Source organism: Notamacropus eugenii, chromosome 1 (genome assembly GCF_028372415.1).
Source record: "Notamacropus eugenii isolate mMacEug1 chromosome 1, mMacEug1.pri_v2, whole genome shotgun sequence".
NCBI classification, from domain to species: Eukaryota; Metazoa; Chordata; class Mammalia; order Diprotodontia; family Macropodidae; genus Notamacropus; species Notamacropus eugenii.
In genome coordinates this window covers 363,553,235-363,787,274 of record NC_092872.1, presented here as the reverse complement: position 1 = coordinate 363,787,274, position 234,040 = coordinate 363,553,235, and the positions used below count along the sequence as shown (strand labels likewise).

General features: G+C 37.7%; 1 protein-coding gene across 3 annotated transcripts; it reads right to left on the bottom strand.

Moving 5' to 3' along the window:
• Positions 1 to 61,241: 61,241 nt before the first annotated feature.
• CLMN (calmin) lies at positions 61,242 to 223,564 on the bottom strand. Of its 3 annotated transcripts, XM_072630322.1 has the most exons (13): positions 222,205 to 223,537; positions 134,869 to 134,930; positions 124,869 to 124,964; positions 119,258 to 119,341; positions 113,511 to 113,603; positions 111,832 to 112,022; positions 107,720 to 107,913; positions 106,655 to 106,737; positions 97,863 to 99,512; positions 88,172 to 88,365; positions 74,859 to 74,919; positions 73,678 to 73,745; positions 61,242 to 69,308 (listed from the first exon to the last, which is right to left on the bottom strand). In XM_072630322.1, the coding sequence occupies exons 1-13, from the start codon at positions 222,284 to 222,286 to the stop codon at positions 69,140 to 69,142; spliced, it is 3,027 nt and encodes a 1,008-aa protein (XP_072486423.1). In that variant the 5' UTR covers positions 222,287 to 223,537; the 3' UTR covers positions 61,242 to 69,139. The 3 variants fall into 3 exon arrangements, 2 of the variants coding, with proteins under 2 accessions (XP_072486423.1, XP_072486424.1); XR_011971897.1 differs by lacking the exon at positions 88,172 to 88,365 and having other exon boundaries at positions 69,250 to 69,308; positions 222,205 to 223,563; XM_072630323.1 differs by lacking the exons at positions 61,242 to 69,308; positions 73,678 to 73,745; positions 74,859 to 74,919; positions 88,172 to 88,365 and adding an exon at positions 92,305 to 92,837 and having other exon boundaries at positions 222,205 to 223,564.
• Positions 223,565 to 234,040: the final 10,476 nt, after the last annotated feature.

Here is a 234,040-nt window from a genome sequence, read left to right as displayed (position 1 = left end):
AAAACAAGATTAATAAACTGCATTTCATCCAAGTATCTAGAAACCTACCCACCAGTGATACACATGTTGGTAACAATGTCTACATATTCTTTTCCATGGACTTGACTACTTAAAATCATAAAATCTGAAAAAATTATTGATTCTAATTTTCCAATCCAAGGACAGGAACTCAAGTATCACTGGCTTTACAGTAATAGAAAGGAGCAGACTACTCAGTGTGGGAGAATCCATTTCTTCTACCATTATTCATAATAGGAGGGGCCAGAAGAAGACTTTTCTCAATTGCCCTACTGATTACCTTCCCATAAAACCAATAAAGAGAAAATAATGTCTTTGTTTTGTGACAAGAGCAACTCTGCATACCCTGATATTAAATTTACAATGCTAGTGTAGCATATAGACTTGATTTTTTTCTACTTAATTCAACCAAGCATATAATAACATTTTTATACTGGGTCACTTAAAAGCAATTCACAGGTATATAACCACTCAGTTCAGAAACAAATTCAGCAAGGGAGGAATGTTTATTCAGCCCCTAAACCATTCTTCTGAAGGTAGGTAATGCAACAGCATCATCACTGGGAGTTGAGGACATCCAACAAGATAAGAACTGTGGATCATTATTACTTCAGTAGTCATTCTCAGAGTATTTTGCAAACTGTGGTAAAATAACAGAGCTTTACAAAGGGCATCTATGTTCTTAAAAAAGACCAAGCACTTGTTCTGTCTATATAAGAATAGACAAGTGTCCTACATGAAACATAATCCGTCCATTATTCATTGGAATACAACCAAAATGACCTTTGTCTTCCCTCAGACATAGATTTTACTGTTTATGTTATTTAGACACAAAGTATATCTCATATCCATCATCTCAAGACTACCCAACCAATAGTTCAATAACATTACACAGACTTTGATATATTTCTTATATAAGAAGAGCAGTCTAAGGCAGATAATGCCTAGGAATTCTACTTCTCTCCCTGCTGGAACCCTTGAGATTTTCCTCCTTTTGTCTCTTCCAGTCTCATAGGGACCTCCCAATGTGCCTCAGGGTTCTCAAAGCAGAAAAAGTGGCTATGATAGGATGCTAAGGAAAAAAAAATCCTGGAGGAGTTGCTTCACATACCCTCAGCCCTCATGCCATTTTCTCCTTCCTCCTTTATACTCCATTAACATTTTTTTGTTTCTTAACCTAGAACCCTCATCCTTTCTTTGATTAAAAACCTAGATTAGCTTCACTTTGTAAAGTGAAACCCTTAAAGTAAGAGTCTGGGTTTCTCTGCTCCCTTTTATACTCCCTGCCTTCACATCCTCTCCTCTCATTCAGAACATAATCCTTTGCTTTCAATCTGATCACTCAATCAAAATTTCTCTCATTAAAGTTACGGGTTTAACTACTGTCTCTAGGCAGATGCCTTCCAGAGCCATATACCTAACCACAGACTCTCCTCCACGCTTCAGGTCACCAGTTATCTATTGGTCCTTTCAAACTGGATGTTTCACAGAAATCTTACACTCAATATGTCTAATAATAATAATAAAAAACACTTCTACACAACGACGAGGACCAGAGGGAGAATGGATGACTTGGGAATTTCTTTTGTTTCTATATTTTTATGGCTGGCATCATGAACCATGCAACCCAGTCACACTCAAGCTTGCAACCAAAGAGACAAAAAAGTGCTTTCCTTACAAAAACCCTATGAATCAGGTAGAATAAATATTATTGTGCCCCAGGAACTCCCTTAAAACTATTGCAGAACAGATACCAACTTGCAGTGATAGAAGGGTATCCTTTGCCAAGAAGCTGCCAATATCAATGAAATCATAGTTCTGATATATTTTTTAAAGTATAGCTTTTCAGTGACTCTGTCCAAAGTTCCAATCAGAATTGTTCTCTGTTCATTCACTTTCCTTTCGTAAGACTGTAGTTAGTATATACTGTAGCAGGTAATAACAACAGCTAACATTTATCATCAATATTGAGGTGAAAATTGGCAAAGATGACAAAAGATGGGAGTAGTTCTTGTTGAAGGGGATGCAGGAAAATAACAATAGCTAGTATTTATAGCATGCTTTAAGGTTTTCTGAACATTTACAAACATTACAAACATTTACAAACAGTTCCTTAGTAAGGACTCAATAAAATAGGTGCTATTATTATTATTTCCATTTTAGAGATAAGGAAAAGGAGGTTAAGTTAAATGACTTGCCCAGGGTCACAGAGCTAGGAAATATCTAACAGGATTTGAATTCAGATCTCCCTGAGTCCTAGTCAAGCATGCTATCCTCTAATCAGGGGTGGGGAACCTGAGGCCTTGCTGTGTGGCCTTCTAGGTCCTCAAGTTTGGCCCTTTGACTAAATCCAAACTTCACAGAACAAATGCCCTTAATAAAAGAATTTGTTCTGTAAAACTTGGACTCAGTGAAAAAGCTGCATTCAAGAAACTAGAAGGCTACACATGGGCCTTAAGGGTGCAGGTTCCCTGCCCCTGCATGACTAAGTCAAGCTCCCTTCTCTCCTCTACTTTGTTTTAGTTCTGTTTTTATTTTGCATTATTTCACAGAAAGTTTTGTGAGATTTTTTTATGTAACATAAGCTTCAATTGCCTTTTCTACCGAAACTATAAACATAGTTATTGTCTACTGAAGAGTCTACACTCTGACAATTTAACTACCATTCCCTAAAGTGAATCAGTGGGGCTGTGTGAATATTTTAACTTTGACTTATGAGGAATCTATAAGGAGATAGAAGCTTGTAATTGCTATTTGTAAAGGGACACAGTCTTAATTATTTGTAAAGAGATAAGAGTTTTAAATCTTATCTATGAAGAGATTGTTAGCTATCATGGCTGAAGAGAAACTGAGGTACAGAGAGAAAAATACAGAGAATTTCTTTACCAAAAGAACTGTTTAACTTTCACCTCTGCCTGGAACACATAAAGGAAAAAATTTAAGGACTCTGGTAGCTATCCTGAGAGCTGACCAGTGGGACTATATTCCAGAAGTAAGAAGAACTCAAGAGTAGCTGTGATGGTTACAGGTAATTTTTTACTGCAATTTCACAGCTAAAATGTAAATTAATAATTATGTCTATTTTATTTGTCAATTGTTAGAATCTTCTAAAGCAGGGGGTTAGCAAACTATAAACGAAGAGCCAAATTTAGCTGCTTCCAAGGCCAGGCGCTAAGAAGTTTTTTACATTTTTTTTTAATACAATAGAATTACAATTAAAAAGTAAAAACCATTTGGCCAAATCACCAGGCTATAGTATGCTGATGGAGCTTGCACTCCACTGTCACAGCCTTCATTCAAGACTCAAGGATCACTACCACAGTAAATCAGAATAGGAATTTTGTAAAGGCATATATATACCTACATATATACATGTATATACATACATATATACACACACATACACATACATGCACACAAAAATGTATACATATTTATTCTGAGACATGAAGATACATACATATGCACATACATGTATATGATGAAATTTTTAATTTTTTAAATTCATTTATAATATTAAGAATTTATTAGCCTGTGTATTTCAGTAATCTATGGTTTTATTGATGTTATCATACCCTCGAGCTGCATAAACTGCAACCAGTCCACTAGTAAGTATTTTTTCTATGACTGAAAAATTTACCACCCTGCAGTGATGCAATGAACCTTTCCACATCTTGCTATACTGATCCTTGGACAACAAATATGTATATACAGTTTGTTGCTAGGTTAGAATCCGAAGTCACACTGGTTTCATATGGCCTATCAGAAGTTTGTACTCCATCTAAGAAATCAGAGGCAAAAAGTCATTCTATAATAGACAAATAGTCAAAGGATATTAGTAAATAGTCTTCAAAAGAATTATAATCAATGACCACATGAAAGCATATTTCAAATAACTAATATTAAGAGAACTGGCTGGTCCAGATCTGTGATTTCACTGGTACAGAAAATTCCCAGTAAGAAAACTTCCTTTAACAATGCCGACCAGCACCTATTCTGAATTTAATAATCTTAAAGAACTACTTGGGAACACTGAAATGTTAAGTAACTTGGACTTGCTCCCATTATCAAATAGGCAATATGAGTCAGAGTTAGGATGTGAGGCTCTCTGTCAATCCACATCACCAAGCAGCCTCTAATAAGAGAAATATTACTTAAAACAACCATGAAGTTTCACCTTACACCAAGTAAACTGGCAAAAATGACAAACAAAAAAAAAAAAACAAAAACAGAAATAGTTAATACTGAAGGGACTTATGAGAAGGGCAAACTAATAAACTGTTAGTGGAATTGGTTCAACTGTTCTTGACTTCAGTTTGGAATTATGTAAGAAGAATGATTAAACTTTATTCTCTTTGGCCCAAAGACCTCCAATTAGTGAGGATATACCACAAGGAGTTTTTGTTGTTTTTTAAAAAGAAGTCTAACAAAGTTAGCAAAACATTCATAGCAGCATTTTATTTTGTGATGGCAAAGGACTGAGAGAAAAGCAGGTTGTCATTTATTGGAGAATGGATAAAAAAAATATTGTATATAAACATAATGGAATATTGTTGCATGTAAGAAATGACAAATATGAAGAATTCAGAGAAACACGGGTTTTGTATGAACTTCCAGATCCAGAGTGAAATAAACAAATCCAAAATAATATTAAAAACAAAGTAAATGAAAAGATTCTAAAAAAAAGGAAGTCAAACTGAGCAACAACAACAAAAACAGCAATGGTCCTAGAAAAGAAGCAGAGAGACAAGAATGATCTATTTATTGTTTTTGCTTAACTTTTTCTGTTACAATGGTGAATTCACTTCCAAGGTAGGGTGGGGAGAGAAAGGAACAATCCCCAAATGACTATGAGGTAAAGACAAAAGGCATAAATAAAACATTACAACAAAATTAAAAAGTCAAGGCTACCACTGTACAATATTGAAAAACTGACAACAACAAATAAAGCGGCCTTCTGTCTTTAGATGCTAAGACTAAATTACAAAGTACAAATTGTTAGCACTACATTGCAGCAAGGCATGTTAAATACCTGTATATGGTCATGCCATGGATCAATATCTTATACCTTCAAGTTTAACACCAAAAAAATAGTATCTTGATATTATGTAGTTGGACCTAGAAGCATGCATGTTGTTTGGCACAAAGATACAAGCCTGAAATTTTTAAAATTTCATGAAATAATCCCTATTGTAATAGCTTTCAGAAACCATATATGGAAAGAGGGGGGGATGGGGGGGGGAAGGAGCATTTTGCCTAAGACTCTCCTAAATGCCAAAGAAAATTGAAGGCTACATGTCTACATGAACTAGACATCTGGCATGAGAGTTTTTAAGCTCTCATTAAAGCTTCATTCCTGCTTTAAAAGACTCATGTGGTTCCAGATTTTCAAGGAATCAACTCTAAAGGAAAAAAAAAAAGAAATACTCTCTTTATAGATATGTAAGGAGAAGGTGAATGTCCTTACATGTAACCTGATTTATAGTTTGCCTCCATAAAGACTTTGTGGGAATTTCCCCTTGGGTGCCTCTCTTCTGGCTGAGCAAGGTCTCAACTTTTTCTTATCTTTTCTTGTATTGCTTAATCTGTAGAACCTCTCCAATTTCTATTTACTATCTGCTGGAATAAATGGATTTACTCACTACTCACTATTTGAGATGGTCTTTTGTGTAACTAGCATTTGGTGGGAAGGAGTCAAGCTTTGGTTACCTTTCTCCTTTAAGAGATAATGTTAGGGAAGCAACTGGCTTTGCTGTTTTTGAATCTAACAAAAAACATTATGTCCTCAGACCAGAAATATTTGGGGTAGGGGTTGGAAGGAGGCTTTAGGTGCAAAGAGATAAAATTTCTATGCAGTACCCCATTTAAGAAGAGAACTGAGTAACCAATTCCATGGTCCCTTCTCCTACACCTTTCTAGGAAGGAGTGGGTAAGATTTTAGAGACATCTATCTATGCCCACTCATGAACTGAATTTAGAAAACCTATGCTGTCTACACATGACATGCACATCTTACATTAGCAACACATACTTTTGCATGTATATGTGTATAAATGTACATATATATGTGTGTATATGTATATATGCATATACATAATCTACGTATATGTGTACGTGTGTGTGTATGTAGGTAAGGGAGAGATGTTCAATTTTTAGCATTCCTCTGGTTAAGAGAATTTACTTCCAAACTATAGCTTTATCCTGACACACCTAAATGGTGAAACTGAATCTGGCTGAATGAATTGTCAAGAATATGAAACAAGTTAGGATATGCTTAAAACTTTGAATTTCTAACTTCATGAAGCTTTAAAAACATAAAACAAATTAGAGTATACTTAAAACATTAAATGATAAGACTTGAACTGAACATAAATAGCATTAATTGCTTTAGCATAGACAGCAGATACAGTCATGTTACTTGCCACTTCCCCCACAAAATTTTAACTTGTCATTAAAAAACTTAATGAGAGCACAGCTATGGTATATTACATATATACTGTGTAATATACAGTATACACAAAGCTAAATTTTGAGCATGAAGTGAAAATCATTTCGTTAAAAATATTAGCTCCACAAACTTAGATTCATCCTCTTTTTTTCATTTTACAAGCCATGTGTGATTGTGGCCAAGTCAATCTCTTTTAACTTCAGTTCCCTCATCTGGCCCATAGATCACAGAGCTAAAGCTAGAAGAAACTTCTGAAGTCAGCTATTCCAACTCCATCATTTTAGATAAGGAAACTGAAGGGAGCTATGATTTTACCAGGTTGTAAAGATAGGAAACAGACATGACATTTAACTCAAGTCCTCTGATTCTAGTCAGGGTTTTTCTCCCACTATACCATAATGCACCTGCAAAATAAAATGGGGGCAATACTTGCAGTACCTACTTCATAGGGTGGTTTATTTTTGTGAATTTTAGATTTACCGTTTTAATTTCTGAGAACCCTGTGTTGCTGTTGGAAGAACTGCATTTTGACACTGATAGTAGTTTATAGGGGAAAGTCACAGCATGCCCAAGCTTCTGCTCTAAAAATAAACAAATACTGAAGTTTGAGACTTGCAAGAAAATGAAAAATCCAAAAGGAAAGAATATCACTGGTATAAAGGGATTAATAAAAGAGCACTCTATGGGTCAAAATCAAACAAAATGATCTCTTGATTTTTAGTTAACTACATTTCAGAGTTCTCTATAAACAAACAAGTTAGTTATAATAAAAAACTGCCAAAAATGAGAAAATGAGACCATTCAATACAAAATTTCAAAAAAAACTGTTGGGGGAAGAGGTAACATGGAAAGGGAAGATAAGTTTTAAAGACTGAGGTTTATACTTTTCTTCACATAATTTGCAAAGATAATTGTTACGACATTCAGAGCTGAATTCTTCTAAAGGCTTTTAAATTTAGTTAAAAGGTACAACTAACTTTAAAAAAAAAGCACAGATGACTTCAGTCAATAAAAAGTAAAAAGACATTAGGATAAAAAGAACATTGGTGTGGATGCTAGCTGCCTACATTTACTTCTTAATTCTCCCTTATTAACTGCTCATGGTTATTAAAATTTATAATTTCAAGATGTCAAGGTTACATGTAAAATTATTTTGGTGTCTATGTTTACCTCAAAATGCTGATTCTGAGCTCTTCCAGAGTTCCCAAGTTTGTAAATTAGTTTCACCCTAGGTAACCTAAAAAGTAATATAAAAGGTATAATAGAAAAGGTAATAGGAAAAGAAAGAACATTATTTTCAAACATGGCAGCATCCTTTGCTGAATTTTAAAATTTAGATCACTAAAAATCAACAAGGAGGTTTTTAAAAATTAGACACTCTTTTTCCACTAAGACAATGGAAAACTTCTGTAGGGGCTGTTTTTCAAAAAGGCTCAAAGGAATTAATATTTCCTAGCATACCTTAAAAAGAAGCTAACAGACCAATTATATTTAAATGGCTTTCTAATGCCACCAAATTTAATAACATAATTTTCAAAGCACTTAACATATGCAATCATATTTTTTTTTATAGAGTATTTAAAAAACAAGAACTAGCTCTTAAATTTTGCTAAGTATTTGATTTCATTTCTAATGCATGCCACCTAGAATGATTTAAAAATTATACTGGCTGATATTTTGCTTAGTTTAAACTAATCTCTATTCTACAAATAATCTATGAAAAAAGAAAGGTCACAATGAACTATTAAAGAAAAACAGTTGGTTTTAATAATTCTATGGACAATTATATTGATGACAAAAGTACTAAAAAGGCAAGTAAAAATCTATCGGTAGTTTTGATGTTACAAAGCAATAAAGACCCAAGATTCTAATTTTAACTAATGAACATAGCTAAAATTATAAACGTGCCAATTTCTGCCAACTAGGCCCTTTAAAAAGCAGAAGATAACCCTGAATCCTGACAGACCACATATCAGACAAAAGTCTGTTCTACTACAAGTCAAGTTCTACTACAAACCAGCCTGCTTAACCTACATTAGCATTTAAATACTCTATCTTTGATGCAATCTTCCAGACAGAGGCTTGCAGCAGCTAACTCTACCCAACTGAAAGCTAAGGCATCTGGAGCTTCCCAAAGAGATTTTCTCAACAATAGTCTGCAGTGAATGGCTCCAACAAATTTCTAATTCATCTGTTTTACTAGTGTCACATTCAAATACTATTAACTTCACAAATAAAAGTGTCAAGATTTCATTCCCACTCTCCTTATGGACAAAAAATGCTCACCTCCCACACAATCCCAAGGTAGGAAACACAATATAAAGATCGTGACTCTTAAAAGACCAATAAAAAATATTTCTGCCTAATAATTTAAACTAAAAGAACTTTCAGAATCTTTAGGTTCCTAAGGGAAAATGCTACAGAGATTCAAGCTATCATTTTAAATATGAGAAAACTATCCTAAGAAAATTTATAGCTAAATCTTAGAAATTAAGAGTTTACATGAACGTAAAAGCATTTGTTAAGCACTTACCATATACCAGTAAATACTAAGCACTGGGGACTGCCCTTGCCCTTAAGTAGCTCCCATTCAAATAAAGAGAGACAACACATACATGGTGTTTTGGTTTGGGAACAGAATTGATCATGAGTTGAAGAAAAGGCAGTTGATTGTCAGTGTACTGTCTAGAAACATTGATAGTGTGGGTATGACTAATTACCAGAGCAAGAAAGGTAGCAATGACTCAGTGTCTTTAAAGGTGACCAGGAAGACTTCAGTTCAAGTTAGGCCTCTGATGTCTGCTGGCTATGTGACTCTGGGCAAGTCTCAACCTTTCAGAACTCTAAGCAAATCTCTAAGATTATTAAATTACAGAGGACTTGCAATGTTACAGGAAATTTGCTCACCCAGGTGGTTCCCTACACCTATGAAATCACAAGTCTAGTCCTTACCCCAAATAAGTCAAAGTGGCGAAAGGAGGTTGGGGACAGGAGAGAGAAGGGCCTGGAGATGATCAGGGTAAAGAAGCATAGTTTCAAGAATTCAGTCTTGACATTCTGGCAATCTAATTCTCAACTAGGATTACAGTCTGGATTATAATATTTCTTGCTATTTAAGTATCAGAGATATTTTAAGATAACTACCAAATCATATTTACTGCAGAAGTGGGAAATACATTATAAAGAGTTCTGGTCTTAGATCAAGAAGACTTGGGTTTAGATTTCAAATCTCCTACTCTTTAACTGTGTGTCTTGGGCAAGTAATATTTCTCTGAGGCTGTTGCTCTGGCTATAAAACAGGGACAAAATAGTTATACTAACTACCACAAAGAACTGTTTTAAGCAAAATGCTACATAATCCATAAAGCAACATAGAAATTATTTCTACAAGAGCCATTCCCCAAAAAACAGTCAAATATTATGAACGGGCAGTTTTTTAAAAGAAGTAATTAACAAGCTATTAACAGTCACATGAAAAAATATTCCAAATCACTAATAACGAAAGAAGTGTAATTTTTTTTAAGCTAAGGCTCCACTTCAAATTCATCAGGCAGACAAAACCTATAAAATGAAAATACCAACTGTTGGAAGGGTTTTCAAAAGACAGGCATTAACACACTGCTGGTGGAGTTGTGAATTGGTCCAACCATTCTAGAAAAGAATTTAGAGCTATATCCTAAAAGTTACCAAACTGTGGGTGATTTTTATACATTTTTATATACCTCAAAAAAGTCAAAAGACAAAGGAAAAGAACCAATAAGAACAAATGAATTTATAGCAGTACTTTTTGTTATAGTAAAGAAATGGAAACAAAGTATTATCCATTAATTGAGAAATGACTAAATAAATTATGCATAATACTGTGTCATAAGAAGTGTCAATGAGAAACATCAGATTCCCCAAAACTTGAGGAAATTTGTATGAACTGACAAGGCAAAGAGAACAGAACCAATAACAATTTATATAATTAATGAAAAAAAGTAAAAGAAAGAAATTTGAAAGAAATTAACTCAAATTGATGTTAATACCATCTAAAGATTCTATAAGAGTGATGAGGAAGCATGTTTTCCCATCTCACGGGTAAGATGTGAAGAATGAGACACACATTTTCAGATGTAGACAATGCATGAAATTTGTTTTGCTAGACTGTGAGTGGTTTCTGAGGGGGGAGGGGGAGTAGTAGAGTGGATGGGTAATGAAAAAAAGAACATCAATGAAACATTTTTTTTAAATACATATAAAGAGCGGAAGTTCAGAAGGTGCCCAGGTAAGGCAATTTTGGTACTACTGTGCTGATTTTGGAAACCAAACTGTACAGAATACAAGTTCTGATTCACATTTTATCCTTTTTTGTTTGTGGCTATAATGACTGATGTTTAAATTTAGAATAAAAATAAAATAAATTATATTTGTTATATATATGATAGCAGGTATTGAAGTTAATTTTTTTGCTTTTATTGAGAATACTTATTACAGAATTATCATATATGCTAGTAAATTATATCTGGAACATTTACAAATCAGCAGATATTCAACATCTCCATAATTCTGCATGCATTGGACCTCATTCTCATATTGCAAGGTGTGGTTATTAAGGAGATATTAAAATTATTGATACTGAAATTAGTCATGCTATATGACTGTAATTCAAGAAACACCACAACCTCCCAAAGTAACCCAAATGTTGTGGAAAGGTACATGGAGGTCATGAGTAGTCTGCAGCACATTACCATCAATGGTTAAAGTTTTAATCTGGGAATTCTCTACATAAATGAGTATCAGGCCTCTGGTGGCACAGTGGATAGAACGCTGGGCCTGGAATCAAAAAGACCTAAGCCTAAATTCAGCCTCAAGACACCATCTGTGTAGCTCTGGGAAAGTCACTTAACTTCCATGTACCTCAGTTTGTAGTTGTTGTTCAGTCGTTTTTCAGTCATGCCTGACTCTTTTTGATCCCATTTGAGGTTTTCTTGGCAAAGATACAGGAGTGGTTTACCATTTCCTCCTCCAGCTCATTTTACAGATGAAAAACTGAGGCAAACAGGATTAAGTGCCTTGCCCAGCATCATACAACTAGTAAGTATCTGAGACCAGATTTAAACTGTCTTCCTGACTTCAGGAATGGCACTCTATCTACTGTGCCCCCAAATTGCCCATTGCCTCCATTTCCTCAAATGTAAATTGGGGATAATAACATCACCTAACTGGCAGGGATATTGTGAGAACCAAATGAAATAATATTTGTAAAAAGCTCAGCACAGTGCCTGGCACACAGTAGGTACATAACACTTATTCCCTTCCCCTTTACCAACCCTTGTCTTTTCTTCCCTATTAGCAACTCTTCTGCCATGTCTAGTCTTAAGAAACTGCCTGGGAGCACTAAGAGGTTGAGGGATCTTCCCAGGATCACTCAGTGAGTACAGGTCAAAGGCAAGACTTCAAACAACCAATCAACAAGCAAAGGCAGCTCCCTCACCACTGCCTCAGCATCCCAGTTATAATCCAGCAAATATGCAACTGGAAAAGGAGGTAAACTAAGCATGTATTGAGTATATGTAACTTAGAACCACTATTTAGAGAAATGAAAACTAAATCACCTGATACTGATCAGGCTGGCAATGACAAAAGAGGAAAATTACAACTGCTGGAGGGGCCACTGGAAAACAAAAATATGAACTTACTGTTTTTGGAGCCATGAATTTGGCCATTCTGGAAAGCAATTTAGAAGTAGGCCCCACAAGTTACTAAACCATGGTCCTTTGACCCCGAGCCCATAATGCAAAGAGATCAGAGAAAGACGGAAAATACCCATAAATACAAAAATATTTATAGCATCTCTTTCTGGGGTAGTAAAATAACTAGAAACTAATTATTGTATATGAATGTAGTGGAATATTATTATGCCAGGAAAAAAATGACAAAAAAAAGTTTCAGAAGAAACTACAAAGGCCCTTACTAATTGATGTGGAGTACAGACAGGAGAACAATTTATACAATGACAGCAATATTAAAAAGAAAAACAACTTTGAAAGACTATATAACTCTGATTAATGTAATGTAATGTAACGTAAATAACAAACCGTAACTCCAGAGGACTGATGAGGAAGAAACACACTACTTACTTTCTGCTAGAGAACTGATGTACTTAAAATGCACAATAAGACATGCATTTTAGGATAAGACCAATGAGAAAATTTGCATTATTTGACTATGCTTATGTTAGGAAGGTTTTCTTTTTCTTTTCTTTCTATTTTTATTATTGTTGTTCAATTTTTGGGAGTTCATAGAAGCTGGGAGGGAGAGAAAACAATGACTTAATTAGAAAAAATTTAATTAAAAAAAATTAAATGAATATTGACATTCACCAAACCTCAAATTCTCCATGGAGGACGCAAGTATAAAAAAGAATTCCATAAGAGGGCGGAGCATGTGTTGAGATCTGTATCAGTGGAGAAAGAACCCACACTGATGAAATCAGATCTAATGAGATTCACTGAAGTGCTGAAATAAAAGGGATATGCCACTGAAAAATTGTATGAGCATTTTGTTTATTAATACTGAATTAAATAAAGGCAAGTCATGTCTGAACAGTCAAAGATGCTCAAATGATTTTCCCTTTTTTCTTCAGTAATCTTTTCCTAATGGACAGAATTTATAATATTTCAAATATAAAGCTATATTTTGGATGTCAACTTTCCATCATCATAATAAATCTAAGTTTTCAAAAACAGTTAATAATTTGCACTGAAAATTCATGATAGGAGGATGAAAATCAAAACTGAACAGCATAGCAATATGCATCCAGTAAATAATATATAGTGTTGGTCATCTTAACACAACTGACCATCCCCTGGTTCTGGATATGCTCCCCTCTCCTAATGTCTGAGGAACCACTTGATTCTCTTCCTACCTCTCTCTGCTCGCCTATCTGCTTCAGTGAATTTTTATACTCTTCCTGACTTTTTCCCCTGAAGTATCATACTCAGTTTTGCTGGGTAGGTGATTCTTGGTTTTAGTCCTAGTTCCTTTGACTTCTGGAATATCCTATTCCACACCCTTCGATCCCTTAATGTAGAAGCTGCTACATCTTATGTTATCCTGATTGTAATTCCACAATACTTGAATTGTTTCTTTCTAGCTGCTTGCAATATTTTCTCCTTGACCTGGGAACTCTGGAATTTGGTCACAATGTTCCTAGGAGTTTCTTTTTTTGGGTGTCTTTCAGAAGGTGATCAGAGGATTCTTTCAATATTTATTTTGCCTTCTGGTTCTAGAATATCAGGGCAGTTTTCCTTGATAATTTCATGAAAGATGATGTCTAGGCTCTTTTTTTGATCATGGCTTTCAGGTAGTCCCATAATTTTTAAATTCTCTCTCCTGGATCTATTTTCCAGGTTAGTTGTTTTTCCAATGAAATATTTCACATTATCTTCCATTTTTTCATTCTTTTGGTTTTGTTTTGTGATTTCTTGATTTCTCATAAAGTCATTAGCCTCCATCTGTTCCTTTCTAATTTTTAAAGAACTATTTTCTTCAGTGAGCTTTTGAACCTCCTTTTCCATTTGGCTAATTCTGCTTCTGAAAACATTCTTCTCCTCATTGGCTTTTTGACCCTCTTTTGCCAATTGAGTTAGCCTATTTTCCAAGGTGTTATTTTCTTCAGCATTTTTTTGGGTCTTCTTTAGCAAGATGTTGACCCGCTTTTCATGCTTTTCTTGCATCTCTCTCATTTCTCTTACCAGTTTTTCCTCTACCTCTCTTACTTGATTTTCAAAATTCTTTTTGAGCTCTTCCATGGCCTGAGACCATTGAATATTTATTTTGGATGTTTGGGATACAGAAGCCTTGACTTTTATGTCTTTCCCTGATGGTAAGGATTGTTCTTCCTCATCAGAAAGGATGGGAGAAGATATCTGTTCACCAAGAAAGTAACCTTCTATAGTCTTATTTTTTTTTCCTTTTTTGGGCATTTTCCCAACCAGTTACTTGACTTTTGGGTGCTTTGTCAAGAGTAGGATATACTCTTGGAATCTGTAAGATCTCCGTTCCTCCAAGGTGGCACAATCAAGCGTGTACTGGTCTGGGCATAGGCAGGGATTTTTGTGCCCAGAATCTTAGCAGTTACCTCTCCACAGCCACCTGGTCTCCAGTTCCACCAAGTCAGCACTGGGGGCTGATTCTCAAATAAGCTGGATTGTCAGGGCCACCATTCAGTGTGAGACAAAGATCAGCTCCCCCAGGGCCTCCACACAGGGCTGAGGCAAGGATCAGCTCCTCAGTGCCCCCAGGGTTTTCACACTCCAACAATGGATGCAGTTGCTGCACCTGCAGATGTGGCCTCTGCCACAGTTGCCTATGGCTGGAGCTATGGGAAGGCCCTTTTCCCTTCCCCATCAACTGAAAAAAGCCTGTCACTGACCTTTGGCGCCTGTGGGTTGAGGGATCTGCGAACCGCTGCTGCTGTGACTGGGCATTCCGCGACTGGAGATTCCGCCCCCGAGGGCTGTTCTCAAGCTGTGCTGTGGCCGAGGCTGGGCTGGGCTCTGCTCTACATCCCGTGCAACAGACGTTTCCTGTGGGCCTTTCAGGTCACCCTGGGCCAGAAAGCTCCTCCACTCTGTTGTTCTCCACTTCTGCTGCTCCAGAATTTATTGAGAGTCCCTCTCTACAGGTGTTTTATGGGCTGTGTGGGGAGAACCTCTGTATCTGTGTCTTTCTACTCTGCCATCCTGACTCCACCCCCACTCTTCCTAACTTTGGAAGGACATTTTCCACAATTCTACCTTCGCACTCTTCCATCTAGTAATCACATTCACTCTCATATTTCAAGCAATGTCTAGCTACACAACTGACTTTCTATGTTAACCCTGGTATTTACTCTGTATACATACTGATAGATACGCGGTCTTACTTGTTTCTAATCATTTAATAAAAATTTTTAGAAAAGAAAAAATCTTGCAGATTGAAGCATACTTTTTTAAACTATTTTTCTTGGATGGTTTTTTTTTGGTGTGTTTTCTTTTACAACTTGTCTAATATGGGAATATGTTTTGCATGACTATACATGTATAATTTATATCACATTGTTTGCCTTCTCAAGGGGGGAAGGGGAAAGAATTTGGACTCAACATTGGAAAAAATGTTAAAGATGTTTTTACATATCATTGGAAAAAATATCAAAATTTTAAAAATTAAAAAAAGAATTCACAGTATGTCACACAAATGACAAAGCCTGAAGATTAACTATTCATCATTTTAGAGACTTTCATAGGATCAAAGATTTAGAACTGGGATTTCAGAGATCATCTAGACCAACTCCCTCACTTTACAGATGTGAAAATTGAGGCTCAGAGAGTTAAACGGCCTATTTAGGTTCACAAAAGTACTAAGTGACAGAGCCAGGATTCAAACCCAGATCTTATAATGCCAGTCCAGGACTCTTTCCCTTCAAACCCATTAGTAACTATTCAAAACCAATAATCAATGCCTGCCAAGTAATATGTTTACTGTGAAGATTATAATAAACTAGGAAAAATTTGAATTACTCATTTAATTCCAGTTTTAAGACATAAGCATAACAATTTCACTAGGCCATAAAGAATTCAGGTTACATTAGAGAGGTTTATATACATACATACATACATACATACATATACATATACATATATATATATATATATATACTTATACCCTACTTGCAAAGACAACAGTCACAGTATATCAAAAGGTTTTAATCTGAAAAAGAGAAAATAAATAAATAAATAAACAATCAATAAATTGATCTGTTTTGCTTGCTAATATTTTTATCTCTCAATTTTAGCACAGTGTTTTTTCTTCATTCATTCATTCATTCATTCATATCAATTTGCAAAATGCCCACATCCAAGTCACACTTTCTCCTTTTCTCAAGATACCCAATACATGGCTCAGCCTTTCTCTCACAAATCTAACTTTTGTTTCTATTTTTTGAACTTCAACATTCAAGCTGATATATCATATCCTGATCTCTCCTTTTAGCCTCAACTCTCATGATCCATATATCCATTCTTACCTCTACCCTCTACAGTGATGATCATGCTTTGGTACTCTTACCATCACCCCAAACTGTGTCATTTTCAAGATTCTAAACTCTCAATCTCCCCACTATTTATAGCACCTTTTCCTTGCAACTGTCCTTTCTCACGACTTCTTAAAACTATCCCTTTCAACTCAACATGACCAATACTCACTAATAAGTCATTCACAGTCATCAACAGTTATTAAGAGATTCACTTCAAAATCTAAGAAGACTATGGACTCCTTTTAAGCATAATATTTTTACATGCATAAAATAAGACATAAAGGAAACAATTATACTAAAATACAGTTAACAAAATATGAAAAAATAAAAGTTCACAGACCACAAATCTTGCTCTAGTCTCATTTATCTCAATTTTTAATCTTGGTGACAAATTAACCAATTAAACTAAACACTATCATCCATCCCTCAAACCCCTGTCCTTGCTTCATTCACATCCTGGCAATAATCCTCAACCTGGGTTGCTCCCATTTTACCTTATCTGTGAGTACTACTGGAATAAATAGTTGTGAAATGAAGGGGTTAAGATTAGATAACCACTAAATTCTAATCAATAAAACAAAGAAACCATTCAGCCTAGGTCTACTACAAATTCATGTAATCTCATTTCAAATGCATCCTTGCTGCTGAACAAAAACTCTTTTATTCCTATCAGGTCTTTGTTCCAAACTTCTATATCTCTCAAACTCTTTATCATAAATCTATCTCTCCTGAGTTACAGACTACTTTTTAAATACCTAAAATTTCACTTTTTTTAAATTAAATTTTACTTTTCAATTAACAAGCATTAACTTTCTCTCCTTCCTAAGTTTACCCTGCCCCTGAGGGAAAAAAAAGAAAAAAGAAAATCCCTGCAACTAATATGGTCAAGCAAAAATGCATTCCTCCACTGGTCAAGTCCAAACTTGTGTATCTCAATCTGTACATTTAGTTTTCCACCTCCCTCTCAGGAAGCGGTGAGCATATCATTGATCTTCTGAAACTAACACTAATCATTATATTGATCAGAGTTCTTAAGCCTTCCACAAAGAGCACAACTCTGATGGGCTGGCCATGTTGTTCAAATACAAAATATACCCTTGCCAAAAAAAGTGTTTTATGGAAAACTTACACAGGGCAAGTGTTCACATGGTGGTCAGAAGAAGCAATACAAGGACATTCTCGAGGTATCTCTTAAGAACTGTGGAATTGATTGTGTGACATGGCAGACACTGGCACAGGACTGCTTAGCATGGCATGCCCACATCAGAGAAGGTGCTGTGCTCTATGAGCAAAGCAGAATTGAAACAGCTCAAAGGAAACGCAGGATGCACAAATTCAGAGTATCCATCCCAAATGTTCACACAGAGTATTTTGCCAGACCTGTGGTAGAGCATTCTGAGCTCGTACTGGTCTGATGAACCACAGTTGAGATTAGAGGTGATGAGCTTAACCTGGAAAGGGCATCTTGTTCCTTGGAGTTGAAACTAAGCATCATTTCTTCAAGGAATTCTAAATGATCTTGTGAGCACCTTACATTTTCTTTAAGATTTTGCTTATAGGTATTTTGGAGTTATTTTCTTCTTCTGGCTTTATGTCTTGGGCATCTCAAATCTCATAACAGCTCTTTATCTTTTTTTTAATTTAGTCATTCTTCCAGCAATGTGCTTTGGATGACCTGGCATTGCAGACCTAACTGGGGAGCTCTTTCAGGGGTGAATCTGTGATCCTGGCACCTCTGGAAGATCCTTCTACAATGCATTCCTGGGTAGGGAACTAAGTCCATGATCTGTTTTGAGTGATTCTGTGCTGGGAGCCACTAGGTACTGAGTCTGTACTGAGTCCAACTCAAGGCCCTGAGCTGCTTGGCTGGGTCAGAGCCCTGGGCACTGAGGAGCTGTTGGCCCAAGGAGACATGGAGTACTAATTACACTACACGCTCTAGGCTGTCCTAACTCAGAGCTCTGGCAATCCTTCTGAGAAATTTCTTGTGTTGGGCCACGGTCAGTGATCAGCTCTGGGTGTCCCCACACTACTACTAGAGTTCTGAGCTCGGGAGACCAAGTCCATGTTCCCAAGCTGTTTCATAGTTCTTGCCCTGGTCACTTGCTTGTAGGCCAAATTTACAATCTTGGCATGGAAGGATAAGCCTCTGTAGCTTCTCCTTTAATTTCTCATTCACTACTCAATCTAGCACTGCTCACATAATCCACCTGGATGCACTCTTCTCCTTTCAACCAATCTACAACCATTTATTAATTGCTTATTATATGCCAGGCATTGTGTTAGACAGGGGACTACAAATACAAAAGTGAGACCATTCCTGTCCTCAAAGAGTTTACAATCTACTAGGAAGACATGATATGGTCACATGTAAGTTAACATAAGATATATACAAAATACACAGTGAATGAGGGAACAACAGAAAGACTACCAACTTAAAGAATTAAGATTGTTCTTTGTAAGAATTACTTGCTGACTTCCCTTTCTTAGTATCCTTTATTCATTTATCACCTGTTATCAGGTTTGTAAATTCTGAGTAACCCTTGATTTTTTTCTTCTCTCTCATCCACCACGCTCAATTCCTTGCTAAATTTTGTCAATTTTACTTCCAAGATATCTCACTCAAGCCATCATCACTACTCCTCAGACCATTAACAGCCTTCTAATGGGTCTGCCTGCTTTCAGTCTCCTCCTCTCCCATCCATCCTCCAAAGAGTGTCACTCTCCTACCCAAAAAGTTTCAGTAGGTCCTTACTGCCTAGAGGATAAAATACAAACTCCTCAGTCTGATATAAAGATCTTTGACAATCTGATTATCAACTTACCTTTCAAGCTTTACATCACCTTATACTCAAGTGCACTACCCAAACTGCACTACTAGCTTTTCTCCACAACTGACATTCCACTTCCTATTTCCATGCATTCACCAATCATCCCCAAGTCAGAAATTCATTCTCTCCTAGAAATTATATATGCCTTCAAGCCTCAGCTCAAGTGCTATATCCTCAGTGAAGCCTTGTCTGATCCCAGCTTTCTGTCAGTGCTCTGTCTCTCCTCAGATTATTCTGTACACAGGTAAAATACAGTTTACCCATAGTAAGCACTTAAGCATTTACTGATCAAATCAAAATGCTTAAAGGTATCACTCAGATCACATAAAAGAAACTGCCTATTATATGTTGTTTTTAAAAACCTTTTTTTTAAATCCTGGTCTATCTCTTCAAGCTATTCTATTTCTTTTCCTTTTTTGTTTTCTGCCTACTTCCACCCACTCACAGCTTGCCTTCAGTCTTTTCCCTCTTTAATCCAACCTATAAAAAACCAGTACACTAATCTTTCTAAACTCTACTTTCATCTCTCACTCTCTCTCTCTCTATATGTATGTACATGTGTATACATATATAGACACACAGAATACTCTTTATCCTTTCCCGCCTACCAAGTCCATTCATCCTTCAAAGTCCACCAAAATTTTCTACTCCTCCATTATCCCTTCCAGGGTTATGCTGATATATGCTTAATAACTGACTCTACAAGGGGAAAAAATACTTTCAAGTTTAATACGCATTACTAACATTTTCTCCATTATTTTCTTCAGCCTAGACAATCAACAAAACAATAAATCAAGCCCTTATTTGGGGTGTTTGCCCATTTCTGAAGTATAAATGCTCACAATGAAAATGTAACAATCAATGAGGTCTGGTAAGATCAGGCTCCTGCATACCCACCCCTCCACTCCCCCCACACACTTACACCCTTCCACAGCCACTCTAACACCTTTGATCTCTCCCCTCCTTTGAACTACTAAAGCCCTTATTAGTAAGCCTACCATTCACTCTTTCAATCACATCTTTCTTGTATTGTTAATTAATTTTTCATGTGTTTCTCCTATCTCTTCAAGTAGACTCAGGAATACTGGGGAAGAGAGGAGGTATGTTGCTACTATGTATCTCTTTGCAGTCTACAGATATTTGCTGAATATATAAAAGGACCCAAGGTTCAAAAAAACATTTTTACAAACTATGACTGGAATACACCTATGTGCAGAAATAAGGCTAATGGATCAAAGTCAGAAGGAGGCTAATTTTCATTTAATAGGAAGTAAGGAAGTTAGTATTAAAGGTCTTCAGGTGAATGCCTGTTTGTCAAGTATACTATAGAAGGGATTCACTCTTCAGGTATGGTTTGAACTCTAAGATCCCTTCTCCACTGAATCTTTATTTAGAAGGAGGAGCAGTGTGGATGAGAAAGAGAGGCATTTCTGTAGCCCTCAGACTTTTGGGGACTACCATTTTTAAGAGACAAAAGGAGTCTGCCTATGTTGTAAATCAAGTTATTATACAGCAATCCTGCCCCACAGATATCAATATCTCCAAAATATGCAGGGGTATAGTCTCATTATCTTTTTCCTATCTGACCTACATCGTTTAGAGTAATCAGAAAGAAGATACAATCGCAGTCAACATATACATTATAAGATATAAATATCAATTCCATGAAGTAGGTATTACCACCACTACTTTACAGATGAAGAAAGCTAAGGCTTAAAACTTAAATATATTGCCAAAATCACAAGACTAAAAACAACTCAGCTTTAAATTTAATTTGAGGTATGATGGATAGTCTAGGGAACTAGTGAAAGAATAAGAGTAAGAAGCCAAAAAAGTAAAAAGAGTTTATAAGAATAAGGATTACTATCTTAGGACAAAGCTGACAGGCTCTCTGATCTCTCCCTCTACCCTGATTCTATTTTGCAACCACCCTAAGAAAATCAAAGAAAGGAACCACTGCAATAAACAATAGCAAAATTGGCAGTTACAGTATTTTATAAGCTAGGTTAATTTTAATTTCCTCCATAGTACTAATATGAATATAGGCGACCGGAAACAAGACCTGGCCAGCTACTGAAATGGCTGTTAGAAGCATTTAAGAACATTCTACTTCAGCAGCTGCCTTCCTGGCAAAGGGTCAGTCTTTTTCTTTGTTTTCAATAGAACACACTCAGGGCTATGCAGATTTCATACATTCAATGAATACTAATCAAGCATCTCCTACATGCAATGTACCGCAATGGAAGAGCTACAGAGGCAGACCAGTTTCTTGCCCTCAAAGTGGGCATTTCTACTGAAAACCAAATCAATTACTATGCTAGGCACTGGAGATACAAATACAGAAAGAGTCCCTGTCTTCACAGAGCTTACATTCTCCTAGGAGAATGTAATGTCTATTCATATACAAGTAAATGTAAGATAAATGCACAGGGATGAGGAGGAGATTTTGGAGGAGGGAGAAGTCAAGAAAGGCTTCTTGAATGTGGTTTTTCAGCTGAGACTTGGAAGGCAGCCAGGGGATCCAAGGGGCAGAAATGAGGAAGGAGGGCATTTCAGAAATAAGGAGAGTCTGAGCAAAGACTAAGATGGGATGGCATTTACAGGGAACAGAAAACAAATCAGTTTGAATGGACCAGAGAATGTTTGAAGGAGAATATTCTATAACGAGACTGGAGAAATGGGCTGTAAAAAGATTGTGAAAGGCTTTAAATGAAAACAGAGGAGACATTCTCAAGATCACTGAAGGGAGCTATTGAAGTTTCTTGAGCAGAGGAATGACATGGTCTTTAAAAATCTCAATTTGGCAGTTCTGTAAATCACTGCTCAGATGGAGGATAGACTGAATGCAGGAAGACTGTTGTAATTGTCTAATCAAGAGATCATTACAGCCTGACCTAAGGGTGGTTTTGATGTAAATAGAGGCAATGGGACAGATATAAGATATACTTTAGTGATGAAATCTGTAACACTTGGCACAACTGATTCAATAAGAAGGGTTGAGGGAGGAGTAAGTGAGAGTGAAAAGTGCAGATGACAGCTAGGTTGTGAACTAGCATAACTGAAAGAAGGTTGGTGCCTTTCAAGTAAAGTCAAGGAACACTTATTAAACACCTACTGTGTACCAGGCACTGTGCTAAGTGCTGAGGGACACAAAGAAAGATAAAAACAGACCCTGCCCACAAGAAGCTTACAATCTAATGGCGGAGACAACATGTAAACAACTATGTAAAAAGAAGATAAATGTTAGGATAAATTGCAGATAATCACAGAGGGAAGATAATAGCATTAAGAGGTCCAGAAAAGGCATCTTGCAGAAAATGAATTACAAGCATAGAGATGATATTTGGATCCATGAGATTAGCAACAGTGTATGCAAAGAGATGAGGGCTCAGGACAAAGTCCTGGGATACACAGAAGGGACAAAACGTGGATGATGCTCCTGCAGAGAAGACTCAGAAGAATTAATTGGTCCAACAGGCAGGAAAGGAACCACAACATAGCAGTAACAAGAAAAACAGGGGAGGAAAGAGTGCCCAGGTGAAGGAAAGGTGATCAATAATGTAAAATGCTAAAGAGAGACGATAAAGTTTGAGGAATGGGAAAAGGTCATTGGATTTAGCAATGAAAAGATCACCAGTGACCTTGAAGAGAACAGTTTATATTGAATGGTAAGGAGGGAAGTAACATAACAAGAGGTTGAGAAATGAGTATAACATGTAATAATCATTCTTCTTGGTTATAAAGAATGTCAATATAATGGACTCCAAGTAAACATATGCCATTGGATATGAGATATAAACCAATTTGCCCTGTTAAGAACCAATGGTAAGCATTAGCCCTAAAGAAACCAAGGGCAAAAACAATGACAGTCCAGATAGGGGCTATGGGTTTAGTTAACTCTTAGTATTAAAAAAAAAAAAAAATAGCCTATGCTGACAACACTAGTTTCAGCATTACCTGCCTGCCCTGCAACTCTCAGCATTGCTAAGAGATGACTCTGAGGGTAGTCTATTCTGCCACGGACCAAGAAAAATATATTATGCCCAAAGAGTGCATATGAATAAGATTTTTCAAGAGGATGATTCACTGTAAGAGACACTGAAAATAAGACCTCTCTAAAGAAACTTTTCATCCTTCAAAAGAAACATCAATGCTACATGTTTGGATTAATTTGTTTCAAAGATGAGTTTATTTTTACTAAAGTACTAATATTTCAAATCCAAATCAAATTATATTAGTGTTTGTGTTTCCTTGGTTTCAATGGATTAATTTTGACCATGTTAATCATTCTTACATCTAATGCTCAGAGGCATAAAATTCCATCTAGCACTTATTACATACATTATATGGCAACAAAAAGAAGATTTATCTTAAATCACTTCCAAAATGACCCTTTTGTAAATGGAGAAAATTATTTTGATAGAAAAAAAATCACAGTCTACCTGTTAATTCCAGATCTATAAAAACCTTAAGAAGAAAAATCCACGCAAGTAATCTAACTTTTGTAGTTTTGTCATTTCAGTTATGTCCAACTCTTGGTGACCTCTTTGGGGAGTTTTCTTGGCAAAGAGACTGGAGTAATTTGCCATTTCCTTCTTCAGCTCATTTTACAGATGAAGAAACTAAGACAAATAGGGTGAAGTAACTTGCCCAGAGTTACATAATTAGTTAAGTCTGAGTCTACATTTGAACTCAGGTCTTCCCAACTCAACTACACCACTTAGCTGTTAGTTAACTTGACATTTTCACATATTACTCCTGGTTTTATAAAAATAAATAAATAAATGAGCACCAGTTTTCAATAAAAATTAGAACATTATTTCTATAGAGAAAAATAAATTTCATCTTAGATTCTAAAACCCTTTCTAGATATAAGGCAAAGAATAACTATCTCAAAACACACCTCAACTAAACTACCTAAACAGAATCTTCACTTAACTGGGGTTTTTCCCCACAGTCCTGATTTTCTGGAAAAAAGAAATCACAAGGAAACAAGTATATGTAAGGAATTTTGCTTAAACATAAACACAAAACCATCAAGGCTATCCTAGGGACAATTCACAGGCTATTAGTAGACCTTCAAAAGACTCCAGTGAGGGCATCATTATACCCTCTTGGAAATTTAGAAAGCTGGGCTCAAAGAGAAGTGATATGCCCATAACACTGTGACTAGGAAAGGGTTGGGAATTAGACAAGGGTCCCTCTGGCTCAGAGTTCTTTCCCATACATAACTCAGCTTCTTGAAACATGCAAAGGAACAAAAAACAAATTACAAGGGAAGATGGAAGGAACTGAATGCTACAGACTGACAAAACTGAAAGATGAAAGAAATAATAGTTCATAGCATAAAAGAACAGAGACATATTACTCAGTACAATAACAGCTATCAATATTGATCCTGAGTTGCTAAGAAAGGGTCAAACATTCAATATACTTTTTAAGGAGGCTGGGAAGTACTGCCACAAAAAAAAAAAATTATTGCTGCTTAAATTGATCAACTTTCAGCTATCCAGAAAAAGTTTCCTAAAAATTTCAAATAGCTAAGATTTTTCTTTTAACACACAGACTGGTATTATCAGTTGAAATCAAATTAATCCATTGCTACATTTAGCCCAGCAATAAAGACAGTATACTAACATGTAAAACACACTGACCCCTGACAGTTAGTTTTGCAATAAATCCATTAATGTATTATAACAGTGTAACCAAACCCTATTGTGAAATCATGAAATTCTACTGTAACATCTTTTGGCCAAAAAGATAGAAATCAGATTACAAGATCAGATACATATTCTAATTGGAAAGGTGCTTGGACATCACAGTCTAAGCTCCTCATTTAAACGATGAAGAAGCAGAGGTCCAGGGATGTGAAGTGACTTGTTCACAGTTACACAGTCACTCAGAAGCACAGGCAGGATTTGAGCCCAGACCCTTCAACCAAATGATCCAAAGTATTCAAAGCACTAGGGATCAAACAATATTTTAGGTCATAACTTGCCTATCTGAACTCTTAAGACAAGATTCACTACCAAAATTCAGTCTCTTTACTACAAATAAATGGAAATGGCCATAGAAGAAAGTGTACATGGAAAAAAAAGCTTAATTTTAAGTGAAAAACTGCAAGGATTTAATATCTGTAACTACAGAAGTACAGTCATTCATCTTGGTATTTTATTGAAAGTAATCTGTTTCATTTCTGCCTTTGTGAACATTGCTCGTCACATGGGAGACACTTAAATGCTTGTTAAATTAAACTAAACACTACAACATAATAACTATCAATACTTTAAACCGTTGTAGAACAATATGAGGGATTTGAAAATAAGTCTTCCACAACCAAAACCACGGAGGCTGAACTCATTATCAAAAGTAATGTTACTAAAGAATACATGCACCATACTGATTAATTATATTTATCAGCAAAGTACAGTAGTCAAGGGTATTAAGTAGTCTCCAATAATGTATACTATACTCACTGAATTTCAGAATTAGAAGCAACTTTAAAGAGCATCTTCCTTACTTTGATGGATCCGTGATTTCATCAGTGTAGGTCTTCCCTCCACCAATGCAGATCAAAACTCTTCTCATGCCTTCTCATCCTGCATGATTCTTATGCTTGTCTTTCCATAGATCCTCCAGAGAGAGTCTACCCAACTCACTGGAGGCCTTTTTCTTATTCGTTTAACATCTCAAAAAGTACCAATGTACCACTACTTGTAATTGCAGGAGGTGGAAGTATGAAAAGAAAAACCCTAATCTGCATAAGACATTTGCAGAAAAAGGAATGAAAAAGATTCTTCTCTCAACTATTTCACTTTTTCCAAACTCTAATTGATCAAAAAAATGACTTGATTTAAGAAAAGGGCAATGTAAACTTGGCTACCAATCAATAAAATGACAATAATTTGCAAAATTATCAATAATTTTTATGCTACTTTCATTCTTGAGACTAAAATGGTTTATGATTATTACTAATCTTCAAAATAAATTCATGAAACAATGATCATTAACTGTATACCATAAAAAACAGTCAACTAGCATTAAAAAACTCATATTGCAAAATACATTGAGGATTTCAGTTTTGACATCAGTCTCCATAAATATGCCCTTCATCACAAACAGATTTGTTTTTCACATTATTTAAATTATTTTAAGGAACACTGAGGGCTCAGTTCTTTTTTAAAAATTAGTTAATAAATAATGTTAACTTCAGTACTATCAACATCGCTATTTCAATTCATCAATGAAAAAAAGAGAAAACTGCACGTATTGTTTTTCTTTTGAATTTACATTATTCCTGCCTATTTGGGAAGTTTTATTTCCTCTGTAATGTACTCCAAAATAATGGCTATCCTAGTCTAATTTGGAAAAGGAATAATAAATTCCAATTAAATTTTAAAAGCCAAAGTGACAAGAATAGAAGAATAAGGCACAGTATAAAAGTATGTCCTAAATGTTTAATGTTCTGGTCATAAAGTTAATAAATGTCTGATGATTCAACTACTTTTTTTTTCAATCTATTAGACAAATATTATGATATGGTATATGGTTCAATGGAAGGAAGATTAGAGTCTAGCTCTACCTGCTAAATGACTTTCGTTAAATCACTTATCTCCTTCACAGAGCCTCAGTTTCATCATCTGTAAAGTGGAAATACTTTTTCATAGAGTTGTTCCTAGGAAGCAATTTGAAAACTAAAAAGTTATGTAAATATGAGTTACTATTACAAACATAAGGCATCACACATATAAGGTGTCTCTGTATTTCCCTAGTGGGCTTTTCCATAAAGGTTAATTAACTATTAGTATATTGATTACGCTAATTAAATGAATGTACTTCAATGTAATATATTAGAATTTATTCAGTCAAGTATTTTACTAGAGCACAGTATGTGCTTAACACTGGTTTTTTTAAATAGCCAGAAAAATATTAATGATGCACTAACTCTGGGACAATACGATCAAACCCATTACTTGAGGGAATCAATCCAGTTTTTCTGAAAAAACAAACCAAAATCGAAGGGCCTTCTTTACTTAAAAGTATCCATTTCCCACTAGGCCAAAAAAAAAAAAGGCCTCCTGGGATTCAAGACCCCCACCAGCTCCCAGCAGGACAGGCAAGGCAGGAAAACGGATAAGAGGAGGAGGGGCGAAAAGATGGCCTCTACCCACCTGCCAGTCAGGACTCTCCCCTGGTCATCCGCCAACAAGCACAAACAAGCTTCTCACTCTAAGTGATAGCACAGCCTCAACCTCCCCTTCCCGCCCGTTTGGGGAAAAAAGGGGTAAAACCGAGGCCCACCACGGGGAGAGAACACTTGGGGGGCGGGGAGGGGGTGGACTGGAACTCACAGCAGGGGACCACGGGGACTGGCTTTGGGCAGTGTTTCGCTTCCACGATAAACAGGGTTTTTCCTATTATTTGTCGCTGGCTTTACGGTTTGGAGTGCTTTAACAGTACGCATCCCGGAGGGGATGAGGGAGAAGAGTTCTAAGGAGAATCGAAGCATGGTCTGGGGTTTATTGTTTTTTGGTCTCCCACTCCCCCTCGTGTAAAATGCAAAGACATTCGGCAGAGAGGCCGCAGGCTCCAGCCCTGGTGCTTTGTTGTTTCTCTTCTTTTCCAGGAGGTGGGACGGAATGGGGGGATGGGGGCCAGGGGGGTGGATGGACCGCACGGGGAGAGGCGGCGGGAGGGACGAGCCCGGAGACAAGGCCGCCAAACAAACGGATGGCCGCTCGGGCTCAGGCCCGGCCCGCGAGGTCGCGGCCGGCCCGAGGGAGGCACGGAGCGGGCCCCGGCGCCGGAGGCGGGGAGCCCGCGGATGGCGGCCTCGCGCGGCCTGGCGCGGCCTGGCCCGGCCTGGTCCAGCCGGCGGGAAGACAGGCCGCTCCTACGCTGGCTGGCGGGCAGGCCCGGCTGCGCGGCGCTCTCGCCCCGCCATCGTGGTTCATCCGGGGGCCGGCCTTACCTGCAGGATGGGGCGCAGAAGGGCTCCGGGAAGCATCGGACCCCGATCTCCAGACTCCCCCCTCCCCTGGGCCGCTACAGCCCGAGCCTCATTGTGCCGCTGCCCGCCGCCGCCACCGCCGCCGCCACCGCCGCCGCCATTTGCTCTCGCTCGCTCCCTCTCTCGCTCACTAGTCGCCGCCGCCTCTTCCCCGGGCTGTCAGGTTACTCCATTCACCTGGGCCTGGATCAGCCTCCGGCCGCCGCCGCCGCCACCGCCGCCGCCGCCGCCGCCGCCCCTCCCCGCCGCACTTGCGGAGATAGCGCAGCGGCCGTACCCGGCTCCCCGCAGCTCCCCGCGCTCAGCCTGCGACAGCGGCGCAAACAAGCTCCGAGAATACCACTGGCTCGCAGCCACCCCCCCCCCCCCCACCTCCTACTACTTCGCTTGCTCCCCTCCCTTATTCTGCAGCCACTCACAGACCCCCTGACTTCCCTCCTCACTCACGCAGTCACCCCTCCTTGTCCTTCTGAGAGCGAGCCTGCGATTGGCCGAGGCCCGGGGAACCGAAAGGTTAACCCGAAGAGTGGCGAGACAGAAGGGCGCGAGGTTGGAGTAGAGGGGGGAGGTGTTTGCGGCCCTGAATGAGACCATGGACTAGCCTAGCCTAAGAGCCCGGGAAGCGAGGGCTACTGCTGGGCACTCCGGGACCGCTCCAGGGGCCGGCTCCCCCTTGAGTGTGCGGGAACCTCGGTGTCTTTTCTCCCTCCTTCCTACGTCCCTCGAGTGCTCTGGAGGACCACGTAGAATCGGGAGGGAGAGAAAGAATCTTGGAGACCGATCAGCCGGGATTTATTAAGTGCCTACTCTGTGCCAGGCACTGGGAATGCAGGGAAAGTCAAAAGCCCCAGCCCGCTCTCCCAGGGAGTGCCCACCACTCCTGGCATCCCTTACCTTGTCTTGATTCCCTTCTAATGGGATATATTTTACTTTATTGATTTAAAACATTATTCTGAGGAGTCCCTAAGATTTGCAGCCTATTAACAACCAGATGAAAAAGTGCCCCAAATCACTAATTAAGGAAATGCAAATCAAGCAACCCTGAGGTTTTACTTTATACCCAGCACCTTGGCAAAGATGACAAAAGATGGGGACGGTCCATGTTAGAGGGATGGTAGGAAGGTAAGCACACTGGTACCTTGCTGGTAGCACTTGGGAGTCAACATATTTTGCACACAGCATGACTAAAATATCTGTGCCCTTTGAATTAGAGATTCCACTGCTAGCCTGACACCCCAAGGAAGCCATCCATAAGAAGAATGTCCCTATCTACAACAAAATATGTATAGCAGCACTTTTGGTGGTAGTAAAGAATTGGTTATGTAAAAAAAAAAAAGAAGACATCAAAATAATTTACACTTTAGATATAACAAAATTTATTTTAAAATGAAAAACCGCTGGACTAATCTAACCTCTTCATTTTATATATAAGGAAACAGAGTCCTAGAGAAGTAAAGTGATTTGTAACGTAGTCTAGAAGAGGCAGAACCAAGTTTCAAACTTAGGTCCACCTTATTCCAAACCCAACACTCTACTATGCCAGCTGCTTATTCTTCATGCAGTTGATTTCATCCTCAAGAAATCAGAATTTTAGAATGTTAAAGCTAAAGGGAATATGCAATGTCAGAGCTGGAAAGGGCCTTAAAATCATTAGAATCATAGAAGTGGGAAGAGATCTTGGACTTAGAGGAAGTAAATGTTAATGATCATAAGGGACTTTAGAGATTCCTCTCCCAAATCTCTTAATTGATGAAGAAATTGAGGTTCTTCGACTTGTCAAAAATTACATGGAAAATTAGTGGCTGGGCTAGGCCTTCAGATGCTAAATCTTATGCTCCAACTAGGCTGCCTCCCTTGAGTCATTATTAGATGATCTCTTACCTGCTATCTACCATCTTTCCATGTAATGCCATGAAAATTTACCCTAGTTGTAATCGAAATATTTAAACACTATCAGCAAAGCTCTGACCCTTCTCCTGTATTCTTTCTAACTCTATTCCCCCTTCAAAAACACTCTGTCTGGCCTTAGGTACTTCATGTTACTTCTGTGTGTCTTAATTTCCTCTTCTGTTGCCTTTGAGAAGCCACAGTTATCTTCATGTAGGAGCACGTTAGTGTAGTATGATGATTTAATTTGCTTTGTATTTTGAAAATAAAATTTTTTGTGTGTCCCAGAAGGATTGGGAGAAACCAGGATTAAGTATGGGAGGAGTGACTTCATACTTTTTATAATTGTGTACCCCTTTATATAGGATTGCATACTAAGTTTGCTGCTGTCATGACTTTCTTAGAGTTGTGACTTCTAAGATGTGTTTATAAAAGTGAGACTGAGGGCTCTTTTTGGTCTTTATTTTTAGAATATCTTAAAACTTACAAATCCAAATGAATGTAATTCTTTACACCTTTCACTTTTGGAGACCATATATTTACTTCAAGCGGAAGCTCATTTTACTTAGGGCATTCTTTTCTCAGTATTGCCTTTAAAGCCTATACTATGTTTTTAAAAATAATCGTTGGGAATTCCTAGTGTGAGAAGTTAAGGTAAGAGTAGATTTAGAGCAGACTGAAGAGGAATTTCATGTACAATATGTACTACTAAAGGTCAGTTTCAAAAAATATATTTGACTTCTTCCCCTAATAAAACTTTATCACAGTTGCTGATAAACTTTCTTTGCCCCCCCCCTCTCTCCCTCTCTCTCTCTCTCTCTTTATATATATATATATATATATATATATATATATATATATATATATATATATATATATACCTCTTTATGGTGGTGGTGATGAGCATTTAAACAGGCAAGAGAAACAGAAGAGAAAGGGAAAAGTAAACTCTCAAAAATCCAAAAGCTGGATAAATTGCAATAGTCTCGTAGACTATCAAAGCTGAAGGGACTCGTCATTTAGTCCAAATCACTTATTTTGAAGATGAGGAAACTAAGGCTCAAAGACGTGAATTGACTTGCTGAAGGTTACACATCTAGTAAGCAACAGAGCTGAGTGAGACTTAAGGGACCCAGCCAAATTACCCAGACTTACAACGTAGTTTATGAAGTGTCTTCTCAGAAATGATTGGCTTATAGAAATATTCCCTTAGCCTTTTTCCTACTGTTCCCTATAACCAACTAGACATTTCATTAAAAGTGGTAGATTTTAAAATTTAAAATAAGTCCTCCATGCAAAGATGAGGTGAAAGAAAATCCAGAGCATTCTATTCTTATCTCTAGATTTAAAACAAAAGGGCAGAGACTCAAGAATTCAAACATATTTATCCACGCACACAAGTAATTTGGTATCATATGGTTTTGAAATTATGGCTCATCTTTTGAATTAGTCTCAATTGTGTAGTAAAAAGAAATGTTCAAGCCTAACTTTTGTTTTTCAGGGGTCTTAAAATGACAGTGAGCTCTACACTTTCATATACCAAACCTGAGTCCAGAATGAAGTCTGAGGTAATAGTAGTGTTAGCCTTCCTTTTAGTATGGAAAAGTCAGGTTTTTGAGGTCTAGTCTTTCTCTGGCCAGCAAATAGTTTATACCCTATCCATTCCCCTTCCTGCTGTCTGTTACCCTCTCCCTCTAATTCTAACCTTCCTTTTCATACCCCAGTGTCTGGATCTTGTGGGCCTGGAAACTTTCAGTCAGGAAACATACTGTGCTAGACTATAGGGACAAAGACAAACAGAACTGGTATTATCTAAGATTCTACATTTCATTGGAGTGAAAATATATAGAGACAGACAAATTCAAAGTGAACACAAAGTTTTTTGGGATTGAAGAAGAACTACCTTTGCCAGTGGGTAAAAGTGGTCAGTAAAAGTCTCATGGGAATTGGCACTTGAGCTGAGCCTTGGAAGTTGTTCAGGTTCCAAGAGGACAAGACAACTTCAAAATGTATTCCAAGCATAAGACTAAAGATGGTCCTGGCTAAGGTTTCCTGGCCTGGCAACATCCCTGGTTCTATCTCTTCTCAACTCTTTCCTGTACTGTTTTAGAGATATCAGACTCTATTAACTGTTAAGGGAATCATCTTTCTTATACCACTACTGACTTATTGATCAGATGGGTTTTTTGCAGAATACCCTTTCTACACCCATAAGGTAATTCTCTATGCCTTTTTGTTAGCTCTGAGCTCCCAGTCAGAAATAGTACCAAAAAGAAAAAAACAAGAATCCAAAAACGTCCAGTGTTAGATCTCTTTCTATCCAGAAATGTCATAAACAAATACAAGCAGAGTTAGAAAGAAAGAAAAAAAAAGAATTTTCCACTAAATGAGTACCTAGAAGAAACAAAGTAAGAGATATAAAATAAATGTTATAGAGGAAATAAATGGAAGAAAGATAAATGGCTTAAAACAGAAAGTGGCAAAGCTTATCCATATAAGACTCCCTGAAAATTAAAATACACCAAACAATCAGCCAGCTAGTATTTGTTAAGTGCCTACTATATAGACCAGAAGCCATGATAAGTGGTGAGGAAACAAAGAAAGGCAAAAACAGTCCCTACTCCCAAAGAGTTCACAATCTAGTTGGGAAGACAACATGCAAACAACTATGTAAAAACAAGATATATCCAGGGTAGACTAGAAATAATCTCAGAGGGAATGAATTTTCATTAAGGTGAGTTGAGATGGTTCAGTATGTTTCCAGTGCAGCCACATGGCCCTCCCTTAAACACACCAAAAACCCGCCCTAATAATTTCCGCAATGATTGACCCATCTAACAATTCTACAAAGTCCCATTGGTCTTGGTAATGGATACCAACTAGATTTTTCCAAACTTATTAATTGGTGTTCATCATTATGATAATAGGATTCAGAGCAGGAAGGAACTTCCAAGATAATCCAGTCAAATCTCTCTTATTTTATAGATGATGAAACTGAGGTCCACAAGAATTAAATGACTTGCCCATGGTGGGAAATAGCAAAGCCAGCATTTAATACCAACTCTTCTGACTCCAAGTCAAGGGCTACTTAAAGCCCAGAATTATCTATCTATATCTTGCTTTCTCTTAAAAAGAACATAGAAGAACAGCACCCTTTTAAAAAGGACAACTTGATTAGACTTAGTTATTACTCTAGGAAACATGTCCTTATGCAATGAAATGCATGCTTTTAACATCATTTAGGTCAGACTTTGTCTACATCTACAAACTGATGAGTTCTGATGATTATCCTGCTAATTTACACATTATTGCTGTAGTTGCTATTCAATCACTTTTCAGTCATGTCCAACTCTTCGTGGTCCCATTGGGGTTTTTAAGGCAAAAATGCCAACTGGTTTCCCCTTTCCTTCTCCAGCTCATTTTACAAATGAAGAAACTGAGGCAAACAGACTTGCCCAGGTTTACAAAACTCATAGGTATCTGAGGCTAGGTTTGAACTCAGGAAGATGAGTTGTCCTGACTCCAGACCCAGCACTGTGCCACCTAGATGTCCATTTTAAACATTTTCACTTGATAAAAATGATACTTAAAGCAAATAAGATTTTTTTGGTAGTAGTTCATAGTTCCAATAGATATTTATGTAACATTTATTATTTTGTAAATCTTATATATGTAAGCATACATATATACATGTATATATACATATATAATTTGTGTATATATATATAATTTATAGTGTTGTATATAATTTATATATAATATATGGAGTATTTTTACATATTTATATTTATTTCTATATGATTTATAGTATTATTAATCTCATTTTGCAGACAAGGAAACTGGAACCCAGGGAGTTTAAGTGACTTGCCTAAGGTTGCTTGCCACTGCCACTTGATTCAGTTCAATTCACAAATGAGTGCCTGCTGTGTGTAAGGCCCTGACACCTAGTTTTATGTGTCTAAAAAAATAGAGAAGTGTGTAGTGTATAGTATCTTAGAAAGAGTTCTACCATACATTTCAGCAGCTAAAGGAATATACATAAGTAAGGGTAGGGTAAAAACCACCAAGTTTAGCTCTGATGCCTTGACTAGGTGCAAACACTTTTTTATTGAATCAAACAATCAGAATTGAATGGAATGTGATACTACCTTGAATGATCAAAAGTAGTTGTGTCACAGGCTGGGTCATATCATCAGTATATTTTTATAAAAGGGAGATGCTATCTTAAAACTGAAGAGGAAGAAATCCTAAGGGTCTGGATCCCAGAGGTTGGAATAAGAATGAAGCACAGAGAGGATTGATCTGGGCCAAGATGAGAGCTATTAAGGAGAGTCATTGGCTCTCCAGGCATCTCAGAGTGGAGAATCCAGGCTGAGAGAAATCCCTGAGAAAAAGTCCCTTTCCCCATCTCCCAGCTTGTTTATCCACAAGTCAGACACTAAAATATACTTTGCTGTTTCATTACTCAAATGTTTGCAGTAAATTGAATTTGTCTTAACCACAAAGAGTCCAGGAATTAACTAGAGACTGATATAAGTGAGACAAAGAGCCCAACTTGTGCATAGATGTTAGGAATTTTCCTACTTGGGGGATTGTGACTGAGCACCAAACTAAACTAAGGATCCTAAAGCTGAAAAGGGGAATAAGTGAATTCACAGACCACCTTATTATCCCCTAAGCTTAAAATAAGTTAATTACTATAAAAGTATTATACCTATCTGGTAAATTTATTTATGGATAGCCATATACAGAAAGAGCACAGTCTTGTAAAGAAAAATAACACTAAAATACATCAAAACCCAGGTCAATATGTTGACCAATCTTGACTCCAAAAGTCTAATAATGAATCATATCTCCCTTTTTTATGCAGACAGGTGGTAGACTATACTGTAGGTGTGGAATAAAGCATAAGCTGCCAGATATTATCAATGTGTTGGTTTGTTTTGCTTCACAGGGCTCTTTTGTCATGGGAGGAGGGCATAATGTATTGGGAAATAACAGTGATGTTTTAAAAAGCATCAACTAATGTAAAAAAAAAAGATATTTCACTTTTATGGAATACTTCATTCACCCTACAGTCTGACATAAACAAGGTGTCACTGAACTATAAATTCGAGCCTTCAGCTTTTTGAATCCTAAAAGCAAAATAGAAGTATAGAGGTGGGTTAGAGAACCCAGAAAGAATGAGACAAAGAATGGATATTGAACACACAGATGGTTATAAACAGACAGCATGAGCATTTGTTAAAACATTTGCAATGTAGCAGACACTGCGCTAATTACTAGGAATGGAAATAAAAGCCAACAAGATATACTGGGTATGTCTATATTAAAGGAGTTTACATTCTAATGGGGCAAGACAACACATAAGCTAAGTAGTTGTAAAAAGGAAAGAGTGTTGGAGAGTGGGTAGAGATATCCTAACAGTGCACTGGAAGTCTAGAACCAAGCAAGATAGCTAATCATAGTCAGATGAAATGAAATTGTGAAAATTAAAGTGTAATTCTTGGCTTACAGGGTCAATTGTATGAGAATGTGTCCTCATTGATGGAGATATTACCCTAGCCTGGTATTCTCCCTTTCTCTGAGGAGAGCATAGTGGCCAGCCACTGGTCCCCAGCCTCCTTCTCTCTTGGCAGGATTCAAAGTGTCCCCCAGAGAAGAGTGAGGGTAAGGAGACAAAAGAAATATCTATCCTTGCCTCTCTTCAACACACAAAGTCTCTCTCTCTCTCTCTCTACATATGGGGGCTCATTCTTTAGGGCTATAGCTATAATTTCCTCTTATTCTTGTAAAATATTGTGGTTTTTGTTAGTTTTCTAAAAGCCTTGGACTTTCCATTCCCCCCATCCTCCTGTGGTTCTTCAGTAATTAATATTCTGCCTTAAGAGTAGCTGATTATTTTCTAAATGGGGCTACTTGAGTTTGCCTTTTTACCCAAATCAGCTCATGCTTTTATTGAATAGCTATTGAAATCTCCCATTTCTATACAAACCGATTGTTTCAAGTTTATTTACACTTGCTGAAATTAATTTAAATAGAAATTATTTCTACAAACTCTCTTGTTTACAGTTTGTATTTTAGCAGTTTTTTGTGAGCAACTTTGGATGCATATTTTTTTCCCAAACCAATTTTTTTGTGTATATTGATGAATTCTGAAGTCATCTCTTTTGCCTCAGTTCTTGGTTAGCCCTTTGTAACTGAATGGGTGTTGCCTCAGTCTAAGTGGCTGGGAAACTTCTTTGACTTAGAAAGCTTTAGGCAATTTTAACCCCTCTGTGGTCTATCTTAGAAAAACTTTGTCTTTCCATACTAGAAAACATATTTTGTTCATGTGTTGTTTTTTTTTTTTACTTTTTTCTTCATAAGAAGATTTTTTTTTTAAAGAGTCATGGGTAATTTTGTTTCCCTCTGGTTGTATCTTGGAATTGTTTTTTAATGTAATTATTATGTTTGTTTTATAGGGGTTTTTTTGGTAAGTGCAGCAAGCTTATCCTGACTTAGCTTCATCCTACCTGAAATCAGTGTTTATTGATATGCTGTACCTCTTACAATTCTGAATGCTATTATACATAGAACTGTTATATGTTGATACATGGGAAAAGTCACTTGTATTGTTTTCACTATTTGAATTCATGACTTTTGTTGCACTGTTGTATTGCTTTGTTGCTTTAATGTTGTATATTTGATAATTATATTAACATTTCTATATTAATGTGGACACATGCAGAGTGAGCTCCAGAAAAAATGGAATAATTGAAGGGTAATTGTCATGCTTTTGCAGTTGAAAAGCATAGAGGTTTCCGAATATAATGAGTAGACCTAAACTTTAAGAATAAGGACATTTTAAGAATATTGACCAGAAAAGGCCGTTGACATAAAGTCAGGTAAGATGACCCAGGAAGTTTTTCAAGTCCTACCTGGGAATTTTGAAATCAGAGATATGCTTGAAGAATTGACAGTTATGTGTTGTTCCAAGACTATTCCACTCTTGGAAGGTGAAGAATTGTTTGAAGAGGTAAAAGCCCTTTTAACCAGAGGAGTCATTTATACAGAGAAATAGAAGTCCAGGAATTCTACCTCATCTATGAATAAAGATGAGGCCACACCCCTTTGGTATAAAGATACTATAGGCATATTCACTCATCTTGAACTATGTCCCTTTGGAAAAAACCTTGGGAGACTTGGATTGGACAGACAAGAGTACACTTGGAATACCAGAAATCTCCTATGTTAGACAAAATGATGAAAGTGACAGATAGCCTAAGGAGGATAGCTGAAGTGATAGTGAATAACCTTATAAATGCAAAGCCACCTGGCATGAATATATACAGACTTTAGCTGAGATGTTCAAGGAGGGTGAATCAGAAGACACCTATGCTACTTTTGTCTCCAATTCTGTGCAATGAAAAGGAGAAAAGCCTTCTGAGTTCCTTCTCAGGATGAAGCAATGTGTGCAGAGACAGGTGTTGTGGAGGAGAATGCAAGAAAAATTGCATGCAGAAGTTGTTCCAGGGCTTAGTACATGAACTTCATGCACTTGATGTCATTAGAGCTATACAGACACAAGAACCAATTGCAATAATGTCCATGTTGAGTTAAGACAAATACTCTTGAGCTTCAGGCATGAATATAATTCACAGGGCTCAGCCTCGACAAGCTCCAGGCCTTTTCAAATATGGCACAGAACCATCACCACTGCTGAGTTGCAGGCACAGAACTCAAGAATATCAAGTGAGAGATGGAGCAGTGCAAAATACTATTCTTTTTGGAGAGAGAGAGGACTAGAAAAATGGAGCACATGAAATGAAACACCTTCTTCAGGTAATCATCACAGTAACAGATTCACCTTTTGTTATATTTTTGGATTAGATGACCTAACATATTGAATGTACAAATAAAGAGAATGCAGCATTGGTCATGAAGAAAGTTAAAATCTTTTGATTCAACTTTGGGAAACTAGAGTGGGGTCAGAGAAAGAAGTCATTCTTATAATTGGGACCCAAAGACAGTTACACTGACCACATAATTGACTCCTTAAAGGTCTATTCTACCTGATTCATAGGACCGCATGCTGAAATGAGGATAAAAAACTGAAAATGTGGACTGAAATGCTGTCCTGTATAGTAGATCTTAAGTAACCATCATTTGCCAATATTCTTATGACTAGTATTTGGGTGAAATAACTTTAAAGTCTATGATAGGACTAGATCTCAGTAGCTGAAATAATTAAGATCATCTATACCTAGGATACATTCAGGGCAGCTTGAAATTTCCAAAGGAAGTTATTGATGTTAACAGAAAAGTGGATGCTGTGGCTCAGGTGTATCCAGACCCTCCAACACTCACTGGAATGTCAGCACTGATTAGAGTTAATTCTCGTCTTTTCAAAGTTCTAGCAGGTAAGCAACAAAGTTGGATCCAATACCTATACACTTGGACCATCCATGCAGATTGCTGAAACTTACATGAGCTTAGAGTCACAAGGTTCTAGTTATTCACTCTTTTAGCTGGATCTTTTGAGCCAGACATCATGATGTCATGGTCAAGGTATAATATGAGCTCAGAGGACTGTAGCAAAAGTTGGGTACAAATAGTCCATTTGAACATTTGAGACAGAGGTGCCTAGATTTGTGCATCTTATGTTTCCTTTGTGCTAGTGCGATTCAGCTTTGTTCGTGGAGCATAGCACCTTCTTTGATGTGAACATGCCATGCGGGGCAGTCCTGTGCCGGCATCTCCCATGTGTCACAATCCATGCTAAAGTTCTTCAGAGAGACATTGAGAATGTCTTTTTACCTCGAGTAGAAAGAGAAGTTGAGGCTGAAACTCAGCAAGAGGCATGTTCTCCTTACACAAGTGGAATGTGGGATGTGCTCAAGGTACAACACAGAATCCAGCTGACCCATTCCCAATCACTCAGAGGATTCCTCTGTCTATAATGGAAAATCTCAGAAATCATCTCAAAGAATTACTGATTAATGGCATCATCACAGAATCCAGCAGCCCTTAGGCATCATCCATAGTAGTGGTGTCTATGAAAGGAAAAGAAAGGTGTGAGCTTTGAACAAAAGAACTTAAGAGTAGCACACTATATCATGGGTGCAAGATGCCCTGGATTGTCAACTAGGCAGCCAATGGTTTTCATCTTGGACTGAAATAATATCAAATTCCTGCCTGAGGAAGACAAGGAAAAGATTGCTTTCCTCAGTTGATGGGCTTATGAATTAGTTGACCAATAGAAAATTAACTCATACAAAGTTACTAAGAGATGAGGTTACTTGCCTATTTGCAAAATATCCTCAGAGAATGGAGGAGACCTTATCAGGACTATTCACTGAAACTTCCTGTTGCCCATAGGAGAGTTAATTAAATTTTCTGACGAGCCGGTGTACTCATCAGGATGGATACTCACCTAGACAAAAGATGAGAAAAAGAGACTGTCCTCCCATTATGCAAATACTCTCTGCACCTTCCAGCACTGCAAGTGATGCATCCAGTGAAGGAGAGACTGTGTACATTACTATAAGGCAGGAAAATTGAACCCAAAGGCTTTCTTGTCCAAAACTGCTACAGAGATTCCTAGGATACAGATTCAACCCACAGAACAGGAACATACAGATAGCCAACCTGGCATGGCTACCAGAATAGGTATAGACAAACAAATCTGATGGTCAACCCATATTAACTACTAGCTCTGGCACAGGAGCAGGGAGATCAGCCAATGACAAGAGAACAATGATCAGACCAATTACTAGGCTAAGTGATAGTATTATAGGTAAATCCAAAGATATAGTTACATGTCTCTAAACTACAATTCTAGAAATTGCCTATGTGAAATGTGTTTTATATGTGATTGAATGTGTTTACTGCAGTCTATGTGAATTACTGAATGTTTGAGTATGCTTGTTTTTATTTTGTTGTTATGTTCATTTGACTGTTTTATGTTATGTTTGTGCTATACTAATATCTTTTTGTTCGTCATTTTGCATACACGCTAATGTTTAAAGTTAAACTGTATTTTACTATACAGGTAGTTTTATTGTTACAGCTAGCTAGCTTTGCTTTGTTAGTTAGCCATGCTTGTTGTTTTTGATTGATTGCTGTGTACTCTGGATATGTGTGCACTTTCAAAATGTGCATGTATTATGCCCTGTATGTAATTAGGCATGTTGTTACTGTACTATCCTCACAGGTGATGTTCTATGCAATGCCATGTCTATTGTATGGACAGATAATGGATACAAAAGGTGGGTTTCCTGGAACTCCAAGAAAATTCCCTTTGTTCTAAAGTGCTGATGTTTGTGTACAGTTACAAATTTTGAACTTAACCTATCTGGTCTTCATAAGGGACTGCTCATATCTCTTAGAATTATAAAGAAAAGTGGAAAAAGAATCTTTCAGCCATCTGCTGAAAGAAATCCCAAATGACCAGGCCTGGGAGTAGTTCTGTTATATCTTGAGGATCTTAGGCAGCTAGTCAAGAAGACCTGAATTAAAATCTGACCTCAGATACTTACTAGCTGTGTGATTCTGGACAAGTCACTTAACCTCTGTTTGCCTTCAGTTTACTCCTCTATAAAACTGGGTTAATAGAACTTACCTTTCAGGATTGTTATGAGGATCAAATGAGATAATAAAGCATTAAGTACTTCAGACACTGTATGGCATATAGTAAACACTATGTAAATGTTAGTTAATATTATCATGAGATGGAAAAAGGGAGGAAGAGGACTATATTGGGGGAGGTAGGGTTGGAGGGAAAGGAAGGTTTTTGGAAAATGATCCTACACAATTATTGTACACAAGTAGAAATCTGTACAAACAGGGAGGAAGAAATAAAGGGAACAGCTGGCACTTCAACCTTATTTGCATATGAACTGATTAAAGAAAGAAGGAATACATACATGAGTGGGTGTAGAAATACATTTCATTCATCTAGGAAACAGGGAAAGGGGAGAACAGGGTAGGGGATATTAGAGGGAGGGGAGACTAAAGGAGGACTTAGTACTAAGCAAAACAAACTAAAAGGATGTACAAAAATATTTGAAACTCTTTGATGTGGCAAAGAATGGGAATCTGAGGAAGTGCCAACGGATTGAGGAATGGATGAACAAGTTGTTGTATATAATGTGATGGAATACTATTGTTTTATAAAAACATAATGAAGGGTATGGTTTCAGAGAAGACTTATATGAACTGATACAGAGCAAAACAAACAGAATCAAAAGGACAATTTGCATAATAATTTGTATATTTGTATACAATGTTATATATAATATATTACACTAATATATTATATATAATTATTAAATTTTATTTTTATATAAATATATAATGTATAGTTATAGAATAATTTTTGTAATAATAGCAATATAGTAAAGACAAACAACTTTGAAAGAATTAAAAACTCTTATCAAGCACAAAGACCAACCGCAATTCCAGAGAACTAATGATGAAACATACTACTCACCTCATGATAAAGGTGAGGGTCTCAGAGTACAGAATGATATATGTATGACATATATGGATATACCTGTATACACGCATGTATATATGTACATATGGGTATCTGTGTGCATAGACATAAATATAATTGTAACATGTGTACATATATTATATATATATATACACATGCACGTGTGTGTGTATGTGTATATGCATGAATGCCATGGCCAATGTAGAAATTTGTTCTGAGCCATTTTTTATATTTGTAAATGAGTTTGCTTTTCTTTAGTTCTCAAGTAGGGTGGGGTATTGGGGTGGAAGATTGAGAAGGCAGACTTTTGCTGTTTGAAAAAATAAAATATAATTTTAAAAAACCCATCTAGATATGGTAAGCTAATAGAGAACACCTACATAGGGACACACATTGCCAGAGTACATTTGTGGCCGGAGCAACTTCCCTATCTGATGCTTAGAGAACCATCTTTAGTGATGGTATTGTGGCACTCTGTATTTTTGTTTAATAGACATCACATTTTCACTCTCTTCTGGGTGCATTGTATCTTCTGGCTAGTTTCACTGGTTTAATGGTCACTGAGCTACTACTACTATCTATCAATTTTCAGCTATTTAGCCTTGTCAGGGCTATTAGAATCATTTTTTAATTTTCTGTTACCATTTACTGAGGATATTGGCTACAAAGAATCTTCTTAGGAGAGGGAACCATACAATGTCAAGGGCCATAAGTCATAAAAATTATGGAAATGTCTCCGGCCAAGATTATCTATCTTTTTGATTGCCTTACTTCTGGTGCTGATTAGAGTTTCCTGATTTCAGACAATTATCTGACTTAAGGTTAGGACATTCCTTTTAACTTCTATTAGATCCCTGATTACATGTACCTCCCTAAACCCATTTTGAGGGTTCCACAGGATGTGGGAACTAGGGATATTATGGTTTCCTTTCTATCCAGAAGTTATTTCAGATTATTATATAAAATAAATTGGGATAAGAGCAGAAGACAACAGTGAATTAGACAAGACAATCTTTGTTCTTTTCTGGTCCACATTCCTGCTTTTATTATGTATACTTGCCAGTGACTTTGTCCTTCCTTTTGGCCAGCACAGACCTCAGTGTTTTCTTTAGAATTACAAACAGAGTAAAACACATTCCCAGAATCTCTCAGCTGAGAGGGACTGCCAAAGTCATATAATCCAACTTATTCTTGAGTAGCATTCTCTCTGTACCACAAAGGGACCACAGAGTTACTGATGTTTTCTCAATTGCTTTATAAAAATTTGAATTTTTCCAAGTGTTGGGTATCTTCCCTTTTCATATAGCTCAAAAACTGATTCTCCCAGTCCCCTCAAAGCTGTATTGCTTCTAGTATAAATTACCTTTGTACATACCTGATCTAATCCAACTGTTCTTCCCATCTTTTTAAAAAGTTAGTGTTATTTCTACTTCCTCATTTTGCAGGTTGGAGACTGTAATGCTAGAGTCCAAATGTCACTGATGAATAAAGGAGTTTGTTAAAGAAATGATAGATCTTTTTCATTTTTTATTTTGTTTCTTGTTCTTCTAGTTCTATCTTTAAAAGACCTTGGGGTTTTCTGGTGCAATTGACTCTCATTGAGATTTCGGTGAATTTGTTTTTTCCTCCACTTCTTTTTACAGTTTTATGAACTGATAATGCTCCTAATCTTCCTTCTCTGAGAGATGTTACAAATGAATTTTTATGCTAACTTAGCATTACTCCTAGCTGCCACATCTTTCTATTTGGTAAGGAAATTAACTGTTCACTAGATGAGGTGTTCTCTGGATTCTTCACGTCTTTTTCTTAGGAAGTTTAATTTGTATCAATTCATTTTGCTTAGGAAATAGTAATAGTCTATGTCAACTTCTGTTTCTTTATTCACCTCTCATTCTTTTCTACATCAATAATATATTTAATAATTCAGATTGGAATTGCCTAAATCACTTTCTATATCTTCTCATTTTTATTCTTTTTAATTTGATTTTTATTCTAACAATTATCCTAATATTTTCTGTCATGGACCCCTTTAGTAAGCTGGTGAATGGACCCCTTCTCAGAATTAAAAAAGTGCAGAAAATGAAATGTATTGGATTATAAAAAAATATAATAATATTGAAATCTTTGCCAAAATATTTTTGAAAGCAAGCTCATAGACCCTAAGATAAGAATCCCTGCTAGGTTATCTCTACCCTGAGATTTCATTGGCACCACATTTTCCACCTATCTCAAAAGAAGCTTGTCTTTCCACCAAGTCTGTTCCCCTTCTGGTCTTACTATTTCTGTCTATAGTACCACCTTACTTGTATGGGATATGCCTACAGATTCCTGGGTTCTTATTGCCCCATTGATGAAGAATTTATGTTTGCTTTGATGATGTTTTTCCTTTGTTGTTCAGTCTTTTCAGTCAGGTCCAGCTCTTTGTGACCTCATTTGGGATTTTTTGGCAAAAATACTGCAGTGACTTACCATTTCCTTCTCCAGATTTTTTTACAGATGAGGAAACTGAAGCAAACAGGGCTACATGACATGCTTAGGGTCATACAACTAGTTAGTGTCTGCAGCTGGATTTAATCAGGTCCTTCTGACTCCAGGCTCAGCACTCTATCCTCTGCATCACTAAGTGATGTCTCCATATATAAGATCAAAAGCCTTTACTGATCAAGATTTTGTTTTAACATTGATGATGTACCCTTAAGAAAACACAAAACAAATGGCAAGTGTCCTGTGCTCATCTGGGTGAATCTGAAATATAACTTTATGGACTCCAGATTCCAGTTGTATTTATCCTTTCTGCATTTTTTTCTCAGTTTAGATCAGTGACTGGAGTTACTGGGAAAAGTTTTCAATGCAAATTCTAAAGCTCTCAAGATATTAAAAGTTCCTGAGTTTAAGAATTAGGTGTTAGACTCCTAGCAGTAGGTATTCCTGTTAGTTTCTTAACAATGCAGGTCTGAGGTGAGCAAGTTGTACTTGTTCAGTAGGTCCATAAAATGACTTTATCTACTTAGCAGTGTCTAGTGGATTATTTGAGTACTTTATGTTTCTGAATTTGTGGACTCCTTTGTATCTTTTAATTCGCATACATTCTTTGTAGTGGGTGAAATAAAGGCTGTCCCATGCCTAACATTCATAAGATACAATGTCTGTATAGGAACTAGGGACTTACTAACCAAATGTAGAAAAAAACCAAAACCTAGACATTAACTATATACTTGAATTTTATTCAGATTTCCCATAGTAAACCTCTGGAGGCAACAAGCCAAAAAGAGAACTGATTGGACCCAGGTTGGTGTGAACCCAGAATCACTGGAGGGTCCCTGGCTCACATTTCCTGACTCCATTCTTTCCTCTACCAATACATCCCTTGTATCATTACCAGAATAACCTTTCTTACGCTTGGATCTGGACATGTCACTCAGCTGCTTAAAAATCATCAGTGGTCTATCAAGTAAAGTTCATATTTCTTTGCCTGGCATTCAAGATCCTCTATACTCTGGCACCATACTATCTTTCTACCTGTTTATCCTATTCTTTTCCTCTATGCTCTGGCTAAACTGAACTCCTCTTTCCCAAAGTATTTATCATAACTTTCTAACTTTGTTTCTTTGCTCATAATGTTACCAACCTTTTAAATACCCTACCTCCCATTTTTGGCTTGTTGAATTCCTACCCATCCTCTAAAACATCTTCCACTATGACATCCTTGTCCTAGAGGTTGGTAGTGATTTTGCCCTTGAAATTTGCATACCAGTTTGCTTTCTGTCTGATACACTTATATGATCTGATATATTATAGTTGTCTATGTTTGTGTCTTATTTTTTCAAGTAGATTGTAAGTTCCATGAAGGCAGAGTTTAAATTTTATCCAAATTTTGTAAACATTTAATATCTAGCAAAGTGTCATACATGTAGCAGATGCTTTAAAAGGGGGGTTTTAAATGAGTGAATGAATGTTATGCTGGGGAGTAAGAGGAACTTGAAGGGGAATTGATTTTAGTATATTAGATAGATGATAGATGATAAATAGGTAGAGATATATAGATATGTACTGTTTTGTGAATAGCTGCCAAAAATGCTTTATTACTTTAAAATCCTAGATTAAGAGACCTAAGAGGCCATCTAGTCTAATCCTCTCATTTATAGATCAAGAAATTGAAGGCACAGAGGTTAAGTGGCTTGCCTAAGGTAACCTAAGTGATAAGTGAAAGAGTCAGGATTCAAACCAAATTCTTATTTTAAAATCTATCACACTTTCCGCTGCACCACACTTCCTATTTGATTGATTCGCTATTATTTATGATTCTATCTGAATTTGATGGGGTGCTTGGGTGCATGTGCTTGGGCCCCAATTCTAAAATCACATTTCCCTTTAAAAATCACATTTCTCCCTAGCCTCAAAATACTATCCCAGGCAGTTTCTCCCCAGTCCAAGGACATAGCCTGCCCCAGCAACAACTGTTATCTCCCTTCCTGCTATAGTAGCCAGCTGCCCCTGTAGAACTCATTAGTTTAAACCACCTGTGTACTGGCTTAACAAGGTGTGCACTGGGTCATAAAGACATTTACTACTCACTGACCAATCATATGTATCCTAGACTTAGACATACATATACTCCCTTACATTTATCTTGTCTAACAAGACATTGATGAGAGCAACCTGGTATTTCTGAGCCAGTCCTGATCGCTAGTGGACTTAGTGACATTTCAGACCTAAAACCACACCTCCAGGTAGCCCCCTCACCTATTTCCCGATGAATTTTGGGTAAACTACCTATGCAGTTGATACCAAAAGGGCATGTTCCTTTAAGAACTGACCACTCTTTAACCACTCCCTAATCCCACCCCAGAACACCTAGTTAGCATATTTGGCACCTGTTTCCTATAGAATAACCTATATAAACTTTCCCTGTACCCCTCTAAGTTTGCAGGTCCCCTAAGAACTCTCGCCTGCTGAAAAGCGTAATAAATCTTTATCTTGACTTCAACAATGCTTGAGTCCATGAATTCATCTCCAGATAACCTGCCCCTGGTACCCTGGTCTTTGTGGGGGTCTCACAACATCCCCCTTCCAGCCCTCATCAAATTAAATGCTTTTGCTATTGGATTTATAGATCTCTGGGATATCCAGCCATAAACATCAGATGAGAGTTCAAAAAGTTTTTACCACGAAAGAGCCATGTGGGAGTACCAAAGCTCTATGCCCATTTTTAGTGCTGGAAAATGCCATTCTCCACAACATATAGGGGTTTATTTGTGGCAAGTCAAATTGCATGTGTTATTGGGGTGAGTAGTAACACAAAGAAAATACAATTTTCCAGTCTTGCACAATATATGCAATATATTCAAGGAATGCATTTTGTTTTGTCAAAGCTTATATGTTAATGAAATAAAACACAGAACTTTAAGGCTGGAAGGGACTCAGAAATGATCTAGTAAGAATCATAAATTGCTAGAGCTAAAAAAGACATTTAGGATCATCTAGTCCAAATCTCTGTTTTTTAAATGGGGAAACTAAGGTCCAGAGAGGTGACATTACTTGTTAGTAGGACTGTTGCAATAGCCTGCTTGTTGGTCTCTTTGCCTTACATCTATCAACAGGTAATCACAACTTCATGAAACTTATGTAAAAAGTAGGGTCATTACAAAGAAATGAACATGCATGTAGTACCCAAAGAGTTCACAATCCGTACAGAAGTTTGCATTTTTATAATAGTGGGACAAAGGGAAATATCAGAAATTTCCACCTAAAGGAATGTGGCATGAGAGTGGGGAAAAGGTGTAGTAAAAGTGAGAAAAGGACAAAACCCTCCCAAAGAAGAAGAGCAAGGCTATGGCAAAAGCCACATTCTTTTTCCTTGGGAACTACTAGACTATGAAGATAGAATGCTCTGTTTATCTACAAGGGCCCAGTAGCACAAGCAATTTTTCAGCCTAGTGCAAACTAACTGGTACCTGTCGACTCCCAGGGACACACAAGGAGTCCAACTTGCTATGCAAACAACACATTATATCAGCTGAAGGGGTGCTTTGTTGATACATTCAGGATTCCTACATACCCTGGATCCTGTGTTTCTGGAAAATATGGCAACTCAAAAAGAGAAGTTCAAGGGAGTCCTTAACATTTCTTAACAAGTTTCACCCCATTCAAAGCCATCCTCCATTCAGTTCTCAAAATGATCTTCCTAAAATTCAGATCTGACCATTCCACTCCTCTCCACTCCCCCCATTCAATGAATTCCAGTGGCTTCCTATTGCTGCAGGATCAATTATAAGATCTTCTGTTTGGCTTTTAAATGCCTTCATAACTTGGCCTCTTTTTACCTTTCTAGTCTCTTTACACAATATTCCCTACTATGTACTCTTCAATCCAGTGACACTGGTTACCTTAATGTTCCTCAGATAAGATTCACCATCTCCAGACTTTGAGCATTTTCTTCTCCTTCATACATCTCCCTGAACTTATCTCTGCCACCTGACTTCCTAGTCTTGATCTTCAAGTCTCAATTAAAATCCACTTTGTACAAGAAACTCTTCCCTATCCTCCTTATTGATTTTGCCTTCTTCCTCAGACTTCCTCAAATTTATATCTTGTTTGTACCTAGTTTGTTGCATGTTGTCTCCCTCAATTAGATGCAAGCCCATGAACAGTGGGAATTGTGTTTAACCATTTTTTGTTTTCTCAGCATTAGCACAGTGTCCTGCCTATAGCAGGAGTATAATAAATGTTTACTGACTAACATAGCAGGTGCTTAATAAATGCTAGTTGACTGAATGACAACATTTATAGTTTGTGACAGAATTCAGAGTACCACTTAGGCTTTCATGTCACCTTTTTCTACTATACCACTCTCTTGTGGGCAACTTTCAAGTAATCGTCATGGCTACTTTCACACACAGCTGTTTCAGATCAGCTTAATGAGGGATTAAAAGCAAATCAAAAAGTACATATTAAGAAAGAGAGTGATAATTGCATGTTGATTAAATGAATTGCTAACAAAGACCCCATTGCAAGAAGTGGAAAAAGTATTGAACTTGGAGTAAAAAAAATTGGGTTTAGGCATTGAGCTGTGATACATACTGAGTGACTTTAGGTTACTCATACACTCTGAGCTTTAATTTCTTCATAATGGTAGCTCAACAACAAAGTGGATAGAGCTCTGAGCCTGCTCTCAGGTAGGCTGTAATTCAAATCTAGCCTTAGTCACTTAGGAACTGTGAGACACTGGACAAGTAGCTTATCTTATAAAATTTATTTATTTTTAGTCTTCAACATTCATTTTCACAAAATTTTAAGTTCCAAATTTTCTCTCCATCTCTCCCTTCCCCCTACACCAAGACACTATGCATTCTGATTACCCATTCCCCCAATCTGCCCTCCCTTTTATCACACCCCTCCTTTCCGTTAGCCCCATCTTCTCTCTTTTCTTGTAGGGCAAGATATACCCCATTACTTGTATTTCTTATTTCCCAGTTACATACAAAAACAATTCTCAACATTCGTTCCTAAAACTTTGAGTTCCAACTTCTCTCCCTTCTTCCCTCCCCACCCATCCCCACCAAGAAGGCAAGCAATTCAGTGTAGGCTATACACGTGCAGTTATGCAAAAGACTACCATGATAGTCATATTGTGAAAGACTAACTATATTTCTCTCCATCCTATCCTGCCCCTCATTTGTTCTGTTTTCTCTTTTGACTTTGTCCCTCCCAAAAGTGTTTACTGCTAATTACCCCCTTCTCCCACTTGCCCTCCCTTCTATCATTCCCCCATACCCTACTTAAACCCTTCTCCCCTACTTTCCTGTAGTGTAAGATATATTTTCATACCAAATTGAGTGTGTATGTTATTCCCTCCTTAAGCCAAATGTGATGAGAGTAAGCTTCATTTTTTTCCTCTCATCTCTCCCCTTTTCCCCTCCATTGAGAAAAGCTTTTTCTTGCTTCTTTTATGAGAATTTGCCCCCATTTGATTTCTCCCTTTCTTCTCCCAATATATTTCTCTCTTACTCCTTAATTTTATTTGTTTAGCTATCATCCCTTCCTATTCAACTCACCCTGTGTTCTCTGTCTATATATGTATATAATCCCTCCAACTACCCAAATACTGAGAAAAGTTTCAAGAGTTACAATATTATCTTTCCATGGAGAAGTGTAAACAGTTCAACTTCAGTAAGTTCCTTATGATTTCTCTTTCCTGTTTACCTTTTCATGCTTCTCTTGATTCTTGTGTTTGAAAGTCAAATTTTCTATTCAGCGTTGATCTTTTCATCAAGAATGCTTGAAATTCCTCTATTTTATTGAATGACCATTTTTTCCTCTGAAGTATTATACTCAGTTTTACTGGGTAGGTGATTCTTGGTTTTAATCCTAGTTCCTTTGACTTCTGGAACATCATATTCTAAGTCCTTTGATCCTTAATGTAGAAGCTATTAGATCTTGTGTTATCCTGATTGTATTTCCACAATACTTGAATTGTTTCCTTCCAGTTGCTTACAATATTTTCTCCTTGACCTTGGAACTCTGGAATTCGGCTACAATATTCCTAGGAGTTTTTCTTTTCAGATCTCTTTCAGGAGGTGAGAACTGGATTCTTTCAGTATTCATTTTTTTACCCTCTGGTTCTAGAATATCAGGGCAGTTTTCCTTGATAATTTCATGAAAGGTGATGTCTAGGCTCTTTTTGATCATGGCTTTCAGGTTGTCCAAAAATTTTTAAATTGTCTCTCCTGGATCTATTTTCCAGGTCAGTTGTTTTTCCAATGAGATATTTCATATTGTCTTCTATTTTTTCATTATTTTGGTTTTGTTTTATAATTTCTTGGTTTCTCATAAAGTCATTAGCTTCCAACTGCTCCATTCTAATTTTTAAAGAATTATTTTCTTCAGTGAGCTTTTGAACCTCCTTTTCCATTTGGCTGATTCTGCTCTTTAAAGTATTACTCTCCTCATTGACTTTTTGAACCTCTTTTGCCATTTGGGTTAGCCTATTTCTAAAGGTGTTATTTTCTTCAGCATTTTTTGGGGTCTCCTTTAGCAAGCTGTTGACTCGCTTTTCATGATTTTCTTGCATCGCTCTCATCTATCTTCCCAATTTTTCCTCCACCTCTCTTACCTGATTTTCAAAATCCTTTTTGAGCTCTTCCAAGGCCTGAGACCACTGAATATTTAATTTGGAAGTTTTGGAGGAAGAAGCCTTGACTTTTATGTCTTCCTCTGATGGTATGCCTTGTTCTTCCTCATCCAAAAGGATGGAAGGAAATACCTGTTCACCAAGAAAGTAACCTTGTATAATCTTATTTTTTCCCCTTCTTTGGGTATTTCCCCAACCAATCACTTGACTTTTGAGTCCTTTGTCAAGTGGAAGGTATATTCTAGGGACCTGTAAATTCCCAGTTCCTCCAAGGTGGCACAATCAAGGGACAGGAGTTTACTCCTCTCCTGGCCTGTGCTCTGGTCTGGAAGCAACCACAAACTTTTCTGCCCAGGATCTGTGAGTAGAATTCCCTCTCCAGAGCCTCCACCAGCTCCACCAAGTCTGTGCTCTTCCTCACCCCAGGGCCATCACTCAGAACTGAGACCCAGATCAGCTGCTTGAGTCCCCCAGGGTCTTGAGCCCAAGGGTTCCAAAAGCAGATGCTGTGACCCAGTGGCTGCTGCTGCCCTGGGCCCAGGGCTAGGTCCAGGCCTATTCCCTTCTCTCCCAGGTGAAAGAGCTTTCTTACTGACCTTTGAAACTGTCATTGGTATTTGTGGGTTGAGGAATCTGGGAACCAAAGCTGCTGCCCATGATTCCATACCCAGAAGCCTGCTCCAGTCCTGTCCCTGCTGTGCTGTGTGGCAAAGGCTGGGCTGTGCCCTGCTCTGAGCCCAATGTGATAGACCTTTCCTGTTGGCCTTCCAGGCTGTCTTGGGCTGGAAATCTCTTTCACCCTGTTGTTTTGTGGCTTCTGCTGCTCTAGAATTTGTTTAGAGTCATTTTTACAGGTATTTTATGGGTTTTGGTTGTGGAGCAACAGCATGTTCATCCTTCTACTCTCCCATCTTGGCTCCACTCCCCACTTATTTTCTGTCTGCCTAATTTTCTTCTGCTGTAAAACTGGGACAGTACTTAAGGCACCTACCTTAAAGAGTGATTGGTAGGAAAAATGAGATAGTATTTATCAAGTACTTGGCACAGTGTCTGGCACACAGTAGGTGTTTAACCAATGCTTGTTTCCCTCTTCTTCTGTAATAATTATTATAATAACTTACCTTGATTTTTTGAAATTTCTTGACTTGTACAGTGACAATAATAATACCTTTTCTGTTTGTCTGAAAGGTTTATTGTGAAGATCAAATAAGATAATAGGTGAAAATTCTTTGCATATGAAAACACTTTAACATTTCAAAACATTAATCCAGGTCATTCTTTTAATAACATAGATGATGATTTTCCTCTCTCCCACTCCTCCATTCATCTTCCTGAGTTCCTGGGACAAACAAACAAATAAAGACTTATTACCTGGTACCTATCTCTTCAGAAATAATTTTCTCCATATTTAGTTAAGAAGTCTTAGGATGAGGAATAAAAGTAGGGACTTGCTTGTGCTCTCCTCCAAACCCCTCCAAACACTTGTAAAAAATAACTCTAAACAAATTCTAGAGCAGCAGAACCCACAAAATGACAGAGTGAAACAAATTGCTAGCCCAAGACAACCTGGAAGGGTGACAGGAAAGGTCTGTTGCACCAGAGAGGACCACAGTCCAAGACAAAATGTGTCAGCACAGACTGGACCCCAGGGAACTGAATCACCAGCAGTTATGGTGGTTTCCAGACTCTCAACTCACAATTGCCAAAGACAATTTAGAAGGTAAGTAGGAAAGGTCTGTTGTATCTGTGTGGGAGAGGAGCATGGTCTGGCCCCAGCCCTGCAGGGCAGGGGGGAAGGAAAAAAAGGGGGAGGTGGCTGCTTCCAGAACTTCTGGGCAACAGTCAGTGGGGGATTGAGCAGCTGATCAGAAGAGGATTATAAGGATCTCTTTGCTGGTGCTGAGGCAGGATTCTCTTGCTTTGCCTATGCTTGGATCTGGGTCACAGTCCTGGGTGGCACTCCAGGGGCAAGAAGGAGCACTGCTGTGGCAGAGTTTGTAGTGGTGGTAGAGAGGGAATCCTCCTCATAGTTCTAAGGCAGAAAAGAGTGCTTATGGTCACTTACAGACCAAAGCTCAGGCCAGGAGAGGAGTAAACACCTCTCTTTTGATTATACCACCTTGGAAGAACTAAAAATTTACAGGTCCCTAGAAGTATCTCTGAAAATAGCTGCACAAAACTCATGAAGTTTGGGACAGTATACTGGAAGCAGAGCATTATCTTAACAAAGAGTAAAAGATCAAGTAATTGGCTAGGAAAATGAGCAAAAAGCAGAAAAAAAACTCAGACTATAGAATCTTACTTTGGTGACAAAGAAGATCAAAACATACAACAAAAAGAAGACAACAAAGTCAAAGTTCCTACATCCAAAGCCTCCAAGAAAAATATGATTTGGTCTCAGGCCATTAGAAGAACTCAGAAAGTATTTTGAAAATCAAATAAGAGAAGTAGAGGAAAAATTGGGAAGACAAATTAGAGTGATGTAAGAAAATAATGAAAAATGACTCAACAGCTTTCTAAAGGAGACTACACTCAAAATACTGAAGAAAATAACACCTTAAAAAATAGACAAACTCAAATGGAAAAAGAGGTCCAAAAAGACAACGAGGAGAAGAATGCCTTGAAAAGCAGAGTTGGCCAAATGGAAAAAGAGGTTCAAAAGCTCACTGAAGAAAATAATTCCTCAAATGGAAGCTAATGGTTTTATGTGAAATCAAGAAATTATAAAACAAAACTAAAAGAATGAAAAAATAGAAGACAAAGTGAAATATCTCACTTGAAAAATAGCTGACCTAGAAAATTGATCCAGGAGAGATAATTTTAAAATTATTGAACTACCAGAAAGCCATGATCAGAAAAGAGCCTAGATATCATCTGTCAAGAAATTATCAAGGAAAATTGCACTGATAATCTAGAACCACAGGGTAAAACAGATATTGAAAGAATCCACCAATCACTTCCTGAAAGATATCCCAAAAGGAAAACTCCTAGGAATATTATAGCCAAATTCCAGAGTTCCCAGGTCAAGGAGAAAATATTAAAAGCAGCCAGAAAGAAACAATTCAAGTATTGTGGAAACAATCAGGATAACACAAGATTTAACAGCTTCTACACTAAGGGATCAGAGGCTTGAAATATGGTACTCTGGAGGTCCAAGGAGCTAGGATTAGAACCAAGAATCACCTACCCAGAAAAACTGAGTATAGTCTTTCAGAGGTAAAAATTGATATTCAATGAAACTGAGGACTTTCAAGCATTCTTGATGAAAAGACCAGAGCTGAATAGAAAATTTGACTTTCAAATATAAGATGCTTCAAGATTCTTGAGAAGCATGAAAAGGTAAACAGGAAAGGGAAATCATAAGGGACTTATTAAAGTTGAACTATTTTTGGAAAATATTTGTTACTCATGAGACCTGTATCAGTATTAGGATAGTTGGAGGGGGAAATATATATATGGGGTAAATTATTTCACATAAAAGAGGCAAGAAAAAGCTTTTATAGTGAAGGGGAAGAGGGGTGAGGTGAGAGGGAATCAGTGAACCTTACTCTCATCAAACTTGGCTTAAGGAGGGAATAAAATACACACCTAATTGGGTATGCAAATCTACCTTACCCTAAAGGAAAGTAGGGAGGAAGGGAATAAGAGAGAGGGGATGATAGAAAGGAGGGCAGGTTGGGAGAGGGGTAATTAAAAGCAAATACTTTTGAGGAGGGACAAGGTCAAAGGAGAGAATATCATCATTTCTCAAATGTAAATCTAGACCATTCACACTTTTAACATATTCAATAAACATTTACTGTGTCTAGACAAAGAAGAGGAAACTGAGGCAGAGAAAGATTAAATAATTTTCCCAGGGTAAAATATCAGTAAGTATCTGAGGCTCAATATGAACTCAGTCTTCCTGACTCCAAGTACAGTACTCTATCCACTGTACCACACAGGTGCTACACAATTTATTCTCAAAAATTGAGAAAACTCTACCAAATTCTTTTTGTGAGACAAATATAGTCCTAATATTTAAACCAATGAATGATGAAACAAAGAAAAAAAATCATAGGTCAGTATCACTAATATATACTGATGTAAATATTTTAAATAAGATCCTAACAAAATGACTGCAGGACATCCAAAAGATTATTTACAATAACCAAGTTGAATTTATACTAGAGATGTAAGTATGGTCCAATATTAGGAAAACAAAATAGTAAATCACATTAAAAATTAAAACATCTCAAGTGTTTGATTATATCAGTTGATGAAAAAACTTTCTACAAAACTCAACATTTATTTATGCTCAGAACTCCATAAAACTCCACACAGAATACTAAAATGATTGCAAGAATGTGCCCAGAATACCAGTACTGGAAGTAAGAGGTCATCTAGTGTGAAATCCTCATTTTATAGGTGAGAAAATTGAGACCCCTAAAGAAAAAAATGACTTGCCCAGTTCCAGCTAGGTATCTACATGATTTTGCAGAGTCACCACCAAATCCAGGAAGATGACAAGTTCCAGCTAGTTTTTCCTTTCTTATGCTCTGAACTTTCACATCAGTGCCAAATTCAAACTCCAGTGCTCTGAGCTGATATAAATTTAAACTTAATCTCCTCATGCTCCAACACTAAGCCTTGGTTTCAAAACACTGGTGTTTACAGAATTGTTCTGCTATGAAAACATTGACAGAATCCAAAATGAAACCCTGTATTTCATAGGGATTTTATCCAAAGAAAATACGGCGAAATAATTTTAAGTTCTATGAAAGAAGTGTGAGAGAAAAAGTAATTAAAGATGTTGTCAGAAGCAAAAAAAAAAATTCTGCTTATCTCATTTGCTACTCTCAAGAAATTTGTCTTTCAGCTATTACCATTATCTTCTTCTGACCACTTCTGCCTCCATAACTTTGTATAAGTCATCATCCATGCCCAGAAAATACTCTCAATACCTATCTTAGAAATTCTTTTCTTCCTTCCCAACCTATGTCTCCTCTATAAAACAATCCCCAAACCCATGAAATAGAAAAATTTCTTCTTCCCTCCCCAGATCTCTCCCTTCTCTCTCTTGTGTCTCTCTTATACATTTATATTTTATTTTGTGTATACTTCTCTTCTCTCTACTAGAGCAAAAGCTCTCTGAGGACAAGGACTATGTCACATTTCATTTTTGTGTCAAGGTGAACAGGGAGAGTGCTAAACAAGAGTCCTTCAATCCACTTGAAGAAATTACAAGGTGTAGACCTTTTTTAGAAAGGGAAACCTCTGGTATTCTGGCTCTGTGCTAAAGGATATTCACTCTTTTGGGCTGACACATCATCTCCAGATTATTCCTCTTTACTGGAGGTGTTTGAGCCAGACCTGTCTCAGATCAATCTGGTACTTTATTCTTGAGACTGGAATTAAAAAAAGACATTTATAGACTACTTACTCAGTTAATAATTAATCAGAAAACATTCATTAAATATCTGCTATGTTCCAGGCACTGTATTAAATGCTTGGAATACAAATACAATGAATGAAACAGTCCTTGTCAATATTTAACAAAAAGTAAGTTTACTCAACAGTAGCATAGAAAGCATTTTCAGTAAGAATACAGTATTGATGTATGTAGTCAAAACAGTCCTTGTATCCATATGGAAACATGTTTGTTCAGAATGATGTGTAGTGTTTTTTTTTTAATGTATCTTATTCTGAACTTAAATAAAAGAAGTATTTATATAACATTAGAATAGAAAAAAAATGATGGCACATGAAATTGCAAATCTACTATGTACAATTTGCTATTTCTTTAAATATATAATAAAGTTATCATGTAACTTTTTTTATTTGTTCTCCCCACCCATACCCCTCACCACCCTAGGGGTGGCTACCATTAGACACAAATACGTATATACACAAAATCATTTTACACATATTTCTATTTAACAGTTCTTTTCTCTGGATGCAGATAGCATCTTCCTTCATAGATCCTTTGTAGTTAGTTTGGGTATTTATTAATAGTCAAAATGACATTCACTCAAAGCTGTTTTTAAAAACAGTATTGCTCTTACTGTATACATTGTTCTCTTGGTTCTACTCATTATTTTGTGCAAATCTCTTCATGTTTTTCTAAATCATTGAGTTTGTCATTTCTTATAGCACAATATATTCCATCATATTCATATAACACAACTTGTTCAGCCATTCCTCAACTTATCATTATCCCCACAGTTTCCAGTTCTTTGCCACCACAGAGAGTTGCTATAAATATTTTAGAAAGTATAGGTGTTTTTTAACCTTTTTTTCTGATTTTCTTTGAAAATAGACCTACTAGTGGTATTGCTGGGTCAAGGGGTATAGGCAGTTTGATAACTCTTTAGTTATTAGTTCATAGTTCCACCAGCAGTGAATTGGTGTTCCAATTTCTCCAACATTTGTCACTTGCTCCTTCAATCATTTTAGCCAATCTGATAAGTGTAAAGTATCTCAAGGGTATTTTAATTTGCCTTTGTCTAATCAATGATGACCTAGATAATTTTTTTTCATGTGACTATAAATTGTTTTGATTTCATCAGAAAACTGCCTATTCAAAACCATTTATCAATTGGGGAATGAATTGTATTCTTGTAGATTTTACAAAGTTTTTTATATAGTTGAGATATGAAACCTTTAGCTGAGAAACTGTTTATAAAAAATAATTCCTCAATTTTCTGCTTTCCTTCTGATCTTGGCTACATTGGTTTTATTTGTACAAAACTTTTTAATTTAACATAATCAAAATTATCCACTTGACACCTAATTTTGCTCTCTCTTGTTTATTCATAAATTGTTTCCCTATCCACAAGTCTTATGGGTAATATGTTCCATGTTCTTCAAATTTTCATGTAATGTCTCTCTTTATATCTAGGTCATGAATTTATTTTGACTATATCTTTGTCCATGGTGTAATATATCGGTACAATTTCTGCCAGACTGCTTTCTGGCTTTCCCAACAATTTTTGCCAAATAGTGAATTCTTGTTCCTCACAACTTAAGCCTTTATACTTGTCAAACACAAGGTTACTATAGTAATTTACTGCTGTAAATTGTATGTCTACTTTATTCCACTGATCTACTTTTCAATTTCTTAGCCAGTACCAGATAGTTTTGATAACTTCTGCCTTATAATAAAGCTTAAGATCTGGTACCACTAAACCTCCTTCCTTGACATTTTTTTTTCCCATTAGTTCCTTTGGTATTGTTGACCTTTTGTTCTTCCAAATGGATTTTCTTATTTTTTCTAACTCTATAAAATAATTTTTTGGTGATTTAATTGGGATGTCATTAAATATATAAATTAGTTTAGGTTAAATTATCATTTCTTTTATATTGGCCCTACCTACCTATGAAAAATTAATATTTCTCCAACTATTTAAATCTGATTTTATTTGCAAAAAAATAATTTGTATAAAAAGTTAAAAGTGCAATCATCTTTTTTTTATTTTACTATGTTATGGAAATGCTTGTTTTGTTCCACAAATTAAAAATAAAATAAAGGTTTTTAAAAATTATTATTTTGTTCATATAGTTCCTGAGTTTGTTTTGGGAGGTATATTCATACCATCTAGAGTTATTCTAAATGGATCATATTTTACTATCTCTTCTTGCAGAGTTTTGTTTGTGACATATAGGAATGCTAATGATTTATGTGGATTTACTTTATATTCTGCTACTTTGCTAAAATTATTGTTTCAACTAACTTTTCAGTTGAGTCTTTGGGACTTTCCAACTATACATCTTATTGTCTGCAAAAGGTAATAGTTTTATCACCTCATTTCCTATTCTGATTTCTTTTATTTCTTTTTCTTCTCTTATTACTATTACTATAAGATTTCCAGTACAATACTGAATAATAATTGTGACTGTGGGCATCCTCTTTTCATACATGATATTAGTGGGAAGGTTTCTATCTTATCCCCACTACAAATAATGCTTGCTGATGGTTTTAGGTAAATGCTTTTCATCAATTTAAGGAAAAAATCCATTTATACTTATGCTTTCAAGTGTTTTAATAGAAATGAGTGCTGCACTTCATCAAAAAAGCTTTTTATGAATCTATTGATATAATCATATGATTTTTGTTACTTTTTATTATTGATATAATCAATTATGTTAATAGTTTTTCTTATGTTAAACTATCTCTACATTCCTGATACAAATCCTACTAGGTTGTAATGTGTAATCTTTTTAATACAGTGTTGTAATCTTTTAGTTAGTATTTTGTTTGGGATTTTTACATGCTTATTCATTAATGAAATTGGTCTATAATTTTCTTTCTGTTTTTACACTTCCTGGTTCAGATATCAATATCATATTTGTTTCATGAAAGCAGTTTGGTAGGACCCCTTCTTTGCCTATGCCAAATAATTTATTTAATATTGGAATTAGTTGGTCTTTAAAAGTTTGTTGGTTTCACTTGTAAATCCCTCTCATCCTGGTGCCTTTTTTTTAAAGGAAGCTGATTTATGACCTCAATTTCTTTTTCTAAAATAGGTCTATTTACATATTTTATTTCCTCTTCTCCTAATCTAGGCAGTTTATATTCTTGTAAATATTCTTCTATTTCACTTAAATTGTTCAATTTATTGGCATATAATTGGACAAAATAACTCCTTATAATTGCTTTGATTTCATTTTTGTTAGTGGTGTATTCACCCTTTTCATTTTTAATGCTAGTGATTTGGTTTTCTTCTCTCTTTTTTAATCATTTTAACCAATGATTTATGTATTTTGTTGTTTTTCTCATAAAGCCTACTCCTATTAATTCAATTATTTTCTTATAATCAGTTTTATGACTCTTACCTTTAATTTTTAGGACTTAGTATTCATTTGAGAATTTTTAGTTTGCCCTTTTTCTAGTTTTTTTAATTATATGCCCAATTCATTGGTCTGTGCTTTCTCTATTTTATTGATGTAAGCATCAAGATATAAATTTTCTTTTGATCATGCTGTAGTGATCTTTCAGTAGTGGGTGGTCTGATTGACATGAGGAAGCACATTGGGCAGAAGTGTCTGTCTTGTCCTTATGGGAATTATATGACTCCTTACAGCATGACATCATGTTGCCCCAAGTTCAGACTGGAAATAAACTTGCTCCCCAAACTTTCTTAGAACAGCACAAACCTGGTTTAGTTCAGAAGAGGGCATATGAAAACTCTGATGGGTGTTGCCATACCCCACAAACAAACTGTATCTGAGGAGGCATTGGCAAACATCCTCCATTGGTCTTGACAACCAAAGTAAGGGCCTTTAATTATCCAGTCTTATTCTTCCCCAATTGCACATCACTTAGCCAGATATGACCACAACCCAGGAACCATTGTAGATGAAGATCTTATATGCACTCTCTCTCCTCATGTGCCAGCTGTGCAGACCACAGTCCTTTCCATTGAAAGGATTTGCCAAGACCTTGATTTCCTCAGGTATGCTCCCTTAAGAGGACTGGCAGCTTTTGAAATCCAGTGTATAACTTACCTCTGGCAGCCAGTGTAGTCATTGGTAAACTAGACAAAACAAGGATCCCCTGGAACCACATCCTAATGGTCCAGGGTCCATTGGGCTAGCAGAAGAGTTAGGGTGTGATGGTAGGTACTGGAAATATCAGCTTCAGTCATAGTGTCTACCTGTTCAGGAACACATGGAACACAAGGGTAGTATGGACCCTTTAGCTCCACTTAAACCCAAAGCATCTCCTACTTCGCCTCCTCCATTTGAATATAAATTGCTGATGGACAATGGCATCCAAGTGACCAGTGAATGGACAATCTTCAAGAGGAATTGGATCATACGAATCTTAGCATTCTTACTATAACTGAAACCAAAAGAAAGAAGGAAGTATATGTCATCCTATAGTTTCTTTTGTTTTGTTTTGTGCAAATATCACATCCCCTTTCTAGACTAAATTCCTTGAGGGTAGGAACCATGTCCAATCTAAATTTGTACCACCCCTGTGCCTAGTACATTCCCTCAAACACAGTAGGTAGTTAATAAATGTTTGTTGAATTTCATGGTTGAATTGAAGGGAAGGGGAAAGCTAATATAGCTTTTGTGTGAAAAGTGTATCTTCATCAATAAATGGTCAATCCTTAAATCTATATTTAAAAATAACAACAACAGCAACAATATTTTACATGTAGAGAAAGTGCCTATTATGTGCCAGACAGACACTGTGCAAAGCACTGGGGATACAAAGAAGGGGAAAAACCCAGACAAACAAAAAGACCATTCTCTTCTCTCAAGGATCTCACAATCTAATGGGAGAGACAAGAAACAATTATGTACAAACAAACTGCTTCAAGAGAAAACAGAGAAATGCCTAATATGTAGATCAATTTCCCACATTATGTCAATAGAACTTATTCCAGAGTGAATTTTGAATCTGTTTATTTTTAATCACTAGAAATAAACTAGAAAATCACAAGGAGAAAGAACAGCTTAGATCCATTTCTACCTGAAACATACTTTTAAATTCATAGAAACTGCTTTTAAAATGTTTGAGAACATTATTCAGTTTTGGAAAACACAAGGAATCAGATCACCAAAATTAATCCCCCCCGAATTCCCCTCAAACTTGCTTTTCTAGATTGAAACACATAACACTTTAAGATGAAAACTTTCAAAAGTTAACTTTGATACCTTATGAATCAACACTTTAGCCCTGGAATTTATTTTCTCAAAATTTTGATGCAAATAAAATTTTGTTATTAGGACATAAACACATGTCCCATGATCCTTTAGTTGTCAACATACAATTAAAAACACTGGAGGGGGGCAAATCCCTGAGAGGCAAAGACATAACTGGCTAATCATTGAATTTATAGAGCTGGAAGGAAACTTAAGGACCCCCCCCAGTTAATTACTTGGCTTTCCTGGCTTCATTCAATACTTGGCTCAAATCTCATCTTCTGCAAGAGGGCAGGAACCACATTTAACCTAAATTTGTATCACCTCAGGGCTTTGTACATTGCCATGAACACAGTAGGTAGTTGGTAAATGTTTGTTGAATGTCATGGTTGAATTAAAGGGGAGTGAAAGTCGGTGTGACTTCTACAAGAGCCTCATACCACTACTAGTGCCTTCTCTGAGATTATCTCCAACTTAGCCTGGATGTATCTTATATGCATACAGTTGTTTGCTTATCATTTTCCCCATTAGAAAGAGCTCTTTGAGGGCAAGGACAATTTTTATCTTTCTTGACATCTTCAAAGCTTAGCAAATATCTCTTACAAAATTAGCATTTAACCAATGCTTGCTGACTGACTGGGCAAGTATTCTGTAATTCTAAGCAGATCTCAAAGAAGAAAAACTAAAATTGTCCAAAGGGTGAAACATCATTGAGCAAGTTTGTTTGCCACACATTCTGACTTGATAATAGTTGGGTTGGGATAGAAGTGTGTTTAAAAACAATATGGCTGCATGTGTCATACACAACAAAATAGAGTTTGTCTTTCCCAGAAACCACAACTGATTTCACAGAATGTCTGTTCCTACAACCCTGGTGTGGGAATTATAGACTAGATGACAGATTTTCATCAAGGTTCTCAAAACAACTTATAAACATAAATAAATAAAGCTTCACAGTACCTTGAGTATGGTAATTCAAGATTGGGAGAGGCAAGGAATTTAAACAGATTCTGCCTTCTCAAGTGGAAAAATTGGCATCCTGACTAGAAAAATCCACTGAACAAATCCTTAGTTTGGGAACACTTCAAATCCTGTTGGGATTGCTGCCGAAAATGACAAGCGACTGCCATCCGATGGATGGAGTGAACTGGGAGTCAGAAGACCCTAGTTCAGATCTTAGCTCTAATCACTTGTTATCTGTGATTCTAAGGACAGGTCATCTTATCACTTATTACCTGAATTTCTTTATCTCTACAATGGAGATAATTCTTGATATATTAACCTCACAATGTTTTTGTAGAGAAAGTGCTTTGCAAAACTGAAAGCACTAAGAAAAAGGTGGGCTATTTTTATTATTACCTTATGGTATTGTTAAAAATGCAGGTCCTAGGAGGACTGTGATAACTCTTTGCCCAAATAACCTTTAATGTTTGGACATAAGAATGAAAATATTAATGGATAGCTCAACTTTTAAAAAACTGAGAATTGAGCACTGTTTCTCCATATTGTTGATATGCATATTAATGGACTTGTGATTTCATTATTTCATACCTGTGCATATGCATATATGTGTGTGTATGTGCATAAATAGACTTATGACTTCATAGGTCAGAGAACTCCCAAAGAGGAAACTCTCACTACCAAAGCGATGAGCAACTGCTCATCATTTATAGTCTTAAGAGAGTTGCCTGGGACACTGAGGGATTAAATGACTTGCCTAGGGTCACAAAACCAGTATATATCAGAGGCAGACTTGATTGAAGTCTTGCTGACTGAGACAGACTCTCTATCTACTATAATACAATAAACAAAAAATAAATAATTCTGAAAATACCTAATTATCTCATGATGCCTTAGAGTCAACACAACAAACAAGGACTTTAAAATAATGTGTTGAAAAGTCAGCTAATAAAACATTCTGATTGATAGAATGCTAATCTAGATTTTATAGATGATAGTGTTGCCAATAAGAAATTTCAATATTCTTGCACATCTATCTCTTCCTCTGGGAGGTGAGCCCTTGAGGCTCTTGCTTCTGGCATCAAGCACCCAGGAAGGTGCCAGATGCAATAGATTTCAGGGATAGTGGAATGGTTGGAAATTTGATTGGAACAGTCTATCACATATTAAATCAAAAGTCCTAAGTGAACTCAGGAAGTATAGAACCTTTCCACGGAGCAGAAGAAAAGCTCACTTGATCTTGATTCTCAGAATGAATACAAATTTTGAAAATGGTGCTCACTATCATTCAGAGTCTCTTTTTTTAAATTGCATTCAGATTAGAAGGGGTGGGGAATCTGCAGCTTTGAGGCCACATGTGGCCCTCTAGGTCCTCAAGTGCAGCCCTTTGACTGAATCCAAACTTCCAGAACAAATCCCCTTAATAAAAGATTGTTCTGTAAAACTTGCACTCAGTCAAAAGGCTTCATCCAAGGACCTAGAAGGCCACAAGTGACCTCAAGGCTGTGGGTTCCCCAACCCTGGTCCAGAGGAAGTGTAATGTTAAGGGAATTTGAAGATCTTCCCTGCCTCTTAATAGGCTCATGTGATCTGCTTTGAGTTTTGGCCCAACCCACAGTCTGAGTCACATGGAGCCAATGGTGAACTTGTTGAACAAGTGGAGCAGGAAGGGTGCAGCAGGAAGAGAGAGTGAGGTGAAGCTGAGAGAGAGGGAGCAGGAAGAGCAGAGAAACTAGCATGAGTGAGAGAGGGAGTGATTTTGCCTAAGGGAGCTTGTCTGTGGGGAGGCCTGATGAAGGGGAAGGCTTGGGTATGGCAATCCTCCCTCTATTAGTAACATGTACAAACTTTCTTGTTACCATGGTGGAATTGGCTTTCTGGTATCTGAATATTTTGATTTCGTCTTTGAGGAAGAGAGTTTCTACTTTGTGAATTTACACTGGAAATGCACCTGCATATCCATAACAGCAACGGTGGGTATTGCATTGATGCTACAGGAAGACAACTAGGATGATTAGAAACTCTCTAATAGAACTGAAGGAGAAGAAGGAGGAAATATATGAATGCTTTCTTTAAGTATTGAAGAGTGGTCATGTGAAAAAAAGCACCAGATTTGTTCTGTTTGGCCCCAAGAGAAACAGCCAGAAGCAATGGGTAAAAGTTTCAGAGAGAGAGTAAACTTAATATATAAAAAAAAGTTCCTAACAATGAGAACTATCCAAAAGGAGAATTGGTTGCCTTGGGAGGTGGCGAATTCCCCAGTCCCTGGAGGACTTTAAGAGAGGTTTGGTGATTGATGTGATTCTTGGCTGTGCATGGGTTCGATCTCTTGAGTTGCTTCCATTTCCTTAAGATTTTGTTATCTTTAAAGCTCTTTCAGATTCTAAATTCTATGACTAATTGAGCTCTAAATTTCCCTTAATATCTCACATACTGATGACTTTTAAATATTCGCCAATGTGGCCAATTCATCACCAATCTAGATAATTTCTAAAGTCTATTGCTGCTCTCTCCTCTCTCTGGCCACTTATCCCAAAGTCTCTTCACTAACTTCCTCACCAAAGGTATGTATTCTTTCCTTCCCTTTCCTCCTCACTCACCTGCTCCAGTTTGGGAACAATACTATTGTTCCTTGATGATATGCATCAATCTGATCCCCTATAGCTCCAATCACCATCCCCTAAATTTTCAAAACCAAAATGGCTCTCCCTGTCTACCACTCCTCTGTGTGTGTTATTCCCCCCTTGAAAACATAAGCTTCTTAAAGGAAAGTATTGTCTTTGTTTTTGCATTTATATCCTTGGTGACTGGCATATAGTAAGTGCTTAATAAATGTTCATTCAAAATCCTGTGATCCTATTTCTTAAAAACATCCCTGCATTAATAGGAATGGGGATGGGGGAACACTGAACTGGGAGGTAGAAGAGATAATCCTAACTAACCTTGGCAAAGTTACTTCCCCTCTCTTGGTTTCTTCTTGTTTATTTATAAATTGAACATGATCTCCAAAAGTTTTTTAATGATGTAAGTTCAGTAAGAATTGCATTTATGTGAGATCCTTGGGTTGTGAAGCAGCATGGCTCCATGTGACAAATCCTTTTCTGTTGCAAAGGATTTTTAAGGCCCATCTAAATTCTACAGCTGTATTGGTATGTCATTATTTTGAAGATTGCTTTTAAAGAATAAATCATTGGTTTAGGTTTGGGAATTTTGAGTTACAGAGATACTTATAATATTACTTGTAATGGATTTTTTTTGCACTAGCTGATTACAGTTAAAATAGAAATAAAAGGGCACAGGCATTTTTTTTTCAGATAGCAAATTATAACTCACTTCCAGGAGTCTTTGTACAAGAAACTAGTAATAGCTACTTGAAGATCTCTAGTGATGGGAAGCTTACTACCTATCTGCCAAGGCAGTCTATTCTACTGTTGGACAGCTTTAATTGCTAGGGAATTACTTCTTATACTGAGTTCAACTTTGCCTTTCTGTTATTCTTAACCATTTGTTCACCTCCCATCTCTATTCCTGGCCAGTGAGAATGACCAGAGTGATGCTTCTGAAGCTCTGTATTATGCATATTCATCAAAGAAACAATAATCCAGTATTTTCATTGTTATTAGTCAGGATGTTGTAGGAGAGTTTTCAGTAGTGAGGACGGAAATGAAAAGATGATTGTTTCTGTCATAAATTCAACGAATTAGAATCTCATTCTGAGTATCATGGTTAATTCATGTTGCATAGATATTTGCATCATAGGACATAATCAAAACAGAACTATGCCTACAATTAATGTTTGGGGATTAATTTCATTGGATTTAGAGTTGGAAGGAACCATAGAGTTCACTAGTCCAATCTCCTTATTTTACAGATGAGGAAACTGAGGCCCAGATTGGTTAAATGACTTATTCTAAGTCAAATTAGTAGATAAGGAACAGAGTTTGGGATCTGAACCCTAGTTTTCTTGTTCATAAGATGATGATTAGGAAGAGATGTCATAAGACTCTAGAGCTGAGAGGAACCTTGGAGATGATCTAATTGTATAACAGCAGGAATTGAGGTCCCAAAGACAGGAAGTCATTTACCCAAGTTAGTAAAGCTTGGGTTGTTACCCAGGTTTCTTGGGTCTCACTCAAGTGCTTCTTCTGCTCTCTCACACTTCTTCTCTGAGGGTGGGCCCTACTGCTAAAAGTACCATCTTCCTCCAGTCAGCAAGGTTCACAACCTTGGTGTCAATCCCAACTCACCTCATACATTAAATTGGTTGCCAAATGTTGTCATTCTTACCTTCACAATATCTCTTGTATATGTCCTGTTCTCTTCACTAACACAACCACCACACTGGTAAAGGCCGTCATCACCACACCAAAGCAATAGCTTTTTAATTGATTTTCTTACACAAGTCTTTCCAAACTCCAGGACATCCTCCATACAGCTGCCAAATTGATTTTTCTAAAGCCAAGCTTTGTCTATACCAACCACCATCCCTTCAGTAAATTCTAGTGGCTCCTTAAGACCTCTAAGAACAGTCATAAAAGCAGCAACCTGGGCCCTTCCTACATTTGTTCCTCTCCACACACTGCATGATCATACTGGCCTAGTTGCACATAATACTCCATCTCCAATGTTTGTTACATGGTTCCAGGTTGTCACCCATGCATAGAATGCTCTCATTCCTCACCTCTGCTTCTTAGAATTCCTGGCTTGTTATACAACTCAGCTGAAGCATCAGGCCTTCAGTAGCAGGCCTTTGTTGGTCTCTCCAACTACTAAAGCCCCTTCCTGACATGAAGTTCTTTTGTATTTTTGTTTTTGGAGGGGCTGCATAAGAAGTACTCTCTGTGGATGAAAAAAAGAGTTACACAGTCCATATAACTGTAGATGACCACCACACTGCTAATTTGCTAACACTAACCATTGTTCATATTTCTATAGTACCCTATTAGCAAATCCTTTTCATCACAAAACTTTGTGAGGTATACAGCACAAGTCACTACCCCCAGTTTATATAAAAGTGACCAGTTACAGAGAGAGATTTATGAGAGTACTAATTGTGCTATATTAAAATAGAACACAGGCTACATTATTCTATGAGTTCCTTCCTGTAGAAACTTTTTAAAGGACAAAGTATTTTGAAGTCTATCCAAAAGTTTTCCTCTATGGACTAACAAATTACAAGAGATTAATTTCTAGTACCACATACCTTTATGTTGCCTTCTGTCCTCTAAGCAGCACCCACATTTAAATAATTAAGGCAGCTGGTGATATAGGGATAACAGTTGTGGATTTGGGAGTAAAAAAGACCCAAATTCAATTCCTGCCTCAGAGACTTACTAATTGTATTACCCTGGACAAATCACTTAAATTCTCTGAGGCTCAGTTTGCTCATCTATAAAGTGGGGGCTAATACCCCCTATTTCCCAGAATTGCTGTAAGGATAAAATGAAATAACATATTTAAAGTGTTTTGTAAACATTAAAGCATTATATAATGGTTGACTATTATTATTATTAAAATACAGGGCTTTTCCTCAACAAAATCTCTTGTATAGTTCTGTCTATGGAAATATTTTTATTTGCCATCTCTGATTTGTTGAAGATAATCATAGCTCACATTTCTATAATAGCATTCATAGATTCACAAACCCATTTCCTCACTTTACTTCTGGGATATAGACAGTGCAAAGCATCATTATGTCAATATTACAGATCACGGAACTGCAGTGAAGGGAACTTAACTACTGCATACAAGGTCACATGGCTAATAAATATGATGGTTAACATTGGGACTTGAAGTTCAACACTCTGTTACTCCCAGTTTCCCTCCTCTTATGAGACAGCTTGGCTCTAAAAGGTCAAATCCTCTCACCCAACATAACAAAGACATTCTCCCACAGATGCGCTGAGGCCAGATCCTTAGTGTACCTTTTTGATGTTGGAGGGAATGCAACATTTTCTTTCACTAGTCAAAATCCAGCATTTGACTCAGAATCTAGAACCATAAATAAACCATACTGGTAAACTTTTGTGAGTGACTCTGCTCTTTTCAGGTGCAGCCTTCATTGGTCAGGTAAATTACCCCAGTTAAACCAGGGCAATTGAAACCTGCAGCTTTAAATTCAGATTCTTGCCTATACTTGTTAAATGTTATGCCTCTGCATAGCACAGGGAGCTTTCAAAGCCCATGTCAGCAGGCTTTGGCAGGTCCTAACAAGATGGAAAGAGTTCAGGTACAAGTCTAGGCATGGGCTGGGTGTCTCCTATCTCACGACTGGCCTCACTAAGTAAGGTAAAGCTGTCACCAGAAGGGTGGCTGCTCCCTGATTATTTTTAGCCGCAGAACCTAATGAAATTTCTCTACTAAGACGTGAAGGAACTACAGCCGGTGTTGGCATACAGTGCTGACATCAAGGGTTTTTTTGAGGGATTGAATGAATGATAAAGCAAGACCCATACCTTCAGATTGCTTCTAGTAATTAATTTACCTATCTTTCTTACACATACTCTGTGAAGGCAGGAAGCATGCTATGGCTTTAGTACCAAGGAATATCCTTGTCCTTGAACTGGTCAGAGCTAAGTTTGTGTTTCACGCCAAATCACTGATCTGTCCACACCTTCTCACAGTCCAAAATTTAAAAAAAATACAATTAGGCCTCTGTTCTTTATTATTGAAACACGCAAATCAAAGTTTTTTGATATCAAGTTGTGGAAAGAGCAACAGGCAGTAAACCAGCAACCAGAGGAAGAGGATGAAGTACACCAAGTCTTGTTGTTGTGCAAAATGTACAAGTGAGTCGGAGTGTGCACCATGATGTCCTTGCAGCATGGCCTCTCCAAAGCTGCTCACCTTCCTAGAAAAGAAAGATAGAGATCATTACAGGATGATAGTGGATAAGCAGATAAAGCAGTGTAGCTCTCAGTCAGGAGTCAGGGCCAAAGAGATGGGATAGTACCCCAATCTGATGGCCTCAATGGAAAATTAAGACTTTCACAGAAGCTCAGAACCAAAGAATCTTAAGAGTCACAGAATCACAGAGTTGAATGGGACCTGAGAGACAATCCAGTGAATGGGCTAAATGGAGGCATCTCTAGGCATCAATCAGGCAGCAGAAAGCAAGGACTGTGCTAACCCAGAGACCAGCTCTAATGTCTTTATTTGCTCCACAGAAAGAAAAGCTTTCTGACAATAAGAGCTGTCCCCAAAATGGAATAGATTACCTTGTAAAGTAATGAGTTCCCCTTCAATGGAAGTGTTCTTGCGGAGGTTGGATAACTGACTCTTGGAAATATTGTAAAGAGAGATCCTACTCAGGTACAGGTTGGACTAATTCAGCAATTCTCAAACTTTTTGGTATTAGGACCTCTTTATTCTCTTAAAAATTAATGAGGACACCAAAGAGATTTTGTTTATGTGGATTATATTATAGATTTTTACCATAATTAAAATTAAAAGTAAAATGTCTTAGTATCATCATGAAAATAGTTTTGACACCTGAATCTCTAGATAACTCTTGGAGAACCATTGCACCAGATGATCTTTGAGGTCTCTTATGCTACTGAGATACTATCATTCTATCTTATAACCAAGCCTCCTTCTAATGCATGGATTCTCTCTAGCACAACCCAAACAAGTTGTCAGCCTGCCTGCATGTGGACATTTCCACTGATAGGAATCTCACTACCCATGGGGCAGTTCACTAATAGTAATTTAGTAACTTACCCTCCCATTTGAAATTATTTTTATAACTATTTGGATGAAATCATATTTGTAAAAAAGACACCTGACTATACTCATTTCTCAATGATCCATTGGCAGAGAGTAACATTCTTAATCATCTGTAAAAATGGTTTATTTACAAACAATGGGCAATCCAAACAATTCATTTCTATTTTTTTTTTCGGGAGGAGTGCATTCTGTAATTTGATTTTCAGAAGATTTGCCTAATGACACTTGCCTTAACTGGTATTAAGATTAATTTGCTTTTCTGGATGAGAGGGGATTGGGGATCCAGAAGTCTATAGCATGTTAGAACACAGCTAAGTGAAGACTGAAATACTGACCACAAACACTCCATAAACTAGATGATCCACATGCAGAAACCCAAAAGGGCTGCATTTAGAACCCTTAAAGATTCTAGTTTTGTGACACATTTTTTCTCTTAAAGCCCAAAGCAATAAATATTTGCTCATTTGCTTGAGGCAGAAGAAAAGCTTACATCAACATTTCTATTTTCACAAGATCAACATTTCACATAATAACTAAGTTTCAAAGGGGAAAGGGTATTCAAGGACCATCCAGTCCTACCTGTATTTGAACAGATATCCCTTCCAAAATGTTCATGACAAGTGGTCATCTAGTCTTGGCTTTTATTCCTCCAGTAATGGGGAACTCAATACCTTACACAAGACATTTCATTTTGGCACAGCTCTTAATTGTCAGGCAGTTTTTCCCCTTATATTGAGCCCAAACCTTCCCCTCTGTAACATCCACCTAATGCTTCTTGGTTTGTTTTCTGGGGCCAAGCACAGTAAGTTTAATCCCTCTGACACTTGATAGCCCTCCAAATACTTGAAGACTATCATGTATCTCATAGGTCTTCTATTATTCAAGGCTGAAATTTCTCATTTTCTACGACTGATTTTCAGATGTCAAGATCTTGGCCCTTCACTATCTTGGTCTGACCTCCTTCAGCCATACTTTATCAATCTTATTCCTAAAATGTACCGTGGATAACTATCTATAATATTTCAAATATGGCCTGACCAGTTTGGAACTCTCAAATGTCTCATTCTGGATTCTATGCTTTGATGAAAGTAGGAGATCAAATTAATTTGTAGGGTTCTTTGTTGGGGGGGGGGGGAGAGTATCTATTGTGTCAAAGTCTTTATCTTAAGGTAGTTATTTGACGTACATTACTATTTTCACAAACTGGAAATTTAAAAGAAATCACATAACCTCAGAGGTTAAAGGGACTACAGAATTCATTTAGCCCCACCAATACCTGGACAGAAATCCTTTCTATAACACTCCTGATAAATGGTCATCGATTGTAGTATGGTAGAGAAAGGACCCACCTTAGAGTCAAGAAGAGAGATTTAGGTTCAAATCATACCTTTAACACATTCAAGTTGTATGACCATGGGCCAGTCATATAACATCCAGATATCCCAAGCAACTCTTAAGACCGTAAGTTACAAATGAACTGCTTTATTCAATTGGTGAAGGCAGTATCTATGCTGCGAGTTTGGTCACACCAAAGAACTCACAGTTCTGATGTGGATCCCCCATCTTCTACCCAAAAAAGTCACCCTACTGATTCATTTGTGATTGCACTCAGTCTACCGAAACTTCTTTGACTTTTTTCACATGGGCTACTGTTTAGCTATGTCACTTGCATACTGCTGATGTTTTAAAAATCTAAGCACTGGGCTTTATATTTGTGCCTATTAATTTCATGTCATCAATTCAGCCTCTCATTTCAACCTTTCAGAAACTTTTTGAATCACAGTTTTGCTACCTACCGTTCTGGTTACGCTCCCTACCTCTCATATCAACCAGAAATGTGATAAACATGCCAACTATGCTTTTTATCCATTTTATGGAAAGAAAAACTGAGGCATAGTGAGTTTTGCTAAGTCTGATTGATAGCCCAGTCAGTAATGAGAGAGAATGGGTTTAAGAGGAGTGACAGATTCTAGATATTTGCTTGTCTTTTTTCTGCCCTCCACAGACTCTGCACAAGACAGAGTTCCTGAGTATCAGGCTGAGGATGTCAGTGAATGCTGCTGGTCTGTGACTGCCAGAGCAGGATCAGGATGGCTATGTTCTCAGAGGATAAGTGTCTTCCCTTACCACCTGGTAAGAATTTTTAGTGAGAGGGAATACACACACTTTCAACTGTCACCTAGCGGTCACCATATGGAGCGGTATTTCTCAAGAGTCCTAGTACAGTCGTAACTCTGGTTAGACATCATTGAAGGAATTTCAAGGAAATTTAGACATAACTGAATAAGTGTCTCTGTCATAGGACAAGCAGCTTTAGCTCAAGAATCAGAGTATTTGAAGATATCATAGGAACTTATGGGAAGGTCCAATCCTAACATTTTATAAATGCTCTAACAGGTACAGAGATAGGATATTAAAAGATGTGACCTTAGCCCTTCAGACTCCAAATATATTCCTCTTTCCAGTATACCATTCACCTTCACATTCCTCCCAAGTAGGTTCAAATCAATGGCTAAAAATGACATTGGTCATTGAGATTGCAGAAAGGTTCAGATCCTTGGTATGCAAGACTCTGAAAGGCTTTGTCTTCCCACATTCTAAGGCATCAAGTGATTTTTCTGGAATAGTAATCCATCAATATTTTATAATAACAACTTAGCCAAGCACCATTCTAGCAAAATTAGCCTTAAGGTAGCTAATCCTTCAATAGCAAAATAATTTCGCAGATCTCCTAGCACTTTTGCATCCCTTCTTCATGTGTGCTTTGATTCCATAGACCTGTAAAATCAGCTCAAGGGGTTTCTTAGTATGGCACCTACAGTGTGATCTAAAGCATTAATCAATTGTCAGGCAGTACTCGCATCATCAGGACAGGAAGAGAATTCCAGAATTACTCCTGCTACTTCTCCTCTATCTTGGCTGTTGGATCTACTTCCCATAGTGAGTTTATGCCACTGTTCTAAATGTACATGCAGCTTTCTAACACTGCTCCCCTCCCCAATGGTTCAAGTGAAATTGATTTATTTTCTGAACCAGGTTTGTAACTGAAACAGCCATCATTCCTCTTCACTCCAATTTTATTTGTCAACCTTTTCTTTCTATTTGTATTGAATTTATAATCTCACTGGCCATATTTTCTTAAAATAATCAATGTAAAGATTATAGAGATACTATTGTGTTATTAAAAAACATTTTATTATGATCATTGACATTTCTATGGTGTTTTGCATTTTTATAAATGTTCCTCTTAATTACCCTAATAAGAGAAGCAGAGGTACTATTATTCCGTTTTGATAGCTTTGAAAAAAGAAACTCAGCTTGGACTGATTTTTGTCTGAGGTCACAATTAGAAGCAGAGCTGAAATGCAAACAGAGGAATTCTTTACAATGCACCACATCTGCCATCCTATGATGGCAGGGAGCTGTCATCAAGATAATTTCATTTAGAAGTGATCATGGGTCATTGTTTTTCAGTTTTTAAAAATAACACCTACCTGATTAATAACCTATTTTTTCTCTCTTCCATGTCTCCAGGTCTCAAACGCCCATGGCTGACATGATCCTATCATTAAATGTACAAACCAGAAGAAAATTAGTTAGGATGAAATACTGGAGAGAAGTCCGTGAAACTGAATTTTCTCTAAATATGTGTGTATATATAGATAGGTAACTATATCTATTGACATAGACACATACCTATATACATGACATATATACATGTACATATATCATATACACACATATACTGTATGTTATATACATATACATAACACACATATAAACACTTTTTTGTTCTAAGATTTGATATCAAAGTAATATAATTTAAATCCTCCACTGTATTCCAAAGTAGAAAAAAATGTAAATACCAATCAGTATAGATGTGTTATCTTTAATAATGGTATAGCAACAGTAATAACATATGTACTTGGTGCTTTACAAAACACTTTCAATTCAGTTCAATTAAATAATTATATGTGAGTATGTATTTACATCTAAAATGTGAGGGGCACACACATTATTTTTTCTAATCCTCACTACAACCTTGAATTTTTGGCAGTATTAACATTAAGTAGAGAGCCTGTTGTGGTATAGTTGATAGAGACATGGTTTCAGAAACTTAGGTTTAAGAACTGCTTAATCTAACACATATAACATGGTTGTGTGACCCTGGACAAATCACAACCTTTCTCATTGCTCAAAGTATTTTCCTAAGACTCCAAGTCCTGAGTTCTATTCCCTCTATCCTGGAAGCCTCAGAATGTGCTGCACTTGCCACGTGACATACACATCAAGAAAAACAGTTGTTCTTCATCTTGATATATACCTAATATGTAGTACCATGATTTACAGAATCAGGATCATTATAAATGATCCAAACATTTCTAAAGGTAAAATTAACCTTATCATGGTTATCCTGTCCTATCAGGAAGTGAACTTTAAAGGTTTTTAATATATTTTCATAATTAAGGTCTAATTCCTAACTCTATTTAAATTTTCCTTTTTTGCTCAAACTTGGAGTCCTACTGGTTCTTCCTTAACCACAAGGTGTCAATTTGTTGTTGTCTCCTTTCTATATTTCACTGCAGTTTTTGCCTTTCAAAGTTTGGGTTGAGGGGTAGGAAGGAACTTGGTGAATTAGCAAGGAGTTGTACAAGGAAGAAATGTACATACTAACCATTTCTGAGGACTTATTACCCTGTCTTCGGTTATAAAGGCTGGAATCACTGTGGCTTGTCCTGGAAAATAAACAAATTACTTTAAACTGTTATTAGGCCATTCATCCCCTGCTCAGAATTAGAGGCTCCCTATATATAGAGTCCTTATGATATTGCTTTTAGGCACATAGAGACTCAAAATTTCAGATGTGAAGACAGACACGAGAATTTTTTTCTATTATTGACACTGTGCTTACAAATTGCACAAACTGGGCCCTGGCCCTAAAAGAAATGAAGTTGAGAGAAATCAGAAAGAAAGAAAGTTAGGAAAGAAGTTGTATCATAGGTATTCAGAATTATGGACTTTTAGAGGGGGAATATATCTCAGAAGTCCAGAATATAGATTCTTGGAGCTGAAAGGGCCCTTGGAGCACACTATATTGAGAGTCAACGAATTTGTGGTACTGCTACTTATTACCTGCATGACCTTGGGCAAATCACCACATCTCTCTAGGTCATGTCTCAAATGAAGCAAAATAAGGAAGTTTGGCTAGATGATGTCTAAAGTCCCTTCCAACTCTTTATTGTATAATCAAGGCCAACTAAAGGCTAGCGTAGAAATGACTTTTTCAAGGGCAGAAAGAATTCTTGGGGGAAAAAATGGTTTTGCCACCCCAAGTCTACAGGATACTGCTGTGTTCTCTCTCATTTTTTCATAGTCCCTTAAATGGAAAATAACCCCCTGATATCCCAGAAGAATTAATTTGGTCCATTCTTAGAAAATTTACAATTCTTGATGCCTCTGCCCATAGATGTTTGACAATTTTAATTTAACCATTTTTAAGTGCAAGAACTCTGGCTTTTGATTGGTAGAGTCACAGTCTAAAATAGAAGCAAACAAACAGAAACTACAAAGACAAACTTCACTTGAGATAATGAGGTGGAAACAACTAAGAGCCTAATAGAACCTTGCAGGAGTTAACTCACCCGAAAAGAGCACAAGATTGCTTGAAAATGAAAGGGTTAAAATCACTCTATATAGGACATCAACATTATTTGAAGGGGACAGCATTTAATGAAAATGAACACAGAAATACTTTTTAAAGAATAACTGAGAAGACATCAGACATTACTAACCTTAAATAAGCCTACTTTCATGTCTCTATAATCTTTTTGAATGTTCTGTACATGAGTTGAGGAAATCTTGGATGAAAATATAAGCACAGATTACTTTCTTGAACAGACCACATCTTTATGGACTGAGAGGTGCTCAGAATATAAGATCCTTTTTGTCTTTATTGCATGTCAATTACTCCCACTCCCCAAAAAAACATTTGTCTTGGTAAAAGAAAATGTACATTTAAAGGCACCGTTCAAAACAATCTCCCAACGTACGTGGTAATATAGTGAAAGACTCGATGATAAAGACTGTCATAGAAATAACTTTGTTCAACATTAAGAGAAGCATAAAATAGGGAGTCATAGCCTCAAAGATGAAAGGGATATTGGGGGATTTTCTATTACTAGAGAACTGTTCTATATAAGTTTCTATTTATGAATGACACTACTGATTACATCACACCTTGGAGACACTGGAGGCTCACCAGTAAAATACACAATCTAATCATACACAAAGGAAAAAGCAAGTGGATGAAGAATACACATTGCCCAAATAATGACATGTAGTTGAATGATCAATCCATTCAGTTTATCTACCCAACAAACAAATAATAAGCTAAGTCACGAACTAAGAGGAAGAAATGAGACTTGGTTGCCCTTGTAAAACTTTGAAGTACTTTAAAGATTCCTAAAATAAAAGTCTGTCTTTTTAACAACAATATCCTCTGAGATGAAACATTACAATCTCAGAAGCAGACTGGCAAGTAGCTGAAAAAAAGCAATGAGAAGATGCAAGATAAGTAAACCATAAGAGAGGGAGATGAGCATTGTTTGAACTTTACTCTCATTGGATTTGGTTCAAGGAAGGAACAACCTACTCAGTTAAGTAGAGAAATTTAACTTGCTTTACAGGTAGTAGGAAGGGAAAAGAGAAAAGAAAAGAGAGGGAGGCTGAAAGAAGGGAGGGAAGACTGAGGGAGGCGGTGGTCAAAAATTAAACTCTTTTGAGGCGGGGAAAGGAGAAAGGAGAAATAAAATGGGGGGGAATAGGATGGAAAGACACAGATAATAATCATAACTGTGAATGTGAGTGGGATAAACTCTCCCATAAAACCAAGGCAGATAGCAGAATGGATTAAAAACCATAATCCTACAATATACTGTTTACAAGAAACACATCTGAAACAGGGGGATACACACAGGGTAAAAGTAAAAGGCTAGAGCAGAAATATTATGTTTCAACTGAAGTAAAAAAAGCAGGGGTAGCAATCCTAATCTCAAAGCAAAAGCAAAGATAGATCTAATCAAAAGAGATAATAAAGGAAACTATATCCTGCTAAAAGGCACCATAGATAATGATGTAATATCATTACTAAACATATATGTACCAAGTTTCTTAGCATCTAAATTTTTAGAGGAGAAGTTAAGGGAGTTACAGGAAGAAATAGACAGCAAAACTATATTAGTGGGGGACCTCAACCTCCTCCTCTCTGAACTTGATAAAGGTAACCTCAAAATAAATAAGAAAGAAGTTAAAGAGGTGAATAGAATTCTGGAAAAGGTAGATATGAGAGACCTCTGGAGAAAACTGAATGGGGAAAGAAAGGAATATACCTTTTTCTCAGTGGTACATGGTACCTACACAAAAACTGACCATGTACTGGGACATAAAAACCTCACAATCCAGTGCAGAAAGGCAGAAATGGTCAATGCATCTTTTCCAGATCCTGATGCAATAAAAATTATATGTAACTATATTACATCATATGTAATATATGTAATTATATTGTAATATAACAATATAATGTAATAATATATGTAATTATATGTAATATAACAATATGTAAATTATATGTATATATAATTATACATAATTATATGTAATATAATTATGTGTAAATAATATGTAAATAAAAGGCCATGGAAAGGGCCATTTAATTGAAAATTAAACAATCTAATCTTAAAGAATGAATGGATCAGGCAAAAGGTCATAGAAACAATTAAAAACGTCATTCAAGAGAATGACGATAATGAGACAACCTACCAAAACTCATGGCATTCAGCGAAAGCAGTTCTTAGAGAAGTTTTCTATCTCTGAAACGTCATTCAAGAGAATGACGATAATGAGACAACCTACCAAAACTCATGGCATGCAGTGAAAGCAGTTCTTAGAGGAAGTTTTATATTTCTGAATGCTTATATGAATAAAATAGAGAAAGAGGAGATCAATGAATTGGGCATGCAACTGAAAAAACTAGAAAAAGAACAAATTGAAAATCCTGAATTATATACCAAATTAAAATTCTGAAAATCAAAGAAGAGATTAATGAAGCCAAAACTAAGAAGACTATTGAACTAATAAATAAAACGAAGAGCTGGTTTTATGAAAAAAAAATAATAAAATTGATAAACCTTTGGTCAATCTGATTTTAAAAAAAGAAAGAAGAAAAGTACCAGTATCAAAAATGAAGAGGGTAAATTTACCTCCAATGAAGAGTAAATTTAAATTAGAAATTATTTTGCCCAAATGTAAGCCCATAAATTTAACAATCTTAGTGAAATGAATGAATATTTAAAAAAATTATAAATTGCCCAGATTAACAGAAGAGGAAGTAAATTACTTAAATAAGCCCATCTCAGAAAAAGAAATTGAACAAGTCATCAGTGAACTCCCTGGGAAAAAAATCTCCAGGGTCAGATGGATTTACAAACAAATTCTATCAAACATTCAAAGTACAGTTAATTCCAATACTATATAGACTATTTGAGAAAATTGGTAGCCAAAGAAGAAACTAAGTTATCACTCTTTGCAGATGATATGATGATTTACCTAGAGAATCCCAGAGATTCAAGTAAAAAATTACTAGAATTAATAAACAACTTTGGCAAAGTTGCAGGGTACAAAATAAACCCACACAAATCTTCTGCATTCCTATATATTAGCAACAAAGTCCAACAGCAAGAGATAGAAAGAGAAATCCCATTTAAAGTTAGGGTAGACAGTATAAAATACTTAGGAGTCTACCTGCCAAAACAAACCCAGGGATTATATGAACACAATTACAAGACACTTTTTGCACAAATAAAGTCAGATTTAAGTAAGTGGAAAAACATTAGTTGCTCATGGGTAGGCCGTGCTAATATAATAAAAATGACAATTCTACCCAAATTAATATACTTATTTAGTGCCATACCAATTAAACTATCAGACAATTACTTTCTAGAGCTGGACAAAATAATATCAAAATTCATTTGGAAAAACAAAAGGTCCAGAATATCAAAGGGACTAATGAAAAGAAATGCTTGGGAAGGTGGCCTAGCGCTACCAGACCTCAAACTGTACTATAAAGCAGCAATTATCAAAACCACTTGGTATTGGCTAAGAAACAGAGAGGTAGACAAGTGGAATAGACTTGGCACTCAAGATGCAGTAGGCAAGGAATACAGCAACCTTCTGTTTGATAAACCCAAGGACCCCAGCTTCTGGGATAAGAACTCATTGTTTGACAAAAATTGCTGGGAAAACTGGATAACAGTGTGGCGGAAATTAGGCATAGACCCATACCTGACACCGTACACAAGAATAAAGTCCAAATGGGTACATGATTTAGGTATAAAGATTGATACCATGAATAAACTGGAGAAGCAAGGAATAATGTATTTATCAGATCTATGGAGAAGGGAAGAATTCTTTACTAAAGGAGAGATAGAATGCATTATGAAATGCAAAATGGATAACTTTGATTACATTAAACTGAGAAGTTTTTGCACAACCAAACCCAATGCAACCAAAATCTGGAGGGATGTAGTAAATTGGGAAAGAATTTTTACAGCTAAGCTCGGGGATAAAGGCCTCATTTCTAGAATATATAGAGAACTGATCCAAATGTATAATCATACAAGTCATTCCCCAATTGATAAATGGTCAAAGGATATGAACAGGCAATTTTCAGAGGAAGAAATTAAAGCTATCTATAATCACATGAAAGAATGCTCTAAATCACTATCGGTTAGAGAGATGCAAATCAAAACAACTCTGAGGTACCACATCACACCTATAAGATTGGCAAACATGACAGAACAAGAAAATGATAAATGCTGGAGAGGATGTGGGAAAGTTGGAACACTAATTCATTGTTGGTGGAGCTGTGAGCGTATCCAACCATTCTGGAGAGCAATTTGGAACTATGCCCAAAGGGCTACAAAAATGTGCATACCCTTTGACCCAGCAATATCGCTACTAGGACTATATCCCCAAGAGATCATAAAAATGGGAAAGGGTCCCACATGTACAAAAATATTTATAGCAGCACTCTATGTAGTTGCCAAAAACTGGAAGTCAAGGGGATGTCCATCAATTGGGGAATGGCTGAATAAAGTATGGTATATGAATGTAGTGGAGCACTATTGTGCCATAAGAAATGATGAACAAGAAGACTTCAGAGAGGCCTGGAAGGACTTATATGACCTGATGCTGAGTGAAAGGAGCAGAACCAGGAGAACTTTATGCACAGCAACAACCACAGTGTGTGAGAGTTTTTTCTGGTAGACTTAGATTTTTGTAATAACACAAGAACTTCTTACCAAAAAAAAAAAAAAAATCCCAATGGAGGATCTCAAGGCAAAATGCCTTCCACACTCAGAGAGAGAAATATGGAAGTCACTCACATATTGTAGCAGATCATGTTTGTGTATGTGTATGTGTTTGTGTATCATGTTCTGATTTGTTATACGATTTCTTTCATTTATCTTAGTCTGACTACATAGCATGACTATAGTGAAAATATACTCAATAGGAAAGTATATGTAGAATCTATACAGAATTGTATGCAGTCATGGGGAGGGAGGGGGGTAGCAGGGAGTAGGTGGGGTGGGATAAAATCGCAATTGTATGGCAGTGATTGTTAAACATTACAAAATAAAAAAAAAAAAAAAAAAGAAAATTGGTGAGGACGGAGTCCTAACAAATTCTTTTTCTGACAAAAACATGGTGCTGATACCTAAACCAGGAAGAGCCAAAAGAGAGGAAGAAAATTATAGACAATTTCCTTAATGAATATAGATGCAAAAAGATGTTAGCAAAATGATTACAGCAACTTACGAGAATAATATACTTTGAACAGGTAGTATTTATACCAAGAATGCAAGGCTGGTTCAATATTAGGAAAACCATCAGTATAATTGATCAGATCAACAAAACTAACAGAAACCATATGATTATCTTAATAGACGCAGAAAAAACTTCTGACAAAATACAACACCCATTTTTACTGAAAACACTGAAGAGCATAGGAATAAATGGAGCCTCCCTTAAAATAATAAGTAGCATCTACAAACCATCAACAGCACTATATGTAATGTGGATAAGCTAAATGGAGCCTCCCTTAAAGTAATAAGTAGCATCTACAAACCATCAACAGCACTATATGTAATGGGGATAAGCTACATGCATTTCCAATAAGATCAGGGGTGAAACAAGGATGTCCATTATCACCACTGTTATTCAATATGGTACTAGAAATGTTAGCTTTAGCAATAAAAGAAGAAAAAGAAATAGAAGGAATTAGAATAGGAAAAGAAAAAACTAAGTGATCACTCTTTGCAGATGATATGATGATATACTTACAGGATTCTAGAGAACTGAGTAAAAAACAACCTGAAATAATGAAAAACTTTAGCAAAGTTGAGGATGCAAAATAAACCCACATAAATCATCTGCATTTCCATATATTATTAACAAAGCCCAAAAGCAAGAGCTAGAAAGGGAAATCTCACTTAAAGTTACTGTAGACTGGATGGAGAGGCTTGGGAATGGCTTTGCCCTCTGTGGTGATAACCTGTATTGACTTCTTGGTTGCACGGATTCTGCTTTCTGGTTCTGGGATTTGACTTTCTGGTGTCTAAATAAATGTTTCTCTTCTGCCTTCTACATGGAGAATCTGTTATACTTTCCAATTAAGAACTATGCTGGTATATTCATAATCACCAACAGTACTGTGAACATTGACTTGGTGATACAGTAGTCCAAGCTAATATAACAAAAATGACAAATCTACCTAAATTAATTTACTTATTCAGTGCCATACCAAACTACCAAAAAAGTTTTTTATAGAGCTAGAAAAAATAATATAAATGTTCATTTGGAAGAAAAATAGATCCAGAATATCAAGGAAATTAATGAAAAGAAATGCTAGGGAAGGTGGCCTAGCCATACCAGATCTCAAATTGTATTATAAAGCAGCAACTGTCAAAACCACTTGGTACTGGCTAAGAAATAGAGGGGTAGATCAGTGGAATAGGTTGGGTATACATGACACAGTGATCAATGACTATAGCATTCTACTGTTTGATAAACTCAGGGACCCCAGCTTCTGGGATAAGAACTTACTGTTTGATAAAAACTGCTGGGAAAACCGGAAAATAGTGTGGGAGTGTGAAAATAGTATAGTGGAAACTGGGCATAGAGCAATGTCTGACACCATATACTAGAATAATGTCCAAATGGAGAGGGAGGGGGAGAAAATTTAAAACTTATGGAAGTGATTGTTGAAAATTGAAAAAAAATAAATAAATTTGGAAAAGAAAATAGATCAATGGATCTAATGGAGTCAGGTTATATTGAATAAGGAGGAGAAGGGTCTTTAGAACAAAGCTACATGGGTTTGTCTTTGACCCTCTCAATTTTCAAAATTTTAATTAGTAATTTCTTGTACTCATAGAAAATTTTCTGTCTGTAAGAAACTGAATTCCTGACCAATCTTCCAGTAACAGATAATTGTTCTCCCATGACCTGACATACTGGGCAGAGTCATAATTCAGAATTCTTACATCTGAAGCAAATTCCTTTGAGTAGAATAGTAAGCAGCCCATGGGTTTGGTCCTTTCAGGACAGAAGGTGGTCAATCTCATAGAGTTTGGTTCATTTTGATCCTGAGGGTGGGGAGGGAACTTGGTGGCAATGTAAGCTCATAGAGGACTGTGAGGCAAGGCTTGCCACAGGGAGGAAGAATGGTAACCTCTAGCCCCTCTATCCATGTCAGTACCCTGTGACAAAGTCCTGATTGCCCTTAAATAGTTATGGCTTTGAAACTGGCCCAGGAAGAGAAGTCAACAAATTCCTTGCTTCTCATCATCACATTCATATCATCTCTCTAAATTTTAGGTTATGTTATAGAGCATAAATGGAGTGTGCCAGCATACCCTAGAGCAGGAATGGGGAACCTGTGACCTCAAGGCCACATGTGGCCCTCTAGGTCCTCAAATGCAGCCCTGTGACTGAATCCAATTTGGAAAAGATCAAGAGCTCTAGTGAAGAGGAACTGGATTCAGTCAAAGGGCCATACTTGAGGATCTAGAGGACCATATGTATGTAACCTCGAAGCCACATGTTCCCTATCCCTGCTCTAGAGGATCAGTTTTACTGCCATTTCCTATGAAAGTGCCCATTTTCTGGGGCTTATCTTTTCTCTAAAACCAATATGTTTCCCCCACAGGAGGTAAACTGATTCAAGTGCTCCTGTAGTGCCAGCACTGTAAGCCCACACCTTATACAGACTTGTGCTCTGGAACTCTTATTTTGAATCCTGTATTACTCTGAAGTTCATTAAATCCACCCATATCTCTCAATCCAATTCTTTGTTGCTATCATCTACCATTCTCCAGGACACTCATCCTCCTTCCTCACTGAATTCAATACCTGGCTTTCAATCTTTCACTCTACTCCAACTGCTGCCTTCATAATTGGAGATTCACATATAGACGTTAATGATACTTTGAGTACACCTATGACCCTAGGTTAAGCCCACCATTCTCCTCACTGCTCCTACAACTTTGTTGCTAAATGCCCCTGGCATGAGTCATACACTTGCACATCAAGTCAACTACAAAATTAATTCAATCTAATCTAAAAATGGGCCCCTCACTGCTACATAGCTATCTTTTTATTCTTTCTGATTGAATAGCACACTTGTTCAAGAGGTATCCTGCTATCCAGTACACTGTGAGCTCCTACTCATCCCATTCTGCATCTTACAGTCTCTCAAAACTCACTGTCCTCTCCTTTGCCCCAGTCTCCTGAGGAAGAGATAGTCCCTTTGCCAAGACCAACCCTTCTTTACTGGAGGCTTTGATCCTATCCATTTCCATCTCCTCTGGGACATTGCCCTTTGATCATTCCAGTTCTCTCTTCTCCCCCCATCACATAATCTTCAGTTTCTCCCCACTAGTTTGATGCACACAAAAAATAATCTCCATCATTAAAAAATAAAACAAAAAAGACCTTCATTTAATGCAGCCATACCCTTAAACTAGTGTCTTCTATCTTTTCTCCCTTTTACAGCCAAACTCCTATAAAGAGTTGTCTGCATTCACTTGCCTCTACTTCTTTATCTCCCACTCACTTAAATTTAGCTTCCTAATGCACTAACTCACAAGTGCTCTCTTAAATACTATCAATAATCTTTGAAGTGTGAATTTCTCTAGCCTTTTCTTGGTCTTCATCCAAACTTGACCTCTCTGCAACTTTTTGGTGGTGATCATCTCTTTCTCCTGAACACTCTCTTCTTCCTTGGCTTTAGTGACACGGTTTTCTCCTTTTTTTCCTCTTAGCTGACCAGTCTTTTCCACTAATCCTGCCTGTAGGACTGCTTCTTTTTAATCTCCTTTGTTGAATCATCATCCATCTCCCATCTCCTAAGCATAGATGTCCCTCAGTGCTCTCTCTTCGGCTCTCTTCTCTCTCTCCATATGCTCTCCTGTAGATTTCATCTGGTGCCAATTATCTTTAAGCATGAGGCAGAAAGGGGCAGTGGACAGAGTACTGGATTTGGAGTCAGAGGGCCTGGATTTGAATCCCAGCTTGACCACTCCTGGATGTGTTACCATAGGTTAGCAACTTAAACTCTCTGGGCTTCAGTTTCCTCAATTGTAAAAAGAGGGGGTTAAAATAGATGACATCCAAAGTCCCTTCCTGTTCAATATTTATATTTTCTCATGATTTATATCTTTATATCCACTATCAGTTTGTACTAACTGCATTTTCATATTACCAGTTACGTGTGGATCATCTCTACTTGGATATCCCAAAGGCACTTCAAATTCAATATATTCACAATATAATTCATTCTATTTCTTTCTAAACTTACTTGTCATATAAGTTTTTCTATTTTTATTGATGGTACTACCAAGACTCCTAATCACCCAGATTTATAACCTTAGGGTCATCCTTAATGCTCCTCCCCATATCCAGTAAATCAACTGCTAAGTTTTATCTCCACAACATTTCTCATATTAATTTTCTCATCTTCACATTCACGCCACTACTCTTGGCCTCTCTCTTTCTAGTTCTTCCCTTTTTGATAGGTTTTCCAAATAATCTTCCAAACTCAGACTCCCATAGTCAGTTCTCTCCAATGACTCCCTCAACTCTTTAAGATAAAAGGCAAGCACTTCACATGGCATTTAATATCCTCTACAATTTGGATCTAACCTACATTTTCATAGATTTCCTATTACTTCCTTTCACATTAATTCATATTGCAGAATAGGATATTAGCATTATATCTCATCTTTACTCCATTTTCATAGGTCCTCTTCCATGCTTAAAGTACTCTTCTCCCTTACTCTGCCTTTCAGAAGCTGTTTCTTCCTTCAAACTCAATTAGTGTGCCCTATCTTTCATAAAATTCTATCTAAACCTCCTAGTAGTTATAGTTTTCTCCCTTCTCAAATTACATTGTAACTGATTATCATGGTACATTTTCTGTGTCCTTATAACATACAATTCCCTGAAGGCAAGAACTACTTTTCATTTTTGTTCTGGTATCCCAGAGACCTAGCATAATGTCTTCAACACAGAAAGCATTTAATAAATATCTTGAGTCAAGACCGTGCAGAAGTTGAAGTTGGAAGACAGAATATGGATAACGAACTATTAGATAATAGAATGTCAATCTCAAAAAAAATGTTAACAGGCTAAAGATGAAATGTAAGAAGGATACATGTAAAGTCCTATTTGTGGGTTGAAAAAAGAATTGAAAAAGTCCAGAATAAGAGAGGTGTGGCTACTGAACAAGTTATATGGAAAAGATTCAAGGCTTTGAGAGGCCTGCAAAGTCAATGTGAATCAACAGTGTGATATGGAAGGTAGGCATTAATGTAAAAAAGAACAGAGATTGTTCTGCTATACTTTGTCCTGGTTAGGTCACAAAATGGTCTATTTTGTCTAGTTCTGGGTGAATATTTTAGGAAGAATACTGGTAAACCAGTTACCTGGAGGAATTGACCTGGATGGTAAGCAGACTTGAAACAATATTTTACGAGGAACAAATATGTTTAATCCAAGGGAAAAAAAAATGTAGGATAGCCATTTTAATAGTCTTAAAATGAATCTATTTTTTTCACTCTGTGGCCAAAAGAACTTTCCTAATGCGACCCTCCCCTTCATTGATTCCCAATAGCCTATAAGAAAAAAAATACAAACTTCAGCATTTAAGGCCTAATACTCTCTAGCTCCAACCTACTTTTCCAACCTTGTTTCTCAGTTCTCCTTTTCACATATTCTGTTTCAGGCAAGTTGTATTTATCATTTTCTGATCTCTCTCACCTCTGGGCATTTGCACATGTCACTGTCCATGCTTGGCTGGACTGGAGCACCCACACATCTCTTTTTATCAAAAACCTCTTTTTTCAAAATCTAGTTCAGTTTTCAAGCTCTAGTTCATCCTCTCCATAAATAAACTTTCCTGATCTCCTGGCTAGAAGTAATTCTTCCTTCATCAAATGTTTTGTGTCTGATTGGCCTGTTTATTTTATTTATTTATCTTATTCTACCTGCTATTACAATTATTTGTATGTCTTCTTCATCCCCCAACTAGATTGCCATTGTTTTCTCAAGGAAAGGAACTGTAATCTTCCTTTGTTTTTCTGTGATATAGCATGGTGCTCTGAACAGAGATTAGTTACCTAACAAATGCTTTCTTTTCTTGATTTCTGCTTAGCCACAGAGAGAACTAGGTCCAATAGATGGAAAACTGGGAGAGAGGGATAAGCTTTAGTTCAATAAAAGGAAGAGATTCCTAAGAGCTGCTCTAAGTTAGAATCAGTAAAATTCATGATTCATAAATGGGTGATAAGCATTGAGTCTAGTTTAACTTTGGGATCCATTCAAACTCTAAAATATTCAACGACAGCCTTAGGACCAAATTTATGGGACAGCTGGGGATTAATGTCTGCCAAACATATTCTTTCACATGTGAAGGTGTAAGAACCGCCATAAATGTTCATTTCTTGGGTATAGAAGGCTTGGAGACTATTCAACATGAATGCTGTTAAACCATAAGGTTTCACAGCACTTAAATCTGGAAGAGATTTTAGAGATTATCTAGTCCAATATTCCCATTTGGCAGATGCAGTCACTGAAACTAAAGAAGGGATTTACCTAAGGTCACATAGGTGTATAAATGGTAAAATTAGAACATGAACCCTGAGTCTTTTTTGAGCACTGAGTTTCCAATGCTCTTTCTTAAGCTTTCTGAGCGATTAAAGAGACATTTAGGTGTTTACAAGCCCCTTTCAATTAGTTAGGGACCAGTGACTTCTAAATTAATCAGGTCCTTCTGTTTCTTCCTTCATTATTATTTTGATGCTGACTGATACCTCCACCAGAGGGTGAACATAGCCAGAAAGAGGGGACAAAATATTAAATCCTCCTTCTTCGCTCTTTGTGTTACAGATCTGGTGAAGGTTTGACTAATGATACTGAGATAAATAATTAAATAATTGAATTTTGGACTGTAAGTTATAATTGTCCATGTAACTCCTACCTCCCCATGATGGTATTATTGCTTATATTTAAATAGGTTACTATATGCTTTCACGTTTATTAACTAAAATTACAATAGTTATATAGGGTTTATATATAGTTATATAGGTTAGAAAATGCTTTCCCTGTAACAACCGAGTGAAGTAGACCATGTGGGAGTTATTATGCCTGTTTTAAAGATGAGGAAACTGAGGTTCAGAGGGATTAAATGACTTGCTAAAGTGATATGACTACTGAGTGGCAGTTTGGGGCCTAGAACCCAGGTCTTGTGGCTCAGAGTCCAGCGCTCCTTCCTTTGGGCCAGGCTGTGCCCCATCATGAAAGTGAGATGCAATTAAGAAAGTCATTTTCAGGTTCTTGAATCTGAGAGAAAACTCTGTTAATATCAAATACCTTGAAATCACTTTGTGATCAATGATTTCTTCTTCTAGATCCTCTGAGAAATGAGCAGCTTTGGCTGCTACAAAGAGCGAACTCTCTGTTTGGTCCCCATGATGCCACTCTTTCTTCTTCTTAAGGCTGCTGGCTTCTTCAGGTAATTTCTCCAAAGAGACATCTAACTTGCCCACATTTTGAAAGTCCTGGGACTTAAAAGAAATCAATATTTTCGACTGAGGTGTGAAATAATATAGCTTTGTCATGCTTCTGTCTCTTCTAAGTCCAATAGCACTTTCTTTACTGCAGTTCCTTCAGCAGTATCTATCCCAAATCCCCACCCAGGCTTCTTTTTAGATTTTTCCTCTCAACTGCACCCCATCCACCCACCTGCTAACACACAATTAGATACAAATAATTCAGATTTCTCTAGTGTTGTTCAATATTTACAAATCTTGGTTCTTAAAACAATTCCTGTGATTCAGATAGCATAAGAATTATTATCCCCTTTTTCTAGGAGAAACTGAAGTTAGCACAACTTACATAAGGTCACACAGATATAAGCATATAGTAAAGACTTATAGCTAAATAACGTTCTTTTGACTCAAAGACCGGTCCATTTTCAGTCCATCATAATGTCTATTAGTAATAATCTCTTAATTCTGTATAATACTTTGGCAGCACAGTATAGGGGAATAAAATGCAATACTTGGAGTCAGGAAGACCTGAGTTCAAATCCTAATCTACTTTGTAGCTCTGGGCAAAACAATTTATTTATTTAAGCTCCAATTTTCTTATCTGTAAAATGGGAACAAGATTTACAGCACTCATCTCTCTGGGTGGTGGTACAGACCAAAGGAGATAATGTACATAATGTGATGCTCTCTGCAAACCTTAAAATGTTACATGTTAGTTATTGTTATGATTTTTAAAGTACTTTAATATCCATCATTTGAGCTTCAAACCAAGTGAGGAGTATAGGTAGGAATAGGACATTTTTCCCTTTTCAACCAATGAGAGCACTAAACCTCAGGAGAGGGGAAGGGACATCCTTTGGGTCTTGATTATTAAGTGTTGGATGCAGGACTTCTGCCTTCCAGTTCAGAATTTTTCCTACTTTATCTTTCAATAGTTGATAAGGTTTTTCATTGTTTCTTACTTTTAGTAGGACCTCAGTAACATGATACCAGATATGCTAGAAAATCCCAGAGCAATAGTTTATATAATTCATTTACCCCACAAACATTGGTTGATTAAGCACTTACCACAAAGTCCTGTCCTTGGTATAAGAGAGGTAAATAAAAACAAGACATGGTGTGGAATTCCTATTAAAAAGTTTAACTCAAATGCTAGTTCCTTCAGAAAGTTTATCTTTTGTTCTTTCGATCTTGTACTATCGATTTTTGTTTTTGAGCACTCCACTAATGTATTTATCATGTAATGTTGGGCATGTTTGGGATTTAAAACAAAAAGGGAACTTAGAGATCATCTCCAAGTTACTCTCATTTAACAAATGAGGAAACGGAGGGCCAGAAAGTAGAAATGACTTTTCCAAATTGCAGAGTTCATATACAGGTACAGGTACTCTGATTTCAAATTTAATGCACCATGCTTATTCACTGTGTTCATTATTAGTTATTAGTTCAACTCAATAATCATTATTATGTCACAAAAACCAAAGCAAGAGAGAGAATTCAGGAGGAAGGGTAGATAACAGTGTCAAAAATCAAACAGATTAAGAAGAATGAGGACTAAGTAAAGAAAAGATCTTTGATAAATGTGGCAAGAGCAGTTTTAATTGAGGCAGAAGGTAGCTATGTGGTACAGCAGAGAGAGCAATGGACTTGGAATTAGGAAGACTCATCTTTGTGAGTTCAAATCCAGCCTCAGACACTTACTAGTTACGTGACCCTGGGCAAGTCATTTAACTCTGCTTGCCTCAATTCTTCATCTGTATAATGGGCTGGAGAAGGAAATAACAAAGCACTCCAGTACCCTTGCCAAGCAAACGCCAAATGGGGTCAGAAAGAGTTGGACACAACTGAAACAACTCAACAACGACAACAAAAACAGAAGGCAAGTTGCAAATAAATGGGATGTTAGGAAGTAGAGGCTAAGAAAGTGCAGACAACCCTTTCTAAGAACTTGAGTGTGAACAGGGAAGAGCTAGTGGATGTCAGGATCAAGTCAGAGGTGTGTTGTTTTTTTTTTAAAGGACAGTTGTGGTGGAGAATAGAAAGAGAAAGACTACAGATAAGACAGCCTACACAGAGGATTCAAAGGAGTGAGCTCACAGACAAGTGAGATCAGGGGCACTAGTGAAAAAGTAAAAGAGTTTACAAACTAAACCAGAGGAGAGAATGAGCTACTTGAGGGCAAGGAATAAGCCGTATCTAAACTGTGCTTCTTCCTCAGTCTAGCACAGCACTGTGCACACAATGCATGCTTAACAAATTTTGTTCAGATGAAATCTCCAATAGGGAGACAAATCATGGAGACACAGTCATACCACAAAGTGAGATTTGTGCGTCAGGGGCACCACTAAGAAGTTATATTTAAAAAAGAGTGGGGAAAGGAACCCTAAATAGCTGACTTAACAAAGTCAGGCAAATGCCAAGTACAGTGTGATACTTTTGCCTTCAGGGTGTTCTCAGAATGTTACTTCTTGAACCCTGAGAAGTGGAATTAAATTATATGTGAAAGGGAGATGTTTGCCTTTACATGGTTCTCCCCTCTTTCTCTCACCTTATAGAAAAAAATAATAGCTCTTGTGTGATTTAGAGAAGCTGCAAAGCCTGGAATTATCAGTTACATATCAGGAATCTCCGCCAGAGGGCTGGGAGAACCAGATGCACAGGTTTGTGTCTGAAAGGATTTTAATGGTCAGACTTAAGGGAAAAAAAGGTCAAAAGGCTGGTGATGAAAAGCTGGTCTGAAGAATCTGAAATAATGCCCTCTCTTCTCTCCTTCCAATTCACTAGATAAAAACTACCTTTTTCTTGAAGGTGAGAAGAATCACCAAGGGAAGGAAATTCTGGGGACTGGTCTCCAATAATAGACCACATTTACATAGTTTTCTTCATAACCACCCAGCCAGGTAACATTACAGGTAACATGAATCACATTTAATTGATACAAGTAACATTAATCTCATCTTTTAAAGAAGGAAATTGAGGTTTACATAGCTAGGAAATGTCAAGGCCAGCATTCAGGCTTTGTGATCTTTTCAGTTCATGGCTTCTTTATTAGAGCAGGTGTATATATTGAGCTTTGGACTTAGAAGTCAAGATCTGAGTTGAAATACAGACTCAGGCACTTACTAGCTGGTTGACTCTGGGGCAAGCCACTTAATCTCCACCTGCCTCAGTTTTCCCATCTGTGAAACGGGGATAAGAAAAGTACCTACCCACTAGGATTTCTGAGAAAAATTTGTAAACTTTAAAGTGTTACATCAACGTGAGCTATTGTTATTACTAATTAAGAGCTAACGTGCTCATTCGCAGGGTCTCTCTCTTCTCACTTCCTTCCTTAGGGGGGCCCTAGACTCTAATAAATACTGAGTAACATTCATGTTTTTCAAGATATTAGATTAAAAATAATGGATTTTGAGCTAGAAGGGAACTTAGAGGTCAATTAGTCCAATTCTTTCATTTACTAGATTAAAAAAAAAATGAAGGCTCAACGAAGTTAGGCTAACAAATTAAATGTCTTTCCCAAGATCACAATTATTTAGTTGCTGAGGTGGGATCTGAAATACTATCTTGGAATACTACACCAAAATGCCCCGGTGCCATACGTTTAAAATTTGTTTTTAATTGTGGCCACTTAATTTTCCAGTTTACCCATGCTAATGAGCTCCCCACTGTGCTGCTACCCAGTTCCTCCCACCCCCTAGTTTACATATGGATGAGGTAAGGGACTAGATGGGGAGAGGGGGGATTGGTAAGGAAACAATCCTACTTTGTATCTGCATTATGCATGTCAGGGTAAAAAGCCTTGGCTCTCATTGTTCCCCCACTCTTAGAATGTCTTTTCTCTCCATCTGTTGAAATTCTCCCCATCCTTTAAGGATGAACTCAAATGTCCATCCCCGCCCCCCCCCATCAATGTTCTGGATCTCCTCAATCTGCACAACCTTGCTTCCCAGCCCGAGACCTCCCATGGTGTGCAGAGTTTGTATTGTTTTTTTGTTTTTTTTTGTTTTTTGTGCACTGATTATCATTTTGAATAATTACTATTTGATCTGTATGTGTTAAATTCCCTTCCAGAGATAATGTCCAAAAGGGCAGGTGCTAAATCTTATCTGAAGTTTTCATCTTCTCCAAAGTTTGGCAATTTGATCTAAACACAGCAGGTACTTCATGATTTTTTGTTAAAATTGAAAATATCACTTTTGAGTGTTAGTGGCCATATTTAAGCCAGCACTGCAAAGCAGAGAATGAAACAATTAGCCCAGGAACTGAAGCAAAGGAGACATTCAAGTTTGACATTTGAGTCCCTCTTTCCCCAATAAGATTTTTTTTCCTCTTTTTTTATTGGGTTTTGCCTTAAACATCTAGATAATTTCCCCCAGAACTCCATTTCCCATTGCTTGTGCATGCATAGCCCATGTGCTGCAGAAAAGCCCTGCTCAGAATCATTCCTAATCCATCCACTCTTTTATGGTGCATCTTACACTGCAGGCCTAGAATAGGGAAAAGATACAGAAGATGAAGTTACTCACTGGTCAACTTCAATGTTATTCAAGTAGTAGTAAAATGATATCAAGAGGGACTCTTGTAATGCCCGCCCACATTCTCCACTGTTCCAAACCTGAACCACCCTTCACTATCCAGTTTAGGGATTTTCTCACAACACGTAGGTGAGATGGGGAATATAAGTCTTATCATTCCCTTTTTAAATAAGGGAAACTAAGATTTAGGGGCAGTGGGGAATGACCTGGAATAGATCTTTAGAGGCCATTTTACAGATGAGGAAACTGAGGCTAAGAAATGTTAGGTGACTGGATCAGGGTCACATGATTAATACGTATTTGAGGCAAAAAAATGGAACTCAGCTTTTCCTGCCCCCAAGCCCAGTCCAAGCATCATCAACTGTCCACCCTAATGTTCTGGGTTCCATATCCAGCACTATCTACTAGGCACCATTACTTTTTGGATTCTTTCTCTTCTAGGAAAACTTCAAGGGCCAGTGGCTGGTGTTCAGTCTTTTCACTGTACTCCAAAGTACTCCCCATTTTGGGGGTATACTTGGGTTTCATTGTTTTCATTATTAAACTAGGTTCCACTTTTGCTTTCCTGTTGGACTGGAATATTAGACTATAAGCAAAATCCAAGGTCAAGACATGTAAATTTGCAGAGACCCTAGGAATTCCATATGAGGATAAGACAGTCCTTTAGGTATTTATTTGAACAATGGGCCAAATGGTAGAGGGTTAACATCAGGGGTGTTCTGGAGCCAGCTGGAACCAGCTTACAAAAGGCAAGTGTTAAATTTTCAGTGTGAGACTTGCATCTAATAAATTGGCAGAGGCTGCAAATCTGGGCTTGATTGTTTTGTTGATTGTCTAGAATTAAGAAAGTGATGGGTCTAGAAAGTGATGGAGAGAATGTTAATAATGTACATTAAATCAACAAGTGTGCTGTGGGTACATTTTCTCCCCTACAAAAGCTGGTTTTTAGATATTTACTGTCATATTTGGAACATGGTTAAAGTGGAAAGGGCTATGGACTTGAGAGTTATGAGAGCTCTAACTTTGGTCCTTACTCTAATGATTTCTATCTGCGTGACCATGGGCAAGTTATTTTATCTCTATGGGTTTCAGTTTCTTCATCTGGAAAATGAATTCTGATTTATAGCTGGAAGTTATATTAAACATCATCTAGCACATAGGTATCAAACATTCCTCAGTTGACGGTGTCGGGAAAGGAAATAAAATTAAAATGTTATTGGGAAATATTTAACAAAATAAATAAAAATACAATAAAACATAAAGTTAATATGTGGTTTCTAAGTCAACAGCCACCCAAAGGGATCCTTAGGTTTGGTTTAGTGGCCCCCATGTCTAGTTGAGTTTCACACCACTGATCTAGCCCACTCTTATTCAAAAGTTTACAGCTGAGTAAGAGTAAGGAGATTTCATCCCAACAGGTGAAGTGACTTATCTAAGGTCACATATATATATAATAAAGAGCACAACTGAGGTTCAAACAAGCCTTCTGATTCCAAATTCAGGGCATTTTCATTATGCCACATGGTGAGATGATAATATCTACTACATACTTCACACAGTTTTTGTGAGAAAAGTATTTTGTAAATTATAAAGTGCTATATAAATGAGAGCCACGCTTATTATTTGAAAGGTACAATACTATAAATGTGATTGCCTATAAGGGTAAAAACTTGGAGTTAAACTAGAGCTCTATTTACTTTGTAACTGGTGATCACAGTTTTTCTATAATATTTCCTATAATTGTTATCTGTGTTTCTCTTATTTCCCAACTAGAAGGTGAACTCCAAGAACCTGGTAATGAGCCCTTTTCTGAACTTTGTATTTTCTTTAGTTCCTAGTTCAGTACTATAAACATTGGAACTTAATACATGCTTTTGTTTACAGGAGCAAATCTAATCGAGGCTTTGGCCTGGGGTAAAGGCTTCTAATATAAAAGAATTAAGCCAGAAAAAAATAATTTTTCTTAGAGTATTTGAAAGGCTATCACGGACTAAAATTGTTCTGTTTGGCTCCAAAGGAGAGAACAAGGACCAATCAGTGCAAATTTGGGTTGGGGGTGGATTTTGCCTCATTGGGAAGTAAAGCCTCCTCTGAACTTGAGGAGGTCTGCACATCCTGCAGTCCCTACCAAAGGATGATTTCCTCTACATTTTTCACGGGCCACCTAAAATCCTTTGGAGTACCCATGGGCTGCATGTTGTGCAGGCCTGAATGGAAGCTATCCCCAAAATGAAATAAGGTGCCTCACAAAGTAGTGTGTTCCATTCCATTGGAGGTCTTTAAGAGGAGGCTTGATAGTCATTTGTAAGAGCTCTCATACAGTGGGTTCCCTATTCAAATACTGGTTGGATCTCTGAGATCCTTTCCAAATCCTTTTCTTGCTGTCATCACCACACTCTCAATGTCTGACCCTTTCCTTTATCTGATCTGAAAAACCTCAGGGTTCTAGAACCAGAGTGTAACGTGTCACTCATTGAGCAATCAGTGACCTGAAGCTTTATGATATCTTGCAACAAACTCCAATATAGTTGTCTTAAATTATTATTTAGCTTCTTATAGCTCTGCTGCTCACCTCCTCTACTTAACTACAGATCCCTTCAGGTCAGGGATTGTAGTATGACTACTTTTTTTTACCTGTCACAGAACACACTAAATAAGCTCTTAAATATGTGTTGGTTCCAAATTTTAGATTAGTGAATTTCAAATTAATGAGCTTACAAAGAAAGTAATTGACTTTTGTAAATTCAGAGTGTGATCTGTGTACTGGGTTGAATTCTGATCTTTCTAAATTGATAGGAAAATGATGTTTTTTGTATTTCTTAACTTTTCTCTTAGGGGAAAGGCAGGGAAAGGTTGAGAGAAATGATGTAGGTGGAGCATCACAAATCTACCATTACATCAAGAAGTTTCTTCATTGACTGAGTGTGAATACTGAATGAGAAAATGAACCAAATAATTAGATACAAAGAGTTCAAGTTGTCCAATTTTGAGAGGGTTCTGAAGAGAAGAGGGGTCCAGAGGAGACAGATGCTTCTGCCTAGGGAGAAACTGGGATGGTCCAGACTAGATATGGCTAATTTCAATTAAGGAATATAGGGTAGAAAGCTTGGGTGGTATTCAGGTTAGTACTGGGCAGATTTCTTTTATACTTCAAGTCTTCAAGGATCTTTGAATCTTTTTATTAACAGATCATCTTAGTAGGACTGCACTCAGGAGTTGCTGAGGCCAAGAATCACCTCCTTCTAGCCAATCTGGTGGTGATCTTTTCCCAAATTTAATTAAGCTGGTCCTCAGACAAAACATGAATGCATGTGCATACACACACATATGCGCATACACACAGGCACATACATATACATACATACATACATATATATATACACACATATACACACTCCATTGCTGGACCTATAATCAAGGCAATTCTAGCTTTGTAGTATTTGCCAAAGCTTATTCCCACTGGAATAGCCTGTGGAAACTCAATACTATTAGGCTGAATTAGGGTCACAAAGTTAGTAAACGGTAGCACCAAAACTCAAACCAAGGGCTTCTGAATTCCAAGGTCAACCCTCTTTTGACCACATTATAGGAAAATAAGTGACTAACAAAGTCTCTGAGACTAAAGGCAAAATCCCCTGGATTGGCTGAGAGGAACTAGCGTTCTGGAAAGCTGACTGGGGGTTGGTAAATTCTAGGGCTGGATCTACATAAAGACTGTACTCTAAGTAGACACATGTATGTGCGTTCTCTTTCAGCCATCCTGGGTCCAGTCCAGGTCCGGCCCCTACATAACCTTTGACTCTCCAGCCTTCAAAACTGCAAGTTCAAACTTTGACCCTTCAGCTCCTATCTCTGAGGAGGTCATTGAAAGGAGCCAATCTCTTAGTTAAATGGAATGCCCAACAGGATCAAGGTGTGAGGGAGTTTTCCTTTTACTTACATACAACTTCAAAGCCTGGGTTAAATCTTTTGGTTGATGTTTAATTAGTTAATGGACTCCAAAAGCCCTACATCTTGGGGCAACTTGCCCAATCTCAAACTCATTTACCAAATTCCTAACCATCCTTCAGGGTCCAATTCAAATTTCAACTCCTCCTTGAGGTGATCCCTGATTATTCCTCACTCCTACCTCCATCAGTCCTCAGTTAAGAAATAACCTGTACTCATCCTGAATTCATACAGCATATTGTTTCTATTTCTCTTCTCAAGCTTTCACATCCTGCCATATTACAATGTTGTCTCTTTTTTTTAGTTTCCCTCTCCCCTCACTACAATCAAGTCTGGATTGGCCTGGACCTGCTGAATGTTTCATTGTTTAAATTTCCATAGCATATTTATACTGGGCTAGAACCAATGATCATATTTTATATAATTATAAATTTAAATAGTACAAATTCAAATACATGTGACCATTTTAGGGAATTCATTGTTTACACTAGTTAAGACCTAGGGGCAAGTAGGTGGTGTAGTAGATAGAGCACCAGTGCAGGAGTCAGGAGGACCTGAGTTCAAATCTCACCCCAGACACTTGACACTCACTAGCTGTGTGACCTTGGGCAAGTCACTTAACCCCAATTGCCTCATCCTGGGTCATCTCCAGTCATCCTGATGAATATCTAGTCACTGGATTCAGATTTCTCTGGAGAAGCGAGGCTGGTGACCTGCACAGCCCTCTCCCACTCAAAAAAAACAAAGTCAAGCGCAAGTCATATCATTATTTCTCTGATGGCATGGTCTTCTTCGGCAATGAAGGACAAACACACAATTAAGACCTAGCTATAAGACTGTCATCTCCCTTACAACTATGTCTTATTCATATTTATATTCCCTCACAGGGTTATATATCTATAGATATAAAAAGATATAGATATCTCTATTATCTATCTATCTATCTAAATATCTCTCATAGATACATATTCACTGTTCAACTGAACAAGGTGTTGGGAAGGTTCACTGAAATCAATATCAAATGAGTACCTGAGAGTTGTCCACAGAGCCACTATTTGGGGAGTCCTTTTCTTTATGTTCCACACGGACTTTTGCCTCAATAGTTTCTGAAGATGGCTGTGTTTCCGCTGGGTGCCCAGAACGAGCCATCTGTCGAACCTCAGCATTCACCTCAGTCACTGAATAGCTAGGGCTGCTCTTGCAATATTTTTGATAGTCTTCCCTCTTGGTGTCAAGTTCTTGGGAATCCTTCGTGGATTTCTCTGGAACCATTTCTTCATTCTGAGAGCCATGAGAGGGTTCCACATAGGCTTCTAGAACAGCAGATAGGGGAACATCGTAATGAGGGTAATAGAAAAGGTCATGGGGGATGACTGAGATTTTTGAAGAAGGTGGGGACAGCTTAAAGTCAAGGCTGTCTTCACTTTGACTACCAAGAGTTTCAAGACTGATACTACTACTAAGTGGAGTAGAGATATCATCATCCACATCATCCTGAGTTTCAAGCTGATCTTCAGGGGGACTGTTTTCCTCATGGTCATAGTGAACAGACTTCTGTTTTGCCTTTTCACAGAGATCTGTCTCAGCTGCTAAATTCTTCTCTTGTAGGTGCCAAATGTAACTATTGAGATCCTTGTCAGGGGAAGCTGGGAATGAATGATCACTGGGATCAATCACAGGCACATCAGAGCTATACAAGTCAGTGTCAGATCTGTCTGCAGTTGAATCTTTCATTTTACGACGACATTTAGATGCTTTCTTAGCTAACTGCTCCATATTTGCCTCTGAAACTATACTATGGGAGGCATTCTTCTCACCAGGGGAAGAATTTTTGTCATGGAGAGTCTGGCCAAGGCCAGTCAAACCTTTCATTTCAGTGCCTTGTTTAAGAGACTCCATTGTCCTCTCTTCAAACTTTGCAATTTCATCAATAGTCTCTTGGATCAATTTCTGACCTCTGACTTCCAGTGAATGAGGGTTGATATCATGTCCTTTGTTGGCTTCAACATTCTTCGCTTCAGTAGTTCCTGGTAAGACTTCAGAAGCTGAAAAACCACTATTTTTTTTATGTGTCAAAGGATAGTCATCCAGGATTTTGTTGAGAGCTGAGCCCAGTGTTTTCATACATCCTTCTTTGGCCTTCATTTTATTACTTACACTAGATGATGAGACAGAATTATCCTGTTTCAATGGCTCATTTATTTTCCCCAAATTTCCTTTGACAGGAATGTCCTTACTGCATGAAGCATCTTTAGATATGTCTGATTCAAAATGGACAGTTTTCTTAATTGGCAGAGTGTCAGGCCTATGGCCAGCCTTTTTAGGTAATAAAATAGATTGCTCTGATAATGATTCACTAATGTCACTTGGCTTAGTTAAGCCTCCTGGAAATGCCTGCTCAGTAATGTGGGATGGCTGGTTCTTTGGGCTACCAGGACCCTTGTGACTAGAAGATTCACTGAGACATTCATTTGTGACCAATTTCTTTTCCACTTCTGAGGGATCACAGACAAAGACTTTTGGAGGAGGTGGTTGACTGGTTTCACAGTTAACTGTATATGTACGTTCCCCTTTTTCAGGGACAAGGAAAATCTTGCTCTCTTGTTCAGTAGGGGTTTCTTTAATACGGACGAAGGTAGATTCAATAGGAATCTCTTTATCAGGATCCGTGAAATCTTCCTGCAAACAATTAAGGGAAATATGAAATATGAAGAATATTTACAGTAGACACAAAACATAGAATATTAGAGCTTAGGCATTATTAATTCTAGTCCTTATTTCCTGTCCCCACTCCCATCCCCCTTTTACAGAAGAACTTAATTCAAGTGCAGAAAGATTACATTTCAGAGAATTTAGAACTGGGAGAAACCTTAGAGTTCATCTGTTTTAAACTCCTCACTTTGTAGATGAGAAAACTAAAACTTTGAAAAATTAAAGAGGCTTGTACAAATTGGTATAGATGGCAAATGACCAAGTCAATACTTGAACCCAAGAGTCCTTTACAGTTAAATGTTTGAATCCAATGCTCTTTCCAGTGACTCACAGAATCGCAGAATGTCAGAACTGGAAGATACCTTAGCTGTTACATAGTCTAATCGCCTCATAATGGAGATAAAGAAACAGACTCAGAGAAACAAGTGACTCTGCAACCTTCTAAGCTCTTTTTCTTATACTCATTAATCAATCAACAAGCATTTATTAAGCTCCTATGATACGCTAGGCACTGGACTCCTTACCTAGGCATATCTGAATTCCTTAACTGGACACTTAAAAGGTTCTCCCTAATCTGTTACTGCCTGCTTTTCCAGTTTAAGTTATGCTACTATCCTCTCCCACTTACTCTACTCCCATGTATTATGACTTATTGTACTATAACTATGAATTCATATGCCAAGCTTGTAACAGGCTAATAATCCTTTTCCACTTTGTCCTCTCTCCTAAATTAGCTTTCAAAACCATAGGTTCAGCCAGAACAAAACTCTGTCTCCCTAAAATAGTCCACACTTTCTCTTATCCTTTAGCTGTAAGCCATAAATAAAACACATATACAACCTAGCATTTCTTTTGGTCAACAGGGTTTTACAAATCTAAACTGAAAGTAACAGATAAAGTAACAAATAAGCTCTTACAACTAATAGGAAAAAAAGGGATGAACAGCTTTGGGAGCTGGGTGGTGGCAACAGTCACTAGATTAGCCCTTTCCTTCCACAGACCCTAGAGCTACACATCCCTGGCACCATGGCTCACCTTGAGCTGTGATGACACCACAAGATCAGTACCATTGCCCTGACAGACTCTGACGGCTCACTCCTCGGTAGCTGTTCATTTGCATGTCTCTGTATCATGCATCCCTCCTCTCATGGTGTTCCAATTTTTCTTATCTTCTCCATCCTCTTTCTACTTGCCTAGCTCTCGTGTTTCTAAGCTCTTTTCTAAATTCTACCCACAAATCAGTTTTCAAGTGTTTGTGAGCGTTAGGGAGAGAGGATGAGCTTGAAAGTTAAGGTCAGCCCACTATTCCAGAGCAATGGGTTCTTTTCCTCAAGTATTCTGTCCCTCTTCTGGACATGGCTTCTCAGCCAAGGCTACATGTTTTACTTATTTCTATGAGTCACATGTCCTGTTCTCTCCTTCTTTACTTCTCTCTCTTTGCCCCCCCACTCACTAAATTGTAAGCTTCTATGACACCAAGAACTAAAACTTTCTATTTTCTTAATGGACTCATATAGTGTTTCCTACATTAAAAGAATACATGTCAGTTGTACTGAATATTTCAGGAAGTTCTCAGTTAATGAGGATTTTTTATTTCTCTGGACAGGCTGCAAAATTGGAGATTCAAAGGGAAACTACCAGATAGTGATTATATATATATATATACATATTTTACTTTGAGTTCCAAGTCTCCCCTACTAAACTGTGGCTTTTTATTCCCTAAATAAGCAAGACACTCCTTTCCAAGTCTGTTCTTCCAGGTCAGTCTGGCCACAGGATGGATAAATATACAGGAAGTACAAGATTTGCTGAACTGTGGCTACAGCTTTCAATGACAACTTCCAGAACTTTAAATAAGCGAGTGTCTCAAATATTACAAATGATTTCATTGCTACATTCAGTGATGAGTTTTTCCTCAGTCCTCATCCACTTCACATTTCCTACCTTTTTTGATTTTAGAACCTACCACACAGTGTTGCTGTGAGGATCAAAGGCGATAATATATGCACAGTACATTACTAACCTTAAAGTTCTGTATAAATGCTAGCTATAATTGTTGACCAGTCACTTCTCCTGGATTTTTTTCCTCTTCCCAGAACTTCAGTTATAATGTCCTCTCCTAATTCTCTCCTACAATTGCTCCTCAGATTTTTGTTTTTGCTGGTTCACCATCCATCTCCTTCCTCCCAACGTGGGAGTGTACTCCAAATTTTGTCCAGGGTTCTCTTTTCTTTTTTCTCTATACTTCCTCCTTGTGATCTCACTTGTTCCCAGAGGACTCAATGATTACTTTTACACATGAGACTCCTAAATCCTAAATTTGGGTCTAATATCTCTCCTGAGAGACTGTAGTCTGGAAGCTGCAATTTCCTGCTAGCCTTCTCCACCTGGATGTTGTGTTGGTACCTTAAACTCAAGATGTCCTAAACTAAACTCATCTGCCTTTTCAAACACCTCCATTTTTACTGACAGAGACAGCATGTCATTGTGGATAGGACATTGGACCTGAGTTCAGAAAGACATGTACTTAAATCTTTACTCTATTCTTACTAGCTAAGTGAATCTTTCATCTTTCTGTAAAATGGGAGTAGTAATACTCTCAACATTTTCCATATGCAGTTTTTGAAAAAGAGAAAATAATATAAGGAAAATTGCTTTGTGTACCTTAAAGTGCAATATCGAACAATTATTGTTAACATCATAACCTACTGAATTGCATCTCTTCCCTCACCCCAAACATACCTCAGGTAAAATGTCTTGGGGTAGGGACTCTATTATTTTATCTTTGTATCTGAAACATGTGACTCACTGTCTTATAAGTCCTTAATTCATGTTGGTCAAGTTGAATTTTGTTGAATTAAAGCCAAGTTGAAACCTGGAACTTAGGATTCATCAAAGTTCCAGGATGGACGATTTTTGAAGTCAGTTTAGTAGAACACAAAAGATGCATTTCACCACATAGAATGGGCAGTGTATGTTGCAAGCTAAGGAAGGTTCGTTAATAACATACAGCATTATTTATTTAACACTTCCAGGTTTTGCAAAGCACTTTACAAATGGTATCTCATTTTATCCTTATAACAACCCTGGGAGGTAAATGCTAATATTATCTCCATTTTGCAGATGAGGAAACTGAGGCAGCATACAGCTAGTAAATGTCTGAGGGTAGCCTTGAATTCAAGTCTTCCTGATTCGAGGTTCAGCATTGTACCTGCTGTACTACCTAGCTGCCTTCCTACTTAAACTAACCTTAGCACCTAGACACCAAGAATAATTTTCTACTTTTACACGGCAATCGTGGTAGGAACATAATCAGTCACGTAGGCAAGGCTCAATTTTCCTTAAAAACATTGAAATTGTCTTTGAAACTTAACTAGCTCAAGGGACTAAAGCTTGAACCATGGATAAAGCTCCTGATGGCCCAAGCACAAAAAGTAAGTATATAAAGAATCAGCTTCTCTTCCTTCAGGTTTATGGCCAACAGACCAGCATGACCAGAACAGAGGCAGCAAGGCTGTACACAACTACTTTTTTTCTCATTAAATATCATTTTCCCTGCTATGGCTAAGGAGACCTTTTGTTCACTGTTAGTTGGTTTACAAACATCTCATTTTGTTCTAATTTCAAACCTGTATAACTAGATTAGCCTGAGTTAGGCCTGGCCTACAATATTTGGTATAAAACTGGCTCCTCATGGTCCCAGTGAAGTAGAGGAAAGTAAGCCCTTGGCAATGTCCATGCTGCTTGTGGTGCTGGTCCCATACTGTGACGCATCCTGCTACCACTCAAGAGCAAACTGTCTATAGGGATTCAGCAACTAGAGGCATTTGAATGTGCTCTTGAAGGAATGTGTCTAAGGACTGTGCTTTCAAGATGGTAAATGCTTTAAATTGTTGTTGGTTGAATTTGCATAATTTTTGTATTAGAAATGACAATGATCTCCAGACCCACCAGCTGTGACAGTCCTGGGAATTCCCTAAAGACTAGAATTTTGAGATTGTCCAGAAACTGGGCTGAAGGAACTGCTTGAGCCTTTTTATATGTCATCCGGGAGGCCACCAGGAACTGTAGCAGGTGTGCTTTGTTTGAACTTGGGAGCACTTGAAAATACAGTGCTTAATTTTCCATCGGAACCTAGAGACCTTCCAGAATTGGGATTAAGGACAAATATACCAAATGCAACCCAGGTGATTTACTGAGGATTTGGGGGTGAGGGTAGGTGGGGGAACAGCATCAATTTTGAAAGCTTTAAAGGAGAGACACTGCTCTCACTACTGTGAACTATAACTTTCTTTCCCTCTGGGACTTCTAGAGAGAGACAGAGGAAAAACTTCTATGGACGCTAGGGCCCAGTGTAGGTCCCAACTTTGAAGGGACAGAAACAGTACTCACGGCAGCTCCTGCAGCTGTGTTCAGGCTCTGGTCTGGGGGTGGGGAGAGTGCTAGTCCTGACACAGACAGGGAGACGGCTGAAGAAAGTGTGGCAGCACTAAGAGTTAAGCATTGGAGGCTCCTGTGGTAGTGCTGGAGGGGACAAATCACAAGCCTACAATGCTGTAGCTGCAATGCCTACAAAAGCAACTGATGTGAGGAATTCAGGCCTATGACAACACTCCAGTCCTGGAATAGGGGAGCAAGGATCAGCTAGGCCCTGGCACAGGGAGGCAGTGTTTTATCCCAGCAGAGTGGAAAACTGGGGCTAGTGGCAAAGGGTGCAAGCAAGGAGATTGATGAAGGATCCACTGAAACAGATGCTGCCTTGGACAATAACAAAGGAAGGCTCAGTGTAGTCCTTTGCTTACTGTGATCTAGAACCGATAGGGACCTTCCACCCTGCTGCTAGGACACCACTACATTATCTTTCTCCCTAAGTCTCCCTCCTTTTATCTTCCTTGTTATTGTAGAGGACACCACTATATTCCCATTTCCTCAGGCTCACAACCTAAACATCATCCTCAACTCTTCACTATTTCTCACTTTCCACATCCAAGTTGTTGCCAAGGTCCGCTGATTTCACCTTTGCAATCTCTCTTGAATATTTCCCTTCTCTCTCCTCTGACATTGCTACCAGTTTAGTGCAGGCCCTCATCACTTCATGCCTGGACTACTGCAGTAGTCTGCTGGTGACTCTGCCTGCTTCCAGTCCCCCCACTTCAATCCATCCTCCTTTCAAAGATTTTCCTAAAGTGCAGGTCTGACCATGGCACCCTTTCCCCTAACCTGTAGCCAATAAATTTCATTGGTTCCCTATCATCTCCAGGATCAAATACAAAATCCTATGTTTAACATGCAAAGCCCTTCATGACATAGCTCCCTCCTACCTTTCCAGTATCGTTACACCTTACTCCCCCACCCACCACATAGTCTTCGATTCAGTGATACTGGTCCTCTTGCTGTTCCACAAACAAGATACTGCCATCTCTTGGCTTTGGACATTTTCTCTGGCTGTCCACCATGCCTAGAATGCTCTCCTTCCTCATCTCCTTCTACTGATTTCCTTTAAATCTCAACCAAAATCCTATCTTCTACAGGAAGCATTTTCCAATCCCTCTTAATTCCAGTGCCTTCACTCTCTGAATTATTTCTTTCTTATCCTATATATAGCTTGTTTGTATATATTTGCTTGTGGGTTCCCCCATTAGATTATTAGCTCCTTGAGGAAAGGGACTATCTTTTGCATCTTTCTGTATTCCTAGCGCTTAGCACAATGCTTGGCACATGGTAAGCACTTAATAAATGTTTAATGATTGACTTCCAATTCTGAACTTGTTCCCTTTAATAATTACTCTAAAAGTCATAGGGCAACTTCTGCTTTTGAACCAAAATTTGCCTTCCTGTAACTTCAACCCATAACTAGGAATTTTTTCTCTGGGAATCAGCAGAACAAATCTTGGTCCTTCAGCTACTGAACAGAAGAGTTCATGTCTCCCCTAAGCCTGCTCTTCTCCAGACTAAACATGACTAATGAAGCAAGGTCTTCTTTCAGCTCAATTGTCCTACATTTCATGCTTGTCTGATCAGTTGTTTCATGGTAACTTTTGAAGGATCTGACCAATTTTGACCATATCTGTGACAATGCTAATTCCAATCTGTGGTTTATCCTTCATCTTGAACAGAATGGTGACCAATAAAAAGGTTTCAAGGGGGCATGCCTTTTCTAATTTCATAACATTTAGAGCTGCACAGGCCCCTAGAGTTTAGCTATCCAATTCCTTCATTCTAAAAGGGAGGAGGTGAAATGACCTGATTTCAATCACACAAGTAATTTGTACCAAGCCAGGATTCTAACTGAGGTCTTCCCAGTTCTCTGTCTACTGTGGTAGACTCTTTAACAGGCTTTGAATCTGTTTGATTAAATACAAAAGAGGGTCTAGTTGAACTTACAGTTCAATTTTTACTTCAGTTTGCAGTAAACAAAACAGCTGTGGCCTATTTTTCAAATGAGTAGCTCTCCTGTAGTTTACAATGGATTTCAGTAAAATATGATATGTCACTTGGAGTCACCAAGATACAAGATTGCACAGAGTGAACATGCCTGAATTTTGTAAACTACCTTTTTGGCTTATTTTTTGGATGTGAAGAATGTGATAAGTGATGTATGATAGCAGAAAGGGGGACTGAACCTTGGCAGGACTATTTTCAGTAGACTTGGTTGAAACTTTTAACTATGAATTTACCAGTTACATATCTCAGAATAAAGCCCAAAGTCTCACTTTACCAATTCTGAAATCTTGAATTAGGATTAGTAAGAGTGGAAGGAGGATAAAGGAAAAGGAGAATAAAAAGCAAAAGCAAAAGAAAGCAAAGGAAATGAAAAAAGAGGGAAAGAAGGAGGGGGAAAGGTAGAAAAGCATAAAAAGAGAAAGAGAAGAACAAAAAAAAAAGAATAAAAGACATAAAAAGAAGGAAAAATTAATAACTTACATTGTTATAGGTTTACAAAGGATTTTCCTTTCAAAAACCCTGAGGTAGGTAATGCAAGTATCATTATCTGAGGTTCAGAGAAGTGACATGCCTGTTCTAAAGCCACACAGTTAATGTCTGGGAGCTGGGATTTGAACAAAGGAAGAAAGGAAGGAAAGAAGCCAGGCAAAGAAAACAAAACATACTCCTTCTAAATCTGGAAAATGCTCAAGGAACTGTGCCACATATGTCACGATCGACTGTTCATCTGGTGAGTCAACCATTATATCTGTGAAGAAAAACACCAGTATTAACGATGGTAAACAAACAAAAATTAAAACAGACTTAGAGATAATCAGAAATTGAAGGGGCCATAAACATCTATTAGTTCAAGCTCCTCATTTTAGAGGCAGGTTCATTAGATCATAGATTGATAGCTCAGAGGGAATTTGAGAAATCATCTAATCCATAGGTTCCCAAAGTGGGTGATACCACCCTCTGTGGGACGCTGGAATAATCCAAGGGGACAGGAGTAGCCTCAGGTATAATTGAAGGGCATTGAATAAAAATAAGGGCAAAGTGGAAGTATAAGGAAAGAAGAGTAGAAAATTTTGGAAAATCGATCATACATGTTTCATCTGTTTTGTAACAGAGTTAAACTGATTATATTATTTTTCAAGTAAACACACAAAATGTAAGTTATGACCAATCAGTAGTCAAGTCCACCAACAGGTCTTAACAAGTAAGTATCAGCAGGTCAGGCATTGTGGGGAAGTCCAGCATGCATCTGCTAGAATATGTGTGTGTAATGACTTGTTTATGGTATATGGTTATATATGCAAAATTGCACCATCAAAGTTTCAATGCAGGAAAATTCCACAAATTTATAATAAATTATTAAGGATGAATCATTTAAAAATATTTTATATATATATTTTTTGAAATGATACAAATTTCAAAAACCCAAACCATTAAAGGGTTAAAGAAAGCAAATTTCCAGGGGGATACTGAGTAATTTTTTTTAAAGGGGGCAGTAGGCCAAATAAGTTTGGGAAACTCTGATCTAATCTAATCCTCTCATTTTACAGGTGAGAAAATGAGTGCTTTGAGAGGTCAGTTTCAAAGTGGGTAAGAGACTTTCTCAAGGTCACATAGCTTTTTAGTAGCAAGAGTTGGGATTTATCTTTAAGCACTACCTCTGAAATGAACCACCCTATGCTTATCTACTCATTAATTTTATGTTTGTTTGTTTGTTTTCAACAGACTCTTACCTTCTGGCTCTAGGAGTCTGGGTATGTGAAGTTTATCATGTGCTATGCTGAAGGCCTTCTCTAGGTTCTCTCGGGCAGAATCCTCCAAGGCTTGTTTTATGTCCACCAAGTTGGGATCAATGGCCTTTATTATGGCAAGAAAAGCAACACCACTTCTCCAGCTGCCTGCAAAGTCCTGTACTGCCACCCCATATCTAAACAATAACAAGAGCAAAAGAGATGATTACAAAGCAATGAACACATTATCATTTGTGATGATGTTATCACAACCTGCCCTCACCTTCTGAATAGAAAGTATTTGGGCTTTATTCCCTAAAACAACAACATCTCTCCACATCAGAATGCCTAGAATATTAGTGGTTCTATTTTATATAGTCATCTGTAATGGTAATTTAAATGGGAAGATCTGTCCCATTCATTAATAGGCCCATGCCCGACTTACAAGGAAGCCTGAGACACATGAGTCTGTGGAGGAAGGAGTTTGCTGAAAGAGTGGAGCAGGAAGGGTAGAACAGGAAGAGGAGGAGCTAGAGCAGGGCTAAGAGGAAGTTAGTCATGAGAACAGTCAGAGCTAGGAAGGATACAAGCAAGCAGGCAGCTGGCTAGCATGTCTGAGAGAGCTTGTTTGTGATTTTGTTTAATGGAGCTGGTTTGTGGGAAGCCTAGCAGGGGGAAGGCTTGGCGATGGTGTTGTCCTCTGCACTGTTATTGTGTATAGATTACAATGGACTTGGCTTTCTGGTGTCTGAATAAATGTGTTGGTTCTCTCTTCCATGTGGAGGGTCTGTTGTATTTTGCAATTCAGAATTTCGTCAGGATATTCATGGCTGCCATATGTGCTGTGAATATCCTCTTGGCACCACATCATCATATAGTGGAAAGAGGCCTGGGTTTGAGCCTTGGATCCAACAATTCCTGGCATGCATGTGGACAAGTCATTTCACTTTTCTGGGCCCGTTTTTTCATCGTAAGATGGGGATGAAAAACCTGACACGACTCACACCTCAAAAGGTTATGAGGAAAGAGCTTTGTGAGTTTTGTTGTTGTTGTTGTTATTGCCTGTTTTTTTTTTTTCTTTTGAGACTGGGTCTCCCTATCTCACCTAGACTGGAAGGACAGTGGTCACTCACAGGCCTGATCAGCCTATTTCATACTGGCACAGAAACTTTGACTTTCTCCTTTAAAACTCCTGAAACTCAAGTGATCTACCAGCCTCAGCCTTCCCCAGTTAACAGGGATTACAGACACCCACACAATACACTTGGCCTCTGAGTTTTGAAATCTAATAGACATGTAGTTTATTATTATTTCTACTGATATAGAAAATGATGGTGCCCTGTGTACCACAGAAAGAAGTGAAATAAATCCTTAAATTCAAAAATGAGCAGTCTTTAGAAATGCTTTATTTTAACAGTTACATTCAAACACTTTAAAACACAAGGAAAAATCAATAATAACTTTTTCCACTCACTGCTTTTGGTTAATTATTTGCATCTTGCCTAACATTACTTTTCCATTTGCCAGTGTAGTATAAAGAAGACATCACTGGCTGTCAGAAGACTTGGATTCAAATCCCACATCAGATACTTAGTGCTTGTATGATTGGGTAAGTCACTTAACTTCCCTGGGCCTCAGTTTTCTCATTGGTAAAATGAAGAGGTTGGAGTAGATAGACTTTGAGGGTCACTTCCAACTTTAACTCTATGTTCCAATCTCATACTCCCATGGCTTCAACTCCCACCTCAATGAAGAGGATTCCCAAAGCTATAACGCAAGACTTCCCCCTCTCTACTTATGACCCTTTTGTTCCTAGATGGTCCACTAGTACCTCAAAGTTACTATATCTTAAACCAAATTTAATATACTTCCCATTATACTTGTTCCTCTTTCTTCTACTATTTCTATTAAGAGCACTATTCTTACCCTTGTTTTCTGTGACTGAAAACCTTAGAGCTCCCTGACTCCTTCTTCACTTCTCACAGATATCGCTTAGTCATGTTGATTCTACTGCTGCAAAATCTTTCCTGTTTCCTCTCTATCCCCACTGCTAGTGCCTCTCATGAACGTGACTTTGCTTACTGAAATTGCCTCCTTATAGGTCTTTGTACCTACACTTTCTTTTGGTCATGTAATTCTTCCATTCAAAAATTGTCACTTGACAGAATAACTTTTTTTTAAAGACAAAGTAACTCTCAACAGTCAGTCAGTCTCATTCTTTTAGCCTCATCTCACAGAAGTCACCTCCACATTCTTCAGTCAAATTGGACTATCCCCTATAAATGCCCTATACTTCCCCACACCAACGCTTTTGCAAATGCTGTTCCTGTCCCTCAATACTCAATGTTTAAACCCTTCACTGACCACCCCCAACGTAGTAAATTCTCACTCATGGTTTCAAGCCCAATTAAAAGGTTATCTTCTCCATAAAAATCTCCTTGATTTTCCCCAGTTAGCAATGATCTTTCCTCCCTCTGACTTTACATAGCACTAGTATATCTCACTAATATAGTCATCCTTTATCATAATGTGTAATGATTTTCAATGTTTAGGGCATATGCCCCTACCTAGATAGTTAGGTAAATGAGTAAAGGGCTGTATTTTACCAGAATTTGACATTTTCACGGGTACCCTTTACAGAGAAGATACTTAATTTGTATTATCATATACTCTTAAAGCAGGGTTTCTAAATTTCTTTTTAATTTTTATTAGTTTTACTATTTATGTTTTATTTTAATTTTATTTTATTATTGTTGTTGTTTCTCAGGTTCCTATTATTTTCAATGATACACAAACCCAGTGATAGATTATATGTCTAATGCCTGAGGACCAATCTAGCTTAATCAGAAGGGATGATGACCAGGTTGGTCACTGAGGTCAGAGATTTTTGGTCACAGCTGCTCTCAAAGACAATCTGGGGCAAAGTGGGAGTGTCAATATAGAAAATACCCACAGTGATAAAATCACCTATCACTGAAGTGTTACTGATAGTAATGACAATAGGAGCTTATATTTACATGCTTTATTGTCTGCAAAGCACTTCCCTGATGATAATGGCCCAATGAAGTATTATCGGTTCCATTTGATATGTGAGAAAATTCAATATTAGTGAGGTAACACAGCTAATAAGGGTTTTGAGTCAAACCCAGGGCTTCTGATGTGGTGCTCTTAATATCTAATCTAGTGCTCTGAACATTTCTCTCTATGCCAACTTATGAATTTATTGTAGCTAAAGAAGAAATGTTAACAGCCATACATGCATGGGTTCTTAAGATACCCTTAGCCAACGGTATCTGAAAAAATTTAATTCAGATTAGATAGGACAGACAAAAATTCCATGCATAGTATGACATCGTTATCCCTACTTCTGCTCACTTGTACCAGGAAAAAGCACACAACTTATATATACAAATGCCTAGTTTATTTGGAAAGAGATACAAAAGCAAGATATTTCTGCTTGAGAGGTAAATGTTCTCCTAAACAAATGTGATTTTGGAAAAGTCAGATCTTAAGATATGAATTTTATCCCAGGTCAGATAAAAAGGAATTAGACGCTAAAAAGATGAGTCCTTATGCCTGAAATGTGACATTCAGCCTTTTAAGATGGTAATAACTTAAAAACAAAGTCCTCCAACTTAAAGATGTTTATAAACATGGAATTAAAATGAATGGTTCTCACCACCAAAAACACATTTAACATACCAAATACATAACGTCCGTGCTGGAATTGACTTTAAGATCAGAGAAACAGAAGGTCAGAGATAGGAAATGTCTTAGTGATCTCTGAATCCTAATCCACATCATAGATGTGAAAAATGAATTCTCAAGAGTTAAAGTGACTTGACTAAGGCCAACTCCTGTGGTGTGACTAAAAAAGCAAAGAGTCTGAAGACCAAGGCTTTCCTTCTGCAGATTAAAAATAAACACACACACAGAGTATCCTTTACTACTACTTCCCTTAATTAACAGTGACAGTTTTTCTTCTGTTCCTAGAGTTACAGTCCAGACTAGAAGTATGAAGCTGAGCTTTAGTTTCTAAAATCAGATAAAAGGCAAAGCGTTCAGAGTGGGGCAATGAGCCCTCTCCCAAGGGTGCCACAAAGAAGGGAACTTACTTTCTTGTTCTTCTTTGGACCCAGTTTAAAAGGGTCCTAATGGCCTTCCTCTGATCCTTCACTGACAGAGCCACACTGTTTTCTCCTTTGGGAGTCATTGGCAGGGATGAATCTGAGTCAGGGCCTGGAGTGCCAGAGGACAAGCTGGAAGATGAGGAGTTCCTATTGAGATTGCCTGTGAGCTCCTTAATCTGACGGAGGAAAGAGAATTTCAGTATGAGTCTTCTGTCATCCCACAGAAATTTCACTCCTTAGGATCACTATCTTCATTCCCCTAAGTGCTTTAAGGTAATTTACAACAATTTTTGGAGGTAGGAGGTGTGGAGAATGACATTTCATACTAGTGGTAAGAGCACCCACCTTGGAATCAGAAATTTGGGGTGCTTGAATACTGGTTCTGATACGTACCAGTCTTGTGACTCCAAAAGTGCGAAACTAAACCAAAACAAGCCCATGTTTTTATATTTACTTAATCGAACTCTTAGTTTCCTCAGCTGTAAAACAGGGAATAATATCTGCATTAAGCACACACAGAACTAATGTGAAGGTAGTGCTTCATAAACCTTAAGGCACTAAATAAATGTGAATTATTAAGTATGTAATTGGCTTTGTCTTAATAATGATGGTGCTGAATGGTTAAATCATACGCATAAAATATATTTAATACGAGGAAACTGCTTTACAATTCCAGTGCCAGGGCACAGGACCAACACCCACTTTACAGGCTGATCTTTTTACATCAGGCCATTATTGTGTGTAGTTTTACTTTTGGTAACAGGATTTGGCTTGGAGGAGGTGGGTGTGGGGGTTTGGAGGATGATAGGAGCTTCTCTGGAGTTAACACTCAATTAAGCAATTCTGTGCTTTTAACTTATTTGTCTTCCCAGTGTGGATAATTAAAAGATAAACCACCATTTCTACTTCTGGAATGGCTAATTTTCAAAGAAGTCAAAGGCCAATAAGTATATGATATGTGAGAGCATCCCATTCTGGGAAATAACTTTTGTAAATACCAAACTCTCCCAGCTGTTGTAGTCTTCTCAGAATTTACAGTTGTGACATCTTATACTGAATAAAATCTAAATTTTCAAGATGCAGACCAAATTACATTAAGAGAATAAGGTTTTATATTCCCTATGTCACTGATGAGTAATTGATATTGCTTAATTTGTGGTCTGAATCTGTTTAGTATAGACAATATAAGAACCTCCACTTAAATTATGAGTAATTCCAGGGCAAAACTCAACACTACAAAGTTTGATATTTTCCCCATAAGGTTCATTTTCCCAAATCCCTTTACATATTTTCAAAAGGAATGTGAGGCTCTCTAGAATGAGTTTTTTCACACTTAAAAAATAAACAAGCAAACAAAAACACAGCTTAAACATAAACTCATGTATTTAAATTAGACTGGCACAGTGTTCTGGTAACCAGGGTTCAACCTTTCTTTATCATTCATTGCCAGTGATCCATGATCCCATGATCTCTATGAATATTCATCTCCATCAGCACAGATGGTATTTTCTCCACATCAAATATTCCCTGAACTCACATTTTTAAATAAACTAGACTTGTGTTATTCTTTGTTAGTAAGCAAAAGAATTCACAATCTGTTAGAAATGAAATTTTGTTTTTTTGTTTTTTTACAGTCTCCAATTAATGAAAATAAATAATTTTACCTGAAAAAAGAGGATTATATTCCATATCAATCCAAGAACCAAAGAAGAGTTTCCATCTGCTATTTCAGCTGCATCAATGCTAACCAATTTTACCTAGACGAAAGGAAATAATGAGATTAAAGAGGTACCAATTTTGATTACATTGGTGCTGGATGCTGTGAAACTGTGGAATGTGCTTCTTCCAGTCAGTCCAATGCTACACATGAATCCCCCAGGACACCCAACATGCAAAACTGATGCTTTATTGGTTTCAGTACTTAACTCCCATGGAGAGCATATGAGTACTAAAAGGAGGTGGTGTGCCCTGTACTCCAAGACATAGGGATTGAACCTGAGATTTTACTGTTGTAGTGAACTCCCAAGTAAAGAAACTCTGTACCTGGTATGTAATTTATAAGCTTAGAGAGTTTCCTAGGGAACTGAGAGGTTAAGTGATATGTCCAGAGCTATACAAGCTAGTATGTGTCAGAGGTGGGCCTTGAACCCCAATTTTTTTGGCTTCCAGGCTGGCTCTCAATTTATTATGCTATATTACCCCCCATTCTAAAAACAAAACAAACAAAAAAAGAAAACACAATCAGCACCTAATAATTTGATATTATCAACTGACATTTAATATTTGGCTTCTGTGGGAAAAAGGCTGGTGGAAGAGAGGAGGGAAAAAAGAGAAAATTAAGAAGGAAAGATGGGGCTGATTTATATGGGTTTGAACAAGTGAAGTGGGTGTCAAGGGTTGAATTTAGGGTGGAAATTTTGGAAGAAACTGAAGAAAATTTGAAAGGAACAATTGACAAGCCCAGATTGTATTTCTACGTTGAAAGAGGAGAACACACAAATGTAATTAAGGACAATCAACGATGATTAGGGCATAGAAACTGAAGAAGATTCCAGAAAGGGAAAAAAAGTAGTTGGCAAGATGAAGCAAGGTAACCAAGAAAAACTCAGGAAAAATTGGAGGGCAAACGTTAATAAGAGTGAATTGGTTGATGGAGCAAACTAGTTAAATATATCAGAGGTTGACATGGCTCAGGGAAATGGCTTGTGGAAACTCAGGAAAGGAAGTTAAATAGAGTTATCAAGCTATTAAAAGGTAATAATTGGCTGTAAAAATTTTAACCAGTTGCTTAGGAATGAGGTGTGAACACTCACAAGAAGTTTAAAAACAAAACAAAAATAAGGCTGAAAATCTTAATCAGTATGCAGTAGAGAAAATGATGGAGAACCAAGAATATGTGATGTTTTTCTGTCACAGCAGAGTAAGAGCTCTATGTGGTCAAGCAGGTTCACTTCCTTCCAGGACAGCATGAATGGAACCAGAGAATGACTCTCCACACTTCAGTGTGTAAGAGACAATGAAGTATCCCTAAAGGAAATAGAAATAATGCTTCAGAGGGGAGAAAATAGCTCTAGGATTGAGGAGGGGAGATGAGCATAGTGTCACGCAGAGGAGAAAGGGAAGGAAAAAGACAGCTATAAAACAGAGCATAAAAATAGATCTGGAAGACTTTCTGAAAATGAGGAAGAGGCTGGATGCTCTGAGGAGGGAGTAGTTTGTCTTCCAAAAAGCAATACACTAGAATCACAAAAGCTAGTAGAGGTAAGATCATTGAGCAAAGAATGGCCAAAGGAAGAAAAGAGGAGTATTAGCAGTTGATTCCCTATTCTGGAGATACTGAGGCAGCTGTTCATTGACCTGATCACAACAAAAGAGAGGTCTGTTGTCTTCCCAAGTCATGTATCTAAGGTTTAAGTATCAAAGAACCTTCCAAGATTCACAAAAAACATTGAACTGCTAGCCAACTCTTGGCATTCACATGAGCACAAAAGGCACTGCCAGAATGACGCTTAAAAGTATTGCCAACGATTATGAAGTCTTAGGCAAGAAACCGAAGCCCACAGGAGCAAAGGTTGTGTTATCCTCACTGTTGCCCATTGGAGGAAGGGGATGCAGAAGACAAAAATAAAATAATTTGGAAGTAAACATCTGGTTAGGAAAGTGGTATAAGAAAATGGGATTTGGTTTTATGGACAATAGCTTAAAGTACAGTGATGACAGATTCCTGGCCAGATAACACAGGCTGGTAAGCTCTTGGGTATTTTGCAAATCTAATCAAAAGAACTTTACAATTAAAGAGGACAGGGGAGGCAAGCTATGTATCTACCAAACTAAATACCCTTAAAAACAGCAAAGATAGCAATTAGTTGAGATAGCCTGAAATTCACAGGAAACGAAATCCAAGAAAATAGCCAACCCCTGATTGAAAAAAAGACAACCCCTGGTCTGAAATGTCTAAAGAGTAGTGTACAAACAAGAGGAATGAGAGATAATTCAAGGAGGTAAATCTGATTTATTGAGATACAGTGAGATGAAACTTGTAACTGGACTATGGTTCTGAATGGGTCTACCTTATTCAAAAGAAAGAGGACAGTGGAAAGGTGGCTGTCATAGGATAGCGCTGTACATTCACATGAGGAGGCACCAGAGAGAAGAAGCATGACAGAGAGTCAATGCCTGAAGAGAAAGAGAAGTGATTCTGCCATTGGAGTATAACACTCAGTTTGGGAAACAGAACACAAAGCCTGGCCCAGAGCCATGTAATATAGAAGTCACAAGAAACTTTAATTATCTAGATGTCTTTTCATGAGCACATTCTCATCCCTTTCCCTTACTGCCTCCTCCTCCTCCTCCTCCTCCTCCTCCTCCTCCTTCTTCTTCTTCTCCTCCTCTCTCTCCCTCTCTCTCTCTCTCTCTCTTTCCCTCCTTCCCTCCCTCCCTCCTTCTACAAAAGAAGAACTGGTTTCCTAGAGAAGCAACAGATTTCCCCTCCTTGAAGTTTTTAAGCATAGACCTAATGACCATTTCTATGCTTTGTTACAGTGGGATTTCTTTTGGCATAGTGACTGGATGGTCACTGAAGTCCTTTCAACTTTCAAATTCTATGATTCCATGATTATTCCAAACACTGACATTAGTAATCTATTCAAAATATTTCTGATTAGAGATAATGCTCATGCTCTATTACTAATCACAGATCATGAATGAGTGAATGGATGAAAATGTATTTATTAAGCATTACTATCTGTTGGCCACTAGACTGTTATACTGAATATAAAACAATTGTCCTTAACATTTCTCCATCTTTCCATAATATAAATTAAATAGCCTTTGTGGTTAATCATTAGGCCACCAAAGCATACTGGTAATAATTCAATTCAACAAACATTTACTAAGTGCCTACTAAGCTCAGGGTCCTGTTTTAGGTTTTAGGGGATATGAAGATGAAAAACAGCAATCCTTGCTTATTATCTATAAGAGAAGGTAATGATAAAAAAGAGAAAAAAAAATTTCAAAGTATACTTTCAAATTTAGTATCTAGTGCAGTCTTACACATAGTAGATACTTAGTAAACGTCTATAGAATTGAGCTGAAATTTCAGACCAAATAAATTCAGATGGAGATTGGAGGCCAGAACGACAAAATTTCAAAATTAGACTTCATAGGCCACCTAGTTAATTCAATCTATACTTGAACTTAAGAACTTCCCCAAAAGTGGTTTCTGGGATCATAGATTAGAACTGAGATGTCTAGTCCATTTCTCCAGTTTTACAGATGAGGAAACTAAGACTGACAACGCTAAAGTGGCATCCCAGGTCACAGAAGTAGTAAATGACAGAGCTGATTCTAAATTAGTTTTCTGCTTTAGAGACTCCTCTGACTCTAGCTCTCATTTTCCGCAGCACCATGCTATACACTTCCCATTCAATAGCATCTTACAATTTACCAAGCACATTCCTCACAATTCTTGGAGGTCATGGGTATAAGTGTTATCATTATCCTCAATTTCCTGAAGAAGTAACTGGAGCTTAAAGAGGGGAACCAGTCAATCAAAAGTATTTATTATTGTTATATAATAGACACAGTAAACTGGGAATACAGATAGAAAACTGGGAGATTCCTTGCTTTGGGGAGCCAACATTCTACTAAATTTGTAGGTTGTAGACATTTAAATGTTTACTGAATTGTATTATATATAAAATCATGATTAAATGCAACAGGTTCTCTATGTATATTTGAGTATATAGGGCATTCATGCAGAGGTGACGAGGTGAAGGATAATCCAGAAATAACAAAGTCGAATAAAAGTCACATAATTTTATAAGAATCTACAGCAATTATGTAGAAGCAAGCTGTGCTTGACAGCTATAAAATATTTTATATATATCATTCTATTTGGTCCTTTCAATACTGCTAATGAGGTAAAAGGAGGGTCATACCCATCATACCTACCTATTTCACAAAGTTATCTTAAGGATCAAATATACTAATATGGGTAAAATCTTTTGCAAATGTTAAAACACCATATAAATGTATTTTATTAACTATTTCTTTTAACATGCCTACGCTAAGGTCCTGCCCTCAAGGCTCCACTGCTTACCATGTCCAACTCCCCAATGCTTGGTTGCTTTGATTTTATCTGACCTGTCTTTTCACCTCTCTCCTCTTTATTTCCAAATAAAGATTCAGCTGTTTAACAGTAATAATAACTGTCATTTATGTATTAACATCTACCATACAACATAAGGAGGTAGAACAATTCTACAAAGAACTTAAACACAACTTTTAATATTTTAGTGACTTAAATGTAAAAGTGATGAGAGATGATGACAAAATTGATTCAGAATGAAGAAATGAAAGAAACAAAATTTTGTAAACTATACATAACTCACACCTGTGTATCATGAATACTTTTAAAAAGTAATTTTAATTAAATTTCTTTTTAAAGAAATTACTATCATTTTCTGATCACTACCTTCTCCATCCCACATTTACTCTTATAACAAAAGTAGTACAGGTTATCAAAATCATAATAATTCAATCCTTTGGTCACTGGTTATATCTGACAACAGCTATCTCATCCTGCATCTAAGGTCAATTTCTTTGTAGAAAGGAAGAAGGCAAGTTCTGCCAACATTTTGAAATCTCCAACTGATCAAAATATATTCATCAGAGTTCTGTTGTCTTTCATTATTGTTTTCTGTTACATTGTTATGGCCAATGTATAAATTGTTCTCCTGGCTCTTTACTTCATTCAATATCAATTATAAAAGTCTTCCTAGATTTCTCTAAATTTTTCATGTCAATAATTTATTATTGCACTTTAATATTCCATTTCATTTGTTTGCCATCATCTGTTGAGTTAGTTTATCAATGCCACAAAACATGAATTTTTGCCACAGTCACTGCAGAAGGGTAAAGGGAACCACACAGAACTTATTTTGAATTTTTCTTTTCTTTCATAGGTTGTTATTGTCAAAGAATTCATAAGCTAGTTGTCAGCCTAATTGTGATGAGTCTTTTGGTATTTAACTAGGTTGTTCCTTGGAAACCAGCCAGTGTGTCACTGGGATAATATTTTCCATTAAAAAAATGGAACAGTAAGTCTGATGATAATTGTAAATCACAAGTAATTTGAAGGGGAGACTTGACAATGAAGAAAAAAATGACTGAATTATAAAATGTTAGATTTGAAAGGGAGAGTTCTTATCTGAATGTATGTGGAAAGTTCAGGAAACAACAAGATTGTTTTGATGTTAATTGACATTTAAGCATTCAAAGCCTGAAGCATGGTTGTTATAGCAGATTCCTGTCATACCCTCCTCATGGAGTTATATAAGCTATAAAATACATTTCCTTTCTTTTGAAATTGTATAAACAGAGACCAACACCACACACAACAAATACTTACATTGCTATCCTCCAAAAACTTAAGTGCTTTTGCTATGTTGTTCAACCGAAAAATACGATGGGATGAGGATTTATATTCATGCAGCTATAAAACAAAACATAGTTTATTTAAAGTGGTAAAGCTTTTAAAAAACTGTTTCACTTGGGTTTAAAGTGAAGATTTGGGGCTCATATGTACTGATCTGAATTGCAAATAATCACAGACAATTAGAACTAGATGAAACTATCAAGATTGTTTAATCCAACATCCTCATTTTATAGGCAAGGAAACAAAACTCAGAAAAATTAAGTTATTTGCCCAGAGGGAGTTAGTGACAAAGCCAGGACTAAAACCCAACCCAGGAGTTTTCACTTCCAGGCCAGAATTCTTTCCACCACACCATGTAAAAGAGTACTTGTGTTCCAGAATGAAGTGGTATCAATGCTTGAGGTCAGAAATCAAAGTAACAATGAATAGCTTGTGGGGTCTGTTCAGCTGATTACTAGTGAGAGAAAAATGAGTTCAGGGAAAAAACTGGTTGCAAATTTTTAGTTCACATTGCTTCTGGCTTTTTAACATTTCTCTCATCTGCTGAGAACCATTTATAAGATTTTTTTTATTCCTTATATTGATGCCTTATGTCAGGGGAGGAATGATCGACTATATATTTTACCAGGCAGTTTCTAAATCATCAGACAAGTCCTTTCCTGATGGCAATGGAAATTTCTGTTTTTGAGCCAAGAAATCTGTATACTATGTGAGGTGGGAGAAAATGTGCCTGGAGGAGCTGATTGATATCTGGAAATGTTAATTTCACATACTGGAAGCAACTAACATAAGAGAGCCAAGAATGGAATTCAAATTTCCTAAAGAAAATGGGCCTATGATAACCAAGAATATATACTGATTAAACACCTTCTTCATGGTCTTTTTCTAGCAGGCTGGCATTACAGAGGTAAAAGAGTTATATAATCTATTTAAAGAATCAGTGGCAGCCAAGGAGTCTGAGATCAAGATTTGTTTTTATCCAGGGCAGGGCAGAATCGAGAATGTTAGAGATGGGAGAGGTTTTAGAATAATAGGCTCACAGAGTATTAGGGCTGGGGGAACTTAGAATCCAAAAACACTGAATGTCAGAATTGAAAGGGCTCTGTATCGAAGAACATAAAGCTGGAAGGGACCCTCCTAAAGGGTAGTCTTGTCACCCTATTTTTCAGATGTGTAAACTGAGGCCCCTTTTTATGTCTCTCAAAGCAAACCACATAGTTCTGGCCATAACACAAGCACTTGTGGGTTTGTGCCAGGGGTAAGTCCTGAGTCAGGAAGGGATGTGACATGATACTGTCCCACCATCTTTTTATTGCTTGCTTTTTCCATAAAAAAGACTTCTGGGTGGCAATTTTGCTGTTGACAATTATCTCAATGGAAGAGATTATTTTCCTTGTCATACCACTGTAGATCAAGCACGGATCACAATAAGGAACTAATGTTCATGTAGTCCTTTATTAAAGGTTTGTGTAGAGTTTTACATATATTATCTCATTTGACCCTTGAAATAAACTAGTGAGGGAGGTGTGCTTTTATAACCCCCAATTTATAGATGAAGAAATGGAAGTTAGGAGGCCAAACAACTAGCCCAGGTTCACAAAGGTAGGAAGCGTCTTGAGGCAGGTAAAACTTGTATGGTGGAAATGTGATGTAGTCCTGGATTTGTGGACCCAAGAGGGTGAATATATACTCTGTTGTTTACTACAGGGTGACTTCCCTTCTTTTCACTAGTCTCATCTATACAAATGAGAGTGTTGGACTAGATGCCTGCTAAGACCCATTACAGCTCTACGTGCTATGACAGTGTTCTTTAGTTAATAACCAAGTTATGGAGACATGGACTCAGATCACAATGAGAATGTTATTAGGCAGTTAAGAAAGCCCATTCTTTCAGTGTGTTTCACCTCCAGGAGCAGCTTTTTGGATGGCACTAAAAGAAATTAAATGGCTTTTTACAGGAGGCAGTACTTTACTGTAGAAAAAGAACTCAGGCTTTGGAATCAGAAAATCTGGGTTCCAATTCCACTGCTGATATTCTTTGGGTAATCTTGGGCAGTCACTTAACCTTCCTCAGCTTCAGTTTCCTCCTCTATAAAATAAAGGGGTTGCATTAGATGATCTCTAAAATTCCTTCCAGTTCTATAGCAATAATCCTATGAGGATAGCTGTGGTAAGAAATATGTTTCTTTCAATAGGATTCCCATGTTAGGGGTATGATGTGATTCTCTATTACCTCTTTCCTTTTCTGATGAGAAAGGGGCCCCTTCCTTGCCAAGGTCAATCAACATCTCTAGAGGTGGTACCTTTGAGCCCATACCCTCCCATCTTCTCTAGCAGATCACAGTCACTATTATCCCTAATATCTAATCTTCAGTCTTTCCCTATCTACCTGTTCTTTCTCCTTTAACTAAAGATGCTCAAGTATCTTTGAAAAAACAAAACAAAAACAAAAGCTTCTGTAGCTCTTACCATTTCTCCCTCTTTTAATATCACTTCTCATTTTTGGCCAAATGCGTGGGAAAAACTGTCTATATTTATTGTATTTATTGCCTCTCTAGCCTCTCCTTTCACTCTAAACCCTCAGCAATCTGACTTCTGATCTCACCACTTAACTGAAACTACAAAGTCTGTCTGTAAAGTCACCAGTGACCTCTTAAATGATAAATCTGAAGGTTTCTCAATCCTCATCCTTTTCGATTTCTCTGCAGCATCTAATGTTGTGGACCACTCTCTCCCCCTGATTATTCTCTCCTCTCTCGATGTTTCTGCCACTGCTCTCTCGGTTCTCTTACTACATGCCTAACTGCTGCTTCTCATTCTTCTTTGCCAGATGATTAGCCATGTAATACCTGCTAATTGTGGGTGTACCTCAGGGTTTTGTTTTCTAATTCTCTCTCTTGGCTGCCTCAGCTTCCATGGTCTCAAATATCATCTCTTTGCAAATGACTCCCAGATACATATGTCCTGCCCCAGAAGCTCTCTTGAGCTCTTTCAAACTGATGTCCCTTGGGTCTCTCAGATCAAACACTTCCAAAATACAACTCATTATATTTTTCTTTAAGTCCACTCTTTTTTTCCAACACCTTTTTGCTTGGCAAGTATACCTCCTTTGCATTTGCTAAGCATCACAAACTTAGTGTCACCCTCATCTCAGTCTATCTTACCCTACATGTCCAATTAATTGCCAAATGTATTGATTTCTATTCATAAAAGATATCTTGCATCTGTCCCCTTGTCTCCACCCACACAGTCATTACCCTCCTCTGGACTCTCACCACCTTTTTTGTCAAGACTATTGCAAAAGCCTCTTAATTTGGTCAGTCTCTATCCTCTACCCATTCAATCTATTCTCCAAACAGAGATTTTTCTAAAGCACAGTTTTGATCACACCAAACTTCTGAATAAACTTTGGGGGCTCTTTATAATCTCTGGAATCAAACTCCTCAGCAGGGTATTTAAAGTTCTTTATAACCTAGCCTCATTATCTTTTCTAGCCTTATTAAAAATACTACCCTCCATGGACTTTTTGGTTCAACCATACTGGTCTTGAGGTCCCTCACATATAATACTCCATCTCTTGTCTCCAGTTCCTATGCAGTGACTGTGTCCCATGCATAGAATAATCTCCATCACTTTCATCCCTTGGAATATCAGGTTCCCTTCAAGTTTAGTACAAATGCCACATGCTGCATGAGGCCTTTCCTCATTGTCTCTCCACTCTCCAGCTGCTAGTGCCTTCCTCCTTCATGGTTAACTTGCTTTGTATGTACTGGTAAAAGTATATGTTTTCTTCCCTATTAGAATGTAAACACTTTGAGAGCAGGAACTGTTTAGATCCTGTCTTTGTATCCCTGGTATCTAGAACAGAGCCTGGCACATAGCACGTCCTTAATAAATGATTGCTGATTGTCTAATTCCAGCATTAAACATTCCTCTCCTTTTACCAAAGGATGATTCAAGATGGTAGGATCTGGAGCCCTTGCAAGGTCTAATCTCATTTGTTTTCATTTAGACCTACCAGAATGGGGGTAGGGAAGATTTTCATTTTACTAAGGTGGGAATAATGGGAGGACAGTGTTAAAGTTCAGCCAGAACATCTACATTAGAACTAAGTATGGGCTACTGACTCAAAGTCTAAGTTTTCAGCTGTAGGCTTAATCAGATTTTGAACAGATTGTCTTGATTGTAATGGAGTCTGTCAGAGTAGTAAAAATGTAGACAGAACTGTATGCGCATAGTTTCACTGAGGGTGAAAGTGGAACAAAAATCTTGTCTAATTTAAAATCATATAATGAATATGATTTTATAAATAAAATAATAACACATAAAATAAATATGATAAATAATAAACACTTTGTGTCACTGAACCAAGCCCAATGTTAAAAATGGAAAGTCTCTGAGTCAAAAGACCTGAATTCAAATCCTGGCTCCAAAAACAGGAAAGATTTGACACCAGGCAAGGTACTTGATTGTTCTAGATAAGAGGTCCTTAAGCCATGGCCAGCAGGGAGGCTGTATTTGTACAGCCCTCCAGCTTAGAGTAATTTTTACATTGATTAACAACATATGTATGTACATGTGATTGAATATTCTAGATGCAAAGGAGCTGATCTAGCCAAAGCCCCTTTCATTTTATAACTGGGGAGGAAACATATATGATTTACTCTAAATCTTAAAGGTAGTTACTGAGAAATCAGTAATTTTATACACTGCCAGTTGAAACCACACACATCTGCCAGTGGGTTAATGCTAATATTTTACAGCTGAAATCTAGATATGATGTTATTTTGTTATTTTGACTCTTAACCACTATTTTAGTTAATATTAACATTTATTCTTCAAAGTAGGTATTAGTGAGTCCCAAAATTTAATGATAACAGAAACACAAAATACTAAGTATATATTTTGTATAAAATAGTCTTCCTTTAAAAAAAAGACCATTTACTTGGAAATATTAAACATTAAAGAAGTCACATGTTGTAGTGGAAAGCATACTAGACTTAAGTGACACAGGCCTGGGTCTAAGTTATAACTTGACACTACTTGTATTTTTCCTTGGGGAAAGTCATTTTATCTCTCTAAAAGTCAGGTTACTCAATTTTAAAATGAGAATAAAAATACTTTATCTATTTCACAAAGCTGTATGATGAAAATGATTCATGAACCACAAGGTATAATTCCGTGCATGCCAAAAGTCTTAGTGAAGTTTTAAATTTTCATAACTTATCTTGGATAAATAATATAAATAAATGTGCTATTACTATAAATCAGATCTAATCATAAATGAAAAGAATACATTGGGATTATAAGAACTAAGTCCAAGTTTATTTGTATATATATTTAGGCATAATACCAGGGATGCAAAAACCAGTTATAAAATTTAATAATAATGTTGCAATTATATGGCACATGAGTTTATAAGGTACTTTCTTCCGACAATTTTACGAGCTCAGTAGTGTTTTAAATATATCATTTTATGGATAGGGAATGTGAGGACCGGAGAAGATAAGTGACTTGTCCAAGGCTACACACCTAGTTTTGTGTGTGTTTTCAGCCCCTCCCCACACCTACATGATATACATACCAGACTTTGTCCCGACAGAACTTCTAACAATGCCATCAGGATCTTTCCATCTTGTATATCAACGAACAAATCTTTTACTTCCAGAGGAGGTTTACACTATGAAGAAAGAGGATAGAGAGATACCTTCACTACCCAAGGGCCAGGCATTCAATTTACATGCTGAAGAATTGCATCCACATTTCTTTAAAAAATGAGAAAGACCAGCTTCTTTAATATTATAATCCTTCCTCTCTTCTTCAAGAAAGTCCTAGAACTATAATGCCAAAGGGATCTTAAAAATACTTTAATATCTTTATTTTGTAGATAAGAAAACTGAGACCTAGGGAGATTCTATGACTTTGTTCGACAGTATAAAATGGTTAATTATTTATTGGATAGTAAGTTTTAGCGAATACAGGCTGGAATAAGAGATAGAGGTGGCAAAATGTAGGATATTTAGTATCTAGACAGCTTTAGAATCTAGACAGCTTTATTTCACCTCCCTATGCCTCAGTTTCGCACCTTTAAAATGAGGTAATTCCTGCCCTATTTCCCTAATGGGACAAGTATGAGAATCAAATAAAATAATGGATAGGAAAACATTCTTTGTACCATGTAGATTTAACCTCTGATTGTTACTCCTCATCTTTTAAAACTAGTTCAATGGAATACGTTTTTGCTTCATGAGGACCTCTTTGTGATAGCCTGGTGATGGGGTAGGGGTTACCATAATATATAGAGAATGCTGTTTGTTCATGCATGTTTGGGAGGCAAAGGATGGGTGGGGATAATGGTTGGAAAATGAATGGCCTTGGCAGATGGTACTTTGGGGATACAGGAACACATTCTTTTCATCATTCCCAAATCATGGATGTGTCATGGATGAAAAAAAGACTGGAGGAAAAACCTCACTGCTTTAAAGCTAAGCAGATTTTTAAAATTCCTTTGATTTTGTTCCAGCTATTTTTGGTAAGCAGATAACTATGACAACAATTCCAGTAGATTAGAGACTCCTTTTACGAGGCATCAATTTAGTCAAGGAAAATGTATGTGCCTAAAGGTATACGAATCACTATTTTTAGTTATCAGGAACTAGTCTAAACTAAGGAAGTATCCCCCACCAGAAAGGACACGACTCATCTGCTCCTAAAGAGCCCCATCCTAACTTCTGAGATTGGCTCACATTATTTTTGCTTGAAGAACAGTAATCAACCATTCTGATTGGCACTCACAGAAGCTATTTGCTCTCTAGTCATTCAGAATATTTCCTGATTTCATGCCCCAATGCAAAGAAAGCAATTCCAGTTTGACAGAAACAACTGAGTATTCTGAACAGAAAAGCCAAATTCCTTTTTCAAAAACTTTCATTCTTTGATATATACCATACCAAGTAAGATGGCATCAGGAGGCCAAGACACTTACAGAGTCAAGGAATCTCACATTTGGAAGGAACTTTAGAGGGCCCTACATCTGAGCACAAATCCCCTCTATGATGTCACAGAACTATTATTCTTTTTAGTCCATATTTATTAAACACCTACTATGTTCCAAGCCCTGTACTAAGTTCTGGGTATATAATAAATAAAAAGACAAGGAGCTTATAATCTAATGGGGGGAGGAAACAACACACAAAAGGAAGCAGGAAGAGGAGGGGACCCCAAGGGTACCAAGCAGAAATATTTTGTTCCATGAAGTTGAAATCAGGTAGCTTCTGTCCTCTACAAAGGAATGCATTGGGAGGAAGTTGGTTCTATACACTCTAGTTCTGCACTTAGAGGGGAAAGGAGGCTCAGTGAGGTGGTATCAGTTAGGGCTGGAATCAGCAGCACAGTGGTGAGTTTAAGAGGGATGAACTTATGCTGGGAAGGGCACCTTGTTTTGTGGAGTTGAAACCAGGCAGACGCAAAGTGGAATATAAGGCAGAATACCTCACGGTTGTTTCAAATACTTCCTGATTAATAAGTATTGAGGTAATTTTCAAGTTACCAGAAGCAGCAAGGTATATCTGAAAGAGTGTGGGACTTGGAATCAAGAGCTCTGGGTGAGCACTGATACTTTCTAGCTGTGTGACCATGGATAAAGTCACTTTACTTCTGTGAGACTTAAGTTTCCTGATATGTAAAATGGGTATAATAATATTTGTACTCATTGCTTTTTGGGGTTATTGTAAGGAAAGTGCTTTGTAAACCCTGAAAGGATATACACATGTGAGTTGTTTTTAGCGATGACCCCAGTCCAGACCTCCTTTGAAATTAACAAGACAAATGAGTCCAATTGACAGGGTTCATTACACTATGTGGGACTGCCGTGATTTTGATCAAAATACATTCTATGTAGTGACGGGAAAAAAATTGTAACTAATACAGATAAAACATTTCTTGGGCCATCTTAGATTTCATTTGAATGGCATAGCAAAACAAACATCTCATATCCTTTTTCATGATCTAATTCCTTTTGTAAATGAAGAATTCCTTCAGAATCCAGATACTGATGGACTGATGGACTCCAAATAACATTTGAGTCCTAACCCACCAAGAAGCTGCATGATTTCCTCTCCCCAAGAAATTGTCTCTAACTCAACAAGAATGAAAACATGACCGTTAAGAATTTTTGGCATTATTTGTTACTCTACAAGCTGACTCTGAAAAGAGGTGGGATGGGGATGGGAAGGGGAGACTTGATTCCCAATTAGAATGCTCTTGGCAAAACTCCACCAGGCAGGATTTTCCAAATACTCTGACTTCTATCAGATCCTTAATTAAGTGTTTCAAGATTTTAGCTGTGAAGGGTTGTTTTCTTTCCCACTCCTTTCCAAATTTCTACCCCCCATTCACTTTATGTTAGAAGGACTGTAATAATGAATTGATATTCACATATAACAGATATGAGATTTGTAAGCCATATTTTCCTATTTTTAACTTGTTTTTAAATATTTACTTACTTGTTTTGTTAATTATTTTCCAATTACATGTAAAAAATTAACCATTTAAAAAAACTTTTGAATTCCAAATTCTCTCCCACCATCTCATCCTTCCCCCTTCCTTGAGAAGGCAATAACTTTAATTTAATTTACACATGTGAGGTAATGCCAAACATATTTCCATATTAATCATGTTGTAAAAAACACAAAATAAAACAGTAAAATAATGGAAGTAAAGAAAAGTATGATTCTATCTGCATTCAGAGTTCATCACTTCTCTCTCTGGAAGTAGACAGCATTTTTCATCATGAGTCCTTTGGAACTGTCTTGGGTCCCTGGACTGCTGAGAATAGCTAAGTCATTCACAGTTGCTCATCATACAATATTGCTGGTTACTGTGGATAATGTTCTCCTGGTTCTGCTCACTTCACTTTGAATTAGTTCATGTAGTCTTTCTAGATTTTCCCCAAATCATCCTGCTCACCATTTCTTCTAGCACAATAATATTCCATTACATTCATTTACTACTTATTCAGTCATTCCCCAATTGATAAGCATTCCCTCAATTTTTAATTCTTTGCTACCACGAAAAGAACTGCTATAAATAATTTTGTACAAATAGGTCCTCTTCTTCTTTTTTTTGATATGTTTGGGATACAGACCTAGTAGTGATATTGCTAGGGCAAAGCTAGTTCTGAATTGCTCTCCAGAACGGTCGAATCAATTTATAACTCCACCAATAGTGTATTAGTGTCCCAATTTTCCCATATCCCCTCCAACATTTATTATTTTCCTTTTCTGTCATATTAGTCATTTTGATTGGTGTGAAGTAGTATCTGAGTTGTTTTAATTTTCATTTCTCTGATCAGCAGTGATTTAGAGCATTTTTATGTGACTGCATATAGTTCTGACTTCTGAAAACTGCCTGTTCATATCCTCTGAACCTTTATCAAATGGGAAAAGGCTCTTTTATAAATTTGTCTGAATTCCCTATATATTTGAGACATGGGGCTTTTATCAGAAAAACTTGTTGCAAAATTTCTCCCCAGTTGCCTGTTTTCCTTCTGGTTCTGGTTGCATTAGTTTTATTTTTGCAAAACCTTTTTAATGTAATCAAAATTATCTATTTTACTTCCCATAATGTCCTCTATCTCTTGTTTAGTCATAAACTCCCCTTTTATCCACAGATCTGAAGGTACATTTTTCCATATTTCCCTATCCATTTCTATCTTTTACAAACCCTGTTAGATGACAATAGCTTACATTTAGGTACCACTCATTTGGACAACATCTTAACTGTTTATAATGTACTTCTATAAACTTTATCATTGATTGTTCACAACAAAACTGAGAAATACTTGAAAGATAATGCTGAACAGAATTATTATATGACTCAAGAATGGCAATTGTTGCAATTTTTAAAAGCAAGTAGACAGTGAAATCTACAAATTACAAAGAGAAAAGTTTTGGTTGATTTCTTGGAAAATTCTAGAATGTACTTTTTAAATTAAAACTTTTTTTAATCATCAAATTAACATGTCAACAAATGGGAACAATGGAGTGTATTATTAAAGATATGATTAATGAACATCTAGGGAAATGGTGAACCAGCATGCCTGCATTAAAAATGGATTATTCAAGACTAACACCACTCCTCTCCTGCCTCCTAAATCAGATTAGTAGATTGGTAGGAGATAGTATGATATAATGGAGAGCTGAACTTAAAATCTGACTGAACTGGGTTCAAGTCTCACCTCTGACACTATCTATACTGCATTATATCAGGGTCAAACAGTCAGTTATATTGATTAAGCACCTACCATGTACCAGGCACTGTACTAAATACTGGTCACCTATGTGACCCTTAACCTTTACCTTAACCTCTCTGACCCTCAGACAACCAAAATTAATCAGTTACCTACTGATTAGAATACTTCTGCAGTGATGGAGGGAATGTCCAATTTAATCCAATGATATAATGGTATATAAGACTAGAAGAGAAGAATGCAGTGGTCCAGGCCAAGTGTTTGGAAGCTGGTTGCATAGGTATTTGAAAGATGTACTCCTGGACAGACAACAAGGTTCCCCCTGCCCTCTCCGCCCTTGTCCTAAGAGGGACTACTTGAGGAGTAGTGGGATAGACTCCTGCTGTGATGGGAGGTTTTGAATTGACTACTGGGACACCATGAGAGGTAGGAATATGGGTTTCAAATGAAATGGCAGCTGAAGTGGGTGACTAGAAACTGGGCAGACAAGCTGAGTTATAGCCACCAGAGCCCAAGGTGCTGCAACTTGCCTTTGCTTTCAGTAGAATAGCTGACGTTCCATTCAGAAGAAAAATTCTAGATTGTAGAGTGTGGTCTCACCTTTCCTCCATCCTCCTCACTGACCCAGTGGGCCAGAAGATGATCCAAAAGCTTATGTCCTGCAAAGTTACTCTTTGAATTTCTGTTTAAGTAGTTTGAATTTCTTTTGCCTGCTAAATAAGTCTGATAAGTCTATCTGCTGACCTGTTGCCTTATTTATGAATAGGCAGGAATGGTGTTTGGTATTGCTATACAGAGATACAGAAAGGGCCTGATCCCCAAGATTTTCGGGCTTTCTCATGTCTGGGGTTGAGTTAAATTGAAAGAGGAGGGAGAGAAAAGGAGAGAGGGAGGGAGAGGGAGAGGGAGAGAAATAGAGGGAGAGGGAAAGATGGAGAAGGAGAGAGGGAGAGGGAGAGAGAATATATTATTATTTTGATCTATTAGAAATTAAAACAAAATAAACTTCATGATTGGATTAGGGGTTTTCTTGGCTTCCCCCTAGGCTAAAAAATGAACCAAGGTAATATTTTTGCTGTCTGTGACAAGGCTGGTCTGTCTAGACATGGCATCATTGACTTCTTTCCTTCTTCCTCCACAAAGCAGCAGCAGAAAAGGCTTTCTGCCAGGGTGGAGTCAAGGGCAGGGACTAGAAGGTAGGAGGAAGAAGGTGTGACTGATCCTGGCTGTCAAAGCCCACATTCCAAAGATGGGGGCCTGGACAAAATGAGTACTTTTTCCCTTGTTGATGTCACTTCCTACCTCAAAAGCCTATATCCAGATTGGCCCAGGAAGCCTAGAAGTGAGAACTTTTTCTGTGGGATAGTTTCTTCCTTGAATTTTTGATTTCTGTTCAACTGAATTTCCTGTATTACTGTTGTATATCTGATTTCATTTATTTTGAAGCTGTTTTGTTGTCTTTTTCTCTGGGTAGCTACTATCACTATGTTCAATGTTCTGTACCCTTATGCAACATCTATATATGATGGTATGTGATTTGATAGTAACAAATAGAACATTGTTATGTTATGTTCCTAATAATCTGCATACTTCCATTGCTGATACTTGTCATAAATGCCGATAATTATCATATATCAATTGTTTTGTATCATTGCCTTGATCAGTTAACATAGTTTTCTTTGGAAATTGGTCAAATATTGCCAATTATCACTGACTTTTACTGATCATTATTAACCAGAAGGGATGTAAGTTAACTTGAAATATATGGCAATGTTTTGTACGCTGAGGGATAGATGTAGAGAATAAAAATAAGGGCATTATAATGGCATCAAGAGAGTTTAAACAACTAGAAGATTGTAAAGTAATTCACAGCAATGTCAGGGTTGGAGAGGTCACCTTGTTATTTGTAAACTACACAATCTGTTGAATCATTCAGAAACACCAGATGCAATGACAATAGAAGAAAACACCTATGGGATGATTGATTTTTATCTCATTAGAAGGAGGGATTGGTCTAGATCTAGAAAGTAGAGACCTCAGTGTTTAAAGAGAGATGCAGAACAAGGAGTCGGAAGAGCATAAGTGGGGCAATAATGGATAGTTCACCAGAGAGAAAGCCAAAGCTAGATTTAGTACACCAGGAAGGGCCAGTGTACCTCTAGGTAGGGTGGAACCCAGGTGGCTTACAGCAGACAGACAATTCCCATGTGGAGTAAAGCAGAACTTGGCTTTGTGCTACATAACATTTTATAGACAGCACACATCAAATCTGATTAAGACACAAAGCTCAGAGGGGGTAGCTTATACAATGGAGAGCAAAATTAGGATCCATAACCCATAAATGATCTCAACAGGCAAGACCATCTGACTGAATCAAATAATGTGGATTGTAATCGGGATAAATGTAAGGTTATTTATTCAACTTCCAAAAACTCAATTTCACATGTATAATATGGGACAAATGTGACTAGAAAACAGTTCAACTGCAAAAGATTCAGGACTTTTAATAGGCTATAAACTGAATATAAAACAATAGTATGACACAACAGCAAAAAAACCAAACTACTGAAACCTTAAGCTCCATCAGAGAGGCACAGAGGCTAGAAGGAGGCTGCTGATATTCATACTGTACTCTATCCAGCAAGTACTACTCAGCAAAGTTCTGGACACAAAATATTTCAGGAAGGGCATTGACAAATCGGAGCTTTTACCTCAAAAAGCATGCCATATAAGGAATGGCTGAAGAAACTGGATGTATTTGGACTAAAGAGAAGATCTGTGAACAAAAAGGAAGTAAGTTGGCATATTTGGACTAAAAAAGAGAAGATTCATGAACTAAAAGGAAGGAACTGGGCATATTCAGACTAAAAAAGAGAAGACTGATGAGCAAAAAGGATGTCTCCCTTCATGGGCTATCGTGCAGAAAAGAGATTACATTTGTTTTCCGTGGCCCCAGAAGGTAAAACTCAAAACAATGGGTAAACATGCAAAGATACAGCAGACTAAACCTTGCTCTGAGGAAAAAAAAACTTGCTAATAATGCCTATCCCAAAGGGGAATAGGTTGACTTTAGATGTAATATGTTAGCCTTCCATTATAAGTCTTCAAGTCAGGACAGCATAGCCATATTCTGGGTAGGCTGTAAAGGGGATTTTTTTGTCACTTATGAGTTGGGTTAATTGCCCTCTTAGGCTGTTTTTAAGGCTGGTTTGGCAATTCTCATGCAGGTACTATTGGCACCATTTTGCAGATGAGGAAATTGACATTCAAAATGGTTAAATGCCTTGTTAAGACTGACATGTAGCTGGATAAGAGGCAGAGTAGGATGCAATCTTTCCATTAAATATTCCTTTTTTAAAATGTCTTCATATGCAATACAAATATTGTGAAAGACCGCATTTAAAGCTTAAATTTAAAGCTTAAAACTTTTCATTTCCACTGATACAAATAAGTTTTCAAATATATGAACAAAAAAAAAACCATATGAGCAAAATAATAAGAACAAAACAAAGAAATGAGATCAACTAATAAAATGAAAGGAAAAAGGTACTCTTCAACCTTAAGTCCATTTTCCCTGAGATTACGTTATTTATTGTTAGGAGTGTCACAAAGTTCCAGGAGGAATGTTTTATGTTAACTGTTCTCACCATACCTCCTCAGTAAATACTCTACTAAAAACTAATTAAGTTTAGCTGACTAATTGATATTGATCGATAATCATAAGGAGCACACCTCTAACTAAGGGCTTGTGAGTCCTAACATTAGAAAGACATCCTCCAACTCTTCAGGGTTAACCATCAAAATCCTGAGGGGACAAGAAGCAGCCTTGCTCTGATGACTGAACCCATCCTTCCAGTGCAAATGGAGATCTGGGAGAGTAGCTTCAGAGTTTGTGCTATACATATAACATAAACCTACTGAAGAAATATGATTTCATATACTTCAGGTTTAACAAACACCAATACATTTTGGTTATAGAAGTTAGTTATTTCTCAAGGTGGTCAATGAGAAGAATTGAAATGGAAAGTCTTGGTTCTACAGCTTACTCCTATTTGTACTATTTGACTTTCAAAGTCCACATCAGTAAAATAAAGTTTTTGGATGAGATGACCTAAAGTATCCTGTAGCTCTTACTTTTTATGTTCTAAGGTTATTTCCAGCTCTAACATCCCACAGTTCTATTAGTCTGTGGAATGAAAATAAATTCAAAGTAGTTCTTTTTAAGAAAAAAAAAATGTGATCTCATTGTTCATGCTCCTAAGGTCTGCAGAAACTTTGATAATTCTGAAGAGTTAGTAGGTGAACAGGACTAAGGCCACCAATAGTGCAGAGATCATCAGTGGCATTCATTTCCTTTCCTGGGCATAGTTGCTTGTCTTTTCCAGATTTAAAAAAAAACAACATAGAAATCCATACCTTCTAGGCTTTCAATTCCCAGCCTTGATTATATAACAGGAGACTTTATAAAACTATATTGGCGAGACAAATGAGCAACACAATGGTGAGACTTTTGGAATTTTAGACCTAGAAAGGATCCTCACAAAAAACAATGTTTAAAAATATAGTCAGTTATTTTTTTAAACTGCAAAAATCTAACTATATAGACAAAAGAAACCTTATAGGCTTATTTTGAGTATCAAATCAGATCTGATATATAGCATAGCACTTTGTAAGAGTAAAATACTAAATAAACATGAATGGTTAGTGTTATTATTGTACCGATCTATCATATTTCAAAAGATTTCCCCCTCATTGCCAAGCCAATGGAAAAATTTTAGAAGGAAATTGTGCCAAATCATGAAAACCAAGCAGTTTGTTGGGTTTGCCTTTTTGAAAGTGTTTTATAATTAAGTCTTTTTGTTTATTTTGTTTTTTCAAATGTATTTGTTTGTTTTCAGTTTTCAACAATTACTTCCATAAATTTTAAATTTTCTCCCCTTCCCTTCCCCTCCTTCCCCAAGACAGCATGCAATCTTACATGGGCTCTACACATACATTCATATTAACACATTTTCACATTAGTTATGTTGCACAGAAGAATTAAACAAATGGGATAAAGCATGAGTAAAACTAAACAAAACCAAACATAATAAAAGAGAAAATAATCTGCTTCATTCTGTGTTCCAACTCCATAGTTCTTTCTCTGGATGTGGATGACATTATGCATTGTGAGTTCTTTTGGAAAAGTTCTAGGTTCTTGCCTTGCTGTGGAGGACTAAGTCCATATGATGGTTTTTTTTAAAAAAACCTCAGAATCATTTTCCCACTGAGTCTTTTTCTGTCCTGCTCCCCACTTCCCACTAAAGAATCCTCCCTTGTGCAATCAAAAGCTTACCTTTTCCAGGTGTAGATTGATCCACCGGGTGAAGGTCCTCTTCTGAACATTTTCCCTTTCAACTGGAAATAAAGCATAACCATGAGATGAGAAAGGAATCATACCTCAAATTTCTACATCATACCTATAAAATGAGATGCCAAACTGTCTGTCTGTGTTTGTCCTTTGTTTTCAAAGAAGACCATGCCAAACTTTCATAGTAAATCCAAAACAATAAACAGGTCCTTCCTAACATATAAAGATATTCTACAAACATATTCTACGGGTTCAAATTCGGCCAGTAGAATCAGATGTATGGAATTCAGGAGGGGCTTTTCCTATAAAAATTTCACATCTATAAGTCACTCTTAACAAGTTCATAAGGGCCTATTTAACCCTAAATATGTTTATAAGAATTGAAAATTTTAGAGCAGGAAAAGACCTTTGAGATCATCTATTCTAACATTCATATTTTAAAATAAAATTTTGGCATTTTTTGTTTTTATATTATCTACATTTCCCAACATAGACTTTCTCTAATCTGCTCCCAGAGAGTCATCCCTAACAAAAAGGAGAAAAAGTTCTGTAAAACTAACTAATATATCCAAAAAGGCTGACATATGTAATGTTTTGACATCCATGATTCCTCATCTCTGAAAAGAAACAGTAGGTTATATCTTCTCAGATCTCCTCTTTGAGGTAAAGCTCATAAACAGGAATAGGGCTTGGTCATTATAATTTACAGCATTCAGTTTTGATTCTTTCATTATTATTATTCTTTCAGTATTAATTTTTGTAGTTACTGTGAATATTGTTTTCTGGGTCCTTCTTTACCATACTTCAGTTCATTTGAGTCGTTTCATATTTCTTTGTACTAATAAAATTAATTATTTCTTAGAGCACAATAATTATTTTCAGTAGATTAATGTATTACAATAAAGTCAATCAATTTGCATCTACTTTGTTTCCAGTTTTTTGCTAATACAAATGCAGCTATAAATATTTTAATGTACTTTGGGCAGCCTTTCTTTTAGTCATTAACTACGTTGGGGTATATGACTAGAAGTGGAATCACTGAATCAAAAGAATCTAGATGTTTCAGTCACTCTTTGCATTACTCCAGAAGGTTTTCCTGGATGGTTGTACAAATTCAGAGCTTAACCAACAACACATGAGCTTGCCCATCTTTCCATAACTCTTCCAATATTTGCTATTTGCATAGTTTGTAAACTCTATAAATTTGCTAAGTTTGGTAAAATCTCAAGGTTGTTTTGATACAATTTCCCTTATTATTAGTTATTTGGAGCATTCTTTCATATGGTTAATAGTTCGTGATTTTTTTTTTTTGAGAAACTCATTTATATTCTTTGACAATTTATCTATTGGGGAATGGCTCTTGATTCTGTGTGCACACATACACATGTATCTACTAATTGTTTAGATATCTTGAAAACCAAACTCTTATCCCCATTACCCCATATTTGTCATATCCCATATATATTGGAAATTTGTCAGAGGAACATGATACATTTTTTTTTCAATTTGACCAATTCTCTTCTTATCTTTTTGTGTGAATTTTTTTCATAAAAAAGTTTTCCAACTACATATAGACAAAATTATCCATCTCATCTTTTGTAGTCTCCTCTTTCCCTTGTTTGATTAAGAATTCATCCCTTAAAAAAAGCTATGAAAAGCATATGGTTTGCCTTCTTTCTATTCTTTCAATGGTATAATCGTTAAATTTTAGGTAATGACCCGGCTCATTAATAGCGGAGGTAGGGCTAATCACAAAATCTTAATGTTCAAATGTTCCTTAGAGGTTATCCCATTCAATTTCTAATATACTAATAATATTAAATATAGTAATAACAATAATATTCCTTTGGAAAAATTTTATCAAAGTTTCAACTTAGGATGTCGGAAATATGTTTTCTCTTATTATAGCCAGGTAATTTTACAAGTAGTGCCCTGCCCATGTTCCTTCCAATAAGCAAAACATCTTGGTAATGCAGCTTCAAATCACTGGTTGTACCTCCTACATTTTGGGACAAAGATTCCAGTAATTTAGGGGATGAGGTAAAGGATAAGAATTTTTTTCATGTTTTTTTTATTTTACTTTATGATCCCAAGACAGCAAAAGACAAGAATTTTTAATGACAGGGTCAAGACGTTTATGAAGGGGGACAGAAGGAAAGGAATGAATATTTATTAAGCACCTACTGTGTGCCAGTCTCTGTTAAACACTTTACAAACATATTATTCAATCCTTATAACAACCCTGGTAAGTAGATCTATTATTATTCCCATTTTACAGTTGAGGAAACTGATGCAGAGGTTAAGTGACTTACCCAGAGTGACACAGCTATAGAAAGTGTTTGAACTCAGGTTTTTCTGATTCTTAGCACTTTATCCCCTGTACCACCTGGTTGGTTTAATGGGGAGATAAGTAGCATTTAACTTACATTCTCTCTGCTCTCCCACCTCACTGACAATTTCAACTCATCTTTCTAGAGGTCTTTCTAGAGTTTCTATACTCATTCACGTCCCTCTCTTCTCAACTCATAATACTGACTTAGAGCAAAATAAAGCCAGAGTGTAGTAAAAATGGGGCAAAAGGAGGAAGGAAGAGAGGGAATGCACCAAAAGTAGACAAGGAAGAGGCACTTCTGCTGTGGCTGATTTTAATTCCCTAATATAATGGACTTAGGCAGAATTTCAGAGTTGGAAAAGACCTCAAAGGCCATGAGGCCTAAATCAGCCTCTGCAATTGTCACTCGCCATTCCACATTTAACTGAAACAAAATCCCTCTTCCCTTTTGCTGCCCCTCTATTCCCATTGGGCTCCTTGCTCCAAATTGAACTTGCCTGGGAGTAACTAAAACACTCAGCCCTGTGCACCTTGTGACCATGTTTCCTTGTCTTCATTCTGGCCATTTTTGTCCCAGCCTTATCCTTTCATTTTTCCCTTGTCCTCTTACCCACATAAGGATGATATATGTGGATGACAGTTCAAGGTCCATGAGGGTAGGGGCTGCCTTACTTTCAGATCTGTATCATCAGCCCCTAGAAGAGTATATGGCACATAGAATTCATTCAGTCAGTCCCTACGAAAGCCTTTCAAACACCTGAAGAGCGGTATCATATCTCCACCAACTTTTCTCTCCTCTAGGCTTAAAAATCCCAATTCTTTTAATCAATCTTCACAGAGCAAGGGTCAGTGGCTTGTGATCCTTCTCATTGCCTTTCTCTCAACATTCACCCAATGTGCTTCCTCAAACATGGTGCCTAGAACTGGACAAAGTATTTCAAATGTTCTTTTATCAGGTCTTGGATACCATGCTTCTCTTAAAGCAGAATAAGATCTAATTAACTTTCCTGGCTGCCTTATCCTGCTGAGGACGTATAATTGAGCACACAGTCTACTAAAACACCTTGACCTTTTCCAAATAACTGTCTAGCCAGACTTTCCTCATACTGCATTTTTAATTGTGTTCATATAGTCCCTGGGTTTGTCTTGGCAGGTAGACTCCCAAGTATTTTCTACTGTCTGCAATTATTTTAAATGGAATTTCTCTTTCGATTTCTTCCTGCTGAGTTTTGTTGGTAGTATATAGAAATGCTGATGGCTTATATGGGTTTATTTCATATCCTGCAACTCTGCTAAAGTTGTTAATTATTTCAACTAGTTTTTCTCTAGGGTTCTTTGTATCATCATGTCATCTGAAAAGAGTGACAGTTTTGTTTCCTCTTATCTATTTTCACTCCTCTAATTTGTTTTTCTTATCTTGCTATAGCTAGGCATTTTCAATACAATACTGAATAACAGTAGTGATAATGGACATTCTTGCTTCACCCTGATCTTACTGGCAAGGCTTCAACTTTATCCCCATTGCAGATAATGCTTGCTATTGGTTTTAGATAGATAATACTTATAATTTCAAAAAATGTTCCATTGATTCATATGCTTTCTAGTGTTTTTTAAAATAGTTGTTATGTTGTATTCCCATATTGCATTTGTAAAGGTGATTGTTTGAATTCAAGTATGAAATGTGACATTTGTGTCCATTAAATTTAATCTTAGATGACTTGGTTCAATTCTGCAGCCTGTCAGAATTTTTATTAACCTTGACTTATCCAGCAGAATAATTCAACTGCCAAGAGAGCTAGTTTAAAATGTAATGGGGAAGTATTTTACAAAATAAATTAAAATCCTGTAGAACATATGGATAATGTTGATATACAGTTTTATTAAGCAGACTTGTTTCTATTTGAGTTTGACTTACCCCTGTCTAAAACATCTACATACAAAATCTGAAAGGAAAACACAGTTTGGGCACAAATTTAGAATTTCTGAAAGAGATGAAGCAAGTGTTTTTAAAAGTCTCAATTTTTTTAAATAAATGAAATATGACCCCTGGAGGAAAAAAACTGGAAAAAAATGAAAGTTACAAAAGAAAGAATTATGAACTGAATTTATAGCTTAACAGAAGAGGTATAAAACCTTAAAGAAGAAAAAAAACTCTGAAAATTAGAATGGATTAAAGAGAACCTAATGACCCCATGAGACAAGCGATATTTTTTAAGTCAAAAATGGAAAAAAAATAGAAAAAAATGTAAGGTACCTCATAGCAAAAATAACTGACCTGGAAAACAGATTGAAGAGAGATAATTTAAGAATCACCTACATAAATCACCACCTAAAACCATGACCACAAAAAACTAGGCATCATATTTTGACAAATCATACAAGAAAACTGCCCAGATCTCTTAAAACCAAATGCAAAGGAGAAATAAGAAGAATCCATTGGTCACTTTCTGAAAAACACAAAAACAAAACAAATGAAAAGTCTCAGGAATATTATAGAGTTATATATAAATATGTAAAATAAAATAATATAAAAAATAAAATAAAATATATAAATATATAAAATTCAGAGTTTCTAACCCAAAGTAAAAATACTGTAAGCACCCAGAAATAAATAATTCAAGTGCCAAAGTCACTACTATGTATGATTTAGTAGCTACTACTATATAGGAGGAGAGAGCTTGGAATATGATATTTCAGAAGGCAAAAGACAGAAGCTTACAACAAACAATAACTTACCCAGCAACCTGAGTACAATCCTACAGGGGGAAAAAGGCCCTTTAATGAAATACAGAACTTGTAAGCATTCCTGATAAAAAGACAAGAACTACGTAGAAATTCTGATGTGAAAACACAGGAATCAACAACCATAAAAGTTAAACATGAGCCAACAATACTAAGGTAATAAATATGGATAGCTACTTACATTCTAATACGGAGAAATGATAAATATGTCCTTTCTGAACCTTATTACCATCATCAGGGGACATAAAAGAAGTCTAGAAGGCTAGGGAGTGGTTCTGTTATGGTCCTGATGATCTTAAAAGAAGACTGCAGAGAGAGGTGAAAAGGAACATACAAGGGGCAGGGGTTGGGGGAGGGAGAGGAAGGTTAGGAAAAATTATTTCATTTAATCAGGGTGCATAAGCTGAAGACCATATAAACAAGGACAAAGGGGTGGAGGTGGGTGGGAAGAAACTGACACATGAAAGTAATTTTCATCAGAACTGGTCAAAGTAGGAAAAACACATAAAATTGGGCATAGATAACATATTTCATTCAACAGGGAGATGAGGGGACAAGGAGTTTCATCACAAACATGTGCAAAAGGACAAAAGGGAAAGGGGAATTGGGAATAAGGAGGAGGGCACTTTAAAGGAGGCATTAATCTTAAATTCTAAGTAAGGATATACTATATTTATAGCAGTTCTTTTTATGGTAGCAAAGAATTGGAAACTGAGGTGATGCCCATCAACTGGGGAATGACTGAACAAGTTATGGTATATGAATGTAATGCAATACTATCGTGCTTAAAGAAATAATGAAGGGGATGATTTCAGAGGAAACTGGAAAACTTGAATGAACTTATGAGTGAAGCGATCAGAACTTAGAGAACAATTTATACGATGACAAAAAAGTTATAAAGATGAACAAGTTTGAAAGACTTGTGAATTGGCATAATGACTAACCACAACTCCAGAGGATTCATGATGAAACCTACCACCACTCCTAATAAAGGGATGAAGGACTCAGAATAAAGGATAATACTTCTTTTTTTATGTGAACAATTTGGAAATTTGTTTTTCTTGGTTATGTTTGTGACAGGACTTTGGTTTTTTCTTTTTCAACTAGGAGGAATGGAGGGAAAGTAGATTTTTGCAGATTAAAAACTATCAATTAATAAATATTTATTAAATGTCTACTATATGTCAGGAACTGTGCTAAACACTAGGGATACAAAAATTTAAAAAGCAAAACACAGCCCCTGCCCTCAATGAGCTTACAATCTAATAGGGGGGAGAACATGCAAACAAAAATATACAAAGCAAGCTATGTATAGGTTAAATAGCAAATAATTAACAGAAGGAAAGCACTGGAATTAAGAGGGGTTAGAGAAGCCTTCCTGTAGAAGGTGGGATTTTAGCTGGGACTTAAAAGAAGTCAGGTAGATCAGTAGTGGGAGCAGAGTAGGGAAAGCGTTTAATAAATTTTTTTTTAAAAAGATTATTTGGAGCTTGTTTATTTTTGCTTTAGGACTTCATGCTTGGGAAAAGTAAATACAAATGAGTCCTCTCCCCTTGTCATCTGGGGTAGTCTCCTTAGACTACACATCTTGTCAACTATGGGAAAGGGGGAACATGTAGACAAAAACAGACTGATTAATACATTCACAAATGTGATGGCTAGGCAATGAAGGAATTGTGCCAAATCCTATGTGCATCCTAATCTAGGTTAAACACAATTGGCACATTCAAAGACACCTGGGTTCCACTTACCCTGTATTGGTACATTTGTAAAAAAAGGAAAACACTAATTCCATCTAAAAGAGCACAAAACAGTGTAAGTCCATGTAGGGACAGAATTTAAGGGTCCATATCACAAATTAACAATAATCTTGCTTTACTCTTGGTTTTGACAGCCATACTTTATAACTGGGTTAGGTCCCTCTGAGGATGAACTGCATCTCTCTTCTGAGAACCTAAAAAAAGGAAGGTTATACGCCATCCTATTCCCAAATCATAGCTTTCAAATTATACCTGGAAGATACTTTGGAGATCCACTATAGCAGATCACCATCATTTTCAGAGGAGGAAACTGATGTTCTAAAGAGAGAAAATTACTTGCCTATGGTCACACACTAAGTTAAAGGCAGAATTCTGGATGTCTAACTTTTAGTTGCATATCCTTGTCAATATACTACATCATGATACAAATTAGAAGAATGTATTGGCATTCCTTGAACATTCTATATATTTTCTGCAGAATGAGAAAAACTGAGGTCTTAATATAACATGTACCTTTGGTAGATCTTTGAGGTATTGTGGTATAATAGAATAAGCATTAGACAGTGTTGCTCACTCCCTGTGTAACTTTGGGCATGCCACTGAACCTGTCTAGGTCTCAGTTTTCTGATCTGTAAAATGAGAGGATTGGATTGGGCAATCCCTAAGGTCTTTTGCAGCTCTACGCCATTGGACCCTGCTCTATAGCTGAATCTCTGGGGGAAGTCTGGTATGCTAGACTTCTAAGCTCCCTGGGATCTTAAGCAGAGAACAATGATAGGTTGGGTGATCAAAATCTATGACACAGTCATGTCCTTGAAATCACCTTGTGAGTCCCTCTCTACTCTGGGTCATGCCTGCGCACTGCAACCCATCACGATGGCTGTTCACTGTCTTTTCCCTAACCTTTGAGAGATGTTAATTTCCTCAGTTCTGCCAAAAATAGGTAGCACAATGCCCCTTTCTTTTAATTCTATTGAGACAAGGTCAGACAGGATTAACTGAGTATTTCTTCAATTAAGCTTTTGTACTTTGTTTTGCTTTTCCCCTTAATACTCTAATAAATGATGTTGAACCCAAGTATATTTCAATGTCAATGAAGGAAAAAGCTCTTTTTCCTCCTTTCCCATGTAAGGAGAGATAAGAGAGCAGTAAAAATGGAGAGGTTGCTTCCTTGCCAGCTCTGGTATGTAGTCAACTAATGGGGGGGTGGAGGGGGGGTGGTGAGGAGGGAATGAAAGAAAAGAAAACCTTAGGACTTCATCCGTGGGCTGATTTTATTTGCTCATTCTCACCTTGACTACGGTTGTTTCATTCCACAGCTAAGGCAAGATGAGTATGGCATCCTCTCCAGCATTTCTAGGGTACTTTCTTGTGTTTGCAAAGAAGTCTCATGACTTTTTATACAACTCCTACATGAACCCCTGAAAAATTAAACGCTAGTCACTTAGTGTAGTAGAGTGGGAACAGTACTAGATTGAGTGTCAGAAGACCTTATAGCTCATTGACAAGTAACTTAGAAGATTGAAGATTTCCATTCACGTAGAGTCTACTATGTGTCAAAGGGGTGCTAAGCCCCCCCCCTTTTTTTTTTACAAATATTATCTCAAGTGATAATCAAAACTACTCTGCAAAGTAGGTGCTACTATTATCTCCATTTAAGAGTTGAGAAAACATTGGCAAATAATGGTTAAGTGACTTGTTCTGGGTTACACAACTAGGAAGTGTCGGAGGCTGGATTTGAACTCAGATTTTCATCACCCTGGCCCAGGGCTCTATTCACCGCACCACCTAGCTGCCTAAATGTCATTCTTATCATTCCCATTTTAGAGATGATCAAATTGAGGCTGAGAGGTTATGTGACTTGTCCTAGGACATAAAGCTACTAAATATCTGAGGTAGGATCTGAATTTGAATCTTCCTAACTTCAAAGTCCAGTCCTTTATCCACCATAACACACATATCCCATGGAAAGTGTAACAGTCTGGTGTTAAAACATTTGCATTTATTTTTTAAAGTGATCCCTACTTGAGGAGGGGAGCAAACCCTCCTTTGCTATTCCCATGTGGGGAGTATCCTAATTGCCTATTTACTCCCTTTGCTCTGCCTCTATGAAACACCTAGTGATCACTTAGACAATTTTTTTTTTCCTACTCTATCAACTGAGTCCTGCAGATACTAACTACTGGAATGTGTCAGACAGAGGTTCCTAATGGAAAAGTTTTCAAACATCAACTGCATTGACTGATGGAGAAGGTGAACATGGTAACTTCTTAAGCTTCAGTTATGACTTTCATTACTTTTCTTGAAATGTACTAACCAAAAAAACTATTAAATTACCCAGTTTTGGATTTTGACATACCAAGGGAACATATTACAGCCACTGAAAACCACTGCATGATTCTTAAGCAATAAGAAAATCAGAGCCAATCTATCCCTTGGGAAATAAAGGTTACTGTATTTTTTAAGGAAAGCTTTTTCTTCTCCCTTCTCTAATTGTGAGGTAAGTAGCTCCTATAAATCAAAATTTTAATATTTTACTTTTCAATCTATTTAACTGAGGAGACAACGGTGAATGGCATTGCATATGCTACTACATTCCCTCATAGGCGCAAGTGGGAACTACTTTATACTTATCATTATTAATATCTGAGAATGGCGAAATAACCAATTCCAATTATTTCTTTGTTTTACAGGGAAGAGATATTCACAGCATGGTGAGCTAGAAGGAATCTTAGAAATTCCCTCATTTCATACAGAAGGAAACTGAGGCCCAGGGAGGCAGAGTCTTGCCTAAGGCAAAATTCCATAGATGATGTAAATGTAGGAGGAGGGAAAAGATGGCTTTTAACTGAGAAATTATTTTCTGATCTCATTGATTCCTTCAACAAACAAATTGCAAAAACTTTTGTTTTGCAATAAATCTGCATTTAACTAAACTTAATCATTAATCAGATTGAGAAACTTCTATGTGTTGTTTTGTGTGTGTGTCCTTTTCCTTGGCATTGAAGGATCTGAGATGGAAAAAACAACAGCAAAACAACATAGCACCTAACTTCAAAGAACTTTTATCTGGCAGGGGAGATAAGACTGGAATACACAAATAACAAATATAGGAGGTAGAATATGAGAGGGGAAAAGATAAGACAAAATAATCAAGAACTGAGAGGAAGGAGAGATATCTGTGGCAGAAAAAGCCCTAAATTGGGAGGCAAGTATACTGGATTTCTAGCCCAGGCTCTACCATTCCTTAGCCGGGTAAATCATTGAACATCACTGGGCCTCAGTTTTTGTCCTTTAAAATGAAAAGGTTGTATAAGATCATAGAATCACAGATGACCTCTGAGGCCCCTACTAGCTTGAGATCTTTGATCCCATGACCTAAGAAGTGTATAGAAAATCTTGAATATGACAATGAGTCAAAGGTTGGAGAGGCTAAATGACTTGTGAATATTTAGGTTTTTGAGTGACACGATATTTGGAATCGTTGACCTGGAGTAAGAGAACTTGAGAAAAAGTACTATCTCTGTGTCCCTGAACAAAGCTTTTTCTTTTTCTTTTCCTATTAGAACTAGGTTTCTTCATTTGTAAAATAGGGATATAACACTCATATTACCTATCATTGAAGGTTGTTTTGGAGGAATGTTCTCTGTATACCATAAAGTGCTATTAATAGCCCATTGACCCACACAAACTGATCGTGAACTACTACTATAATAATTTTAAGATTTGCAGACTGCTTTACAAATATTACCTCATTTCATCCTCACAACAGCTCTGTGACATGTAAGACCATTAAGTACTGTATAAGTGTTTGTAAAAAGTGAAATTTGGAAAAGAATTTATTAATGAGGGCTGAAATAATAAAAAGAAGTATTTTAGAGAATTCAAGAGTTAAGATGGGCCTTAAAAGATAGGTAGAATTTGGAAGAACATTCCAAGCAAGGGATATACCACACAGATAAGGGACACAGACAGAACTATGGGACCTTGAGAAGATAGCTGGCTGGTACAGTGTTGGTATTAGGCAGTTAGCTGTAGGAGAAAAGACTGAATAGGTCATAGTATTAACAAGCTAAAAGATGTGGACATGTCATTTGATGCAACAAATTTACTTGGTCCTTTAAAAGATTCTTAAATTTGAGTCCTTTCTGTCCTTGGAGGATCCCTGAAGGAAACCTCGGGACTATCTAGCTCAGTCCTCTAATTTGCTACCCCAGGAGAAGGAAACTGAAATGGTTTTCCCAAGAATCACATAGTGGTAAAAATTGAATTCAAGCTCAGGTTTTCTGCTTCTATACCCACTGCTTTGTTCTCTATACCAGGTCACTGTGATGGTGTTAAATTATGAAAAACAATGAAAACTAGGCAGTGGAGATCAAGTTTCACGACAGGAAACTAGAATATCTGTTAAAAATTTCTAATAAAATGCTGTTTCTAAAGACAAATTGTCTTGCCATGGTAAATAGGATATACTGGAGGGAAGGAGAAGGTTATAGTAATATTTCAGACAAGAGGTAATAATGGATAATAGCCACTGCGGTGGGGAAGGAAGGGAAACTAGGGAGTTTGGTGACTGATGAGATGTGGAGGATGAAGGAGAAGGATCAGCCAAAGAAGACTCCAAGGTTTTAACTCTGGGAACCTGAGAGAACTGAAAAAGGAGAAGTGTGTGAGTGTGTGAGTGTGTGTGTGTGTGTGTGTGTCTGTGTGTCTGTGTGTCTGTGTGTGTGTGTGTAAGGGGTAGGGTATAGAAGCTGAGGAATTGGGTTTTAGTCACATTGACTTTGAAAAGCCAGCAGAACAGGAAATTAGAACACTTCAGCAGAAGCTATTAAGAAAGGAATGTAGGGAAGGGGATGGGAAACAGGATTGGAAACACTGAGAGTCCTCAGCTTAGAGGTAATACTTGAAGCCATAAGAACAGATGAACTCTCCTAGGGATATCTTATAGAAGAAAAGTATGGAGACGTGTAGGGAATAATTAGCAGTCTAGTCTGGTTGCAATATAGAATGCTGGATGAACCCTATTAGACAAAGCTAGAAAGACAGATTAGAGTCAGACTGGTCATCAAGGGAGGTCAGATCCTTGTCTGAAGAATTAGATTCTGTGGGAGTCAATAGGGAAAGACTGAAAGTAGTAAGCAGAGGAGTATCATGCCAAAAGTTACAAGAGCTTCCTCAAAAATGATTAACCTCTCAGGATTTCAGTTTCATTGTCTATCTGTCTTCATCTATGTGTTTTTGTACATACATATTTCTAGAATAACAACTGTCCACTTTGTCTGGAGTCAAAGGAATTGGGTTTGAATATCAACTCTGGTACCTGTGTCACCCTGGGCAATCATTTAATTTCTTCTGTAAAGAGAGAGTTGGACTAAATAATCTTTCTAAGGGACTTCCATTCTGGCTCTAAATCCTATGATCTAAGTGAGCTGATAGCTAGCATTTATATACAGGGTTAAGTTTTACAAAGCACTTTATATATGTCAATTTATTGACATCTTTAGTCCTGTCTAAATTTAAATAAATTTAGTTCTGGGTAACTGCTTCCCATCCTGACCAAAGCCAATTGGTGAACAAATCTCTAAAAATGAAACTGATTTGCCAGAGGACAAATAACAGCCTAGAATACTGGAAGGATACTGTGGCAGAGTACCAAATAACAGGCTTCCTGACATCAGGATAGCCCCATAACAGAAAAGCTAGGAACACAGGCATCTCCATTCATTCATTCATTCTGAAATCTCTCTGGAGGGCAACAGCCCTGGGAAGGGCACCACCCTCTTTCCTCCTCTGAGTCTGCCAACAGCTAGCCCTGTGCCTCACCCTGTCTGAGCTGCCTCACAGCTGAGGACATTTTTCCCAGCTAGGGATTGGTGAGACTTTGTAAACTTTATATAGCTTCCATAAATCCAATGGGTCCTTTCTTCCTCTGCATCTATCACATTGTAAAGGTGTCAAAAACCCATTTTCTGGCAGAGCCTGGCCCTGTTATGTACAGTTTGTGGAGACTGTGGTGGGTTTACTGGGTGGCTAGAGAGCGATAACAACAATATAAAATAATCATTATACATGCCATATGGTTAGCCTGGGCAAGGTTATGCAGTACGTCTTATCCAAAGAGGAAGAACTCATGCTGGGGCATGACCCAGGGGGCCCTAAAAGGAAACGATGGCGAGAGGCCATTCTCTGATTTGCTTCTAACATTCTGAGAGACAGCATGGTTTGGTAGAAAGAGAGGTGTACCAGATTGGGAATCCAGAGACCTGGCTCTAATTTTAAAAAATGTATAACTTATTTTAAAAACATGTATTGCTATCATAGGATCATAGATTTAAAGGCAGAATGGGTCTTAAGAGGCCTCTAAGTTCAACTTCCTCATTTTATGCACATGGAAACTGAGGTCCAGAAGTTAAATCACTTGTCCTTGGTCTCAGTAAGTGTCAGGGGCAAGATTTGAACCTAGACCTTCCTGACTCTAAATCCAATTCCCTATTCACCATTGCATACTGCTTCTCTACCTTGTATTTTTATATTTTTATATCCCCTTCCAAATATATCCCACACCCAATATGGCATCCCTTATAAGAAATAGAAAACAAGAAATAGTTCAGCAAAAGCAAATACAATGTCCCCACTCATAATCTCCCACCCCTGCAAAGAAGGGAAAGAGGTACAGGGATTTGGCTTTGTGTCCTAGCTCCAGCACTTAGGAGCTGTGGGATGAGTTCTTATGTTTCTAAGTAAAAAGAACACAAGATTTGGGTGTGAGAAGATTACTACCCATGAGATCTTTGGAAAGTCACTTTACCTCTGTAAAGATATCTTTACCTCTGTATAGATGACTTTCTTCATCTATAGAATGAAAAGCTTGGAGTAGATAGCCCCTGAATTCCCTCCCAGTTCTCTGTCTATAGTTCTATAAGAATTGGGGTCCAAATCCTAGCTCTGATACTTAACCTATGTAGTCTTGAGCAAATCATCTTTGGGTATCGTTGATAAAATGAGGAAGTTGGTCTATCCCTCCCTACTCTAAGTGACGATACTGTAAATAACGCAGTAGTCATTTTACTCAATAAGTGTCCATTTCCTCATTTCTCCAAAAACATTTTTGCTCTAACTTGGTTTGTCATGGAGTGGTTTGTAAGTCCTAATTCATCATATAAATGTAAATGAATATTGTGCTCATTCCAAATATGAAAGCCTAGCTTTAGCACTCAACTAGGCATGAAAGAATAGTTTGAAAGCACTCAAAGGGAATAATTCCACCTTATTTTGGGCTGCAAAGGCTTTTTATGAGAGATAATTACTATAATACCTATGCGCCAGAAAATGAAAAGTAGTAGTTCTAATGAGTTGAAACACCCTCTATACACAAATTAATAACTGCTTGGTTTATTATACCTCTACCCAGAGTTTATTTTGAAAAATTTCAAAATATCTCTAGTTCTCTACAATATACAAAATAGTTCTCTACAATAATAAAGGTCCTTCAATCCTATATAAGTACTCAAGATAACAATACATTTACGTATACAGGACAGCCTCTATTCTACACAGAAAATGCAAAAATTACATATATGTAGTATTTATAGGCCCTTATACACAATACAGGAAAACACATAAGGACTCTATCAAAGTCTCTTTTAAAATGTGGGGTCTAGAAGTGAACACAATGATCCAGATGTGGTCTAACTAGGGCTGAGTACGGCTGCCTCATCACACACGGATTAGATCTGTCTGTAAAATGGGGAACAATAATACTTTCACTACCAACTTCACACCAGACTTTTGTAAAGAAAATGCTTTGAAAGTAGTAATGGGCTATAAAAATGTGACCTGTTCTAATAATGGGTACATATTCTGCATACTACATTAGGAGAGAGGAAAAGTTATGTTCCATTACTCTCCTTTCCTCCCATACCTTGCTCTGGCTCTTCCCCTCCTCCAAAGGCTCAGGATTGTTGGAATAGTAATGACTTAATTGGAAAACTCATTTAAGCCAAGAAAAGGCAAAGGAAGGCTATCCCTTAAATCTGCTCATCCCAACCTCCCACCTCCCATTCCCTTATTGATGGGTATTTTCACTCCTTTCACAGTCTTTTTCAACACCTCTGAGAAGAACCACCTCTTTATCTGACTTCATCCTATTTCCCTTCAAAAATAAAACCAAGGAAAATTGAAAAGAGTGATTTATTTACTTTATTGTATGTATTTATTTGCTTTTTTAACAGTGTAGGTTAAACCTTATTGCTGCTATGGCAATGAATAAGGTTAAGAGAACTCTTGTCAACTTCTGCCTTATTAAAATCAGAATCATCAAAAGGTAGTTTTTAATTAACATTAATTTTACAATCAATTTCCTTCATTTTCTCCCAAATCATTACCCTGATTTCCTTACCTTTTCTCTTTTATGGTTATGCTTTAGATAAAATAAAACTTTTCTTGGGGCTGTCAGCCCAAACACTGCGTACCCTGGTATTAGTCAACATAGTGAGAAACCAAGATCCTAGCCACTAATGTCTACTCATACACATCTGTGATCTTGCTTTAGCTTTTCCTAAGATTTTAGTCTTACTGGAATTTTTTTTTAATGGATCAGTACTGGTCACAGAAAGAAAAGACTAGGAAAATTGGCCCAGAGTTCGAAGCAGATCTCTTGGACAGGCTAGTGGTCTCCCAACATGGAGCCATGAAGACTAGAAGAAATTACCAACTTTCCTATGCTCAGAGTATGCCAAATAATACCACATTTGGCACAACTATGGACCGCTACTTCTCAACCATTTCAAAATACATTATTCAGATCTCCAAGTAACTAATCTCCAATACAAACCAAATTAAGTTTTAAACAATTTGTATATATCATGAGGTTTTGTTTGTAATCCCCATGTCCCTCTCCTAAAAAACCTCAGTATATATATTCTCTTGTACATTATAGCCTGCCTGACCTCATTACTGAATTTCAGCTGATTCTGTTCTCAAACAGATGTCATGTCTATCCATTCTACTGTAGGCTTGCTAAAGGGATACAAACGCTAGCATAGATAGACAGCTCAGCATTATATCATTCATTGTATTATAATGCCCCTGCAAGATCCAGCTGAAGTTGTTAAATGAGTTATTTGTTATAAATCACTCAGTCACCAGGCTTTCAAGTCTCTATACAGCAGGTGCTAAAATTCTTCTGAGAAGAATTATGTATTTCAAAACCTGGGGCAAAAATTGTAGAGGCTGTGTCTTGCCACTGCTATTGCTCAATTGTTTTAGGAGTATCTGACTCTCTGGGACCTTATTTTGGGGTTTTCTTGGCAAAGACACTGGAGTGGTTTGCTATTTCCTTCTCCAGCTCATTTTATAGATGAGGAATTGAAGCAACTTGCCACACAGGGTCACATAGCTAGTAAGTGTCTGAGGCTACATTTGAACTTAGGAAGATACGTCTTCTGTAGAAAAGTGTAATGGTATGTAGGTACCATCAGAGAAAAACTCATAATAATACATTTCATAGATTGTTAGAGATGAAAGGATATTTAAAATCTCTATCTAATCGCTCCTCCACACATTGCCAATTCCCCTTTCCTTCTGCATTAGTATGATTATGTACTCTACTTAGTAGTTCTTCCTTGCCTAACTTATTAACCTTTTTTTTCTCAATTTTTGTGTGTCATGGATTCCCTTTTGGCAGCCTAGTGAAACCTATGGATACTTCTCCAGATTAATATTTTCAAATGCATAAAATAAATTACACAGGAATACAAAGCAAATAATTTATACTGAAATATCATTTTAAAATATTAAAAAAAATCCTAGGATCCCAGGTTAAGAACCCCAGGTCTAATTATTAAAAACCAGCATTATTAGCGTAGCTTGCAAGAAGCCCAGGGCTTCTTCAACTTTGTTGCGTGGCCTGGGGGCATACACAGTGCAAAGTGTGCATGCTTTGTGTTCAGAACCTAGATTGTGATGCAACACTGGCAAGTGCTGCCAGAAACACCTTGGATTCATAAGGCATTTGATTTTTAATTAATTTTTTTTTGTTGTGTGTTCGGAAACCTTTTACTGTTGCCAAAATTTTCGAGACCCTGATCCACAGTTTAAGAAGTGCTGTTCTCGAATAATTGTATCAAACTCAAATACAAAAAGGGGTAGATAAGAATCCCTACAGGCTACATATTGACTTAGTTTTAAAATGTAATGTTATCTATGTTTTAGTGTATTACTCTTTATTTTGTTAACTATTTCCCATTTATGTTTTAATCTGGTTCTGTCCTGGTCAGGAATGTTGCCAGTCTCTGCTCTAGAGTCTGGCTACAACTTCAATCTTATTTCACTCTAATTCCCTTCATATATTGTATGCCCTAGCCAAACTTGAGTTCAAACCATCTCTACATGTCCTACACTTTCCCAACTCTATAGCTTTGCTCATGTAATTGTAATGTCGCCTCCCCATCCTCAAATTTCACCTCTTAACCCCTCAACTAAATTTTTCTCATTTGAATTCACAGCACTTTATACTCTCACAAAAAATGCAATGCTATTTACACTCTAACTTTAAAAAGGGAGAGATCTTAGAACTCTTCTAGTTCAAAACTCACATTTTATAGCTGAGGAAGAGGAAGCTGAGGAGCCAAGACACAGTCACCTGTCCAAGGTTCCAAGGCTTGTTAAGCAAAGTTGGGACTATAACTTGAGTACAGTCTTTCAGAACAATGGTTTTTTGACGTATACCACACGGCTTCTCTAACAGTTCTTCATTTACACACCAAGCTGTTTTGTGTTTTTTCTTTCTTTCTTTACTTTATAAGGGCTAAGGGGAGCTGTTTTTAAAAGAATAGAGATTTTTTTCAACGATCACATATGTACAATGATATTTTAGGTGTCTCAGAGTCAGCAACAGTAAACTCCCTAGTGGATTGCACTATGTCCTTTTTCCAGACACTGTCTAAGGGAGGCTCAGAGAAATATTTTGTGAATGGTTTCTACTGACCAGGATTTCAGTTAAAGTTTATTGGTCTCTTGGTAATAATGATGCTTTAAAGCATTTTTCTTAATAACACTAGATAGCATTTACATGGTGCTTTAAAAATTTCTCACTTTATCCTCATAACAATCTTTGGACGTAGGTGTGATTATTCTTCCTATTTTACAGATAAGGAAATTGAGGCAGAGACTAAGTGACTTGCCTAGGATCACTCTTAAGTTGGATTTTAAATCCAGGTTTTCCTGCCTTGGAGACAAGCATTCTATCCATTGCATCACTTGCCTAACCCCTAAATCCAAGTGAAGCAGCTGCAATACCATTTTTAGAGCTTTTATAAATTCTTCTCCACTTATTTCATCCTGCCTTCTACACCTCAGTGCTTTTATGACAAAGATTCCCCAGTCCTGAAACAGACTCATTCCTTATTGCCAAATCCTGCTAGTGATATTCTTACACTGCTAAAATGCTCAGTGGAGGTGCTGGCACCTCCAGGAAGCCTTTTCTGATCTTCGAGCTATAAGCAACTTCTCCTTTAAGTTGCTCCGGGTCACTTTATTTTGACCTCTTCTATGTCACTGATCATGTTCTACCTCAGCAGTTCTCAGCGTGTGTGTGGCCTGTGAATCCCATATAAGGGTGATCTTTCCAGAGGGAAAGTCAAAATTATTTTCATAATAATACTAAGATACTATTTGCCTAATAAAATACCCCTCCTTTTTTCCACCTATATATCTCTGTGAAGCCAGATTTTCATCATATACTTCAATTAGAATAATGTATCTCAACAGATTACATGCAGAAGACAGGAGAATACGACTGTTGTCTATTGAGTTAAAGAGATTTAAAGAGATTTGCAAAAACACATAAAACAATGTTACTCTTCTTACTAAATTTCTGTTTCAGAATAAGTTATTTTTCATAAAATATGCTGTCAAAATGTATTTTAAATTAATAAATATGTTAAAGTTTTCATTTTTATATGATAATATTATAGATAGATATAACCCACATAAATAAAAGCTCCTTGGAGTTCTTAATTTTTAAGTGTTAAAAGGTCCTAAGGCCAAAAAATTTGAGAACCACTATTCTGATTTGAAGTTGAAGACAAAATGATAAAGCTTTAGTGTAATAATAAGGTCTGTTCCTCCTTCGTTTTCAAAGAAGACCATGACATCAGAGAAATGATGACATGACTTGCAGTTGACTTTGTTTTGAGTGAGAGAAGGCTGTGCAAGGTCAGCAGTCTCACTTCACCTCCTGGGCCGTCTGGATCCAGTGACCAGATATTCATCAGGATGAGTGGAGAAGGCCCAGGATGTACTAGGAGACCTTGGCCTATTCTGATCCCTTTTTCAAAGTATGAACATTCCTCTGAGTTAGAAAGGGTAAGATAGTTGTCTGGTTGAAAAGTGGCTATGTAAATTGGACCCCTTTATCTATCTGAATGGATGCCATTAGGATCGTAGTATCTCTGTCAGTACAGAGAGATATGCCATACCCACAACTTCTCATCTTTCAGGATTCTTGTCCATACCTATACAGTGGATCCACTTAATTTTACATAAGTCTGCTTGTTCTTTTAGTATCTCCAATTTTGAGGAGTGGGGGTGGGAAGGGGGAGGGGAGGCCAAGACTAATGTTCTTAGGCTGCCCTATTATCCTTCATTTTTACTATAAGACCAGTCTATTTATTCCAGTCTTGAAGTCTTTGACACCATTTCTCCTGTGAAAATCAGCACTTGTAATATGCCACAGTTATAATACAGTTTACAGAAAACAGTCTAGTCACATTCATCATTCATCTTTTCTAAGTTTTTTAGGTTATCCACAAGAGTGATTCTTCTGAGATCATGGTGTTTCATGATTAGCAGCCACAGAATATCACTACAAGAATACAGGTTTTACAAACTCTCGTTTCCTCAATCAAAATAGCCCTGTGAGATTTTTCATGATAGGAAAAACTGGAAATAAAGTGGATTAGGGTATGAATGGCTAAAAAAATAATGAACATAGATGGCAGAGAAAAAAATAAGGACTTGCTTAAGCTCTTCCCCAACACCCTCCAAATATCTGTAAAAAAATGATTCTAAACAAAAAATAATGAACATAATAAATTCAGAGAAATAGGGAAAGACTTATATGAACTGATGCAAAGTAAAGTAAGCAGAGCCTGGAAGCCAATATTTATGACAACTACAAAAATGTAAATGTAAGACTAACAAACACACACACACACACACACACACACACACACACACACACACACACACACATACAAGAAACCGTATGTTGTAAGAGAATAAAGAACAACTTTGGCTCCAAAGAAGGGACAGGAGAAGACACCTCCTTTGCAGAAGGTTGGGGGCCCATGGACATGGAACATAGCATATAACATCAGGGTTTTTTTTAACATACTGATTGTCTTTACTGATTTCTTAATTTCTTTTTAAAAAATATATATTTTTTGTTATAAAGGAAGACTCTTTGAGAAGGGAGGAGAGTAAGGATACAGGGGAAAATCTAGGGGTTGTAAAAACAAAACATATCAATAAAAATTTATTACTTGAAAGCAACACCTCTGGGAGACATCACAAGTATTATCACTCCCATTCTATTGATGGAGAAATTGAGGATCTGAGCAATGAAACGTCTTGTTTAAGGCTATATAACAAGTTAATGCAGAGCAATTACCCATACCTACTGATGCCCAGATGAGTGTTCTTTCCACTCTATACCAAACTATACATCCATTCCTCCTCTGTACAGCTGAGTACACAGAAACTAAAAGAGAACTCTTGGAAAGATACTAGTCTTACTGTATATTCACCTCTCCTTCTATGAAAAATAATAATAATAGCTACCACTTCAAGGTTTGCAAAGTGTTTTGCGTCTATTATCCTCCTTTATTATCCTCACAACAACCTTGTAAGATAGGTCCTTTTATTAACTCCATTTTACAGGTAATGAAACTGAGGCTAAGAGATGTTAAGTGATTTGCCCAAGGCCATACAGCTAGGAACTATCTGAGGTAATATCTGAACTCAGTTTCCTCATCACTGCAAGTGTATTTTCACCTCTCCATCACACCATCTAGCTGCCTCATGGCTTTGTTTCAATAGCTTCCATCAGGCCACTTTTCATTTGAGAAGGCCCAGTTCCCATTGTGTCCATTATAATGGACCTCCCAAATACCTCCCCCATGGCTCGCCTTTGACTCCACAGCTGCAGACTCAAGCCACATTGTTCTCGACTTGTGTCTGAGGGAATTTGGCTTGGCTTGGCCTCTCCTGTAATAAAATGATGAGTTTACTGAAAACGGTCCTTTTAGGATCCCTGGATTAAGGAGGTAAAGCCTAATTTGATTGAAAAATAACTTCACTCCAGGTCACTTGAAGGCCTCCTACTTATACTCTTTGCTCCAGCTGGGTTTGGCTGGGAGCCTTGGAGGCTCCAATTGGGCTTTAGGTTTCAAGTGGTCAGTAATTATCCACAGTGCCACATGGAGGACTGAGCAGGCTTTCCAAGGCACTTTTCCAAAATAAGGTGGTAGTGATGTTAAAAGTCAAGAAGCCTTAGGCTAGTCGGTGACAAAGTGAAATTAAGAGTCAGCATTTCCCCAGATTTGGAGCCTGAATGATCCCTTGTGGCTGTCAACACCTATCAGACCAGAAAAGTCTCCTTCTGACACTAATACTAAATCTGAAGTTAATTCATTTTGTTGGGTCTAGTCTTAGTGTGACGTAGAAGAAGCAACAATGAGCCTGGAGCCAGAATATCTGGATTGAAGTCCCAGTTCTGTTCTTATTAGTTACGTAATCACAGGTAAATCACATGACCTTTCTTCAGCCTCAGTTTTCTCAAATAATTATATAATACTACCATTTACCGATGATACTATTGCAAGGAAAGCATTTTGTAAATGATAAAGTGCCACAGAAATGTTTTGTTCAGATAACTTCCATAGCCTAAAGCATAGATGGATTCCTGAAGAAACAGAAGAAAAAGCAGCAACAGTGGACATCTCATTTAAATCACTGGCTATGCATTCACTCGTTCATTTTCTGTTCAGGATTTGCCCTGAATTTTATACGTTCAAATGTCAACAAATAAATTCAACAAACACTTAACAAAGACCAACTATATACAAGATTCTATTCTGAGTGCTGCTAAGATGCACAGGACCAAGTTCCTTCATTTAAGATAGATTGAGAGAATAGCAGAGTCTAGTGGATTGGTTGGTTGGATGCACTTCGGGCTGACTGAATGAGTGGACCTCAAAGGTCATGAATTGTCGCACTGGAGTGAGGTCTTTTATTCCTAGGATTCATCCTTGGTCCTAGGCTGCTCAGCCTCTTTGTCAATGATTCAGACTTTGCATAACAACTTATTTACTAAATCTGTAGATGATGCAAGGCTCTTAAGCATAGCTAACATGCTGGACTGACAGTCAGGATCCAAAAAGGACCCTGATAGGCTAGAATGGTATATTGTATCTTATAAAATATAATTTAGTAGGAGTAAATTTATAATTTTAGACCTGGTTTAAAAAATCCTCTATAAAGGCACAAGGTAGATATGACTTAAATAATTGTTCATGTGAAAAATACTTGGGACTTTTAATGAACTAGAAGTCCAAAGACAATAACGTGACACGGCAGTCAAAAAAATTATGTTGGTCAGTTAATAACCATTTGTTAATCCAGTCAGGTTGAATATAAGAAAGTCATAGTGGCCCAAATAAGTAAGGAAGGTGATGATCCTGCTGTATCTTTGCTCTGGTCAGAGCTCATATTGTGTACTGTATCCAAGTTTGAGTGTCACATTTTAGAAAGGGCACTAACAAACTGAAACATATCCAGAGTTGTGAGGGTACTAGAGATCATGCCATATAAGGACTAGTTGAAAAGCCTGAGAATGTTGAGAGTAAGGAAGGAAGATTTTGGGAGGGAATGATAGATATCTTCCAATATTTGAGAAATGGTCATGCAGAAAAGGGATTGGACTTATCCTCTTTAGCCCAAGAGAGCAAGGAACCTAGGTTGCAGGAAGGCAGATTTAGGGAATCAAAAGTGGAATGGGGATGCTTTAAGAAATAATGTGTTTTCCCAACACTGGAAGGTCTTCAAATACAAGATAAATGACCACTGGCATAAATACTTTAGACAGAATTACTTCTTAGATATGGGTTAGACAGATGACCTTTGAAGTCACTTCTAATTTTGAGATTCTATAATAGTGGGAATAATGGGAAGCAAGGTGATGTAGTGGATAGAGCTCCAGGCCTGGAATCAGGAAGACTCATCTTGCTGAGTGAAAATGTAGCCTCAGGCACTCTAGCTGTGTAACCCTGGGCAAGTCACTTAATCCTGTTTGCCTCAGTTTCCTCATCCATAAAATGAGCTGCAGAAGGAAATGGCAACCTATTACGGTATCTTTATCAAGAAAACCCAAATGAGGTCACAAAGAGTCAGTCAGACATGACTGAAAAACAACTGACTTCCAATTAATAAAGGAGATGAGATGTATCTAACTTTCTTTAAAAGGACTTAAGATTTCAATGGTATAGGGTGTTCCTTATAAGATCCAATATAGATTAATTGAGTACTTATTAAGTGTTTACTGCATGCCAGACTCTGTGGTGAACACGGAAGACACAAAAAAGACAAAAGTGAAACAATTCCTGCCTGTAAAGAATTTACAATTTAGAAGAGGAGGAGACACTAGAAGTATATGAATGTATGTATGTATATATGTGATATACACAATGAATAAAAGGTAACTTGGGGGAAGAATCTAGTAGAGTGTGTGTGTGTGTGTGTGTGTGTGTGTGTGTGTGTGTGTGTGTGTGTGTGTAGAGGGGACCCAGGAAAGGTTTCAAGTAGGTGATGCTTTAGCTGACTCCTTGAAGATAAAAGGGATTCTGAGACATAGAGGTGAGGAGGAAGGACATTCCAGGCATGGGAGACAGTCAATTCAAATGCAAGGAGAGGGAAGATAGAGTATCTTGTGTTTCAAACTGCAAGTAGGCTAATCTGTCTAGACTATAGAACACAAAGCAGGGCATAATAGGCAAGGCTGGAAAAGGTCAGGAAGGGGACAGGTTGTGAAGAGATTAAAACTCCAAAAAGAAGAGTATATATTTGGTCCTAAAGGCACTATTGAGTCATTGGAATTTACTAAGTATGTGGGAGAATGGAATAGTGGTGACATGAAGAGATTTAGGAAACTGACTTTGGCAGCTGTGTGGAAGATGAATTACAATGGAGAGAGGCTTGAGGTAGGAAGATCAAATGAGAAGCTATGGCAATTATGGGCTAGAAGTAAGATGGGGACTGTGTGAGGAGAGAGGAGAAGATATACGTGAAGGATATAAATACAAATAATTGATGCTTGAGAGGATGTTGGCGATCTTAATTTCCTGGATGAAGGTTAAGGGGAGTCTTCAATCAGCTCTCACAGCAGATGGGGAGACTCCTCGGTAGATTCCTATAAAGGGCCAAAACTTAGTGCATCTTCCCGGTGGAGCTCCCTGGAAGAGGGAGGTTTGGGGTGGTGGGCTAGGAAACACTGAGTGGAGGGGTTGTATCAGATAAACTCAGGACCTTGAACAGGTGCCATGTAAAAGGTTTACGACTTCTTAGTTGCTTTGCTATAAACAATCTAGACCTCAGATGGGGACCAGTGATTGGGTCATCATCTGTGCTGTGGACCAAATATTCTTGATGCAGCTCCTGGTCACCACGTTTTTGGGGTTCTTTTTTATCATTTACATCAGGAAACCTATTCTGTAATGTCCCTGCCATTATATGAGTTGCACTTTTAATACAATTATTTGTATTGCTTTATCTTTTAATTATTTGTATTAATCTCCTCATGGCTCCTATTCAGTGCTACTAACACTAGCATTGTTTGAAGAGTATTTTAGAAGTGGAATGCCCCCTAGGAAAAGTTTGGGACTTTGTCACTTAGGGGTGAGATCTGGTAGAAGTAGCACTTATTTTATGTAGGTTGAGCTGGTTTTCCTTTAAGGGGTCAGGGAAGCCATCCTTGGTACAATGCCTCGTTTAGCCTCCTGGCCATCACAAGAATAAAAGGCCCAACCTATGGGGAACTGGTGTGGGGTGTTTTAGCAGAATCGTACTGTCCTGAAGGAACATCTTTCTGATCTAAGGTGGTTGAATGATCTGACAAATTCGGAGGTAGTGGGAAGTAGCACTTTACATGTCAGTATTCTTTTAGTCAGTATTGTGTGCTTTTAAATGTCATTATTAGTTGTAAAAAAAAATTTTTTTTTCTTAGTGAAGATTATGGTCCATGAGTGTCTCACTGTATATGAACCCTAAGCCTGAATCTCTGTAGTGGCGTAAGACTGACTGGTCTACAATGATTCAGTATGATCTTCTCATAGAACGATGTATCCAGTTTACTAAATAATGTCACCATTCATAATCACAACAAGAGCTGCTCCCTAATCTCATCCTGCTCTCTCCTCATCCACATAATGAAGTAGACTCTGCATCTCCTGCCTGGATCTTATTCCCTCATCATCTCTCTACCTTTAGAAATCCTCCTTTCAAGGCCTAAGTCAGGTGTCACCTCTCTTGATAAAACCTTCCATGAGAGAAGCAATTTTCCTTCATCATACCCAACACTGTACTTTGCTGCTTATTTACTTTATCCTACTTTGTACTATACATATAGAATATTATATTGTGTCATACAATGTCGTATTACACATATATATATATATATATATATATATATATATATATAGTACACAGTAGTTTGAATGTTAGAGTTTTGGTACTAAAGGGACCTTGGATCAGCCAGTCCAACTACTTTACAGGTGATAAAACATTCATCCAAGGTCATCCATAGTTAATTAGTAACAGAGTTAGGATTAGATTTTGCAAGTCTCCTGATGTTCTTTGAATGCTCCATTCTACTACAATGGCCTTTCCTTTTATATGTGCTGTATTCTACAGATAGACTATAAGCTTCGTGAGGGAAACTGCTCATTGGACTAGATGATCTCTAAGGGCTCCTTCCAGCTCCAAAACTATGACCCTATAATATGATAATCACAGCGCTATGCACCGTAGCTTACACATAATAGGTCCGTAAGCAAAGTCTGCTGAATAGGAGGACCAGGCTGACATTTCATTAATCCTTCAGAGAAAAGGGAGAATAAAAAGAAGATCTCAGCCTCTGCGGTAACATTGGAAAAGTGGGAGCTCAGTCTTCGGCGCAGTTCAGGAAAAAGGAATAAATCTAAAAACTTCTTTTTTCCATAGCAAGAATCATTTTTGAAATTCTGCTATTCCAAGTGCTGCAGGATGCCATTCTCTCCTGTTTCCCAGGGAAGCCTGTTTCTCTGGCAACCAGCTTCTAAGTGTAATTGCTGCATTCTTATCTCATGTTAACAATTTTGGCTGGGACCAGAGGCTAAGAGAGTAGAAAGCAGCTCAGATTCCCCTGGCTTAACCTCAGCAAATAAATCCAGTCACCCTAAATGTCACCTGGCATGCCCCAGCATGAATGCCCATTTGCTTTGGTGGTTGTATGCGAAAACAATGAACTAGAGTAGGGGCGGGGAACCCGTGGCCTCAAGGCCAAATGTGCCCTCTAGGGCCTCAAGTGGAACTCTTTGACTGAATCCAAACTTCAAATCATTTTATTAAGGGGTTTTGTTCTGTGAAGTTTGGATTCAGTCTAAGGACTGCACTTGAAGACCTAGAGGGTCACATGTAGCCTTGAGACTGCAGGTGCCCCACCTCTGGCCCAGAATTTGTACCATACCCTGGCTGGGTCTCAGATCTCATGAGGCTTGGTTAAGATCATCCTTGAGACAGCCAAGCATCTACCCAGATGCCTCTGGGTTTCTATGTGCCTTTCATGTACCTCTCTGGCAATGGTAATAAAAGGCCCTGGTGTGATAAACTACTTCTGGTTAAGTGGCCATATAGAAGTCATTCTTCCCTTAGGCAAGATGCTTCACTTCTGAGTCTCCGTTTCTCAATTTAATTCAATAAACATTATCAAACACTATATTATGCTATACTACAAATATTCATGAATTCACTCTACAACCACTTATTTGGCTACTGTATACAAAGCACGGTGCTAGATGCTGGAGGAGACACAAAGTTTAGTTAAGGTCTGGTCCTTACCCTCAAGAGGAGGGGAAAGGCAAGACAAACATGGAGAACTAAAATATGCAATATTACATAACTGCATTAGAAAGGTACAAATAACAGTCTGTTAAGCAACGCCATTACTAACATAGTTACCAGAGAAAGCTTTATGAAAGGAGGGAGCTTCTTTGTAGTGAATTTTGTAATAGAGCTCCTGTACTCTTATCTCATATTAAGTCTCTGCCCTCAAGGAACTTATAATTTAATACTATGAAAGATAATACAGATACATGAGTATATTATACATTATACGTTATATATGAGTATAATACAAGGTAAAATATGGCAAGTACTAACAAGAGTTCTAAAGGGTCCTAAGGAAATCTGTAGAGGGAGACAATAGCTGGGGGAGTGGGGGAAGGCATCTGGGAGCAAGAAGCATCTGATCTGGACCGTAAAGTTAGTTATCATATTCTAAACAAAGAGGACAGATAGTCTGTGTGAATTCAAGTAGGTAGAAAGAAGCAAGATGAATTGCGGGCATAGTGCTGGGGCAATACTAAAAGCTACGGATGGTCAAGGAAGGGAAAGACTACGAAAAGGCCATCTGACTTACAAATTAAAGGATAACTCGTAAAATTAGAGAGAATAGTTTCAGTCAAACAGTAAGATCTGAAGCCTGTGTATCTCTATTCCCCATGTCTGACTCTACTTCTATCTTTCTTCTAGGCTGTCTGTCTGCTTTCTCTCTACATGAGTATAGTAGTACAAAAAATATGGCATTCTGAGACTACATAAACACCCTTCTAAAACTCCCAGAGAGACAAGCATTATAAAGTACCTGATACTGACAAGGACACAAATTTGTATTCTACGCAGAGACTAAGGTAGCGGCACACAGAGAAGAAAAAAGGCAGCCCCAATAAATTTCAAATATCTCCTCTAGTAACAATATAATCAGCAGGAAAAAAAAAAATATCTGCAGGGTTGTCTATATCAATCTTGCTGCATGACTGTGGCTACCTTCCTGAGACACTCAGTTCTGTGAATGAACTAAGACCTGAGTGGTCCCTAAAGCATCCACAAGACCCTGTGGCACAGCCCATTAAAAGGCCAGTCATTCATTCAATAAATATTTACGGAATGCCTCCTTATTATGTGCCAGGCACTGTGATAAGCACTATATTAACCAACTAAAGGAGGAATGAATATCATGCGGGTGAAAATAATTCATTAAGTATGATTTCTGTGGAATTTACCCTAAACACTAAAATATACGCAGGCTAACATTTCTTACAGTTGACAAGTAGCTTGGCATGGTAGAAAGATCATTAGGTGGGAGACCTGACTGTGAGGGAGAGCTGTGTCACTAGAATCACAAATTCAGGTTGGAAGGGATTCATGGCTCTTAAAAATCTATGGGTTAAGTAGAGCTGAAAGTAACCTCAAAGATTTTCCTGTCCAAGCTCTCATTCTAGAGACGAGGATTCTGAAGACCAGAAAAGTTGTGATTGGGGCAAAGTAATACAGTCAATTCCAGAACTTAAACTTAAGCCTTCAGTTCTTTCAGTGATAGGAAATTCATTATCTCTTATTGTAGAGATCACAGCGTGTGTGTGTGTTTGTCCTTCATTGCCAAAGAAAACCATACCATCAGAGAAATAATGACATGACTTGCACTTGACTGTTTTGAGTGAGGGAGGGCTGTGCAGGTCACCAGCCTCACTTCTCCTCCAGAGCCATCTGAATCCAGTGACCACATATTCATCAGGATGACTGGAGTTGGCCCAGGATGAGGCAATTGGGGTTAAGTGATTTGCCCAAGATCACACAGCTAGTGAGTGACAAGTGTCAGAGGTGAGATTTGAACTCAGGTCCTCCTGACTCCTGCACTGGTGCTCTATCCATTGCACCATCTAACTGCCCCAGAGATCACAGAATATTAGACTGAAAAGAACGTTAGAGTCTATCTAACCCAACTTTCTCAGGACACTGATTTGCCCAAAATTGGTCATAAAGATAGTAAGTGGCAGTACAGAGATGCAAACTGAAGCACTTTGACTGGAGACATAGGATTATCTCCACTACAACGTGCATACTCAATTCTACTGCTAGATCACTTAAATAGGAAAAATTTTTTCCTGTATTGAGCCTAAATGTGACTTGTTATCATTTGATTCTTTTTTTCTGTGCCTGGAGGCAAACAAAACAAACTGAATTCCTTTTCTATACGATAACATTTCTATTATGTTTTAGAAGCAATGTTGGGGAGACCAAATGACAAGGGAACTAGAAACAAACAATCAATAACCAGAAATGTGAACAGCATAAACTCACTCATAAAATGGGAGAGGGTTACAAAATAGATTAGAAAGCAGAATCCAACACTATATTATTCACAAGAAATTTGTGATTTCTTTGTTGCTGTGATGGATTTGGCTTTCTGGTGTTGGGATGCAGCTTTCTGGTGTCTGAATAGATATTTTGGTTCTGTCTTCCATGTGGAGAGTCTGTTGTATTTCATGACTCAGAATTGTGCCAGCATATTCATGGCTGCTGTAGGAGCTGAGCACATCATGTTGGGCTACATATGGCTGAATCATTTCTGTGTTGCTAAAAAACCCAACACAATGAAAACGTAAGTTGAGTCACTGTTAATATTAGGAAAGAAAAAACAATTGTCTCAATGAAAGTGACTAAAATTTTAGCTTCTTCATAAAACTGGAAAGGGGCAGGTCTGGATAAAATTTGTAGTTATTAGTTCAAACACTTCATAGCAGTGCATGAATTACCAGGAAAGCATTTTATTGGCTTATTCTCAGACCTCAACCTGGTCCCATGTTTCTAAATAGAAGGTATCACTTCTTTACTGCCAAAAGATGATAACACTTACAAAACCTTCAAACATAGGCTAGTTGTGTGTTTAAGTACTCCCTACAAGGCCTTTACAACTTACATCACAAAAAACAAAATACCTGTAAACACTTATAATAAAAAACAACAGACTGGCTGAAGACCAAAAAGATCTCAGGGGTATAAAGATATTAGATATCTTATTGATTTATTAACTACTGAACAAGCTGCCTGAAGATGCTATGACATTTATACCGTTTTTGTTGTTGACTGCAAAGCTTTTGACTCAGTTCTGCACTCATGGCTTATTCATGTATTGCAAATATATAAAACAGACCCAAGTATAGTGAGAATACTAGAGCATTTGATGTCCACCTAGAAAATTAGTTGCTCTCTACTTAAAATATGCCACCAACATAATAATATGATGAATGAATTAATGTAAAAAATGACCTTTTTCAGGAAGATAATTTAAACCCATAGTGGTTCTATCTAACCTTAAATCCATTATCACCTCCCCTAACTAGGACTAAGAATGGCTTCCAAATTAAAGAGAGAATCTAGGCAAAACATCTTAATAATCATGATTTACACAGACGGTATCAAGCTACATGGTCCCAATGAAAAACACATTTAAAAGCTCCTTTTATCTCATGGAATCTTCTCCAAAGATATTAAAATGAGAACTGATTTGTTAATCATAAAATACTTAGCCCAGGAAAGCTAGAGCTGGAAGGAGCCCAACCTGAATTTTGAGTTCACACTGAATCAATGGAAAAATATAATTTCTATAAATTATCTTGGTCTCCTCTAGTCAAAATACCTTGAACACAACTAAAGACAGAAAGGAGAAGTCTGGGGTTGAGGAGATATTAAGAGGCTGGCATCTGGAAATCAAAGTAAATAAGAATAAGTTTCAAGCAATTAACTCATATGCATTCAATCTCCTGAGTTAAAAACCTAGATCAATCATTATTCTGCTATTTATTGCCTCCATGACCCTGGGAAGGTTACTTAACCTCTACCGACCTCAATTTCCTCATCTGTAAAAAGAGGCAGTTGGACTAAATGACGTCCAAGGCCCCTTCCTGATCTAAATCTGTTAATCTATAAGCAATACCAATGAATGAATGCATAGTGTCAAAATTATAAAATGGACCATAACAGAACTGGAAAGAATCTTAATAAAAATCTATACAATATTAATGAAACACAAGACCCAAGAGAGCTACAAAAAGATTAACATTTCCTCACTCAAAAAGATGACAGATTAATAGTGTTAAAGCATATAATAAAAAGGTGGAAAACCTACAGAAATACTGTTGGAACACATACACATCACTTCAGCAATGAGCTGTAAAGATTGAAATCTGGATAAAAAAAATTGAAAACTCGATTGGTTAAATGTAACAAAATGTGGTTTGCTTCTGGATGGAGTCTATGAAGCAGCTAAGATCCAACACTGGAATCAAGAGGTTTTCTATGGGCCACACCTACAGGAGCTCAGCCAACAATATATAAAGAAAAATGTGAGGAATAAATGGCTAAAGCATATGGGTTTGTTTATAGAAATGGAGGGATTCAAGATACCAGTTCAGCATCTGGTCATCACCAGAAGTTACCAAAGGCTTATCTTTAAGGGGCCCAGACTTATTACTGGTTGCTGCAGGTTATTCAAGGCAGTGGTAGAAACTGGGTAACACATCACTCACTACACACTGCAAAAATTAAATACTTACCAAATACTCAAAGACAGGATCAGATGGCCAGAATTATACCACAAAAGGTCACTCTACTTCATAAACCAATGACAAATCCCTGCACATCAAATACTGACTCTCCCCCAAAATCCTTGAGAATTTGACAAATGAATCATTGAAACTGAAATGTTATCACAGATCTAACTAATGCCCACAATCAGGTAGATAATATTAATCCATAAAAATTTAAGAACAATGTTTTTAATATGTGTTATTACACTAAATGTTTAATCTTCAACCTATGTGGAATGAAAAGTTTTTAAACTATAGAAATTTAGTGGGAGAAATCAAAACCGTGGGGGAACACGATGAGGTGCATCTCATCCTCATCATCCCACTGCTACTGACTGCCACTGTCTTAAGGAAGGTTTTAGTGAGCCTACAAAATGTAAATTTATATCTCAATTGCAAAATTTTAATTTGCTTGTGTAACAGTCCACAGAACATCAAACAATAAAAGAATAAGTAGATGGAGAGCCACTTATCTCAAAGCCATTCCTATCTGTGTGTTATGAAAAAAGATCATTACAGCCAGTGCCATCTTGTAGAATGTTTTGCATAGCAATAAATTCATTTCAACCTCACTGTGACCTTATGAAGTAGCTACCTCAGCCATTATTATCTGCATTTACCAAAGAGGAAAACTAATTAAAAGAGGGTCAAGAATCTGCCCATAATGACACTGCTATTTATGAATTTATGGGGTATCAAGGGTAGAACTGGAATCCAGGTTTTACTGACTTCCAGGCTGGCATTCTATCTACCATGACATGCTGCTCCAATCAGTACCCTTTTTATTAGGTTTTAGGTTAATACCTCTTAATCAGGAGGAAGAACAAATAGGGAGATAGCAAAACGAGAAGTGGCAGAAAAAGAAATACAATGGCAGAAGGAAAAAGAAGAGAAGAAAAGGAGAGCATCTTCCCATACAATCTATGTTCCAATCCACCCAAGCAAGAATGTTAGTGACGGAACAGATTTAACTTGAGTATGAGCCCTTCGTGAGATCTACTTTAGGACCTAGAACTCTTAACAACAATTATGCCTACTTCACATGCACACACACAGAGGTATCACTGGGCAATGTTCTTGGGGATTTCAATAATTTGATCTAGCATCATTTTCTGACTTGAAATTAAGATTGTCCAAATCAATCCAGTCATACCTCAGATCTTTTTTTTTAATCAACAGAGGAAAATTTAGAAGCAAATCTTATTATTTCTGATAAAATGCAAACTCCTTGAGGGGAAGACTGCCCCCTTCTCTCTGTCTCTCTCTTTCCCTCCCTCCTTCTCCTCCACTCCTTTTTATATCACTTAGCACAGTGGCCTGGCATGCATATAGCAGATAGTTGAGTACATGTTTGAATGAGTAACCCCTGCTGTCTCTTTTCCCAAAACTACTTTCTGGCAGAAGGACAAACTTCTTTAACACAATGGCAGATAGAAAATGAGAGTGAGGGATAGCCTAAATTTATTAGATAATTATGTCATCTTTCACTCCTGTTGTCTGTGGAGAAAAAGTCACAAAAAAACTGATCAGACTTAATTGTAAAAATGAATAATTAGCAGATAATTTAAATCATTAACTCATTTTTAGTCCTCAGCTTCTTCTGCCAAGAGAGTCTCTGTCCAGAAATATATCAGCCTCCTCAAAGAGAGGAGACATTTGCTTGTTCTGAAGCTTAGAGTCAGAGAATCACAGAGTACTGGGGATGCAATGAGACGGGTATTAGAGAACATCCAGCCTGACCTCCCTCACTTTACAGAGGAGAAAGGGGTCAGAGAGATTAAGTGACCTGCCTAAGAATAAACAGCTAAAAATCACTGGCAAATTTCCTGACTTAAGTATTCTTTTCACTACCCCTCAGTTCCCACAGCAGCCTCACAAATGACTGGGAAGACCTTAGGAAGGAAGGAGACATTTATCCAAATATTCTAACAACTAACTACAGAAAGCCAAATTTTTCTTATATTAACTTTTACCTTCTTTTGGAAAAGAGATGGTTAAAAAAAAGTATTGTAAGTGGATTAGGGTCTAAAATCCTGGGTTCAAGTCCACAGCCACAATTTTTAAAATGTATGACTTTGGACAAGTCACTTTGGGGATCTGGGTCCTAGTTTTCTTATCATTCAAATGAAGATGGTAGATGAACTCATTTCCATGATTTCCATTTCTAATATTCTATGATTCTGAAATAGTTCTCTTTAAACAAATTCTCCTCAGTACAAATTATACATATTCCCCATAGCAGTGACTTTCATACCCTTTCTGTGCCCCACAGCTTTTTCCTTTGATCTTGTAAAAGTAGTGTGACCCAACAGACAAAATTTGGGGAAAGAAGGACCTATGTTCAAATCCCTCTTGCACAGTATGTGACCTTGGGCAAGTCCCTTTCCACATCTCATTTTCCATATCTGTAAAATGAAAAGGTTGGCCTCTAAAGCTCTTTCCAACTTTAAATTTAGGATCCTTAGCCATCAGCAACATCAGTGACCCCTAAGCTCTCTGACAATCTATGGTTCTAAGGTTCCTTCCTGTTTGAACACTCTCTGATCTGTGTTTGAAAACTGCTTTAAATCTATGATCCTATTAATTGCATTGTTTCAGAACTTCATTGGAGAGTGGTAAATAGAGTGAGAGTCATATTATCAGGGAACAAGGGAGAAATCACCCAAGTACAGTGAGTTCAGAACCAAACTAGAAGAGGAATCTAGTATTCAGGGGTCAGATATGGGTTTAGTATCCAGGGAGGATACTAGGGATCCAGTCAAGGAAGATACAGGACAGTTAGCAGTCACATAAAGATTAAGTAGCAGGCCCTGGGATTTGAACTTAGGTTGTCAAGACTTAAAATCCAATGATAATGAACTCATATCCTTCCTGTTCAGACAAGAACCAGTCGCAGAACAGAAACAATCTGAAGGCCCCTGTAAGCAAGCATGGGGAATGCCTGGCTACAGTGCTGAATTTCAAGAGGTGACAAACCCCTGTCCAAAAGAGAACACAAAGGCATCACTGGAGACAGATCTTGGAGAGAGCCTCTGTACTCGACTAGAATAGAGGGCCAACACTCTAATGTGATTTGAGGGAAGGTAGAAAGAATCTCCCCTACTATTTCACCCCAGGTGCTTAAAATTCCAATCACCAGAATCACCTTCTTTAGGCTTATACATGATCTCCAAGAAGGGAAGGCAAAAAAACAAACTTGGCCCACTTTCCTATTTTGCCTGAGGCCAGTGGCCCTGTTCCTCAGGGAGGCAGAGTAAAAGTAGAAGGAAACCAGGCCAAGGAGAGGAGGAATGGGGTTATATGGAGGCCACTCCCTGTAAACGAAAACAAAGTTCAAATGTCTGAATAAGGAAAATTCCAAACTGAATGGCCCCTAAAGTAAATGTGTCTGACACATTATATTAGCAGATTCCACATTAATAAACACAACTTGGAAAATTTATACGGGCCTGGCACGATGACAAACATTTGGCAGCAAGATAAGGAACAAAGATATGTCAAAAATGCAGCTTGCTCAGGCTTCAGAAGGCATTCTGTGAAATGTCAAAATGGCCTATACTCGGTTTTTTCCCCACCTCTATCGGCCATGGTAATTAAATCAAAGTCATAACCAGTCAACCGTGTTGCTAGGGCAGGAGGATCTTGACAACAGAGCTAATGAGTGGCAACAGCCCATTGGAAGGCAGCATTATGTAGCCTTTATTCCCAAACCACAGTAAAGCAGGCACTCGGTTGGTCAAACCAAAACTAAAATAAACAGCTAAGCTGTCTAAACAAGGCTGCGTTTGTATGTGGAGTATCAGGTTCTCCCCCAAGAACATTTTGTTCTTCATTTGTTTGTCTATTGCCTGAGGTCCATAAACATGGTCTGACAGGACTAAGCCCACCCCAATGCTGAAAAAGGATTCTATTTGTTGGAAGAGAATTAACGTTTACTAACTCAACTCCAGGGAATGCCAAAATATTCCTGGGTAATGGCCTGGACTCAGATCAGCTTCCAGAGCAGGCCCAGGGGATCTGGCCTTACAGTCCCTTGGTTCTGCTATCTGATCAATCTGGGCAGCAGAGGGCATCCACTTCTTGGGCTGGCACCCTGACTCTTACTATCTGCCCAAACAGTCGCTGTCATCCTAAAATGTCTCACTCATTTGAGTATACAGTCAATAAACATGTATTAAGTGGTTACTGTGAACTAAGCCCTGAGGTAGGTACTGTGAGAAGTACAAAATTTAGCTTAAAACATAGCCCCTAAGCCTAAAAGGCAATTCACAGGCACAGAAAACATATGTCACAATAATGTATGATAAATGCATTGGAGGAGTTAAAAAACTAGTGTTGAAGTGTGATAGAATGGAAAGCAACCTAGATTTCTAGTCAGAGGACCTGGGTTTGAATCTCAGATCTGGTCTTTATTACCAGGGTGGATGTAAAGAGAAAAGGCACCTTTCTGGGTGTCAATAAAATAAGCAGGTTTGTCTAGATGACTTCTAAGGTCCCTTCTACCTCCTGATCTTGTGATCCTAGGACACAAGGTGCTGTCTTTGTTTGGGAAATGATGAAATGCACTGCAGTACGTGGATGTTACTGTTCAATTGTTTTCAGTTGACCCTGACTCTCTGTGACCCCATTTGGGGTTTTCTTGGCAAAGATACTGGAGTGGCTTGCTGTTGCTTTCTCCAGTTTATTTTACAGATGAAGAAACTGAGGCAAACAGGGCTAAGCGACTGGCCCAGGTCACACAGCTAATAAGTGTCAGAGGCTGAACTTGAGCTTATGAGCATGAGTCTTCCTCATTGTAAGCCAAGAGCTCTATTCCCTGAGCCACCTAGCTATCCTGGATTACAATACTATTGCACCAGATAAAATAAGGAATATGAACAAATTCAGGGAAGCTTGGGAAATGATACAGACCAAAGTAGGTAGACTCAGGAAAACTATATAAAATGTCTACAAGAATGAAAATGGAAAGAATAACAACAAAAAAGATAAATCTGAATACTATGTAATTACAATAGCTAAGTCTGAACCTACAGAAAAAATGAAAAGAAAAAAAAGGAGTTCCCTCCCTTCTTTGCAGAAGTGGAGAGATGGATGAGGAATATCAAATACTCAGTTGATGAACTGGTCAGTTTTGCTGAAGTGTTTTTATTCTGTAATTTTTGTTGTAAGGGCAAGCTGACTGGGTGGGGGATGGATATATTCAGAAATGAAATTGATGTAAAAACAAGGAAGATAAATTTTAAAACAAGTTAAAAAATAAAGAAACAAGAGCCTATATAAGAACCCAATGTAAGGATGGAGGAGAGAAAAAAAAAGGATTCAAGGAAGAGGTGGCATTTAAACTGGGCAATAAAGATCTAAAGAGATAAACAAGCAAAGAGCTAGAGAGAGAGAGGGAAAGAAAGAACATTTTTAACATGTTTGCTATGTGCCAGGTACTGTGTCTAGTGCTTGGGATACAAGTATAAGCAAGCAAGACAGTCCCTACCTTAGAGCTGGGTTTCTCAAACTTTTTCCACTCATGACCCCTTTAGCACTTCTTCAACTGTGTGTTGCACACATATCACAAACAAACCCAGATCTGTTCTGTAAAATTTGGATTCAGTCAAAAGGCCGCACTTGAGGATCTAGAAGGCCACACGTAGTCTCAAGGCTGCAAGTTCCCAGCCCTTGCCCTAGAACACATAAAGCTGGATGGGAGAAGCTATGACTTCCAACCTGGATGAGGTCCAAAGCATGTCACCCTTTTGCCTTCTCACCTATTTCTATGCACACACAGTTGAAAAAAGAAACCATTTCTGAAGCCCAATCTCAACCTAAGAAAATGATCATTCTATACTTCTGTGCCTTTGGCACAATTATAACCCATGGCATATTTCAGATAACTCATCCCTAGAGAAAAAAAAAGCAGAATGTTATCTTCAGTGCAACTTAGCTTGGGGGAAGAGGGAAACTCATGAAGGACTCACATTATCCTGCCATTAAGACTCAAATCCAGTTCTGCCTTTTCCATAAAGTTTTCCTGGTCACCCTAGTCAGCAATGATCTCTCCTTCCTCTGAACTCTTCTATCATGTGTAATCATTGGAATTTTCATTTGGACAGTGTTTGAAATTTACAAAACATTTCCCTCACAACAACCTTATGAGATAGATAACACAATTATCATAATCCTCATTTTCACAGACAAGGGAAATAGGGCTCAGAGAGTTTATATGACTTGCCAAAAATCAATCATGAAGTGAGTGTGGGAGCCAGGATTTGAATCCCAGGTATGTTGACTTTAATCCAGAATCTCTCCACACTGTCTAAATCACTCACGTAGTAGGCATCATATACTGGTTTATAATATTAACTTTTAAATTAACTGCCCTCTCTTCCTACTAAACTATATACTCTCAGGCCATGACTTCTGATTCACACAAACCCATACCATTAATATTTAATGTGCCTCCATTTTGAAAAGACTTCCTAAATAAAAAACTGATCAAACAGAAATGATCACCCTTTAATTAATTAATTTTTTTGACCAAAAGGCAACAAGGGTGATTTAGTATCTATGGATTTTCTAGTTCTGGCATTCTGTGTTTTAAGGTTCAGATCCCATGTCTGATGTGTACTGGTTGTATAATTATGGAGACATCCCTTACCCTTGATGAGTCACTGCTTATTGGTACTGGATTGGACTTGTGATTTCATCAGCATAACAACCCTTTGCTATGAATACATATCAGTCCTTAGAGTTGGCTAGGCCACTGAGAGATAAAGTGATTTCCACAGGGTCACTATGTGTCAGCAGTGGACTTAAACCCATGTTTTTTCTGACTCTGAGATCAGCACTCTCTGCTCCAACATGCTGTTTCTCTACAAAAGGGGGATAATACCTATAATAATATCCTCATAGGGTTGTGAGGTAAATCTGATTACCCTTACATTACAGAAACCACCCTTCATCGGGTTATTTTGAGAATCAAATGAGATAATGTATTTGAGTCATTTTGTACTTTGTCCATTGGACAGCTCGGTGGCAGGCATAGTGGACAGAGCAGAGCACTAAGCCTGGAGACAGGAAGACCCAAACTCTTACTAGCTGTGTGATCCTGTTTGCCTCAGTTTCCTGATCTGTAAAATGAGCTGGAGAAGGAAATGACAAACCATTCCAGGACCTCTGCCAAGAAAATCCCAAATGGGATTATAAAGAGTTGAACACAGCTGAAACAAATGAACAACCACAAAAAACGTTAGTTGCTACTATTCTGTTTGAAACACAATTCACTGGCTTTCCTTTAGGTAGCAAATTTCTCAGTATATTTAAGTTTTTACTTAAAAGAAGCCTCAATTTGCCTCTGAGACAGAAGCCTGAGTCTGAATACTATATCTGCCTTTCTGACTAGCTATGTAAACCTTAGGCAAGTCACTTGCCTTCTCTTGCGCTCAGTTTTGATCATGTGTAAAATGATGTATCCCCTTACAGTTCTCAGAGTTCATTCCAAGGTCTAACTACCCTTTCACTTGTAACTTTCTATAGGTTTGTTTTTTAATCAATTCTATTAGTAAGTCATTTTAGACAAAATGGAAATAAATAGAAAGCATTTCTCAATTCAGAAAGTAATTGTGGGGAATTCTTATAAAGACTCAATTTACACATATTTCAGAAATGTGTCTACTGTGTAAAAGTGAGGCAGTCCCCAGTGGGGGCATCTGGGGAGAAGGCAACAAGATATAATGACATAGTCTTAAAGCAGCCGATCCCAGCATGATCTGATTCACTCAACACCAGCACCACGGATGTATGTAAGTAGGGAAAAAAAGACCTCAACCATCAAAGAAGCCTACTGCTATGCCTGAAAACTGGAAAGTTTTGATCATTTTCTTTTTCTAAACAAACTAGTGTTTGAAGCTCCTGTAATAGGGGTGCAGTGGGCAGAGTGTTGGGCTTAGAGTCAGGAAAACCTGACCCATGTTCAAATGTGGCCTTAGATAATGACTAGCTGTATAATCCTACACTACTCATTTAACCTGTTTCCCTTAGTTTCCTCAATAGTGAAATGGGAATTATAATAGCACCTACTTAGAAGAGTTACTAAGAAGATCCAATGAGTTAATATTTGTAAAGTACTTATCACAGTGCCTGGTGTACCTATAGTACAGAAGGTACTATATAAATGTTTATTCCCCTTCACATCATCCCCTTCTCATACTGCTTTATAATGTACAAACCCCAAAGATTGAAAGGACTTACCCTACATGAGGAACAGTTAAAAGATCTGGGAATGTTTAGGCTGGAGAAGAGAAAAATTGGGGGGTACACAACCGCTGCCTTCAAGAATGTGGAGGGTTATCACATAAAAAATGAAGCAGACTTATTCTGCTTAGACCCAGAGAACAAAACTAGGAACAATGAGCTAAATTGGATTGAGGCAAGTTTCAATTTAATGAAAGGAAACACTTCCTAATAAAGCTCTCCGAAAGGTAGTAGGTTTCCTATTAGAGCTATCCAAGCAAAGGCTGGAGGACCCCTTCAGGTATGGTAGCATTAAACACAGAGAAAAATTATCATTGCTAAAAGTTCAAAAGTTTGTCCTGTCACACAAATGTCCTCTGCACAGACTCCCCACATCTGATGATGCCCAAAGGAAGCCAGATGGAAGGGCAGAGAGGAAGCTTACTGCCCCAACCTTAATGTCAGTAACAACAGTGTTACTGTTGGTACACTACAGAGGGGATTTGAGCTCCCCTAGAATGACCTCTGGGGATCCTTCCAACACTGAAATTGTTATTCCTTGAAATGGAAGTTATAGTTTGACATGTTGATTTTGCCCCAAAACCATATCAAAACTTAAGACATCTTAAATTCTCCTTTACCCAATTTTTTCCCCTTTAAAAAAGACCTCTTCACAAACACTAACCCTTTTGTTGCATAAATTCTTTCCCTCACAGAAAGGTTCAGTGTAGCCTCTTAATGGAACTCAGAGGTACCTTTAAAAAATTCTTTTTATTACTCCAATTCAAGAATTTTTTGATTCTCTGTATTTTTATCTCCAGGTCCTGGCATATGGTAGAAACTTAATAAATGCTTGTTAAATGATCAGTCAGTAACTATAACTTGTCACTATAACTTGTCTCAATCTGCCTACACTTCCTCCTGTCATTGTGACAATCTTGGATGCTAATAAGAGGCAGAAGCTGTAGTGAGCACCCACATTGTTTCTAGTCAGGGATCATAGGCTTTCTCCAAGGCCCATGTTTGGTGCCCTGAATTCACTATGACACCTAGATATAAGATATCGCTCTCCAGCACAACAGAGGAAATGGCTCATTTAGCAAATGCCATCCAATAAGCATTTATTAAGTGCCTACTATATACAATATACTATACCAGGTTCTGGGGAAAATATAAAGGTCAATGATAGTTTCTGTCCTCAAGCAATCTGTAATCTAGTAGAGGGATAAAACATGTACAAACAGAGGGATAATACAAATAATAGCACAAGAACAACAAACTACATAGAATTTCACTAATTAATTAATGTGTCTCGGTTAGCTAAATTTTTTATGTTTCTGATAATAAAATTAGTAAGTAGCTCACCTATGAACCCCCAAAGCATCTGTCATTTTCAGTCATATCAGACTCATTGTGGGGTTTTCTTGACAAAGCTTCTGGAGTAGTTTGCCTTTCCCTTCTCCAGCTCATTTTACAGATGAGGAAACTGAGGCAAACACAGTTAAGCAACTTGTCCAGGGTCACACACCTAGTGTCTGAGTCCAGATTTGAACTTAAGGCAATGAGTTTTCCTGACTTCACACCCAGCACTCTGTCTACTGCATCACCTACCTGCCCAAAGCATTTATTATGAACCCAGAAAGAGAAATATATAAATGGATTCACCATAAAACAAGTACATGGTGCATATGGTCTTAGAAAATAATAGAATTTCAAGGCTGGAAGGAATCTCAGGGGACATTCTTTTTGTCCAACCCATAGATGAACAGGTATTCCTACAACAAAATACTCAGTGGAGTCATTTGGCCTTTTTTAAAGGCCTCCAACGAGCAAGGACCCTTTACCTCCTGATGCAGCATACTCCATGATTATTTGGCTCTGTTAAAAAGTTTTTTCCCTTACATGAAGCCCAAATTTGCCTCTTTGCAATTTCTAATGAAAGAACTTGTTACTGGAAAGGTACTACTCATCTGCTGTTTTAAACTGACTCTCTCAACTGAGCACCCACTCTCTTATACTCACTCTCTCTGTCTGTCTGTCCCCCTCCCTTTTTCCTTCACCTTCTCTCCCCCCTCTCCCCCCTCTCTACTGAGTCATTACAAGCATTGCAATAATATGGCATATAATAAGCTGAATATATCCCAGATCTAGTTAGCCTGAGAATTTGTTGAAGGCCTGTTACATAAGCTAATGTGCCTCCAGAGTGAAGTTCACTATCTGCTGGGTGATCTCTGCCCCCACCCCTGTCAGTTAAACAAATACAGAACATCTCCAAAGTCTTAGAGCATTTGTAAGCTTATGGGCTAAGATTTTTGAGAAAGCCTTATTGAATACCTACGCTGTGCCAAACACCATTGTCAAGGTACTTCAGGAAACAGAAGAATTTTAATATAATTTGTAACATGTATACAGAAATTTCTGGTCACATATATCATCTCATTTAATCCTCACAACAACTCTGTCAATTATGCATTATAGAGATATCATCAGCAGTGTCCTGATGAATGCTTAATAAATAGCTCTCCAGAAAAAAAAATGTACGACTGTAAGTTTAATGTGTATTGTTAATGTTTTCTCCATCGCGTTTTAAAGTCTAGATAATTAGCAAAACGATAAATTGAGTCTTGATTTGTAATCTTTCCCCTTCTCCTCAGTATAAATGCTCACACTGAGAACTTAACATTGGCTCAGCTGGTGGGAGCTGGCTCCAATATACCCCTGGATGGTATTATTTCCACTGTACAAATGAGTAAATGGCCTCAGAAAGATAACTTCGTTAAAATTTCTGGCTCAGACAGCACAGAGTCAGGTCACATGATGGGAGGATTTACAACAAGAAAGAACCTTTGAGATCATCTAGTCCTACCTCCTCATTTTACAAATGGTGAACTGAATCTCAGAGCCTTGAAGTAACTTTTCCATGCACAGGAGCAGGGACTCAAACCTAGATCTACTGACTTAAAGTCTATCACTTTATTTTCACTCCACTAGTCCATTCCAATTCCAATTCTCTTTCTACTCTATTAAAACAAAAACAATAACTCTTCTTGGGGGAAATAAAATTCAAGTTATTGTCTACCTTGCCCTTTCCAGAAGGGAAATGTACTGGGTGAGCCAAAAATGAATGGATCCTGTTCCTATTTGGGAACTCGTGTTTCTAACCTTGTTCTTCTGTTCTCTTCCTGCCCCCGTCCCCCCTCCCCTTACATTTGCCAAATAGAGAAGTGCCCATCTAGGTTAACACCTCCATAGGGCAAAGTTGCTCACCACCTCTGCCCTTCATACAGGGGGTCCCCTTGCCTAAGGCACATGCCTCCCCTCCCCACAGAACTACAAGTTGCCTACACTTCACCAGATGTCTAAGAAAGAATGAATTCGGGCAGAGGTTAAAATTGAGGTATATTTTCGAAGGACAGCTGCCTAGAACTGAGCTCATGTTTAGTTAGCATATGAGCCCAAAATAGTTAGAAAGTAAATGTTTATAAGGAAAGGATAGAATGAAATAGAACAGTTGGGAGTGCGCATAATTTCAAGGGAAAGTATTCACTCTTTGGGGGATCTCTTTTGGAGATTATCTTTTCAAAATAATGTAAACTTTTTTTTAAAAGCCACTTAATCCTGTAATTAAAGGTAATTTGCAACAAATTCAAGGCTGCTTTTCTATCTCAGGCAAACCGAAGTTGATCTCATTATAATCAGAGCAGGGCTCAGTAACTAGCTAGAAGTAGACTCACAAGAGCTGGGTATGAGTCTGAATTCTTGCTCTGCCACTGATAAGTAGTTATTATCTTGGATAGGTCATAGCTCACCAGACCTCGAAGGGACCTTAGAGTGTGAGCTCAATTTTCATCCTGATTTTACAGATGAAAAAACAAGGCCCAGATGGGTGAGGTGACTTGCCCTAGGTCACACAGAACAGCTAGCAGGAGTTGGCAGAGCAAGGTCTCTAAGCCCCCTACTCCTGAGTTCATTCCACTCCAACAGGTTATTTGATCTTTCTGGGCCTCAGAAAAAGGAGGCTAATAACAGCCCATTGGTCTCCTTCACAGAGTTATCGCAAATTATCAGTGAGGGCTCATCTGCAGCCTGGAATCTTGTAGGAGTTTCCTAACTGGTCTCTGTACCTCCCCTTTCTCCAATGCATCATCCACAAAGTGGCCCAAGTGGTATTTCTAAAGCATCTGTCTACTGATGCCACTCCCTTGTTCCCTAGTGCCTCTAGGATAAAATACAGATCCTTCTTCCTGTTTTTTAAAGTCCTTCGTAAAGTCAAACTCCATTCTGTTTTTCCAAAACTCTCACACATGATTCCCCTTCATAACCTATACATTCTAAATAAGTTGAACTGTTTTCTGTTCTCTTTAAAGAACACCTCTCATCTCCATGCCGCTGCTTGGCTTGATCCCTTTCCTGTACCTGGAACACACTCCTTCCTTACCTTTACTTTATAGAATCTTTGGCTTCCTTCAGTTCATAGAGCCTCTGCCCACTGTTAAAGTCTGAACTTGTCTTTTTGAGTTTCCATATTTTCCAGAAACACTGGATCCAGAGCATGCAGAAGGTCCTGAATGTGTCAAGGATGACGCCCCTAGCTTCCAGCAGACATAATTTTTGTTTACAGCCCAGTCAGAAATCAAGACAGGTGCCAGATACATGCACTAGGCTTGCGTAGCGAGGCCCTTGTAGATAAGGAAACCATCAGAAAGGAGGAACCTCGGCCTCCAGGCCACATGCGGCCCTCAAGGTCCTCAAGTGTGGTCTTATGACTGAATCCAAACTTCACAGAACAAATCCCCTTAATAAAAGGATTTGTTCAGTAAAACTGGGACTCAGTCAGAAGGTCTTACCCAAGGACCTAGAAGACCACTTGCAGCCTTGAGGCCACAGATTCCCTACCCCTGGTCTAGCAGTTCCCAAAGGAAAAGAATTCTTTACAGCTTTTGCTGTAGCCTTGCTCCTCCCCTTACGGTGGTGTTTTGTCCTTTTCCCACCTTATATATCACAAATATGCAAACTTCTATATGGATTGTGAACTCTTTGGTTCCACAGGCATGTTCATTTCTCTTATCTTGAGCTCCCCAGGGCTAGTACCATCTTCTCAGGAATTATTTTCTCTACATTTTACATTTATTTTTCTCATATGTGTTGTTTCTTCTCTCCTCCCTCTTTTCCCATGAGAAGCTCCTGGAGGACAGCGAGTTTTTCCAATTTTGTCTTTGTATCCTCAACACCTAGCATGGTGTTTCACATGCATCAGGTGTTTAAATATTCATTGAAATTGAAACAATTATAATCAAAGGTATTTTCTATAGGGATCTAAAGAATTGCTGGAAAATGGCATCTTCTAAAAATATCCTTACAAACTATTCCCCAGACTTATGTAAACAATATCCTGTTTACTCAATATCCTGGCACAATGCACGTTGCTCAGCAAATAAAGCAACAATCTAAATTCAGACTCTCTCATTAATCTCTATAACACCAGGGCTAGGTAACTTAGTCTTACCTGACCCATTTAGACAGAACAGAACAAGCAGAGAATTTAGATGAGGTTTCCAAGGACAAGAGATGACAGAGTGAAAAACAGAACAAGGTCCATGGCTAGTGGGGGTGTGAGATCTAAGTCAAATCACATAGGGCAGTCCTCTCAATTTCTCTCTATTTGTAATCTAGATGAAATCAGGTTAAAATAAATAGCAAGAGCAGCCTTTCAAGGGAAAAGAAACCAGTAAAGGATAGCCTGAGGAGCGTCTGTGGAAGCATGGAGCGAGTTGACTGGAATAACTTCTTTTGATATCCTAAGTTTTTTGGCTGGCAGTTTCAGATTAGTTTTGCTCACAGAACAGGAGGAGTTTCTGTTGCCTCAAGAGGAATTTTCCATGGCTATCCTTTTCCCAGAGGAGGAAAAAAGTCACAGAATTTAGAATTGGAAGGGATTTTATTTTGTCTTAATATCTAACTTAATAGATGAGTTTAACCAGGGACTAGCACAAATGCAGAGTGCCTGTGATGCAATTCGCTACATAGAGAAGGCTAGGAGCCTACTTCTGGGAGATTCTTGATAACATGTAATGGAAGTGCCTTTGAGACACTTTAGAGCATGTAGAGACATTCTATAACTGATCCTACTCTGCTAATCACATGATGAATGACAGCCTCTTGTTTCACTGAATAACTGGAACTAGGGTGAAGGGATGCCTTCAAAAAGTATTAGCCAACCTAGACTTAGCCATTCGTACTGGTTTTCACTCTTGTTAGAACTGTGGTCTTGGTTTAACTCTTTGCTAGTGGCATCCAGTGACAGACAATGCTGTAAGGTGAGAGGCAGTGCATCTGTCCTCTTTCCCTCTGAGACCAACATGTGGCTCTGTGAAAATGCGCTTCAGTCCTTTTCCTTCATATTTGTTCTTTCAGTTTCAGTGAAGGAGATTAATGACACTCTGACCTTGTCGGTTTAAAAAAGTCAAAAGAGTAAGCTTCCAAACATCTAAGAATTGTGGTCCATACCACACTTTATAGGCAGCCCAACAATGACACTCAAAACAGGTCATTTTGGGTCCCAACTCAGCAGTAGCGGAGGACAGGACTCATCCAGCAGCAATGCTGCTTTTGTAAGTGAAATTGGTGGAACCGATACTATGCAAAAACTGCATTAAGAGTGAGTCTATTCTCCCAGAAGGCTTAAGTGATAAAAGAGAGAATATACCTTACAAGTTGTTGGGGGGAAATATCTGTACTTTTTTTTTACCCTTACCTTCTAAATGAATATCCCTTTGTAAAAGCTAATTGATTTTAAGTGCTTAAAAGGAACTAGGGTTGTTAGTCACTGTGGCTAAACAGTAGGACAAATACTACCATGGGGGTTCAACCAGATAGCATTAGAGAACAACTCCTCCAACCCCTCAGGGTACCCTTAGAACCCTGATGGAAGAGGCAGCCCCTAGAGCCATATTGGCTATATGAAGAAACTAAGGTCCAAAGAAAGGAAATGTTGTTCTCCTTCTGTGGAAGGAAAAAAATTAGATTATTAAAGTCCTGAATCTACCATTGATTAAGACCAGTTGGGCAAGTCCCTTGTTCTCTTTAGGCAATGGCTTCCATATTTCCAATTGTCTGCTCTCCAAAAGTATTTTGGACCCCAGGTGATCATCTTGATTCATCACATCCTAGAAAGGGCTCTGAACAGAACCACAAGAGTTCCACCTTGCCCCATTGCTACCTTCCCTTGTGCTTAACTTATTTTCTCCATTAATTACAAAAATAAAACCCAAACCCTTTGAAAATAGATTTAAATGAATTCAAGATTCTGAAGGGCCCATGGTTGCCAATTCACACAGAGACAGCTATGAAAAAAGGGAAGACTTCTTGTCTCACTCAGTGTTTGAAACCTCATCAAGGAAACAACCTAATTGATTCCTACTCAATGTTGCCCTTCTAATTCCTCCAAAACCAGACTCTTTCATCTTATACATAAATTGGCTTCATATACATTCCATCATGTGAATAACTGGACAAATTAGCAGGAAGTTCAAGCCATTGATGCAAGAAAAAATAAAAAGCAAGCCTAGTTTAAAAATATTCCACTTGATATCCATATCCTAAGCTTCTGAATGGCAGTTTCGATTGACTTTGGTCACATAAGAGAGAAAGCTTCTGCTGTCTCAAGAGGAATTTTTCATGGCTATCCTTTTTTCTGGAAGTGGAAAAAATCATAGAATTTAGAGCCAGAAGGGATCTTAGTTCACTTATACCCTCACTTTACAGATGAGGAAACTGAGGTTGCAAGAAGACTAGAAGTGACTTACCTAACATCTAACAGTATGTAGCAAAACCATGCTTCAAGATCTCTGATACCATAGCCAATCTTTCCACTACTCCACCCTGCCTTAAAAAAGCTCAGCCTCCCAAGTAAGCTAATTTTCTTTTTGTGCAAATGGTGTTGATCTTGTTGATCTGAAGGGAAAACAGAGAAGAAAATGGTCTGAAGAAACAGAAGGGAATCCCAACCTGGATCAAGAGCTTGGGGAATGGAGTAGAGAATAGGACATATATATTAGGAAGGAAGAAGGACCTTTCTAACTCTTAAACTTAAATAACAGATTTTTCTTATAGAAGTGGGAGGGAAAGCCTCTGACGGAGCAGCTGCTTGTGATATATAATGATATGGAGACATCCATAAACATTGGGGAAGGGGAGAATCATTCAAGAAGGGGCTGAATAAGATGTGAGTAGTCGTGGCTGGTGACTCCCTGAAGGGGGATATTAAGGCAACTATGGATTTAGCATGACCATTGAGAGGTCTGCTATTATTGCAGGGCACATATATAGCAAATGAAAAAGAACCTGCCAAATGAGTTGAACATCGCTCAGTTTTAATGAGTGGTATAGGCACATAGGATAAGGTCACAAGGAATCTACAAAAATTGTTAAATATTATCAAGTCATAACAACAAAAAAAGACATTAGAGAAACAGATACTGTTTTCATTAAAATTGCCAACTGAAGTGAAGGACTTCTGAAAAGAAAGGGAGACTTGAGAAGTAAAGTGCTCATTAAGAAGACAGTGTCTCAGAGTAAGGTTTAGATTTCTAGATCACAGAGTGATACAGAGGGATGATTGCCTCTTAGGCCAGGATGGAGGTGCACCTAACAAGGAAGGGAAAAATATGTTTTCCCTAGAGGCTTGTAGCTCTTATCAAAAGGCCAAGAAATCAAAAAGGACAGGGGAAAGAAGAAACTACCAATATAGAAGCAATTTGATGTGGTCAGGAAGTTTTAAATGTAAGCAGAAATCTACCTTAAATTCCTGTGTCTAAAATTTACTAGCTGTGTGATCCTGGGCAAACCATCTGACCTTTTGCTACCTCAATTTCATCTGCACTGGGGATATTAAAAGAAAAAAGAAAAGAACTTAATTGTAAAGAATATTTATGGCAGCTCTTTTTATGGTAACCAAAAATTGGAAATTGGGAAGATGGCAATCTATTGGGGGATGGCTTATGATGGAATACTATTCTGCTATAAGAAATGACAAGCAAGACTATTTCAGAAAGACCTGGGAAGATTTATATGAACTGAGGCAAAGTAAAGTAAGCAGAACCAGGAGAGCATTAAATACAGTAATATTGAAATGATGATCAATTCTGAAAGACTTAGCCATTCTAATCAATATAATGATCCAAGACAATTCCAAAGGACCCATGATGAAAAAGTGTTATCTACCTCCAAGGAGAAAACTGATGAATTCTGAGTTGACTGCAAACTGAAGTATACATTTTCTCACCTTATTTTTCTTGTCTTTTGTTTTGCAACATAGCTAATATGGAAATGTTTTCCATGACCCCATATGTATAACTGATATACTGCTTGCCTTCTTAATGGGGGAGAGAGCTCAAGGGAAAGAATCTGGCAACGAAATTTTTTCAAAAAATGAATGTTAAAATGAATAAGCAGAAGAAAATAATGACAAAAAAATGTAAAATGGGAATATATACTACCTTACTACTTATTCTCATAGGATTGTGAGGAATCATTTTATAAATGTGAATTATTATTATCACCAACATCTACCCAACCTAGATACTATGTATAAAGAAAAATAATAGAAATCTTTAGTAATTCATGGAATTCAGAATCAAGAAAAAAGTCAGCAATAAAAATGATGACCTCAGATATTTTAATGCCAAACTACTACGTAAGGGAGGTAAGTGAGGAGGAGGTGATATTTCTCTGCCATCCTGAAATCTAATCAAGCCAGAGAAGGAAAATTTATCTATGGAAGCACCAGCTTTTGGAGTTGTCAAAGGCGTAACTCCAAGTTGGAGACTTCCTGAACTTGAGAGTTCAGGCACCAGACCTTTGAAAAAGAGATTTCTGTTACAGTGTGCTCCAAGGAGAAAAAAAGACAACAGTCGATGCAGTACATACAGAATTTGGAGAGCAAAGTTCTCTCAGCACAGACCTGAGAAGTAGTTTGCTTGTTTGACAAAGTTAAAGTATATTTACTTTCTGGAGAGTAATCTAAACCACAGCATGAGTATTGAGGAAACTGCATGTCTCTGAGAAATAGGGACTTAACCGAATAACAGAGGGATTGCCCCTAACAAAAACCCCAAGTTCAGTTCTCTTGCAGAAGGAAAAACATAGGTTAATTAAAGAGTGAATTGTGCTTTTGTCTCCGTCCATAGTCCTCCCCTCCCCTCCTTCCCATGAATACTTAAATATCTCATGGTTTTCCTATGGAGTGAAATAAAAGCTGTTCCCATATCCACTAACGAAGAGAACAGTCATTCTGCATGTGATTCTGACCAGTAATAAGAAAGTAGTTGCTAAAATAGAAATGACAGGAAGCTTAGGGACATATATGTATGTGTGTATAAACATACACACACACACACACACACACACACACACACACACACACATAAAAATTAAACAAATAAATACTGAATATATATAATCAGCTATGTAGGGCAGTAGATAGAGTGCTAGGGTCTGGAGTCAGTAAGACTCCTCTTCCTGAGTCTAAATCTGGCCTCAGACACTTGTTAGCTGTGTGACCCTGGGCAAGTCATTCAACCCTGTTTGCCTCAGTTTCCTCATCTATAAAATGACCTGGAAAAGGAAATGGCAAACTTCTCCAGTATCTTTGCCAAGAAAATCTTAAATGGGGTCATGAAGAATCAAACATGACTAAAAAAACTGAAAACAGTAATAACAATATCTTGAATATTAGGCACTTAGCAGAGATATCTGATACAAAGATTTTTCTTTTCCCTAGTCAATCACTTCCCTTGTCATCCTAGTTGCATTAATTTTGTTTGTGCAACAGCTTTTCAATTTTATGCAATCCAAATTATCTATTTTATCTTTTGTTCTGGTCTTTATATCACGTTTGTTTAATTATTTACCCCTTGGCAATAGCTGTGAAAGGTACCTTATCTAATCCTTTATAATTTTTTGAATGATCTTTAATATTTAGATTACCCATATTTGAGTGTATGTGACATATGGTATAAGATATTTGCCTAAAACTAATTTTAGTCAATCGGTTTTTGCAGTTTTGCCAAACTGGGATTTCTTTCCTAAATAACTAAATGCTATCAGGTTTATCAAACACTGGATAATTGAGTTCAATTATTTCTGATTCTTCCTTATCTAGTCTGTTCCACTAATCTTCTTTGCTATGTTTTTAAATCAGTATCCAGATGGTTTTGATGATTACAACTTTATAGTGTAATTGGAGGTTTGGGAACCTCTTTGTTTCTACTTTTTTTTCCCATCATTTCCCTTAAGATTCTAGAGCTTTTAATTCCTCCAAAAGAATTGGGTTATTATATTATTTAGATCTGTAACATATCCCCTCAATAGCTTAACTATGCCACTGTCTGTGGCATATGCCACATTCTGACTATGCCACAGTCAGAAGACTTGGGTTCAAATCCTACCTCTGATACCATCTTTGTATGATGTGGGGCAAATCACTTAACCTTCTTTGGCCTCAGTTTCCTTATCTTTAAAATGAGAGGTTGAATCAGATGCCATCTGAAGTCCATCCCTTCCAGATCTAAATTTATGATCCTATATTATATCCCCATTAAAATGTGAACTCCTTATAGGTGGGGACCATTTTATCCTTTCTTGGTATCCACAATAGTTGGCATAGAGCCTGGCATAGAGGAAGCACTTTTTGCATAATTGTTTATTGACCACATCTGTAAATTAATTTAATTAGTATTGTCATCATTTTTAATCATATTTTGGCATAGACCAGCCATCAGCACTGAAAATTCCTTTAAGTTAAGGGTACCAATTATGTTAAGCCCTAAAACACAGTTGAATCCATGACTATTCAACTGAGATTGGCCTAGTAATTCGTGTAGTTAGGGACTGGGATTGAATTCATGACTTCATTGACAGAGAGAACTCCCAGATGAAGAAATTCCCTCTACAAATATAGGTCAGCACCTTCTCTGCAACACATCATCTTAGAGAGATGCCTGGAGCACTAACAGCTTAAGCGTCTTGCTCAAGGTCATACAGCAGATATGTGTTAGAAGTAGAACTGGAATTCAGCTCTTCCTGGTTTCAGGGTCAGCTACACCATTCCAGCTCTGAGCACTTCCTATGTAAACAGCTAAATATTTAGAAAATGCCTATTAGTCTGGACTAGAACATGCAGTTAATTCAGTGAATTCATTAATTAATAAATTACACTTATTAAGCACCTACTCTGTGCAATGTGCTAGGCACTGGGAATACAAAAACAGAAAAAACTATCTTGGCCCTCAGGGAGCTTACATTCCATGGTGGGATACAACAAATAAACAGATAAGAGTATCTGGCACATAGAAAGTGCTTAACATTTTAAACTAACACAAGATAATTAGAGAAAGAAGAGAAAAAAGAAGTAAATAAAAAATATTTCTTGAAATTCAGGAAACACCTAAACAGTCTTAACAGAAGCTAAAATTTTAATATGTGGAAATAAGACAAGAATACACATCCCAGAGCTAAGACAAAGAGGCAGATAATGGAATGATGAGTTCTAGAAACAGCAAGTAAGACAGCGTGAATGACACACAGAGGGCCAGCCCATTATTTTAATCATTTGTACCTATATCTGTGACAGCCAATGCTGATAGGTAATGAGTGGAACATAGAATTAAAGAGGGAAAAAGACTAAATTGGATGGCACTTCGAAAGCTGTCCAACACTTTCAACAATCTAAAGCTACTCCCTGAACAATGACAGCAACAGCTCAAGCCCTTTATCTTAAAACAAACATAAATTTGTTTGACTTAAATTTTGAAAATTTCTGGAACATATTAAAAGGATGATCACTGAACATCTAGAAAAGGAAGCAGTAATCACAAAACAGCAACATTCCCTTCTTCAAGAACAGATCAAGTCACTTCATTTCATTTTTTGACAGGGTTACCAGATTGATAGATCTAAGGCATGCTGTAGTTTGCCTAGATTTAGCAGTTCACGTAACAAAGTCTTTCATGCTGACCTTGGAAACAAGATGGAAAGATGTGGGCTAGACAATTAGTACTTAAAGATGAATCTAAAACCACTTGAATGACTGGACCCAGGGAGTAATAATTGATGGTTCCATGTCAACTATCATGAAAGAAGGTGTTTAGTTGAATGCTTCAAGAACCAGTCTTTGGTCTTACACAGTGTATATATATGTGTGTGTGTGTGTGTGTGTGTGTGTGTGTGTGTGTGTGTGTGTGTGTACATATACATTTGTATACATATACATTTATATATCTAAATGATTAAAATTACATAAATAGCATACTTGTCAAATCTGCAGGTGATCTAAAGCTAGAATGGATAGCTAACTTTTGGATGACAAGATTCAGAGATTTCAAGAGATTTTTTCATTGGGCTGAACCTCATAAAATGAAATTAAATGTGGATAAATTTAAAGGCCTTAATACTATATATCTGCATTAAAAAAACAATTTCACTAGAAGCAAATAATGTAGGCATAGTCATACAGTAGCATGTCTAGTAAATAACTGGAAGGTTTTAGCATACTGCAAAAAAACATGCAACAAGAATATAATATTGGAGCCCCAAAATCTAATGCAACCTTGGGTTGCAAGATGGAATACATAGTGTCCAGAAGAAGCTGGGTGACAGCTCTGTTGTTCTCTGTCCTAATCAGATCATACTTGGTATATTATACTCAGTGCCAGGTGCTACTTCATCAGAAAACCATTGCTACCACTGGAAATTGTCTAGAGGTAAATGAAGAGCAAAATGAGGAAACAGTGTTTTATGAGGATGACCTGAAAGACATGAAGAAAAAAAGATTTAGAAGGAAACTGTTGCTGGCTTTGAATATTTCAGGGATATATAAATCTATACAGAGAGATTTTTTTTTTTCTGCTTGACCCCAAAAGGAAGAACTAGGAATAATGAGTTGAAGAGAAGCAAATTTAGATTTGAAAGGAAACATTTTCCAGCAGAGCGCTGTCTTTAAGTGGACTGAATTGTTTGGGGAGTTGTAGGTTCTCCCTCATTAGAGGACTCTGATAGTCATGTAGGCAGCTGCCATTTTGGATATGATGTAGACATGTGTTTTGTTTTACTACAATTTGGACTAGTTGTCCTCTGAGATCCCTTCAGACTAGGAAGTTTTATAAATCTATCTATGATTCTCAGCAAAGTCTAACCAGAAATCTGACTGTGCTATGTATTCATTTTTTTTTTCAATATTTCCATTGGGGCTATGTCCTTGGTTTTAAATAGCTCGAGGAATCAAGTATAAATATAACTCATTCTTCAGGCCCACAAGGGAGAAAGCTCATTCTTCCTTATTTGATACTCTTGATATTAGCAAGAAAAGGGCAACTTAGTTTTCTGCTACTGCAACAAACAACAGCTTTGAAAGACAAGGACCTAATAATGGTTGATGGAGAGGGAGTAGCTAGAGAAAAAAGGAGTGGTCTGGAGAGACAAGTACAACTGATCAAAAATTAAATTAATTTAACAATAAAATTCAAAAGGATCATTTTTGATAGAGTTGTGAATATAATGGACTAGGAATCGTGAAACTTGGCTTCAAATTCTAGCTGTTAACAGTTTCTAACAGTAAGACCTCGAGCAAATAACTAACCTCTCTGGACCTCAGTTTCTGTATTTGTAAGCTTGGGATAAGAACAAATACACAATCTTGGTGCTGTTGTGAGTCTAGAAGTCTGTAAGCCTAAAAATGTGGATTATTATGTTAGCTTTATATGACACTGTGCAAATACAGAGTTGGATTTGGAATCTGGAAGACCTTGGTTCCGATGCTGCCTCTGATACTAATAGTGCCACCGTAGGCAAATCACTTAACATTCTCAGCCTCAGTTCCTCACAGGTAAAGTGAAAGGGAGGCAGAGGAGGGAGGGAGACAGACTAGATAGGCTCTAAGGTCACTTTTAACACTAAATCTTTGATCTTATGATCCATTTCTGGGCCTTGATTTCCTCACTGCTTAAAAGAAACAGGGCAACCAACTTTTTCCAAGATTATTTCTAACTCTGGCCTTTGATTCTGTGATTCCAGGATCATTACAGCCCTCATATTCTATGTTACATCAGATGGATTTAAAATTCTATGACTCCATATCTGAAGTCACAGAAGCCTGGATTTTTTTAACGCTTGATACATCTTGAACACTCAGTATGGAAGCTTACTAATTTCAAACATGCAAACAGCTGTGAGCCAGCTACCCAAATCCACATACTAATTGAAAATAAAAACCCTTTGTGATGATTAAGTTTGAGAGAGACAGTAAGTCTACTGGTTTTTCTCCCCATGTTTTGCTCTCTGGGACAATAAGTGAAAATAAATCTGTTTTAATAAGTCACAGTGGCTGCAGCTGTTGTTCCTACATGCCCCACAGTTGGGGTTTGGTTCCTAGGTCTCCCCCTGGGCTAAATGGCCTTAAAATATTATTGGCTGTCAGACAATGCTTTCTTTCAGTTATTGGACCTGTTATTTTTCTAAGTGCTACATGTTGTGAAGGCTATGAAAGGGGGGGAACCCTCCCTCAGTCCCTCAGTTGAAGTACTTACTAATTGTTGCCAAATGCTTAAAGGGAAGACAATTATTAGATTACCTAGAAAAGCAGGAGGTTAGGGGAAAGTAGTTGAATACCCATGACAATGTAAACCCTCTTGGTAAAGCTTAAGGGGTTTGCTCAGGGAACTGCAGTCAGTCTTCAACACCTACCAGCTATAACAAGGGAGGTATAAAGGAAATGCTAGAAGTTAAAATATATGTGTGTGTGTGTGTGTGTGTGTCTGTGTGTGTGTGTCTGTGTGTGTGTCTGTGTGTGTGTGTGTCTGTGTGTGTCTGTGTGTGTGTGTCTGTGTCTGTGTCTGTGTATATAAATCCACACACACACACACACACACACACACACACACACACACACACACACATACATATACACATAAATGAAAAGAGGCCAGTCACACACAGTGGAAAGAGCTATATATTGGGGGTCAGAAGATAACAGTCAATTTCTTTGACCTCAGAAATTCACCTTCCCCTTCTTGGCTTTAGTTAACTGGTCTACAAAATGAAGGGATCCTTTTTAGCTTTTACATACTATGGTCCCCCAGGTTGAGTTTCAAAGGGAATCAGATAACACTGCAGAGGGGATGAGGTCAATAGGATGAGGTCTCTGGGACACAAGACCCAATATCTTCAATACAGTATAGTCAAATCACACACTCAAAGTTGAAAAGTGTCTGATAATTATTATAGTCTTCAGTATCCCCAATAAAACATCATCTAGCCACTCCTGTCAGATCCCAAGGTGGGGTGGAGGAGCATGGGGAGAAACCCACTACATCTCTTGGCTCAGACCATATCTCCTTGGGATATCTCTTCACTGTTATGAAATATTTCCTTACATGGAGCTCAAATCTGCCTCTCTACAACTTCCTCCCCCTGTCTTTGCATCTCCCCTGGCTAGCCCAATGTCTTCATAAGATGACAGGATCAAAGATTTAAAGCTGTCAATAACCTTGGAGATCATCTATTTCAACCCCTGTTGTTAAAAGATGAGGCTGGAGGGAAGTTTATTGACTTGTTCAGGGTCATAGAGCTAGTAAGTGCCTGAGGCAAGATTTGAACTCATGTTTTCCTGATGCCGAATTCAGTACTCTATCTACTACACCGCACAGCAGGTACTTAATAAATTATTTTTTAAAATTGGTTTGCTCCTAATTCTGCCATCTGGGGAAAGGTAGAACAAATCTAATCCTTTTTTCACATGGCAATCCTTTGAATATATGGAGACTGTTAACCTCTTCCTCCCTTCATCTTCAACCCAATACACATGCACATGCACACACATGTAGATACACACACATACACAGACATGTGTATATATGTATACATATATATACACACATATATGTGTGTGTGTATATATACGTATATACACACACTCTGTAAGTTTTCTCTTCCTAAGATTAAACTTGCCTCGTCCTTTCAACTTAATGGAATAATTTCTGAGTCACCTTCAGTTTTATCAATGTTCTTCAACAAAGTATACATGCAGAACTGCAATCAATACTCCAAATGTCATCTAACCAAGGAACAGTTTAGAACTATAATCTCCCTTGTTCAAAATACTAGGCTTCTCTTAATGTAATCTAAAATCACAAAGGATTTTTGACTTCCTTATTATTTTGTTGACTTAGGGTCAACAGACTATCTCCCCTCAAATCTTTCAGACTTACTGCTATCTAGACATGATTCTCCCATCTCATAATTGTGAAGTTTTTTGTTGTTGTTTTTTAATCCAAGCATAGGATTTTACATTTGCCTCTATTGAATTTCACCTTATTAGATTAAGCTCCATATTCTAGCCTTTCAAGATCTCTTGAGATCATGACAGTTATCCAAAGGTATGCCTTCCAGGTTTGTATAATTTACAATCCTGATAAACATTCCATCTTTGCCTTCATTTAAATTAGTGAAAAAAATATAAAATAACATAAGGCTAATGATAGATCCTAAGGGCATTCCACTAAAGACTTCTAGTCAAATTGACAGTAGTCTATTAATTACTCTTTGCATTCAATTATTAAACCAGAGCTGAATCCATCTATCAGTATTATGATGCCTATATGTCTACATATTATCCAGAAAGACAGAATGAAAAAGTGTGTTACAGGCTTTGTGGAACTTTAGGTAAAGAATATCTACAACATTCCTTCAATGTCCAAATCTTGATACTTGCCAAAAGTTTTGTTTGATATTACCTATTCTTGATGAAATGACAGTGGCTCTTTGTGATTATTTTTTTTCAAATTTTCATTAACCATCACTTTAAAGTGTTATTGCTGCTTCTTGTGTTTACATCAGTCATTTCTCCTTAAATCATCTCCCCCACGCTCTTTGAACCTAACTGGAAGGAAGAAATTTGTCAAAAGCAGCCAATATGTGACAGTACTGATAATTTGGAGAGCATACAGAAAATGGGAGCAAGGAGGGTCAAAGGTCTTGAGATCACATCATATTAGAGTCAGTTAAAAGAAGAGGCCTGAAAGAAAGTAGACCAGGGGAGGGGGAAGAGGGGGCGGGAAATGACAGTTGTCTTCAAGTATTTGAAGGATTATCAAAAGAAGAGGGATTAGTTTTTGTCTTGTGTGGTCCCAGAAAGCAGAACCATAAGTAGTGAGAAAATGCAAAGAGACATATTTAGGCTTGAGGTCAGGAAAAACTTCCTAAAGAATGCTGTCCAAAAGTAACCAGTTTCAGGAGGTCATTGGTTCCCTCAATCCAGAACCTGGAAAACCAGTTGTTCATTATGTTAAAGTTGGAATTCTTTTAGAATATATAATATGGACTAGATGACTCCTAAACTCCCTTCCAACTCAAAGATTCTGGGATTTGTTCATCATTTCTCTGAAACTGAAATTGGTCATTAAAATAAATCAGTGTTTAACTGCCTTTTTATGGAGTTTTTATTTGTATCATTTTAGTTAACTGTGTATACTATTGCCATAGTTCTGCTTAATGCTCTCTGAATCAGTTCATACTAGTCTTTCCATGTTACTCTGAATTCCTCATCATCTATGATTTCTTATGGTATTAAAAATATTCCACTATAATTATATACCACACAATCCTTCATTTAATAACACATTCTAAAACTCCATAAGGACTCAACATCAAGATCATTGGCCTATAGCTTATAGGCTTTACAATCTTTTTTTTTTTTTTAAATTAGCCATCATCTGTAATTCTCCAGACCAGGAGCTCCATTCTCTTTCAACATTTGTCTTCCAAATATCACTGGCAGTGCCTCAGTAATCATATCTGCTAGTTTTTACAATCCTATAGAATTTCATTCTTTGCTGCCTTGTGATTTGAGCTCATCAAAAAGAGCAAGGTGTTTTCTTGTTATCTTCACGTTACTTATCTTGAGTACTGACTCCCCATTAGATATTTTTTTCCCTGTCCTTCCCAGACCAAAGTTCATTTGCTTTGGTGAGAAATAGTAGCAAAACAGGAAATTGAGAAGTTCAGCCTTCTCTCCATCTGATATCATATCATCCTCCTCAAACTGAAATCCTATTCTTCCTTTGATCCTTTCTTTGGTTCAATGTAGCTATAATAAGGGGGAGGGGGAATCTTTTTTATTTTTAGCATTCCTGAGCCAGTCTTTGAACTTTACCATTCAACACTATTCTTACAGGATTGCTTTTGTATTAATTCTGTTACATCTCCTTGTTTTCATTTTCCATATGAGTCTTTTAAAAATCTAATATAACTGAGAGTATCTGATATACTAACAGATCCTTAAGGAGCTTCCCTTTTCCTCCCCATGGTAATTATTTCTATTTGTATCTTCAGAATTTCATTCTTGAGAATCCTGATCTGGCTTCTCCTGCAGAATTTTAGGCTGTGGAAGCTTACCCTCAACTCTTCAAAAGATCAGTTCTCCAGAGGCCTAGGGTGCATATCTATGTCTAGCTTTCCTGTTCTCTTTCAGAAGTTCTAAGGTATAACAGTCACTTTCCTCCATAAAATTCCCATAATTTTTACTTAAGCAGCCAATTCTTGCTTGATGGTGAGAATCACATATAGAATTAGTAATTATGCTCATGGCTTCGCTTGGAAGGATGCCATTTACACCAAACTAAGACAAACATTTACTACCTGATCTATTTTTGACAAAGAGAGAGCTACATATTACTGGGTAACTGAAATGCTCCATTACCACCATCTTCTGTCTCCATGCTAGGTTTGTGATGTTTTCTGAACTCCTCATCTATTTCCTCCTTCTGTCCTAGCAGTCTACAGCAGAGGTGTCAAACTCTTGGCTGGCAAGTTCAGCTCAAACCAGATTAAAATGTAATTGGGAAATGTTTAACCAAATAAATAAAAATGCAATACTACCTAAATAATGTAAATTTGTGGTTGTCTAAATCAATATGGCACCTGCAGGGATCTGTTTCTATTTGAGTTTGATACTATTGATCTATTGTATACTTCCAAACACAATGTCACTTCTTTTTCTCCTTTATTTTTTTTAATAACTGTTTAGTTAGATTTCTGTAATTTGAATTTTTTCAAACCAATCTATATTAATATATTAGACTTTTGGGGCAAGTGACATGCAGACATTCATAAACAATGACAGTGACACAACATTAGCCTTGACCTTCTTTAAATATAGGATTAATACTAAAGCAAACTAGAGTACTTTTCAAGTGTCATTTTACCAGAAAGTTGATGAAATGAGTAGATGTACCTCTCAAGCTCCCTTCTACCCTTAAACACAATCTGACTTTACATGTCAAATTACCAGATAGTGTATAAAACTCCATCAGCATTGTATTATAGCTATGAAATTACAAGTAATGATATTCACAATAAAAATGCTATATTTATACAGTATGAATTTGATGCTGTTATGGGATTAGCAACCCCAACAGCCTACCAGATGCAAACAAAATTTTGTCCTATGTGTTTCCTACATAGCAAACATTACAGGATTGAAAACAAGATGAGGTTAAGCCAAAAAAAAAAAGAAAAGCCAGAAATGGCGTTGACAAAATTCAGCCCTGACATCAAGATGCTAATGGTGCAGATGACAGTGGACAGAAAAGTCCATCAGTTAAAGGTGATCCACCACAAAAGAGCTTCGAATTAAAGGCCATTGCAAATGGCCTCCTTTTTTGTCCTAGCAACACAGTGGACCTTCTCCAAGATGTTAGCTAAATCCAGTTCCTAGAGTCAAAGGTATGCCCACAACAACTTGACGGGAGAACAAGTCATCCTTTCAGAATGTATCCTTGAGTCACTCACTGGTGTGCAGCCAGTGTAATCCCTCCAGCCTATGAAAACCAACATGGAGAATGCTCCATTTACTGGTTGCCTGCCCAAAGATGGCACTGAGTTTCATAGGTATTTAGGGTACAGTGGGGCTACTTGTGCCAACATCCAGGGTAAGCCTTCTCCTCTCCTGGTTGTTTCATTCTCAGAAATCACGCACAAAAATTCAGAAGGATAATTCTAGTATATATAGTCTAGTAAAATAAATCTCCATATTGGCCACGTCCAGATATGTATGTCTCCTTCATTTTAAGTTTGACACCATTCTGGCAAGAGGTAAAAAGTCTCCATCTTTATCCTTTTCAATTCAAGGTTTATTATCGTTTTTATCAGAATTCTAAAGTTTTTCAAAGTTATTTTTTTCTATAATGTTATCCTTGTGTAGATTATTTCCTAGTTCTGTTTACTTCACTCTGCATCAGTTCGTAGAGGTCTTACCATTTCCTGTGTAGATATTTTCTGTCCATTAGGAACTCAAAATCTATTTGGGAAGGTAAGATGAATACATATCAAATAATTAGAGAATAATGTAAACACAGCACATGATTACCTTTAGAGTTAAATGGATGCTAAGCACTACTGCCAATGGAATAGAGAGAGAGGAGCACTGTGATGCGCAGAGACAGAAGAAATAGAAGTGATATGTTGGCATACCTGTAGGAAAATATCTTGGGACCTTGCTCACAATCTAGCGGTTAATGAATGCACTGATAATGGGGAAGGGACATCTTAAGTAAGGAGGTATTTGGAGGCGAGAATATGTAGTAAGAGGGTAAGTAAGAAGGAAAGATTAGGTAAGTCTGAGAGGTAAAGTACAGCTGCTGTACCCCATAACATTTAGTGCCTCATTTGTCAAAATTGCAGGAATAAATGACAATTCTATATTCAACTATCACTGTTTATCTAATCAAAGAGCTTCTTAAACTTTTTCCACTCAAGACCCCTTCAGCACTTCTGAAACAGTGGGTCACGACTCACAGAAGAGAAAGGGAAAGAAAGTTGGCTGGGCAAAGCCAGCTTGGTGAATCAGTCATGTGCCTTTTAGCTCCACCTTCTCTTTCTGTCTCCATCCTTCCTTCTATCAAGCACTTCATATGTCCCCCAAGAAAAGGACAAAAGCCATGTGAGGATAGAAAGTTCTTGCACTCCAGCTTAACTATGATTAGCAGCCTGGTACAAGTCTGGAAACAGAGGAAGTTAACACTAATGAATAAAATGAAACTTAGGGATTTAATGTGGATTTTAATTATCTGTTCTATTCCTATCATCCATTATCATGGGTAATCATAAGCTGACTTCTTTAATAATAATAGCTGACATCTGTATAGTGCTTTGCACTTAAGGGACTTGATTTGATAGTCAAAACACCTTTGTGAGGTAGGCAGAACAGGTGGTATTATTCTGATTTTGCAGATAAAGAAACTGAGGCTGAGAGAGAAGAAGGGGCTAGGTAATAAATGGCAAAACCATGCAACCTAAGTTTTCTAAATTCCATTATCTACTACTACATCAAACCTCTCAATTCCTATACATGGAAAAAATTAATAAGGTAATACTGTAGCACAGCTCTCAGGAACCACAGACAATTAAAGAATTTTATTTTAAAGCTATAAAGTGTCTAGCTGTAGGTCACTTCATTTTAAAGAAGAGAAAATGAGGCTCAGAGAGGAGATGAGAATTACCCAAGATCATAGAGCATAAGAACCATTACTAGGCCCCAGGTCCAGGGCTCTCCAGTTCATCGCTCCTTCCATTACACCATGTGGTCTTTGATATATTTTGGTATATTCTTTGATATATTCTTGGATATATTTTCCTTGGATTATAAACACAGGAAGTAAGAAGATGCATAAGCTATGTGACCATCAAAGGCCAAGAACTCAAAATGATCACTTATCTAAATGTATCAGTGATAGAATCAACTTAGATGATCCCTCCAATAATGTGGATGCGGGTGACCCATCCAGGACTGCCCATCTTTTGTTCATGTTCTCCTAGAAGTCTACTAGAGTGGATCTACTTAATGCATTGAGGCTCTTTTTCCAATTTCTTCTAATATCAGGAGAAATCTAGCGCAGCACACAGGTCTCTTATCTATTGTTCTCACCAAATGATCAAACCATCTTATTTTTCAATCATATAGTTATCTGATGACATTACTTACAACAGTTCTTCAAATACACTGAAGGTTGCTCACATGTGTGATGTTTCTCCAGTGCTTTGAAAAATACTTATTTTTAGTTGTTTTAAAGCTGTAGTTCTAGATAATTCACAGTCATACAACACCATTGTTGGGCCTTTGTTTATGAAAGGTCATTAAAGAAACTATAATTTCCTAATAATAATCTAGCCCACTATTCCTCCAAGTGAAATCTCACCCACTTAATTATCAATGTGTCATCCTAAGGCAGGTGGATTCTTATAAAAAAATTTCTATAGAAAGGGAACTAGGCATGGAGGTTGGTAGTTATGATAGTCTCTCAATTACCTTTTCTTTACTTTTTTTTTATTAATAAGGCCCAAGATTTTCTCCCCCATTTCTTTAGCATCATTCTCTCCTTTAAATATCTAATTTTGAGCTCCTGACTTAGTTTGTTAAATTGGAGAAAACTTTTCCCATAAGCTTCCGTTCATATATTTCTAAAGCTCCCCACCCATAAAATCAAATGAAATTTAAAAATTAACTAAATTAAAAACATAACAGTTACTAATTAAACAATTTAATAGTGTAATACATTTCAACAATGTACTACTACATGTACTACAGGGACAAAGATAGTAATCATCTTTAACCATCAACTATAACTGCAACCTTTTCCTAGTACTAGAAATACAGTGCCTCCATTAAGCTTTCTCAGGATGGTAGCAAAAATCTCTCAAGAATTCTCATTAAAATGCCCTATCTGATTTATACATTGATTACCTTTTTTTTTACTTTCCCCCACTTTTGGAGAACCCCAAGACCTGTGAATCATAATCTTATTTACTGTAAAATTTTTCCCTGGAATAAGGGAGTAAGGGACTTAAACTATTTACTATAAAAAAAAAAGGAACTCCATCTCATAGGATGCAGGCTCCCCAGGATTGACTTTGGTCTTAATGGTATGGCTGGGTAAAGGACAAAAAGAGATGTGTCCTACTGCCCTTGTGTGCCCAGCATTGGCACTGATGTCTCAATGCTAGATATGCATTCAATCTTCATTCCTTTTTGGACTCCCACTCCTAATTTTTTGGACTTCTTCCTCTACCAGGACCCAGAATCCTTCTCACTATGGAAAAAAATCAATCCACCCTATATGGTCCCCCTTCCTCTGGCTGATTATATCCTCCTGGAATAATCCATTTTAAAGAAAGTGCACAGCCCAACATCATTCATTCCTTAAGTCCTGTCTACACCCCACTTCTGACTTCTTCGACTTCTTTCTCCACCAAGACCCAAGAGTCTCCTTACTCCAAGATTACTCCACTTCAGCAACTTCTCTCCAGAACCCCTCCTATACCGAAACTTCCTTTTATCTGTGGTCTTCCCCATTAGAATGTAAGCTCCTTGGAAGAAGGGGTTGTTATTCTTTCTTTCTAGTATTTGAATTCTCAGAACTTAGCATAGTGCCAGGCAGATAAGAAGTACTTAATAAATGCTTGTTGAATTGTTAACTTGACAGAACTACCAATTTTAACAGAATGTGAGAAGATCTGAATAATGCTTATGACATTTTGTATACACTTCAAATTGATTTTTCCAAAAATTTCAATGACTTCCAATCAGAAATCTAAAAGCATAGAATCTCAGAAACAGAAGACATCAGAATCTTCAAAGTGAAAGCCTTACAGATATAGTATCCACTCCTATAACTTCTTCTGCAGGTGACTGAGAGGCTGCACCTGGGTGGTACAGTGGATAGAGCACCAGACCTGGAGTTAAGTAGACATAAGTTCAAATCTGACCTCAGACGCTCAATTGTGTGATATCAGCTAAGTCACCTACCCCTGTTTGCCTCAGTATCCTCATCTGTAAAATGAACTAGAGCCAAGAAAACCCTACATGGAATCACAAAGAGGAAGAACAAAACTGAACTAGAGAAGCAGCATAGTTTGTTGAAATAACAGTGCTCGTAATTGGAAGACCTGGGTTTGAGTCCTAGCTCTGACCATATGGCCTCAAGAAAAGTCACAAGCAAGTCTGCTATCAGGTCACAGGAGAGAGAGAACACGATAGAATTGAGATAGTAATACATGTACTACCTACCTCACAGAATTGTGATGAGGAAAGTGCTTTACAAACTACAAAGTGCTATATAAGTGTGACAGAGTATTATTACTTTTTGTGCAAATGATGAACATCAGTACATTTAACCTCTCATTGTTACTTTGAATTTATCTCAAATAGCTAATATAGATATAAGCTAATGCCCTGTTTAAATTTTATGAAACTGACGGTCTAAAGGGGTGAGGGCAAAGAAGATGAAATGCAAAGGTTAGGGAATGTCAGGTGAAAATGCAGCATTACATAGTCTGAAAGGAGGCTTGCATATTTCAGCTGTATATGAAAAAGTCAGTCAAGACTATGAACTCACTCCAAAGTACAGACTACCTCAGTTCCTCTGTTTCCAGGTAATCATTTGCATAAGAACCCAACAGGAATCTTGGAAATTTAATTGAATGATGTTCACAGGTAACAGTGGGGTCATTCACTGAAGGAACTCAGCTTTAAACCAGAAAGAACTTTAAAACAGGAGAGGATACCTCTCCTACCACCCATCCTGGTAGGTAAGCAAACCTCGGAGCCAAGGCTGTGAGAAAATGAAACAAGAGCAGGCTTCTTTCCAATCCTAGGTATCTGCCCTTTCTGAAAGAGCACGAAGGAGACAAGGCCTTCAAACACACCTGGAAGTACTTAAAAGGACACGTAATCTGCAAGAGACAAGGAGTGGAGATTGTGAGAGCTGAGCAGGAGCATCAGTAGAGAGGCAGCCTTCCCAGCTCTGACTGGGTTTTAAAGAATGTTGGTAGAAATAACTGGCAACACAGGGGCAATAGATGAAAAGAGCAAATGAAAAGAGAAACCAAAAGAGACACTTAAAAGAGAGAAGGGAAAGATTGTGGAGGCCAAAAGACTTCACTGGAATCTTAGAGCAGAATGGACTGATCTAAACTTGGGCTAAAACTACTGGTTGTACTAACCTCTTCAATAACTGTGGAAAGTACATACAAAAGGTCTGTTCTTTCCCTAATTTCCCCTTCCCATGACTGCCTAATTAAAAAAAAAAGTGTAATATTCTGTGATCCTTATTTTACCTAATTGTTTCCTGTATGCTGATTTTTGTCAAAAAACATAAAGAGACTAGAGTTTGGCTAGAAATCTGAAATTTAGAAAATCAAATCTCTCTCTGAATGCTAGGGATTTTCCTGCCTGGTGGCTCCAAGCTAGTGTGACTTTACTGATAATTTTTCATTTGATATAAACTTCAATAAATAGAGAACCTGAAAGTCATTTTATTACTACTACAAGCCCAGGGGTTCCTAAATGTTCTTGATTCATAGAACGCTTATTTCACTAAGTTTTTCACAGCACCCCTCACCCAGAAGAAATACCTTAGATCCAAACTACTTAATAAGTATTCATGTCCTAACAACTTGTAGCCACTTGAAAAAATAATATACATAAATTGAAAGAAAAAAATATTTTTATTTCATTCTTAAATAACTACAATTACTTCGTAATCAAATATGTGCAAAACTCAAATCTTGGAATCAGGTTGGACACCACAACCCCTATTTTCTATTCCACAATGATTTTTTTGCATGGTACTTGCTCTTCATCAGAGCAACCACAGAAAAGTCAGATTCACAAAAATATGTCACAAACAATAAAGTTCAAGATGTTACTGGTTTAGCCAAAAGCACAAATGAACAAAAATATATCTCAAACATCTGAAAATGTCACCTAAAGGTGACAGCAGGGCTGGATAAAAATATATCTGAATTTTATTGCCTTTTAGTGTTATAAAACAGCTACAACAGTGCAAACTGTGTTTTCTGGGTTGTGTGTTCTTCACTTTCTATTTGTTCATAAAGGTCTCCCCTGCATTCTTCATTTTACATTATGGTGTAATAATCTATTGCATTCACATACTAGAATTTGTTCATCCATTCACAAGTTAGTAGACATGTCTTTTTTCTCTCATACAAAAAGCAATATGAATATTTTGTAAATGGCGTACATTTTGATCGTTGACTCTTTTAGGATATAAGTCCCCTAACAGAATCTTTGGGTGAAAGGGCATAAATAGTTCAGTAAGTTTTCTTTCACAGTCCTCTACCAGAAGTTTAAATGATAGAGAGCTTAAGAAAATTGCTGACATCACTATCAGCCACTCCAGGGTGAAAGCTGAGACAGGAGGCCCTTGGGCTCTGTGCCACTTTTAAGATTTTTCTCACAGTAGGATATCTGTCTGGAATACAAGAGAGCTGACTGGCTCAGATAGCTTCCATTTCCTTGACTGGCTTCCCCTTTCTCATTTATCTTAACTAACTCCTGGCCAAACACCTAGTACTGAGACATGAATCTCATAAACGAATCCAAAGCTTAGAATGGAAAAGAAGGGAGGGGATCTTGGGTAACATTCTTGATGAGAGCAGAGATGTGGTGTTTGCCTGGACACCAGTCATCTCAGGAACAACATAAATCTTCTAATCCTACACCTACAGAGCAAAGTCCAAAATTCCCCTGCTTGATCCCTCTCTCTACAATCTGGTACAATCGTACCAACCCTTTTTCAAGCCTTATCTCCCACTATTTTCACTCCTCCATGCTCCAGTCAAACTGCACTGCTAGCTAAATTCCATATCCATCACTTTTATTTCTTTCCTACTAACTCCCCTTGTACTGTTCCCTAGACTTAGATTGTCTCCCCTTCCTCCAACATCTGGGGAAGACCCTCCAGGGAAGGAGAATTTATTGAGGGAATTAGGAATGGATACCCTGGAGATAATTAGATTCTGCAGGGACAGGAGAGTTGTCTTCAAGTATATGGAGGGTTGTCATCTGGGATTGGGATTTGACTTGCTCTATTTGGCCCAGAGAGCAGGGCTAGGAACAGTGAGCAGAAGCTATAGAAGGTAAGATTTCAACTCAATACAAATGTATCATTTGATCCTCAGGATAACCCTAGGAGTGAGGTGCTATGATTTTCTCATTTTAGAGTTTTCAGTTAAGGAAACTGAATCAGGCAGAGGTTAAGTGACTTGTCCAAGATTAAACTAAGCAAATAAGTATGTGAGACCACCTTAAAACTCAGGTCTTCCTGGTTCCAGGCTCAGTCCTCTATTCACTGGGCAGCTACCTCCAAAGCAGCATATTTAATGTTTGGGCAGCCCTAACTATTAGGCATTTTGTTCTTACAATGAGCTGAAATCAGCCTTCCTGTAACTGCTACCTATGACTTCCAGTTTTTCCTTCTTCCGCATGGTAGTTAGCATCTTCTCAGTCTTCCTTCCTCAAGGCAAGACATCTGTGGTTCTTTCAAATGCCTGTGCTCATACTGCATAGTCCCCAGTCCTCTACCTTGGTCACTTTTCTCCAGATGCTCTGAAACTTGTAAATGTTTTTCCAATAATGTGGTTCCCAGAATGGAACATTATATCCAGCTGTGTTCTGATACTGGCATATAAGAAAGGAAATATTTGCTTCTTTACTTTAGATGCTATTTTTTTTGGACTAAACCTTTGATTCCCTGGTTAAGAAATTCCTATCAAAGCAGATAGGCAAATATTCTGCAACTTGTGGTCTTAGAGAATTCCTTAGGGACACTGAAAGGTTAAGTGACTTGCCAGGGCCACAGAGACAGTGTGAGTCAGATATACATGGGACTTGAACCCCAATCACCTGGGAGCCTATCTGTTCATTGAGGTCAAAGGAGGTCATGCTTTGCCCAAGGTTATATGTTGTTTGTCTTTCGTTCTCAAAGAGGACTATGACATCAGGAAAGGTAATGACATGATTTGCAGAATATCTGGTCACTAGATCCAGATGGCTCAGGAGGAGAAAGTGAGGCTGGTGACCTTGCACAGCCTTCCCTCACTCAAAACAAAGTCAAGTGCAAGTCATGTCATCATTTCTCTGATGTCATGATCCTCTTCCAAAATGAAGGATGAACACAAAAACAAGTCATGACTTGCAAGTGAATTGTATTTAAGCGAAGGAAGGTTGTGCAAAGTCACCAGCCTCACTCTCTCCTCTGGAGTCATCTGGGTTCAGTGCCAGATGTCAATCAGGACGACTGGAGACGGCCCTGTATGCCATAAGAGACCTTGGCCTTTTTAAGTTAAAGTCTTTCCCAGGCCTCAGTTAGTAAAAAATAAATAAATAAATAAATAAAAATGCAGAGCCAAGATTCCAACCCAAGACTCTAAAGCAGAAGTATCAAACAGAACCAAAATGTAAACTGGAAAATATTTAACAAAAAAGAAAAATAGGATATAATGTTAATACAAGGTTTTTCTAAGTCAATGTGCAGCTATATGGTTCCTTATGTATGGTTTACTGAATTTCTATTTGAGTTTGACACCACTGCTCTAGAGCAGGGGCGGGGAACTTGTCACCTCAAGGATACATGTGGTCCTCTGGGTCTTTAAATGTGGCCCTTTGACTTGAACCTAGTGGGCTCAGTCAAAGAGCTGCACTTGAGGACCCAGGGGGCCACATAGTTTGGATTCAGTCAAAGAGCAGCACTTGAGGACCTAGAGGCCACAGGTTCCCTACCCCTTCTCTAGAGGATCTCCACAGCCTATCAGAATAGGCCAATATCTGACCCAAAAGGACCTCAGTGAGGGTTAAAAAGTTGGTTTACAAAGTTAAAGAATGAGGCCTGAGACTTTATTCTGGAAAGGAAAATGTCTTCCCTGTTAAAGATAAACTCTTCTTGTTCTGGGTACGCTGATGGTCTATTGACAACATTAAGGAAAATTTATAGACAGTTTCTGAGCATCTGGCCTACATCTGCCCTTGGACCCGACCTTTAAAAAGAAAAACTACTGGAAAGAAAAAGGGGGTGGAGCAAACAAAAAGTCCCCTGAGGGTAAAGAATGCTAGGGCATCCACTAGAACCTCCCTCCCTCCCTTTGTCCTCAGGGAGTGTTTAAGCCTTAGGGATAAGAGTGTGGAAGTGGCAGAACAAGTCCATGGGGCATCAAGCTGGCAGAGTGATTCAGTTCCTGGATCACGTAAGAGTCAGTGCCAACAGGCAGTGAGACACAGAACCAAGTGCCCTACTCTATTTCAGTGCAGTTACACAAGATCCTGCCTCTGAAAGATCCATAAGGGCAGGGACTCTTTGGCAACTCAATTTTATTATTTCTTCTAACACCTATTACAGTGCTCTACCTAGAACAGGTGTCTGGAAGATGTTTGTTGAATGATTTCTTATCTGCATATACTGTGTTTGCTCATGCTAATTAATATTCTCTCCACCTAGAATGCCCTTCCCTCTTCTCTTTTCCCCACTTGATTCCTACACATTATTCAAGACACAATTGGGACCCAGCTCCCCATTCTGATATTAATCTGAACAACCTCTTCCTCACTGGTCTATCACATGGTTTCAAATTTCAGTCCTGCTACTTACTGTCCAAGTGACCGGGGGCAAGTCCCTCCCTTACTATGGGGTTCACAGTTTTCCCATCTGTAAAATGAAGAAGTTAAACTAGAGGAGATATTCTTAACCTGGGGTCCATGCATCCCTTTGTCCATGGATAACTTTCTGGGGGACAGGGTCCATGAATTAGAATGGAATAAAATTTCATAATTATTTTCATTGACTCCTTAATTAAAATTTAGCTTTTCCTTCAATTATGAATATGAGTAACAAACATTATACTGGGTTTATAGGCTTTGTCAAACTGCAAAAGCATCCATGATTCAAAAAACAACAACAGGTTAAGAAGCCTGTAGTATAGTATGGCTAACAAATCTATATCACCTTAAGGTTTGTAGATCCCTATTTATATCTTATCATCCCATTCAAACTCTACTATAAGCTATTCTGTGAGGTAGGTGCAATCATTTCCTCCATTTTACAGATGAGGAAACTGAGGCTGAGAGAGGTACATACAGTTGACAAATGTCTGAGTACTCTATCTACTACACCATCCAGGTGCCTCTAAGGTTGTTCTGATCCCACATTTGATATATTAGCCTATTAAATACCTCATAGGGCTGTTGTAAAGCATTTTGTAAACATTAAAGGATGATAAAAATATGCCTTATTATTATTACTATCATCAATATTATTATTAATAGATGTGAGTTCGACAAAGGAAGGGATCACATCTTATTTATCTCTATATTTTTCTGAAAACTGGCATAGATCAATGAAAGTAGGGACCTGCTCTGCAATTTATACTACAGTCTTTGAGAATTGTCTAGAACACTGAGAAATTGAGTGATTTGTCCAGAGTCACGTAGACGGTACGTGGCAGAGGCAAGCCTTGAACCTAGGTCTTCCAGATGTCAGAGCCAGCTCTCTATCCATTAATTTTATATTGCCTCTCACAGGGGCTTCATAAGTGGCTGAATTAAATTGCTTATATCATCATCATCTTCTTCATCACTGCTCCCACTTCTCTATGACTTCTTCAAAGTCCACAAAGCATTTTCTGTAAAGTGAGAAGGAAGGATGGAAACAAACATCTACTTATTATGTATCAGGTACTGTGCTAAGCCCTTAGGATACAAATATAAATAAAAAACAATTCCTGCCCTTAAGGATCTTATATCATCATGGGGGAAGACAGTATACAAAAGAGATGGAAAGTACAGGGAAAAGGAGATGAAGGTATCCCATATGGAGATGTGGTTTTGAAGACCAGAAGCCAGGAACAGGGCAGGGAAGGGAATGGTTCCCTCTACAAAATGGAGCTTCCAGGAGAAAACCACCAATGGGAGAACAGAGTCAGCTTACAGAGGGAGGTTCCATATTAAGGAGGCCAGAAGGATGGTTGGGTGTTCCAAGGAAAAGGACACCCCAGGAACTGAGAGAATTTTGCTGAGAGAAGACTGCACAGTATTCAAGTCTGGGAGGAAAAAACAGGGTGGGGAGTTGAAATGGTAGGTACTAAAAGTATTACTATCTCGATTTTCCAGATAAGAAAACTGAGGTTCAGAGAAATAGGATGATTTGCTCACAGTTATACATGTAATGACTATGAATGCTAGCCCACTACTTTTTTCACAACTCTATGATACCTCTTGGGACACACACACACACACACACACACACACACACACACACCCCTTCAAATTCATTAAAAAAAAAAACACCACAATTCAAGACATAGATACATGATGTGTGCATAAATGGAGCACATTTCAGAGTTTCTGGAGCAATACTGTAATTTTTCTAGATGTCCCCTGTGAAGTGTTTAGCCATGGCTCCTTCCCCAGCAGTTCAAAAATCTAGAACACTGAATAAAGTCAGCCTGTCATTATCTGATTCTCAGCTTGGCCAGGATAATCTCTTGGTTAAAAATAGCTTTATGTTCAAAGCCACACTGTAACAAATTCTCTCTCCCCAAAATAACCTGGGGTTTTAGAACTAGAAGGGTTTTTAAATGTATTGGGGCTGCAACATCAAACAATACAGAAACCCAATGCTTCACTCCCCAGGCAACTTCATTTTTTTCTTCCTGCAGCTTAGATATGTAACTCTTGAACATTATATGTTCTCTTGAATATCATATGTAACTCCCGAACACTAAATGTGAGGTTTAATATTAGGTCATCAAAATCAAATCCATTGGCAAGCTGAGCTGCATTTTAAATCCTACTGATCGAATCTTTGGAAGTTCTGCAAAATCTCCGACGAGGATTTTTCTCAGAAAGCCTGTTTACAGAACTAAAGGCTACACAACTCCTGGCTACTGCTAATGGAAAAGTTGCTTCTACACCCTCAAAACACAACCCAAAGATACTACTTAGCCCTGTCATCCTTTAAGCAAACAGCTCTGTTACATTAACCCAGACCCTGCAATTCACTGAATCTTTGGGTTAGGAGGGGCCTCAGATGTCAACACATATAGGAAGAAGAATCAATCCCCTCTCTAACATTGCCCCTCTACTGCAGTGGTTATACAGCCTTTGCTTGAAGACCTCTAGAAAGGAGAAACCCACTACTTACCAAGCGGGTTCATTCTATTACTGGACAACTCTAATCATTAGGAAATGGCTTTTTTTCCATCAAACATATCTGCCTCTGCAACTTCTGTCCATTACTCCTGATTCTCTAGAGCCAAGCAGAAAACTTCTAATTCCTTTTCCATGTGCAAGCCCATCAAATACTAGACAGTTATGTCCCCTTTTAACTCTTCTCTAGACCAAACTATTCCACTTCCTTCGGACAATCCTCATGAGCCTAGGATCACAGCCCTTCACTGGTATACATCTCTAGACATTCCCCACCTTAACAATGTACTTCCTAAAACGTGGCACCCAGAAGTGAACATGATACTCAAGATATGGTAGAGTGCAACAGATATGATCATGGCAGAGTACAACACAGAATTATATCCTCCAGTATGGACACTAGACTTCTCAGGTTTGTTCAGTCATTTCAGTTACTCTTTGTGATCCCATTTGGGGTTTCCTTGGCAAAAATACTGGAGTGTTTGTTCCATTTCCTTCTGTAGTTCATTTTACAGATGAGACAGCTGAGGAAGACAGGGTTAAGTTACTAGCCCAGTATCACAAAGCTAGGAAGTGTCTGGGGTCAGATTTGAACTCAGGAAGATGAGTCTTCCTGACTCTAGAGCTGGTGCTCTATCTATGGTAGCACCTAGGTGCCCTATCTATGGTAGCACCTAGGTACCCTGTTGACCTCTCTTAATGCAGCCTAAAATCAAATTCACTTTTTGGGCTACTCATCTTGGACTTGAAGTCCACTAAAAAACAAACCCAGACCTTCTTTAAAAATTAATTCCTCAATGCTTTCCTAAGAGTTGCCTAAAGAACATATATTTTCCTGTGTATAGCTGGTCTAAGGCCCAGTTATTCTTTCTGCTTAAACTTCTTGAATGCCATTTCAATAGGTTACTGAGTTCAGCTGTGGATAATACACTGTTAATAATGATAAATTTGTTATAGAAATGCTAAAAGAATTTGGTTCATTTTTATCCATCCTTCTTCCATTTTTCTATTGGAATGATCTAGCATAGTTGGGTCTCAGGTTAAGCACCCTGCAAACTTATTTATCCCTTCCTGATCTTTACAGCTTTCTGACACAATGTGCATAATCATCCAACCTTCTCATTCTGTGTATTTATATCTCCAGCACTTAATACAATGTCTCGCACATAGTGAGAACTGAATGAAGGCTTGTTGATGGATTCCTTGCTGGAACACTTTAGAAAGTATTGTATATTCCAAAACAATGTTATCTTTGGCTGCCATATTTTCCTACTTGGAAATGAGAAGACATCTCTTGTAGTTTATCCATGTTACAATAGATAGAGTACTAGGTTAGGAATCAGGAAGATTTATTTTCATGAGTTCAAATCCAGCCTCAGATACTTACTTGCCATGTGACCCTGAGCAAGTCACCTAATCCTGTTTGTCTCTGTTTGCTCATCTGTAAAATGAGCTAGAGAAAGAAATATCAAACTATTCCTGTATCTTTGCCAAGAAAACTCCAATATGGGATCATAAAGAACTGATCACAACTGAACAAACACAACAGAAAATTTCTGGGTCCTTTAGCTCCATTTTTGGCATTTGTACCATATCAGTTAAGATTCTGTAGTAAATTGTGACAATCACATTAAATGTATTTTTCCTTTTCCATTTCCCTCTCTATGATATTAAGGATGTACATCAATTGGTTATAAATGGTATATGAGTTTTACAGAATACTACTGTGCTGTAAAAAATGATGAAAGGAATAGTTAAAAAAAAAAAAACCCTGGGCAGATTTCTATGAATTGCTACAAAATGAAATGAGTAAAACCAGAAAAATATTTTACATAGTAACAGTACATTGTAAAAACAATCAACTGAGAAAGACTCAGTAACTCTTATCAATGCAATGATTCACACCACAATTCCAAAAGATTTATGACATAAAATGCTACATATACCTCCAGAGAACTTAAAATGCAGGCTGAAGCATATCTTTTTTTCTCTTTCTTTCCTCCACCCATCTTGAAACATGGCTAACAGGGAAATATATTTTCCATGATTTCATATGTATAACAGATATTATATTTTCCCCAATGAGTGGGAGAAAGATGGAAAAAGAAAGAAAAACTGGAGCTGCAAACAAGATTGAATTTTAAAAATTTTATTTGAATAGGTTAGGATGGATTTGCTATATTTAGTGATGAATCTGACTTTTGCTCAAAGGCAGGAGATTTTTAACCTGGGGTCTGTGAGCTTATTTTTAATTTTTGATAACTATTTAAAAATAATTATTTTCCTTTGTAATCATATGTATTTTATTTTATGTATTTAAAAACATAATTCTGAGAAGGGGTCCATAAGCTTCAGGGGCCCAAGGAAGTCCATAAAAAAAAGGTTAGGAACCTCTGCTCTAAATAAAAATGCAACTACATCATTCCATCTAGTATTTGGGATGGATGGGATGATAACAAATGAGAAGAGGACCAGCTGAACTACAAGCTTTTTTGCTTTAGTTTTCTCTGCCAAGGAATATATATGGTACTATAGAGAATAATATATGGTTTAAGAGGCATATATAAGCACAGCAATAAGCAACAGTAGTTGCTTAATTAAGAAAAAGCACCAGGACTTCCAGTTTAAGATGATGACATGAAAGGTAGTAGATAAGCCCAGATCTCCCACACAAACCACAACAAATAAATGAAAAGGACCCCCACACAAGGAATATTTAGTCAACAGAAAAAATGCATAATGTATAGTACAGAAGGAGAGGATATCTGATTAGAGGTCAGCCACTCTACCCAGTATCTAAACAAGAATTCAACACCTACAAGTCTCCCCAACAAGTCATCAGGAAGCTATTGCTTAAAGAGTTCCAGCAAAGGGAAGCTAGCTTCCTCCAGAGATATTCCACCTTTGTATAGATCTAATCATCAGTGACTTTTTCTTTATATTGAGCCAAAATTTGCCTTGCTTCAATTTCTACCCTTTGCTTTTTGTCCTGTCTTCTGAAGACAAGTAGAAGGAATCAAACACATCTTCCACATGACAGCTTCAAAATCCATAGCTTTACTGACCCTCTTCTGTGACTCTCCTAGAAGGTGCTAAGCCTTAATTTGACATCAAGCCAATATGTGATCTGTCTTTCCCTTTAATTCAGGTGATTAATCTGAATACAGGGGTGTGGGAGGATTGCCTTAATAGGGTATAGCCAAATGAGAAGAACGTCACTGATTCCTGACTAGAAAGAGGTATTATTCATGTGGACTGGAGTGGACCCTGTTTAGGGTTAAGTACTGATGCGATCCTAGCACCTTAGATGAAGAATCTTTCATTTTCAACCCACTGAGGACTTTGAATGACTTCTTGGCTATAGGAAGTATCAAAGAAAGGCATAGTAGGACCAAGGACAACAAATTTTCGCTGTTGGTTGAATAGCCCAAACTAAAAGTTCTTTGTATTATTTAGAGATTGTCAAAGTATTTATTTTTTGTTAACTTCCTACTTCATAGATTTGTACAGAGGATTAGATAAAATAATGTGTGCAAAATGCTTTGGATAATATAAAATACTATATATGTTTCAGTAATTATTATAAGTGTGTGTTATTCAAAACAATAAAGTTATACAAAGAAAAGAAACAGAGTAAACTCCTTTATCCAATCCAAAACTGCTCAAAGAAGACAAGAAAAAGCCAGAAGAGGCACACTGAGGAACCAGAGAAGCCTGTATGCTGTAAAGTAACAGTAAAAGCCAGCAGAAGCAGGGAGAAGAATTATACCAGTGAAACCAGCACATACAGATCAATGGGCTGGAAGCCAATAGTTATGGGGAAAGAAGTCATTTCAAGGAAACCAGCATGAACTCCTATAAAAGAGCCTGAAACCAGCCAACAACCTAAAAAGAGGGGAGCAATATCACAAGTCGGTGTGGGCTTTAATAATCGGGAACATAAAACCAGATCCTGGCCCTGACTTGTCAGAAGAGTACCAGGGGATATCACAGTGAAATTACAAGTGAAATTAGAGTCCAGGAGAAAAAAAATAAAAGAGAATGAATAGCTTAGAAAAGAAGATGGAAAACTTTATCCAAGTAGTAAACTACATGAAAAAGAGAACAGATGGAACATAACTCACTGACTTGCTAAGACAACGTGAAATATTAGAACAAAACCCAAACAATGAAAAAGTAGGAGAACATATAAGGTATCTAATATGAAAATCAACTGAGTTGGAAAAAAGATCAAAGAAAGATAATTTCAAAATCAAATTCCCTGAAAACCACAATCACCAAAAACTTATAAAAATTACCCAAGCTCTAACTCCAGTGATCATCTGTCAAAAGAAACCTCAACTTAAAAACACCTAGGAATGCCATAGACAATATTCCTAATTTCCAAGTCAAAGAAAAAATACTGCATATTGGCTAAAAAGAGTATGTATATTAAGCAACTAGATACATGATAACACTATCATTCCCTGGTACTTTTGTTTCAGTCTGGCTGCTTGAAGACCCTAAAGATAAAGAATTAATATCATCACTTAATATATATGCACCAAATGTCCTGCCATCTAAGTATAGGAAGGAAAAATTCATTGAATCAGAGGGAAAAATTGATAAGGGGAACCAAATAAATTTTATAAAACATGAGATATAATCTCTCTCAATTGCTATATGGAAACAGAATGAAATATACATATTTTTTCAGCTACGCATGACATCTTTAAAAAACTGACCAAGCGTTAGGACACAAAAACTTAAATATAGTAAAGGAGAAATGTTAAATATCCTTTATTAACTATAATGCAATTAGAAATTATAATCAATAAAGGACTTTTGAAGAAAGCATTCAAACAAATAAAGACCAAAGAAATTAATCCTAAAGAACTGGTGGGTTAAAAACCATATTAAATAAACAATAACTGCCTTGAGGAAACAAAACAAAGAGAGAACATACCAAAACTTCTAGGATGTAACCAAAGCAGTCATTTTAGAGGAAAAATGATCTCTTTAAACACTTTCATTAAGAAAAGAGAAAGAATAAATCAATGAACTGGGCATTCAAGTTAAAAAAAATAGAAAAGCAATCAGTATAAAAAACCTCAAGAAAACACAAAACAGAGACTGATGGATGGAATTTTAACATTCTTTTCTTTTTTAATTTTGAGCTCCAGATTCCTTCCTTCTTGCCCAGTAATTTCTTGAAATATGAATGGATCATTTTTTTTTGATCATGGCTTTCAGGTGCCCCAATAATTTTTAAAATTATTTCTCTCTCAATCTATTTGTTTTTTTCCAGTGAGATGTTTCACATTTTCTTCTTTTCTTTTTTCATTCTTTTGCTTGTTTGGTTGTTTTTTGAAATCTCATGGAGTCAATAGCTTCCATTTGCCCAATTTTAATTATTACAGAATTATTTTCTTCAGCGAGCTTTTGTATCTTTTTTCTCATATGGTCAGTTTTGCTTTTTTAAGGAGTTCTTTTCTTTGGTGAATTTTTGTGCTTCTTTTTAACATTAGGCCAATTCTGTTTTTTTAAAGTGTATTTCCCTTCAGTATTTTTATGCCTATTATACAAAGCAGTTAATTTTCTTTTCATGATTTTCTTGCATCCCTCTCATTTCTTTCCCCAATTTTTCCTCTACCATTCTCATCTTTTTCTTTAACTCTTCCAGGAATTCTTGCTGGCCTTAGGTCCGATGAACATTTTTCTTTGAGTTTTTACACTGTTGTCTTCTGTTTGTGTCTTTCTCTTTCTTGCTACTGTAATAGGTTTTTATGGTTAAGTTCTTTTCTTGTTGTTACCTCATTTTCCTAGTCTATTTCTTCACTTTGATTAAGTGCTCAGGGTTGGACCAAAGTGAATGGAAGACTACATTAAGGCTAATTACAGAAGATAAATACAAAGTATTTGCATAGAATGGTTAAAAAAAAAAAGTATCCACAATGCTAAAGCTCAGAATGAGCTGTGGCTGGTGGTGAGGGAAGATAAGGACAACAAAAAGGGTCTTTTTCAGCAATACTAGGAGATAAAAGAGGTTCAAAGAAGTAATAAGTGCTTTGCTTGGGGTGGATGGGATGATGATAACTGACAACTGAGAAAAGACTTGACTTATTTTTTTCTGTGTTCTCTAAACAGGAAAATGACCTTTACACTGGCAACAACAGAATAAAAATGAGTAAGTGAGAACTGGTACACTAACGACCTCCTATTTTGACCTACTTCTGATTCTCTGGTCAACACCCACCCTCACCCCTTCCACTTTTCAGCTCCATTTTGTGTGCTGTCTTTCCCTATTACAACCTAAGCTCCATCAAGGCAGGAACTACTTTTCTTTGTATTTTCTTGTATCTATATTTAGCACAGTTTCTGGCACACAGTAAACACTTAATAAACGTCTAATGCTTTGCCTGTTACCTACCATTATCCTTATTGAATATCTTTGCCTTGTTAGACTTAAATAAACCTTTTGCTGTTCAATGACCCATATGTACATCATTTCACCCCAACCCTGAACTTGATCTAATGCAGTCCTAGGATCAGTCCTACTGCCAATCCTATGGACCTGCATTTGGCCCTTTGTCTGGATAAATACATGACAAATGCTTATCAGAGTTGCAGATGACACAAATCTCAGAGGAATAACTAGACAATGGATGACAGTCAAGATGCCAAAAGATCTTAATAGGATAGAGAAATGGGCTGAATCCGTTGGGATGAATTTCAGTAGAGATCACCTCTCACATAGGTATAAAAAATGAGGGAGGCATGGCTAGATAGCTGTCATTTTGAAAGAGCTATGCAGTTTTAGTGAAGTATAAGTTAATTAATAGGAGGTTAATGTGATGTGGTAGCAAAAAAAAAAAAATGCTAATTGGACCTTAGGTGGCATTAAGAGAGGTAGAGCTTTCAGGAACAGGAAGAGAGGTGAAACAGTAGATAAAGTGCCAAGCCTGGAGTCAAGAAAACCTGAAAACATTTAACTCCTTTTGTCTCAATTTTTTCAACTGAAAAATGAGCTGGAGAAAGAAATGGCAAACCACTCCAGTACCTTCCAAGAAAACCCCAAATGGGGTCAATAAGAGTCGGATGCAAAAGGTTTCTAGGGATAGGGAGGTGATATTCTTGTTGTACTCTGGCCTTGTCATACTATATCTGTAGTATTGACTTTAGCTCTGGGCCCCACAGCATGAAGAACGACACTGACAAGCTACAAAAAATTCAGATGAAGTTGACCAGGATACTCAACAGCCTCAAGTCTGTGTCACATAAGAACTGTTTGAAGGAAGTTCACATGCAGGAGAATAATAGTAGCATAAGGAAAGAAGAGAAGATTTTTTTTTTTTGAGGGGAAAGGCAAGGCAATTGAGGTTAAGTGACTTGCTCAAGGTCACACAGCTAGTAAGTGTCAAGTGACTTAGGTCAAATTTGAACTGAGGTCCTCCTGATTCCAGCTGGTGCTCTATTTACTGAGCTACCTAGCTGCCCCAGAGAAAAAAAATTTTAAAACCATTCCTACATGTTTCATCGGTTGTGTAACAGAATTAAAGTCATAGTGATTACATTATCATCTAAATAAACACATAAACTGCCAAGTTATAACCAAACAGTGGTCCAAGTCCGCCAACAGGTCTTAATAAGCAAGGGTTGGCATGCAAGCGTGTTCTCTTGCCCACTGTCAGGAAGTCCTGCATGCATCAGCTGGAAGATGGGTATAATGACTTATTTACAATATAATATATAATTATACAACACAAACATTTCAATGCAGGAAAAAGACAAAGTTATAGTAAATTATTAAATTTAAAATGCATCATTAAATTTTTTTGAAATGATGCAAATTTAAAAAAAATTAAAGGATTTTTAAAAAGTAGATTTCCAGGGGGCACTGAGCAATTTTTTTTAAAGAGGGCTGTTTGGAAACCTCTGGCACTAGATGATCACTTAATGGGTTTAGAAGATCAAGCATTCCTTTTTTGTTTATGGGTTGAGCTAGATGGATACCAAGGTCCTTCTCAACTTTCCAATTCTGTGATGCTAAATTTGAAATATACAAAAATTAAATACACCCCACAGGCTGCACATAGTAGTGATATACAATTTCATATGCAGTTTTCTTTTTCTGTTCATAATAATAAAAAAGGAATATTTTTCAAAGGAAAAAAAATGCTATGGAAGTAGAGCAAGAGGGACTTATTGAATCATCAGACCCTTAAGAGGTGCTTCCACCCTTACTGATCACTCTTCCTGAAATCATTTTCCTCCTTATGGGCTCTAACATCAACTAGAAGCTTTTGAAAATATCTCAAGTCCTCCAGTGGTATTTAACCTACCAAAGAGGCTTGGGGCTGCTTCCCAAATCAAAAACATTTTAGTCCTCAATCAGGGCAAAAGTGAAAGTAAACAGCCTATTAAGTAAAGATCCCTCATTTCTAAAATTGAAAGGGGGGAGAAGGTAAAGGGGGAGGGGAGGGAAAGGAGGGATGGGGTATTTATATAGTACCTATTACATGTCAGGCACTGTCCTAAGTACTTTACAAATATCATCTTGTTTGATAATATGATAAAGGGATTGGACTACATGATCTAGCATTCTATTCAGTATTCTAGCATTGACCAAATAATTTCCTTTCTCTAGCTAGTTTTCCTCATCTGCATATTGAGGATAAAACTTGTAACAATAGAGTTTGCCAAAGAAGACCATGACGTCAGAGAAATGATGACATGACTTGCACTTGACTTTGTTTTCAGTGAGGGACGGCTGTGCAGGTCACCAGCCTGACTTCTCCTCCTGAGTCATCTGAATACAGTGACCAGATATTCATTAGGATGACAGGAGATGACCCAGGATGAAGCAACTGGGGTTAAGTGACTTGCCCAAGGTCTCAAAGCTAGTGAGTGTCAAGTATCTGAGGTGAGATTTGAACTCAGGTCCTCCTGACTCCTGCCCTGGTGCTCTATCCACTGCACCACCTAGCTATCCCTAACAATAGCACTGTTACAGGGAAGGCACTTCTTAAACCTTAAAACACCTCCTTTGGGAAGTTTTTCCAGATCCTATTAGTAATGACTTCCCCCTCAGACAAATGAGGGCAGGGTAAAGTGATAGGTGGGGGTAGGGTGGAGATAAGCATTTATATAGCACTTACTATGTGCTAGGCATTGTGCTAAGCTAAGATCTTTTGATCCTCACAACCCAGAGCAATGGTTAGAGCTATTACTAGCCACATTTTAGGTGAATTCTGAGGCAGACAGGTTAAGTGACTTGTCCTGGGTCACACAGCTAGAAAATGTCTAAAGTTAGACTAGAACTCGGGTCCAGTACTCTATCCAGTGTGCCTCCTAGCCCTTTGTTTTGTAGCCATCTTATTCGATGGTTTTGTAATATTGTGCCATGTAGCAATTTGCATTGGTAGATCTACTAGACTGCTAGACTAAGATCTATGAATGAAAGGAGAATCTGAAAGCTCATACATTTCTTGACTGAAAAAAACCGGCCTTGCTTCTCAAATTATTTTTTTTCCAGGAGCTTTCGTCAGCATATTTTCCGTTTTCTATCTTTCTCTGATAGAAAATTTTTAAAAAATGAAATAAGCCCACTTAGGAAAGAAAACTCTAAGGAATTTCTAAAATCACATATTCTAGATTTATTTCCATTTCACACAAGCTACCCCTGCGTGGAAACATTTACACCAGATAAATCATGCTGTTTCCATGAGAACCAACACTTCTATTTTTTAATAATACAATCGCTAAGAAGACAATGACTGTATTTTCTGCTACTCACTTCCCCCACCCCTAGAAAAGCACATTCATAAAGACCTCCTTGAATTTCCCAAGATTTCTTAATCAGAGTGACTTCACACAGTTCAATTGAAGCAGCCAGAAGTGAAGGCCACAACTTGCATGAGCTAATGCAGAGAGAAGTGAACCAGAACCAGAACACTTTATTCAATGACTACCCCACTGAAAAGACAAATATCTCTGAAACACTTCAGAAGTCTCTGCTCAATGCAGGGCCCAACAACTCCAAGGGACAGAAGATAAAAGAAATATATTTCCCATCTCTTGATGGACAAGAGTTAAAGAGTAAGGCATATATTTTCAGACATGGCTAATGTGTGGATTTATTTTGCCTTAGTATATATCATATTAATTACAACTGAAAGGTGGGATTTTTAGCAGAGGGGAGCAGAGGATAGAATTAAAGAAGTTATGGTAATAAGTCAGGAAAAAAATAATAATAGTGACATTAACAGAGGGAAGGGGAGGGAGACAGAAGGGAAAAAAAGGGGTAAGGGAGGGAAAGGAGTAAGGAACTGGAATGGGGGAAGAGACAGAGGCAGAGGAAGCAGGAGTAAGGGAAGAAATAAGGCAAGAGAATATTTATTATGCATTCACTAAGTACTAGGCCCTGTGGCCAGCGCTTGGATCCTGACTACAACCTTGAGAGTTAGGTGCTATTACTATATCCATTCTACACCTGAGGAAAGTGGCAGACAGAGGTTAAGTGACTAGGAAGTGTTTCAGCAGGATGAGAATTCAGGTCTTTCTGACTAGTTCTAATGCTCTATCCACTATGCCATCTATATGTCTCCAAGATGAGGAAATGGAGGACCAAAGAGAAGTCAAGCGATCCGACCAAGGTCACTTGAGTAGTAAGTAGCACAGCCACAGTCTTTCTACTACAAAGGCCCAAAGCTCTTTCACAGTTAAAGCAACCCAGCCAAGAGTTAAACCAATATAATCAAACCAAAAGACAGCTAATTCTGTTCAACTCCTCATAGCTCTGAGGAAGTCAGAGGCCTGTCAACAACTCTGTGATTTTTTATACTATCATTTTATCAAAAGGTCAACAATATTGGTCCCCTCAGCTTCCTTAAACAGCACCATAAAAAACCCAAACCAACAGGGACACTATCTGCTGAAGGGATGGGTGTGTTCCTCAGCCAATGACAGCTAAAGACTTAATGTATAAGCTGCTAAAGTCAATATCAGATGACAAGCATTACCCTTCCATTTATTCAATGTTGAGAGTTGGCTTATGCCCCTCTCTCCTATCTATGCCCTACCAATCCTCAACTCCACCCCCTGCCTTCCCTCACATAAACATAACTTTCTCCAGAATCGATTTGAACCTCGTAATCTCTTTCTGGTGTTCCTAACGAGTGTGCACTGTGCCAGTGTGAGAACAAATAAACAGTGGATCAAGTTTTCATAAATTACCCTGTGACTTCCCCTTGAGCGAAGGGATCCTTGCTCAGCAATCTGACCTCACATACATGCAAAACTCTCAAGTGGGCTACACAAATCCCAGCCCCAAAAGATAGAGGCAGACACCACTTTATAACAAAAATCAGCCTGCTCATGTCAACATGAACTGTTTCAGAGTGCACTGAGTGCACATACTCATCATCCTATATTAATAAAAGTTAAAAAAATAAAATCCTAAATGGGTTAAGAGAGTTTAGAGTCATCAGGTTCAATGATACTACCTAGGCAATGTAGGAAGTAAACTGTGGGCTTTCAAACAAAAATTTTTGGACTGGTTTTCCTGTTCCCTAACTCCCACCCACACTGACAGCTTAGAAACTCGACTCCAAGAGCTGGTGTCTTTGATAGGTGACCTGTCAAACTTGTCATGGGTTGGGAAACTAACCAGTTTTGTCATAGGCTGTTAAGTACCAGGAGAGCATGAGGAAACTACTGGACTTGGCAAACAGTACCTCCACTGAGGCAAGACATAGATTAAGCTCATGTTTAGTAAATGATTGAAGGAGAGGGAGGCCAATCAGGGTGCCAGGAGCAGGTCAGGTTCTTTTGCTCTCAAACTTAAAAGACTGAAAATTGGAAGGGATCTTAGGAACAATCCAGTCCATTACCTTCACTTTACTGATGAAGAAACTGAGATCCAGAAAAATGAAATCACTTACCCAAAGTCATACTGCAAGTTAACTAGGCCTTTCAAGATAATTCTGGACTGAAAAGACATGGGTTTCCCCTTGCTAGTCAAAGAGAACACAGAAGGAATGCATCCATAAAATGCCCAAGTCATTACAACAAAGCATCTAAGTAATCAATTAGTACTTGCTTATTAAGCAATCATTATGTGTCTAGCACTGAATAATTAAGAAACACAAACAAGTATTCATCTATTGACAACACAATCTGAATACCTTTATTTTTACTTGAAAAATCTAGAATATTGGGAGAGAAAGCTCATCTCTGAGTGGGGGGACAAAAGGCCTGGAATGCCTATTTCAGCTCTAATGGTCTGTTTTAACATTCAACTTTTTAAGGTTATCACCAGTCCTAATTAATGCTTAATAACATCAGAGCAATGTATTTCATTGCCTCAGGCATAAGGATCGAAGATTTAGAACTAGAAGAGACCCCAGTATCACCTAGTTCAATTCCCTTAATTTTACAGATGAAGAAACTGCAACCCAGGGAGATTAAGTGAATTCATAAGAATAGCTAGCTAGCATTTAGATAATGCCTTGAAGTGCTTCACATGTCTTAGTTGCCTGAACTGTCCAAAGTTACAAGGGTGGTAAACTGAATTCAAATTCAGTTCCTTCTTGAGATTCCAAATCCAGTGCTCTTCCCAGGGGGACGATGCCTTCTCAGGTTGAAGGAAATGTGGGTCTTAACATTCTTTTAGTATCTGCAGCCTAACAGGACAGTAAGAAAAACCCTAGATTTGGAGTCATATGACCTGAGTTTCAAATGCTTAACCTCCCTAGGCTAATTCTTCCTCATCTATAAAATGAGTGGGTTGGCCCAGATTATCTCTAAAATCTCTTCCAGTTCTTAAGAACTATCTTCCTTTTATGTATATCATCAAGAAGATAGGATAAGGGAGCAAATACAGTTTCTATACTTCCAAGAGAAAAGCTACACAGCCACCCCCATCCCCCCCATATTACCTCAGAGAATACAGTCCTTGCTCAATCTACTGGGGGAATGAATAAATAAAACTTCTGAGGAAACATTCTAACAGTGTGTAATGTTTAAACTTTACTGCACAGGTCCTCCCCAGCAAACAAACAAGCCTGCCCTCTGGCAATAAAGTCAGATCACCTGCTTGGGAGAGCTGCCTTTCTCTGGCCCAGTCTCCCTCCCATCCACTTTTATTACAGGGTGCATGGGTTCACCTCCTCCCCCCATTAGAAACTGAGGTTTCTTTTTCAATTACCAATTTCAACAACCACTGAGTCTTGAAGAAAAGATGGTTTTAGAAAATTTCACCAGTGACTGAAACTTCCCCCCTTCTCCCCAAGCCCCTTCTCATTTTCCCTTGCTATATAACCTTGTGAAAGTCATTTTCTCTTTTGGGTTCTTTTTGCTCCCTGGTAAAATGAGGGGGTTGCACTCTAGGATCTCTTCCAGCTCCAACATTTTATGTTCTTCGTGCCAGTATTCTACATCCTAGGGCCCCTTACAGCCCTAATAGTGTACAGTTTATGATTCCAATGGTCCTCCCTCTGATAATTCTATGATTTTAAAAGGCATTCCAAGTTTCCACATTCCAAGTCTGTATCTAGCTTACTTTAGCCTCACGTTTACCTGTAAGGTTAAGTGGGATCAGTATTTTTCCCAGTTTACCAATGGTGAAACTGAAATACAAAAATTAAATCAGACTGGTTTGGAATTGTCTCTCTCTCTCTTTTTTTAATTCTTTACTTTACAACCTGCTATTATGCCAGGATTAAGATCAGGGAGGGTCTCTCTCCCTAAAGGCAGAGCCCTGATGTAAGGAGAGCACTGGCTACTCCCTCACAAGAGGATCGCCAATAAAGAAACCCATATGGTATTATTCCTTCTGGAATGTGGTCTTGGGGGGAAGCGGAAGTGCCTCTGCCTGATACCACAGTAACGATCTCTCTAACTTTGCCTGCTCCCTCACACATCTGTTTGGTTTTTCATACATTCCCATTACCCATAGTTTAAAGAAAAGTTCCTAGCCTATGTACTATTATGTTTATATGCGCAGCTTTAAAAAAATTCCTAGTGGGTTTAAGAATCTTGTGAAGTACCTGAAACCAGGGACAGAACCTCAGGCAATGGTAAGAACACTTGGTTTACTGAATCCACCTAGGACCAAATCAATCCAACTTCTCCAAACTTTGTGGCAGAAGGGAAGCCACCTGCCTTTGGCAGCCTGCGTGCAAATCTCTCCACCTCAAGTCCCCAAAGAGTGAATTCAAGGCACACCTTTGCCCTCTCTTCTCACACCTGCGCTGATCCCAAGTTCCTGGGGATCCCCTGAGCTGTCCCCAACCCTCACACGCTTCCTCCCCCGGATCAGGCAAGGGCATCATTATGGGGCTGGGAGGTTTGGGATGAATGGTCTCCAAAACCCTGACCCAAACGGCAAAGGGAGCAGGAAATGGGTAGAGTGGAAATCAAGAGTTCTCGAACCCTTAAAAGAGCCATCAAGCTAACCCATTCTTAACGAAAGCATGATTTATTTATTTATTTTACCTTGCAGGTTTTGAACTCGGATGTCGCTAATCTGCCCGATGAGCTCTTCGCGTTGAAACCAGTCCCACTCGTGCCCGGCCATGAAGGGGGGTGGGGTGGGGGAATGAGGGGGGAGAGGAAAGCCGAAGCCAGGAGCGGAGGAGCAAATCAGCTGTAGCAACAGCAGTAGTGGCAGAGAACAGCTGGGGGGGGGGGGGGGGGGGGACTAGGGGAGGAGGATTAGGAGGAGGGGCCAAGAAAGAGCTCTGCAGCAGCCCCCGCTGGAGCACAGCTGGAGAGCACCACAGCCGGGTCTTCCCCTACAGCTGGAGAAGCGGGATAGGCAGTGGGAGCTGCGAGGAGGCCTGTTAGGACCAGCGGCCTCGCCTGGCCACCAGGTCTACCGCCCGGAGCCCAGGAGGAGGGCAGGCAGCTACCCCAGCGTCTCCCCCGCCCACGCTCACGCTCGCAAGTCTCACTCATACACACACGTTCATTCCCGTGGAGGCTCTAGGCCAGCGCTGGGGAGGGGGTAGGGGGTGAGGGAAGGTAAGGAGAGGGGAACAGGGAATGGGGAAGGGGGAGGGAGGAGGGAAGAGGGAGGAGGGAGGAAGGCAAAACTCAGTCCGAGCCTGGGATGGAGCAGTTGTGTGTGTGTGTGTTTTCCTTCCCCTGTTTCTTTTTTTTTCGTGTTTTTTGTTTGTTTGTGTTTTCTCTCTTTCGTTACTGGTGGGTGATGATGAAGTCTGAGTCCCCGCCGCCTGTATTGTGATGTCTCTGAGTTGCCGAGGCTCTGCTCTGGGTGACGCACAGCAGGTTTAAACCAAGTGACCGCGGCGATCGGGAGAGACAGGCACACCTGGCTAGTATCTGCGGACCACCGGGCCCCTCTCCTGGTCCGCCGAGCGATGCCCTGCCCCCAGACCCGGGGTCACTCTTAACCATTCTGCGTCCTCGCTGCGCTCCTAGCCTTCCAGATGGGCTGCAGCCCACCCGAGGGGAGCCGCCCACGCCCCGGGAAACTGACCTGGAATTGAGACAGAAAGCGCGGGGCGGAGCCGAGGGCTGGAGGAAACTGACGCAGGGCAGGAGAGGCAGACTTAGCGTGGAGGCGGAGTCCAGTCTGAGAAGTTCCAGGAGAACCTTGGCCCCTCCAGCTGAAACGTGGGGCTGGGTTATGGTTCCTGTGGACTGGGAGAGTGGGGGACAGCCGTCCTAGACTGTTTATCGTAGAGTATCTGAATCTCTTTCTATGTTGGCATCTCTGCCCTCTTGGATTTATTCCAGAAATGTTCTTTGGGAGAATGTCCCTGGAAGGGATGAAAAATGATTCCTCTTTTCCCTACCAAGTCAGATTTGACTCCCAAACTGTATTTTCCTATGTCATATTGATGATACCTACCATTGGTATAGCTTGTTTTTTTCTTAGTAAAGATCTTTTATACAGAGAGGATGTTTGGTTTGGTGGAGAGAAGAATCAGAAGAGTTTTATAGCCTCAGCTCTTACATTAACTTGGGCAAGTCATTTCCTTCTTGGGACTTCACTTTTTCCCTCTATAAAATCTGAATGATGTGCGTAGCCCCTTCTAGCTTTCACATTCTATGTTAAGAATGTTTCCACTCTGAAAGTGCATTAAGGTCCTTTTTAGCTCTAAAAGTTTGTTCTAATATGCTATGCTCTATCTCCTCACAACCCTTACCTGTGAGGGAGGTGAGACAATTATTTTCCCAGGTTTAAGGATAACAAAACAGGCGGAAAAACTGAGTGACTTGCCTGAGATTCTGCAGTGAGTTCTTGCCACAGTGGCTCCCTCTAAACTCCTAGCCAGGTACTATGCCCACTGGATCAAACCAATGTTTATGGGTATTTGGGGGTTGGGGAGTGTCATTGTACTGGGGCAACTCCTAGGCCTGAATGAGATGCTTCAGTCCAAACTTTGCCCTATACATATGAAGTACTGAAGTTATATAATATATTATGTGAGGAAAAAAAATAACATCTATAGGTCATTATTAATAATTTCCAGGGATCAGCCATCTAGCTAGTAACACTCTCATGTTTCACAATCTCCATTTTATAAAGAGAACTGGAACTTGGTATACAGATTGAGGCCAGAGAGTGAGTAAATAGAAGGGCTGGGCTGGAGCTTCAACAATTCCTACACCCTGGCCTCCTGCCCAGTGATAAGAAGGTCTTCCACATGTGGATGACAAATGAAGAATTTTGTCAAGGACGACACACATTCATACTGGAGAGAACACTAGACTTCAGATCAAAAGACATGAGTTAAGTCATGGCTCTGGTACCAAATAGGCTGCATGACCCCAGAACAAGTCATTTAATGTCCCAGAGCTTCAGTTTCTTCATCTGTAAAATATGGATACATATCCTTAAACCCTCCATTTCACAGGTATATTGTAAGAAAAGGGCTTTGTAAGCCCTGAAGTGCTTGAGAAATAATAATTGGGTATGATTTGACATCCATTCACAAAGTAACATTTGCTTTGCCCACCAAACAACAGGATTCTTTTTCTGGGTTCCCCAGTTCTGATCCTCAGTGAATGCCCGAGTGTAAGAAGCCTCTTTTATTTAGTTCCTTCTGCTAGTCATCTTAACTTCAATTTATTTTAGTTAATAGCCATGGAATTAGAATAGTCAGAAAGTAATTTTCTTTCCAAAATGAAAATCAAAGACAATCAGCCTTCCTTTCTATTATAAGGCAGTCACAAGGGAAAGGAGCCCTTTATCAATATACAACATGGGCATTTGACTTAAGGATAGGTCATTTTTCATGATATAAATGATGAATCCAGTGAATAGAATGAGTTCAGCAGAAATAGGAACCAGTGCATTATTCTGGTTTAACTTTTATTGAGCATAATAATATTCACTCATCCAACCTCATGTTTTCAAACTGATGGGACAGAAAGGAAATATTAATCCTCTTAGATGAACTGAATCATTCATTCAGTATTTCTCATACACCATATTTTATGTTGAGCTCTGTGCTAATTAAAACATACAAAGTTAAAACAAGACATGGTCCCTGCCCTGACTGAGTTTACAGTCTATTAGAGAATATATGCTATGTAGACACAGGTCATTATAATACAAAATAGAACATAAGTACATTAAAAAAAACTCACAGTACTTTAATCCTTATAAGTTTCCTTACAACAGTTTATGAGATAGGTAAAACAATTATTATCTTCATTTCACAGATAAGGAAACTAAGTGTTAGAGGTTAGATGGCTTGTTCATATCCACATAGTTAATATGTCAGAAAATCATTCACACCCACTCTCCTGCCTCTACAGCCAGTTGTTTTCCCACTAAATAAAGGTGCCTACATACAAAAAGAATATCAGAATCCAAATCCCAGTTCTCACCTTACTACTTATGTGACCTTGAGTAAATTATTTAAACTCTCTGCAACTCAGTTTCCTCATCAGTAAAATGAGGGGGGTAAAATAGGGGACTTTTGAAGTCCCTTCCAGTCCCAGCCTACTGCTTGTACTACCTTCTGCAAATTACTTGTGTCCTGGTTTCCTCTTCTATAAAATGTGTTAAGATACTAAAGTCCTCTATGTTTTGTTCTTGCTGAGTTATGTCCAACTCTTCATGACCCCATTTTGGGGTTTGATCTGCCATTTCCTTTTGCAGCTCATTTTACAGATGAGAAAAATGAGGTAAACAGAGTTGTGATTTGCCTAGTGTCACACAGCTAATAAACGTCTGGGGCAGGATTTGAACTCACCTCTTCCTGATTTCAGGCCTGCACTCTCTACCATCTGTACCATCTAGCTGCCTTATATCTGCTACTATGCTCCTAAATCTATGCTGTGACTGTCAGTTTTATAGGAAATCTCAGTTCAGGAGTCATGATTCCAGAGAGCAATCATGTATTTTACTGATGGTTACTTAGTTAAACAATGTATTTATTTCTTTGGGTGCTTTTTAGGGAATAAGAAATGGAGTATAAATAGAAAAACATTCCCAAAAGTAAAAAATCATGGGAGTTTGCCAGGCCTTTTTAAAGAGCATCTGACTCTATTGATTTGGACAAATTTAACTTTTCTGAAACTGTTTCCTCCTCTGTAAAATGAGAGGGTTAGAGTCAATAATACTTAAATCCCTTCTAGTTCTGAATCTATGATCCTATGATATCTATGGCAGTTAAGTGGTGAGGTAGATAGAACTCTGGGCCTGAAATCAGGAAAACTTAGTTCAAATCCAGCCTCAGACACCTCCCAGTTGTATGACCCTGGGCGAGTTACTTAACCTCTGTTTGCCTTAGTTCCCTCAACTATAAAATGGGGATAATAATAGCACCTACCCAGGGTTGTTGTAATGATCAAATGAGATAACAGGAAAGTGCCTGGCACTTAATAAATGTTTGTTTCCTTCTTCTCCCATGGTCTCTGTCATTATTTGTAATAGTCACCACTCTAAAGGAAAGGGCTCAGGGTCATAGAACTTGTAATTAAAAATCACGTCCAAACTTTTCAGATTACAGATGAAAAAGGTGAGACCCAGAAATGTTTAGTGACTGGCACAAAGTCAGATGGATAATAAATAGTAAATTCAAGAATCAAATCCAATTCATTGGGCTCTAAATCCAGGGCTCTTTCCACTACATTTAATTACTGGTGTGTAGAATACTTCTGAGAATAGCATGTGGGAAACGTAGAACCTTGTATACTGAGGATACTTAGAAGCAACTATCATAAAACAAGTCTGACTTTCTGAAAGAATAAATTTGAAAAATAACAATCATCATACACACAGAACAGCACCCATTTGTATCGGTGGTGAAGTCAACTGGGATACTTCCATATTGTGGCATTCTTATTTTTTTAAATTTACATTATTTTAATTAATGAAAATTATTTCTTTTTCTTCCCTTCATCCCCCACTATTAGGAAAAAGAAAAACAAAACCTTTGTAACAAATATGTTGCACTCTTTTTAAAGTACATCATGACCAAAGTCTGAAAAAGGGGTTAATGTCCACCATTAGGAAGAACAGTTAGTAAATCTATTACTCTCTAGAATTCATGGTTGAAATCATTAATTTCAAGTAGGAAGGTCAGACCTTAGAAGCCACGTAGTTGTCTGTTAATCACTTGGTCATTATAGATATTAATCATCTCTTCATAATAAAGTAAAATAAACCTACACTGAAAGCTTCCTCTGATGCCTCATTTTTGGCATGAGGTTCAAGGAAGTACCCTTAATAATAATAATGGTAATGGTGATAACTAACTTTAAATAATACCTATTATGTGTCAGGCACCATGCCTGCTAAACACTTTATTAACATTATCCTCAATTAATCCTCACAACAAACTTGAGAGGTAAGTGCTTTTATTATCCCCATTTTACAGATAAGAAAAGGCAAACAGATTAAATATAACTTGCCCAGGGTCACACAGTTGATCATTGTTACTTCCATTCTCTCTATTCTTCCTTGACCTCCCAGTTCCTTACTCCAATCTAGACCTCAATTCTCCTCTCCTCATAGTCTTGACCCTATGATCAACTAATTCAACTTCATTCTTGATTCCCTTGCCCCCTTGTTCTATTGCCATTTATGACCAGTCAATCTTCAGCTCTGTATCATCCCTACCACCTGCCTTCTCTGTTCCTATTCCCTTACCATTGTATGATGTTGGAGAAAGACAGGAAGCTGTGCAAACTATAATTAAAACTATACAGTCATGCTCTATCATCTGAGGTAGAGTCCCACTGCTGCATGGAAATCCTTTCATTCCTCCCCTATTGATCCATGCTCTTCTCAGTGGATTTTTCTAAACATCCTCCTCCCTGGGCATGTTCCCTATGCTGTATCCATCTTTCTAGTTATCAGGTTATCTCATCAATTTTATCTCCCCAACATCTTTCACCAAAGTAATTATACTAAAACCCAGATCAGTCCATGCCACTAAATATACTTCTAGAGAATCTGCGATGGTTCTGGTTCTCTATCCCAGAGCCAGGCTAGCAACATCTCCCCTTCAAGGTTATGTGTTACCCTGAGGATATATTTCTCTAATGTTATCAGCTCAAGTCTCTACTGGTTAGGTTCCCTCCACTGTTAGGTGCCAGTGAGTAACACACCAGTTCTGCTTAACCACTTAACATCAACTAACTTTTACAAAAGGACACATTTATTTAAAGTATAGCAAGAACAAAAGTGTAAACATTTCTTCTCAACCTCAGGTCACATTCTCCTTTACGCAGTAGAAACAATATTATTCCTATCAAGTTCATGTCTACATATGGCTTTACTGTTAGATCAGACCTTGTCTTAACTTCCTTTAGGTTGGATGCCCTGACATTCACTTCTGAAGGTTGTTCCTTCATCCTCAAGATATCAATGCTAAATTGACTACAAAACCCAGATGTTGTGATATGGGGGCACCAGTAGGCTTACTCTCTTGACCTTACAAAACTCACAAGATTGAAATCTTTAGTCCTTTTACCTAAAATGATAAAGAACATAATATGGAGCGAAAGGACTGAGGTCTGTTTTACAATTGTTTGCATGTTATTTCACCCATTAGGCTTTGAGCTTCTTGGGATCAGAGACTGTTTTTTGCCTTTTTATGCCCAGTATATAGCATGGTGCCTGGCACATAGTAGGTGCTTAATAAATGCTTGTTGACTGATTTATTGACTGACTGATAAGGCTACATGCTAGTCTCAGTGGGGAGAGGGTCCAACGCCCCTCCACTAATACCAGAGAATGAACAAAGATCTTGGTCACTATCCTGGGTACATAACCACCCAAAAAGGTTTCACTTTCTCATGTGATTAACAGACCATAACCAGTTACAGAAAGTCTACACATGCTCAAGTATCTTCAAGGCACTTACATTACATATTATCACATCTTTCCTGGAAACAGACTCCCTAGACTCCACATGGGGAGATGCTGTAAGGCATTCTTGGGCCCCATTCCTCACTGTCACCTCTGATATCTCCAGCCTTCCTAGTTTTCCCTTATCCCTATTCTGGTCTCAGTTTCCTAAATAACTTCCTATGGCACCCTGTTACTTCAGGATCAAATATAAAGACTTTTGTCTGGTATTTAAAGCCCTTCACAGCATAACCCTCTCCTATTTTCCAGGTTTTCTTACACATCACTCCCCTCATTGTACTCTCTGACCCAATCATACTGTCCACCTGCTTTTCCTCTCATGTGATATTCCATCCATTATGCATTTGACGTCTACCATGCCTGGAATTCTTTTTCTCTTTACTTATGTCTCTGGTATTACGTAGTTTCCTTCAAGACTCAGGTCAAGTGCTGCCTCTTATGCAAATCTTGTACTATAGGCCAAGCCTAACTTGTGACCAGTCTGGTATTTCATGTTAGAGGTTGGAACAAAATGAAATACTTGTCATTTCAAATGTCATTTAAATGAAACATTTAACAATTTAAAATCTGGTTTACTTAGAAGAGGTTAAAAGGATAGAATATGGAAGTATCCAGTTCGGATGACTTTCTCAAGGAGTTTAGGTAGAAATGGAAAGAGAATTAAAGGATGAAATCTAGCTGGCATGATAATATCTAGTGAGGATTTTTTAAAAGGGATATGAGAGATAGGTGTATTTGTAAGCATTTGGGAAGGAACCAATAGATAAAGATCAAAGATTAGACAGAGGAGGGATGGTAGTTGAAGCAATCTTCTGGAGAAGACAGAAGGGCTCAGAATCAAGGGTACATGTAGAAGGTTTTGCCTTTGTAAGAAGAAAGGCCATCTCTTTCATCAGGGAAAGAACAGATAGTGGGGGATAATGTCACTGGGATCTGAGATGAGAAAAAGGGAAGAAGATGGAGCTTTTGGCAAAGGGCTTCTTTTGAGAGGGTAAGGAGAAGAGGTGGTGTGGGAAACTCAAGGAGTGAAGAAAATTTTAAGAGTAGCCACTGTGGAAAGTAAGTAGGTAATTAGGAAGGAAAAATAAGATGGCCTTACTAAAGTGAAGGTCTAGTTGAAATCAGATAGTATAAATTTGTAGCAAACCCAGTACTAGTTTTATTTCCCTGTTTGACAGGGTTACTATACTGCTGGATCAAGGAAATGCTGAAACTTTAGGTTATCCCTATTTTAACTAGGCTAAAAAGTTTCTCATGGTGCCACTATGTACAAGATAGAGATGTGTGGTCCAGATAATATCACAGTCATTGGTTTTGGAAAAAGATGAGTAGATGCACTCAGTTTCACTACATCAGTTCAGGAGAAATTCTCAAATTTACTCCAGGGATTCATGCATTGTGCTGAGCTGTTTGATATTTTTAGCAATGACTTAAATAAAGGCATAGATGACATACTTATCAAATTTGTGGGTGACACAAATCTAACAGGTTGAGAATAGCATCATTATGGATTTGGAATTAATCCAATAAACTCAAATATAATAAGAACAAATATATATTACTTCACTTGGTTTAAAATAATTTATTTCACAAGGACAAGATGGGAGAGAGTGGGTCAGTAACCTGGCTAGATTACAGATTACTTAAAAAGGATAGAAATTTTAATGGATGATAAACTCAGTAGAAGACAGCCAACCAAGCTAACAGTATTGTAAAGTCTGTTAAGACACATATAGTGCCCTGGACTTAGGAGGTGATTGATAATCTTGCTGTATTCCAGATATTAAACATCTGAGATATTACAGTATTCAGTCCCAACATTTTAGGAAGAATTTTGATAATCTGGAGAATTGTTCAGAAGAAGGTGACTGAGATGATGCTAGCTTTTGAGAACATGTTGTATGAATATCAATGGAAGTAGCCTGAAAAAGAAGAGACTAAGGAGAAGGGAAGTCAATAGAGGAGGAAGTGGTATGGAATGAGAACTGTCAAATACTGCAGAACTGTTATGTGGGAAGATGTAATAGGCTAGTAAACCCGCTTGACCCTAAATGGTAGAGCTAGTAGTAATAGGTGGGAATTTAGCCATACACATGTACTCTCTGCTATCAGGGAGACAGGCTGAGGGATTGTTTGAGTTTGGAAGTTCTGAGCAGCAATAGAACAAAGACTGGTTTGTAGTTTGCACTGTCAGACACCAGTATGTCTTAAGAGTGTGTGGGGTGTGGGGGTAGGGTACCCAACTGCCTAAAGGGGGGACAAAGTGCACCAGATAGTTCAGAAGTCTAGCAGGTCTAAGTGATGGGATAGGGCCTCTGCAATTCTAGCCCAGGAGAGATAGGGAGAATGCCAAGAAAGAAGGAGAGGGAGGGAGGAAGGGAAGAAGGGAGAGAGAGAGACAGACTGAGAGAGGGAGCAGAAAGGAAGAAAGGAGGAAAGAGAGCAAGAAAAAGAAAGAGTGGGAGGGAGAAAGAAAGAAAGAGAAAAAGAATGGATTGGACTACTGGCCCCTGAGGTCCTTTACAACTCTGATGTTCTGTGATTATGTGATTTCTGTTCTGGTGACTTCCAGATCTTGGTATCTAGCCCTAACTTCTCTTCTGAACTTCCTCATTGAGCCCAAGTCATCAACTATCGGCTACATATCTTTCCCTGAACAATCTGTCAACATGCCAAACTCAGTGTGTCCAAAGAGCTAACTATCCTTTCCTTTTCTCTTACCTCCTCCCTAACTCCTCCCACCATAACCTGTTAATTTCCAAGTCTCGATTATTCTAACTCCTAAGTATCTCTTGCATCCTTTCCCTTTCCTCAACTCACAAGGCCATCACACTATATAGATCCTTATTACTTCTCACTTGGAGTGTTATAAAAAGTTCTTCTTACTTTCCCTACTTCCCATCTCTCTTCTCTAATTCATCTTTCACACAGCTGGCAAAATAATCTTCCTAAGGAATAGATCTGACCATGTCACTCCCTTGCTCATAAAATCCTTTAGGATCATCATATTGCCTCTAAGATAAAAATACAAACTTCTCAACCTGGTATTTAAGGCACTCTATAGTCAGGTCCCAAACTGCTGACCCAACTTTATTTCGTATTATTTCTTTTTACACATTAAGTTCTCAGCAAACAAGGCTCCTATCTTCCCCTTGAATTCAGAATGCTTCTCCTGCCTCCATGATTTGCACAGGCAAAGTACTCACTTCTAACCTTCACCTCTGAAAGTCCTTATCTTCTTTCAGAGCTCAGCTCCTCTATGATGCCTTCCTGGATTTTCTCATTCATTAGTGTTCTTTCCCATCTCCAATCACCTTGTATTTGCTGATGCATGTAGCCCCCTGGTAGAGTTAAAGTTCCTTGAAAGCAGAGATAATTTCTTTTATTTATTTTCCAGTGCCTAGTATGGAATTATAACAATTTACTAAATTGTTCTACTAACTTGTTGTAATAAAGTACTGTAATAATTTATTAAATGTTTATATGAGTTGAGTTTCGTATCTTGTTTTGCATAATTAATCATGATGAGTTATAAAATAAAACTTTCCCCCTCATCTTCCGTTGTTCTCAAGGCTTGATTCTTAAGGAGTCTGAAGGATGAGATGACCACAAAAAAGTGTAGAAAATGGTCAGATCTTATAATCCCCCCCCCCCAAAATGGTGAATAAGAGGACAGCAATCTCTACTGATTCATATACCTACTTTCCCATTTATAGCAATTTTTTGTAAGAATCATCTTCACATGCATCAAGAGGATCCTTGCTGAAGATATCGGAAGAAAACTGGCAGACTTTTGCAAATCATATTTCACAGTACTCATGACTGCTATGACACAAATGACTAAAACTCATTACAAATACAAATTCCCAGTGTGTTTTTTATTCATAGACTACAATTTATTAGAGCAAAACATCACCAAAAAAGTCCTCCCCCAATTTCTGTCAAAATTTTGTAAGATTCTGTGAGAGATAAAACTTTCTCAAATACCCTCTGATGATTAACATCCAATGGGGCTTAATACCATGAGATAAATGCAATGTTTGACACTGTCATGGCAGAGATGCAAATCAAATTGGAAGTCAAAGAGGGGTTTCCTATTGATTGTGAAGACCTTCATTTTTTTCCTGTTTGTGGAAGACATTGGGTTTATGAGCTGAAAACCCAGCACATTCCAGGGCCTCAAAGGTGAGATCCATAGTCACTCTAAAAAGTATGGCCCAATTATCTACAAGGGAAAAAAACCAAGTAACTGAAGAATGCCTATTATTTATATTATGATATGCAGTTGTAGTTGTATGGACAACCATTAGCTTTCATTCACCTGTTATCTTGGACAGATGCTGCAAATGGATGAATTGTGTCCAGACATAGGAGGAGAAAAGAAATCTGGATTGCCTTTGGTGAAATCACAAAGTTATTTCATTTACTTGTAGCTAGTTGTCCATTTTGCTTGGATGTTGGGAGAATAATATGAAATAAAGTTGAAAAAGTAATTTGGGACCTGATTGGAGAGCCATGGCATCAAACTCAGGTAGAAACTGAGGCCAGTAATCATACATATGTGGTTCTTTATGGGCCACATATTTATTTGGAAAACCACTCATGTTTGTTTGTTTGTTTGTTTGTTTTAATTAATACACCAACACATTAAAATCAGATAGGAGCTACATTTTGATCTGGTTCAATGTGTACTCAGGAGTGTTGTGAGCCTCATGTAGCTAGCCCTCCCTGTGTGTTTGATACTTGCTGTTGAGCATCTGAAATGAAGGCTCATCTTTTATATTTTAAAATTTTATTATTATGTTTAACATTCTTTTTAAATCTTGAGTCTCAAATTGTCTTTCTCCCTTCCACACTTCCCCTACCCACTGAGGAGGCAAGCAATATGATTTTGATTGTACTCATGAAATCATGCTAAATGTATTTCTGTATTAGCCACATTTTTTAAGAAAACAAAAATAAAGTGAGAAAATA

Excerpts from the sequence above, each read along its gene's own strand:
- CLMN (XM_072630322.1), bottom strand. The coding sequence starts at position 222,286 with ATGGCCGGGCACGAGTGGGACTGGTTTCAACGCGAAGAGCTCATCGGG. Across the intron at positions 113,604-119,257 it reads AGTTTTTGGAGGATAGCAAT|GTAAAATTGGTTAGCATTGA; the intron begins GTAAGTATTTGT and ends CCTTTCGTCTAG. Across the intron at positions 107,914-111,831 it reads GTCCAAAGAAGAACAAGAAA|ATATGGGGTGGCAGTACAGG; the intron begins GTAAGTTCCCTT and ends GTTATTGTTTAG.